This window comes from Dromiciops gliroides, chromosome 6 (assembly GCF_019393635.1).
Source record: "Dromiciops gliroides isolate mDroGli1 chromosome 6, mDroGli1.pri, whole genome shotgun sequence".
In the NCBI taxonomy this organism is placed as follows: Eukaryota; Metazoa; Chordata; class Mammalia; order Microbiotheria; family Microbiotheriidae; genus Dromiciops; species Dromiciops gliroides.
The window spans coordinates 109,133,122-109,413,572 of record NC_057866.1 but is presented as its reverse complement, the minus strand read 5'-3'; the positions used below and the strand labels follow the sequence as shown (position 1 = coordinate 109,413,572).

The window sequence follows — 280,451 nt, the reverse complement described above, 5'->3', positions numbered from 1 at the left end:
GTGTTTCTTACGGTGATGAAGCCACAAAGCCAGACGGCAAATAACTGAATATATACTGTTGGCATGTTATGGTGTATGGATATTTAAATAGATAGGTGAGCAATACAGGCACCCAGAGTCAACAAGCATTTATTAAGCGCCTACTGTATGCTGGGCATCGTGCTAAGTTCTGGGAATACAAAGAAATGCAAAAACAGTTCCTGACCCTGTGGAGCTCGCAGTCTAATGGAGGAGTGAAGGTATTCGAAGGAATCAGGCAAGTTTTGGCAAAAAATCCTCCAAAGTTGACTATGTCTTCCCTCTTTGTGAAGCCCTTGAGGGCAGAGACTGCTTCCACCTTGCTTTGTTTCCCCAGTGTCTGGCACATAGTAGGCACTTAAATACTTAACATTTTCATTATTTATTCATTCGTTCATTCATTCATTCATTCATTCATTCATTCATTTATTTATTTATTTATTGCTTGGCAATGAGTTAAGTGACTTGCCCAGGGTCACACAGCTAGTAAGTGTCAGGTGTCTGAGGTTGGATTTGAACTCAGGTCCTCCTGAATCCAGGGACTGTGCTTTATCCACTTCACCACCTAGCTGCCCCTTAACCTGACATTGACATTTTTACCTATACACGTGATTGAAAAAAATGTCAAGATTCTACCGTGCTAATTGTTTATTAAGAACAGGAGAGCATTTGATTCAATAGAGCTAAACTGCAAAAGTTCTCTTTTAGTAAGGTCGTGCTCAAATACCTGTTAAAATTATTCATGAATTTTGAAAGACCACCTTCTGATCATTATTATCCAACAAGTTTAGCACTGCTGTGGAGAAGATCCAACAGACTCCCAGTCAGAGGGATATCCTAAAAAGGGTGAAGTCCTCCGCACACTCCCTTTTGTGGATGATGTTGTGCTGTTTTCATATCAGTCCCCAGAACATTCTAGAGCCTCCAAGATGACATCTATAATCACTTGATTTTTGCCTAGCTAGTCACATATAAAACACCAAGTGGATGAAGAATGCCTGTTGTCCAGACTGTTATATGCAGTTGGATGTCAGTATAGGCAAGGATTTTTCACCCTCATTGAGACCTCCAGTCTCTCTACCCATCAGTATTTTTTTAGGCTATTTCCCTGCTCTGACTTCACTTTCTTCCCTTTCCAATATCAATCCCAAATTAGTCAGTTCAACTTCATACTGTCTTCTACTTTCAAATGCCCCAACCCCTTGTCCTATTACCCCTCACTCTTTGCGTAATCTCAGGCTTGGATTATTCCCATCTTCTACCTCCTTTCCTCCTACTCATGTGCTAAATAGAGCTGGAGGAAGTTACATAACTGTGTTGAGTTCATTGTAAATTTGTATTATCCAACTTCATTCTTTTTATTCTTCCCTAATTTATTCCATATCTCATTCTCCACAGAAGTTATTTAAAATCTTTTCTCTCCTTAAGTTTCCCACAATGTCCCTATATCCTTTCAGCTGAGAGCCTCACTTCTTACTTTATTGAGGCCATTTAAATGTGCTCCCTTTTCTACCATTTTCACCTCAAAACCCCTTGATCATCCCTCACTCTCTACCTTTCCTCCAATTTCTGATCATGAAGTGGCCCTTTTTTAACATGGTTGGCTCTCATAAATGTGCCCTTAATTCCATCCCTTCCCTCTTTCTCCATTAGCCTCAATCTCTCAAATCTTTAATCTCTCCCTATCTACTCCTTACTGCCTTCAAACATCTCAAATTTCTCACATCCTTAAAAAAAACACACAACGCGGACTAGACCTCAGTATTCCCTCATGCTGTGATTCTATATCTCACCTTCCTTTCTTTTTTTAATCATAAAAGTATTTTATTATTTTCTAGTTACATGTAGAGATAGTTTTCAGCATTTGTTTTATAAGATTTCTCCCTCCCCCCCCCTTCCCCTTCCCCTTCCCCAAGACAGCAAGTAATCTGATATAGGTTATATATGTACAATCACATTAAACATATTTTTGTATTAGTCATGCTGTGAAAGAAGAATCAGAGCAAAAGGGAAACCCCTCAAAAAAAGAAAAACAAAAAAAAGTAGAAAAAGTATGGTTCAATCTGCATCTAGATTCCACAGTTCTTTTCTTCTGGATTTGGAGAGCATTTTCCATCATGACTCTTTTGGCACTATCTTGGACCATTGTATTGCTGGGAAGAGTCAAGTCTATCACAGCTGATCAACACATAATGTTGTTGATACTGTGTACAATGTTCTCCTGGTTCTGCTCACCTCACTCAGCATCAGTTCGTGTTAGTCCTTCCAGGTTTCTCTGAAATCCTCCTATTCATTGTTTCTTACAGCACAATAGTGTTCCATTATATTCATATACCAGAACTTGTTCAACCATTCCCCAACTGATGGGCATCCCCTCAATTTACAATTCCTTACCACCACAAAAAGAGCAGCTATAAATATTTTTGTACATAGGGATCTTTTTCCCTTTTTTATGATCTCTTTGAGAAAAAGACCTAATAGTGGTATTGCTGGGTCAAAGGGTATGCACAGCTTTATAGCTTTGGGCATAGTTCCAAACTGCTCTCCAGAATGGTTGGGTCAGTTCACAGCGCCATCAACAATGCATTAGTGTTCCAATTTTTCCACAGCTTCTCCAACACTTATTATTTTCCTTTTTTGTCATATTAGCCAATCTGATAGGTGTGAGGTGGTACCTCAGAGTTGTTTTAATTTGCATTTCTCTAATATTGATTTTCACCTCTTTTCCTTAGCCAAACTAGAAAAAAACTATTTACACTTATTACCTCTACTATTTTTCTCACTCAACTCTTTGCAGTTTGGCTTCTGACCTTATCACTCAACTGAAACTGCTCTTTCCAAAACAACCAACAATCACATAATTGCCAGATCTGATAGTCTTCAGTCCTTATTCTTCTAGACCTATCTGCTGAATTGGACACTTTTGAACATCTTCTCTTCTTGGACTCTCTCCCACTTTGGGCTTTTATGACACTATTCTCTCTTGGTTCTCCTACCTGTCTAACTGTTTCTAAGTCTCATTTGCTGGCTTCTCACTCATAACTTCTAACTGTGGGTGTTCCTCAAGGCTCTGTCCTGGGTCCTCTTCTCTCTCTATAAGTCTCTTTGTGACATTATTACCTCTCATGGGCTTAATTTTTTTTAATAAAGTATTTTATTTATTTATTTTTCCTGTTACATGTAAAGATAGTTCTCAACTTTCATCTATACAAGCTTTCCAATTTCAGATTTTTCTCTCTCCCTCCCCTCTCTCCCCCCTCCCCTAGACAGCAGGTAATCTGACATAGGTTATATACATACATATATATGTATATATATATATATACACATATACATATATATAATGACATTAAACATATTTCTGCATTAATCATGTTATAAGAGAAAAATCAGAGCAATGAGGAAAAACCTCAAAATAGAAAAACAACAGCACCAAAACCAAAAGAAATAGTATGGTTCATTCAGCATCTATACTCCACAGTTCTTTTTTTTTTTCCTGGATTTGGAGATCCTCTTCTATCATGAGTTCCCTGGAACTCTTCTGTACCATTGCATTGGTGAGAAGAATATAGTCCATCACAGTAGATCAACACACAATGTTGATGATACTGTGTACAATGTTCTTCTGATTCTGCTTATCTCACTCATCATCAGCCCACACAAGACCCTCCAAGTTTCTCTGAACTCCTCCTGCTCATCATTTCTTACAGCACAATAGTATTCCATTACATTCATATACCACAACCTGTCCAGCCATTCCCAATTGATGGTCATCCCCTTAATTTCCAATTCCTTGCCACCACATAAAGAGCAGCTATAAATATTTTTGTACATGTGGATCCTTTCCCCCTTTCCTCTCATGGGCTTAATTTTCATGTCTATGCAGGTGACTCACAAATATCTTTATCCATTATTAATCTATTTCTAATTCTCTATTGACTGTATGTCCCCAAGACATTTTTTTTTTTAGTGAGGCAATTGGGGTTAAGTGACTTGCCCAGGGTCACACAGCTAGTAAGTGTTAAACATCTGAGGCCGGATTTGAACTCAGGTACTCCTGACTCCAGGGCCGGTGCTCTATCCACTGCACCACCTAGCTGCCCCCCCCCCCAAGACACTTTTTTAAAGGGAGGGCAATGAGGGTTAAGTGACTTGCCCAAGGTCACACAGCTAGTAAGTGTCAAGTGTCAGAGGTCGGATTTGAACTCAGGTCCTCCTGAATCCAGGGCCAGTGCTTTATCCACTGCTCCACCTAGCTGACACCCAAGACATCTTAAACTAAACATTTCCAAAAACTCATTACCCTCCCTCCCCCAAACCACCCCTCTCAATAGTCTCTAATTCTTTCCGGTCTCTTAGGTATGTGGCTTTAGCATTTTCTTTGACTCTCCACTCTCCCATACCTTACATATCTAATCAATTGCCAGATCTTGTTCTTTCTATTTCTACAACATCTCTTGCATCTGATCCATTCTCTACTCACACAGCTACTTCTTTATATAGCTCCTCATTGCCTCTCATCTAGACTATAGCAACATCCTACTCATTGGTTTCCCTACACCAGGACACTCCCTACTCCATCCTTACAGAGCTACCACATTGATATTCCTAATGAGCAGGTCAGATGATCTCTCTCCCCTGTTTCTTCTAAAATAAAATAAAAATTCCTCTTTTTTAAAGCCCTTCATAAGCTGATCTCAACCTGTTTTTCTACCTTTACAACATCTCTGCTATACATATGCTTTTCTCCATTCACATTGTCACCACTCTAGTATAGTCCTAGACTATTACAAGAGCTTTCTGGTTGGTCTTCCTTCCAAGGGTTTCCCTAGTCCAATCCATCTTCCACTGAATTGCCAGTGATTTTCCTAAAATGCAGATCTGACCATATCACTTCCCTATTCAATAAACTTCAGTGGTTTCCTTTTAACTCCAGAATCAAATATAAAATGCCTAGTTTGGCATTTAAAGCCTTTCACAAACTGACCTCTTCCTATCTTTCTAAGTCTTCCTTCCTTCCTTCTCCAGACATATTTTATGATCCAACAACACTTGGCTCCTTGCTGTTCCTTGCATGCAACGCTCCATCTCTTAACTATGGAATTCACTGACTGGCCCCCATGTCTGGAGTTCTCTTCCTTCTTATTACTACCTATCAGTTTTTTTGGCTTCCTTCAGAACAGTTCAGCTCTTACTTTCCTTAGGAATCCTTTCCTGGTTCTCTCCACCCCCTCATAGTAGTTCCTTCCCTCTCAGATTACCTTCCATCTATTATATGTATATAGTTGTTTTTTGTGTTCCACCCTCTTTCTCTGAGGGCAGGAACCACGATTTTGCTTTTTTGTTTCCCCCCTATCCTTAGCACTTAGAACAATTTGTGGCATTTAGTAAGTGCTTAATAAATGCATGTTGGCTGAAGACTCTCCTTCCACAGTTATATATTACTCATCTTCTCTGAGATCCAGTCATCCTTGCCTCTCTGTTCCTCACACAAGTGATCACATAAGTCTGAAATTTACTCCCTTTTTATCTCCATCTTATAGAATCTCCCTCTTTTTTCAAGATGCACCTCAAGGATCACCCTCTCTATAGGCCTCTCCTTGTCCTTCCATTCCTACAACTACAGTATATTTAACTACTTTGTCTATTTTGTTCTTTGTGTCTAGTCTGCATGTGTGTATATATATACATGCCTGTACATATATGTATCTGTAATACATATGTATGTCTATTTATTGCCTCCCTGTTAAAATGTAAGCTCTTTTGAGTATCTCTGGGGTCTATATGTCACAGTGCCTCATCTATCATAAGCACTTAATGTTTGGTGATTGATTAGTATAAGCTGTCTTATGTGCAAAAAGTTAGTTTCATTATACAATTATGCAAATATTAATAGTAATTCCTGCTGTATATAAGAATATTCTTGTTTAGGTATAGGTTGAATTAGTTGACCCTTGAAGTCTTTTCCAATTCTGAGATTCAATAAAGTTTTTCAGAGCAGATTTCAGCAGGATCCAAGGACAATTGATAACAAATTCCTTTCCAGGCTTCTTATACTTTACACTCTTTGAGAGTAGAACAGACTAACTCAGAAGGTTTCTTATCACAGAACGTCTTTAAGTGATGCTGGATAACCACTTCTCAGAGAGGATTCTTGTTCCAGTATGAATTTCACTGGAGAGCCTTTGAGGTCCCTTCCCAACTTTGAAATTCCTTGTTCTGATGCTTGTTTATAGAAGTCCTTCAGTGATATTCTCTGATTTTTCCTTGAGGTGTGGAGGTGACCTTGACCCCTTGAGCCTTATGCCACTGGGGCTCATTCTCTAGCAAATAAATTACCGACTCAGATGTAAATGCTTTGAGCAAAGGCTTGGTGACGGACTCAGGGTTACCTTAGCCTATGGACAGAAAGCTGGCCAACAGATGATAATAACGAGAGCTGCCTTTTATATAATTCTAAGGTTCATGAATTTCTTTGTGTTTTACGTCACTTGATTTTATGTGTATATGCTCATCTATCTTCTGTACTGCAGTCCCACATCTCCAGCTGCCTGCTTGATATCCCCACCTCAGTGTCCTATAGGGATCTCAAACTGAATATGTCCAGAGGAGAACTTAGTATCTTTCCTCCCAAACTGATCTTTCCTCCCAATTCCCTTATTTCTGTCCAGCATGACATTACTGTTTCTGTCATTCAGGTTTGCAACCTAGGAGTCTCCCATCACTTCCATTCTCACACTTGATATCTGATCAATGGCCAAATCTTGTTGATTTTATCTCCTCATTCCTTAGGTACCTTCTTTCTACTCAAACTATAACTACCCAATGCCAGTCCTTATCCCCTTTCATCTGGACTATTGCAATAGCTTCCTAATTGGTTGTCCTCAATTCTTTGGTCCTCCATTCAGCTGCCAAATCAATATTGCTAAAGGGCAGGTATGATTCTATCACCCCTTTACTCAAGAAGCTTCAGAGACCCCCCTCCCATTGCCTTTAGATTAAAATACAAACTCCTCTGTCTTTTTTTTTTTTTTTTTGGTGAGGCAATTGGGGTTAAGTGACTTGCCCAAGGTCACACAGCCAGTAAGTGTTAAGTGTCTGAGGCCAGATTTGAACTCAGGTACTCCTGAATCCAGGGCCAGTGTTCTATCCACTATGCCATCTAGCTGCTCCTCTCTGTTTGTCTTTTAAAGTCACTGCGTAGACTTGTCCCAGCCCATTTGTCCAGGCAGATCATGTGTTTTCTGCACAAACCAAACTTTCCTCTTTGCTCTTGCCTGTCTAGGCATTCTATTTCTTCTTTCTTTTTTGAGGGACAATGACTTGCCCAGGGTCACACAGCTAGTAAGTGTCACGTGTCTGAGGCTGCATTTGAACTCAGGTCCTCCTGAGTCCAGGGCCGGTGTTTTATCTACTGCACCACCTAGCTTCCCTCTAGACATTCTATTTCTTGCCTCAAGACCTTTGCAGAGGCCTGGAATTCTCTTTTTCCTCACTTCTGCTTCTTGGAACTCCTAACTCCCTTCAATACTCATTCAAGAGATCTTTCCTTATTCCTTCTGTTGTTAATACACTCCTCCCTGCCTGCCCAAACTACTGTGTAAACACACATATATGTCCTATATTTGCCTACTTGTGAGCATGTGAGGTCAGGGTGGCTTCATGTTTGTGTTTGTATCCCCAGGATCAAGGATAAGATATGGCGCATAGTAGGCTCTTAATAAATGTTTGTTAATTAACTGATACTCAATTTTCTTAATGTAATAGCCCAAGTTTGGACCAGTGTAAACTTTGAAGGTGGAGCTAATAAACACAAATGATCAGCTCTTATAAACACAGGGAGGCAGTAGAGCACAATAGAAAGAACCCTAGGTCTGGAGTCAGAAGATTGGGTCAGAGTCGGCTACGCTGCCACCTTGGGCAAAGGGCTTGAGCTCTCTGAGTCTTAATAGGTTGTAATAATCCCTGTTTTGCCCATCTTAGAGGATTATGGTGAGAAAAGATGATGTCTGTGAAGCATGAATCCCTATGAAAGACAGATAATTGTGGAAGAAATAGAATTCAGCATCAGATGTGAACTGTTGTACAGTTTTTACCCCTCCCTCATTTGGGAACCCGAAGAGAGGCCTGTACAAAAGCCATTGGCATGAAATAGAGTTATTTAGAAATTTTTTTCCAAAAGTTAAGCAATTATTACAGAATGTCATGTAGCCAGTTGAGTAACACAATAAGTATTACGTGGTCATAAAAAAAAGACAAGTTGGCTTTTATTTGAGGTTCATTTTTATTTAAGCATTAAAAAATTGGCATAACCATCTATCAAATAATGCCAAAAATAGAAGCCTAATTCTACCATAATGGCCTATTTTTCCTCCTAAAAATGATTGATAGGCCCATTCTCAGTTTTTGGTTAAGGACAGAGGTGCTTATCTGTCTCCTTGTTAGAATCTGCCAGATTCTACATGCAGAGCTATTTCACCAGTAAAGTTTTGATATGATCATTAAGCTGAACAAACCCATCAGTCAGATTGCATTAGGAAAACCAACCACTGACAACAGTTTAGGTTCACCTGCTCTATTCCCAGGTGCTTCTGTTTGCCTGTTTTTGATGAAGCTCTGGTGGTATCTGTTGACCAGTGAAGTACTAGAAAACCAAAAAGTAGATATTTTGATTCATCTTTCCTAATTCAGTATGTTTAGTTTGTTTCCTCCTGTGTATTTCACTAGCCTTAAAAGGTATGTTGCAAGTCTCTGCTGTTTTATGTTTGTGTTCTATGATTGGTTTAGCCTCACATAGGATACTAAAAACTGACATTTATGGAGCACTTTAAAGTTTACAAAGTACATTCCTCACAAGTCTTTGATGTAGGCAAGTATTATTATCTCCATTCTACAGATAAAGAAACAAGCTCAGAAACATTAGATGACCTCAGGTCTCCTCTGACTCCCAAGTTTTTCTACTACACTATCACTTTCAGAACTAAAATTTTCCATGGTCTTATCAAAAGGGGTGTGAAATCTTCATAGAAATTGAATTGGTTTCATCCAAAGTCTTACTTTAGTTTCCCACTAGAATTCAGGGACACAGTTTCAATATTATAATTAACTACACCTTGCTTCTATATACCAAAGTCAGTGTTCATGTCTTAAGTATCTTTTTTATGATGGGATAACATCTATTTATTTTTTAAAATAATAAACATTATTTATAGTTTTGAGTTCCAAATTTCATGCCTCCTTCCCTCATTCTCCTCCCCCCTCCCTGAGGCAGTAAGCAATCAGATCTGGGTTATATGTGTACTATTATGTAAAATATTACCATATTAGCCATTTTGTACAAGAAAACTTGAATAAAAGAAAAAATTAAAGTGAAAAATAGCATGCTTCAATCTGTGTTCAATCAATATCATTTCTTTCTTTGGAGGTGGATAGTATGTTTCATTATTAGTCCTTTGGGATTGTCTTGGATCATTGTATTGCTGAGAATAGTTGTCATTCACAGTTCTTCATCAAATAATATTGCTGTCTCTGTCTCTCGGTTCTGCTCACTTCACTATACATCAGTTCATACATGTCTTTCCAGGCCTTTCTGAAATCATCCTGCTTGTCATTTCTTATAGCACAATAATATTCCATCACCATCATATACCACAGCTTGTTTAGCCATTCCTCAATTGATGGGCATTCCTTTGATTTCCAATTCTTAGCCACCACAAAAAGAGCTGCTATAAATATTTTTGTACAGATAGGCCCTTTCCCTTTTTTTGGAATGTCTTTGTGATATAAACCTAGCAGTGATCTTGCTGGATCAAAGGGTATGCACAGTTTTATAGCTGTTTGGGCATAGTTGTAAATTGCTCTCCAGAATGGTTGGATCTTTTCACAACTCCACCAACAGTGGATTAGTGTCCCAGTTTTCCCACATCCCCTCCAACATCCAATATTTTACTTTTTTTTTTGTTATATTTGCCACTCTGATACGTGTGTGCGGATACCTCAGAGTTGTTATAATTTGCATTTCTCTGATCAATAGTGATCTAGAGCATTTTTTCATATGATTATAGATAGCTTTGATTTCTTTGTCTGAAAACTGCTTGTTCATATCCTTTGACCATTTATCAATTGGGTAATGACATATTTTTATAAATTTGACTCAGTTCTCTATATAATTGAGAAATGAGGCCTTTATCACAGATACTTGTTTTTAAAAATTCCCAGTTTTCTGCTTCCCTTGTAATCTTGGTTATATTAGTTTTGTTTACGAAAAACCTTTTTTAATTTTATATAATCAAAATGATCTACTTTATATTTTGATTTGCTCTCTATATCTTCTTTGGTTCTAAATTCTTCCTCTGCCCATAAATCTCAGATAAACTATTCCATGATCTCTTTACGTGTAAATCATGTACCCATTTTGACCTTATTTTAGTATATGGTGTGGTATATGGTGGTGGTCTAAACCTAGTTTCTGCCATACTGTTTTCCAGTTTTTCCACAGTTTTTGTCAAATAATGAGTTTTTGTTCCAAAAGCTTAGATCTTTGAGTTTATCATATACTAGATTACTATAGTCATTTACTATAGTGTAATTTCTACCTATTTTATTCCACTGATCTACCTCTCTATTTCTTAGCCAGTACCAGATTGTTTTAATAATTACCACTTTATAATACAGTTGAGATCTGGTATTGCTAGTCCACCTTCTTTTGTATTTTTCATTGATTCCTATGATATCCTTGAGCTTTTGTTTTTCCAAATGAATTTTGTTATTTTTTTCTATATCTATAAATTATTGTTTTGATAGTTTGATTGGTATAGTAGTAGTGGTAGTAGTAGTAGGCCTCCACCAGTTGCGGACGACCATGGATCAGCACCTTGAAGAGCCTCAGGCCACAGTGTGGCTGTGCAGTCTGATACGGGAGCCGCAGCTCCTGAGTGACTTATAACCGGTAACTGCCGCATCCTGTGTTGTATCTACCCCATAAGGAGTAGCTGGAGTGTCCTCTCCAGGGCGCTGGCCTGGGCAGATCAATATGGAAAACAAGCTGTTGCCCATGCAGCAGGTTTTCCCTCTCCACCACATTGGTGGATCCAAAGGAGAGGCAGAGCCAATACAGTTTGTCATCAGTGCTGCCGCAGGAGTTGCCAGAGGAATGTGATGTCCAACATCCAACTGCCTAAGGGACTCCAACTCCTGATTTTTCCTTGGAGTTAACTCCTGAAGCCTTTCCCATATATGGGTATAGCCGCAAGGCAGCAGAGGTTTAAAATCAGGGTTTCCTTCCCCTAGGCGGGTTGCCTGCCAAGGCTAACGAGCCCCACCTGCTCAAAGTGACTGGTTTTAAGGCGCCAGTAACTCGCCTTCGCCCCTTCTCCTGTTAGTGGAAACAGTTCTGCCATGAGAAGGCCAGGAGTTGGGTTTCGGTTGTCAGAGACTATTTGAGACGCAGGCTATTGGAGCATTTTATAGAGAGTGGGAGCTTATCCCCACTCCCACCCCGGCATGACAAACCTTTGGAACCGATTGGTATAGTACTAAATAAATAAATGAACAGGTAGGATTGTCATTTTTATTATATTGGTTTGGCCTACCCATGAGCAATTAATATTTTTCTGATTGTTTAGATCTGACTTTATTTGTGTGAAAAGCGTTTTATAGTTCTGGTCATATAATTCCTGGGTTTATCTTGGCAGGTAGACTCCTAAGTATTTTATATTGTCCATAGTTATTTTAAGTGGAATTTCTCTTTCAATCTGTTGTTGCTCGACTTTATTGGTAATATATAGAAATACTGATGATTTATGTGGGTTTATTTTGTATCCTGGAACGTTGCTAAAGTTGTTAATAATTTCAAGTAGCTTTCTTGCTTCACCTCTGATTGTATTAGGAAGGCTTCTCACTTATCCCCGTTATAGATAATGCTCATTGGTGGTTTTAGATAAATATTACTTGTCATTTTAAGGTAAGCTTCTTTTATTCCTATGCTCTCTAGTGTTTTTTAATGGTAATGGGTGTTGTATTTTATCAAAGGCCTTTTCTGCGTCTATTAAGATAATCATATAATTTCTATTGGTTTTGTTATGATATGGTCAATTATGCTTATAGTTTTCCTAATATTGAACCAACCCTGCATTCCAGCTATAAATTCCACCTGGTCATAGTATATAAAAGCCTTGTGATGTATTGCTATAATCTTTTTGCTAGTATTTTATTTGAAATTTTTGCTTCAATATTCATTAGAGAGAGTGGTCTATAATTTTATTTTTCTGTTTTGGCTCTTTGTGGTTTAGGTATCAGCACCATATTTGACTCATAAAAGGAATTTGGTAGGACTCCACTTATTTTCTAAAATAATTTATATAGTATTGGGATTAATTGTTCTTTAAATGTTTGATAGAATCCACTTGTGAATCCATCTGGTCCTGGGGATTTTTTTTAGGAAGTTAATTTATGGATTGTTCAATTTCTTTTTCTAAAATTGGGTTATTTAACTATTTTATTTCTTCTGTTAATCTAGGTAATTTGTTTTTGTGGATATTCATCCATTTAATTTAGATCGTCAAATATATTGGCATATAATTGGGCAAAATAGTTCCTAATTGTCACAATTACCTCTTCGTTGGTGATGAATTCACCCCCTTTATTTGGTTTTCTTCTTTCCTTTTTTTGATCAAATTAACCAATGATTTATCTATTTTACTGGTTTTTCAAAAAACCAGATTCTAGTTTTTCATTAAAGAAAACAACAATGGTTTCTGCTACCCAAGATCCCTTTCCTTAAAACTGCTTTCAAAATCAAGTGTTCTGCCCCTCTCTGTCTACAAGAATATGTGTTTCTGATCCCTGCTGCATAAGGCATCTTCTACTAGGTGGCTGGGTAGCTCTGATTAAAAAGTGACACTGTATGGGCAGCTAGGTGGGGCAGTGGATAAAGCACCAGCCCTGGATTCAGGAGAACCTGAGTTCAAATTCAACCTCAGACACTTGACACTTACTAGCTGTGACCCTGGACAAGTCACTTAACCCTCATTGCCCCACAAAAAAAGTGACATTGTAGATGAAGAGGGTAGTGAAGAGAAAAAAAATCCCCTCTCCCTTCCCTTTCTTTTAATGAAATCATCAACTGTTTCTATGATTTGTTCTTTGACCCACTTGTTTTTTAAGATCTGATTATTTAATTTCCAATTGATTTTTAATCTTTTTCAATTTTTATTGCATTATGATCTGAAAAGGATGTGTTATGTCTTAAGTATCTTAAGACATTTATTTTACTCTGTCCTTCCCATGGGTTGTCAAGGAAAGAGATAGAATAAGGGAACAAAGACTTCTCTATTAGAAAGGGTGTTTTTGCCAATCAGACCCTTCTTCCTTCCTTCCTTCCTTCCTTCCTTCCTTCCTTCCTTCCTTTTTTTGTGATAAGGAGAAATATCATTTCTTAGGTAATGTTATGCAAGTTATCTCTAAAGCATTTAGTGTTCCACAGCTTAAGTCCCAAGCAATCAATTCAACAAAGATTTATTAAGGGGTTATGGTGTGTAGAGTACTGTGTAAGCACTGGGGGCAGAACTGTCTATTATGGGGTATGACACACATAGTAATTCATTTCAATAAACATTAAGTGGCTAATATTTGTAAAGCACTAGCCTCAATAGAAAAGGGGATATGAAGTTTAGCTATAACAGGGTTTCTGGCCTCGTGGAGTTTATGATCCAGTAGGAGGCTATGACTTCATAATTTAAGTGGGTTTGTGACGTCACCAGAGGGATCTCCATAGGTAGTTTACAGTTGATCTGGAATTTTTCATTCTGTGTGATTCTTTTTTCCTCATATATCCTTCAGAAAGAACACACCTAAGGTTCTGGAGGTCTCCCTCTAGGCCTTTTTTAAAAGTAGAAATAGGACTTTAGATATAGCTTGGGTTTTAGGCATAAAGGGATTTTGGTACTCTCACTTTAGCCTACTCATCCTTATTCCCACCTCATACTTCCAAAGTAGCATAATTAGTCAATTGACTTCTCTGAAACAGTTTGGAAAGAAAGTGTGGACACCTTGTAAATGAGGCCTTTGATTCATTAGTGATTCATACTGTCACTTCAATTAATGCCAGGCTGCTGTTTTTCTGAAACATTTACTTTTAAATCCACAGCAATTCTTTTGTTTTGGGTGGGAGTGTTGCTTTATTTTTTAATAAGGGTGGGGGTTGTTGTTTGTCCTTCCTTCTCGAAGAGGACCATGTCATTGGGGCGATGTCATGACTTGCACTGAATTGGATTTACTGAGGTAGGGCTGTGTAAGGTCACCAAATTCACTCTCTTCTCTAGAGCCATCTGTGTCCAGTGGCAAGACATACATACATCAGGATGACTGGAGATAGTTCCCAGATGTTTTAAGGCAATTGGGGTTAAGTGACTTGCTCAGGGTCACACAGCTAGTAAGTGTCTGGGGTGAGATTTGAACTCAGGTCCTCCCAACTTCAGGTCCAGTGCTCTATCTGCTGAGCCACCTACCTGCCCCCTATAAAGGGGGTAATTGGTTTCTGAACAACCTAATTTCCCCTGGCCAGTTGACATAATCACTGAAAACAAGGGGAAGTTAAAAGAGGTAATGAAGTACCATGTAAAGATGTGTTAATACTTATTCCAAAGGATGAAGCATTTTCCCCTGATTGAATTGGAAGGTGCAGCACCATTGGTTGGACAAAGATTTGTCACACTTCTGACAGCCCTTAAAATTTGAACTCAGTGTCTTTGAGGCAGTCCAGGCAGGGACCAAGCTTTGTGGAGTGTTACCCCTGTGCCTTTGGAAGGGAGAAGGTATTTTTTTTTCTCTTCACTACCCTCTTCATCTACAATGTCACTTTTTTTTTTTTGTGGGGCAATGAGGGTTAAGTGACTTGTCCAGGGTCACAGCTAGTAAGTGTCAAGTGTCTGAGGTTGAATTTGAACTCAGGTTCTCCTGAATCCAGGGCTGGTGCTTTATCCACTGCCCCACCTAGCTGCCCATACAGTGTCACTTTTTAATCAGAGCTACCCAGCCACCTAGTAGAAGATGCTTTATGCAGCAGGGATCAGAAACACATATTCTTGTAGACAGAGAGGGGCAGAACACTTGATTCTGAAAGGAGTTTTAAGGAAAGGGATCTTGGGTAGCAGAAAAGAGTCAACTGTGCATCAGGGGAGAATTTGCACTGCTAGTCAGAAGCAAATCTTCAAAGAAGATTACACTCAGGGAGCCCAATTGAGTAAACTGCTCAGCACAGATGCTACAGCAGGAGGGAGCAGCAAAGGGGCTCCTTGAGTAGAGAAAGGTCATTAAAGTCTTGTAGTACTTGCTAAATGTGTGAGTTGCCCAGGCCATGTGGTTCCCTACCTATGTGCCTCATTACATCGAATTCTAACTTTGTTCCCACTCTTCGTACAAACTCTGTGTATAGGGGCAGCTAGGTGGCACAGTGGATAGAGCACCAGCCCTGGAGTCAGGAGGACCTGGGTTCAAATCCAGCCTCAGACACATAAAACTTACTAGCTGTGTGACCCTGGGCAAGTCACTTAACCCCAATTGCCTCACTTAAAAAAAAAAACAAAACAAAACTCTGTGTATATTTATAGGAGATTGTGCCCTAAGTTTATGGGAAGAATTTTTGTAGCTGTCGCTTTTATTTTGCCATGTTAGGAAATGCCAGATCTTCGAGCTAATTGTGTCTGTTGGATCGCTGTTAATAGGAAATCAGGGCTTACAAACTATGATTCCAGAACTTTAGATCTGGAGGGTACTGTATATGAGAGGAATAAACAAAGGGAGAGTTCCCTCTTCAGAATTTACAAATATGAGTGTTCATGTCTTAGAGTCATACAATACCAGAAGAATATTGGTATTGAGATAGCCCTTGTTTTTATGAGAAGTTTGGGGTCATTAAAGGAGTTTTGCAATTTTCCCAGGGCAATTCAGCCTTCACTTCTGTGTTTTTCTAGGCCCAACTCATTGTGTTTATACAGTCTGTCCAAGAATTATAAGTGTGCAGGCACGCAAATACACACACACACACACACACACATACACACACACATACTCAGTGATAAATGAGCTTATAGGTTTCCTATCTAACTGCATATCATAGTTTGAACAATAGACAGTCCTCATCCACTTTGGTTTTCCATTTGTGGCTAGTGAGGCCAAACTCTTTCAAATGATTTTGGATCTCTTGCATAAAACTCTGCAGTGTTCCACAGTTTAATACAACCAGCACAATTTCATCCACAAACAACAGCATCTGGAAGACCTTAAATGCCCATAGGGAATCCTTTTTCAACTTGGACTTTACTGGATCTTCTCCATTACAGTGGTGAACACATTTGGCAAGCATACATCTCACTGTTTTATACCTCTCCTCACACTTATGATCAGTGGATCATTGAGTAAGGTTAGACCTATTGTTATATCTTTCAAGGAATTGACTAATTTTGCTTTATGGATGAAAACACTTTGGTTGGAAGAGATTTGTTCTACCCAATCAAATAGTTTTAAAAAAAGAATAAACAAGCAATAAGCAACATGGAACTTGTATTCTCTAAATCTTTTAGCCAATTATATGCTAATAAAGAGGTAAAGATGTGATCTTATGGAATATTGCTTGTAAAACCCTGCTTGTTCCTTACTAATGTCTTCATTAAGGATACCCTCAATATTTATGTAGATGATTTAATTGCATTACAATTGTTGAATTTGAATTCCCTAAGTACTGAGGAGGGGAAAATATATATGAGGCCCAAATTTTGGGGAAGAGGAGCATCAGCAAAACCAGACCAATCAAAAGTTGGAAGTGAAGAGACTGCTCATTAGAGGAATAGGAAGGTAGACACTACTTGAGTTTAGAGAATTGAAAGGCAGTAATCTCTGTTTCCTTCCTAGGTCAAAATAGAGTTGTCCACAATTCTGAACTCAAAAAGAAAAATCTTTAAAATGCTTTTCAGGATGAAAATGTGGTTCTGTAGCTTTACTATTTTCTATATAGATGAAGATCCGGAGCCAGATTTCCTCTGCAGATCAGAGGACAGAGAAGGTATAACTGGTATTTGCTGCCAGCAAAAGCTTTCAGGGTTATTTTGAAAGCCTGAATCTAAATAAAAGCTTCTCATTAGCGTAGGGCCACTATTGTGAAACCTGGTCAAAGGGATTTACCAAAGGATATCTCTTTTCTGAATGCAGAGGGAATTGGATAACAAATATTTACGTGCAGTTAATTATAGGAGTAGAATATTTCAATTTTTATTAATCCAATTCATTGTTGTGTCCTTTCTTCTCTGCTGTAAAGAATAACTTTAAATTCATGACCCAGCTCTAAAAGATAGGATAAACTGTCTTCACAGCAACCCCTGGGTACTTGTCACCTCTTCGATGGGTAGAATTCAGTGCCACAACCTGCATAGTCAGTGAGTTATGGGAGATGGCTCACCCATGTCCTGGTGGCTACTTTTTGTGGGTCTGTATCTAGTTCAGCTTCAAGTAATGCATTAGAAGAACTTTTCCGATGTATTTTTTGACTTGTGACTGCAAGTCAAACTTTTTGGTGAATGTCTTGTCACAGTAGGTACACTTGAGTCTCTGGCAATACGATTTTCCTTCTTGGAGCCCATCACTTTTGGGGCACCAGATCTTCAGTGTTGATGGGGAATTGAAAGCAGCCACATTTCCTTAGTGGAATTGGTCAAGGAGGCAGTTAAGACTGGTTCTTTGGATTTGAACCCTTGCTTCCAAAGGCTCTACACAGGGAGGATAGTTTGTGACCTCCAGAGGTGGGTAAGATTACATCTTCTTGCTTGGGGTCAGAGATACTGTAGACCTCTGATAGCTATATTGGGAAGCCTTGGAGGCCTCAGGGTTTGTAGTTGATGGCTGGGTCTGTGAGAGGTAATTTGGGGATATTGGAGCTGAAGGAATGAACCAATCCCTAAGCACATACTTAAGCAGCTCTGCAGAAGAGTTTACACAGGGAGCATTGGCTAATCCAGTGATATGAAGGCTGACGTGACCAAAATTACAATTAATCACTCACAAAAGTGTTCTTTAGTAGCAGGGGCTAGATCATATGAGATGAGGGACTGTGATGTATATAGATATCTTTTGGCAATTGGCTAGTCAAATCTGTTCCACAGATATGAAGAAAGGTATGTAGACACTTTGATGGTCAGGGAGACAAGGGCCAATGTTGGGCTTCTCCCCTTACACTGCTCCAACTTGTTTGTCATGAATGCTGGCAATGAGCTGAACTGCTTTTGATATTTCCCACAAAGAAAATTCTCTTCATTATCCAGGGACTGGATAGTGGTTGTATGTTGACACTATAAGCAGTCGGGTCAAGAATCATCCCTTAGCCATCCTATAGTGATTTAATTGCCTGCATGGTCTACTTATCCTTTCCTTCCATCACCTTGAAGGTTGTGTCATCTTGGAACTATGCAAGAATTGTAGGAGCAGAGGTGGTGTCTGAGAGGGGATGGTTATAGTTACAGCAGAAGGGGCATCAGTAAGACCTGAAGGTGAAAATTCAAGCCAATTAAAGCTAACTGACTAATTGATATAAACTAATAAGCAATGGGGGAACTGCACTGGTGGAAGCTCATAATCAATAGCATTTGAAACAAATCCATCCACAAGCCCCTAGGATTTCCACCAGAATTTTATGGGGAGAATTAGTAGCCATCCTCTGTAGATGCAACCTCTTATTCTGAGGTGGGCTAAGAGAATGAGGCTGAAGCATTTATTGTGCCATATGTAACTGGCACTGTAGTAAATGCTTTATCTAATTGAATCTTTGTTTGCCAGGATGAGGAGTTTATATGTTAGCCTACAGGTAGTAGGGAATCACAGAAGTTTTTTCAGAAGAGTGGGGGCATGATCAGAACTGTGTTTTAAGAATTTAAATTTGGCACCTATATGGAGGATGGGTTAACAAGGGAGAGACTGAAAATAAAGGGACCATTAGGAGGTATTAGGATAGTCTAGGTGAGAGATGATAGGATCTTGAAGGAGTGGAATGACTATGTGAATGGAGAGAAGGGGAAATGAGAAATGTCATGCAAGTAGGATGAAAAAAACAACACATTTCATGCCAATCTGACCCTCATAATCACTACTTTAGTATGTTGATATAAGGATAATCCCAGAGAAGTAATTATAACATATTTACCTCTATAAAACCTTCATGGAATTCCTATTCTAATGCCTTCACTGGGTCATGGAGATGACTCTGAATTCTGTAGGGATACACCACTAGAGCACAAATTGCAGTAGATATTCCAGCATGGAAAGGTTTCTTGGCCTAGTCTGGCAATGGACTGTTCATCTGATATCCAATGGCCAGGCATGATAAGTCTGAAGAAAGTGATCACCATGAGGTTTCCCACTAAATGATGATTAGTTTTTTATCACAAAGGGGTAGCTAGGTGGTTCAGTGGATAAAGTACCAGCCCTAGTTTCACGAGGACCTGAGTTCAAATCTGGACACAGACACTTGACACTTACTAACTCTCAAATCCCCCAGCAAAAAAATTGTGTCTTCAACCAAGATACAAGAATGGGTGTAAATATGATCTCTAATTTTGGTCACCATCCTAAACTACATAGCACAATAATATTCTATCCTATGCCACAGTTTGGGAGGATTGACTCCAAACAGCTTGTTTAGCCATTCCCCAATTGATGGGCATTCTTTTTTAAAAAATAAAAGTATTTTATTATTTTCCAGTTACATGTAGAGATAGCTTTCAGCATTTGTTTACATAAGATTTCCAATATCAAATTTTTCTCCCTCCCTCCCTTCCCTGCCCCCCTCCCCAAGACAGCAGGCAATCCGATATATGTTATATATACATACATACATATATAAGCACATATACACATACATAACAACACTAAACATATTTCTACATCAGTCATGCCATGAGAGAAGAATCAGAGCAATAAGGAAAAACCTCAAAATAGAAAAACAACAGGACCAAAACCAAAAGAAATAGCATGGTTCAATCAGCGTCCATATTCCATGGTTCTTTTTTTTTTCTGGATTTGGAGAGCCCCTTCCATCATGAGTCCCCTGGATCTCTCCTGTACCATTGCATTGGTGAGGAGAATCCAGTCCATCACAGTTGATCAACACACAATGTGGATGATACTGTGTATAATGTTCTGCTAGTTCTGCTCATCTCACTCATCATCAGCCCATGCAAGTCTTTCCAGGTTTCCCTGAACTTCTGCTCATCGTTTCTTGCAGCACAATAGAATTCCATTACAGATGGGCATTCTTTTGATTTCTAATTCTTAGCCACCACAAAAAGAGCTGCTGTATAAATATTTTGTACAAATAGGTCTTTTCTCTTTTAGGGGATTTCTTTGGGATATAAACCTAGCAGGGGTATTGATGGATCAAAGGGTATGCAAAGTTCTATAGTCCTTGCCACAAAGCTTTAAGTTGTAAAAAACTGCAATATCTGTGAAGTATAATAAAATGAGGTATGCTTGTGGCCTTCAGCAACTCTATAAGGTAGGGAGGGAAAGTATTATTTATCTCCGCTTTACATATAAGAAAACAGGCTTAGAGAGCCAGCGAAGGCACATAGCTAGTAAGTTGACACCTAGCATTCTAACCCAGTTCTTTGTTCATTATCCTTCTGCTGTGTCAACTGAAGGATGCAAAAAGAAAATGATCCCAATGCAAAAGATTTCCATTCTTTCAGCACCTCAGCCTCTTTACCATTCACATATCTCCACAACTACCTTTTAGGAATAATTATTATGTTAAATATATTACAAAAGCAAAAGATGTCATTACGCTCATTTTTGTTATTTATGTACAGCCAATTGATTATATTAGTGACCAATAGTGTCTTGCTTATTTTGGGATCTCTCCAAGGTTCTAGAATTGTACAAATAACGTCCACCTGTGTGTGTGGGGGCGGTTCTGTAATGTTTCCTCCCTCACCCTCATTTATATACCCCCTTTCTCTCCATAATTGACAGGTAGCTAAAACTTGGGGGGAAAATTAGGGCTCCCTTTGTCTGTTACAAGATAATTGACAGCTTCCGCCCTCCGTAGTAAACACTTCTTTCCTCTATTGGGTCATCCCTACCCCCTCCAACATCCATATATAGCCTGTGGCTGGCCTATTGTGATTTTCAGACAATGACTTCTTTGGCTTTCTTCCAAAAGTAGATTAGAGGATATTGTAGACATTGGTCTGTGGGAATTTCCTAAATTCCATCCCACCTCCAAGTTCCCTTACAATATTTGTTTTGCTCTCAAGAGATGAGATTTGGTGGGATGATTAGTTTTGTTTAGAACATTAGAAGGAGATAATTCTAAAAAGGGGGGGGAGGGTGAAGATGTTTTCCTGAGGGTGAAATTATCCAGAGAAAATCACAACGTATACCCTAGACAGTCACCAACTCCAACCCCCAGCCCCATATTACTACATGCTCTTAAAATGTTTGTTTTTTCAGTTAGAAGAAGCAATTGTATAAAGCATTACATTTTTTTATAATTGCCAGCAAAAAAATAAGTGAACTGGAAGTAGAATAGGGAAATGAAGCCCAAATCAAGATACTTTAAAAACAAAGTAACTTTGTACTTTAGAGGAGTATACCAGAGTATATTTTTTCTTGCTCACAAAACTAGATAGAAAAACTGTTAGCAGAGAAGATAGAATCCAATGTGAAGCAGAGTGAAGAAACTGAGATAAAAACATTTATATAAAGCTTTGAAGTTTATGAATGTTTTCCTTTGTTTGATCCTTACGACATGAATTAGGTAGTGTAAGTCTTCTGTGTCGCAATGGAAAAAGCACTGGATTCCCCTTCACCAACTTGGTGCAGCCATGACTAATGGTAACAAGAAACACCTGAAGCACATGGCTACCTCCACACACTGGATGCTGGACAATTTTATAAACTTAGGTTTACTTCCAGGCTATCCACAGGCCTCTACAAGCTTATGGAATTCATCCCACTCACGATCTTTCCTTGAAAGCAACTCTAGTATGGCCCGACAAGATATGAAGAAAAGATAGGCTGCAGAGGTTAGTCACTTGGGACAGCTAGGTGGCACAATGGGTAAGAGTGCCAGGCCGGGAGTCAGGAAGACCTGAGTTTAAATCTGGCCAGAGATGTTTTATTAACTATGTGTCATTGGGTAGAATATTTAATCTCTGCCTCCGTTTCCTTGACTATAAAAAATATAGCTAATAGTAGTTCCCAGGGTTGTTGTAAGGATTAAATGAGATCATATTTGTAAAGCATTTAACACAGTGCCTGGTATGTAGTAGTTTCTATATAAATGCTAACTATTATTGTTATTATTATTATCAAGATTGATAGCAAGGTCCTCATGGATATGAGCAGCAAGACATACCCTGCAGGCCCAGGAATGTATAATAAGTATCATTCTGTTCCCACTCCCTAAAAGTCAGACCTGCTACATTGCCTGGTTCCAGGAGACCTTGAAGGTTTTGTGGGTATCTCTTTTCTTTGCCATTGGCTTGAGCCCACAGTGTTTATACTCTCCCTATTTTAGGGGGCCAGTCCCTTGTACTACAGTTCCACTTAACCGCTTAACATTGATTGGTTTTTACAAAGAGATATTTGTTTGGGTTTTTTTTGGTGGTTTTGTTTTGTTTTGTTTTGGTGGGGCAATGAGGGTTAAGTAACTTGCCCAGGATCACACAACTAGTGCCAAGTGACTGAGGTCAGATTTGAACTCAGGTACTGTGGGCCGGTGCTTTATCCATCACACCACCCAGCTGCGCCCCCCCTTTTTGTTGTTATTGTTGTTGTTTGCAGGGCAATGAGGGTTAAGTGACTTTCCCAGGGTCACACAGCTAGTAAGTGTCAAGTGTCTGAGGCCGGATTTGAATTCAGGTCCTCCTGAATCCAGGGCCAGTGCTTTATCCACTGTGCCACCTAGCTGCCCCCGAGATATTTGTTTAAAAATAACATAGCAAGAATAAGCACATAAAAAATGTCCCCAGTACCCAAAGGGCATAATCTCCCTTATTCTCTTCATTCTCTTGGGGGTAGCGGTATTAGCTCATATCTTAGGTTACTTCCCATATAGCATTGGTCTCACCAAGTCCATGTCCAGATGTTGCACGACTACCAGAATGCTTCTGTTGGACGAGAGTCACAAAGGTCACTCCTGAACACTCCTCGCTTCTCAGGGCATCAGTACTTCATTGGTTGCTAAACTCAGCCTGGCTTCTGACTTCTGGATGGTTCTTACATCTCATCAAAGTCAGAGACTCCACTCCCTCCCAGTTACCTAAAAGGGGAAAGAACAAACAAAAAGGCCAAGGAAGTTCCATTTCTTCTGGGGTCTTATGGTTTTAGTGGAGGGAAGAAGGCCTATGGCCCTTTTTTCTTGTGGTAGATTGTCTTTCTTGCAATACTGTCACGTGACCAGAACACAGCCAAATTCAGTAGAGGCCAAGCGTAACAAAGGGAGAGCAACTGAAGCTGACAGGCCTTACTGAATGCCTCCAAAGCTATCCGGAGAGCCTTCCCTTCACCATGTGGGCAGCCCACCAGAACCAGTCACTATCCTTGTATGCTCCAGGCTCTCCAAGGCACTTCCTTTAAGGTATATGTAGGTGTCATGTGTGAAGATTAACAAAAGGGGGCACTTTAGAGTTACTCTTTCCAATAGCAGCTGACAGCCTGGTCTGGAGCCAGGTTTTATCAGGTACTGTTTCCCCTTGTAATCTTTTTTTTTTTTTTTTTTAGTGAGGCAATTGGGGTTAAGTGACTTGCCCAGGGTCACACAGCTAGTTAAGTGTTAAGTGTCTGAGGCCGGATCCGAACTCAGGTACTCCTGATTCCAGGGCCGGTGGTCCATCCACTGCGCCATCCAGCTGCCCCTTCCCCTTGTAATCTAATCAATTCAAACTCTCTTGTCCCATCCTCCTATCCAGATGTGAAGGCTCAGGGTATGTGTGTGTGTGTGTGTGTGTGTAACAATAAAGAGTTAAATTTGATGAGTGTGGAGAGCTTGTGAAGGGGGAAGAATATAAGATTAGAAAGGTAGGTTGGCATCAGATTGTGGAAGGCCTTAAATAGCAATCTAAGGAGTTTGAAGCATATCTAATAAAGAATGGCAAGGCTCCAAAGGATTCTGAACATAGAAGTGGCATGACCAGATAGTACTATATTTTAAAGAAACCAGGACAGCTGATGACTTCATTAGACTCTTTCATACTCTTAGGCAGCCTAAAGGCAGCAGATAAAAGCACGAAGATCTGGTACATCTGATATGGTGTTGCAAATATGGTACATCATATCATTTCTTAAAGTATAGTTGTTTCTGTCAGAGAAAGATAGGTGTGTACAGAACTAGGTACCTCTTCATGGAACAGTTTTATCAGTGACCTGAATGAAGGCATAAATGTCATGCTTATCAAATTTACAGATGCCACAAATCTAGGAGAGACAGTTAACCCAGATGACAGAGTCAGGGTCAAAAAGATCTTGACTAACTGGAATGAAGGCCAAAGCAGAAAAAATGATTAAAATTAATTGAGATAAATGTCAAGTTTTATAAAGGTTCACAAACCAACTTCAAAAGTACAAGATGGGGAAGATATAGCAAGATAATCGTTCATGTGAAAAAGATTTGGGGCTTTTTGTCCCCTGTGATATGAATCAACAGTGGGACTATCTATATTTGCACTAATACTTGTCAAGGCTGGGTGAAGAAAGCAGGGCAGCTAGGAAGACACAATTATTTTTGACTTGTTTTTTTATTGCCCATTTTGAGATTATAACAGTGTCTGGAGATTTGGGAGAAAGGGTCTAAGTGGAAAGAAGTTTGAGAGCCATCGCTTTCCCAGGGAGCATGGGGAAAAAGCTGCTGGGTTGGTACTTTTCCATTCTATTGAATTGAATTCAGTAATCATTTATTAAGTGCTTACTATGTGCCAAGCATTGTGCTAAGCACTAGGGATACAAAGAGAGGCAAAAGATAGTTCCTGCCCTCAAGGAGCTTACAATCCAATGTCTGGGAAAGAACAACAAGGGCCTTGAATTCTTGAAACTGTCAATGTTACTAACATCAGTGAGAGTATTATTGCCCAGAGAGGCAGTGTATTGTGGTAGAAAACAAATTGAACTTGGAAATAGAAGAGCTTCCATTCCAAACATTACCTCTGAAACTTGTAATCCATTACAAAGTAATTAGAGCAAGTCAAGTATAACCACTCTGAACTCTAGCCTCTTCATATTTTTGATAAAAGTATTGTTTATGGAGCCATGTACAGAAAAGGTCTTTCTAAACCATCTAGTGCTATAAAAATATTTTTTATTTAGTATTCCCCATAAAGCCTGGCATAGGAAGCAAATACTCATCTAATAATAATAATAATAATAATAATAGTTAATATTTATGTCACACTTTGAAGTCTAGAAAGTACTTTCATTACACTTTCTCATTTGATCCTCATAAGAACCCTCTTAAGTGGGTACTGTATCCATAGCTCTATCAAAAATATGAAGAGGAAACTGAGTCTCAGACTTGCCCAAGTTTACACAGCTAAATAGAGGAGCCAGGATTTGAATCCAGATAGGACCCAATTAGTTAGGTGAGAAAGAAGAAAGAGTCAAAGATAACACCAAGGTTTCAGACAAGAGCAAAAGAGTGTATGGTGGTGCCACTGACAGAAAGACAAAAGTCAGAAGGAAGAATGGGGTTATAGGGAAAAACAATAAGCTTTATTTGTTAAAATTTTATGTATTTTTTCAATGAGCAAAAACCTGCCTTTTCTCCCTCTTCACCAATTAATAATGAAAGAAAAAACAACCCATGTTACAATCAAAACTAATTTCTACATTAACCATGAAAAAATTATGTCCCATTCTGCACTATGAGAGCTTTACCTATCACTGGGTAGGAAGCATAATTTGTCCTTAGTCCTTTGGAATTGTGGTTGGTCATTGTACTGATCAGAATACATATTTTTTCTTTCTTTCCTTCTTTCTTTCTTTCTTTCTTTCTTTCTTTCTTTCTTTCTTTCTTTCTTTCTTTCTTTCTTTCTTTCTTTCTTTCTTTCTTTCTTTTTTCCTTCCTTCCTTCCTTCCTTCCTTCCTTCCTTCCTTCCTTCCTTCCTTCCTTCCTTCCTTCCTTCCTTCCTTCCTTCCTTCCTTCCTTCCTTCCTTTCTTTCTTTCTTTCTTTCTTTCTTTCTTTCTTTCTTTCTTTCTTTCTTTCTTTCTTTCTTTCTTTCTTTCTTTCTGGCAATGAGGGTTAAGTGACTTGCCCAGGGTCACACAGCTAGTAAGTGTCAAGTGTTCGAGGTCAAATTTGAACTCAGGCCCTCCTGAATCCAGGGCTGGTGCTTTATCCACTGCACCACCTAGTTGCCCACATACTTCTTTCAAAGTTGTTTGTCTTTACCATATTGTTGTCATTATATAAAGTATTCTCTTGGTTCTATTAACTTCATTCTGAATCAATTAATATAAATCTACACAGGTTTCTCTTAAACCACCTCCTTCATAATTTCTTACAACACAATTCTATCATATTTCTATACCATAGTTTGTTCAGTCAGTCCCTAATTTATGAGTACCCCCTCAGATTCCTATTCTTTGTAACCTCAAAAAAAGCTGAGTTTGTTTTGCTTAAGATTAAACTTTCTTTTAATCTACTCTCTAATTTCCCCTTTTCCCCTTTCTCTCCTATTTCCCTGTTAAGTGAAATGTATTTCTGTACCCAAGTCTCTGTATGTGTCTATGTTTATGTGTGTATTCTCTCCTTTAATCAGTTCAGATAAGAGTGAGGTTCAAATGTTAACTGCTCCTCTTTAACTCCCTCCTCATTGTTTATGTAGTAAACTGTGCCCTGTAGCCTGTGTTTTTGTATAGCTTTGAGAACTAAGAACACTTTTTACATCTAAAATAAAGTTTTATTGTATTTAAAAATGTAAAAACCATTCTTAGCTCATAGATACAGGACTGGATTTGGCCTCCCCAGGCTGTAGTTCGCCAATTCCTGATATAGATATACTTCCACATCCCAATTATATGAGATAATTTCCCCTAGCCTTCCTTCCTCCTCCATCCCTCCCATGTATACCTCCTTCCTTCTTTTTCCAAACTTCTCTTAAGAACATTAAGACATAACAGAATCAACCATAGGCCCTCTGTCTGTTTAGATAACTGATGATGATAGGGCTCAGAGGTGATACATGTACTGTGTCTCCATATTTGAATGTGAGCAGTTTTTCCTTGTTTAGAACCTTGTGATAATTTGTGTTTACCTTTTTATGTTTCCCTGAATTTCTGTAATTGCAAAACTTCCTACACAGCTCTGGTCATTAGGAAAGCTTGAAGGTTCTTTATTTCATAAAAGGTCCATTTTCCCCCATGTAGGATTATATTTAATTTTTCTGAGTAAGTTATTCTTGGCTGTAAATCTATATCTCTTGCCTTATGGAAAATCATATTCAAAGCTTTCTACTCCTTTATGGAGGTGGCTGATAAATCCTTATTATGACTGTGTCTTTTCTGTACTTGAATGACTGCTTGTGGTATTTTTTCTTTGACCTGGAAGCTCTAGATTTTGGCTATACTGTTCTTGGGAGTTTTCATTGGAGAGTTTCTTTTAGGAGTTGACCAGGGGAGTCTTTCTATTTCTACTTTGCCCTCTGATTCTAAGAGATGTGGGCAGTTTTTTCCCCTGAAATATAATGTCTAAGCTGGCTTTTTTGTGGTTCAATGATTCCTTGATTTTTTTTTTCTATGATCTGTTTTTCATGGTAGTTGTCTTGGTTATGAGATATCTTATAATTTATTCTATTTTTTCAGTCTTTTGACTTTATTTGATACTTGTTGTTGTCTCATGGAGTCATTGGCTTCTATTTGGGCCATTTTAGTTTTCAGGGAGTTTTGCTGCTTGGGTAGGATTTCATACCTCTTGGGCCAAACTGTTAATTACCTTTCCAGTTCTTTCTGTCATAGATCTCATTTATTTTCTCTTTTTCTCTAGTGCTTTTATTTCATTTATAAAAACGTTAATTTTTAAAAACTCTTGCTTCATCTCCTCTAGGAATTCTAGTTGAATTGTACCCAAGCTGTGTTTTTCTTAGAGGCTTTGCTTGTAGATATACTGGCATCATTTCCTTCTTTTTGGTTGTATCTTTAACATTCCTGTTACCCTAATAACCTTTTATGATAGAATTTTTTTTGTTTGTTCTTCCAGTCTACTTCCTGTCTTCAGACTTAGAAGAGGTCTGTGTGCCCCCATTGAGGGAAGATCTGAACTGGTATTGTTTCTGCTTTCTTGGTGGTATTGAGTGTTGTGTTATTCCAGGTTCTCAGAGACACTGCAGCTGGGGATCTGCAAACTCTAAGTAGTCCAAGAGTGGTCTGACCCAGGACCAAATCTGATTGCTGCCTCCTTCCTTGTTCCATAGTCTATAAATTCTTGACCTGGGTTTCTGTCTCTGCAACAGGGGACTGCTGCTGTACTTAGGCGTTCTGCCAGCTAGGAAGTTCTTTTCCTTGTGATTCTCACCCTGGTTATTTTTCTAGAGTCTTCAGCTGTGTACTGGATCTGATACTGGTCTGCTCTGCTCTTGAGGTCTGACTCACACAGCTGCTATTTGTTCATGAACTTGCTTCTTTCTTTGTAAGAAGCCTAAGGCTGTGATAGCTCCTTACTCCAGAGAGTCTCTTCTGGGCACAGGTCTGGTTCTCAGTCTTCCCTGGCTATGACTCAGAGAGCACCTTCCTACTGCAGTGCCCTGGTATGGGTCTAGGACTCTTTGCCCTTCTTCATGTGGCTGTTCATAGATCTGTCTCCGTATTCTTACTGGAGCAGAAAAAATAATTTCCTATGATTTTTTTTCTTGCATTTTCCCATCAGGATCCAATCATGCATTTTCTGGATATGTTTGGAGGAGGGTTTTTTTTTGTTTGTTTGTTTTTTTGGGGGGGAGTCACAAGGGAGGGTTAGGAGTGCTCATTGTACTGCCTTTTTCTACTCTGCCTTCTTGGTTCTGCCTAAGCTTTAAAATGGTTTTATTGATGCCTTTTGTTTTTACATTACTAGATACCACTTTTCCTACCCATTGAAGCCTCTTTTTTTTGGTTTGTTTTTTTGTTTTTTGCGGGGCAATGGGGGTTAAGTGACTTGCCCAGGGTCACACAGCTAGTAAGTGTCAAGTGTCTGAGGTCGGATTTGAACTCAGGTACTCCTGAATCCAGGGCCAGTGCTTAATCCACTGCACCACCTAGCCACCCCTGAACCTTCTTTTAAAGCAAAAAAAATATCAAAATGACTATGTCTGATAATGTAAAAGTGATAATGATAAAGTGACTATATCTGATTTAATACTCATGGTCTCCCATTTCCCTATCGAAAAGAATAAGATATGTTGCATTCCCTGATCTACAGGATCATGCTTGGTTATTACAATCACTTGGAGTTTGATTTTACTGTGGAAACTTTTTTCCATTTACATTATTATATATTTGTGCATATTGTTCTCCTGTAAATCATCTCCTGTTTCTCTGAATTCCTTATATTCACTGTTTCCATTACATCCACATTCACCAATATGTCCAGTGATTGAAGAAACTTGATTTTAGAACTGTTGAGTTTGAGGTGCTGGTGGGAGGTTCCACTGTGGACATGCTGTAAGTATTAACTAAAAGTGCTTTGGAACTGTTTAACTCAGAATAGAAGTAGATTAAAGGCATTGAACAGAGAGGTATAACAATTAATTTATTGACTAGACTGTATTTAGAAGTAAACTTGGGGGGTGAATGTTTGTAGCAACCGTTTTAAGTTTGTGCCCACTCTTCCCAAAGACTGAAATGGTATAGAAGAACACATACACCTTGGTTTTGAGTTGGGGAAAATGTTTTGGTTTTTTTGACCTATGTTCTTGCTATATCTTCTCAGAAAACATTCCCGTGTAAAAGGTGATATTAATTGGCTACATGAAACTGAGACGCTATCATTGGCAATTGATATTGGGGAGATCACACTAGAATGGGAACTTGAATTTATGGTATGAGAGAAAGACATCCCAACCCCCTGAGAGATACCCCTAAGATCGTGTAGCCATGCTTAGGGACCCAATTTGTCTATGAGACTGGGAGTTGGGATAAAGATCCTCAGAGCTTATATGTAATGGATACATGTAAACCCAAAATAAAGCATTTTTTTGATTTATCTATAATGTATCCCCAAAATTAGGGTAGTCAATAATAAAAATCTCAGGTGGAGAATTTCCACAGATGCAATTGCCCCACTTATGTAATGAGCTACAAAGAAGTTGAGGGAGGTGTTTTGAAGGACATTGAATTTTCCTATTTGCTAATCATTCCCTTTCACTTCATGCTTCCTTTGTTTCTTCTAGGTTGTCTGAGAGTTAGCCAGAGTTTGGGCAATTTTGTTCTTTTCCTAAAAGCTTACTTTTGTTCTTAAGCCACTGACCTATGATGAAACTTCTTGGCCAACAAAAACTCAAGCTATTTGCCGAGACATTTTGTTCAGGAAGGCTAGGGGCAGAACTATATGGAGACACCATGTAAAGGCAGAGAGAAAACCAGTGCTATCTTTGAAAAGTCTTGCAGAATATCTGAGACCAAATATAGAAAGATACTCCTGAAGCTATTTTTCCCCAAAAGAAAAAGATTTAGAAAGCATTGCTTCCTGAGCAGAAAACCACTAAGGCTAGGCCGCATCCTTGTTATGGGCACTTAAAATATAGCTCCAGAAGGGAGAATGAAGCAAAGACTTACAAGGCTTACACAGTTACCAAAGCGACACCACTGTAGTCAAGTCAACAAGTTACATTTGTTCATTTATCTAAAAATGACTTATTGTAAACTTACTGTGTAAATAATCCTGTACTAGCTATGGAGAAACATCCAAAAGAAAATGAAGATCTAATCTTGCCACAGAAGATTCTACACTCTTTTTTCATCAGTCGAGAGCCAGGAGGGACTGCAGATAGGTCATCTAGTCCAAACTCTTCCTGTTATAGATGAAGAGTCTGAGGTCACAGAGATTAAGTAACTTGCTATTTTTAGTAAGTGGCAGAGGCAGGAATTGAATCTGGGTCCTTTGGTTCTAAACCCAGACTCTTTTCCACTCTACAGTCCTACCTTCTAGTAGGAAAGAGAAGACACATGGAATAGTTAATGAAATATATGAGAGGAATTGAAAAGATTGGTACAGAATATGCATGTTATAGGGGGTCAGAGAAGAAAGTGATCCACAAAACCTAAGTGATGGAGAAGGCTTTATAGAGGAGAGAAGATTTGAGCTGGGCCTTAAAAGGCAGGAAGATTTAGATAAGTGACAAAGGATGGGGAGAGACTCTTGGAGTGAGAGACAGTACAAACAAGAATAAGCCTGCACTGTTCAACAGATGCTAAGGAGACCATATTGGCTAGAGGAGAGGGTGGATATATAAAAACCACACTGGGCAATCCAGTTGGATAGTCTAAGACTAGATTATTGAGGACCTCAAATGGCAGTCTAGGTTGGGCGTAAAACTGGGGAGTCACAGATAGAATGACATGATGAAAATGGTGCTTCAAGGAAATTACTACATTGGGGCACAAGAGCCCTGAGGCAAGGAGTTCTTTTGGTGTGACTGAAGCACTGGTGGAATACTGGAGTATCTCCTTGACATAGGCGCACATGTGCTTGGCAACTGGCAAAAAAAGCTATGTGCATTTGGTAAAAGCTATGAGTTCAGTAAAGACATTCAGCTGTCATATTTCAAGCTGGATAGAGAAAGTGTGAAGGAGCAAGCACAAGGTAGAGTGTGTTAAAACTGTAAAGTTACATAGCTTTGATGGATTCTATCCCCAATTTCCAGCCTCTAGGGACCAGCAAAAGGGATTCCCTTCAAACGAGGATTTGCTTCTCACTGTGTGCCCTTACTTATGCAAAACAGATTATGATTATTATCATTATTATTTTATGTTAACTTTCACAATTTTGGGTGCCTAATAAACCATGGGAATACCTCACCTGAAGCATTGGGACTCTATTTCCTATTTTCTGATTATGTGTCTTGGTATAACTCTCTGAGCTTTTGCATTCAAGTCTAGGAAGGAGTGTCTTGTCTTTGTTCCAGATAGAGTGGTTAGCTTCAGTTCTTTTGATAAGTGTCCATCTGTAGACAGTAAAAAGGAACTGAGGAACTGGCCTAAGGCAGTCGGATTATGAAGAGTAACTACCACTGATGAGAACTGGCCTAAGAACTGGGTTAAATAGACTCTTGTCCGAGTGCATGGCTTTGACATATTCTCTATCTCTACACTTCAAGCATGACACCAAGGGAACAAAATAGTATCTTCACAATTATGGTCTTATTTTATTTTATTTAAAAATTTTCCTGATATAAATATTTTATTATTTTCCAGTTACACTTAGAGATGATTTTCAACATTTGTTTTTATAAGATTTCTAGTTTCACATTTTTCTCCATCCCTCACCTCCCTCCCCCTTCCCCAAGACAGCAAATAATCTGATATAGGTTATATATGTACAATTACATTAAACATATTTCTACATTATTCATTTAATGAGAGAAGAATCAGAGCAAAAAGGAAAAACCTCAAAAAAGGAAAACAACAACAACAAAAACAATAGAAATAGTATGGTTTGATCTGCATCCAGATTCAACAGTTTTTTTTTTCCTTGATTTGGAGAGCATTTTCCATCATGAGTCCTTTGGAACTATCTTGAACCCTTGCTGAGAAGAATCAAGTCTATCACAGTTGATCAACACACAATGTTGTTGATACTGTGTACAATCTTCTCCTGGTTCTGCTCATCTCACTCAGCATCAGTTCATGCAAGTCCTTCCAGGTTTCTCTGAAATCTGCCTGCTCATCGTTTCTTACAGCACAATAGTATTCCATTACATTCATATACCACAACTTGTTCAGCCATTCCCCAATTGATGGGCAACCCCTCAATTTCCAATTCTTTGCCACCACAAAAAAGCAACTATAAATATTTTTGTACACATGGGTCCTTTTCCCTTTCTTATGATCTCTTTGGGAAAAAGACCTAATAGTGGTATTGCTGGGTCAAAGGGTATGCACAGCTTTATAGCTCTTTGGGTATAGTTCCAAACTGCTCTCCAGAATAGTTGGATCAGTTTAAAGCTCCACCAACAATGCATTAGTGTTCTAATTTTTCCACAGCTTCTCCAACATTTATTATTTTCCTTTTTTGTCATATTAGTCAATCTGATAGGTGTGAGGTGGTACCTCAGAGTTTTTTTAAATTTGCATTTCTCTAATCAATAGTGATTTAGAGCATTTTTTAATATGGCAATAGATGGTTTCTTCATCAGAAAACTGCCTGTTCATATCCTTTGACCATTTCTCAATTGGGGAATGACTTGGATTCTTATAAATTTGATTTAGTTCTCTATATGTTTTAGAAATGAGGCCTTTATCAGAAGTACTGGCTATAAAAATTATTTCCCAGTTTTCTGTTTCCCTTCTAATTTTAGATGCATTGCTTCTGTTTGTACAAAACCTTTTTAATTTAATGTAATCAAAATCATCCATTTTGCATTTCATAATATTCTCTATCTCTTGTTTGGTCATAAACTGTTCTCCTTTCCAAAGATCTGAAAGGTAGAGTATTCCTTTCTCTCCTAATTTACCTATGGTATCACCTCTTATGTCTAAATCATGTACCCATTTTGACCTTATTTTAGTATAAGGTGTAAGATGTTGGTCTATGCCTAGTTTCTTCCATACTCTCTTCCAGTTTTCTGAGCAGTTTTTGTCAAATACTGAATTCCTATCCCAGAAGCTGGAGTCTGTGGGTTTACGAACAGTACATTATTAAAGTAATCTACTACTGTGTCTCCTGTGCCTAACCTATTCCATTGATCCTCCACTCTGTTTCTTAGCCAGTACAAGATAGTTTTGATGACTTCTGCTTTATAGTAAAGCTTCAGATTTGGTACAGCTAGCCTACCTTCCTGTGCATTTTTTCCATTTTTTCATTATTACAACTTGATATTCTTGACCTTTTGTTTTTCCAGATGAATTTTGTTATTATTTTTTCTAGTTCTATAAAATAATTTTTATGTAGTCTGATTGGTATGGCACTGAATAAGTAAATTAATTTAGGTAGAATTGTCATTTTTATTATATTAGCTCGGCCTATCCATGAGCAATTGATATTTTTCCAATTATTTAGATCTGACTTGATTTGTGTGAAAAGTGTTTTGTAATTGTGTTCATAGAGTTCCTGGGTTTGTCTTGGCAAGTAGACTCCCAAGTATTTTATATTGTCTACCGTTACTTTAAATGGAATTTCTCTTTCTATATCTTGCTGCTGGACTTTGTTGGTCATGTATAGAAATGTTAATTATTTATGTGGATTTATTTTATATCCTGCTAATTTGCTAAAGTTGTTAATTGTTTCAAGTATTTTTTTAGTTGATTCTTTAGGATTCTCTAAATATATCATCATATCATCTGCAAAGAGTGATAGTTTTGTTTCCTCCTTGCCTATTCTAATTACTTTAATTCCTTTTTATTCTCTGATTGCTAAAGCTAACATTTCTAGTACAAGATTAAATAATAGAGGTGATAATGGACATCCCCATTTCACCCCTGATCTTATTGGGAATGCCTCTAACTTGTCTCTATTACATATAATGCTTGCTGATGGCTTTAGGTAGATACTGCTTATTATTTTAAGGAAAGCACCACCTATTCCTAAGCTCTCTAATGTTTTTATTAGGAATGGGTGCTGTATTTTGTCAAAAGCTTTCTCTGTATCTATTGAAATAATCATATGATTTGGTTAGTTTTCTTATTGATGTGGTTGATTATGTTAATAGTTGTCCTAATGTTGAACCAGCCCTGAATTCCTGGTATAAATCCCACCTGTGTATTATTCTGGTTATCACTTGCTGTAATCTCCTTGTTAATATCTTATTTAAGATTTTTGTATCAGTATTCATTAGGGAAATTGGTCTATAATTTTCTTTCTCCATTTTGGCTCTGCCTGGTTTTGGTACCAACACCATATTTGTGTCATAAAAGGAAGGATCTTCTTTTTTTTGTGAGGCAATTGGGGTTAAGTAACTTGCCCAGGGTCACACAGCTGGTAAGTGTTAAGTGTCTGAGGTCAAATTTGAACTCAGATCCTCCTGAATCCAGGGCCAGTGCTCTATCCACTGTGCCACCAAGCTGCCCCCAAGGAAGGATCTTATTTTAAAACCTCAGATGGGAGGTGAAGGATTATTACCACGGTAGGAATAGTGGGAATGGAGAAGAGAGGATGGATTTTTAAATACTATGAAAAATTTGAGAGGTGATATGGCAAAGTAGATGGAGGACCAGCCTACCAGCCTTGGAGCAAGAAATATCTGAATTCAAGGCCTATCTCAGACCTATACTAACTGTGTGACTGTGGGAAAGTCACTTAATATCTTGGTTCCTTAGGCAACTCTCTAAGATTATAAGTTACACAGGAGTTGCCAATGTACATTGGTGGTGGTGGGGTTTCCACACTAGGAATTCCCTGTACTTATAAATATTAGGACCAAAAAAAAAAAAAGATTCAGTGATTAACCATGTAGAAGGGATAGAGGAATGGGAAGAGTCAAAAATAATGCTGAGGTCATTTGCTCTTTTTAAAAGAGAACAAATGATCACTCCCAAATATATTTCCTCTCCAGGCTCTTCTACTTAAGTATTTCTCAAATAAAAATCAGAGAAATCTTCCTAGGGTAAAATGAAATCCACATGTTTCCAATAAAACTTAATATGGAGAAGTAAGGAACTACTCTCTAACTGTGCTATTAGAATGAGGATTTAAAAAAAAGAGGATTTCAGAAGACTATCTTCTGCTTCCTTGGTATGACCTTGAACTTGGCTTTCTAATTCAGTCTATAAAACAAGGGATGTGACAAAATGTTATCCAGAGTCTCACTGCTCTCTGACCTGGAACATCAGGCTAGTATTGGTTCCTCTTTTTTCCTATGCTGCCAATCAGAAATCTTTTGGGGGAGGGGTGCTCTCTCACTGCTAGGCTGTATCTCTGGTGTATTCACTTATATTCATGCCACTTCATCTTAATGAGGCCCTATTTTCTTACCCCAGTCCAATTTAATCCAACATACGTAGGTGCACAGGGAACTTTTTCTGTAGATAAGGGACTTAGGGTAAGGTCATTTTTCAGACTTTAAAAGATATTGGCATGTGTCCAGTTTCAGGATTCAGTATAGTTATAGGACTTACCTAACTGTCCTTGCTTTGTCATAAATAGGCTGATCCAACATTCTCTTCTCACCTGAAGGTCAACACCCTCCCATTCCTAAAAACCCTTGATTAGAGTACTGTATTCCTGCTTTTTCTCCTCTGGGACTTTAAGGTGAATTTCCTGTTCTATCCACCACTAAATCCCAAGGGTTTAAAGGCCACAGGCATTTTTGTTCCTCTGTTTGTTTTTCACAGAAGGAAGATCCTGCCTTGGTGTCCTACTGGTTGGTTCCCTTTATATTATGTATTCTCATCATGTAGCTGGTATCCTGTTTTATTATTCTTTCCAATAGAATGGGGCACTTTAAAGTGTCAAATTCTGTTTTCTGTCTAGTCCGCAGCCTCATATCCGAACCGTTGCACCGAGTTCTACATGTGGGGGGAAACTTCAATCGTAAGAGATTCTGGTTATCATCAGTCCACTTCTCATGGCACTGACTGTACTCCTGCTAGATTTTTGTGATGTTGATCTCAACAGTTTGGCACTTTTGTAATTCACTGTTTTCTTTTAAAGTTTGATCACTGCCAATTCCCTTAACAAATGTGTAGGGACTGTTGGCCCTGGAAACAAAGATAGGACCCCGTTCTGACAACAGCTGGAGGTTTTGTGATCTCTTTCCTGGACAATTGTTTAGGTAGATCACTGAATTCAGACAGTGCATCATATATGATGCTTAAATTAGGAGTAAATTCCACTGACGTAAGGCTATCTCTATATCCAGTGTGCTTAGCTCAATTCTTGGCGTCTTTAAGCCATGTCGGGGGAAGATGCAGACAAGTGTCTGCAGGGCAATGAACAAATTCCAGACAGCTTTCAGAGCCAGGGCAGAACCCCCAATCTGAACACTAGCTGTTAGTTTCATGACCATTTTTTCAACATACCCCTGCAGCTGCTATTGATTCTCAGATGGAGCAGCAAATAAGCTGCAATTTATCAGAAGAAACCTGCAGATGATTAACTCTGGGCCATTACATGTGGCATTACCAGTCAGCAAAGGCTGGGATTACAAGTACACTAGGAAACAGGGCAGATGGGCAAGAACAATGGGAACAGGGCAATAACAGCAGATGTTTTCTTCAGCAAAATATACGCAGAAAAAGCAAAAGCAATCACTTATTGCCTGGGCTACACATTGGAGAAATTAAGGAGCAATGAGTGTGCCTTTTAAAAAACGTCTTTGAGTTCTCCTTACAGATTTCTGAAGATGGCATAGCTGTGTGGATAGTATATTGGTGGTCATCCTTAATAAAATCACTACCCACTTCTATTTCTGAATGTCCAATGTAGCTCTGTAATGAGAGAAAATGAAAACATCTTCTTTTTACAACTGGAGAAGCAGAGACTAGATGCTGATAGTGGGCATGCTGGAACAGGGGAGGGGAGTATAATCTATGTCGTTTGATTTTATAACCCCATAATTCCTGAAATGATTCCTAACCCCCACTCAAGATTGGAACCTTCCTTTTGTAACAAGAAAAATAATTAGGCAAAACCAAAAACATTTGGTGCAGTGATTGCAGCTTATATATGTAATGTTTTTGTTTGTTTTTTATGGGACAATGAAGGTTAAGTGACTTACCGAGGGTCACACAGCCAGTGTCAAGTGTCTGAGGCCGGATTTGAACTTAGGTCCTCCTGAATCCAGGGCTGGTGCTTTATCTAGCTGCCCCCTATGTAATGTATTTTTAAAAGATTTCAATCAAAGTGAAAATGAAAGGTTTTGGTGTTTAAAGGAGTGAGTTTCAGGTATTTTGAAAACTCTTATTAGAAAAAGCTAATAAGCCTATACTTCAATAGATCTGTGACCCCATCGATGTCCCCTCCACTAATGCAAGGAACAATCTCTCCATTCTCTCTTGTCCTATGTGATTTGTCTTCTTGCACATCCTCCAAAGGAGATCCACTGCATATACTGAGGGTTCTTTCCTAGATTTCTTCACATTGCATTATTACCAGTGAAACAAGCAGGTTGCTACATGACTGGCCCACCTTTTTTGGTCATACATTTAACTGATGATGACATCCTTTACGCTGCTTAACTGATATAATACTTTTTGAGTAATGCATTAACAACCCATTCATGCCCATTACCTTCTGAGTGATGCTCAGTTTTAATTCTTTGGAGATTATTTCCATGACTCACAGACATATAGAATCCCTGGAAGAGTATTGTTTGGGTTTTGTTTTTTAAAAGAAAGATAGACCTTTGTTTCAGGGAGAGGCTTGGTTGGGGGTCAGTAAAAGCATTTTGTAATTTCATTAAAATAATGTATCCTCTTTGCCTCTATTTTAATTTGGAGCTTAATTCACCATTGGTTTGTCATCTGGTCAAGGCATATATGCCGATGGACACCTACTATGGGTTTTCTACCTAATTGTATATGATAGACTGGAAAACAGACATTCTTTATCTATTTGGGTTTTCTCGTATGGATTGTTAGGCCAGAGTTTTGGGAGTAGTTATAGGTCTAACACATGAGGCCTGTGCCTCATAAGGGTTTGCTGCAATCATCATGACATCTGCAAATAAGAATACCTAGATATTGTCACCATTTTAGAGAGTTCTTTTCCATTTTAAAAGATCCTTAAAAGTTGGGTAAGCCTTCACAGTGGAGGCAAACGCCTTTACCAAGCATCTCTCTCTCTCTCTCTCTCTCTCTCTCTCTCTCTCTCTGTTCTGCTTGATATTAATAACCAAAGGATCATCAAAGTTTTTTTTTCCCTGTTGGATCTTTCCCATTTATATGTCAAAACCATACAAGATTCTTTGAGGCATTTTTAAGAAGAGTGTCTTTAAGACATCATTTTGCTTTTTTGAAGCAATCTTTTTCATTGTTATAGTACCTGCTATGGGCTCATGGTCCAAATTCCTGCTTCCACTGTCCAGATCCCCAGAGCACATTACTTCTTCCCTCAAGATTCTATCATCTGCAGGGCAGCTAGGTGGTGCAGTGGATAGAGCACTGGCCCTGGAGTCAAGAGTACCTGAGTTCAAATCCGGCCTCAGACATTTAACACTTACTAGCTGTGTGACCCTGGGCAAGTCACTTTCCTCACCCCCCCCCCAAAAAAAAATTCTATCATCTGGTAACCCTGAGGAGCTCCTGGGGCTTCTGTTATTATTATTGCTTATGAGCTCCCATCTAGTGTGTTTCTTCCAATATCTATGAAGCAACTGATATCAACTTTTACAAACAAATGTCATTCAGTCATTTTGTCCAGTTCTTCATGACCCCATTTGGGTTTTCTTAGCAGATATTGGAATGGTAAAGATGCTTTTACCAAGAGATTTACCAAGAAGGTATAGCAAGCACAGAAGTTACAAAAGCAGTCTCCCCAAACTGGGAGACACATTCTTCCCTTACAAATATATCCAAAGTGCCTGGGAAGAGTGGGCTCAAACTTAAAGTAATATGATAATGAGTCATACATATAAAGAACACATGGGACCAAGGGGTGCCTTGCAGCTTCTGACTTTAAGAATCCTCTTTTCTCTTTACAGCATCCATAGCAAATTTGCTTTGAAGTAAGGTAAATCTATGGGTCATTTGGGTTAGGTTATTTGGGTTAGCTACTGTACTGATGTCTTACCAGATGGCAACTGCTGCAACTGATTTTGGTGGTCCCTGCTACTGACTCTAATTGCTGAAGGTAACTGATGACTTCTCACGTTTCAAAGTGACAAGTTCATAATCTAGTTCCTGCAGGATCCCTACATGTTGCATAATGACTTAGTTTTAAAATGTAATGTTATCTATATTTTATTATATTTTCATTTATTTAGTTAAATATATCTTAATTACATTTTAATCTGGCTTGGGAAGTACTCTGGAGTATTGCCTACACATATGACCTACAGGCTGTGTATTTGACACCTTTGAGTCATGGTTAGTCATTACATAGATCAGAATTCTTAAATATTTCAAATTAATTTTTCTTTATAGTGCAGTAGTTTATTATGTAAGCTGTCTTCCAACTTCTGCTCACTTCACTCTGTATCAGTTTATATATATTCACAGGTTTCTTTGAATCCATCATTTTTGGAATTTCTTATGGCACAGTAATATTCCATTATATTTATATGGCATAGTTCACTCATTACCCAAATGATGATTATACCCTTAGTTTCCAGTTCTTTGATATTTAATTAAAATAGTTGCTATAAATATTCCTGTAAATATGTATTTTTGCCCACTTTGGTCTGTTTGGAATGTAAGTTTAATATTCTATAGCAAAGGAAAAGGGTATCTATAGTTTAGTGACATTTTAGGTGTAATTCCAAATTATTTTCCCCAAAGTTAGGACAATTCACAGCTTCATCAATAGTGCATAAGTGTGCCTGCCATTCCACAGCCCCACCCAAAATTGTCATTTTCCTTTTTAGTTATCTTTTGACAAGTATGAAGTGGAACCTCAGAGCTATTTTAAGTTTCACTTCTCTAGTTATTAGTGATTTAGAGCATCAGAAGTTTGTTGATAGGGTGTTTTTCTTCCTTTGGGAACTGCCCATTCATATTCTTTGGCCATGTTTATATTGGAGAGTGACTCATTATATATTTGAATTAATTCCATATGTATCTTGGATATAAGAATTCTACCAGAGAATCTTACTGCACAGTCTTTCCACCACATCATGTTTGAGATTTTTTTCAATAATATTTTATTTTTTCCCAATTACATTTAAAAACAATTTTTGACATTCTTTTAAAAATTTTGAGTTCCAAATTCTCTTCCTTCCTCCCTCCCCCTTCCCTGAGACAATAAATGATTCGATATAGGTTATACATACACAATCATGCACAACATATTTCCATATTAGTCATGTTGAGAAAGAAAACATAGACCCCACCCCCACCCCCTCCCCCCAAATAAAGTGAAAAATAGTATGCTTTGATCTGCATTCAGACTTCATTAGTTCTTTCTCTGGAGGTGGATAGCACTTTTTATAATGAGTCTTTTGGAATTGTCTTGTATCAGTGTATTGTTGAGAATAGCTAAGTCATTCACAGTTCTTCATTGAACAACACTGCTGTTACTGTGGACTGTGTTCTCTAGGTTCTGCTCACTCTATTTTGCATCAGTTCATGTCAGCCTTTGCAGTTTTTTTTAAAAATCATCTTGCTTGTCATTTCTTATAGCACAATAATATTCCATTATAATCATATACCACAGCTCATCTATTTATTTATTTATTTTCATATCTGTTTATTAATCAATTAATTTGTTCATTAATTTGTTCATTTGTCCACCCATCTGTCCATTTGTTTGTTTAAATGGCTATTCCCCAATTGATAGGCATTTCTTTGATTTGCTATAAATATTTTTGTACAAATAGGTCCTTTCCCCTTTTCTTGGGATGTCTTTGGGATATAGACCTAGCATTGTATTGTTGGATCAAAGGGCATGCACAGTTTTATAGCCCTTTGGGCATAGTTCCAAATTGTTTTCCATAATGGTTGGATAAGTTCACAACTCCACCAGCAGTGGATTAGTGTACCAGCTTTCCCACATCCAACATTTTCCTTTTTGTGTGTTATATTAGCCACTCTGATAGGTGTGAGGTAGTACCTCAAAGTTGTTTCAATTTGCATTTCTCTGATCAATAGTGATCTAGAGCATTTTTCCATATGACTATAGATAGCTTAAATTTCTTCATATGAAAACTGCCTGTTCATATCCTTTGCTGGTCATTTTAAAGACTCAGCCCATTCTACTTTGTAGTCAATTGAAAGAGATTACTTCCATTGACATTGTATATCTCCTCCCAGAAGCAGCAGTGCTTCCATGTTAGGTGATTTGAACAAGTGCAGCAAAGGCCTCAATTACATAATCATTTATTACTTCTTCTCTTTCAAATACTCTTATTGCCTCTGTAGCCAAACCATTTTTTTCTTTGAAAATGTTTTGTAGTTATTCTCATCTTTTGAGTTTTGTACTTGCATCATACTATTTCTTCTTTTTTTAAAAAAATTTTTTGGTGAGGCCATTGGGGTTAAGTGACTTGCCCAGGGTCACACATCTAGTAAGTGTTAAGTATCTGAGGCCGGATTTGAACTCAGGTCCTCCTGAATCCAGGGCCGGTGCTCTATCCACTGTGCTACCTAGCTGCCCCATACTATTTCTTTATAACATTTAAAATCTTTTTTTCTGTTTACTAATATCTTTGATCTCAATTCTTGTTTTCAGTCTTAGTGCTGAGGTTCTAGGCTCTACCCCCTCCACACTTTTGGATAAGGTGGTCAGACCCCATTTGGTTCTGACACCACTTTCCTGGGTTCCACCTGCTGTCTTCCACTTCCCTGGGTGTATTTGTACAAGATACTGATAGGCTTCAGTATTGCCAGTTAGAGCTCTGTTGTTAGCTATCCCTGATCAGGGTGCTTGGTGGTCTTTGATTTCCCTTGGGAAGTCTTTGATAAGGGCACTGCATGATCTCTCTACTCCCTGGGGTCTCTCATCAGGCCCTTGGGTGGGGTTTTTGTCCCTTGTGGTATTTCACCAGTTAGAATTCTGGGTGATCTCCTTGAATAGGGCATTACTACTTGTGCTCTTGGGTAATTTCCTATCAGAGAGCTGAGTTGACTCTGCCTCCCTGGGGTGTCCCTTCTCAGGAGTCGGAGTAGTCTCTGAACTCCCTAGCTTTTCCGGTTAGCTGTATGGTGCTGCTGGAGAGGTGAGGGTCTTGGTTTACTTACCTTCACATGGGTTGGCTTCTCTGAAGGGCTCTTCTTCCAGTGTCTACATTTTCCGCGTGTGTTTGTGTAGTCCTGGTCTGATGCAGGAACTTACTTAATCTTAGAGGTGACTACAGAAGACATCCAATTAAATTGGTTATCTTCTGTAATGCCATTAAGCAGTGTTTATCTTATTTCTGCTTGAAGACATCTAGAGATTAGGTACTCATTATGTTCAGTGGTAACACATTCGATTATGAGACATGGGAGACACTGGCATAGGACCACTTAGCATGGTGTGCTTGCATCAAAGAAGGGACCATGAGCAAAGCAGAATTGCTGTAGCTTAAAAGAAACGTGAAATACTTTAATTTAGAAACATCCCCATTCCAAATGTTCATATGGACTATCTGTGGTAGAGCCTTCTCAGTTTATGCTAATCTGATTGGCTGTGGTTGGACATACTGTACCCTGACCCCAACATAGTGACGTCATTTTGGTCTCTTTAATTACAAAGGACAACAGCCAATCAGTTCTAATAGGTATCCTTTATCCCCAAGAGACAGCCATTTGAGTGGCTCAGGTGAGGCTCCTTCAGAGGGTCAAACTTGACATTAAAAGACATTAAAACAGGAATTTTTGGCATGCAGCTAAGCATAGTACATTGGCTTAAACTCTATGCTAACTCAAACCCGGTCTAATTCTTCCAGTGTGGATCCTTTCACTTGATTCAAATCATATCTTTTCATTGTCTCATTGAACTCTGTTGACCTCAGTAATAATAATAGTTGACAAATTGCTTCATCTCATTTGATTCCTTATAATAATCTTAAAGGAGAAGTTGGCTGTGTGACCCTAGGCAAGTCACTTAATCCTGATTGCCTCTCTGCCCCTCCCCCCCCAAAAGAAGAAGTACTATAGGGATTTTAACCGGAGTCTTAGTTTCTTCCTCTTTAAAATGGGGATTGGTGTCCTTGATCACACTAAATGTCAGAGGTGGCATTTAAACTCAATCCTTGGAGTAGCTCTTGTTCCACTAGTCCACACTGCTTCTCCAGATGTCAGTTCAGACTTTTGATAAGAGGCTAGGGTTCCAGGAAGCCAATAGAAAGAACTGGTGACTAAGCAGCCCTTGGAATAAGGCAGCCACAAAAGAGTTTCCCCATCAAAATGAAAAACAAACACATCCAGTGCGTGGTTACACGTTAGAAAAATGTTGAAGTGAAAGCCCTCTTTACCACACTCCAAAAAAAGCCTTTTCCTCACCTTGCAAATTTTTTATGCTGTTTTATGATGGCACAGCTATGAGAGTGGTGAGCATTGCCAAGAAAGTAAGTCCCAACAAAATGTGGAAAGATTTGCTAAAGAGAAAGGCTCAGAGGGGAAACAATAAAAAAATTTGATGACCTTGCTAAATTTATATTTACACATTTGTGTTTTTTTCCCTCAAAAACTGTAAATCATAGAAATTTGTGATTTCATGTATAATTTTTATTTAATTATTTTTTTAAATTAATGCTCCATTGAGACTTTTTTTTATCATGGCCCATGCAGGAATTTGTTTTGCTTGACTAAACATATTTTAATTTGTTTGGTTTTTTTTACTATAAATATTTATAACAGTAGTTTAATTTTTTTTTGGCTGGGCAATTGGGGTTAAGGACTTGCCCAGGGTCACACAGCTAGTAAGTGTTAAGTGTCTGAGGTTGGATTTGAACTCAGGTACTCCTGAATCCAGGGCCAGTGCTCTATCCACTGCGTCATCTAGCTGCCCCAACAGTAGTTTAATTTGATTTTCTTTTTCAGTTGGAGGCAAGGAGAGAGGTGGAAGGGAATGAAGACTGATTTTCATGGATGGAAAAAATAAAATCTAATTTAAAAAATAAACATTCAATTTACCTACTTATTTTATTAGCTTTCTGTGATGAGGAACAGAGGAAAGGAGCTTCAAAAATAGCTTCCTTGTACAGTTGGAGAAACAGGGTGAAAATTGATGACTTAATTCAGTGTCATAAAGCCATATTTCCAGATTGCTGGTTCAGTATTGAAATTAAATAATGACTTTTTTTTAAAACCCTGGACTTCTGCCTTTAGTTCCTCAAAAACCTTTCAATCTCTCTAATAAATGATTCTTGCTCAGCACAACTAACTGGAGTGGGAAACTTATGGCCATTGCCTTTTTTTGGTTCCCTAACTTGGGAAATCAGCATGCTTAGTGGCAAACCCTAAGAATTCTTCCATCCTACTTTCCCAGATCCCACGTGACAGATCTCATTCCCCTTGGACAAGGCTTTTCATTATATTAAGTCCAAATATTCTTCTCTATCACCCTCGTCGGTTGGTCCTAGTTCTTTGTGAATAGGGGCAAGCAAAACCCTCTTCAACATAATAGCCATTCAGAGATTTGAAAATGGGCGTCATGTCCTGTACTAAGGAGAAATTGACTAAACCGCCTTAGTTTCCTTAACCAGTCTTTTTGTTTGTTTGTTTGTTTTGGGGGGGGGGGCAATGAGGGTTAAGTGACTTGCCCAGGGTCACACAGCTGGTAAGTGTCAAGTGTCTGAGACTGGATTTGAACTCAGGTCCTTCTGAATTCAGAGCTGGTGCTTTATCCACTGCGCCACCTAGCTGCCCTCTTAACCAGTCTTTTTATTGGGTAATTTCAAATCCTCCCCTATAAACTCTAGTGGCTCCCTATTGCCTCTAGGAGCAAATACAAAATGCTCTGTTTGACTATCAAAGCCCTTCATCACCCAGCCTCCTCCTACTTTTCCTGCTTTCTTACAACTTACTACCTTAGTCTTCAATCCAGTGGCACTGGCCTCCTGACTAGTGCACCCATAAGACATTACATCTTAGCTCTGGGCATTTTCTCTGGCTTTCTCCATGCCCAGAATGCTTTCCTTCTTCCACTACAATTACTGACCTTGATTGCTTTTACGTCCTAACAAAAATCTTGTCTTCTACAGAAAACCTTTCCCAACCCTTTTTAGGGCCAGTGCCTTTCCTCTCATATTTACTATTTATTCTGTAGATATCTTGTTTGTACACATATAGTGCATAGCCTGTTTATTTGCTCATTGTCTCTTCCATTAGATAGTGAGCTCCTTTAGGGCAGGGACTATGCACAGAATAAAACAAAGGGAAGGCCAGAAAGAATCACAGAGAAGTAGGATAGCTCTGAAAGTTACATGTTAACTTTATATATTATATATAAAGAAAAGCAAGCAGTACATAGATTTCCCTGTAGCAAGAGTGAGGATAACAGATGGATAGCCCAAGAACCACACCAATATTCACGAAATATTAAAAGAACCAGACATGTATTGAGTAGATTCTTTTTTCTTTTTCTTTCTTTGTTTGTTTTGCTGGGCAATGAGGGTTAAGTGACTTGCCCAGGGTCACACAGCTAGTAAGTGTCAAGTGTCTGAGGTCAGATTTGAACTCAGGTCCTCCTGAATCCAGGGCTGGTGCTTTATCTACTGCGCCACTTAGCTGCCCCCTGGGTAGATTCTTTTTTAAAAAATAATAATACATATATTGTGAGGCTTTTATTATGTATTTTTGTTTTGTTTTGTTTTGGGTTGGTTTGGTTTTTTTGCGGGGCTATGGGGGTTAAGTAACTTGCCCAGGGTCACACAGCTAGTAAGTGTCAAGTGTCTGAGGCTGGATTTGAACTCAGGTACTCCTGAATCCATGGCTGGTGCTCTATCCACTGTGCCACCTAGCTGCCCCCTGGGTAGATTCTTTATGGTGAATTTATAGGAAGACATGAATCACACAGGATGAGAAAATATGGCTGAATTTCAGACTATACTAGTAGAGGGAGTAAGTACATTGATGATGAAATTTGTGTATCAGACCCAGACTTCTGACATGATGAGCTGGTTTCAGTCTTGGAGGTCTTTCTTTAATAGTGTCTGTGATTCGTGTCTGTGGGCACATCAGAATGTGGTCAGTGTATCTCAAAGAGTCTTTACTTTCCCCTTGAAAGCACTCAGGTGAACAAAGGCATTGGGCATAGAGCAGTCTTTTAAAAAATAAAGTAAGAAACACAGAACGGACTAATAGCTGAGGCTTTAACAATCTCTTGGGAAAGCCCCTTCAGATAAGCCCTCCTCAGCTTACATTTCCAGCAGATTCAAAGAGTCATTTATTAAGTTCATTCACTAAGAGTGAATTACACCTCCCAAATCTGGTACAACATTCTGCCAGGCACCTCTTTTTAGCTTCTGATGGGCTGTGTGGCTCTAGTTGGTATGTAATGACTTCCTTTTCTCCAGTATGTCCCTCACCATGGCATCAGCAGTCAAATGAACCTACCTTTCTCTGGTTGGCATTCTCCTTCCCATGGTCCCTCGATCCAGGTATGCCAATCTGCACTGGGCAGCTGTCCCTCTCTCACATAGTGCTCCAAACCATAGTTACAGTCTACATCATTGTTGATCCAGAAGCATTTGCTCAGGGCTTTATGCATCTATACACTCAGTCAACAAGCATTTTTAAGCACTAACCAAGTTCCAAGCACTCTACTAAATGCTGGGGATATAAAGAAAGGTAAAAACATGGTTCTTGTCTAAAAGAAGCTCATGTAAAACACTGTGCATACAAGATATTGTGCAAATGGAAGGTTATCTTAGAGGTAAGGCAGGTTTAGCTGCTGGAGGAGGGAAGAGTCTCCTGCAAAAGGTAGCATTTGAGCTGAGTCTTGAAGGGAGCTGGGAGACAAAGGTGAGAAGGAAGAATATTTCAAAGATGGGGTACAGTTACAGTCAGTTAATTGGCATAGAGTAGGGAGAGAGTGTCATGTGAGTAAGAACAGGAAGACCCATGTCACTGGATTGAAGGTTTCAAGGGGGGAGTAAAGTGTAACTGGAAAGGTAGGAAAAGGCCAGGTTATGAAGCACTTAAAAAACCAAGCAGAGGATTATATGCTTGATCCTGGAAGTAATAGGGAGCCAATGGAATTCTCGTGTCGGAATTTAGGGGGTCTTGCTTGGCAGCTATGTGAGGGGTGGATTGGAGAGACTTGAGGGAGAGCAGCCAGAAGGCTGTTGTAGTATTCCAGGCATGAAGTGATGAGGGCCTGCTCCAGAGTGGCGACTGTGTGAGAGGAGAAAAGTAAACTTATATTCTGAAGGTAGACGTGACTTTGGCAGTAGATTGGACATGTGAGTGCAGATATGAGAATGACACTAAGAATGTTAGATGGTGATGCCTTTGACCATAACAGGGAAATTTAGAAGAAGGAAAGGTTTTGGGGAAAATATAATGAGTTCTGTTTTAGACACATTGGATTTAAGATATCTATGGTATATCTGGTTTGAGATATCCAAGAGGCATTTGGCAATGTAAGACCTGAGAAAGATTAGGGTTGGATAGATCAATCCTGGAATAATCTGCACAGGGATGATAATTTAATCCAGTGGGACCTGAAGGTGAGTGGGATGATACATTGGTTAGTGAGTGTGGGAAAGGATTGTTTTGCTGCAGTGAGAGCCTAGTTGAGATTATGTACCATAAATTTGTAATGGACCAGTAAGCAGAGTTTGATGATTTTACCACCTTGAGTTAGGAGTACAGGGATAGTAGAGAAGGTGGAAGATTGTGGGAGTAAAGCAAGGTTGGGATTTGGCAAGGTATAATAGATGATATGGGGCAGCCAGGTGGTTCAATGGATAGAGTGCTAGGCCTGAAGTTTAGAAGACTCATCTTCCTGAGTTCAAATATGGCCTCAGATATTTACCAGCTGCGTGACCCTGGGGCAGTCACTTCACCCTGTTTTCCTCAGTTTCCTCATCTGTAAAATGATCTGGAGAAGGAAATGGCAAACCTCTCTAGTATCTTTGTCAAGAAAACCCCAAATGAGGTCCCAAAGAATCAGACACAACTGAACAACAAATATGTGATAAAACAAAGAGAAAGGATACAAGTATAGATGATAATACATAGTTGAACTAATTCACCAAGGGGTCAAGATAAAAAAGCAAGATGGAGAGTATCTCTGTGCAGGAGAGCTGTCCTGGGATAAAACTCCTAATTAACTGACCATATCTGACAGTATAAACAACATTATACCTGAATAATCTGACCCTCTACTGTGATGTTGTGTTCCATTATTTGTTTGGAACAAAAAATTTAAAATAATTTAAAGTAATTCATCTTTTCTAAAAGTCACCCATATTTTTATTCTGAATAAATATTATGGGCCTGAGGCCTGACTTTAGGTATGTGTGATTTTCTAAAGGATTACAGAGAATATTTCTTTTAAGTAAATTGTATTTTTTTTAATCAGCAGAAATTTTTCCTCTCACCCTCCCACGCCTGTGTTCCTATGGAGAGCAACAGAAAAACAAAACCTCTGTTACAAACATGTGTAATCAAGCAAGACAAATTTCCACATTGACCATGTCCAGAAGGGGAAATATATATTTGAATATATATGTATATATGTGTATATATATATATATACACACACACAGATACAGATACATAATGTTTATGTATGTATATGTATCATATGTGTATATATATACACATATAGATTTATACACATTTATGTTTCATTCTGTATTTTGAGTCTTTCAGTCCATCAGGAGGTTGTAACATGCTTTATCATTAGTCCTCCGGAATTGTGCTTGGTCATGACACTGATTAGAGTTTCTTTCAAAGTTGTCTTTACAATATTATTGTCATTGTATAAATTATTCTTCTGGTTCTATTCACTTTATTCTGAATCAATTCAGACAAGTCTTCCCAGGTTTCCCTGAAACTATTCCCTTCATTTCTCACAGCACATTAGTATTCTATCATTTACATACCATAATTTTTTCAGCCATTCCACAATTAATGGGTGCTCCCTCAGATTCCCATTATTTCTGCTATCTCAAAAAGAGGTATAACAATTTTTGTACATTCATAGAGTTTTGTTTTGCTTAGGACTAATTCCTCCTTTAGTTTATCTTCTTTCAGATTCCTCCATATCCCTTTTCTCTTTTCCCTGCTATTTGTGTAGTCAACTGGGTATATATGTATTCTTTCCTTCTTGACCAGTTCAGATGAGAGTGAGGTTCAAGTGTCAACCACTCTCCCCACTCCTTCCTCCTTGTTTTGTAAACTTCTTCATGTAGAGCTCAATAATGTGTGATAATTGCCCCTAACCTTCCTTTCTCCTTCTTCAGTTTATTCCTCTTCCCTTTCCTTTCTAGTTGTTTTAAGATAATCAAGATATAGCAGAACCACTCCTATGCCCTCTGTCCTATTAGACTTCCTCGATCACTCATAATGATAGAGCTCAGAGAGAACTCATGTGTTACCATTCTATGTTAGAATGTAAGTAGTTTATCTTTGCTTAATCCATTATCATTGTTCGTGTTTAGTTTTTTGTTTCTCTTAATTACTATGTTTAAACTTCAAAGTTTCTATGAGGCTCTGGGCTTTTCAATAGGATGGCTTGGAAGTCTAACATTCCATTAAAAGTTCATTTCCCCCCATAGGATTATACTCAGTTGTTCTGGGTAAGTCATTCTTGGCTATAAGTCATGATCTTTTTTCCCCTTTTAGAATGTTGTAGTCTAAGCTTTCTTCTCTTTAATAGTGGTGGCTACTAAATTGTGTGTGATCCTGACTGACTCCTCGCTACTTGAATTCTTTTTATTTAGCTACTTGCAGTGATTCTCCTTTCATCTGGTATCTCTGGATTTTGGCTATAATGTTTCATTTTGGGGTTTCTTTCAGGAGCTAACTAATGGGTCCTTTCTATTTCCATTTTCCCTCTAGTTCTAAGAGATCTGGGCAGTTTTCCTTCAATATTTCTTGGGGTCTCATGGAATTATTGACTTCTGTTTGGTCTAATCTGATTTTAAGGGAATTCATTGCTTGGGCAAAGTTTTGTTTCTCTTGTGCCAAGCTGTTAATTCTCTTTTCCAATTTTTTCTTCCACAGCTCTCATTTTCACCCATTTTTGTCTAGCATTCCCATTCACTTATAAAAACATTTTTAATTCTTTAAAAAAAACCTCTTGCTTCATGTCTTTTAGGAATTCTAGTTCAGTTTATACCCAAGCTGTGGTTTATTTTGTCCTAAGGCATTATATGTAGATGTTTCTGAGTCATTATCTTCTTCTGCATTTATGTTTTAAGCATCCCTGTCACCATAATGGCTTTTTAAATGGTAGAATTCTTTTTTACTCATTCCTTTGGTGTACTTCCTGACTTTGGATTTGATGTTAGGCCTAAGCTCTGCACAATTCTGGAAAGAAGGCCTCATATGGTGTGTTGATACTTTCTTGGTGGTATTCAGTAATGTGCTATTCTAGGCTCTCAGAGACAACTCAGACTGGGCACCTGTCATCTTTCAATGCTCCCAAAGTGGTCTGCTCCAGGGCAAAGCCTATTTGTTTATCCTCTTACCTGTCCCCAGTCCCTATCTATGTTCTGTAAGTTCTTGACCTGGGTCTGTGCAACAGAAGACTGCTGTTGGACTCAGGTACTCATAGACACCTGGGAGGTTTTGCTAGTTCAGAGTGACAGAACTGCAGGCTCCCCTTTGGCCAGGGATTCCTGCCCTGGTCATTCCTCTAAAGACTTCAGAATGGCCTAGAAGCTAGAATTGAGACCCTGTTCTCCTCCTGGGGGTCTGAGTCACACAGTCATTGCTTCTGAACTTACTCTCTCTGTAAGGCATCTAGGGCCATTACACTCCTTAATGCAGAAAGCTTCCCTTGGATAAAGGTCTAGTTCTTAGACTGTCCTGGGTCTAAGAATTGGAACCAGGTAGTAGGAACCAGGTAGTTAGTCAGCTAACATCTTCCTATTACGGTGCCTTGGTATGGGTCTGGGATCTCTTCTTGCCCTGATGTGCAGCCTCTGTTCTGGAGCACTCTATGTGGCTACTCCTAATTAGACCCAGTGTCCACAGACCTCTGTCTCCCTATTCTAACTTTGGCAGGAAAAGTGACTCATTGACTTTTCCTTGGATTTTTCCAGCAAGATTCCTCCGAAGGGGCAGCTAGGTGGTGCAGTGGATAAAGCACTGGCCCTGGATTCAGGAGTACCTGAATTTAAATCTGGCTCCAGACACTCATTTTGTTTTGTTTTGGTTTTTTTGCGGGGTAATGAGGGTTAAGTGACTTGCCCAGGGTCACACAGCTAGTAAGTGTCAAGTGTCTGAGGCTGGATTTGAACTCAGGTCCTCCTGAATCCAAGGCCAGTGCTTTATCCACTGTGCTACCTAGCTGCCCCCGAGCCTCAGACACTTGATACTGTGACTTTTCTTGGATTTCTTTATCAGGAGTCAGTCTGGTACATTTTCTAGATCTATTTTGTGAATTTGGGGGTGAGGAGCTCATTGTATTTCTTCCTGCTACTCTACACCATGGTTCCCAACAGTGTTATTTATAAAACTATATCAAATGTAGTACAAATTAGGCAGCACAAAATTTGTCCTTTACATTTTTTCCTTGGTTAAACTGCTAAAACTTGTTTTGAGTGGACCACTTTCCCTTAAGAATAGAAACCTGTTTTCTTCCTATTTTCATAGGTCCAAACTCTCATCTTTGCAAAAGTGAGAAACTTATTCATGTGGGAAAATGTTAATAAATCACAGAAAAATGCATCTTAAATACACTTACAGACAGTAGATGCCACACTTCCCCAGGGTTCAAAAGAGCAAGTGTGCCCAGTGAATAAATGTTTTTAATGAAAGGAGCCATTTGTTTACAACTATAGGGAATTCTGCAGAGGGCAAAGGATGCCAGAGCGAAAGAATGCAAAGGCTAAATTAAGTCTAACATTTCCCAGGCTTTCCTGATATTTAACATCCTAATTTATAGGAGAACTCTGGCCTTAGTAGAGAATGGCATGCTCTCTCTATGCAGCCCTCAGTCAAAACATGTCCCTTAGTTCTTCTTGTATTTGACTAACCCCCTGTACTCCCTGCCTTGCTCTAGTTTTTATATGTCACATAATGAGAGCAGTGTGTTATGTCTTACCATCTTTGGGGTTAGCTGAGTCAACCAGAACATTGCACTTAGGAAACTGCTGGGGCTCAAGACCATTTGTAGATCTTGTCACAAGCCCAGCATGTTGCAAAGGAACTGGGGAATATATGAAATCTTTTCCAATATCCACAGAACATCCTATGAAGAGTAATTTCTATTCTTTCTCAAAAAGAGTAGGAAAGATATCTGACAAATAAAAACCTCAAACCAACAACAATCTAGGGTTGTTGGCAGTCCTTAAGTCATATTATGAATTCCTAAATGTATAAATACTGCTGCTGTTGATGGCATTTCTACTTTCCCAGTTATCCTGGGAAACTCACCCTCAGAAATCAAATTTATCCTTTATTGCTCCCTCTTCTTTACCATCTCTATCCAATCACAAATTTAATTGTACATATTGTTATTAGATTCATTTTCCTAATGTATAGCTTTGATCATGTTATTCTCTTCTCTAACAACTTTCAATGGCTCACCAATGCCTGACTAATAAAACCTAAACTCCTTAGCCTGGTGTTCATTGACCTTTAAAAATTGGTCCCAGCTTTTCCAATACTATCTTTTCCTCCTTTCATATATCCCATGCTCCAGGCAAACTGGACAATTTATTGTGTTTAAGTTTATTTCATAATTTCTTGCTTCTTTGCCTTTATTAATCCTTTTCCCTCTGTCTCAAATGTTCTCAACTCCAACTTTGCCTACCTGATTGCTATACACTCCTCAAAGCCCAATTCACATTTCGTTTCATTTATGAAACTCTGTCCCTATCTCCAGACATAAGAGGTCACTTCCTCCTTTCAACTTATGGGACACTCTCTGTTCATTTCTTAGAATACATTAACATTGTCCTCAAGTTATCTGCGTACAAGTCTCTTCTGTCCTTCTAAACTAAACTCTTTCCTGGTCTTATTCTTTGCATCTCCCATAGGACCTTTAGTTTAGTAGGTGCCCTTTAAACAATTTTGTGTCAAAGGCAGCTCAAACTGGCTATCTAGAGCCATTTTTTTTTTTTTTTAGTGAGGCAATTGGGGTTAAGTGACTTGCCCAGGGTCACACAGCTAGTAAGTGTCAAGTGTCTGAGGCTGGATTTGAACTCAGGTACTCCTGAATCCAGGGCCGGTGCTCTATCCACTGCGCCACCTAGCTGCCCCTCTAGAGCCAATTATTAAATTTGCAGTGTGAACATTTACACTTTAGAAATCAGCAAATGCTACAGATCTGGACTTGATTTATATTGTTTTGTTAACTTAAGAAGGTAGTGGAGAAAAATGTTAATGGTGAAGATTAAACATAAAAGTGTATCTTACTTACCTTTTGGGGGGGGGGCAGCCAATTGTTAAACATTTACCAGCACACCCCTGCCTTTAATAATTGGTTGAATGAGTTGAATGCATTGAATGGTTGTGAATGTGACCTATGGCCTAAGACTCTCTAAGCAACTCTAGCTAGGCTCACCTAGACCAAATCCCCATCTAGGGAATTTGATGTCAAGGTGTAAGTTTCTCTCTTGGTTCCTGCCGCCATTCCAGAGTTTTAGTCTATGAAAATCTCCTGAGTGAAGTTTATATATGTCTTATGTATAGGCACTCAAATATGGATAATGAGATCTTCACTCTTAACAGAGGCAGGTACCCAGTGTAGACTATGAGAATGGGATATAGAAGCAGGGGCGTGCTTGAACCAGCTTATACCAGCTTAAGAGAGCCAATTGTCTTTCTTTTTTAAAAACATTTTTATTTAAAGTTTTGAGTTCCAAACTCTATTCCTCCCCCCTCTTCCCCCTCCCTGAGACTGTAAGCAATCAGATATAGGCTACATACATGCAATTATGTAAAACATTTCCATATTAGTAATTTTGTACAAGAAGTCTTGAGTAAAAGAAAAAATATGAAAGAAAGAAATGAAAAATAGAATGCTTCAGTCTGTATTCAAACAATGTCAGTTCTTTTTCTGGAGGTGGATAAAATGCTTCATCATTAGTCCTTTAGAATTGTCTTGAATCATTGTATTGCTGAGAATAGCCAAGTCATTCATAGTTCTTCATCGAACAATATTGCTGTTACTGTGGACAATGTTCTCCTGGTTCTCTGTTCATTTCACTCAGCATCAGTTCATATGCGTCTTTCCAGGTTTTTCTGAAATTATCTTTGTCATTTCTTACAGCACAATAATATTCTATTACAATCATATATACCATAGCTTATTTAGTTGTTCCCCAATTGTTGGGCATCCTTTTGATTTCCAATTCTTAGCCACCACAAAAAGAGCTGCTATAAATATTTTTGTGCAAATAGGTCCTTTCCCCCTTTTTTGGATGACTTTGGGATATAGACCTATCAGTGGTAAAGGGTATGTAGAGTTTTATAGCCCTTTGGGCATAGTTCCAAATTGAGAGAGTCAATTGTTAAATTTTCAGTGTAAGCATTTATACCTTGGAAATAAGGTACAAAAAAAGCAAATAAGGTACAAATCAAGAGTTGGTTTATTGTTTTGTTGATAGAGAAAATGATAATACACATTGAACTTAAAGTGTGTTGTGAATTTTTTAAAAAGCCAGTTGTTAAACATTTATCAGTACATCACTGGGTACAGGACTATTTGTTAGGTATAATTTTATTTTGCCTACCATGGAAAATACACAAGATACAAAGGGCTCAGAGAAACTCTTGAACAAATATAGAAGTGATAAAGCACTCAAATTGCCCATCATATTTTCCTTAGATGGTAAGGACACTTTTGGCAGAAATTAGGTTAAGATTAGCAGCTTAGGTAAAATTTCACAATAGGGTAAAAATGAATATTTGACTTGAATATTAAAGGTCATACCATAAAAAAAATGAGAAGACAACCATATCAGTTACCTTTCATAGTTATGGCCAGGAAGCAAATTCTTAGCAAAACAAGGGATAGAAGTGATTACAAAAGATAAAATAAAAAATGTTGGTCACATGAAATTGAAAAGATTTTGCATGAACAAAATTAATATAACTAGAATAAGAAGGGAAGCTGTCAACTGGGAAAAATCTTTCCATCAAATCTCTGAAATATATATTATATTGGTGATAGTACATACATATAAGATCAAAGATGATTTTCTATGAAGCATGCTCTTGATAATTCTCCCTTCAGTAGGCTGGTGCTAGGTTACTCAAATTCTGTATCCCTTAGGAATTCTTAAACTTATATGGAAAATTCATTCCCAAGAATGCTCTTCTCTAACAAATGCTCAAAAAAGGAAATAGAAAGGGAGGAGGTAGCTAAGAATTTGAGGTGTATAAATTCCCGTCTCAGGCTATCTGGATATACACAGGTTCCATTAACTGCTCTTGGCAAGAGGGGAAGGGAGAAATCTCCATGTGTCCTCAACTCCAGAAAAGTACAAGAGGGATACTTGGAGGTTAAAAGAAGTAGCATGTATCCATTGCACATTACAGTCCTTGGAGTGGGCTAGTCCCTAAGTATATCTCCTTGAGGCTCGGTCAGTGGGAACCAAACAGGATTTCCTTGTATCTTAGTAAAGATGTATCTGTTTCAGGGGCAGCTAGGTGGCGCAGTGGGTAGAGCACCAGCCCTGGAGTCAGGAGTACCTGAGTTCAAATCCGGCCTCAGAACATTGACAATTACTAGCTGTGATCCTGGGCAAGTCACTTAACCCCAATTGCCTCACCAAAAAAAAAAAAAAAAAAGATGTATCTGTTTCAGAAGGAGTTGTCCCTTGGATAACTTTAGACAAAACTTTACACTCTATAATCTAATCACTTTGACCAAGGAGCTCATCAAACTGATTTGGGACTTATTGAATGAATCCATAAGCCAGTTAGCTCCACTTGGGATCTAATACTCCTATTTTGAAGTCATCTCAAGACCCTTAACTGACAATCTTAAATGACATAAAAAGAAAGAAATATAGCATACAGCCCTTGGAAACATACTTAGCACTTCATTGGCTCCATAATTTTTTCATTTGGGGCAATCTCTCTACTAGATTGTAGTTCCTCTCTCATTTCTTTTTCCCATGTGATTCTTGTCCATGATTTTAGGGAATACTCAAAGGATCTGTGACTTAAAAATTGTAGGGATCTCCCACAGTGGATACCCACACATGTCACTTTAAAATTCATAGATAAATCTTCTATCTATCTATCGATCTATCTATCCATTCATTCATTCATTTGTCTATTTATCTATTCATTCATTCATTCACTAATTAATTAATTGATTGATCAATCAATCAATTTATCCATTCATTCATCCATCCATCTATCTGTTTATTTATTTAAAGTTTTGAGTTCCAAATTCTATCCCTTTCTCATTCCCTCCCTCTCTACCTTCCCCCCTCCCTGAGGTAATAAGCAATCAGAAATAGGTTATATATGTGCAATGCTATTTATTTGTTTGTTTATTCATCCATTTGTTTGTTTGTTTGTTTGTTTAGATATATCTTAAGAGCTGCTTGAGACACATTGAGATTAAATTACTTTCTCAGAGACATACAGTTAGTAAATTTCAGAAGCAGGACTTCAATCCAAGTGTTCTTTTTCTGAGCCCACCTCTCTATCGCTGCTTCAGAGTACCTTTCCTTTTAGGGAAATCATGTAAAAGACTGGGATGAAAATATCTTCTCCAGTATAAGATAGACAGACTTGGCTTACATGAGAATTGCAGGCAGATAACCATGTTCTACTTACCTGCCTCTCAGTACCATAAGGAAGGCATTTTGCAAATCCTAGAGCACTATAGAAACAGGAACTCTTCTTGGTATGATCTTGATACCAGGATTTCATGGAGTAAAAACTCATGCTTAAAAATTCTTATTTCACTTAAGAACTCTCATGGTTATAATAACCAATCACAATTCCAGAGGACTACTGATGAAGCAGGGTACCCACTTCCTGGAAGAGATATGATGGACTCCAGATACAGAGTAAGACTCAGATTTTTAGACTTGGCTAATGTAGAAACTTGTTTTCATTGTCTATATGTGTATTTGTCACAAGGGTTTTGTTTATTTTTTTTCCTTGGGGAGGGGAAGTAAGAGAGAGAAGAGAACTAGGGATATGATTTCCAGAAAAAAAAAAAGCAAAGAAAGAAAAAAGAGTATTTGGCACATTTTTTTAAAATGCAAAGAATAAAACAAAGGGAAGGCCAGAAAGAATCAGATAAGCAGTATAGCTTTGAAAGTTATGTATTAATTTTATTATATTATAGAAAAAGAAAAGCAAGTAGCACATAGAAACTTTGCAGTTTCATGTTCTTCATTCTACTATGTATATGGAAATTCCTATTTTATTTGTTATTTGTTAAGTTCAGAATTCTTAAAAAGTGAAGAAAAGAAATAAAAATGGCCCTGAGGGGGGAAAAACCCTCCAATTAGAACATTGTAGTTACAGTGGTCAAGCATGATTCCAAAGAAATGAGGAGAAAAGCTACCTGCTTCCCTTTTTTGCAGAAGTGAGGGCCTGTGGTTGTGGAACTTTTCACACTGTCAAATTACATTTATGCAGTCAATAGTTTTGCTGAACTGCTTTCCTCCCCCCACCCTTTTTTTTTCTTTGTTATGAGTGATGGCTCTGGAAGGGAGGTGGGGGAGAGACCATTTCCAAATAAAGAGAAACCTGTAAAGGTCAATTCAGGTGGGATTTTGAACTCTCTTCTGAACAGTACTCACATTTCAAATTCTTTTCTTGATTTCTAAAATGTTCCTTAGCAGAGTGGAAGGAGACCTTTAAGTTTTAGTTTCCTAGCTGTTAAAGAACTTTCTCTCTCTCTCTCTCTCTCTCTCTCTCTCTCTCTCTCTCTCTCTCTCTCTCTCTCTCTCTCTCTCTCTCTCTCTTTCCATTAGGTTACTTGAAGCACACTTCAAGTTCAGGCTTTGAAAAAAATCCGAAAGTGACAGAAAGCTACCATATATCAGGAAAAAGAGCTGAGTTTCTCTTGCTCCTCACCCAAAACTAAGTTCATTCTTGGCAATCCCTCGAAGGGAGTGGTTTTGTCTCAAACTTTGCCCTGTTTGCCAACCTTGGAGAGTCTGGCCTAAGTTTGGAGAGTTGTAACAAAACTTGACAGCAGACAAGTTTTATGTGGTTTGGAGTTTGATTATGAAACTCCTGCATAGTTCTGCTTTTCCCCTAGTTGTCAGAAAAGAAAACAGCACAGGCCTTCATTATGACATTCAATCATTTACTACACATATTTTAGTTACACAGTAGCACATACTAGCTTGATAGATAAATATTATTATTTGTCCATGAGAAGCAAATTATTCTACAGAGAGTGAAATTCCATTATACAAAAATTCATAGAGAGGCGTCATGTCAGCCACACTTAGGGTCAGGATTATGTGGGTTCAAGTCTTATTTCTGACACATTAATTAGCTGTGCAATCATGGACAAATCACTTAACTCCTCAGTGCCCCCAGGCTGCTCTCTAAGATTAGAAGATGCAGAATAGCTTCTGATCAGTCTGTATTCATAGGGGGAACATTTTCATTGTGGAACTTGCTTCACCAGTGTCTGAATTTTTTTTTTTTTCCGTTTAGAATGTTATTTTCCAAATTACATGTAAAAACAAATCTTGACATCAATTTTTAAAAAACTTTGTGTTCCAACTCCTCTTCATCCCTCCCTTCCCACCTCCCACCCCCAAGAACTCAAGAAATTCAATATAAGTTATACATGAGTAGTCATGGAAAACATCTTCACATTAGCTAGGTTGTGAGATAAAATAGATAAAAAACCCTTCAAATTAAGGAACTGTCAAAAATTATGCTTCAATCCATTTTCAGATACCATCAGTTCTTTCTCTGTAGATGGATTGCTATTTTCATAAGTCCTTCAGAGTTATATTGGATCATTGCATTGCTGAAAATAACCATGTCCTTCCCAGCAGATCATCTTATACTATTACTGTTATTTTGTATATAGTAGATTTCGCTCTGCTTCAGTTCATGTAGGTCTTTCCAGGTTTTTCTGATAGCATCCTGTTCATCATAACTTTTATATAGTACCTTAAACTTGACAAAGAATTTTCTTTACAATAGCCCAGTAAAGTAGGGACCATACGTTTTGCCATTATAGTCAATCATCATAACTATTTCCCTCCATCATATTCTCTTCCCATGATATTTACACTATTTTCTATCTTCTTTTTCCCTATTCCTTCTCAAAAGTGTTTTGCTTCTGATTGCCCCCTCCCCCACTTTGCCCTCCCTTCTTTCACCCTTCCCTCCTTATCCTCTTCCCTCCTACTTTCCTGTAGGGTTAAATAGATTATTCCTCCCTATTGGGTGTGTATGTTATTACCTCCTTGAGCCCACTCTGATGAGATTAAGGTCTTTGAGCTAATTCTGTGTTCTAAATTTTTCTTCCTCCCTCCCTCCTCAACCCTCCCTATGAAATTAAGCAATTCAATATAAATCATACATGTGCAGTTATGCAGAACATCTTCACCTTCCTAAAAGTGTTTTGCTTTTTACTGCTCCCTCCCCAAATCTTCCCTTCCTTCCTTCCCCTCTTCTCCCCACCCCTTATCTCCTTCCCCTTCCACTTTGCCTCAGGGTAAAATATATTACTATACCCACTTGAGTATGTATGCTATTCCCTCTTTGAGTCAGTTCTGATGATAGTAAGGTTCACTCACTCCCTCACTCCTTCCCTCTCTTTCCCTCCCCTCCATAAGCTTTTTTCTTGTTTCCTTCATGTGAGCTACCTCTCCGTAGTCCACCTCTCCCCTTCCTCCTCCCCCAGTTCATTTCTCCTACCCCTCAACCCTATTTTAAGGATGTCATCATTGGTTCACTAGGTGGCACAGTGGACAAAGCACCAGCCCTGGACCCAGGAGGCCCCAAGCCCAAATCGAGCCCCAGATATAAGACACCCCACCCTGCCTGTCCCACAAAAAACAAGGATAAACAAAAAATAAATGCTTTACAGATATCATCCCTTCATATTCAGTTCAGACCTGTGTCCTCTAAGTGTATTCTTTTCAGCTGCCCTAATACTGAGAATGTTCTTATGAGTTAGAAGTATTATCTTCTTATGTAGGAATGTAAACAGTTTAATCTTTTAATATCCCTCACGAAGTCTTTTTCCTGTTTACTTTTTTATGCTTCTCTAGGGTCTTGTATTTGAAAGTCAAATTTTCTATTCCGTTCAGGTCTTTTTATCACAAATGCCTGAAAGTCCTCTTTTCCATTAAAGTCCCATTTTTTCCTCTGAAAGATTATAGTCCGTTTTGCTGGGTATGAGATTCTTGGCTGTATTTTCAGTTCCTTTGCCCTCTGGAATATCATATTCTATGCCCTCTAATCCTATAATGTAGATGCTGCTAGATCTTGTTTTTCCTTATTGCAACTCCACAGTATTTGAATTATTTTTTTCTAGCTGCTTGCAATATTTTCTCCTTGACCTGGGAGCTCTGGAATTTGTCTATAATATTCCTGGAGGTTTTCCTTTTGGGAGCTCTTTTAGGATGTGATCAGTGGATTCTTTCAATTTCTATTTTACCTTCTGCTTCTAGAATATCAGGGCAATTTTCCCTGACAATTTCTTGGAAGATGCTGTCTAAACTTTTTTTTTCTTTTGGTCATGGTTTTCAGGATGAGTTTCAAATTATCTCTCCTAGATTTATTTTCCACATCAGCTGTTTTTCCAAGGAGATATTTCATATTGCCCTCTATTTTTTTATTCATTTGGATTTGCTTTACTGTGTTTTGGTTTCTCATAAAGTCACTAGCTTCCATTTGTTCAATCCTAATCCTTAGGCAATTATTTTCTTTTGAGAGTTTTTGTATCTTCTTTTCCATTTGGCTTTTCAAGCTGTTGACTTTTTTTATGACCATCCTGCATCGCTCTCATTTTTCTTTCCATTCTTTCCTCCACCTCTCTAAATCTTCCTTATATTTCTCCTACTTTCTCTTCAATTTCCCCTTTGAGCACTTTCATGGCCTGAAACCAATTCATATTTTTCTTGGAAGCTTTGGATGTAGGGGCCCTGAAGTTGTTATCCTCTTCTGACAGCGCACCTCAATCTTCTTTGTCACTAAAGAAACTTTCCATAATTATCAACTTTTTTTGCTTGCTCATCTTGCCATCTTTTAATTGACTTTTAACTCCCTTTTACAGTAGGGTCCTACTTCCAAGGTACACTGTCCCAAGCTTCAGAGGGTCCCAGGTGTTTTGGTTTGAGGGAGGGCAGGCTTTTTTTTTTGCCTGGCCTATTCTCTGGTCTGAAGATAACCTCAAGCCAACTTGCTAATTAACCAGACAGCAGAACTTTGTGTGCTGTGACAGTTCTTAGCTTTGACAAGCCTGTGCCCCTCCCCCACCTAGGCCTCCCACTGCTCAAGATTTCTTCCTGGTTTCCTGCTGGGGTGGGATAGCCAAATTCCTCCTTAGGTCCTGCAGCCACCCCTGTATTTTTCCCCCTGGTCAGCCATTCATCCCTCTCACTAGACAGTAAGCTTAGTTCCAGAAGATGCTGGTGCTGCAGCTGTTCAGAGGCTCGGGGGTAAGTTTCTCTGGTGTGGTGTGCCTGGGGTCTGTGTTGGCACAATTGCGGGGGTTGTACTCTTCTTGCAGCCCAACACAGGCCCCTCTAATCTGTTTTTGGCTAGAAAATAATCTCAGCCCATCTTTTTGTGGGTTTTGCTGCTCCAAGGGTTCTTTTGTTGCTGTTTTGGGGGTAGTTGTGCCAGGAGCTCTGTGTGTTTAATGTCTTTCCTCCGCCATGTTGGCTCCACCCCCTGAATTTTTAAAAAAAGAAAAGATTTGCTGCTCAAACATTTCAGAGTCAGAATGTCAGAGGCTGAGTGAACATTAGAAAACAGTACACAGAATGCCATGGTTAGGAGGGACCTTTGCTACTGGTTATAATAACCTCAATACATTTTATAGATGCAACAATTAAGGTTCCAGGAAGAAAGTGACTTGTCCAAGGTTACAAAGCAAGTTAGTGGCAAAGCCAGAACAAGAACCCAGGCTCCTCTACTTCATGGCCATGGGGCCATTACTTGATTCATATGTATGGATGTATATGTATACAAGTAGAGCACTGGGTTCCTGGGCTCTAGCTCAGAAAGTATTTCTAGGAAGACAAAAGCCTCAAGCAGATGCTAATCCAGAATTCACCACTAGATGATATCTTTTGGACTTGGGTTTTTGCAACTGCCTTTTTGGAGAATACTGGGAGAGAGAAGCCAAAGGAAAAGACTCTGCTCTCTCTTTTGTGCTATCTGGGTTTGCAGGGTCATGTGTCTTGTCTGACCTCCAGATAGATGCCTGCTCCCCTCTCCTTCCCTACTGAGACTTTGGTGGGATGCTCTTGCTGGATGAAATAACTGGGTCTGTGAACTGCCAGAGTTGAAAGTGATGGATGGTGAAACAATGTGAGCACTTTAACAAGATGTCTCCCTATAACCTTTTTTTTTTTTTTTTTGGTGAGGCAATTGGGGTTAAGTGACTTGCCCAGAGTCACACAGCTAGTAAGTGTTAAGTGTCTGAGGTCAGATTTGAACTCAGGTCCTCCTGAATCCAGGGCCAATGCTCTATCCACTGCGCCACCTAGCTGCCCCTCCCTATAACCTTTGAGGACTTCACTAGGATATCTCCCTGTTTCCCTATCTCCATTCCAAGTAAAGGAGTAACTCACCATTAACTCCCAGACTCCTCTGAGGTTTGTCTCTCCTTTCCTATGAAAGGGAGGAGTTAAAATGAGAATAAGCTTATTCCACTTCTGCAGTTGGCACCATAAGTTGCCAGATTCCCTTCAATGACCTATTCTTTCCCTGCCATTGCTTACTGTCCTTTTATTGCTATCACTTTGTTTTCCTTTATCTAAATGAAAATCTAGTGGCTTCCAAATCCTTGCTTGGTGTTACTAATGCTGGCAGAGGGAGAGATTAGGAGGAGAAGTTTGCATCTCTGTAGACAGATGGGAGCCCCATTGCTGCTTTAGCATGGCCAACCAGTGAGGAGTAGAAGAGCTGACAGTGACATATGGAAGTCCCAAAATGCAAATCATACTCCTAGGTAAGTATAAGTATCCATAAATAGGAGAGTCTATAAGCAGAGAGAGAAGACTTTATATACACAATCCTAGACCAAGTAGAAGTAAGCTCTTGAAGCAGAAGTAAGCCTAGCCTTCAAAGGGGTGATCTGGCTACTTTGCAGATGCCTGTCACTCACCATAGGTAGGAACCCAGTTTGGTACCTGCAGGAGTCAAGAACTGAAGTCTTTATTTATTTTTAACAGTATTTTATTATTTTTCAGTTACATGTAGAGATAGTTTTCAACATTTGTTTTTATGAGATTTCCAATTTCTAATTTTTCTCCATCTCTCTCCTCCCTCCCCCCTCCTCAAGACAGCAAGCAATCTGATTATAGGTTATATATATACAATCACATTAAATGTATTTCTGCATTAGTCATGCTGTGAAATAAGAATCAGAGGAAAAAGGAAAAACCTCAAAAAAGAAAAACAAAAAAATAGAAATAGTATGGTTCAATATACATCTAGATTCCATAGTTCTTTTTTTTCTGGATTTGGAGACCATTTTCCATCATGTGTCCTTTGGAACCATCTTGGACCATTGTATTGCTGAGAAGAGTCAAGTCTATGACAGTTGGTCAACACACAATGTTGTTGATACTGTGTACAATATTCTCCTGGTTCTGCTCATCTCAGCATCAGTTTATGTAAGTCTTTCCAGGTTTCTCTAAAACCTGCCTGCTCATCGTTTCTTATAGCACAATAGTATTCCATTACATTCATATACCAGAACTTGTCCAGCCATTCCCCAGTTGATGGGCATCCCCTCAATTTCCAATTCCTTGCCACCACAAAAAGAGCAGCTATAAATATTTTTGTACATGGGGATCTTTTCCCCCCTTTTTAAAATGATCTCTTTGGGAAAAAGACCTAATAGTGGTATTGCTGGGTCAAAGGGTATGCACAGCTTGTGGAAAAATTGGAACACTAATGCATTGTTGGTGGAGCTGTGAACTGATCCAACCATTCTGGAGAGCAATTTGGAATTGTGCTCAAAGGGCTATAAAGCTGTTCAGGATCTTAGTGATGAAGAACCCATTGTGTCATGTGGTAACCCATTCCACCTGGAGACAGCTCCTATTGTTATAAATTTTTTTGTTCCTTGATCACCAAATTCCAACTGATCTTTGTTGATGCGCATCTATCAAAATATAATATTGGTCAAACTAAACAGTAAGTTTATTTCAAACAATTAAGAAAAAAGCAAAAGTTTCTAAACTCTTCTTGTGGTAGAGTTATGTCTCTCCAATACCTTTAGCACAAGCAGTCACTCAGAAAGAGAAGCTACTGTTAGACACAGTTAATTCTTTGAAGTGGTCCAGGTGACAATAGGATTTACTATTATTAGTTCAGTCCTCATGGATACACGTTTTTCATTAGAGAAGTGGTAATCAGGAAGGAATCTTTGTTAGATGGGAAGTGGGGCTAGAGAAAGTGTTGCATGTTTGAATAACCACACAGGCATGCCCAGGAGACAAACTAATGAAATTAAAGTGCGTAATGGGTGGTGGTGGGCTGGTTAAAGGTGGATTCAGAGAATTAGCACTGGAAATGCCCCTCTACTTCAATCATCCCATTTAGCACAGTGACTGGCACATAGTAGGTACTTAATTGTTAGTTGGCTTGATTTCTCCTTTTCTAGATGTAGAACTGAAGCCCAGAAATGGGAAGTGACTTGCTTAAGGTTGCAGAGAATATTAGTGGCAGAATGGGACTAGGTCATGCTAGTTGATTCAAGTCTCAACTCATAATTCTGTATTCATCCTATTGCACCATGCAGTTGGATATTTTTCAAAAATTTGTAAAGAGAAAGATACTCACTGCTGGTAGAAATACATCAATATTTCACAGATGCATGATTTTATTGGTTGTAATGAGAAAACCTTCAATACCCTGGGTTCCTACTTCTTCTATTGATGCAGATTATAATTCATCTTGACCTTCATATCTAGTCTGTGAGCATCTGTGACTGAAAAACTCTTCACTCTACAGCCACTTCTGGTAACGAGTCTCCAAGCCAGGGCTTGTATTCTGCTGGCATTGCTTTCCAGAGTCCAGGGTCACCTCTATTCTATGAGAAAGGATTAGAAGAAGACTTTAATGGGAGGTCAGTGCAAAGAGAGTAGAAGGGAATTTGGATCCCTGGATCACAGAATGATAGAAGGTCACAATTGGAAGGAACTTTAAACCACAGAAAATCAGATTTGGAGGGGGCCTTATCATAGAGAATATCAGATCTTGGAGGGACCTTGGAGATCATAAAATCCAATCCCCACATGGGATAGAGAGGAGGAAACAGACCAAGAGAAGAGAAGTGACTTGTTCAAGGTCATGCAGTTAGTGACAGAGTCAGGACCCAAACCTAGGTCTCCCATTTTCTAGTTGGAGTACTTTTTTCTCACCACATTTCACAATTTCATCATTTGAGTTGGGGAATCTTCCCACAAAGTAAGAACATAAATAACAATCATCTAATTAATTGATACTGTCTGAATCAATCAAGAAAATCAGTGAGTTGCCAGATAGGCTCTCCCTTGTGCTTTGTAGATGAATCTTTGATGTGTGTTTCTGTAGACCAGGAACATCCTGCCCTTATATGGCTATGCTAACCTTGCATTATAATCAAGAACATTGCTTAATAGGCACTATTTATTTAAGAATGTTTTATTGACAACTTTTCTTTTTATATCACAGTCATTCCTAGATAGAAACCCCTGCCCTCAATTTGCTCTGCTTCAGTTCATAAATATCTTCTCATGTTTCTCTGAATTCTTCAGATTTGTGATTTCTTACTGCACCATGATATATCATTACGCTCATATGGCACAGTTTGCCCAACTTTTCCCCCAATTGATGGGCACCCAATATTTGTCCAGTTCTTTGTTATCAAAAAGAGTACTGCTGTGGACATATATGCACAGGGGTGGGACTGATGGGTTAAAGAGTATGAACGGTTTAGACATTTACCTTACATAATTCCAAATTGCTTTCTAGATTGGTTGTACTATTATTTTACAGCTCCTCCAATGTAATGTTAGTGTGCCTATTTCCCCATACTACTAGAATATAAACTCTTTGGGGGCAAAGACTATCTTTGGTTTTGTATTGTTAGGAAAGGTGGCATATAAGGTATGGTGAACTAAAAGTAGGGTACCCCTTATCCATCCCCTATAGGAACCCCCACAAAAGACTTTCTGCTACATGAAGTTGTATGGTGCATACCTTGGTCATCCCTTGCTTGGCACAAACAAGGACTCCATGAAACCAATGGAATACATCTTGAAAGACTGTGACATTTCATTTCATAGGTCTATGCTGAATGTGGAAAACAGTTTCTATAGCATTACACAAATCTAGTGACTGTTCACTATTCCAAGTCTCACAACTAGGACCTCACTCACAGCTGGACTCTCCCTGGGCTCTTGTTCTTCCTTGCCGGTCCCATCGCCACCTTGGAGAAACCGATTCCCTCCTGACTAGCATCGTTTTAATCATTCTTCACATGACTCATGCCTGGACCCTCTCTGGACTCCTTCTTTTTTGACTCATTGTTCCATGCATGGGCACCTTTTCTCCTCAACACCTTTCCCTTTTACCCTTATGAGTTGTCTTCCCCCATTAGAATATGGTCTCCTTGATGGTATGGACTATCTTTCTTGCTTGTACTTGTATGTTCACTTCTTAGCACAGGCCCTGACATGTAGTACGTGCTTAATAAATGTTCTAAATCTATAGGTTTTCCCTCCCTCCCTCCCTCCCTTCCTTCCTTCCTTCCTTCCTTCCTTCCTTCCTTCCTTCCTTCCTTCCTTCCTTCCTTCCTTCCTTCCTTCCTTCCTTTCTTCCTTTCTTCCTTTCTTTCTCAAATCTAGCTGTCTTATCTGCCAGACATCAGATTGTGTTGCATGATAGTACATGAGTATCTAGCAATGCGATCATTCTTCTTTGTTAATATATCCTGTTTTTCTAGTTTGTCATTGTATCCCAATTAACTATTTCCTTAGTTACTGATTGACTTCATGAATCCGGCTTTATAGACATAATTTCTGAACTTTGACTACCACTGATATAGTATTTTACCCATTTGAACCACAGTCATCTGTCAAATTGCCTTGCTATTTTTATATTCTTTTGGAGCACCACTGGAGCTTCCTACCAGGGGTCAATTTTCAGTGCATCAAGTTATCTTGACCTCTTAGTAGCATTATTCAAATGTGAAATTGATACCCTTGACTAATCAAGCCTAGATGTTTGATATACTTGCTGCCACTTATTTTTGTGAATACTGTATGAGTTTTTGAAGTTCTTGGCATCTAGATCAATGGGCATTTAAAGGCTAGGGAACACAAACACTCCTCTGGAAAAGATCCCAGGTAGAGCTGGTTTTCCACAATGGGGTTTCCATTGCATGATTGTAAGACTTCTGGTAAAACTCATTCCCTTTACTTATTGAACCATGTCCACCCTTTGAGTAACTTATAGAATATTTTCTTACTCTGGTTCAGATGTTCCATATCTGTTCTCATATACACAGGCTGTTGCATTGACAAATAATGTTTTCAAAGTAATTTCCTCACAGCCACCCTGGGAGGAAGGTAGTACAAGCAATTTTATAGTTGAGAAAACTGAAATCTGAAGCTGGACTTTGGAAGCCACTACATCTAGAATTTATTATCAATTTAAGTTCTGGAATAGGGGATGCTTTAATTACTCATCTTCAAACTCCTGGATTCAGGATTTTCAGTTTGGATTTTTGATAACCTGGGGTGTATCTCTCTTTAGGGGTATTATGAAATCTCTTTTAAAAAAATTCTCTAAAGAAAAACTTCAGTTACTATGAGATTACATATGAAATAAACTGTAAATCTTAGAGTGGTACATAAATGCTAGCTATTATTATTAATAATAATACCAATTAACTGATTAACTATTTACTTTGATACTTTTAAAATGATTTCATTAGTGTGGGGATTTTTTTCATTAACACAGATCAAAATTCCTTGTAATTTTCCATTTCATAGAATTCTTGTTTAGGTTTTTTCTTACAACTTTCCATAGGATCTTCTCAGTGTGGGGGATCAACTCATTGGAGGCTTCCCTTGTGTTCTTTTAATTTTCATTTAAATTCACATGGTAAGTATATCCCATGCAAAAGGATTTTTTTTTCTTCAGGGGGAAATAAGAAAGGAGGGTTGGGAAATCTAACAAACAAGATAGCATTTTCAAAACTCCAAAGAGGTTGTGAATCATTGCCCTCATACGCTTGAAGTTGAAACTTGGGATATCTCAGATTTGGTCACCTTTCATTTTTGCTTAATGAGCAGAAGGAAAGCATTTGCCGAGAAGAGGGAATTTACTTCCTCTTTTTAAAATTCATGATAGAGTGAATTGCACAGGATCTGAACCTAGCTCTTGAAAGCTAGGAATTTTTTAATAAATTTAAATTTTGTGCTTCTGGGAAATAAGGGGATCTCTTTTTATTCCTGGGCATCTAGCAGTGAGGAGCAGTGTTGATTTCCTTTCTATTTTAGCTACACAAACATACATATTTGGTGTGGAAGAATGAGGTATTCATAGTATTACAACTCACCAAGAAGCTCAACTTGAATTCTTTCAGAAGGGCAACTACAGCAGAAGAGAGAACAAACAGGATTTCCTTTATGGCTAATATTGACTTAACATTATAGGGTCTCGATCCTGAACTCCTCTGTTTATTCATGAAACTGACCCACACATTGGTCCAATTTGATTTTCTTCTAACCTTCCCAGTTCAAGTTCAGCAGCCAGTTTTAACTCTTAGCCTTTGAGCTGATACTGCTCACGAGGACCACAGGCAGACCCATGGCAAGGCAGAGGACTTTGGAGCAATGATGGCAGTAGTCATGGCAATGGGAATGTTGAGTGCTTTCACTGCCCTGGATCTCCTTTCATCCTTACAGCAATCTGTCAGTGACCTTAGTTCTCCTTTATTGAGAGCTGCCTTTTAGAAGGGTTATTGTCTCTGCTGGGTGAGAGAGTACCTACACTAGGGCAATTCTGCCTCCCTCAAACAATCCGGTGTACATATGTTTATAGGGGAGGAAGTGGATGCTTGGAAAAGCAAAGAGTTTGCCTCAGGGTCATTGTGTGAGTTAGTAGAGGAGGCCAGGACCCTAGTTCAAATCTCTCGACCCTGAGCCCCAGTAATCTGGACTTGGCATTAATGTCACTAGATGCCTAACTCGGTGGTGGAGCAGAGGAGGGTAGTTGTATTTGATTTTGTTTTTCAGAATTGCTTATGCTCGCTCTCTCTCTCCTGAGAGAGAAGTGAAGGCCTGGGTGATAAGGAGGAATGAATTTTGGAATGAAAAAGCATTAAGTACTTACTCTGTCCTAAGTTTAAGAACTGAACTCTAAGCTCTGGAGATATAAAGACAAAAATAAGGAAAGTCCCTGCCCTAATGGCAGAGATAAAACGTAAAGGATGGTCAGGGAAGAGTATTTTGGTTTGAAAAACAACAGGGATAGTGAGTGGAGTCATTGGGGAGTAGCCATAGCTGTATTGATTTGATTATGGTTATAGGGAGGCAGTGACAGATGATTGATGACAAAGTTTAGTAAGGTGACCGGGGAGCTTTGACCCAGGTGTGAGGCAGGTAGTTGCTGACTCAGCCTATACTGTAAGGTCCTGACCCTTTTGACTCTTCTGTTTTCCCTGGTGTGAGAGCAAACCCTGTTTTACCACTCTGCCTCCATCTACCCCACTGCCCTTTCCCACCACCTCTCACAGTTGGAAGTGTAGGAAAAACCTTTGGCTTATCAAGTCCTGAGGCTTGATTCTAAGCAGTGTCAACAAGATGGTTGTGAATATTATATGCATAATAACTCCCAGAAAATTGCTTTTAGAACCACCAAAATCATTTGCTCTATTGAGCACACAGTTGCTGTCAGAGGACTTGGTTACCCTCAGTCTCATTGTGGGGCTAGAACATTGGGGTTGCTTTGGGCAACACTCTAAGCTTCTGAAGCAGTGATCAGGTCAGAAGGTGAATATTTTTTTTCCTGATGCAAATGAATATTTAGTTTCTTTTACTGGCGTGGCATCTTTTTGTTTTCTGGCATGACTTCTTACAAATTTGACCTGTATTTGTCAGAAAAGCTGAAAAAAATAGTCACAAAAGAGCTTTTATCTGAAATGCTACTGTTGTCTCCCTTTTCGTGGAGAAGTTAGGTTTACCATGGGAGAAAGTTAAAACTGTAAGGGATGTGAGAAATTGTCTTGTCTGACCCTCTCTCTAACTCTTTAGAAGAAGTCAAAGCTCAGGGAGACTTGTCCAGTAGACGTTACTGTGAAGGGTAGTTTGGCTGAGGAGCACTTCTCCCTCCTGGGAGAGTGAGTAGAACTGATTCTCCCTGACCACACCATTTCCACCTACTAGGGCCTGTTAAGGGCATGGCTTTCTCTTGAGGTGCCTGCCTCTGCTCTCTTACCGCTCTTTCTAGTGTGTGTATAGAAAACTCTCATGGTCTCATAGGCTCAAAGAAGACTGTAAGATGAGAGATAGAAAGATGAGCTCATGAAGATTTTAGTATGGAGCAAGGGTACAAGTTACACCAGGCTCTTCTTTTCTACAAAGTTAGGAAGCTTACAAGTATAGATTATTAATAAAAATTCATAAAAATGTTCTGAGGTGCTGAGTGTTACAGCACACATCTGTAATGTGGCCACCAGGGAGGCTGAGACTGGTGGATTGTTTGGGCTGGGCAGTTCAAAACTGTTGTGGGCTCGAGTGATTGGGTGTCTGCACTGATGCCAGCACCAATGGGGTGAGTCTCTAAGAGTGGGGGCCAGCAGACTGCCTGAAGAGAAGAAAAGCAGTCCAAGTCTGAAACAGGGCAGGTTCAATTTACCAGGCTAATTAGTAGAAGGATTGGGTCTATAAACAGCAGCTCCACTTCCAACCAGGGTGAGACAGAGAGACTCAGTTTTGAAAAACAAAACAAAATGAAAAACTGTTCTGAGGACCCAGGAAATCTTTTGACTGCCAAGCTAAGAAAGTTAAAATTGCTCCTTGTTTTACCCCCATCCACATCCTCCATAGCAAAACTACTAATTTTGGATGCAATGAAATTATCTTATCTTTAGAAAACCATCGTTAAGATAGATATAAGCAACTAGAAAGCAAATCTAAAAGAGCCAAAACACTTACTGTTGAACAATGCTGCCCACGTGCAAGAAGCAATAAAACAAATAGGGGTGAAATAAGGAGAGAGGTGATTCATCATTGTTCTACTGACATCTCTCAGTTGGAATAGTTTTTTTTAATTAAATTTTAAGTATGAACAAAAATCTATTTTTTCTCCCTTCATCCTCCACCCATTGGAAGAAAAGGGAAAAACCTCTCTTGTAACAAATATACATAATCAATCAAAAATAATTTCCACATTGGCCTTGTCCAAAAATATGTCTCAGTCTGCACCCTGTGTCCATTGCTTCATCAAGAGGAAGGTAGCATATTTCATCATGACCTCTCTGGAATTGTGATGGGTCATTTCACTGACCAAAATTCTTAAAAGTTTTCCCAAGATATTTGTCTTTACAATGTTGTTGTTATAATATGCATTGTTTTCCTGGTTCTCTGCATAAGCCTATACACGTTTTTTCTGAAACCATTTCCTTCGTAATTACTTACAACATAGTATTCTGTTACATTCATATACCAGAATTTATTCTACCATTCCTCATTTTATGGGCTCTCCTAAGTTTCCATTTCTTTGTCACTACAAAAAGAGCTGCTATAAACATTTTTGTATGTTTGGGTCCTTTGCCCCTTTGCCCCTTTGCCCCTTTCTTTGATCTTTGAGTAGGTAGAGCTATCTTTCTCCTTGCTGAAGTCTCTTAATAAGCCTAGTGGAAGTGCAGGGAAAGGCAGAGTTTCCAGCAGCTATAAGACTTAGAGTCAGTCTCTTTGAAAGTATTCTCCATCAGTGGCTGCTTCTGCCAGTCCCTGTTGCCCCAACTTATCCTCAACAAATCCTTTTTCTTCTCCAGAATGATTTGAAAAATTGCCACAGCAGCAAAAGCAAAAACAAACAACTTTCCTCCCCCAGTTTTGACCTCATGATGGTGTCATCTTTTCCAGAGCTGGGAAGAACAGCGTTCAGGGCCTTCCGTGATTTAGCCCCCCTTGAAAGGCAGTCAGTCCCAAGCCATTTCGGAATGAATATTACTTACACAAGGTCACCTAGTGAATGAGTGATAGCTCAGAACTTGACTTGAACTCCTGACTTCTAGTATTGGACTCTTTCCATGAAACCCACACTTCTTCAGTGTAATGGACTTATTTTCTTATGAAAACAGGAATTTAGTTGATAGAAAAAGTCTAACCTTAGGAATACTGGTTTATGTAGAGTACCTTTATTTTATTTTCTAAAGCATGTTATATTCAACTTTGAGAAAGAAGTCCCTTCTAGCAATTGATATTTAAAGATTTTAGAGTTGACAAAAGGCTTTATAAATTTGTTTTAAGTATAGCATACTGGTATTTTTTGTTTTGTTTGTTTTTTTGTGGGGCAATGAGGGTTAAGTGACTTGCCCAGGGTCACACAGCTAGTAAGTGTCAAGTATCTGAGGTTGGATTTGAATTTAGGTCCTCCTGAATCTAGGGCCAGTGCTTTATCCACTATGCCACCTAGCTGCCCCAAGTATAGCATGCTGGTAATGACCTGGCTCAAGATAGTTGCATTTCTCTACTAGGTTAAGGTTCTCTGTAAACAATCTTTTAAATATAATTTTATAATCTTTTTTGGGGGTATTTTCTTTGAAAATATCCCACAATCAGGGAGTAAATGCCATATTCTTTCATATTAATGTACATACAATCCAATGCTCTCATCTTTCATTTATAATTTTTTTTCCCCTGTGGAAGTTAGTCTTATCATTCTGACAGGTTTTTTTGCATGTGACATAGAACAGAAATCTGGGTAACAGTTTTAATCTTAGAACAATAATAGACTATCAAAGCTGGGAGGTACAGATCATCTGGTCCATCCCCCTCATTTTACAGAAGAAACTGAAGTCAGGAGAAGGGGAAGTCAGTTCCTAAGGTCATAGCACTAGTGAGTGGCAGAACCAGGAAGAGTGCCCTGGGCTCCTGACTTATAGGCAGGCTGACTGGGGGCTTCTTTCACTCTACTAGGTTAGCTCTTTTCAATCTTCTGAATTTCTAAGGCTTAAATTATGAGGATTATTTGTGAATTCATCAGATCCAGCATCATTTTCACCTATCCATTTATACATGAAGTATTCATATAGTCACACATGAATACGTAGATTCCATGCACATCCATATAAAATACACACACACACACACACACACACACACACACACACACACACACATAAAGATAAACTCCATTTAGAATCAGCATGGCAGGGGGGATAGAGAGCTGTCCAGGAAGACCTGGTTTCAATTCCTTCTTTTGACACATGAGAGCTGTGACTCTGGACAAGTCGCCTAACCTTTAAATAGTCTAAGCAACTCTTTAAGACTCTAAGATTTGCACTTAACCCCAATTGCCTCACTAAAAAAAAAAGACCCTAAGATTTAGAGAAGGTGCTGACCTGCATTAGAGAAGAGTTTCCTCACCCAAGAGTACCCTATTCCAATGAAATCAGAGAACCAATCTCTATGTGTATATGTATATATATGGAAATAATGGGGGTCACTCAGCTCCAGAAGGGAGCTCCGAGGATGCCTTGTCTTCTCTTTTCATTTTACAGGTGAGGAAACTGAGGCCAAGGAAAGTTCAGGATAAGATAGTATATATTATGGGGCAAGATTTGAAGGCATGTCCTCTGACTCAAGAACTAGAACTCATAGCACCACACGCACTGCCTCTGGAGTAGCAGAACTGGCATGAAGGGCAAAAGTCAGCGGGTTATTTGTGCAGTTTCCCCTTTCTCCTTTTCTCCCTTTGTTGCTGTGGAAATGGGACCTCAGCTGGCAGGAGCTGGTATGGTGCAAGGAGGAAGGAGCTTAGGAACCACTTCTGTGCACTGACCTCCAAAAAGTTGCCTCCACTCTTTGGTGTGTTAAATTTGGCTTTTAAGGAAAGGGATTTGTAATTTCCTCATTGCCTCCACTCCAGATATGTCCCTTTTCTTTAACTTTTTCTTTTTCTTTCTTTCTTTTTTGTGAGGCAATGGGGGTTAAGTGACTTGCCCAGAGTCACACAGCTAGTAAGTGTCAAGTGTCTGAGGCTGGATTTGAACTCAGGTACTCCTGAATCCAGGGCCGGTGCTCCATCCACTGCACCACCTAGCTGCCCCTCCTTTAACTTTTTCTTACAATTTGTGGTTAGACTATATGATACTCTTCAAGTTCTGTTCTGTTGCCATGAGCTGCAGCTCTGGCCCCTGACAGACATCTGGCAAATGTCTGCCATTGGGGAATCTGGGCAAACCCATGCCCACCACCAGGGAAACTGCTCTGCAGGCAAGTTCTGCTCAAGCTAACTCACAAGGGTAGCCTTCACAGATGAAGATTCAAATGCATGACAGATTGTCATCTACAAGAGTGAGGACAGTTATTCTGCTCAGTACCTAAAGGGAGAATTAGAAGTGACGAGTGGACGTACTGTCAAGAGGATTTTTCCCACAATTAAAGCTGCTTCAATATGGAATGAGCTGCCTTGGGTGGGGAGTAGATGTTGTGCTACTTCTTGGGGACAGTGTAGAGGGCTTTCTCCCACTAAGTTGGATTAGACTCTCTATAAAGCTCCTTCAACTTCAGAATATTATGCAGGTGGAATGTTATTACTGCCTAAATTAGGAGTTCTAGATTCTGTGCTCATTGTAAGCTTTAAAATAGACAAGAAATGAGTTAATACTATTATGCTACTATTTAGGCAAATTCCTTGAACTCTGATTACTCTAGCATGCTATTGGGTCATACCTCCCTTGGGTTTAGGGTGCTGAGAGATGTCCATCATGGGATCATAGATTTAGATCTGGAAGGGACCTTTTAGGTCATCAAGTCTAATCTCCTCACTTTTTAAATGGGGAAACCAAGGCACAGAGAGGTTGGAACTTGCCCAGGGTCACACTGCTACTAAGGGGTCTGAGGCAGAATTCAAACTCCGATCTTCCTGACTTCAGTTCTAGCACTCTACCCACTTGGCCTCTTTTCTGGCATATCAGGTTGACAGATGAAGACTTGGTGTGCATAGTAGACTAATAGGTTTTTCATTTTTATGTTGAATATTTCTGATTTAATGTTAGGGGGGTCACCTATGATGACTTATCTGAGTATGGTAAGAAGAGACTGAGATTGAAAGTAGAAATCTTGATTATCCAGTGGGATATAAATACAATCTGACCAAGTTCTAAGTCATTTGCTAATGATGGAGCACTTAATTTCATCTCCTCACCACCTCCTCTTGCAGATTTGGTGTGTTTATGGAGGAGGTAGGAAGTGGGGTCAAGAAGACAGCCATAACTAGAGCAGAATGACTGGATCTTTGCCTCGGGGTGCTGAAATCTTGGGGGCACACATTGTCCCTGCTACCAGCCATTTGCTGTGACTCATCATGTCACAATATAGCTGTCTCTGTTCTGGGATAAATAAGCCCAAAGAAAACTCCTAGCTAAATTATAAATCCCTGTTTGTTGTTCAGTCATTTTTTAGTCTGACTCTTCATGAACCCATTTGGGGTTTTCTTGGCAGAGACACTGGAGTGGCTTGCCATTTCCTTCTCCAGCTCATTTTGCAGATATGGAAACTGAAGCAAACTGGGTTAAGTGACTTGCCCAGGGTCACACAGCTAGGAAGTGTTTGAGGCTGGATTTGAACTCAGGAAGATGTTTTTCTGACTCCGGGCCCAACACTCTATCTACTGTGTCATCCAGCTGCCCTATTTATACTTGAGCAAAGCCTATCTCCTGTCCCTTATCCAATCCCAAGTGTCCAGTTGCTGTTGTTACACTCCTCTCCTGGGGTCACCACTACCTCCCCTCCTGGGACTTAGGGGGTTAAGGGATTGTTGGCCATCCTACTCCAGCTTGACTACCCCAGAACAAATTGTTTTCTATACACACAGACACACACAGACACATACAAACACACATGCACATTCACACCCATACATGCATACATAAACACAAACACACATGTGCATTCATACCATGCATGCATATATAAACACACACATGTGCATTCATACAATGCATACTCACATGAACAACATACTCATATACACACAAACACACAAAATATCACAGAAACACATATATACTCGTATACCTACATATACACTTGCACACATGCTCATACAAGGCACATACCACCCAATGCACACAAACATGCAAAGTCACACACATACATGTCCACACGCCCATATCCTCTGGTCCCCAATTTTGTTCTGGGCCCCCAAAGAGCTAGTTAAGGCTCTGATGAGTTACACTCACTGACTGATATCTAAAACAAAAGTGACATGGTGTCAGAGGGGTGAGGACTGGAGGTACAAAAGCCCCGTTAATGAGCTCCATTTCACTCTCACATAAACCAAGGATAACTATTGCTGTAAGGTTTCACAGACATCTCTAGCTTGGGAACTTCCTCCTAGCAGTTATTTTTACCCCTGCCTGTTTCCTTATAGTTTCTGGCAGTAAAACCCCTCCAAACGAACCGTGTGTTCACTTAGGGACAGGAGGGGCGAAAAGCTGTGGAAGGGTGGCCTACTGTTCAGTGGGCCTGGGAAAAGAGAGACCTCCATGGCTTTGGAAGGGGTGAAGGAGCAGCCAGCCCCAAGCTTCCCCCAGACATGCTATGATATTTGCTAGTTCAAAGGTAGCCGGGAGATATCTTTGGGCCACTGTTCGATGGGCGTGGATGAGAATCTCCAGAGAACAGGGCTGATTTTGCTTCATAGAGCTCCAAAGATGTTTTGCCTCCTGGGCCAGTTAGGAAACTTCCAGGGATGTGGGGCCTGCGTTCAGTTCTTTTTTTTTTTTTGCACGGGGCAGTGGGGGTTAAGTGATTTGTCCAGGGTCACACAGCTGGTAAGTGACAAATGTCTGAGGCCGGATCTGAACTCCCCCTGGGTTCAGTTCTTAATGATGAAAATAGGGGCCTGAGATTGAGATGTGTTTGAGTTTCCAGAGGGGTGCAGCTCTGAAAGAGCAGGGAATCGAAGAAAGAAGATGATTTTGGTGATGGAATTTTGATTGTTAGAGAAACCAGGAGCCTAGAGTTTATTTCAAAACTATTTTTAGTAAAAGTTTAGTCAGGTTCATTGCTATGAAGGCTTGGAAATGTCTGGTCTGTTTTATGGTACAATAAAACCTCAGGGTTTCCCGGTTGGCTGGTATTTGTTTAAAGAAGAAAGTGAGTTTCTGGTCAGGATAACATTGAAGAGGGTGAGAGAAGGTCCCAGGTGAAATGTTTCACCTGCAGAAAGTCAGAATCTCAGCAGGAGAATCCAGTCATATCCCTTAGGGTTCCTTGGTGAAAGAGGCACACTGGGGAGTCAGGCTTTGTGCAGCACAGAGTCAACTGTTGCTTTAAACTTTATCGTGTAGCCCAAACATGCAAAATTAAATTATTTCATTTATGTAGTGGTGCCTCTCGTTTTTCTTCCATGCTTTGTATGTACATTAATTTGGTTACCAGAATGTGATCCTTGTCAGACGGCTGCGCCTGGGGTGGGTAATGCTGCACCTGATTCAGGTTGTTTAGTGTGGGAAGGACACACAATCCCTTTCCTTTTATCTGAATTGTTTGTCTAGATGTGTTCAAATTCCCTGAGGAATTATTGTACAAATGATGACTTTGCTATTCCTGAATATGGTCTAGACAACGTTCTGAAACTCTTTAGTTGGGAATGAGGCAATAGCTCAAACCAAGAGAAAGGAGGTCCAATATCTCTCACCAAAGTCCATTCTATCCACCCCTAGGGAGGCAAGCAGGAATCAGGAATGTCTTGAGGAAATGTGTCTGCAGCTTTTTTCTCTATGGGTATCTCTCAAGGGGATTCTGAAACCACACCCGGCTCTCTCCCAAGAAGCCTAGATGCAAACTCCAATCCTTATGCTTGTATGGGCGATTACCTTGGCCTCCACCAATCAGGAGTCACCTCCCTCTGCACATCAGCAGCATGCACGAAGCCACAGGCTTGGTTGGAAGTCTGGCTACATACATACAAATACTTTAGATGGTACTCATCTACTACTGTATACAAAAATCAGAGGACGACAGAGCTGGACTTCATTGCACTTCATTAGAGACAATTGGGTACAACCCTTACATTTTACAGATGAGGAAACTCATGTATAAATGGCAATGACCTGCTCAAAGTGAGAGGCAGAGATAGGCCTAGAGCCCAGATCTCTAGGCTCTGGGTCCTCTTTCCACTATGCCCTGGTACCTCTCATTTGTAAAGAGTTCACTCAGCATCTACCAGAATATCTTGGTAAAGCTAATGTTTGTTGCTTATTTATAGGACAGCCTGCAGCCTGGTGAGTGGGTCCTTTATAGAAGATGCAAGGAAGATATGGACAAGATGCACAGAGGAGGAGAAGGCAGGAAGAGGGCACCCATATAGCCTAGAAGATCCCTGGTTCTTTAAAATATAATATTATTAATTTTCTTTTAGAACTTTTACTAGTGGTGAAAAAAATCTTATGCATATAGTAAATGTGTAATTGATTAAATGAATTCTGGTAAATAAAATCAATAAAATTCTAGTTAAGTTGAGGCAGGAGAAAACATTACTTTCTTCTTTCTGATAGAACGACCCATTTCTGGCTCCACCCTGAACCTGGAAGTGGCTCCTGTCTGGGCTGAGCAAATTGGGAAGGCAGTTTGCTCCTGCTGCCTCCAGTAGCCTGCCTAGGCTGGCAGGCTGTCATCCCCCTGGGCAAGAATCCAGCTTGTGGTAGTGAGGTGGTTTTGTGGCAGGACTCCACAATTAACCACAAGTTCAGTGTCAACGGTAGGCAGCCCCCACTGGGGCTGTGATCCTGCAGGTCTGTTGGGATAGGCAGAGCAGAAGAAACTCCTGCTTGTCTGAGAGGAGAACATCAAAACTTGGAAAGAGTTTGTATCACTGTTTATTGTCCAAGGGTCAAGGCTTGGGTTTAACCCCAAATTCTGGGAAATTTCAGATTAACAATCAGGTATTGATTTAAGACTTTAACTAGTTGTTAAATTTCAAAAATGTACCAAGCTTGTGACATAGATACCTTTAGTTCCTCTTGAAACTGGAGGCAGAAAAAGGAGAAATGTTTGCAATGCTAGAGGATATGCTTTTATGTGAGAGGGGGTGGGGAAAGCAGGAATTAAGACATTTAAAATATAAAGTACAGGTGTCTTGCTTGACTCTTATCTGTTACTTGGATCTCAGATGCCATCATATAACTCAAGCATGTATGCCAATTTTCTTTGATCCTAGAAGAGAATTCTTTTCATAGGTGTTCAGTCACAAATGCTACCAGGGGCCACACCACCAAGACTTAATATTGCATTCCAGAGTGGGAAAACCTATTTTTCATTGAGGGCCACTGACCTACAAATAAAACACAAACCGATAAACAAAGGTAAAGGATTCGCCAAGTAAAGAGAAACCTGTTATTTGTTCATTTTTGGGGGAGAAATGCAATCATTGTCATTGATTGACAAATCAGTATCTTTTTTAAATTGAAGGGATGAGACTTTATTCAATTAATGTAACAAATCACAATACAAAATGTACTTCAGGGCTCACATGAGGCTATCTCAGAGCTGAGGGACAGACAGAGCTGGGGTGAGAAGAGCAGGCATATACGGCGAGATCTGAGTAAGATAGAAGGAAATGGAAGGAATTAAGATGGAGGGAAGAGGAAAGATAGATTGCTCTATATTTCACTTGCCATGAAGGCATCTGAATAATAAGTGGAGAGTGCTTGTTGGAAACAATACTGGATTTTCAAGGCAGGAAATAAGGGTTCAAGTGCCCACTTTCTTCACTTCCTGACCTTGGACAGGTCTCCTACCATCTCTGAGAGTCATTTTCCCTATCAATAAAATGAGAATGATGATAATATTTCTACTACCTACTTCATAATTATTGTAAAGAAAATGCTGTGTAAAGTTCTGTATAAATGTGAGTTATTATAATTATCACCACTATTTGGAATTGTTAGCTCTTCAGCACTTTAGAATTTGCTTTTCTATCCTAGAAAGAGATGCTCTGATTTTAATATTCAGTCTTTAATTGAAATTGAATTTCATTGAAATTTAATTGTGAAACAGGCTCATTTTCTTTAGAAATTACAAAGGTTTTCTGCATAAGATGATATGACATGTTTAACTATGGTTTACATTTTCTGTGTGAAAAGAAATGACTTAGGCTTAACAAATTTTCTTTGGAACTTCTGAAATGGTAGCCAATTTACTAGCTATTTCTGAAAGTTTCTTTGATGTTCAAAGCTTGTCTGCCTTAGCTTTCTGCTTTGAGAAATCAGGGCAGCTCATTCCAATTTCTAAGGGTTACCTTTAGAACTAATATCTATTTGATTGTTATGAGTTCTTTTTATTTTCAAATAAGTCAATTTTTTGGGCTTAGCTGGCTCCTAGCAATGATGATAACAAGAGGTTAAATAAAGACCTTGGTGGGGAAAAAAAACCCAAAACTTCTAAATGGATTAACCACTATTCACAGCTCTTCAACTGCTTTTTTCAAACAGTGAAAGGCTGCTCTTGTAACGGGATAGGCACAGCAGCTTGCTATGGGTGAAACCATTCGGTGGAATGCAAAGCCATGACCAGAGCATTATCACCTGACTTTCCCAGCCAGGTGAAATCAAGCCAGGGGCTGGAGTGGAGTGTTCCAGAAATTCACTCTGCTTTATCTGTATTCCACTTTGATAATTGTGCTAAAATTACCAATAGGTGGAGCTGCTGAAACTTGAAAATAGATTCCAACAACTAGACCTTGAATTTAGAAAAGGACTAGGTATGCCTTATGATTTTTTAATATGTAAATTGTTGGGTCAGGAGAGGTTTCACATGTTACTTCTGGGGAGAGGGAGGAGAATCAATGAGAGGTGACAACAGTACCAGAAAGAGACTCTTCAGAGATCAGCTAAGTGGCCAAGATATTCTGGTGCTTTAGGGTATGTTTGCACATTGGATAATAGTTATAAACTCTTGGACCCAAAGTCAAGAGCAATATAAACCCTTTGGTATTGTGGCTGTCAGAGTCTGGCAGAACAATAATTTAATTTGACCTCTAAGAAATGTGGCCAAGCAACAGTCTGTGACAAAGATTGTAAATAGAAGAGGGAGTTGCTATAAACATGGCTAGCTCACTCTTGTTGAGCATATTTTAAGTTTAGTTCACTTTTGGTGATCTTCAGAGGCACATAATCAGAAATGTCATCTCCTAAACCTGCTAGGGTTTGGCATTCCCATCTATGCCAAAAAAAAAAAAAGTAGGTGACTACTGCAGGAACTCGAATCCCTTCTCTGTCACTTATCCAGGTGATTTTTGGAAAATCACTTGAGCTTCAGTTTTTTCATCAGTGAATAATTCTGGTTTACATCACAGGGTTGCTATGAGGATCAAACAAAATAATGTATAGAATGTGCTTAGAGCACTATCTAAATGTCAGCAATTATCATTAATTCAAGAAGATCCATGAAATTTTGGATGGCAGTCAAGAAAGAGAGTAGTTGATGTAAGATTAGGGAAGGCAATAACACTAAAACCCAGCTTTTGCATTTTGCTCTTCCTTTTAACCCACTGATCATTGAGGACTTGAATTTTTGGTTCACTTCTCTCCATTTCAAGCTTAGTTTAGTTTGGGAGCACAAATTTAGGCTTTGCAGCCCATGTCAGAGAAGAAGGGACTCTTAAGGGGCTTCTTAAGGGGCTACATTTTTGGCATAAGCTCAGATTTAGAACTGGAAGGGACCTTAGACATCATTTAGTTCTAGTCTTTTTTTTAATAGATGGTAAAAATTAAGACCAAAAGAGTTTAGAACTTGCTCTAGGCCACACAGCAAGTTTTAAAGGAAAGCCAGGTTACTTCTCTCCCCAGTACACCTGCATGCTTCCCCTACCTTAGATGATTTTCTCTCTTTTAAAATTATTGATAAATTGTTAAAATTGATGTGTTTAGAGGTAGCAGAAGGAAGAGTACTGGAGGAAAGAGTCCTAGAGTTGGAGTCAGGGGATCTGTTTTCTAATCCTGCCCTGATGCCAGCTATTTGTGTGACCTTGGTGGGTTAAGTCATTTCATCTCTCGGGGCCTCAGTTTCCTCATGAAGAATGAGGGCATTGGAACTTGATTGCCTTGATGGAAGGAAGAAACTGCTTTGTGATTTCCTGCCACTTTGTCTCCATCCTTTCCAGGCAGTACCCCAGACTTTCTCTATCATGGCCTTGGGCCGTACCTTTGTCTCTCCCTCTCTCACCCCACTCCTCCACCTATTTTGGGCTTCCTTTTATGTGCTGCTTTCTCTCATTAGAAAGTAAGTTCTGAATAGAAGTCCCTTGAGGGCAGGCACTGTCTTTCTGTATTCCTAGCCCTTGGCACAGTGCTTGGCTTGTAATAAGCTCTTAAATGCTCGACTGACTCCTCTACTTACAACTGAGGAACTGGCTTAGAGAGGTCATGACTTGCACTATGTGACTCATATTAAGCATCAAGGATTCAAACCCAATCTAACATTCTTTCTCCTCTAGCATGCCACCTCCAACCCTCTATCTCCTCTTGATGAAAAGGATCTTCAAAGGGCACTTACTTAGTTCAATCTCCCCAGGAATGCCCTCTACAGACATCAAACCTGCATAGTGCAGGAGAAAAAAAGCAGGTTGAGAAAGACGTCAGAGAGCCTGGGCTCAGATCCCAGCTTTGCCACTTTAACCTGGGTGACCTTGGGTGCCAGGCCCATACAATCCAAGCTTATGCTTGGAAGGAAACTAGACTTTGAATGAATGAAAAAAAAACCCCACATTTCTTCATTGCTTACTATATGCCAGGTAATGTGTTAAGCTTTGGGGATACTAAGATGGGAGTCAGTTCTTGCCCTCAGAGACTTTACATTCTAATAGGGTGATATAACCCATAGGTTGAGAGAGAGAGAGAGAGAGAGAGAGAGAGAGAGAGAGAGAGAGAGAGAGAGAGAGAGAGAGAGAGTTGTGACCTGGGTTATTTTATTCTAGGAAGTCACAAGGATGGTGTTGATTTTATCACTGTCCCCTGAGCCAGAGGTGAGGCTGGGGAGAGAGCAGTTTGGGAAGGGGGGGGTGGTGGTGGCGGCGGCGTGGATCGAGGAAGATGGATGGCCTGAGAAAAGCATGGTTGAGGGAGGGGTTGTTCCAAGGCTCGATAGATGTAACAGGTTCTCACAAGTCAGTGTCAGTGGAGGGATGTGTCTGTATTTCTGTTTGATGGGTAGCTGGAGAGATGCTATTTAGAATCCTAGTCTAAGATGAAAGTGTAGCTCATGCTCATTAGCTACTCTCAACTCCAACTTGCACTAGTAGGTTGTGTCCCCAGAGGGTGGCAATATTCCTCAGGGTTTTAGCACTATAGCTCACAACTTCCCAATAGCCATGGCAGGCTTTCTTCCATGATTATCATTTGACATAATTTAGCCAACATGATTTAATTAGGTCTTAGAAAACTGAATATTTACTAAGGTGCTATAGTAAGAATAGTTGGTACAAAATATCCTCCCCAAAGTCTATGATACACTTTCCCATTATACCAAAGTCCAAGGGAAAGTTGACTCTGGTTTAGAGTCTGACTTTCGGCTCCTGTTGCTGATGCTCTTTTCCCCTTCATTGGGTAGTCAATAAGTTCTCCCTAGGCATGTTCCCATTATCATTTTGCTGGTCTTAAATCTGTCTCTTCGGAGTCAATTGTTTATCCTTGACTCCCAATGCATCCATTTCTACTAGCTGTTGCTGTTCGGGAGATACTGCTAGGACTAGAAGTCAGAATCTTCTGACCCTTCAAAGTTCACAGAGCCCTTCTCTGGTCAAGGGGTGGAAAAGGAGGAGTTTCTACTGGGGGTGGGCTGCAACTTCCCCTCCTTCCCCCCGCAATTTTCTTTTAGGTGCTTGGCTGGAACTGATTTCTTCTCTGGCAGACACCTGAATGCCCAGTGGGGAGTTAACTTACTGTTTTATACAAAACCCACATTGTGTGACTGGACATGCATTAATTTAATAATGCTTTTGACTGACTCTGTAGAGATGTTCTAACCCAATAAAAGCATCAGGGCTAGAGTATTTTGTTAGTTATTTTAAGTGGAGTGGGGTGACTAATGTTCCCCTGCCCCCATAACAGATTTAGAGGTGAGACTTTGGCTATCTAATGCAAACCCCCTGGTTTTTATAGCCAAGAAAGCCCAGGAAGACAGGGCTCATTGGCCCCGGGTCACACTGCTAGAATCTAAGCAGAATTTGAACCCAGGTGCCTGAGAGATAAGTGTTTAATAAATGCTGTACATTGTGATTTTTGGACCCCAAATCCAGCATTCCACAATGAAGATTTCTATTGCATCAGAGCTGCACGTAGAAGGAAAACAAATTCATAGAGAGGTCTGAGGACCTGGCTTTAATGTCAAGGTCTCCTTTGTCATTCAATAACTATGTGATCTTGGGGCAAAGTCCCTGGCTCATTCTTCGACTCAGTATCTTCATTTGTAAAAGTCGAGGGCTCTTTTCGAATACAGAGTATCTAGACTTTTGGGCTATAAATTCTAGGAATCCCGAACCTGAGGATGCCACTCAAATCACAAGGGAAGGGAACAAAGTCCTCTTAAGGGTCAGTAGGGACTTATTTTTTTAGTAGGGAGCCCCTGAACCCCACTGAAGACCTCATCCCTTGGCCCCCAGCTACAAAACCGTTGAGGTCAAAGGTTAAGAGTTACTTTCCTTCTCAGTATGTCCATCATTTCCTCTAAACGTCCAGCCCTGCGATCTCTTCCCCACCACTGGGTCACTCCCTCCTCCTCCCCCTCCCTGGGGTTGGGGTGCGGTGAGGTTGCCAGACACTTCTTCCCGGGCCCAACTGGGCATGCCCAGTCAGTGGGGTCAGTTGGTCGGGCAGTGGCCCTCACCCTGGACGGGCCGGGCCAAGGCAGTGGCGACGGTGGCGGCGGCGGCGGGGCAGGCACGCGGGCACGCGGGTGGGGCGCGCTCCCAGGGGGGAGGGCGGTGGAGGGAGGTGGAAGAGGACGAGGAGGAGGAGGAGGAGGAGCGCGCCGGCAGCCCAACGGACCAAGCCGGGAGGCGCGGCGCGGCGCGGCGGGGGCGGAGGCGCGGGCGCGGGAACCCGAGCCCCCTGCGCGTCCCAAGTTCCCAGAGCGGCGCCGAAGAGAGGAGAGGCGACGAGAGAAGAGAGGAGCGAGCCAGCGAGCGGAGCGGATCCCCGGCCCCTCGGGCTGAGCCCGGCGCGGCCATGAGGAGGCTCCCGCGGCGGGACGGGGCTGGGCCCCCGCGGGAGAGCCTTCGGAACGGCTACGTGCGCAGCTCGGCGAGTCCGCTCCGCGAGGACCCTCCGCGCGGCTTCTTGTACCATGTCTGCCGCCTGTGCAACGTGGAGCTGCTGCTGCCCCGCGCCTCCTCCTCCTCCTCCTCTTCCTCCTCCTCCTCCGCCTCCTTTGCTTCGCCGCCACCCGGCCCCGCGCAGCGCCGCGCCCCCGACGGTGCCCTGGCCAGCTCCGCGCTTGGCGCCCTCGCCGGCTTGGTGCTCGCCCGGCTCCTGTGGCCCGAGGGCTGCGCCCGCCTCGACCGCCCGCTGGGGCTCCTGCTCCGCGGGCTCTCTCACGTCCTGTGCCCGCTCTTCAGCCTCGCCTGTGCCTTCTTCTTCTTCACCTGCTTCCTGACCCGGCCGCGCCGACGCCGCCTCCGCCTCCGCCGAGGCGCTCGCCGAGCTTGGGGGCTTCTGGCGCTGCCCGCCTGCTGCTACATGGGGGACCTGGTGCTGGCGCTGTGGGGCCCCGGGCCCGAGGGGCAACTCGCGGTGCTGGGCAGGCTGCTGCTGGTGCTGAGCTGCGTCGGGGTCCTGAGCCTGCTGCAGCCCGTGCAGCCCACGCGCAGCGTCCTGCTGCTGCTGCTCTTCTCCGGTGTAGTCTGGTGGGTGTCCGTGGCCAGCCTCAGCGTCCTGCCCGCAGCCTTCCGGCCCCTGCTCTCCTGGTTCGCCGGGGGCGTTGGCACCGGGCTGGCCCTGGGGCTCGATCGCTTCTTCCCGGTCGGGGAAGCTCCCTCGCCGCCTCGGCTGAGCGGGGAGGGCAAAGTGCCTGTCATCAGACCCAGGAGAAGATCCAGCTGTGTGCCCATAGGCGAGACTCCCACCAGCTTCGGGAGCCAAACGTCCCGGAGACCTTCGTTGCCTTGTATTTCCAGAGAACAGGTATGTTACCAGAAAGCAGTGCTGATTATCTGGGAAAGGTCTGCTTTCTCTTGTGCCCCTACCCCAACCCGGAACGAACCTTAAGTAAGTAGGGGTCTTTGGAAGCGTGCGAACTTGAAAAGGAATTGCATTTTACACTTGTAAGAGCGGACATTTTCATCTTTCGTGCTGTATTCAGCCACAGCTTTGCTAACTTTGTAGAAAAAGGCAGCCGCTAACCCTAACTCTATTGCGACTTCTCAAAACTTTGTCATACAGAGTGCTCTGGAAAAAATGTGGGTTGGATGGGACCTGATTTTACCTATTGGCTGATCAAGTCCTTGGTAACTTCAAGGTGCATCTTTTGAGCGCCAGCTGTTGTGTAGAATGATAACCATCAGAAGAGTGGGTATGAAGTGTAACTAGGGCACTTTAATCACACTTTAATTGGCATTTTAAAATCGCGTATACTGTTATTGCTATCACAGAGGGGAAATCACTTAACATTATTAACTACAATTCTGTTGGAACTTTGGAAATAAGATTTCTCAGTTTAGATGAAGACTAGTTGAGATGTTTATAGAGATCCTGTGGTCAGCTTCCTCTCCCCCCCCCCCAATGTAAAAGGAATAGACTTTTTTTTTTCCAAAACAAGGTAATGTCTATTTCTTGAATGTTTAGTAACTTATTTTTTAGAAACTATTTTTTGCCATGTGTGTAACCTTTGAGCCACGTTTAGTAATGCCTGGAAAAATGATTGAGACAGTTTGACTTAAGAAAACCTATTTTTGAAGGAATTGAAACTTTCATCTGGGAATGAACCCCCTTTGCTGTTTGTAACCCAGTGAATCTACTTGCCTTCCAGCATCAAGCAGTGTGTTTGAGGCAGTTTTATAGGGAAGAATGTTTGTTATGGTTCTGTTAAAAGCAAAACTAGATCTGTCTCTGCAAATAGACAACTTGGTCCCTCTGTCATGAAATTTGCTGCAGATACTGCCAGGAGCCAGTTGTGGTCAGTAAGATCGTTTGATAAATGCATTGTACTGCCATCCATTCTTACTTTTTGGTATTCATGATAACTGTTATCATTTAGAAAAATCAAGAGTCAGTGTTTTAGAAAAAATGCTCAGGGAAAGAACTTACATTGGCATTAGCTGATTTCATAAGAATATTGTTAGATTGAAAAGAGCATTTTCTATTTGTCAATGACCATTTGAAGAATATACTATCCAAAATGAATAGGATTGTAGTGGAGGTTCTGATTAAGACAATTTAATTATTAATTGGGTGCATATGTTATAGACTTTGCAATTTAATACATTTTAACTTTGATCCACTGGTACAGTTAATCATATCTGCTGATAGTTAATAGTCCATTTTAAATTTACTTTCTGTTGAATACTTTTTTGAGAGGCATTGTGATAGAGTAGGGAGAGCCTGGTTCAGAGCTAGGAAGGCCTGGGTTCAAATGCTGACCCTGACACCTGTGGACTGTGGGCAAATCACTCAGTGGTCTTGGAAACTGCCAATGGGCAGCACCTTCTTTGCCTTGATAGAAGGAGTTTGTTCACCCAGGATTTCTTGTGGTACCGATGAGCTCACGGGTGCAGGCCCTTTGCAACTTAGGCTTGATTTGATTTTAATAGAACTCTGAAGAGTGTTTTAGAGTTGGAAGGGGGTTTTGGGATTGGAGAAGGCTGAGGGAGCTTCAGTGAGGTGGTCTCTACAGCTGGAAGTGGGCTTTTGCTTCAGTTCTATGCTCTTTGTACCACAGCATGTTGCCATGTCTTTTCCAACCATTTGTTTAAATTCCGGTGTTTCTAGGCTAGGTAGCTTTTGTGTTCCTGTAAAAATGATTTGTAATGCATGAAAATGCCCTTTGTGCTTCTAATAAAAATGATGGTGCAGAAACCATATACTTTGGGCTTTTTTTGGGCCACCAATATGTGTGTTAGCTGTGCAAGGATCTGGTTCCGTCATTTCAGATTTACTCTGACATTTTAAACTTGGCAGCAAGATATTTGGCCTTGTACGTGGGGTTAAATGGTGGATCTCTGATTTTGTATGGCATGGAATAGTGTATTCACATATTTTAGAGGAAGTCAGAATTTTTATGGGAATTAAAATGAGATTTATATTATTGAAATGTAAACTCTGTTGTATGACAATCGGAGAAATCCCTACAATGTTACAGAAATGGAAAGGAAGCCACTAATTAGGCTTTTTTAACCTGATGTCTATGGATAGATTTTGGGGGGGGGAATGGTTAGTGAATTTAAATAAAAAATTACATCTTTCAACATAAATTAGTTTTCTTTGTAATCTTATGTATTTTATGTATTTAAAACCATTATTCTGAGAAAGGGTCCAAAGGTTTAACAAGACAGGTCCAAAGTGGTCTGAGACACCAAAAAAGATTGAGAACTCTTGGGCTAGATGCCAAATACTTGAAGTGAAAACATGTTTTATGAAAGCAGCATTGGGCTTGGAGTGAAGAGGCCTGTGTCCTCTCCCTAGTTTTGCCACAAAAGCTACCTGACCCAGGAGGCTGTTGTTTAAAAGGTTAGTCAATGTGAGCCATGGTAGCATTAGTGCCCAAGACATAGGATGGCAGTAAATGGACCTGGGTTCCCATGTGCCCTGTGCATTGGACCTAGAGCCAAGATAATCTCAGTTCAACCCCTGTCTCTTGACATTAGTAGTGCAACCCTGTTGAGCCTCATCTGCAAGATGGGCTTTATGATAGTAGTCTGTTTTACAGGCATGTTTGAAGCTCAAAGGGCTTGTGTAACACCGTGAAAGTGTTCTGGGTCCTACATAAATGTCGACCTTCATCATTGTCTGGCCTTGAAACACTGCCATGTAAATAGAAAAAGACAGACGAAAGCTCCGGCCTGGGAGTGACAAGACCTAGCTTTAGCTCCTAGTTCTGCCATGGAAATGACATTGGAGACAATAGAGTCATTTAAATGATTGGGAGAGTGGAGGCCAAGGGCTCTAGTGCCTAAGGCATTACTGGGTCAGGCGTGAAGAGCCTCACTTGGAGTCCTGGTTTCACAGACAAAAGCTACCTGTTAGAGAAAACTCCTATTTAACTGGTTAGAAATGGGGACAAGCAGGCAGGGAGCTGGGAGAGAGATTTGGGCTCCAGGCCTGGGTCTGCCACAAAAACTGTGGGGCTTAGACAACTCATTTAAGCGATTATAAAAAGAAGTTGGGAAGAACAGTCTAGTCCCTACAACATTAGGCTGGGAGGGAGGAGACCTGGCTTCTCATCTTGCTTCTTCTATAAAAGTGAAATGGCAAAGAAACATTGATTTAAACAGGTTGAAAAGGGTAGGTGCCACAAACCTCTGATACCCGATGCAGATTTCTGTGTGGCCTTTAAGCCCCTCCCAACCTGGTGCCAACTCCCTTTTCCAGGCTTCTTGACTCATCATCACTTATTCCGCCTTCTAGCCCAGTGAACCTTCCTGCTCTTACACATGACACGCCATGTTCTTCCTTGAGGATCATGGGCTGTCCCACCTGCTGAATGCTCTCCCTCTCACTTCTTCCTCTTACATGGAGTCCCAGCTTCCTTTCCAGCTCAGCTCAAGTTCTATCTTCCACTTGAAGCCTGTCCTGATTCCCTCAGTGATTAGTGCCTCCTCTCTCCTCCCAAAACTTAGCATGGGCACATGCACACAAGTGCGGGCAGAGACAACTTCATTTTGGTTTGTATATCCCTAGCACAGCTCCTGAAACATAGATAGTGCTCAACAAATGGTTGAGTCCAAGTCTGGAGACCAGGGTTCTTTTCTTGACTCTCCTACTTATCATCTGTAACTTTGGGCAAGTTACTTCATTCCCCTGTGCCTCAGTTTTCTCATCTGTCAATTAAAGGGGTTGGATTAGATGATCACCAGTATTCTTCCTGGGCCGCTGGGTGGTGAAGTGGGCCTGGAGTCAGGAAGACTTTCAGAATTCAAATCCAGCCTCAGACACCCTCTGTGTGAACCTGAGCAAGTCACTTAACCCTGTTTGTCTCAGTTTCCTCATCTGTAAAATGAGCTGGAGAAGGAAATGGCAAATCACTCTAGTATTTTTGCCAAGAAAACCCTAAACGGAGTCACAAAGAGTCAGACATGATTGAACAACAAGGTTCCTTCCAGTTCTAAAATGCTCTTTTTTAGTTTACTTTGTCTTTTGTAAGAAAAAGTAAGTTCAGCCTAGTGTAGAATTTTGAAAGTCTGGTCTTTATTGTTTTTATACCCTGATATTCACAAGTTAATAGTTCTTGAAAATTTAACTTAAAATTTGAATATCGACAATCACTTATTTGTACTTTCTTTTTAGCTTATAGTTCTTGGGGAAAAATATGAGGAAGTAAGTAAGCATTTACCTTTCTCTAGAAGGGAGAGAATTTTAACCAGTCAGCTCCATTCTTCAGAAGAAATGCCACAACTCCTTTAAGATTCCTTGTGTGTAGATGATTTTATAGGATTGTAATAGCAGAATCATTCCATGTGATCATGAATCTAGAGCTGGAAGAGATCTTAGAGGTAATTTAGTTTAATGTCCTCATTTCATAGATAAGGAATTTGAAGCCCAGAGAGGTTGCTAAATGATTTTTTTCAAGGTTACACAGGTAGTGGCAGAATTGGGACTTGAACCCAGATCCTCGTAACACAAATTAGGCATTCTTACCACTCATTTTTGTTTTTAAATTTTAAATGTTTCACTGATGGTTTTGTTTGGGTTCTGGCTGTTGTAACACCTATGAAGATCACTAGGCTACTGGTGTCAAACTCAAATCCCTGCAGGCCCCACTTTGACTTAGAAAACCATAAATTAACATTATCTATGTTGTATTTTATTTTTATTTATTTTGTTAAACATTCCCCAATAACAGTTTAACCTGATTTGGACTGCACTGAGGAGTTTTGCTGCTGTAGGCTGCTAGTTTAACACCTCTGCTCTAAACAGTGCCAACTTGAATCGATAGGAGGCATTTCCTCATTGAGGAATTCCTTAGATCCGTGAAATCACAGGGACAGTCTCTATCCCTTTGTGTTTTTTTTCTTTTTCTGGGTATCTTTTTGTTTTAATAATTAATTATTTCCTATTATCTCTCTCTCTCTCTCAAGAACCTTGTCTCCTAGCAAAGACAGTTAAGCAGAAAAGTTTGACATGGAGATTGACAGTCTACACAACAAAATTCTTATATTCTAAAAACATTTAGCACAATAATTTGAAGTATCAAAGAGATTAAAAATCCCTGCAAGAAAAAATTGCAGAGTTCATTTATTTTAAAAAATTGAAGTCTGGGTGGATTTAGCAGAATTAAGTTCTCTGAAGTTAAATTGGTTACCATGTTGAAAAGGCTAACAGTAAATTATTTGAAATATATAAAATTAGAATTATAGTAATCTCATGAATATGTACATGAATGCTGGCCCGTAACATTATTAAACTTTTTTTTCCGCAAAACATTTAAGAGGTTTCAAGTTTAAATCTGGTTATTGCTGACAGCCTGCATTTTGCTTTCCTGGGTTAATGAAAATTCAATAAGAAAGAAATATTAGGTTTATATTCTGTTTTCTGGTAGTCAGCTAAAAGTGAGATGAAGAAGAGGTTGAAAAAAAAAAGACCCAGCTGCTTTTATACAAGCTTTGGACATTTGAATAACAAGCTACAATTTATGACATTTCAAGCATTTCTTGCATAACTTCACTTTCAGCTTTTTACTTGATCACTTTGTGATATCAATTTAGGTAATACAGAATTGTGAAATACTGAGAAATTAATGCATTTAATATTTCTCCCAAGTTGAAATATTTTCTAAATATTTAAGCAAATATTTAAAAAAGTTTTGATAAAGCTATGAACATTATAAAATACGATTTGTTTAAAATGCAAAAAGTTACTTTTTTTTCTCTAATGGATTTTTGAGACACATTGTTAAGAATACTTTTGCATTTGTGAAATTGTGATTTAATTCATTCAGAATTGCTTGGAAGAATACTTTTTCCAATCTCATCTCACACTGATACTGTATTATAGGATGGGTTTGATAGGATTGAAGTATAATGGATTTCCTAAAAAATATTATTCAAAATTCTTTTTGTTGATTCTGATAGCTTATTTTACCATCCTGAAATATGTAGATGAATAGTTATTTGTTCAAAATATCCCTTTTATGGAAAAGTTTTGCATTTTGGAGACATTATTCAAAATTTGTTTAATTTTTGTTTTTGCTCCTTGTGAAATATAATGTAGGTTGGATGTGGTCCCTGCTTCCGGGGAAGTGGAGACTGATGGATTGCTTGGGTTTGTGAGGTCTGAGCTGCAAAAAGGCTGAAGCTGATCATGTGTTTCCACTCAATCTGGCACTGAGATGGTGAGCCCCTTAGGGCCCCTAGTCTGCCCAAGGAGGGCTCAGCTGAGAGCTTCGGTGCTGATGAGCATTGGGATGAGGCCAGTGAATGAGTGATTACTGTGCTTGGGAGAACAGTCTCTCCCACCCCTCTCCCCAAAATAAAGTAATCGTTACTATCAAAATGAGTGGTAGGCACTGTTTGGTTTTTTTGGCTTAGGGCTGTTCCTTTAAATTCAGCAAACATATATTGAGCTCCCACCATGTTTCAGGCACTACAAGGTGCTGGGGACATAAAGAGAAAAAATTCCTGTCCTTAAGGAGCTTACCTAGGCCTGTATAGTGTAGTGTTGGGTCTGGAGTCGGAGACCTTGGGTTTGAATCCTGGCACTTTTGTGTAATGTTGGGCAACCCCCACCTGTGGTCTTCCCTCTTGGGAGAAATAATGATTTTCCTGTTCTATTAATAACCAGTTATCACACTGGGATCCTGGCTTTTCTCCTCAGTTTCCTCATTGAAGCCTAGCTCTTGTCTCTGAAGAATGAGACTGAGAACATTACCCTTACCCTCAAGGAGCATGCTCTTCAATCTTGGGTGGGATGCCACCTAACCAGGAGACCTGATTTCTTCTTAGAGTATAAACAGAATTGAGACTAGGCAGTTAATCCACTGTTGGTGGAGTTGTGAAAAGATCCAACCATTCTGAAGAGCAATTTGGAACTATGCCCAAAGGGCTATAGAACTGTGCGTACCCATTCATCCAGTAGTACCCCTGCTAGATTTAAATCCCAAAGACATCCCCCCAAAAAGAAAAAGACCTATTTGTATAAAAATCTTTATAGCAGCTCTTTTTGTGGTGGCTAAGAATTGGAAATCGAAGGAATGCCCATCCATTGGGGGATGGCTAGACAAACTGTGGTATATGATAGCGATGGAATATTATTGTGCTATAAAAAATGGAAGGCCTGGAAAGACTTGTATGAACTGATATATAGTGAAGCAAACAGAACCAAGAGAACTCTGTGCACAGTGATAGCAATATTGTTTGATGAAGAACTGTGAAATCACCCATTCTCAGCAATACAATGACCCAAGACAATCCCAAAGGACTAATGATAATGCATACTATCCACCTCCAAAGAAAGAACTGATATGAATTGAACATAGACTGAAGAATGCTGTTTTTCACTTTCATTTTTTTCTTTTACTCAAGTTTTCTTATACAAATGACTAATATGGTAATGTTTTACATAACTGCACATGTTTAACCTATATCTGATTGCTTACTGCCTCAGGGAGGGGGAGAAGAGGGAGGGAAAGAGAGAGAGAATTTGGAACTCAAAATTTTAAATAAAAATGTTGATTATCATTAAAAATTTTTGTAGGGAAAAAGGAATTGAGTCTGGGCAAGTTTTTACCCTGGAAAAGAAGCCCTTGTCCTTGTACTTCTCCATTGGAATTTAGGTGACCTAGCTCATGTTGGAGAAAACCAGCCAGAGAGGTCTGGATGGAGATGGATTCCCCTGTGCAGATTGCTGGAGGAGGCTGTCTCATGATCAAGCCATGTTCTCAGCAGAAAAGCTGAGGATGTATAGCTCATGTCCTCATTAAATGTCCACCAATCAGGGTTGATTTTCAGTTATTGGGGCATTCTCCTTCAAAAAGTATGTAGGACTTTTGGGCTCTCCATGGGGCTCTGTAGGTTATCGGGAGAAACCACTAACCATTAATTTATTGATTGCTGGCTAGTCTAATTAAGAAACTGATTATAAATTACCCAGAAACCGTGTCTTTTTGTTTTTTCATTTTTTTCATTTGTTACACTCTCTTTGTTGTTAGCAAAGTTGTCTCCCCACTTTTTAAATGATCTTTGTAAATTAAAGAGTGTCAGAACTGGAAGGGCCTATAAAGTATAATCCTTTATTTAAAAGATGAGGAAAATAGGACCTGGAAAAGTTAATGATTTGCTAAGGTCACACAGCTAGTTAGAACTCAGGGCTTCACCTCATGCCTCTTTAAGTATTCATTCTGCTCCAGAATGACTTGTTGTGGCTTGTACTGTTCTCTAGCAGTGTTTCTATTCTGCTGGAATAATGTGTTTTTTTCTGCACAATTGAGGGTAAATAGAGCTAACCCTAGGCCATAATAATAATAGTAGCTGACATTTATATAGCCCTTTAAATTTGACAGAGCATTTTACACCTGTGAGCTCCTTTTATCCAATCAAGGCTGAAGTAGCAGCTCCAGCCTCTTTCTGGACAATTAGGCGTCAGTATGGTCCCCATCATGTGGCCTTTTTTTAAAAAAAAAATGTATTTGGGGGCAGCTAGGTGGCGCAGTGGATAAAGCACCGGCCTTGGAGTCAGGAGTAACTGAGTTCAAATCTGGCCTCAGACACTTGACACTTACTAGCTGTGTGACCCTGGGCAAGTCACTTAACCCTCATTGCCCAGCCCCCCGCCCCAAAAAAAAGTGTATTTGTCTGGACTCTTTTGTAAATCTAGTCCCAAGAGTCTTAATGGAAAAGGAAGGGGGATGGAGAAAACTGCCAACTTCTACCCTTCCCTACTGGAACACATCAGATAGCCACAGGAAAATTATGGCACAGTGGAAAAAGTACGGACTCTGGAGTTGGACCTCTGGATCTTAGCCTGCCTCTGAAACTTACTACCTTTGGAACCATGAGTGAGTCACCTAGTTGTGCTGGGTCTTGATGTCTTCAGATTCCTTTCCTTGTAAGAGCTATAATAAATTAAAAAGAGAACCAGGCATAGTGGTACCTGCCTATAATACCAGCTCCCAGAAAGCTGAGGCTGGCAGCTCTTTGAGTTACAATGGGGGATTGTAGGTGTGGAATATTTCTTTGGTTTTACCTAGCAAATTTTCTTTTGTTACTAGGAAAGACTCATGGTAGAGGGGGTGGGGGTTGTTGTTTGTCCTTCGTTTGTTGTACGTTATTATTATTATTTTTTTGTGTGTGAGGCATTTGGGTTCAGTGACTTGCCCAGGGTCACACAGCTAGTATTAAGTGTCTGAAGTTGGATTTGAACTCAGGTCCTCCTGACTCCAGAGCTGGTGCTCTATCCATTGTGCCACCTAGCTGCACCATTTGTTGTACATTATAGACCACTTGAAAGGAATTCAGGAAACATCAGAAGCCTCTGTTACACAGGCATTATCCAGTAGTGAGGGGAGAACAGTTATCTGGATATAGATCATAGATTTAGAACTGGAAGGGATCTTAGCAACTACTGAGTTTTACCCTATCATCTTGTAGCCAAGGTAAAGTAGGCCTAGAGAGGTAAAGTGATTTGCCTGAGATTGAACAGCTAGTAAGTGTCTGAAGTGGGATTTGAATCCAGGTCTTCCTGACTCCAAGTACAATGCTCTAGCCACTGTACCCTGCTGTGCCTCTCCCATGGCTGGTGATTTCTCTCATCCTAAAGCTAAAAATTTCTTGACTACTCTTAATGATAATTTCATTTTTCAAAAGATGAATGAAGCAGTGAAGGCAACTGTCATTCTGAATCTGATTTTCATCCGTGAGGAGGAGCTTTCTAGGGCTTTGGTAAGCTTGTAAAGAAAAAGAGGAACAGAATGAAAAGGGGCAGTTATCTAAAGAGACTTGGGGGTTCATAGAGCACTCTATCCATCAATTTGTATTTTAAAAGGACACCTAGAGAAGAGGAAAGCCAGATGAGGCTGGCTAGCAATGCTAGAGCCAAAAAAAAAGTCACTTAAGGAGTTACAAGGAAAGACTCATTTTGGGGGGTTGGGGTGGAGAAAAGATGATTGGAGAAAAGGGCTTTAACCTACAGTTTGTGGTAGAGATGACTGATTTTATTTTCCTTGTTTTCTCTGCCAAGGACAATGGTCTTGAACTTGAACAGAGGGACATGGTGAACAAGGAATTAAAATCTGGGCTAAGTAGAGACATAGGAACAGAGCACCTGGCTGCCCTGGATCAGCTTGTCACCAGGACTCACCAGGAGTCACTAAACTCCAGGTCATCTACAGAACTGGCAGATGTGATTGCTGGGATGCTCTTGGTGATTTCTGCGGCTGTGGAGAACTGGAGAGTTGCCAAATGTTTTCCTGATAATGATAAAAGAGATAATAGCAAAGTCTACAAGGTATATTCTAGTGAGCTTGACTTTAGTTCTTGGGAAAAATCAAGAAGAGTATTAAAAGGATGATTAATGAATGTCTATAAAAAGAAATAATGATTGCAAAGAACTCCTTCAAAGACAGGCCTTTCCAGACTACGTTAATGACCTTTTTTTTGGGGGGGGGGACAGGGATTCTATCCAGGTACATTAGGGGAATGCTGTAGGTATAGTTTACCATATCAGAAGGGCACATGAATATGGGGATTCCATTCCTTTTCATAATATATTTGATGGGGAGGTTTAAGGAATGAACTTTTGTAAATGTTTCAAAACAATAATGTCAGGATAGGAAAGGAGAAAAATGGTAGAAACACATAAAACCAGTACAAATCTCCTGACTTGTGGAAGCTTTGATTAAATCCTAATGGATCTATTTTCCTGGATTTCAATTTGTAGGGCTAGCAAGGAGGAATAAATGAGTAGGGCCATGCCAGGACCCTGGTCATCCCTCAGAAAGGGGAAGGAGAAGTTGCAGGAAAATCTCTGGTTTACAGTAACTCAGCAATAAGATCTTTGTGTTTTTGTGGCCTAGACCTACACACTGGGATAATTTTTCTCTTAAAACAAATCAAGTATATCGCAAAGAGTATTGGACTTGGTGTCATGGGAACTGTGCTTGACTTTCAATTTTGCTATTATCTACTGGTGTGATCTTGGGCCAGTTGGTGTTTTTGTTGTTGTTGTTTTTGCAGGGCAATGAGGGTTAAGTGACTTGCTCAGGGTCACAAAGCTAGTAAGTGTCAAGTGGCTGAAGCTGAATTCGAACTCAGGTCCTCCTGAATCCAGGGCCAGTTCTTTATCCACTGCTCCACCTAGCTTCCCCTGTTTAACCTTTTTTGCCTTGATTTCCTTATCTGTAAATTGTAGATGAACAGATGATCCTCTGTTGCTATTCAGTTCAATTCACCAAGTATCAAGTGCCTATGTGTCGGGCTCTGTGTCAGGCACTGGGGATACAAAGACAAAGAAAATGAAACTTTTCCTGCATTTGAGGAGCTTACTTTCTACTGAGGGCACATTGTGGGCATCAATAAGTAAATGGAAAATGTGTACAAAGTACTCAAGCTAAGCATGGGGAGAAGCATCACCAATTAGGGAGTAATGGAGACTGGCAAGAAATGACCTTGTCTTTAGTGTTCTCTGCCTTCATGTAGCCCAAATGGATATGCTTGCTCTTATCTCACTCTCCCAGCCAACTCACACAATGGCAGGTCAGGTCTCCCAGGAAATCCCCCCTCTCCCATTTCACTTTGTGACCCTGAGGTGTTGGAATATTTTCCTCTAGCGCTATAGCTCATGAGTCTCATCTAAAGTATTTTCCCAGTAAAAGCTAACCAGTAATTAATGACAATAGCATTTGTTTGCATTTATATAGCACTTTAAGGTTTGCAGAATGCTTTCCAAATATTTCATTTTATCACAATACCCCGGGGGCTAAGTGTCATTATAATTATTCCTGTTTTATAGATGAGAAAACTGGGGCTGTGTTAAGCGGCTTGTCCAGAGTCATACAGCTAGTAAGTGCCGGAGAACTGATTTGAATTTAGGCCTCTAGTTCTCTAGAACTCTCACCCTAACTTCAGGTTTAAAGCTCTATATGCTCTACCACTGGCTTCTCTCCAAAGTACTGCCTCAAAAGAATATTGACCAATATCTCTCTCTCTCTCTCTCTCTCTCTCTCTCTCTCTCTTTTAGTGAGGCAATTGGGGTTAAGTGACTTGCCCAGGGTCACACAGCTAGTAAGTGTTAAGTGTCTGAGGCCAGATTTGAACTCAGGTACTCCTGACTCCAGGGCCGGTACTCTATCCACTGCGCCACCTAGCTGCCTGAGCAATCTCTTTGATAACCAATTATCATCAATAAACCTTTCCAGAGGGATATTTACTGAAAATATATAGAAAGAAATACAAAAGTCTCCCTGAACAGGAACATACACTCATCTCTAATACCTCAGTGCCTGAAGAGAATGAAATAAAACTTATAAAGTGGTTGCTATAAAACATTCCCCCAGAACTGGGGACCACTCTCCTCTAGCACCTCAGTTTTTGGAGAGAGTGAGCTCAAATTTAAACTGGTGAACTACAAAGCTTTCCCCCAACCAAGCCTATTTCTAGGCACATTATGGCCAATGGATTATTTGTTTCCTTGTTTATAGGCCATCTGCTGGATGGCTTCACTTCTGGCCTGTGTTGAGCAGCTCATTCCTCAGCTGCTGAGGCTGTGGCAGACTGTGCTATGGGCTCTCACTGCTGGACTTTGGGAGGCTCACAGGGGTCATTCTATCTCAGACTTTCACCTAGGATCAAGGAAGTCTAAATAAAGCAATAGACATGGCAACCAGGTGACAGAAGGGCTGTGCTATCAGGACGCTTAGAGGAAGGAGTTCTTCCTCTTCCCTCCAGGCTGCCAGGGAGAGAGAAGGTGATTTTGCCTGGTTGTGCCTTTTAACTGCATATTCAATTCTGACTCAGCAGTCAATGAAAAAACTCTTCACCAGGTAGTCAGAAGATAGGAAATAGTTACAGAATGCCCACCAATGCTCCAAAGTGGGTGCAGAACCCCTCCATTTGTGTCACCACACATTTCTGGAAGCTCCACAAAGATATGTGGGAGGCAGAAAACACCGTGCATGCTCAAAGCACTGGCCACTATCCCCTATTATAGGGTGAATCAGTAAAGGTCTCAGGCTGAGTCTTGGAGAACAGGGAGGGGGGGGGACTCAGAATGTTTGTAGGCAGCCAGATGGGAGTCACTAGGTAAGAAGAGAGTGAAAATTAATAACATAGGAGTTGGGAGAGGATGGGATCAAGAGTATGAGAATAGAGGGATTGACCTTGGCATGGAGAAGAGCTCCCTCTTCCTCTGAGGCTGGAGAGCAAAGGAAAAGAGGGTGGGAGATGACATTGAAGGGATCTGAAGGATAGAAGTTATGAGAAGAGGGTCCCATGAGATAGAGTCAGTCTTTTTCAGTGAAGCCCAGCTTCTTTTTTGAGAGGGAGGAGGAGGGACCATTATAGACAGTGGAAGAGATGGAGGTGTTGTGGAGTGAGGGAGGAGTAAGAGTGTTGGCATGTAGCAGGGTGAAGTTAGATAAAGGCGGTGGTGGGTCCAGTAGGCATAGCGACGTGACTGGTGCTGCACGTTCAGCCAGGTGTGGGTAGTTATGGAGAGGGCAGATGATGGGAGTAATACAGGGATGAAAAGGACAAGGGATTCAGGGACACTGTTGACCTGGTTAACTGTAGAGTCAATATTTTGCAGAGAGTAAAGTCAGGTCATATGTAGCAAGGATGATGGCCTGGGAGAGGGATCAGAGGTCATGGGTCAGGGCAGAGAAAGGTGTAAGGATGAGATGAAAAGGATAGGAAATTGTGATCAGATAAAGCAACTTAAAGGGTTTCAGTAATGGAAGAAGAACATCCATGGTTGATGGTGAGATCTTCTGGATATGACCTTTCCTGGATGTGGCTGAGGTGAATGATGAACTGGGATGCACGAGGGTTTGGAGGGCACCAACATAGGCACCGAGAGCCTTCCAGGTGAGGGTGCAGCCAGGTTGGAGGGGAACACTCAGGCAGATACTGAACTTGAGAAAGGAAAAATAAATAATAAAAATAAAAATAAAATCGATAGTTGTCCCCAGGTCCTGGTTAGGATGATATATATCTGCATGCAGGAAACCTCAGAGAAGGAGAGCTTGCTGAATGATGGTGGTAGGGGAAAGGTCTGGAAGCAACAGTGAGGTGCAAGAAGCATGCCTACTGCCTACTCTTTCTTATCCTGAGAGAAGATATATCCAGTATTGATGAGGATGGTAAAGGCTATAGTGTCTCCCGGGAAGAGAGAAATTTCCATGATTGTGAGAAGATAGGAGGAATATAGAAGAAGAGTTATAATAGAAGAGATGATTAACACTAGAAGATAGATTCCAATTGGGCAGAAATGAAAGGGGAGGGCAGTGGGATAAGGATGGGAGGGATGGACATGGGTAGGGCTGACATGGATGGGTGTATTCTATTTGGACAGCCAATTACTTCATCCCTAGTGTTCAGGTTGGAGGGGAAAGATTATTAGGAAGAGGACAAAACAGATTCATATCCTTCAGAGTAGTGTGATAACTAAGCCGCAGGCCTGTGGATCACAGTTTACTTGATTGGCAAGAAGTAGAAGGCCAGATTTGGGGGTGGCAGCAAGATAGGCCAGCTGGTAAACTCCACCCTGCACTTCTCCCCTTCTGGAGTTCTAAGTATCCAGAGAATCCTTTAATAAAAAAAAAGAGTGCATTGTTTTTCTTTCATTTTCCTGAATGGATATGAAACCCCTATGGTTAGCCCTATTTTATCTTTAGGGAGACTATTCAAATTCAAAACCAACTTTTAAACTTTTTAATAGCACTTTAAAGAATGTTATAGAGGTAAGCACAACATAAGCCTCTTCAGGAAATAAAGTTCATTTCCAGATAAGTAAAATTTACTCCCTTGAACAACAAAACATAAAATTAAAATAAAATATGGAGAAAAATCTTTCTAAAATGTTTTACATACTTCTTAACCTCCTTAAAGAGAATATTTTGACCAGAATTTTAAACTTTTTTTCTTGATTACTTGAGCTCATCACCAAGAATATTAGTATATTTGTGTTGAAAAACAATGTCTCCCTACCCCTCTTTGTGGGAGGGCACAACTGAGGTGTCAGGAACTGTTTTTCCCTATACCAAATGCTGTTTTACTTCTTACCTGTTCACTTTTTCTTTTTTGGGGGGTGGGGTGGGCAACGAGGGTTAAGTGACTTGATCAGGGTCACACAGTTAGTAAGTGTTAAGTGTCTGAGGTTGGATTTGAACTCAGGTCCTCCTGAATCCAGGGCCAGTGCTTTATCCACTGTTCCACCTAGCTGCCCCAGTTCACTTGTTCTAGACTGTTCCAGATAGTAAGGTGCTAGATAGTGATGTTAAAATAAATGACATGTTATAGTATTATTTTTATTTTTTTTTGGCAGGGCAATGGGGGTTAAGTGACTTCCCCAGGGTCACACAGCTAGTAAGTGTCAAGTGTCTGAGGCCGGATTTGAACTCAGGTACTCCTGAATCCAGGGACAGTGCTTTATTCACTGCACCACCTACTTGCCCCCTATAGTATTATTTGAATAACAGTAGAATGCCATTCCTAAAGAAGGGAGACTTTGACTCTGCTCGGAAAAGAGCAGGCAAGGAAGAAGAAACATTAAATTTAAATTCTAAAGCCTAATATCTTTGAAGGATATTAATAATGGCCTAAATGTCTATGATCCTGTGAACAGCCTCCTCCTTCCCCTCCCCCTCCTTCAATTAGATGGAACTCTTCATAAAGGTGGGGACTATGCCTGACGTAACATTTTCCTTTTTCCCAGTGTCTGTGATGGTATTCTGCACATAGCTGGTGCTTAAAGGTTGATTGAATTAACTTGAAATTTACTGAAGCAAACATAGAGCTTATTGCACAACAGTAAGAAATGCTACAACATGAGCTCCCTCAAAAAGCAGAAAGATGCTACTCTTCACCCAATTCAGCCACACCTCCCTTGTCCCTCCTTTCTCTCCTCTCTGGCCCTCTCTTTTTCTGCTTTTCTTCTCTTCCTTCCTCCACTTCCTTTCCTCCTCTCCCTTTTCCTCTTTTTCTCTTCCTCTCCCACTCTTCCCCTCCCCTTCACTCTCTCCACTCTTCTCCCTGTCCCTTTCTCCCTTTCTTTCTCTCCTTCCTCCCATTTCAGCATGGCTCATTTAAGTAGCTGAGTGTTAAACCCGACCCACATATGATAAGGAATTTTGCTCTAATTGTATAGTCCTTTGAAAATCTCTCCACATGTGTTACAAGTAAACTTCTTTCCTCAGTATACAGACATCTATTTGAATGAAATCCATGAAAATGGCAGATGTGACCAAGGATGCAATGCAAATGATTCTGGAGTAAATTATTCAGTTCCATGTTCCTTTTCCTACAAAATATTGTGACTGCTAACTTGGATTGTCCTCAGATACCAAATTCTTTCCTTAGATGTGATATTTAAAAAACCGACACTTCTCTAGAGGTATAACTTTTTTAAAAAAGATTGTCTTGTTACTGTTTCTTGATATTTTAGCAGAGTTTGGTCCCATACTAAAGGCTAAATAGAAAAAAAACCCTAAAATTTTGTTACCATTATCCACACTTTGACAAATACATTCATTTTCCTTTAGCATCTCTTGGATATTCATTCTCTATACACAGGTAAGAATAGCTTCATCAGATTTTCAAAAGGAATAGTTAAGTACAAAGCCACTTGTCCAAATGAGTAAGAACTGATATCAGATGATATTTTACTTGGCTCAAGGGCGAGCAGACAGGTACTTTTTAAAAAGGTAAGCTAGACATCTTTTTATTCTTACTTTCAAGATAGTCATATTAGCAAATTAATTCTTTATGAAATTGCAGATGGCAATAGTAAAGGAACTCTTTTTTTTCAGGGCAATGAGGGTTAAGCAACTTGCCCAGGGTTACACAGCTAGTAAGTGTCAAGTGTTTGAGGTCAGATTTGAACTCAGGTCCTCCTGACTCCAAGGCCAGTACTCTATCTACTGTGCCACCTAGCTGCCTTGGTAAATGAACTCTTTAATTCCTCCCATATTCCCACTTATTTAAGAGTGTTCATGGAGAATATATAATTTCAGGAATTTTTAGAAAAGTGAAAAGGAAAGGACTTAAAGTGGGGCAGGGAATAAATATGTTCCAGGTAGCTTTAAGGAAAGACTAGCAACAGAGGATAGATGAATGAAGAAAGATGACTAGATGCAAATACATATCCATATGCATATATACTCACTAAAATACTAAAGTTACAGGACAAACACATGATCCGTAGGAGTGAGGTTTATTTCAGAGTATGAAGAACTTTGAAGTTGAAGGGTTTGTAGTTCTAATGTTCTATGTGAGAGGAAGCCAATATGATGGTCTAAGGAAGTTTGTATGGTCTTCATGAGAATTTGTGATCATATATGTGTGTGTGTATATGTATATATACATATAAATCAGAGGAAAAATTTTGAGTTTTGAAAGTTATTATTGGCAAATTGGCTCACTGTCTTGTGCTTTTCATTCTAAGTAAAAAGCTTTAGTAATACCTCCTGCCCACTAGAGGGCATGTAGAGACAGTTGGCCAACTTCCTTTGCATCACTATGAGGCAAAGGATATCTACTGTTCCTCTTCAGAATGCCTAGGATCAGGGATCTCTCACCTCTCTTAATTCTACCTTTGTTCATTCTTAGCACTTTTACTATTGCAAGTTTCCTGTTCTTTCTCTAGACCATTGGGTAAGCTTGAGTGTGGAACCCGCCAGTAATAGTGTTTAGGGATGAAAAAGCATTTTCAGAAGCCACCAGGCCTCTCATCTTCAGGCTAATTTCTAAAAAGTGGCTTAATTTAAGACAACCCTACAAAATTCTCTTATTTTTCATTTACTTAACATGCATTTTCTTGTTATGTGATATTCAAAAAGATTCTGGATGGACAAAGTTTATGTGTTATGTTCAGATGGCTATGCCTATGTCAATTACTCCCAGTTCTCTATGTTGAGCCCTAGTCTTTCCCCTGAGCTCCAGTCCCACATCACTTGCTGCCTGTTGGGCATTTTAGACACTTCACACTCAGTATATCTCAAACAGAACTCACTGTCTTCTTCCTATTCTTCTCATCCTTCCCAAACTACTCTTTCTATGAATGTTCCTGTTTCAGTCAAAGGCACCACCATTCTTCTAGTGTCCTAGCTCTGTAATCTTTGGATCAGCCCGGCCTCCTTACTGCCCTTCATCTCACATGGCCTGTCACCTACTACATTTTTTTCTACCTCTGCAACCTAAATCTTCTGTCTCCTCAAACTGTTCTCATCCAGTTCAGGCTCATCACCTCTGGAACACACTATCATGGCAGCCTTCTCTATCTCCCTGCCTCATCAGGCTCATCCTCTACACTCCTGTGAAAAGTGCTTTTTCCTAAGTGCAGGTTGGACTATGTCACTGTCCTATTTAATAAACTACATGTCTCTTTCTTGCCTCTAGGATAAGACTTGAACTCCTCTGACTCTAAAAGCCCCTTGTAGTCTGGTCTTAGCCTCTAGATTATCTCCCTTCTTGTACTATACAGTACCACTTAATTGGCCTTCTCTCTGCCACACATGACCCTCTATTTCCCATTTCCAAGACTGCGCACCAGCTTGACTCATTCTCTGCATGCCCCCTGCTTCCCCTCTAGTTGCTTCATGAAATTGATCTTTTCCTTCAGGATACAGCTCCATCTCTACCTTCTCCAAGCTCCCCACCAGAGACCCTTCAAGAATTGCCCATGTCTAGTACTACCTTGTTTTTTGCTTTTTCTTTGTTCTGTATGCCTCACCAGATACATGTTATCTCTCCTGTTAGGACATAGATTCCTTGAGAGTGAGGGATTGTTCCTTTTTTTTTGTATTTATAGGTGCTTAATAAATAATTGTTGATTTGATTGGTACTTTGAAGTTTATCATTTTGGCAAATAACTGAAAATATGCCTTTCTTTTCTTTATTTCATTGCTACCATTAAAAAAACCCTTTTAAAATAGAGTTTAATTAGTACTTTTTGTTTCTTGGCACTTTAAAATTTTATTTATTTATTTTTCTTGTCACTTTTTAACAAGCTGTCACTAATAATATGGATTTGGTTTCAAAGTAGTATTTAAGTGTTTGGCAGCATGGATCCTCTTTTAGTATGGAATCAATGGAACATCAAAGATTTGCACATTTTCAAGCTTTGGAGGTAAATGTGCTGACTGAATCCTAGCAACTGAAGGCAAATAGACAGATGCGTCAGTGCCACACTGATGTCAGCAGTCAGTCCTATTTGCTTGTGAATTCTTTTGTTTTAGGAAGCTATTTACAATGGGCCCTTCAGTGGCACAGGACTAAGTGACTGAATATGTTCTCTGGATTGTGCTAGTTCTTCACTCTTTTTTATAAACTTTAGTATTTGTGAAGCTAGATTCCTCAAACTATTAGCATTGAGATAGAAAGAGTAAATGAGGTTTTCTTCATTTCTTCTTTTCTGTGAATAATTTTCATTGTTGAGTTCTGATCATTCATAGAAGACAACTAAAGATTCATTGCCGATCTGTTTGTTTTTTACTGTGTTTATGACACATTTGCTATTCTGTGTGAAGCATTTTTCAGAGGAAAATTCTAGTGCCCAAGAATGGCATCATCTTAATTGGCCTAGATCAAATCCTTCAGCTTTATAGTATCTTAATTTTTCTTTTTTTTAAAAAAATTTTATTTCATTAAATATTTCCCAATTACATGTAAATTTTTAAAATTTGTTTTGAATTCCAAATTCTCTCCCTCCTTCCCACCCCTCTTCTAACCATCAAGAACGCAAGCAATATGATAATGATTATACTTAGGAAGTCATACAAAAGATATGTCCATATTAGCTATGTTACAAAAGAAAAGACACACACACACAAACAAGAAAAATAAAGAAAACAAATAGAAGTATGCTTCATTCTGTACTCAGAGTTCAACAGTTCTCTCTCTGGAAATGGGTAGCATTTTCCATTATGGGTCCTTTAGAATAATCTTAGAGAATTGTCATGATCAGAATCATTAAGTCTTTCACAGTTGATCGTCATTACAATATTGCTGTTACTGTATACAATATTCTCCTGGTTCTGCTGAGTTCAATTTGTATCAGTTCATATAAGTCTTCCCAGGTTTTTCTGAAATCGTTCCCCTCTTTTTATAGCACAATTGTATTCTATCACAATCATATACCACAACTTGTTCAGCCATTCCCCAACTGATAGGCATCCCCTCAATTTACAATTCTTTGCCACTACAAAAAGACCTACTAGGTTGTACCAATAGTTCATTAGTGTCCCAAGTTTTCCATATCCCCTCCAGCATTTGTCATTTTCCTTTTCTGTCATATTCAGCACTCTGATAGGTGAAAAGTGGTGTTTCAGAGTTGTTTTAATTTGCATTTCTCTAAACAATAGTAATTTAGAGAATTTTAAAATATGATTATAGATATCTTTGATTTCTTCTTCTGAAAACTGTCTGTTTTTATCCTTTGTTGTTGTTTTTTCAGTTGTATTTGATTCTCTGTGACTCCATTTGAGGTTTTCTTGGCAAAGATACTGGAATAGTTTGCCATTTCCTTCTCTAACTCATTTTTATAGATGAGGAAACTGAAGCAAACAAGGTTAAGTGACTTGCCCAGGGTTACACAGTTAATAAGTATCTGAGGCTGGATTTGAACACAGGTTCTCCTGACTGCAGGGCTGGCTCTCTATCCACTGCACTACTAGCCTTTGACCATTTATCAGTTGAAGAAATGTTAATTTTTCTTAAAGGTCCTATAAAGGAATTGTGAAATTCAACCATTTGTTGAATGTGTTTTATTGACTGTTGGTATTTGGAAAAGGATTATAGTAGGAGTCTTGGGAGTACAAAGGAATTGGGATGATGTAATATATATAATGCTAGATGTGGAATCAAGAAGAGGAGGGTTTATATCCAGCCTCAGACTTATTAGCTTTATGAGCCTGGTTCTTAGTTTCCTCATATATAAAATGAGGGGCTTGGACTTGATGACCTCCAAGGTCTCTTCTAGCTCTAAATTTATGATCCTTTGATCTTTTTTTTTTTTCAGGGCAGTGAGGGTTAAGTGACTTGCCCAGGGTCATACAGCTAGTAAGTGTCAAGTATCTGAGGCTGGATTTGAACTCAGGTCCTCCTGAATCCAGGGCTGGTTCTTTATCCACTGCGCCACCTAGCCACCCCCTCCTTTGATCTTAAGAAGCAAAAATCACCTTCACTTGTACATATGGTGTCACTGGAGAAATGATATACATTTACAGAGATATAGAACAATATTAAATGCTATGTTTTCTAGTGCATTTATGAGCACCTGCTATGTGTTGGGAACTACTGTAGATTGAGACAGTTGGGTCCTTGGGGAGCTTATATCTGGGAAAACAACATGCACACATATGAGTATGCAAAATATGCAAAGTAAATCCAAGGTCATTTGGGGAGAGGGGCTCTGGAGCTGGGGTATCAGGAAAAGTCTCATGTACATAGAGGACTTAACTGAAGGTTTTTAAGGAAACCAAAGATTCTCAAAGCTAGAGGTGAGGAGGGGAGTGCATTCTATGCATGGGGCCAGAGGTCTGATGTGGAATGTCATATGTGAACAGAAGGCCAGTGTGGCCATATGGTAGTATGAAGGAAGCAGACCAACATTCAGAAAGCTTGTACTGGTAGGTTGGTGCTAGGTGGTAAAGGAGAAACAGTTTATATTTGATTCTAGAGGCAAAAAGGAACCCTTTTGTTACTGTATACAATGTTTTCTTGATTTTGCTCATTTCGATCTTCATTATTTTGTTCAAGTCTTTCCAAGATCATTGAACTTCTCATTTCTTTAAATTTTTTTGGGGGGGGTGGGGCAATGAGGTTTAAGTGACTTGTCCAGGGTCACACAGCTAGTGTCAAGTGTCTGAGGCCGGCTTTGAACTCAGGTCCTTCTGAATCTAGGGCTGGTGTTTTATCCACTGAGCCACCTAGCTGCCCCCAGCTTCTCATTTCTAATAGCACAGTAGCACTCCATCACAATCATACACCACAACTTGTTCAGCCATTCCCCAGTTGATGGGCATCCCTTCAATTTTCAATGGTTTGCCACCACAAAGAACTTCCATAAGCACTCTAGAACATATAGGTATTTTCCCCCTTTTCCCTACTCATCTTTGGAAACAGACTGAGCAGAGAAGTTCTTAAAAATGAAAAAAAAATAGAGTAACAAGGGAGTCAGTAAAAGTTCAACCCAAAGACATACAGATTCTAAGAAGAAACATAATATATACATATAAAATTTAAGTTTAGACTTTGATTTAGTACAAAAATGAAAGATCAAATGGATTAAAGCAGAGTTGGGTTAAAACCATATTGAAAGTTTATTTAAGACAATAGGGTCAAAACACTTTTAGTTCTATCTTGAATGTACTTATATGTTCTTGTTTAGTTATTCTCCTTCCTCCCCACCTCCCACTACATTTTTTAATCTGTCTGAAGTGTCTTCCTAGTTTAAAGTGCATTTCTTGTTAGAAATTCACAGACATCCAGAATAGCATCCCTGTTGTAACAATGATTCATGTCCTTGAGAGAATAATAATTGCATCTTAACCTTTTATTCTCCATTCTTTTAACCTTTATAGAAATTATTTTCTGTCCCTTTATGTGTAATGTTTGTCTAACTCCAGTTTCATCACATCGATTTTTAAAAGTAAAATGACTAAAACTAAACATGGTACATTAAAAGCAGAGTGCTGTAATATAGAAATCATAGAAGCTCACAATTGGAAGGAACTTCAGAGATCATTTAGTCTTGTTATTGTTTGTCCTTTGTCCTTGGTGTGATGTCATGACTTGCAGTGAGTTGGATTTAAGTGAGGGAGGGTTGTGCAAAGTCACCAGCCTCACCTCTTCTCCAGAACCATCTTGGTACAATGGCAAGATATATAGCAGCATGACTGGAGATGGCCCTAGATGTTTGAGGCAATTGGGGTTAAGTGACTTGCTTAGGGTCATGCAGCTGGTAAGTTTCTGAGGTCAGATTTGAACTCAGATCCTTCCAACTTCAGGGCCAGTGCTCTATCCACTGTGCCACCCAGCTACCCCAATCACCTAGTATAGTCCCTATCCAAAACACAAATTACTTTCTTTTTTTCATAAAAGTATTTTATTATTTTCCAGTTACATGTAGAGATAGTTTTCAATATTTGAACACAAATTACTTTCACAGTATCCCCAGTGGGTGGCCATTCAGCCTCTGCTTGAAGATCTTTAGGGACTGGGAACATCCTATCTGGACCTAGTCCATTTCATGTTAGGGATGCTCTAATTATTAAATCTTGGTTCAATATGTTACACTAGCTTCAGACTTTTACTTCAACCTATTTTTCAGTTTAGATGATTAGATGGCAACAAGCAGAAGTCTGACCCTTTTTTGTGACAAATTTTTAATTTTGAGGAATGCTTCAAAATTTCAAATGATCTATTATTTCATTGGTGTGAATATTCCATCTACTGATGCAAATCAGTGTCCTTCTATATCCTAGTACACTGCTTTATGAGCTGTTGAGGCAAAAAAAAAAAATCACCTGATGCCCACCCTACTAGTGATGATCCTTTCCAGTATTGGCTAGACTGGTCTTTGAACAGTAGTCACAGGTTGTTGTTGGGCTTGTGATGAAATAATGGGATTTAGCAGATACTCAAAGACCCACCTGGAGATTAATCTATACTGATTGAATCAAGTGAGAGTGATTGACTGCTGATTAAGCCTACTTCAAGTTAACTGGATTGTAATCACACCTGGCTAGCCCTTAAGAAGGTATTGTTCTCAGAAGCTAGACTGTGAACTCAACTTGAGAACACCTTCAAAGTCAATGGATTTGGATGACGCCAACCAATCAGTTTGAAGCAGTGTGTAAGGACCGCCTCTGTTCCAGACCTATAAAAAGCTTCCACAATCACCTTGCTGAGAGTTCCTGATTAAAGCAGGCTCATGGAGGAGGACTTCAGGAAGAACCCAACCAGACTGGAACTCTAGGCTAGGTAGGACTTCTTTTTTTTAACTTTCTGAACTCCTTGTGAATACCTCCATGCTTTAATAAATGTTTAATGCCCAAAGACTGGTGCTGAAGCTTCTAATTTAAGGCGACCACATTTTAGATTTTAAACATCACAGGCTGCACTTAATGCCTTTTCAGCTCCATACTTCGACAAGAGTTCTACTTCTGTTGGCATAGTTTGGACTTGTGGTCCCCTCTGTCTATCATGAAATCATAAGAATAGGACTATCATGGAAGGATATCTGAAGAATATCTTGTGACAAATCACAGACATGAGACATTGAAGAAGCTATAGAGCTCATTGAGAGAAGAGCTAGCTCCCTTATTGTACAGACAATTTAATAGAGATAGACAGCAGTCAGGGGGCAGCTACTGAGTGACAGAGCCAGGGTTAGAAATGAAGTACCTTTATTCCCAATTTTACCACAGTTTGTTTTCTGAATTTTCATATCATTATTTAAAAAAAGGAAAAAAAAGCTCAAACACCCCATCTCTTGTAGTCATTTACAACCTAAAAGCCGTTTTTTTCTGAATTTGGGCTTAGCTATTAATTCCCAGGACTGTATTTGAGACATTTGGTTTTTGTGTCAAAATGTACTGTTTTGCAGAGTTTAATTCCCCTCTCAATGATTTCCTCCTCTCTAATTGTTCAAAGTAAATTTCAGTTTTATTTTTAGTAACATGTTAGCAGTCCAAACCAATAAGTTACTCCCTGTAATTTTTCTGAACACATTCTTGATTTTTTTGGTCCAGATCAAGAAGGATCTTCAGCTGAATAAGACTAATTGCTGAAGGAACACTAGGGTGCCCATGTAGTGTGCCAGGGCCCACTCCTAACTCTGAATCCTGGACAATTCCTCTCCTGTGTAGCTACAGATGCTTTGTAGCTCTTTGGACTTATATGTGCGAGAAAATAAAATGTTTCATTTAAATCAAGATAGAAAAGCAGAAAATGGGAGTTGTAATCCATGTGGCCTTTTACTTCCAGCTCTAGTCTTTCTCCTTAACTCCTGAAATTCATGTCACCCACTACCCATTGGACATTTCAAATTGGATGTACTATCTGTTTGTCTAAATACTTATTTTTATCACCTATCTCTCAGTCTGTCTGTCTATTTGTATCTTAAAATAAACCTATCAGAAACCAAATTCATTGTTGTCCCCAAACTCCACTCCTCTTCTAAATTTACTTATTTCTCTTGAGGATACAATCATCCTTTTCCACTTCACTTAAAATTTTTTTTCAAGTAATAAATATTTTTATTTATAGTTTTGGGTTGCAATTTTTATCCCTCTTTCCCTCCCTCCCCCAAGTGGTAAGAAATCAGATATGGGTTATACATGTACAATTATGCAAAACATTACCATATTAGTCATTTTGTACAAGAAAACTTGAATAAAAGAAAAAAAGAAAGTAAAAAATAGCATGCTTCAGTCTGTGTTACATCTATATCAGTTCTTTCTTTGGAAGTGGATGGTATGTTTCATCAATAGTCCTTTGGGATTGTCTTGGATCATTGTATCGTTGAGAATGGTTATCATTCACAGTTCCTCATCAAACATTATTGCTGTCTGTGCACAACATTCTCTTGGTTCTGCTCATTTCACTATACATCAATGCATACAACTTTTTCCAGGCCTTTCTGAAATCATCCTGCTCTTCATTTCTTTTAGCACACTAATATTCCATCACCACCATATACCACAGTTTGGCCATTTCTTAATTGATGGGAATTCCTTTGCTTTCCAATTCTTGGCCACCACAAAAATAGCTGCTATAAATATTTTTTGTACAAATAGAACTTTTTCTCTTTTGGGGGATGTTCATCCTTCTAAACACCTAGATTCGCAACCTTGAAGGCTATCCTTGGCTCTTCATTCCCACATACCCCATATATCTACTTAGTTGTTAAATATTGTAATTTTAGCCTCTCCCTCTCTTCTTTTCCTTTCAGAGAGCCTTCCCTGTATTTGAGGCCTTCATTCTCTCCAGTTTGGATTATTGCAGTTATCTCTTAATTGGTTTTCCATTCCAAGCCATCGTTCCCACAGCTGACAAACTGATTTTCCTAAAGTACAGACCTGACTATGCCACTCTCCCTTAACAAACTCCACTAGATCTTTATTATATTGAGAAACAAATATAAACTCCTCTGACTTTTAAAGCCCTTTAGAGCCTGGCCCCAACAGAACTTTCCAACCTCATGTTACTTTCCTCCATGTACGCTACTGCAATCCAGTCAAGTTGTTCTTGCACCTGGCTCCATGGCATGTGCCATGCCTTTGCCCTGGCTGTCTCCCATTCCTGTAATGCACTTCTCCCTCACCTCAGGCTCCTTGAATCCCTAATTTCCTTTAAGGCTCAGCTAAATGCCACCTTCCACTTGAAGCCTTTTCTGATTCCACTCTGCCCTACCCCCCCCCACCTTGTGTCTATTTTGTATGTATCTTTATAGGTCCATGTTCTCTTTGAGATACACTGTAAGATGTTTTGCTGCAGCTACTGTTTCCCTTTCATCTTTGTAGTCTCTACTGCCTAGCACTAGAGTCTGGTGAGTGGGAGGCATGCTTGATGGTCAGTTTGTTACATTGTCATAGAAGGAAGTTACATTGGTCTTATATGCCTGGTTTTTGCCAGAGTCATGGATTACTATGTAGCCTCTTATGTTATTCTAGATACAAGTATTTGAACCAGCTACATATCTGTATAAAATACATTAAGAATTCTAGAGTGGTGCTCGCTTCGGCAGCACATATACTAAAATTGGAACGATACAGAGAAGATTAGCATGGCCCCTGCGCAAGGATGACATGCAAATTCGTGAAGTGTTCCATATTTTTTATATGTGTGTGTATAGATACATCTATATGTATATGTATATAGATATATAGATATAAAGATATAACCTATATCAGATTACCTGCTGTCTAGGGGAGGGGGGAGGGAGGGGAGGGAGGGAGAAAAATCTGAAATTGTAAAGTTTGTATAAACAAAAGTTGAGAACTATCTTTAAATGTAATGGAAAAAATAAAATTCCTTATATGTAAAAAAAAAAAGAATTCTAGAGTGGTAGTTGCTTAAAGTTGGGGTTGATAATAATTTCTTAAAATTACACAATGAACTTTGCTCATCAATTGGCACTTCCTTTCACTTGAACACTTAGAGCTAAGCCATTGTAGAATATTAATAGGCCTAATTTCAGTATTGTTGTTTTTCAGGGAATAGGGATGTCTGAGTAGAGGGAGAGAGACAGGGGTCAGTGGAACACTTAGTAGAACACATATAACATTTATTGATTAAATTTGTTATCTTATATGGGTAGGGTTCATGGTGCCCCCAAACAATTAAAATAGTAACATCAAAGATCACTGATCTCATATCACCATAATAGATATAATAATAATAATAATAATAATAATAATAATAATAATAATGAAAACATTTGAAATATTGTGAGAATGACCAAAGTGTGATACAGACACAGTGTGAACACATGATTTTGGAAAAACAGTGTCAATAGACTTGCTCAATACAGGGTTGTCACAAACCTTCAATTTGTAAAGAAAAAAAAATGCACCAACTGTGAAATGCAATAAAGTGAAGCACAATAAAACGAGGTATGCTTGTACTGCAACTCAAAGGGGGCTTCTTAGCTCTTTTAGTGCTCAGCAGTAAGTTGATCCTCCCTCTCTAGCATTTCAGCTGCCATAATGGTCACTGCAGGGCTGATTAAATTAAGGCTTCATTTGCTCTCTACACACCGCTCAGACATAGTGTTTCTCCTGATAGCAAGGGCCTACAGAGACTTTTCTGGAGTTGTAAAGATTACCTTGACTATTTCTTTGAAATTCAGGCTAGCTACCTGAAAGTTGTGGCGGTCCCTTCTCAGCCTGCTATATTTTGTTGCCAAGACCTTCCCTTTGATTCTGTAGGTGTTTGCTTATTCCCAACTATGTCTGTTTCCAGTCAAGTTTCTAATGGGGGAGTAAATTCATCATCATCATCCACATGTTTGGGGGCTTGGCATTTCCTAAGTGCTTCTACAATTACCTTTGGAGGAATACGGTACACGCTGGGAATTCCTGTTTTGTAGACGTAGGTAACAGTTTAGATGAAGTGCTTTCCCCTTGCCCAGCAAGATGGTGGAATGTCAAGACCAGGTTGTTTTTCTACTATTACAGTGATGCCTCTATATCCTGAAATGTTGAGCATCATTAACTGGGAAGTATTAAATGGTTTACAAGATTTATTCATTGCGTTAATTTCACCCAAGTTTAGTGAAATTTGTATTAAAGTTGGGGGCAGCTAGGTGGTGCAGTGGATAAAGTACCTGCCCTGGATTCAGGAGGACCTGAGTTCAAATTCGACCTTGGACACTTGACCCTTACTAGTTGTGTAACCCTGGGCAAGTCACTAAACCCTCATTGCCCTGTTCCTCCCCCCCCCAAAAAAAAAAGTCAAGGAAGCTTGAAATGGGTTGATTTCTTTGTAAAACTTGTTCTTTTTCTTTCTTTTTTTCCTGAGGCAATTGGGGTTAAGTGACTTGCCCAGGGTCACACAGCTAGTAAGTTTTTTTTTTTGCAGGACAATGGGGGTTAAGTGACTTGCCCAGGGTCACACAGCTAGTAAGTGTTAAGTGTCCAAGGCCGGATTTGAACTCAGGTCCTCCTGAATCCAGGGCCAGTGCTTTATCTACTTCACCACCTAGCTACCCCATAACTTGTTCTTTTTATATTTACATAATAATAGCTCCTACTCACTATGGTAGCAATGTTGCTAAACAAGGAATTCATCACTTTGGTAAATTACACAAAATGTCTTTCAGAAAGGCATTACCTACTCAATAGCTTTATAATTTATTCATGTTTAAAAATTATTTATATTGCTTACCAATGCCCATTTCCTGATTTTATAACCATTTCATTTCTGAGATCTCTGATGGCAATAATGATAGCTGATTCCTTTGAGAATTGTCACCAAATTATGGAGCTGAGTTCATCATTTAAAATGCACAGTGTGCCAATAACATGATTTCATTTGCTTCATTATGAAATTCCAATAAGTTTCTCATTTCCAGATAATGTGATTAGTGAGTCTGACTCTGATTCATACAGGTTCTTATTTTAAAAGTGATATGTTTGAAAAAAAAATACCACATACACACCATTATAGCAAACAGATAGTATTGAAGACTATTTACTAGTGAGCTTTCAGCTAGGAAATGTCATATAGACTTTCTCTTTATAGCATTTTTAGAACTGAAGAGGGCTTTAAAGAGAGGTAGAGAATGAGGATTGAATAAAGTTAATTAAATTTGGCAATTAAGAGATCATTGGTAACTCTGGGAAATCTAGACACTGCCTCAGAGACCCATGACACATACACAAAGGTTAAGAACTTCTGATATAAAAAAGGGTAAAATTTTGATGTGCTTTGTAAATGAAAGCAATAGTAGATTTTGCAAGGTTGGATACAGGCAATAATGTGAAGGAAGGATCAATCATGACAAAACAAAACAAAAAAGGTAAGAAAAATAAAGTGAAAAGCAATATGCTTCAATTTACATTTAGAGTTCATCAGTTCTCTCTGTATATGTGATCCCACACACATATATGTTATCATGAGTCCTTTGGAATTGTCTTAGATCTTTGTGTTGATCACAGTGGGTAAGTCTTTCATGGTTGATCATTATTACAATGTGCTGTTACTGTGTATAATGATCTATTTCACCTCACTTCACTCAGATCAATTCATATGTCTTCCAAGTTTTTCTGAAACCACCTCCCTCTTATAGCACAATAGTATTGCACCATAATCATATATCACAACTTGTTTGGCCATTCTGCAATTGATGAGCATCCCTTCAATTTTTAGTTCTTTGCTAACACACAAAGAATTGCTATAAATATTTGTCCGTATAGGTCCTTTTCCTTTCTATTTGATCTCTTTGGGATACCTACCTAGTAGTGATATTGTCGTGTCAAAGGGCAGATGCAGTTTTATTGCCCTTTAGGCATAGTTCCAAATTGTTCTTCAAAATGGTTAGACCAGTTCACAACTCCATCTAACAGTTCATTAGTGTACATTCCCTCTAGCATTTGTCATTATCCTTTTCTTTGTCAATCTGATAGATGTGAAGTGGTATCTCAGAGTTGTTTTAAATTTGTATTTCTCTAATTATTAGTGATTTAGGGCATTTTTCATATGACTATTGATAGCTTTGATTTTGTTTTCTAAAAACTGTTAATGTGCTTTGGCCATCTATCAATTGGGGAATGGCTCTTATTTTTATTAACTTGACTCAGTTCTCTATATATGTGAGAAATGAGGCCTTTATCAGGGAAACTTACTGTACCCCCCCCCAGTTTCCTGTTTTCTTTCTAATTTTGTCTGCATTGGTTTTATTTGTGTAAAACTTTTAAAATTTAATGTAATCAAAATTATCCATTTTACCTCGTGTGATCTTATATCTTGCTTGTTCATAAACTTTTCCCTTATCTATAGATCTGACAGGTATGTTTTTCTGTGCTCCCTGAATTTGTTTGGGCAGCTAGGTGGTGTAGTGAATATAGTACCAGGTCTAGAGTCAGGCAGACTCATCTTCCTTAGTTCATATCTGGTCTCAGATACTTTCTAGTTGTATGACCCTGGGCAAGTCATTAACCCTGTTTGCCTCAGTTTCCTTATCTGTAAAATGAGCTGGGGAAAGAAATGGCAAACCACTCCAGTATCTTTGTCAAGAAAACCCCAAATGGGGTCACAAAGAGTCAGATAAAAGTGAAAATGACTGAACAAAAACAAAACTTTGCTTATGAGTTCATTTTTTTATGTCAAATTAGGTACCTATTTTGACCATATTTTAGTATTTCATGTGAGATGTTGGTCTATTCCTAGTTTCTTCCATACTGCTTTCCAGTTTTACCAACAGTTTTTGTTAAATAATTAGTTCTTGTGCCCCCCAAATCTTTAATTTTATCAAATACTGGATTACTATGGTCATTTACTACTGTATATTGTGTACTGATTCTTAGCCAGTACTGCATTGTTTTGATGATTATTGATTTGTATTATAGTTTGAAATCTGGTACTGGTTGGCACCATTCTTCACATTTTTTCATTGATTCCTTTGATATTCTTGACCTTTTATTATGTAAGATGAATTTTTAAATTGTTTTTTTAGCTCTATAAAATAATTCTTTGGTAGTTGGATCAGTATGTCACTAAATAAATTGATTTAGGTAGAATTGTTATTATTATATTGTCTTGACTGACTCATTAGCAATGAATATTTCTCTATTTATTTAAATCTGATTTTATTTGTTTATAAAATGTTTTGTAATTGTGTTCATGTAGTTCCTGGATTTGAATTGGCAAGTAGACTCTCAGGAATTTATAGTGTATGCAGTTATTTTAAATGGAATTTATTTTTCTGTCTCTTCCTGCTGGGTTTTGTTGGTGGTAATATATAGAAATGCTGATGGTTTATATAGGTTTGTTTTTTTCCTGCAATTTTGCTAAAGTTGTTAATTGTTTCAACTAGTTTTTTAGTTAATTCCTTAGGGTTCTCTAAATATACTATCATATCTTCAAGGAGTAATAATTTTGTTTCCTCATTGACTGTTCTTATTCAATTTCTTTTTCTTTTTCTTCTTCTTTTTTTTTTGGTCTTATTGGAATAGCTAGCATTTCTAGTTCAATATTGAATAATAACAGTGATAATAGACATCCTTGTCTTATCCTTGATCTTATTGGGAATGCGTTTAGTTTATCCCTGTTACAAATAATGGTTTCTTTTGGTTTTAGATAGATACTATTTATTATTTTAAGAAAGGTTCCATGTATTCCTATACTTTCTAGTGTTTTTTAAAAACAGGAATGGGTGTTGTATTTTGTCAAAAGCCTTTTCTGCATCTATTGATATAATCATATTATTTTTGTTTTTGTTATCGATGTGGTCAGTTATGCTTATAGTTTTCCTAATATTGAACCAGTCCTGTATTCCTGGTTTAAATCTCATCTGGTCATATCATCTGCGTGATATATTGCTGTAGTCTCTTTTTTATTAATTTTTTTGCATCAATATTTATTAGGGAAATTGGTCTAGTTTTCCTTTGTTTTTGCTCTTCCTAATTTAGGTTTCAAAACCATATATTTGTTGTCATAGAAGGAATTTGATAGGACTACTTCTTTACCTAATCTTTCAAATAGTTTATGTAGTATTGGAATTAATTGTTCTTTAAATGTTTGGTAGAATTAATTTGTAAATTCATATGTTGCTGGTGATGTTTTCTTAGGGAGCTCACTTATTGCTTGTTCAATTTCTTTTTTCAAGATAGGGTTATTTAACTACTCTAGTTCCTCTTCTTTTAATCTGTGCAGTTTTGTGTAAATATTCATATAATTCACTTAGATTGACAGTTTTTTGAGGTATAATTTAGTAAAAGTATTCTAATTTCATCTTCATTTTGGTGGTTCATTCACCCTTTTCATTTTTTTGATACTGGTAATTTGGTTTTCTTCTTTAAAAAATCAAATTGGGGCAGCTAGGTGGTGCAGTGGATAAAGCACTGCTCTTGGATTCAGGAGGACCTGAGTTCAAATCCGGCCTCAGACACTTGACACTCACTGGCTGTGTGACCCTGGGCAAGTCACTTACCCCCCATTGCCCTGCAAAAAAAAAATCAAATTAACCAATAGTTTATTTTATTTTATCCCCCCCCCCACTAAACCAGCTAGCTCTTAGTTTTATTTATTAGTTCATTTTTAAAAAAAACTTTCAGTTTTGCTCATTACTTCTTTGATTTTCAGGATTTCTATTTTGGTGCTTAATTGGGGATTTAAAACTTGTTCTTTTTCTAATTTTTAATTGCACACCCAATTTATTTATTTGTTCTTTCTCTCTTTTATTATGTATTATTATATAAGCATTTATTATGCTCACATTTTATTTTAATGTATTTTTAGCAAGCATTTAAAGATATGTTTTCTAGTCATTCTTTAGAATTAATAATTTAGTTTCCAATTAATTTTCAATTTTTGCTTCCAAGGCCCTTTATTGAATGAAACTTTTTTTTTGCATTGTTATCCAAAAAAGGCACACTTAATATTTCTGCTTTTCTGCATTTGTCTGTGAGGTTTTTATAGTCTAATACAGGGCCAGTTTTTTATGAAAGTGATATGTATAGCTCAGAACAAGGCATATCCTTTCTATTTCCACTCAGCTTTTTCCAGAGGTCTGTCATATCTAAAATTTCTAAAAGTCTAATGCTTCTCTAGTTCCAATTTTTAAGGAGTTATTTTCTTTAGTATTTTTGTGCCTCTTTTACCAAACTCCAATTAATGAATTTTCTTTTCATAATTTAATTTAATTCTCTTTTCATGATTTTCTTTCATTGCTTTTATTTCTTTCCCTAATTTTCCCTATATTGCTCTTATTTGCTTAAAAATTTTTTTTGCTCTTAAAAACACACCTCTTTAGCTCTTCTAGGAATTCTTTCTGTACTTGCATCCAATCTGCATTTATCATTGAGGCTTTGTTTGTAGATGTTTTCAAGTCATACTCTTTTCCTGGGTTTGTATCTTGAACTTACCTGTCATCATAGTAGTTTTTTTATGCTCAGATTATTTTTTATTATTTGTTCACTTTTCCAGTCTATTTCTTGATTTTTGATTCTCTGTTAGAGTTGGACTCTGCTCACCCCTGAGGGTGGGGTAGGATGTCTATCCTGAACTTCTATCTTTTATAAACTTCTGCTACTTTTATAGTTTAGTGGGAGTCTTTTAAGTTTTTGGTGCTTCCAAAGTGGCATGATCTAGGGAGAGGGCTGATCACTTTCCTTGTGGCCTTCATTTTTCTGTTTACACAGAGCCCTTCCTCCCTCATGTCTTCAGCCTGAACTAGTTAATGGGCAACCAGTTGCCCTGAAACTGTGGCCTAGAAATGGGTAATGGGTGATGTGTTGCTAAATGGCCCCCATGACTAGTATAGGGGGTCCCCTGGGATCTCCTTTTGACCAAATATTCTGCCCCATTACAATCCTGGGACTCTTGGTTTCTCCTGCTGCTGTCACCCTTCTGTCAAAAGCTAGTGCTATTTCTACTGTGCTGTGCTCCCAGATAGACCCTGCTCCAGTGTCTGTAGAGCTCTCTTTCTGTCCTGACTATGCTAGGCTGGAAAGATGATTCACTGACTTTTTGTTGGTTTTCCCAACAAATTCCCAGAATCTGGATTGAAATGCTTTTAAAAGTTGTTGTAGAGTGATGTGTTGGAAGAAATCTGCAACAATGCTGACTTCTCTTCCCTCTTGGTTCTCCTCCCCAAAAATATAAATTTTAAAGTAAATTTCTTCAGCAATAATAAGAAAAGCTCATCTTGAAGCTTTCCTGACATATTTAGCAGAATTTGAGCCTTCTGCCATTCAGGATTCCCCATATAGGTTTTATCTGGGCCACCTAGTAAACTGTTTTGACAAGTTGTAGGACAATAATAAAACTGCTGTTGATACTCTTTGGAATCTCTGATTGTATTCTTTCACATATTGTGGTTTGTCCTCAGTTTCCTAGGTCCCCACAGACTTTTTGAAACAAACTATTCCCTCACTTCTTCTTTCCCATGATACGTGGCATATAGTAACTAGGTTGTACAAGTACTTGGTTTGTTATACTTAAATCTCAGGTTTATATAATTGGAAGGTGGAAAATAATTTTAGTGTGGTTTGTCTCATTTCCAAATTAGATACTATCAAAAACAAATGCACATTTTAAAAGACTTGGCTAATGTTTTTGGGAAAACAAGTACTCCTGAATGAACATGGACAATTATTTTAAACATATAATTATATGCCTTTTTATACAAAGTATCAAGATGGCTGTAATTTCATTCCTTCTGTAGTAAGTCAACTTATTGGACAAAGATTTTACTTTTAGCTAAGTTAAAGTTTACAGCAAGTCTGAAGACCGTGATTCTGTGGTATCGCTGTGTACGCTGCCCTGAGCTTCCTAGAACTGAGGGTCATGTTGTGTTTTTCTTTATTGTTTTTTTTTGGGTTTCCATGGCCAATGAACTCATGACCAAGTGTCCAGCCTATTGGTTATGATCTTCTTCATATTTAGCTAGGCTAGGCCTTGGAAAAGAGGCTCGACTCATTGCCAGGATTGTATTCAAATATATTCCAGCATGCTGGAATCTTCCAGATGAGCTTCTGCTCATCTGGCATGTTGTTGGAGAACCCAGGGTTACCTCCATCTTCTAATGAGGCATCCGTGTGTGTTTTCATGTTACTAGTGTAGAAGTGGTATGAAAAGCAGCAGCCCTGGACTTCAGTTTCCTCAACTGTAAAATGAGAGTTGGATTACTTATCTCTGCATTCTCTTCTAGCTCTACATCTCTGATTCTAAGAATCGTAACGTGGGTGAATTGAAATTGCTGTGGCAACCAGTAAATGGTTAAGTGAGCGGGACTGTGTATATGTTACATTGGCTGCTTAGTGAAACAGGAGGCTGGTGCCTACATCGTCAGACCGAGGGCAAACAAATGAAGAAGTCCTGGAACTGGCACTCCAGAACTTGGGCTGTTGTCAGGGAAACTGTTTGCGTCATATTCGCTAGCAATTAACTTAACTGCTTTTTGTTTTTGATGATGACAGTGCAAAGCTGAAGTTGAATGTAACAAAGGGGAAAATGACTAGCTCAGAACTCAGTTATGCATGTAAAAAGACAATATTGAATTTGAGAAAGACCCAGAAAAATTTAAACTATAGTGCTTTCTCTGAAAGTGGAAAACTGATCAACTGAGTTCAAAGCATTTTGAAAAAAATTGGTCTTTTAAAATATTATCTTTATTTCTAGATATATTAACTCACTCCCTCCCCACTCCACCCCCTGGCCCCAGAAAGCCACCTTTCGTGACAAAGAATAAAAAAATGGAAGAAAAAAGTTTAGTCAAGCTAATTAACCTGTTTGAATCTGACAATACATGCAGTGTTACATGCCCATTTTCTGTCCATGTCTGCAAAGAAGGGAGGGAGGTGCAGCTTCCCTTCTCCTTTTTTTTTTTTCCTGGCACAGTTGTGGTCACTGTAGTTCCACAGTGTTCTTTGGTTTGTCTTGCTGATTTCTTCTCATATACATTGGTGTGGTCATTACTTATTATTTTCTTATGGCTGCTCACTTTGCTCTTCATCATTCCGGGTCTTTCTGTGCTTTGCTATCTTCTTCACATTCAGATTTTCTGATCCTGCATTATTCCATTTCTATATCTCAATATTCCATTGCATTCACATACCATTTTGGTAACCATAACACCTTAGATAAACGTAAGCTGATATTATTGTGGACGAACAGTGACAACACAGGGTGATACCTTGACTTGCTCATGAATTAGATTGAAGTGAGGCAGAGTTGTGCAAAGTCATCAGCCTTACCTTCTTTTCTAGAGACATCGAGTCCAGGGGCAGAAAAAAAGTCAAGATGACTGGAAATGGCCCAGGATGCAATGGATGACATTGGCTTCTTTGATGTCTGATCAAAGCAGGGCCTGCTTTAGCGGCCAAGGCCATCGGAACAAATTGTTCTCATCTGCCAATTCCATGCTTAGGGTAGACACCCCTAACTCACCAGTGGGTTTGAGGCCTGTTAGTTATTCTCAACCAGGTGCAGCCTGTCTGCTGAGATGCTTTTTCCAGGGTATGGTTGCTCCACGTGCCAGAGCTTCTTGGAGCCATAGATGGAATGACAGGTGGATACAAAATGTGGATGAGCAGCCTTGAAAGGGGCTCAGCAAGTCTTTACACCAGAGGTGCTAGTCCTCCCTGAACACTCCATACACCCCTGTGGACTCTTACATATACCCCTAATAGAGACTTGAGCGCATCTACTGTGTATTCAGTCTTTTTCTACTACCAAAAAAGCAGCTATAAATACTTTGGTGTTTCTGGGATCACATTTTCTACGTCTGACCCTGTGGGTTATATGTCCAGAAGTAGAAACTTTGGGCCTGAGGTTGTGTGTGTTTTAGCATGCTATAGACAGTTGCAGAACTTAAGAGACCATTACAAATACTAGGAAATTATTTTACGTAAGAAAAGAATAATTCAACTAAAACATATGCAGACTATTACATTAGTCACCATATGAGTGATTACAAATTACTTTCTGAAATGATTATACTATTTTAGAGCTCCGCCACCAATGTATCACTGTGCCTATTGTTCCACAACCCCTCCAACATTAACTATTGCAGTTTTTAAATCATCTTTGCTAATTTGCAGGGGAAGAGGTGAAACCTCAGGGTTGTTTTGATTTGCATTGCTCTTGTTATTAGTAATTTGGAGCATTCTTTCATGTGAGTTTGAGTACTTTTCGATTTTTCTTTTGAGAACTGTTTGTTATATGCTTTGACGACTTATCTGTTGGGTGATGCCTATTTGTGTCTTTCTCTGTATACATACACACATAATATATTTGTCAATTGCTTCTATATTTTGTTTGTTTAAGATACATTTCCTTTTCATTCCTATGAGTTATATCATTTTCTAATAAATTTTGTATAGTATGATCTTAAATATTAAAGTCAGAGTTTTAGCTTAGGTACTTTGTTTTCCATGTTATCAAATGCTGGATTATTGAATTCTATTGTTTCTGATTCCCCCTCCTCTAGTCTGTTTCAATGATCTATTTTTCTGGTTTTTAAAAACCAATAGGATGTGTTTTTGAACCATCAAAACCAGATTTTTATGACTGCCGGTTTATAATATAGTTTGAACTCTGGAAGTGCTATTACCCCTTTGCCTCTATTTTTTTTTCTCATTTCTCTTTATATTCTCGATCTTTTGTTTTTTGAAATGAAATTTATTATTTCATCAGGTTCTATAAAGAACTTGGTAATTTGATAGGCATAGCATTAAAAGTATAAATTAATTTTGGTACTTTCCCTCCTTGCTGTTATATTGGTATGGCCTAACCACGAGAACTGAATATTCCTCCAGTTATTTGAACTGCTTTATTTCTTTGAGGAGTACTTTGTAATTGAACCTATACAGATCTTTTGTGTACTTTTTATAGGTTGGTTCCTAGCTATTTGGTGTACTTTGTAGTTATTTGGAATGGGTGTTCTCTTTCTGTTATTGCTTCTTGAGTTTTGTTATTATTATATAGAAATGCTATTGATTTTTGATGGTTTATTTTGTAGTGTATAATTTTGCTAAAGCTATTAATTATCTCAACTAGTGTCTTTGCTGATTCCCTAAGGATTTTACAAGTACAGATCATGTCATTAGCTTGTCATCTGTAATATAAAAAATGTTCCAGTCTTCTTGGAACTGTCCTAGTTAAAATAATAATAATTCACTATATTGTAGATTAGATGTCTGTAAATATCTAGGCAAAGGAATTATGTAGTTTTTGCTTAATTTTCTATCATATAAAAACAGAGGACTTAAAAGTAATTAATTAGCTATTTCTAAATAACATAAATATGAATCTCTCTTTTTTTTTGCATTGTCTACCAAATAAGTATTACATTTTTTTTCTTATCTTTGTGGATGAAATATAATAGTAGAAACTCATCAAGGGAATTTTACATGATTTTTGGTAGCTTTTCTGCCTCCAGTGGCTTTGGAAAAGTTGGCACATTGCTTTTGCTTTTTTTTTTTTTTTTGGTGAGTCAGTTGGGGTTAAGTGACTTGCCCAGGGTCACACAGCTAGTAAATATTAAGTGTCTGAGGCTGAATTTGAACTCAGGTACTCCTGAATCCAGGGCCAGTGCTCTATCCACTATGCCACCTAGCTGCCCCCTTTCTTTCATTCTTTCTTTCTTTCTTTTTTTTTGGTGAGGCAATTGGGGTTAAGTGACTTGCCCAGGGTCACACAGCTAGTAATTGTTAAGTGTCTGAGGCCAGATTTGAACTTGGGTCCTCCTGAATCCAGGGCCAGTGCTCTATCCACTGTGCCACCTAGCTGCCCCATGCACATTGCTTTTTAATTAAAGATATATATATATATGTATATATGTATATATATATATGTAATATATAGGAAGAGTCTACTCATAAATGGGAAGGAACCCTTGGGAGTATAATAAAAATGCCAATTTAAATGAATTGTTCTTTTTTAGAATTTTAAGTGAGTCTGAGTACTACCCATATCTGCAGTTGAGTTTTACATTTTATCCCAAAGATGGCAGTACAGTTCTTAGGCATTGTCAAAACTTAACTGAAGTATGGGATATATAAATAAATAGGTACTCAAATGGTAATGTAATAATGTAATCACCAGTAATATTTATTGTGAGATTTACATTTTTGTGTCTAAATTTGAGTACAAATTCTAGTGATTCTTTCCCACTGTCTAAAATTTCTGATAATTTCAATCGAATAAAAATACTCAGATACTTTTCCTATAGAAGCTTTTAATTTAAATACCATTCAATCAGCAAACGTTTATTAAATCCTAATATGTGCCAGTCACTGTGCTATGCTAAGAACATAGAAGGTACAAAGTAGATGGAACGTTACCTTGGGGGAGAGCCACAAGGAGGTGGTAGCACTGAAGTAGGACTTTAAATGAAGTCAAGGAGCCTTAGAGTTGCAGTTTGGGAGGAACAGCATTTGTGTTACAAGAAACAGCTAGTGCAGAGGCAGGGAGACTGGAGATGTCATGCGGTATGTGAAGAACAGCAGGCAGGGCAGTGCAGCTGGCTCATCAGGGCATGGAGGGAAGTAAAGTATAAGATTAAAGAGAGGGAAGAGCACTCAGTGCCTAACAGAGAGCCATTGGAGCTCGTTGGGGACTTGGGGGGTACTGTGGGTTTGGGAAAATCACTTTGGCAGTTTAGTGGAAGATGGATTAGTGTGGGGAGAGGCTGGGCAGGGAAACCAAAGAAAAGGCTATTTCAGGACTGTTGGTGAGGAGTGATAAGCACCTGAAGTAGGATTACAGCTGTGGAAAGGACAGGCCACATGCTAGGGATGTCATGGAGAAAGGAATGATTATATCTGGCAGCTGATTATGTGGATTGGGTGAGAAGAGGAGTTTAGGACTACACTGAGATTGTGAAAATGAGTGACTAGAAGGGTGGTGGTGTCTTTGGCAGTAACAGGGAAGTTGGGAAGAGTGGAGTGTTTGTTGAGTTGTTTCTAGAACGTCCAGTTTAAAATGTCCAAAAGGTAGTTGGTGAAGAGACTGGGGCTGGCTATGGAGATCTGGTAATCATCTGCATGGGGGATGATGTCTGAAATGGGAGCTGATGAGATCACCAATGAAGATAGTAGAGAGGAAGAAAAGGGGAGGGTTCCTGTTGGGCTTTGGGGGATGCTCTGCGTGAAGATCCAGAACAAGAGATGGAGCTGTCAGCCTGCTAGGGGAATCAAGAATGAGCTGGATAATACCCTATGACCCAGCAATACCACTTTTGGGTCTTTTCCCCAAAGAGATCATGGAAAAGGGAAAAGGACCCATATATACAAAAATATTTATAGCTGCTCTTTATGTGGTGGCAAGGAATTGGAAGTTGAGGGGTTGCGCATCAATTGGGGAATGGCTGGACAAGTTGTGGTATATGAATGTAATAGAATACTATTGTGCTGCAAGAAACGATGAGCAGGAGGAGTTCAGAGAAACCTGGAGGGTCTTGCATGGGATGATGATGAGTGAGATGAGCAGAACCAGAAGAACATTGTACAGAGTATCATCAACATTGAGTGTTGATTTACTGTGATGGACTATATTCTTCTCACCAATGCAATGGTACAGAAGAGTTCCAGGGGACTAATGATGGAAGAGGATCTCCAAATCCAGGAAAAAAAAGAACTGTGGAGTATAGATGCTGATTGAAACATACTATTTCTTTTGTTTTTGGTGCTGTTGTTTTTCTATTTTGAGGTTTTTCCTCATTGTTCTGATTTTTCTCTTATAACATGACTAATGCAGAAATATGTTTAATGTTTTATAAATAAATAAATAAATAAATAAATAACCTATATCAGATTACCTGCTGTCTAGGGGAGGGAGGGAGAAAAATCTGAAATTGGAAAGCTTGTATGAACAAATGTCGAGAACTATATTTACATGTAACTGGAAAAAAATACTTTTATCAGAAAAAAAAAGAATGAGCTGGATAACAAAAGCACAGAGACAGAATGTAGAGTTCGTTTTGCGCACAGTGCCTCCAGAAAGAGAAGATGGTCAGCTGTGTCATATGCTGCAAAGAGGTGGAGAAAGAGGAAGATCAAGAAGAGGTAATTAGATTTGGCAGTTGAGAGATCATTAGTAATTTTTTTTTTCATTTTTTTTTTTTTTTTAGTGAGGCAATTGGGGTTAAGTGACTTGCCGAGGGTCACACAGCTAAGTAAGTGTTAAGCGTCTGAGGCCCGATTTGAACTCAGGTACTCCTGACTCCAGGGCCAGTGCTCTATCCACTGCGCCACCTAGCTGCCCCGATCATTAGTAATTTTGTAGAGAGGAATTTTAGGTGAGTGATGAGGTTCAAAGCTAGATTGTATAATGGATTTAGGAGTGAGATGAAAGGAACTCAAAGTACCAAAATTTGTGGCTTTTTCTAGAAATTTAGCTGAGAAGTGGACACATACAGTATAATAGCTAGTTGGCATGGTTGGGTCTAGTGAGGGAATTGAGAATTTAGTAGAGTCAAGAAGAAGCCTGTGTAAAGGCAGTCTGTTCTCAAGACTAAAAGTAGTAGGCTATGGAGTATAGGGGAGTCTGGAAGCTGGGAACCCTTCAAAGTCTTTTATAATAATAGTCTGGCAGAAGATTATAGGATTATATATCTAGAGCTCAAAAGGGTCTCATGAACAGATAAAAGATTAAACGAGTGAATAATGAATGGAGTTATTAAGTACTTGCTCTGTGTGGACTGACCTGGGATAGGGACAGTGAGAAGGGAGAGAGTAAGGAAGAGTCTGTGCATTGGCAAAACCAAAATGATTATTAAATAAAATATTTTTATTTTTAAGTGCAATTTTTTATTATTTTTGGGAGCCTAAATTTTCTGCCAATTGAATATCTCTGAAATTCTATTGGAAGCCATTGGGGAAACAGAATATGGTGCAAAATTCTCTTAAACACATATTTTTTCAGAGCATGCTAGTGTAGAAAATAAGGCCCAGCTTTAATACATGACAAAGACTTATTACAAATGATTCTGATTATGAGTGTCATGGTTCCCTGTTATTTTGAATAGTCAGAAGATTGTGTATTGTTTCACAAAAGGGGCCTAAAATCATAAATTTTAAGCAGATGGACAAAGCAATGTGCTAATAAGACTGTTCCCCCCCACAAAACCGATGAATGTTAGCATAATGTAACCATTTGCTCTGTTTTTGAGATAGTTTTGGTTGTAAATTTATTCCTGGACATTTTGAATACATTTTTAGCAGTATTTTAAAAAGTAATTTTGGAAATACAATTTTGTTCTTCTCCAATACTAGACTACTTTGTCAGCCTTATTTCCCACTGCTTCAAGCATCAACCTTGGATCACCTCTACCATTTGCAGCTATTCACGTGGTGCAGAATAAAACTGGTGAAAATCCACAAAGCAGTGGTGCCTGGATCTACCACAAATAGATTATCTCAAGCAGGCCCTCACTGTGGCAAAGCAATCCTTTTACACCTCACTAATCCTCCACTATCCCACTTACCACAGTGGCTTTTCCAAACTTTTCTCTCCTCAAACCTCCAGTTGCTCATCCTGTTAATCATCCTTCTTAGCCAATAACTTTGTCTCTTATTTCACTGAAAAAGATTGAGAACATTCACTGAAAGCTTTCTCTTCTCCCTCCTCATCTCTTATTACTTGGATACTTTCTGCCACTGTCTCTGGCTAACTATTCTTCATGCACAGAGGATGACATTTCACCTCATCTTGTCATTTCCACGTTCTCACTAATCTTCATCCTCTCCCTATCTACTGGCTACCTCTCTAGTGCATGCAAACATGCCCCCCATCATCAGAAAGCCTTCACTTGCTCTGTCCTTTTCCACTAGCTGTTGTCCTTATCTCTCATCCTTTTCACGGCTGAAGTTCTTGAGAAGTCCTTATACAATCAAAACCTCCACTTCCTTTGCTCTCTCTCTTTTTAACTCTCTGCCATATGGCTTCTGACCTCACCATTCAACTGAAATTCCTCCAAAGTTATCAAAGCTCTCTTAACTTACAGATATATAATGGCTTTTTCTGTCTTCACCCTCCTCTTGACTTCTACGCAGCCTTTGATGATGTTAGTAACTCTTTTCTTTCTAGGTTTCTGTTATATTGCTCTCTCCTGGTTCTTCTCCCACTGGTCTGACTACTCCTCAGTCTCCTTTGCTGGATCTTCATCGAGGTCGTGATTACTGACCATGGCTGTGGTTGAAGGCACTGTCCTGGGCCATTTCTCCTTTTATAGTATTTCACTTGATGGTTTCATCTGGTTATCATCACTATGTTGATGATTCTCAAATTTGCTTACCTACTCCTAAATTCTTTGCTGACTTCCAGTCTTTCATCTCCAACTGCCTATTGGACATCCTGAACTGGATGTCTCATTGACACATGAAACTCAACATGTCCAAATCAAGACATTATTCCTCCCCTCCTCCCCAGTCTTCTTCTCTTCCTTCCATTCTTTTTACTATTTAGGTCACCACCATCTACTAGTCACCCAGTCTTGTAATCTAGGTATCATCCTCAACTCCACTCTAGCCTCACAATAACCAATCTTTTTCCAAGTCTTATTGATTTTACTTTTTTTTAAACATCTTTTTAAATGCTCCTTTCTCTTCTCTGATACTGCCACCATCTTGGGTCAAACTCTCATCACTTCACTCTTGTACTGTTGCAGCTGCCTACTGATAGATCTTCCTGCTTCCGTTCTTTCCATTCTAGTCCATCCACTTGCCTGCTAAATAGAGCTTTCTAAAGGACAAGTGTGGCCATGTCACTCTTTCCTCCTCCCTCCCATTCAGCTAATTCCAGTGGCTCCCTGTCACTTCTGGGATCAAATATAAAATCCTCTCTTTTTTGTAACCTGGCCCCTTTCTACCTTTCTTTTTTCTTAAGCCTTATTCAGTTGCTGTTCCTTGAGCATGATAATTAATGCATCTCCTAATTGTGTGCATTTTTACTAGCTCTCCCCCATGCCTGAATTCTTTACTTGATTGTCTTCTATTTTAAGTCCCAGCTAAAATCCTACCTGCTACGAGAAGTCTTTTCTTCCTTAATGCTAATGTCTTCCCTCTGTGATTATCTCCAGTTTATTTTATTGATATATCTATATCCATATATCTTGTTTGTACATAGTTATTTGCATGTTGTCTCCCCATTAGACTTTGAGCTCCTTGAGAGCAGGAACTGTCAAAAAACTTTCTAGTTTTTCTTTCTAGTACTTAGCATATTACCTAGCATCTAGTAGGTACTTTATAAATCACTTGTTGCATTGACTGATAAACTATCTACTCATTGATCCCTTACATATCTTTCCTGCCTTTTTGCTTTTGCTTAACCTGTTCCTTCTGCCTGGAATGCTCTCTGACGAGATCTTTTGAATGCCCAACTGGGTGGAGAAACTGACCCACCTGGTACAAAAAGTTCCTCCAGGTTATCCCACAAGCTTGGACCTTAAATTGGAATTTCTTCTATACTTTCCAATGATAAGATTTTTAAAAATTTGAACACAAGTTTTAATTTAGAAAATACTTTTGGTATACTTTAACTTATGATTGACTTAATGTATAAATCAAAATAAGTAATTGTCCCTTTTTTACCTGCTCCATCTTAATATCGACAAGTGTGCTAAATACTTGAATATACTTTTACATTTATCACTGCATATTTTAGAAAGAAAATTGAGAAAAGCCAAAGGAATTGACATAGGATATCTTATTGTACTTCACTCTTGTGTACAATCTTAATAAATATAATATTTGATTTATATCATCAAGTGGTTTTATAGGTTTGTTATTGAAAGCATGATTTATCTGTTTCAGTGGAATGACCTTTAATAAAAAATTAGCTTGAAGAAATGACAAATGAGGTACTCTTCATTCAAACTCTATAGACACATAAAAGGGTATTAATCTTGTTTCCATTCTTATTATTCATGGCTACATAGCCCACAAACCCTCTATTGTAAAACACAAATGTGAAGAAATACAATTTCAAGGGAACGTTTTCCCCCAAACCAAAGTACAGAAGCCATTATCAGATACGTTTTATCCATTTAGGTATAAATCTCGATTTAGACAAATCCTTTCCATCCTTCAAAGTCGAGTTGAAGTCCTACTTCCTTCAGGAAGTCTTCCTAACCTAAGCCCAATCCATAGTAACATCTTTCTTCTGAATTCATAGCATTTACTGCCTGTGCCATTCATTTAATAATTAATCATGTATTGTCTTATGTTTCTTCTGTTACTTTTGAACTTTTCCTGTACGTATGTTTCATCTTCCTAGCTTGACTGTAAGTTCTTTGATGGTCTCTTATGTCTATCTCCTGTAGTACCTTGCTTTGCACATAGTACATAGATAACTAGTAAATAGTTGTCAGTCGATTATTGATACAAGCTTCAAGAGAAACAACATAGTGTAGTATAGAGCACTGGATTGGAATTCAGGCAACCTGGGTTCAAATTTTAAATCTCCTATTTTTCCTACTTGTGTGACTTTGGGTAAGTCTCTTAAAGTCTGGGTCTGAATTGCCTCACATGTAAAAATTGAAATTGGATTGAACTAGATGATCCCCAAGATCTCCTACTTCCAAATCATGGCCTGGGTGCTTTCCCCAGATTCTTTTGTTGTGGTTTATTAACCCTTTTTATCATAAAATTATTTTATTATTTTCTAGTTATATTTAGAGATAGTTTTCAATGTTTGTTTTTATAAGATTTCAAGTTCGAAATTTTTCTCCCTCTCCCTTTCTCTCCCCTCCCCAAGACAGCAAGCAATCTGATATAGGTTATATATGTATAATCACATTCAACATATTTCTGCATTAGTCATGTTGGGAAAGAATAATCCTTCCCCCAGATTCTTGAATCATAATGTATTTACCTTCTCTCAGTATCTATGATTGTGTAGAAGAAGGGTACTTTAGTTCCTGATACCATTTTTAGTGATCTGTGATAAATGATGATTTATTTTCATGGGTAGTTAAAAATAATTCTATATAAATATTTTGTTGCATTCTTTCAAGCATTGTTTATAAGTTTGATTTTGCTAATATATGTAGTAAAATTGTATAATGACATGGTTGTATGACTGAGTGCCCTGTTAACTATTAGTACTACTAATAGAATCTGCTGTGTTTCTTCAATTGAAACTTTTTATTGTTGGATTCTTAGAGTAAGGTCAGGCCCCTCTACTTGCATAGTTTAACCAATAATAGAAAATTATAATGCTTTAATTTTCCCCATTGGAAATAAAGGTGGGGGTGGGGTGGGGGGGTGGGCAGAATTCCCTTCACCTTGGTGGTGCACTGTATATGAGTGCTGGGCCTGGAGTCAAAAAGGCCTAATTTCAAATTTGGCCTCAGACTCTTACTAGCAGTGTGACCCTAGGCAAATCACAACGTGCTTGCCACAATTTCTTCATCTACAAAATCATAGCACCTATCTAATAATTATTGGGAAGGATCAAATGAAATAATATGTGTAGAGTACTTTACAGACTTCAAAGTGCTCTATAAATGCTAAATTTTTTGGCCTCTCCCCCAACTTTTTATTTTAGCCTACTCATCTGATTTTGATTGGGCTCTGTCAATTCCTGTGTTTAGATTTAACAGATTTGTGTGCTTGCCTATTCTATGAGAAAAAAAATTACATGTCATATTTCAAAAGCTGACTTAGATAAGCATGTCTAACAGATTTGATAGATAAGCTCAGGGAGAGAAATAGCGATCATAATTTAATATATTGGCTTCCTAGAATTTGATTTTCCAGTGAGGGTTAAATATATTTATATGGTCATATGTTTGTATTGTCTATACTCTCAATAAGGATTTTGCACATTAGGTCAAACTGCTAACACTGGATAACCTTTCTTTTGTTGACTTCTTTAAAGTATAACTTCTTTTGTTTTGCTGGTTTGAAATTCCTGCAGTTAATCTATTCAGTAGTGTTTCTTTTCATAATGACACTTTGACATTATGTTTTTCTCCCAGCATGTTCTCCCTGAAAAGTTTTAAACTTCATTTTTTGTAAAATTTGCTTTCCAGGAAACTGATGGATATGTACTATTTTAAGGCAATTATTGTAGGGAAACCAAGTGGTACTTTGAGTTATCTTTATGGTATTTGGAAAGATCATGAGTTTAACCTAATGATAATAGAATGTAAAATTCATCATTTTGATTTTGGCCTTGTTTGTGTGATGTTGGTGAGTCATTTAATTTGTTGGTATTTTATTCCCTATTTAATAGATGATAGTAATTTGTGGTGTAAAGAATATTAGCCCATTTTGCTCACTTTGGGTATGCTGGTGTTTTAAAAATTTTAATAATTTAAATAATTAATAAAAAATTTATTTCCTGGAGTGATGAAATTAGGAAAAAAAATAAATGAAACCTATTTCATGATTTGCAGTTGAAGCTTGGGCTTGGGTTAGTATCAACTGACCCAATACATTTTTTATTCTAATTTTCAACTTACAAAGAATAGTCCACAAATTTCATTTACCAAAATATGATGCTTTTCTTTAACTTTCTACTTTCTTTGTCATTCTTTCTTTTTCATCTATTTTGATATTATCCAGTGTCACTTGATTATTTAATTGTTTTATGCTCTTTTTGTTCATGTTTATATTATTCCTATAAAAGTAGGGTCCAGGAGGTTCTGTGACATTTTCTGGTTTTTCACCCTTGGGATTCATGGTACTAAGACACTCTAGGAATCTTCCCTAAGAATAGATGCTAATTAAAATGCATACCATCTTTAGGGGAAAATAATTTGTATTTGGAAATTGTAAATGTTTAGTGTTATTCCATTGAACTATAGTCATTTTATCTGACTTTAAGGAAATCTGAGGGTGAGAATGCTGTGTCTACTCTTTTTTCTACTAAAGGGCCCCCTTGCTCAGGACCCACATGTGGGGTCCAGAGGGATCCAATCCTGGGGAAACCTTTCCTCTGATGAGAGATATTCAGCTCACTTTTTCTTACACTTTGTAGCTCCTTTATGTCTCCCAACTTAGACCCTAAAGAAAATTGCTTAAGGCTTAATTGTTTATTTTCATTTAAATCTCCTCAAAAGGGAGCAAGGTAGTAGAAAAGTTCTTAGTGTACATGATGAATCAGGTATGGGACAGGTATCTATTTCCTACACAATTCCTACAAAAGAATTGCTAAAAGACACAAAAGACTCCCCCATGATAAGTAAGACATAAGCAATCAGTAACTTCTAACTGCTGTTTTACTTTGTGGGGAGGTTTTATGTTGCAAACATCAAAACCTGAAGCAATTTGTGGGATGACTGAATAGGCACAGCCACATTTCACCTTGCTTCTGCACTGTCTAAACAACTCCAGGTCATATTTCTGCCAGTGGTCATCTTTTCCAGTGCAGAAACTCCCTTTGCTGCCAGTCAGGGTCACCAGATGGACCCAGGACCTCACAAACTCTGCTCATTTCTAGTTTGTTTTTTTTTTTTGGTGGGGCAATGAGGGTTAAGTGACTTGCCCAGGGTCACACAGCTAGTAAGTGTCAAGTGTCTCAGGCCAGATTTGAACTCGGGTCCTCCTGAATCTAGGGCCAGTGCTTTATCCACTGCACCATCTAGCTGCCCCCAACTCTGCTCATTTCTAAACCTGGGCATACCCATCTTCAGTGATGTCCAGTCACCTACTTGGAAAAATCAAAGGAGAGATGCAGCCAGAAGCCCAAACACAAGCTTGCCTGGTTGAGTCTAAGCTTCTCTGTGGAAGAAGTTGAGGGGTAGGGTGAAAGATTGCCACCCATTATGGGAAATCCACTGATAGTACTATGAGAGAGAGAGAACCCAGAGCTATCTCTTCTTTTTAACTGATGCAGTTTTGCCTCTAACCCCCTTCATTCCTCCCTCCTCAGACCTCCCAGGTTTTGTCACATTATACAGAGTACCAAATTTCAATGCCAAGTCACCCAAGGCTCCAAGTTCATAATCCCCAGATTGCCAAGTCCCTTCAGTACTGAGTCACACACATAGTTGGCTGGAAGCAGAAAGATCAGTTCTGCACATGACCATTTCTACCTTGACACTCAAAATAGTGGAATGAAGAAACTGGAAAAGCCCAAATATTTTTGTTTGTTTTGTTTCTGTTCTAGATGTTTTCACCTCTGTTTCCCTCTTTTCTGCAAAACCTTTTCTACCTCAGAGCAATCACCAATTTAAAAGAAATCTTGTTGTCCTTAGCCAATTGACTCAATAAGAGTTTTTCCTGAAATTTAGGAATGATATTCTCTCATTGTTCATAGTGACCACTTAGTGTTGTGTGAAAGGAGAGAAGGTTAGCATAGTGACCACTTATTGTCTTTTTAATACTTCTTTTTTGTTTGTTTTATTTTATTTATTTATTTTGGTGGGGCAATGAAGGTTAAGTGACTTGCACAAGGTCACACCAGCTGGTAAGTGTCAAGTGTCTGAGGCCAAAGTTGAACTCAAGTCCTCCTGAATCCACTTGTTGTTGTTTGTTTTTTTTTCCCCCAAAACCTTTCTTTTTTTTAATTATAAAAGTATTTTATTATTTTCCAGTTACATGTAGAGAGAGTTTTCAACATTCCACTTGTTGTTTTTAATAGGAGTTACTAGAAAGATGATCTCTGTTTATCTGAATTATAATCCTTTCCTAAAGTTCGTAGTTTTAAGGGCCTGTCTCATTGATTTTTTTTTTTTTGGTGAGGCAATTGGGGTTAAGTGACTTGCCCAGGGTCACACAGCTAGTAAGTGTTAAATGTCTGAATCCAGATTTGAACTCAGGTCCTCCTGCATCCAGGGCCAGTGCTCTATCCGCTGCGCCATCTATCTGCCCCATGTCTCATTGATTTTAATGGGTAAAAAAGTCATTACTGTGAACTAAGTGTTAACTAATTCAAATACCTTATTTCTCCACCAGACTGAACAAATTAAATGTGGGTGAATCCTTTTGATAAAGCCAGAATATTCTTGATAACCTCACACAAATGTGTAATTTGGAGGTTCTGTTCTAGGTTATTGAGATTATCATTATTAACTTAATTAGTGGCAGAAAAAAAAAACTTTGTTCAGATTTTACTTTCCCTTTCTAATCACCTTTGGTTCTGAATTTTAATTTTATAGTTTATTTGTATTTAAGATAATAAACACTGTTCATGTTTTGATTGATTTTACTATTTCCTTATAAGGGCTAGAATCTTGCAACTGTCCTAGTCAGAGTTGCAGTATCAGGTTTGTGTTTCCTGTGTAAAATCTTTTAAGATGTTTGACATTCCACTGAGGCAGTGATGAAAAGCATGTACCTACAAATCATGAAAATGGTATGTTAGAACGGTTTACATTGTGTCTTCTGTAGGCTTCACCCATTGATGTAATGGAGTGAGTCCTATCAACAGTGCAACTACAGCCTTTCTGTTTTGTCATCAGTGATAGTCTGTAGTCAGCCTTAGGTGATGGCTTTGGTGGAGAAACCATATTGCTCTGGATGAGGGCCCTTGGAAGTTCTTTGGAATTGCTTATAAGTTTAATTAAGGAAAGCTGAGCATCACAGAATTGGCATTTTCAAACTGTGGTGCTGGAGAAGACTTTTGAGAGTCTTTTGGACAGCAAGGAGATCACATTGGTCAATACTTAAAGAAATGAATTAGATTATTCATTGGAAAGACAAATACTGAAGCTGAAGTTTAAATACATAATGAAAGGACAGGACTAATTGGAAAAGACCCTGATGTTGGTAAAGATTGAAGGCCAAAAGAGGAGGGGATGGCAGAAGATGAGACAGGTAGTGTCATGGAGGTGGTGGAGGATACAAGTGCTTTGGTCCATAGGGTCATAAAGAGTTGGATAAGGGTGAATGAATGAACAACAACAAAATAGATTAAAAAATAAATTTTGAGTTATTGCTTGACAAACACTGTGGGGTTATGGCTGTATAAATAATAAAATAAAATAATCAATAATTAAAATTTAAATAAATTACAATAAAATAATCAATAATAAAATAAATGATGATGAAAGATAATAAAATATGACATAATAATAATTTAAAAAATAATCAAACAACCTGTGATACCCCTGGCACTAAGGGGAATGGCAGTAGTAGGAATGTGTTTCTCATTATTCTTCTGGGAGTTAGTTTTCTTGGGATATATCTATAATATATAATGAATGAGCATTTTAAAGTTTATTTAATGAATACTCTAGAGAATATTTTTAACATACTTTCCCTTAGATTTTTTTAAAAAGCAGTTATATAAATCACTCAAGGGAATTTCTTTTTTGGAGATTTATTAGTAAAAGGAAATTATAATCAAGCCAAATTGTCCTTATTTTTATCCTTTTTTGGTTAGTCAATTAAGAAGAATTAAATGTCCATTGCACTTAGTCACTCTGGAGGGGTGAAAAAGGAGTATGAGCTGACATAGTATTTGTTCACAAGGAACTTTAAAAATGTCAATACAAAAATATAGAACTTAAAGTTCATTTTGTTTGCCTTTTCTTGTGGAATGGACTAGATGGTCATATTCTGATTCTGGGGTTGGCTCTCTGTTTTCCTGTAATTTTGTTATATTTTGGGGGGTACAAATCGGTACTTTTCTTCTTCCTTTGATCTCATTGGGTCAAAGCAGGTCAAGCAGTGTTATCACTGGGTCAAAGAGATTCACAGGTGAGTAACTTTTTTTGGGGGGGGGGATTGATGTAATTAGGGTTAAGTGACTTGCCCTGGGTCACACAGCTAGTAAGTGTCAAGTGTCTGAGGTTGGATTTGAACTCAGGCACTACTGACTCTAGGGCCGGTGCTCTATCCACTTTGCCACCTAGCTGCCCTCCTGTAATTTTGTTAATACAGAAAAGTAGAACTTTAGATACCTCTTCCTTCTGACACAGGCAAATGCCTTTAGCTTAGTGTTTATGCTTTTTCAAAACATTTTCATGTATGTTGCCATTATCTGGATTCCTGTTGAGTGAATGAGAGAGGAATTTCAGAGATGACCTAATACAATCAATCTGTGTCAGAAGCAGAAATCCCTACTATAGCATTCCCAGTAGATGCTCCTGAGACTTCACTCTAGGACCCCTAGAGATAGGGTGAGAAATGAAAGGACCATGAAAAAGGATAAGTGATTGAAGATTAAGTAGCTACCTAGTTACTTGAAGACTTCAGCCAGAGGTTTTAATTTTTTACCTGTTAACCTCCTAAGCAAGCAAAAAGATATTGGCTTTTCCTTCTTGTCAAAGCAGTGCTTCATTTAAATTGTTAGTCCACCTGCACCATCCCCCCCCCCTTTTTTCTTTTTCTTTTAGCATTACCAACAGGGGGCCTAAATGAGAGACTCTTAAAGAATTACCCTTATGGGGATACCTTCGACACTTTGGGGGGGGCTTTGAGGAGGTCAGTATTGTTTTCATAATAATAAGACATTATTTGCTTATTAGACTACTCTTCCCTTTTCCAAATACATATCTGTGTGGCATTGGATTTTCATATGTTTTAACCAAAACAACATATGATAACATATTGAATTTAGAAGCAGATATGATAATCTAGTTGTTTTTTTTTAAAAACTATGTAAAACAATGACACTGTTGTCACTAAGATATTTTTTGTTTTGGAAAAGTTATTCTTCATAAAATGTTATTTATGTTAATATACAATAGGTATATTATTGTTATTTTAAACTAAATATTAAAAAAATTATCTGTTTTAATTTTTAATATGGTAAATATCTATTGGGTATGGTTATTCACCACATTAAACAAAGTTCTTGGGGGTTTTCAGTAACTTTTATGAGTATAAAGAAGTCCTAAAACCAAAAAGTTAAAGAAGTACTGCTCTAAGTCAGGGCTTCATAAACTTTTTTTCCACTCACCACTCCTTTTTGCCTGAGAAATTTTTACTCGACCCCATGTATATAGATATATAAAATAGTTATACATAACCTTTTACTGTTGCCAAATTTTTCTCAACCCTCACATTCAGACCCATGGTTTAAGAAGCTTTGCTCTGAATGAAACACTGTAAAACAGCTTAAAAAGCAAGAGACAGCGAGGTCATTGACTGTTTTAATAGAAGGTATTCCAAAAGTCTTAGTGCAGTTTAAAGCTCTTTAAGCTATTAGAGCTTAAAACTACACTAAGACTTTTGGGGCATCCTGTATATAGTGGTTAATACTATACAAGGATTACCATGATCATTTAAAAAATTAGTTGGGAGGCAGTTTTGGTATAATAGATGAGTGTTTACACACTTGAGAAACCAAGCTTCAAGCTGATACTGTAGACAAGTTTCTTCCTCAGGGAAGGAAAAGGCCTCAGTTTCCTCATCTGTAAAATGGAGTTGGATTAGGTTATCTCTGAAGACCCAGCTTCCAGCTTTGAAGTTTCATGTCATATGATTATATAAAAAAACCTAAGATATAGTGTTATGCTCCAAGATAAGAATTAAGAGAGATTGGATAACTTGCTCATTTTAAGATGCTTTTTGAATGGCAGTGGACTTTGAAACTCTGTTGTGCTTTTGGGCTGCTTGATCTTCACTGGCCATAGTTATTGGAGAATAAGGAGCACTGGCTTGTTCTTCAGTCGATGAGCACTTCAGAACATTTTACATTAGGAGAATTCCTAAGCAATACCTGAATATGTGAAAATGTACCCCAATTTGAAATCTCAGTGCCAGAAATTACCTTTTGACACTCTGCCATTCTCTTTCACTTATTATTTTACTATGAAAAAAAGATACCTTCATAAATTGGAATTTAGGAGCAAAATTTTGCCTATGTTAAATTATATATAACCACATATAATTATATCAGATAAATGTTATATACATGTTTACTGAAACATTATTTTAGATGAAATATTGATAGGTAGATAAAATGATTTCTGTCCATCTTGAAATAATTTTATCCATGGATATCAATGTGTCTGTCCTTCTTGAGTGCAGCTAGGTGGTACAATGGATAGTGCCAGGCCTGGAATCAGAATGACCTGAGTTCAAATTTGACATCAGAAACTTCCTAGCTTTGTGACTCTGGGCAAGTCACTTCATCCTGTTTGCTTCAGTTTTCTCATCTGTAAAATGAGCTGGAGAAGGAAATGACAAACCACTTTAGTATTGCTTCCAAGAAAATCCTACATGGTGTCAAGAAAAGTCATGATCGATGCGACTGAACAACAGCAACAGTCCTTCTAGAAGAATGATTGGTGTTGTTTCGCTGGGAACAAAGAAAATAAATTGAAAATATCTCTAATTACCCATATTAACCTTCACTTACATATTTTGTGGTGAAAGAACTAATTTTACACATTGATGAATAGTATCATTGTGTAGCACCCCCTCTTTAGCTTATTCTCCCAACTTTGGCTCCTGCTGTCAGCTTAGTCATTTCTCCTTTTTCCCTTTCTCCCTTTTCAGCTTCCTTTTGTGTGTTACTCTGAGGGACTGAGGTTTCTAATACTGTCTCCTAAGTCGACATTCAGTGTGCTTCCTTCAATATCTCATTTAACTTTTTCAAAGAGATATTTACAGAGAAGGTCCTTAAGGAAAGTGGGCTTCAGCTTAAAGTATAAAGATAGTCTGAAATGTGTAGAGAGCACGTAGATCCTGGCCCTGGGAACTCTTTTTCTCCTCTTGCAGAGCCCCGGCCAAATTTGTTTCTGGGCATGGCATTGCTGCTGGATGAGTTGCTCCTTGACTTAGCTTCGACAGGCAGGCTGGTCCTCAGGGCCGGGATTCAGCTAATGCTGCTTCTGATTGGTTCCTGAGAGGGACTTCTGATGGCACTTCTTGACATTTTGAAACTGACACTTATCTGGCCCATTCCATTCACCAAAGAGTAGAAAAAAAACAAAAAGGAAAGAAATAGTAGCATCATGCTCTCACATAGTGGGAAGGTAGGAAGGAAATAGCCTGCCCCTCCTCTACCTGATAACTCACAACAAGCCTCCTTAACCAAAAAGCCACCTTGTGTATGCATCTTCTGTTCGAGCTTATCAGCCAATTAGAAGACTTTTATCACCACAGTACCAACACTTTAATCACTCCTGCCTGAATGAAGTTGGATTGAAACCAGGTAGGGAGTGTTATATATGCTCTGTATAACCCATCAGGAAGATCAATTCTGCAAATGTTCAAAGGGTTTGTTAGACCTTCAGTATCCAGTCTACTTTTTACCTATGACAGTTGCCTTTTGATCAAGTGAGATAGCTGTAAAAATATTTTAAAAAGCTTAGCACATTAAGTGGATGGTATACAAATGCTTATTCCCTTTTGATCTGTGAAGCATTGTGTGCTTCCGTTTTCAAAATGACTTCAATTAATAAATGACCTAATAAATTTCATTTGAATCTTGGAAACCTAAATATCTCAATTGTTAGGTAAGCAGCCGTTGTATAGACTTGGCCAATGGTTTTCCATCAAGGAATGAATATAAGTAGAGCAGGCTATTTAGGAACAGATGTTGTCCAGTCTTCTCACAATTTCCTCCCCTCCACTTACTTTGGGATCCAATAACCCAGACCTCCTTGCTGTTCCTTGAAAGGGACACTCCACCTAATAATGACTTGGTGCATTTTCAACTACTGTCCTCCTTGCCTGCCATGGCTTCCCCTTCTCTGTTTCCTGGCTTCCTTAAAGTTTCAACTAATGTCCCAGCTTCTGCAAGAAACCTTTCCTGATCTTCCTTCATTTTTGTGCCTTCCCTCTGGCATTACTCCTGATTTCTCTTTTATATATCTTGTTTGTGCATGTTGGGAAGCTGTTTCTCTCATTAGACTGGGACTTTTTTTTGCCTCTCTGTATTCCTAGGGCTTAGGGACATTGTAGTACATTTCAGTCAGTCATTTTTTTTTAGTCGTGTCTGACTCTTTGGGTTCCCATTTTGGGGTTTTCTTGACAAAGATACTGAAATGGTTTGCCATTTCCTTCTCTAGCTTATTTTATAGATGAGGAAACTGGGGTAAACAGGGTTAAATGATATAGCTAGTAAGAGTCTGAGCCCATATTTGAACTCAGGAAGGTGAGGCTTTTTGACTTACTCCTGTAGCACAAAGTAAGTGCTTAATAAATGTGCATCAGCTGACTGAAATGTTTTAGTGATGAAAACTCTCAGACTTTGAGGCTAGTTTTGCAAATATGTATAAAAGTGCTTAAAATATGTTTTCATTTATTAGTTTATTTTTTCTTTCCAACTCCTCACTTTGCCTTCTTTTTTCATTTCCCATCGTGCCTCCTTCCTTTCCTGTAGCTGACTATAGTATGAAGCTGAATTAATGTTTTAATACCTTTTCAATGAAGTTTTGCATTCTCCATTGTAACTTAAAAAATATTAAAAATAAGCTGTGTTTTGCATTACCAAGAAAAATCACACTAAATTTTATTGTTTTCTCTTGTTGATTTTGTATGCTTTACTATCTGAAAACAAAAGGGTTCTCTACTCTCAGGGCAGTGGTGGGGCTGTAGATAGAGCTCTGGCCTTTCTGGCCTCAGACACTTATTAGCTGACATTGTGGGCAAATCACTTAACCTCTGCTTCAGTTTCCTCAAGTGTAAAATGGGTATTATAATAGCATGTGCCTCGAAGAGTGGCTGTGATGATTAAAAGCACTTAGCACAGTGCCTGGCACATAGTAGGTACCATAGAAATGCTTATTTTCTTACCCCTCTTCAGCTGATTGATTTTTTAAAAAGATGATGAATCACCATTTCCTCTCCTTATTGCCTTTGATTTTGTTTGCTAACGGTGTCTCTTAGTGGATCAGTACCTATGTACATAGGTAATCAACGCAAATATCGGTATGGACTGCCTAATCGTGCATATATGATATTATTTACACAAAACATGAACTAATAGTGGATGTGATGCTGTATATGCAAAGCCTTTGGGACTAGGTAAAAGACCTGGCTATGAAGCTTTTTTTTTTTTCTTCACCTCAAAGAATATTTTAAGCACCTCCTAAGGCCAGTGCCATGGAGCCCAGAGGCAGTCTGGTGAAGCCTATGCACCTCTTCTTGGAATGTTTTGAAATGCATAAAGTAAAATACCCAGGATTATGGATGAAATAAATTATATTGAAATAGAGTCATCAAAAAGAAGTCCACAGACCCAAAGTTAAGAATATTGGTCTAAGGCTTCTCTGCTAGGTTGGGAAGGCAGGAGCTGTTCCATTGAGTTCTTCTAGGGTGACAGGCAAGCAATGTTTGGGGAACTAGAATTCCCACTTTCCATTTTCACTCTAATGAATGACTTTCCACGCTAGTTATTTTGACATTTAGACTGTGAATGCTGGGGATTCCGGAATTAAAGCAGTCAGGTGGCATAGAGCGCTCACTGTGATTTGTACAGCTCTTCATATGGAGAAAAATAGTGAAAAGGGGTTGGGCTCATGTCCAGCTACCCAAATAGGCTTTGGGTTCACAACAGGGAATCAGTGAAGTCCAGGCACATAAGGACCTTGGGCAAAGGGTGTGTTGGTAAATGTTTAACAACCCTTGGGGCTGGAGGTGGGGCAGTGTACACAGGACACACTTTTACATTTAATCTGCATTTTTAACACTTTCTTAAGCCTCCACACTCAGCAAAACAATAAATCTTGCAGCGATTTGTAGTAATTGCCAACTTCCGAGCTGTAAATTCTCACACTGAAAATGGAACAATTGCCCCTCAGAGGTTTTGAGCTGGTTCCAGCACATCCCTGACCCTAGGCATCAATAACGTGAAGGGGAGAGGAGGAGAGATAGAGGGCAGCAGAGAGTGGGAATTTTTACACTCTCCTTCCTTTAGCCACCCAGCAAGTGATTGAGCTACTCCTGCTCTAGAAGAATAGAAGCAATATGGTGAGAGTGAATGTTATTTCACTGTACTTGGTGGTTTATTAGTATTTATTCTGGTAACTTAGTTTCCACTGAGTGCCTCACTAGGTAATGATATTTAGCCAATGTGTGGATTTGGGTGTTTGGGGGTTTTCTTCTCTCCCTCTCTCCCTCTCTCTCCCTCCCTCCCTCCCTCTCTCCTCCCTCCCTCCCTGTCTCTGTCTGTCTCCCTGTGTCTCTATTTTTCTGTCTCTGTCTTCCCCCCATCTCCAACTTTTGTTTATACTTTCTAGAATTGGTGTGAGGGCTCAGGTTGATATGTGGCTAAATCAGTTACAAATAGAAATATAGAAATCAAATGCAGTTTTTCCCTTTTCCTTTTCTAAAAAGCTGGACACCAGCTATAGAGTGGCTACCATTTCATTGTGGTGCCCGTGCTAGAAACGTGCCCCTGTGGGATCTAGTTCATTTCTAATGTAATATTTCAGAACCTACTCAGCTTGTGGCATGTTTGTTTTTCCTACAAACATGTGTTTATTATGACTTTGCCTTTTAAAAAGAAGTGTGTAGGCTCTGTTCCAGGAAAAGAAAACCACTGCTACAAAATAACTATTGTTACAGTTGAAGACAACATATTGGATTTTTTTAGCTTTACCCCAGAAGAAAAATTACTTAGTTTTCATTAGAACTTGTTTTTGTGATAACACTCGATATTTTTCCCAGTGTTTTAACCTTTAGGGTCCTTTTAACAGTAGCTTTCACAACAGACTGAAGAATGTAAATGCATGTTAATCCAGAGGAATTTCTTGATTTCCCTTAAAGAAACTTGGGTAGGGGCAGCTAGGTGGCGCAGTGGATAAAGCACTGGCCTTGGATTCAGGAGGACCTGAGTTCAAATCCAGCCTCAGACACTTGAAACTAGCTGTGTGACCCTGGGCAAGTCACTTAACCCTCATTGCCCTGCAAAAAAACCAAACAAAAAAGAAAAGAAAAGAAAGAAACTTGGGTAGACAGCACAATCCCTCTTTTCCATTTTAGATCCTTGATCGTTTCTATCTCAAGCTCATTGAAATAAAATGTGACTTCTAGGCAGGGATTGTTTCACATTAGTTTTAGTGCTTAGTACAATTCTTTGCACAGAGTTGCTTTATAAATGATTGTTTAATTTATTATTATTATTATTTTTTGGTGGGGCAATGAGGGTTAAGTGATTTGCCCAGGGTCACACAGCTAGTAAGTGTCAAGTGTCTGAGGCTGGATTTGAACTCCGGTCCTCTTGAATCCAGGGCCAGTGCTTTATCCACTACACCACCTAACTGCCCTGTTCAATTTATTATTGAAGCAAAGATTATTAACCACTGCATTGCTTTGATATGTCTGTGATTTCATTGATAAAGGTGCCTTCTCCAGTACAAACTGTAGTGCAACAGTGTCTTCTGCAGTTTTTGTCCCACATCTTTACATAAATGTTTCATAAAGGATCTACCTCAGATGTTGAAGGACCTCTTATGCTTCCTGGGCTCTAGCAAGTGAACTTTGACCTTAAGGTGCCCAGATCTAGGCCACCTGAGCACTTCTCAGTCATCTCCAAACCGTGTAATACATCCCCTGGGCTATACATCCCCTCGGCTCAGTCCCTGTCTTTCCTATGCTAACACTGACTTTCCCTGTTAGCATGCAAACACTGTGAGGCCAAGGGCTGTCTTGCTTGTTTGTCATTCTCTCTCTCTCTCTCTCTCTCTCTCTCTCTCTCTCTCTCTCTCTCTCTCTCTCACACACACACACACAGAGTTTGTATAGGACACAATGTAATGCTAAATCCTTTAGATTATGTCAGTTAGGAGGCTCTTTGGTCAGCACGGTGTCATCTCTGTTCAGCCAGCCACCTCTGGAGAACCTTTTTATTTATAGGAAATCCTGCCTTGATTTTGAATGTGCTTTGGATCTTCCTTGAAAATGGTAAACCCCTGGCCTTAGACATTTATTAGTTGCAACCCTGGGAAAGTCACTTAATCCTGTTTGCTTCAGTTCCTTCATCTACAAAATGAGCTGGAGAAGTAAATGGCAAACCATTGCTGTATCTCTGCCAAGAGAATTGGACACAGCTGAAATGACTGAACCACCACCATTCTAACATGATGGAGCAGTTTGTCCATTTATCCTTTAGTAGGGAATGTGTGGACTCGAAAGGCTAGGATGTAGTGGAGGCTTGGTTCCTGTTGACTTTCCTTCTTAAGGTGTTCCCTTAAAAATGAATGGTCAGGGCAGCTAGGTGGTGCAGTGGATAGAGCACTGGCCCTGGATTCAGGAAGACCTGAGTTGAAATGTGGCCTCAGACACTTAACACTTACTAGCAGTGTGACCCTGGGCAAATCACCTAACCCCAATTGCCTCACCATAAAAAATGAATGGTCATCTTAAATTTTACATGGAAGTGTTCACTTTATATTCAGGACACTTTCTCCCTGGCAGCCTGAATTCCTCTGTTTTGAAATCTCCTCTCATTACTTTTTTTTAAAGTTAGGCATTACTAAAAATAATCTACTCACAATGTTGGGTGGTAAGTGGAGGTGGAACCTGATATAGGAAGAATGGGGAGGTGGGCAGCCAATTTCCTCCTCCATGTTGTCTGGTCAGGAGCCTGCCAATGTGTGAAGTGCGTTGAACTTGGGAAGATGTTAAGAAAGGAGAAAGAACAGTTCACCTGCCTCATGTGGCTATTTATGAATCAAATTAATGAAATATTTAGCTTGTGGCAAGGTATTTTAATGTGTATGCATCCCCAAACTAGTATGAGATAATTTGATTTTTAGTATTCTTCTTTTGAGATACAAATTTTAAAAACTTGTTAGTTGTCATTTCTTTTTCTTTTTTTGGCGGGGCTATGGGAGATTAAGTGACTTGCCCGTTGTCACACAGCCAGTAAGTGTCAAGTGTCTGAGGCCGGATTTGAACTCAGGTACTCCTGAATCCAGGGCTGGTGCTTTATCCACTGCGCCACCTAGCTGTGCCCTAGTTGTCATTTCAACAAAATAATCCTTAAACTACATTATCCTTTCCTCATTGGTCTAATGTAGTACTTATTTTAATTATTCAGTTTTTATATTTGGCAAATAAGTGTGCATGATATATGAACATATGCCAAATTAGTAATAACGTTATTTAAAAAAACTATTTTCTGTATCAATGTGCAAATTCCAAGAATTCAAGTGTTCACAAATAAAGTCAATCTTCTTTTATCTCCCAATGTAATTAAAATAAAATCTTATTTCCAGGGATTACATTTTATATTTTCATTTTCCCAGCATAGATAGTGTAGTGTTTCCTTTAACACTATTATGCCTATAATAAAGATTATTAATTGTATCATATCATCTTAGTGTGTAGTTATGACTTAGTACTATAATAAAGAGCAAGTGAAATTTCTAAAAAAGGTCTTTTATGACTGAATTCTGGAGTTCTGAGAGTGATTTCAGATTGTGTTATTCTATGGGACCCCCACCCCCACCCACCATTGAATCCCCAGGCCTCAAAAATGCTTGCAAAATTGGGTACTTGTTCTGTGACTTATTGATGGCTCTTCTGGGTATGTTTTTGTTTCTGAGCCAGGCTGACCAGAATCCCAGTTTATATTGGCAGCTGTTTTGATGGGAAGCAGGTGGCCTGAGGAAGCAGTACCTACCATGAATTAAAACACTGATGCTTTTTCTATGGATTTCACATCTTTCTGAGAAAACTTGTAACATGTTAGCATTGACGAAAACTTAAAGTTAACAGTGTTATTTTTAGTATTTGAAATAGTTTCTATTTCCTTATATAATGTTCATAGCTACATTCTGTTTATCATTATCTTTAGTTTCATAATGTGATTAGGTTTGTACCTTGTTTTAATTTATGAATGTTCTGCAAAGATGAAAAAATTGTTTTCTTTGGAAAATTCCTTCTGTTCTAGTTATTTAAATTCAGACCCCAATAGAATAAATTAACATTTGACTCATCCTCCAGTTACACTTTAAGGGGAAAAGCTTCTCAATATACTATGACTATAGTTATGTATAGCAAAGCCTCACCTATTTCATTTATATTATTTGGTGACCCAAGTATCCTTCTACACATATTTTGTGTCATAGGAAAGGTTAAGCTAGGAAGGAGCAGAACTGAGAGGAATAAAATCTACATATATCTCTCTGAGCCTGTTTCTTGACAGTGCACAAATACATTATTTTAATATAATTTCCTTTGTTTTATTTCTATCTTTTGTTCTTGGTAATTGTGAATTGACTTGTTTTATGTGAATAATAGAGTGTGAAAAATTTTAGTGCTTGGATGATTAATTTTTCAACAGAGAAGATACACTAAGGAAATAAAAAGCTGCTTCTAAACTGAGACTTAAAAATAAAAGCATAATGAATTAGCTCTAGGTCAGAGAGTTATTCAGCAACCTGTAATACAGAAAATTAATTTTCTAGAATCATAATAGACTTTTAAAGTTTGAAAGGGTCCTTAGGCCTTATCTTGTCCAAACCCCCCACTTTTTGTATGAATCCTCTTTAAGGCCCTGATAGATGATCATTTTGCTTCCTTTTTGTGTGCTTTGTAGATAAAGGCTTTAAGTGAAAAAGATGATTCAATTGATAGTCTTACAGGTGGTCAGAAATAAGTTATGTGTTTACCCTATCTGAAGGGAATAGAAGTAGAATTTTCAGGGTTTTTTTTAAGAATAAAAACTTAGCAATCCTCTACATTGCTGGATAGATATAATCAACAACAACAGAGGACTGGAATTAGAGTCTCTTTGGAGATTTGATGATGGTTGTCATTTAATTGAAACAGGAAAAACCATGACACTTTTTACTAATTCTCATGTATTATTCTATTGTAGTTACTTGGGTGCACATCTTAAAAGCTTCATATCATTTCATCTCCTTCAAGTACCTTACATCCTTCTTTGTAAAATGTTGGTAGTTAATTGATATTTGTTTGAATAGATGAGTCCTACAAAGGAAACATATGTTTTATTTAAAAAGGGACTTCCCCAAGTTGAGTACAGAGAACATGTACGAAACAGTTTATGAAAGTGCTCCCAGGAAAAGTCTGGCACGTATGTGTAGAGATTGTATCAACACCAGACATATAGCGTGCCATAAATCAATTTCACATTGGAAACTGAACTTTAATAGATAAATATAAAGACACAAAAGAAAAGGATCCTGCTCACATGGCCTTCAATATACTTTAATGAGACCGTTGCTGCCCATGCACTATTATGTAAAAACTATACACACATGAATCTACAGAGTTCCTTGTTGACACCCTGGCCCTTGGTAAATGCTCATGCAGTTGACTTGACTAGAGGCAGCTAGGTAGGCAGTGGATAGAACACTGGCTCTGGAGTCAAGAGAACATGAGTTAAAATCTTACCTCAGACCTCAATTGCCTTAAACATGTGGAGGGTCCTCTCTTGTCATCTTGACATACATCTTGCTGCTGGACCCAGCTGACTGGAGGAGAGAGTAAGTAAGGTTGGTGACCTCGCACTCACTTAAATCCAGTTTAGTGCAAGTCATGACATCATCCCGATGCAGGTCATGTTGCCCTTTGAGAACAACAAAAAACAAACAACATCCAGTGAACTTGACAGAAGAATGTGATCATAGCTGTACAAAGCCATTTAAGAAAGTGCTACCAATAAAAATTTCTGATACACAAATATGTTTATATGTGCACATTCAATATATATGTATTAATGGGTATGCTTATTATGTGTGTATATAAATAGTAACATGATGTATTTGCTAAATGACTTAGAAAATGGAGCAGTAAAACATGTAAAATGAAAGACTGAAATTCCTTTATTCTTTTCTCCAAGTATCCATTGCCTATCCCTCCCTTTGGACATTGTATTTTTTCTTTGAAGCCACTTAGTATGACAACAAGCAACAGGAAAATAGCCTCTTTCCGTGTTCTTTATTGGCTCTCACTTATGAATTTATTTTGCTTTCTTTTGTATCATAATTATCTGGAGACATGTCCTTTCTTTAAGATTATAAGCTCTGTGGGGGCAGTATTTCAGTTCTCTCTATCTCACTGCTCAGTATAGTATTTATTACATAGGAAAGAGGTAGCTGGATGGCCCAGTGGAGTCAGGAGAACCAGAATTTGAATTCTGCCTCAGACACTAGGTGTGTCACCCCAGGCAAAGCCTTTAACCTCTCTGCTTCATTTTCTTCCCCAGCAAAATGAGGATAATAACAGCACCAACTTCACAGGGATACTGCGAGGATCAAATAAAATAACAAGCTAATTATTGTTATTATTAGGCACTTACTACATTCTCATTAAAATAAATAGGTTTTACAGATACATTATTGTATATTTAAAAAGGGGCTTCCAAATATTGAAACCAAAGGTTACCAAAGATAGGTATTTGTAATTTTCTTTGGGGTTAAATTGACACATTATTCTAAGGTGTGATTTCATTGAGTCACATTTTGAAAGTGGCATCTCTTGCCTTTAATGCTTATTATATTATAGAAATGCACAGACCTTTAACATAATTTTCATTTGGGATGGAGAGAAGGCATTCAAATTACAGTGTAGTACCTAGCATATCTCTTCTCTATGGTAATTTCTTAATAAATGTTTGTTGAGTTGATACAGCATCAGATAAAATCCCAAGGAAAGGTGATTTTGGGGGGCCACAGAGCAATGAGGGTTAAGTGACTTGCCCAGGGTCACACAGCCAGTAAGTGTCAGGTGTCTGAGACTGGATTTGAACTCAGGTTCTCCTGAATCCAGGGCTAGTGCTTTATCCACTGCGCCACCTAGCTGCCCCCGAAAGGTGATTTTTACAAAAGGAGATACATTTGGCAAATAAATTCCTGTCAAAGTCATTAAATCTACAAAGTAAATCTTTGTGTAACTTTTTTATATGTTAGGTCATTCATAAGCATTGTTGTGAGAGAAGACAGTGGTAGCAATTCACTTCCTTCCCAATTGTCCATTTTCTCTCACATTTGCAGCATGATATAGTAGAAAGATCGCTGGGCTAGGAGTCTGGGGATCTGGATTCTAGTCCAGACTCTTCTTTTCATTGGCAGTGTGATATTGGGAAAGTCATTTGATTTCCCTGAGCTTCAAGGGAGCACACTGAGTGATCTCTCTGGTGACTTCCAGCTCTAATATTCTTTGATCTTGTGATTTGAACACATCTTCCTGACTCCAAGATCAATACCCAACATGCTACCTGTCACTGACATGGACAGGCAGTGTAACTATGGGCAAGTAACAACCACTTAATACACTATATAACATTACAGTTAAGTTGCTTATCAGCATTGGTAAAGTGGGTGTCATATTTGGAAATAAAATTGTAGGCCTAGGTAAAAAATTTCTCTGTCTCCACTGATTCATCCAAGTTAGGTATATGACTGAGCTTTAAGGGAGTTTTGTTTTGTGTCTAATTAAACCCTAAATAAAATTACCAATAATTGACTACATAGAAAGTATTGAAGAAATTTTCCCTTTTACTTATCCAACAATTTTGCTTAAATAGATATAATATCCTATATTAAATACTTATCTCCTCTTTCCTTTTAAATATTTAGTTTAATATTTTTTTACTATGCAATTTTCTCTGGCAAATAGATAATGATGCATATAATTTATGCCAGTGACTATATTTTTTTTGGTAGAGCAATGAGGGTTAAGTTACTTGCTGAGGGTCACACAGCTAGTAAGTGTCAAGTGTCTGAGGCTGGATTTGAACTCAGGTCCTCCTGAATCCAGGGCTGGTGCTTTATCCTCTGTGCCATCTAGCTGCCCCTGACTAGATTTTTAATGGAAGCACTTACATAAATTAATTTGTACTGAATTCAGTGTTGACCATCTCTTGAGGTATCTACTCCCCTTCCTCTCCCTAGTGAATGGAGAAAAAAAAACAAAAACCAAAAAGTTCTTTGTATAAAAGGGTATTAGCTTCTAAGGGTTTTTAGATTAGGGTGAAGGTGGCAATTTTGTGTGGCTGCTTTTCTTTGCACGGCATAAAAAGACTTAAAAATGCAAATATAACTCATACCTCTCCTGCCAGATCTAGTGATAGCCAAACCAGGTGATCTTGCAACCATTTAAACCCCATCAAATATCCACCAATTTTTCTTCCCTCTCATACTTCCTTTAGCAAAACACCAACTCAGGATGCTACTAAACTTATCTGTAAAAGAACCAAATGATTAAATATCCAAATAACCCTTGTTTTGTTAACCTCGTCCCTCATTACTTCTGGTCAGTAATACAAAGTGGAGAGATTCACCATTGTTCTAGCAGTTTCTCCAAGAAGACTGAATTCAGTCATTCTCTTCTGGATTCCCTTAATAAGCCTGTCAGCCAGGGAAAGGTATCCATCTCTATCCACCACTGCTGCTGCTCCTCTTGCTGGGCTGCTGGGCTTCTCTTAACTCCCTCTACCCCTTCTCCTCAGAGCTTTTAAAACTCTCTGTGCTTCAAGCACAGCCCTCTTGATCCTCAAAAAGCCTTCTCTCTTCTTGGGTTGGAAAAAATAGGACTCCCAAGGTCTTTTGTATGTACCACGTGCTGCCTTGGGGGCTGTTAGTCCAGCTTTGCCAGGGAAGCAGTTAAAGTTTTACAAATATGAGCATGGTTTAAAAAATAGATTTTTAAAGTCACCTCTTAAATTCATGTTGTTTCCCTTAAAAAGATACCAGATACCCTGTGACCTCTTTATTTTGGAAGAAGGAGAAATGTTTCCTTTTGTTTCAGGGATGAGTTTATACACACATATACACACAGACACACACACATATGTATATATATTTTCAGTTAGTAAAATGTTTATAAAACATTACATTTTTTTTTCTGGAAGACACCCCCAGTTTCAGAACCCCCAGGGATGTCAGATTACTGAATTGTGATAAGTTGGAAATAAAGGAAAATACTAGAAACATTAATGGTGACCAGTATTGGAGCAGAAACTTTGACGTTCAAGAGAGTTATTTCCAAAGTAGTGACTTTGAAGCTTGTGTTTCAGGGGCTTCCTGTTTGGATAATGTTGAATAACTTATTTAGAGTGGCTTATATAAACAATCAAGTTTTTAAACAAAGTAAAACAGTCTGTGATATGGTCTTTGAACAAGCCAGATAGGTAGGTTGTTTTTTTTGTAAACTTGAGGATTATCTTAATATGTTATTAGTAGGATTTAAAGGTGGAGGTAATTTAACTATATACAAGTGATAGGTTCTTGCATAGCTGCATGTAAAGCTTTTTGTGTGTGCATGAATTGAATCCTGTTTTTCTTTTGATTGGTAATTTCATCTTCATTGGGCAATATTATTGGATCCACTAATACTTTGTTTCACTGTCCTTTAATATGTCAGTAAACAAACGCTGAAGTGTATCAGTTGAGCTATTTACTTAAAGGTAATCTGCCCTTAATCCTTTTGTAGACTGAAGAACCTTTTCATTGTGAAGTTTTCCATGTGAATATTGGCTGCTTTATGTGTTTTGATTTTTGTACAGAGTATTGTGTCAATGATACCTTATCTGACTCATTGCTAGCAGAAGTAAAACTAATAGTAATCACTGATCAAGCAACTATTTAGTCAATGTCTTCTGTGTGCCAAGCAATGGGCCAGGTTCTGGGAATATGAAGACAAAAATTAAACAATCCTTTCTTCAAGAGGGAATGTATATTGTATCGGACGAGAACATATACATAATTTTTGGAGAGGAGGAAATTAAGAGAAGCATTACATAGAGGTGGCATTAAGTAAAAGGTTTTTGTTTGTTTTGTTTTTTAGTGAGGCAATTGGGGTTAAGTGACTTGCCCAGGGTCACACAGCTAGTAAGTGTCATCTAGCTGCCCCAACATTAAGTAAAGTTTTAAAGGAAACTAGTGTTAAGGGCTAAAATTCTAGCTAGTCTGTCTAAAATATTTAATGAGTGGTCGCCAATAAATTATAAGCTTTAGCAAGAGTTAGACTTTTAAGCATTTATTAAGGAGAATAAGAATTTGGTAAAGAGAGAGAAAGGCCTAGATTCCTATCTATTAAAGGGAGAGCACATTTCTAGCTCCCTTCTCCACCAGCGTCCCCAGGCAAGAGAGCCAGACCGAGCGCCAATCTCTTCCTTCCTCCTCCCACTAGTCTGCGTCACTTCCTCCCCGCCAAAGAAAAGACTCCTGGTCTTGCCCTCAAAGACCTTCGCTTCATGGGCAGAACTCTTCTACAGTAAGTATCCAGCAGGTGGCGTCATTCCAATCGTTACACTAGGGATTCTGAGGCAGAGGTGAGGAGAGAGCACATCCTAGGCATGCTGGGACAGCCAGCCTGTGCAAAGGCACAGAGATGTCTGATGAAGATAAGAAGGCCAGCTTGGCTGGGAAGCCTGCAGGGTGGATTGCAGCTAAGTCATGAAGGGCATTCAATTACAAATCAAAGGATGTATTTTATTGAAACTTTCAGACCCTGTCACAGTTCAACTGGACATTCTCTTTTCCTTCCAGTCTCAGCAGAAAGTCTATCCATTGGAACTCTGCTAATACTTTTGTGTATCTATAGTTAAAATGACAATTGATGCTCATAATGATGATCTAGAGGCAGTCACTGAAATATCCTGAAGTGACTTCTGAATCACTAAAGAAAGTTTTAGTCTTGTGTAATTTCAGTGGTATGTTTATTTTCATATTTCAATTCTTTTAAAATTGGCAATCTTGGGGCAGCTAGGTGGCGCAGAGGATAAAGCACTGGCCCTGGATTCGGGAGGACCTGAGTTCCAATCTGACATCAGACACTTGACACTAGCCGTGTGACCCTGGGCAAATCACTTAACCCTCATTGTCCTGCAAGGAAAAAAAAAGTGGCAATATTTGTGAATTCCATAAAGTGGAATCTTTGTCAGAACATCCCATAGAATCTCATAGCTAAGAATATAGGGGTCATGTGGTCTTAGTGCCCTCCAATGCCTGAGTCACTTTTACAACAACCCAGACAAGTGGTTACCCAACCTTTTCTTGAAAACCTCCCATTAGAATAACTAGAACCTCCAGTTTCCTACCCATGTTAAATATGCATTTACCATAGTTAATCTATCCACCTGGGAAATGTGTATATAGGCTACCAAAATTACTTTTTTTGGAACTACAATTGGATTATCTTTAAGGTGAGACAACAATGAAATATAAAGAACACTGGATTAGATAAGAGCCAAACTATCTTTGTTCCATTCTTAGGTCTCCTATGGAACCCATTAAGCTTTTAAAGCTTTAAAATAGAGACATCTGCCCTACAGGCCTCATGGAGTTATTGTGATGATCAAATGAGACCAAATACTTCAAGGAGGTGCTTTGAAGGTGTGTGACAGAGGGCAGACATGATCACATATATTGTGAGCGTTCTTCTTCGGGAGTTTATCTAGTTTATAGACCCCAGAAAGAAGTTTCTCTTAGGATATGGGGTTTACTGATATTTATAGAGCCATCTCATATTTGTTTTTTCATTCTCATCCTAATTATACCTGAGGATGAATAATCTTAAAATGAGTGGTTTTTATGCTGAGGAAAAAAATTTAGGAAGCATTTAATTTCTAGAAATAGTTAAATGTAAAATTATGTATAAGAGTGGAGAGACTTTGATTATCTTGGTGTTGGCCAATGTTCCACTGGCTTTTAGAAACAAACAGGAGGGAAAGTATTTTTCTAACAAGTTGAACCATATTTTTACATGTACTTATTCTCTCCCATTAGAATGTAATCTCACTTGAAGTAGAGACTCATTCTTTTGAACAATGAATGGACCCCAAAGTTTTTTAATGTAATAGAATTTCTTCAACTGATTTATGTTCATTCTTTAAATAGCTATTAAATATGTACTATATATTAAATGCTTAGGAAAATACTTAGATGCGTTAAGTCAGTCCTTGTTCAAGTAGAAGAAAGAATGCTTGTACACAAATATTATGGGAAAATGAAGTGCATAAAGAAAAGTACATGCAAAGTAATCTTTAGAGTGCAGTCGAGAGGGATCATTTCAGGAGAGGGCATAGGAGAGATGATGGAAGGTTTCATGAAGGAGCTAAAGTGGTTTTTGAATTTGTGACATTAAGGCCAAATTAAGAATCAGATTTGAGCTGCAGTGATTAGTTGCCACCTCAAATGGCTTTTCCCCAATCCTCTTTCTTCTCGAACTCTCTGCAGCTCTTGACACTGTTGATCACCCTCTTCTCCTTGATTTTCTCTTCTCTCTAGGGTTTCAGGACACCACTCTGTTCTCCTTTCATTTCTATGCTTATGATTCTCAAATCTACCTATCTTGTCCCAACCTCATTACATCTGAAATTGAATGTCCAGGAGACATTTCAAACTCATTTAGTCCAAAACAGAACTCATCATCTTCCTTGTATTGCCTTTTAGTGTATGTGGAGGGCAAACTCATCCTCTCAGTACTTCAGGCTCACACCCTAGGAGTCATGTGGACTCTTCACTCTCTCTCACTGCACCCCCCCCCCCCCGCCCCAGCCAAGGTGTTGCCAAGGCCTGTCCATTTCCCTTTTGCAGCATCTCTCAAATATGCCCTCTTCTCTTCCCTGACACTGCCACCACTCTGGTGCAGGCCCTCATCACCTCACATCTGGACTATTGTAAGAACCTGATAGTGAGTGTTGCTCAAGTCTTTCCCTACTCCAATCCACCCATTCAGCCACTAAAGTACTTTTTGTAAGGTGTATGTTGGACCACATCACCCCCCTACTTAGTAAACTCCAGTGGCTTCTTGTTGATCCCAGAATCAAATACAAAATCCTCTGCTTGACTTTCAGAAACTATTTTTTTCCTTTTTTAAAAATTTAAGTTTTCAACCTTTGTTTAGATAATATTTCCAATTTCCAATTTTTCCCCTCCCTCCCCTCCCTGCCCCCTTCCCTAGACAGCAGGTAATCTGATATTTAACATTAAACATATTTCTTCATTAGTCATGTTATACAAGAAGAATCAGAGCAAGAAGGAAAAACCTCAAAAAAGAAAAACAACAGCACCAAAAACAAAAGAGATAGTGTGGTCCAATCAGCGTCCATAGTCCACAGTTTCTTTTCTTTTTTTTCTGGATTTGGAGAGCCTTTTTCATCATGAGTCCTTTGGAACTTTCTTGTACCATTGGATTGGTGAGAAGAATCTAGTCTATCACAGTTGATCAACACACAATGTTGATGATACTGTGCACAATGTTCTCCTTTCAGAAACTATTTTAATGCCTTCCTGCTTTTTTTTAGCTTTTTTCTTTACTCCCTGCCATATATTTGTTGATTCAGTGACACTGACTTCCTGGCTATTCCAGGAACAAGATGCTCCTCTTTTGTCTCTAGACACTTTTTCTGGCTCTCTTTGATGCTTGGAATGTTCTCTCCATTCTGCTCAACTACTAGGCTGACCTTCCTGGTTTCCTTTAAGTCCCAACTAAAATCCAGTCTTTAATGGGAAGGTTTTCCCAGCTCCTCTTAATTCTAGTACCATCTTTCTGTATTTAATCTTTACCCCATATACAGCTTGTTATCACTTCCTTTCTATAGAACTGCTAAAAGGTTCCTTTCACCACTATGCTTCTTCTACCTTACTCAAACCACTTGGAGGTTGCTTTTTAAGATTTTTCTTGCATTCTCATCATGTCATTTAATAATTCAAGAACTAATAGAACCTATCATATATGTCCTACTGGCCCTATTCATGTGTTATAAAGAGTATAAAATAAAATTGAATGCAGTGGTCTTTTAGATCTATTCATATGGGTATAATATAAAACAGTATATAATGGGTACATACAGCTAGCTATCTTCAAATATGTCACATATAACCTCTTCCAAATCCTTACCTGTCATTTTTAAAAAGTGGATGTAAATTTAGGAGAAATGCAAGTTAGAAATAGATACTGTTAACCAGTACAAAAACTAAAAACTAGCATAAAACAAGAAAACCAATTTATTAAATAAAATTTTTCCACTTAAAATGAATGTTTATAATTTTTGCTTAGGATTTTTTTTATTGATCAAATAGAAATGATTCCAAGTTGCCAGTGGCATCTGTTTGACACAGCAAGGCATTAGTTGAGTAAATAACTATTGCCATGGTAACCTAGCATAAAATTAAGCAAACAAAGATACTAGCACCATAGCAACTTGATTCAAAAAATCAAAACTGTAGGAAATCCTCTTTCGTGGAAAAAAACACTAAATGATCATCTTATGACAAAAAGCTAGTGAATGTGTTAATGCCTTTCACAAACAAACCAACTTTTAAAATGAGTTCATAAAGCTGAGACGACCTATTCTTTAGTTAAAGATAGGAAAAGGAATATGGACTGGACCTGTGATTTCATTAGAAAAAGGAACTCTCAAGTAAGGAAACTTCCTTTGCCAATGTAGGTGAGCACCTTCTCTGCAAACCTTATAGAAGTAACTGGAGTAGTTCTGTGCTTTGCCCATGATCACATAGTCAGTGTGTATGGCTGGAAGGCCAGCTCTCTCAATCACAGCATGCTACTGCTTACATGAAGACAAGTTCATTCAATTACTGCCAGGTGAGGCTGTCCATGGCAATGAAGATCCCAAAGGTTAATACCCAAAACCACCTCTTGATCAGTGGGGTATCAGCTCTGCCTTAGCTGCAAAACCCAGCCTCTATTCCTACTTCTTAATTCCTATGATGCTCTCTTCCAAACTTTGAGACTCAAGACTATACTCCCTTCATGGAGAATGGAAAAATAAACAAATGAGAAAATCAAGGATACTGTTTTGCAGGGGCCATATGGCCTCAGAAGACCCTAAGACCTTTCCCTTTACTACAAGGTATTTAGGGAGGAGAGCCCTCATAAGCAAACTCAAGCCTTTTTGAGGACAGTTCCAGCTACACAGCCAATCAAAAAAGGCTCCTCCCAACCACATGGTTAGCCAATGACCAGTCACAGAATGTCCAGGCATACTCCAGATTCTCTCAAAGGCACTCCCCTTATCAGAACTCTCTCAGAAGCAAGCACCACAACGTCTTTCATGTGGAGAAGTTATATAAATCAATCAATAAATAAACATTTACTAAGTACCTATTATGTGCTAAGCACTGTGCTCAATGCTGGGGATACAAAAAGAGGCAAAAGATAGTCCCTGCTCTCAAGGAGCTTATAATCTAATTGGAGAGACAATCAGGAAGGATTAGTGGTACTGTTTAGTATGATAGGCATATTAGATTAGGTGATTCTTTGGAGAACTACTAAATTTAGCACCTTGACTGCTAAATTTTAGGTTTTACTGGTATATTTAACTGGAAGTGTCCTACAGAAAATGAAGAGATATTGATTGTAAAGAGAGGGGAAGATTAGAGCAAGGGATATAGCTTTTATAATCATTGAAGAAAAATAAAGGTCTAGAAAAATCCAGATCAAGTTTTCTTTTTTACAAAAGCATTTTATGAAAATTAAAAACTTTAGATTATATAAACATTTTAAGTGACTCAATGTATTTTTATACTAGAAGTTAATCTGTAGAGGAAAAAAATACATTTTGAAAGTATTGTCAGATGTACATTTCCAAATGTAGCTTGGATCCAAACATATTGTATTTAAAACACATCTACTGAGTATGGGGAGAGGTGGGGTCAAGATGGTAGAGTAAAGGTAGGGACTCACTTGAACTTTCCCAAATTCCATTCCAAACAACTTTAAAATAATGCCTCAAAATGAATTTTGAAGCAGCAGAACCAACAAAAGGACAATGTAAAATAATTGTCTAGCCTAAGACATCTTAGAAGGTTGGCAGGAAGGATCTGTCCCACTGGTATGAGAGTGGAGCACAGTCTAGCACAAACTACACCTGTGTAAGCCAGCAGCAGGCTTTTGGGGGGAGACTAAGTAGGTTGTGGATGTTTATAGAGCTTTCATCTCACAAATGGCAAGGGGGTCAGACAACTGGCCAGAAGGAAATTATAGGGAACCATTTGCCGGCACTGGGTGCAGGACTCTATTGCATTGTTCATATGCAGTTCTGGGTCATAGTCCCAGCATGAGGAAAAGTACTAGCACACTAGAATGTGTAGCTTCAGGGGACCGTGGTCACAATTCTAGGAGAAAAAAGTGTTTGTGGTCTTCACAGAACAGATGACAGGCTAGGAGAGCAGTGAACACCCCTTTCCATGGATCATACTACCTTAGAAGAACTGAAAACTTAAAGAGGGCCCCCTAAACTATCTCTAAAAACAGCAGCACAAAAATACCTGAAGTTGGGGGCAGCTAGGTGGCGCAGTGGATAAAGCACTGGCCTTGGATTCAGGAGTACCCGAGTTCAAATCCAGCCTCAGACACTTGACACTTAACTAGCTGTGTGACCCTGGGCAAGTCACTTAACCCTCATTGCCCTGCAATAATTAAAAAAAAAATACCTGAAGTTTGGGACAGTGCCCTCTTCAGCCCTGGAGCAGAGCCCTACTTTAAACATAAAGTTAAAAGTAAAGAAATAGGCAGGAAAATGAGAAAAGAACAACAAAAAGAACTTGACCATAGAAAGTTATTATATTGACAGGAAAGATCAAACCACAAACTCAGAAGACTGCAAAACAGCTATATCCAAAGCCTCAAAGAAAAATGTGAATTGGTCTCAGGCCTAAAAAAAAATTCCTAGAAAACTGAAAAGGGGTTTTAAAAATCAAATAAGAGAGGTAGAGGAAAAATTGGAAAAAGAAATGAAAGTGATGCAAGGAAATCATGAAAAAAGTCAACAGCTTAGTAAAGGAGACACAAAAATATGAAAGAAAATACTGCCTTAAAAACCAAAATAGCCTGAGTAGTAAAAGAGGCACAAAAATCCAGAAGTGGCCAAAGGAAAAATACACAAAAATTCACTAGAAAACCACTTCTTAACAAGCAGAATTAGCCAAATGGAAAAGGAAGTACAAAAGCTCACTTGAAGAAAATAATTCCTTAAACATTAGAATTGGGCAAGTGGAAGCTAATGACTCCATTAGATATCAAGAAACAATAAAGCAAAATCAAAAGAATGAAAAGAAAAAGAAAAATTGTGAACTTTCTTATTGGAAAAGCAACTGATCCTGGAAAATAAATCCAGGGGAGATAATTTAAGAATTGCTGGAATACCCAAACTCCATTAAAAAAAAGAGCTTACACATCATATTTCAAGGAATTATCAAAGAATACTACCCCAATAACTTAGAACCAGAGAATAAAATAGAAATTAAGAGTCCACTGATCACCTCCTGAAACACATCCCAAAATGAAAATCCTTAGGGATATAATAGCCCAAATTCTGGAGCTTCCAGGTCAAGGAGAAAATACTGCAGGCAGCCAGAAAGAAACAATTTAAATATCTTGGAGTCATGGTTGGGATAATGCAAGATTTAGCAACTTCTACATTAAAAGATAGAGTGTTTGGAATATGATATTCTGGTGAGCAAAGCAGTTAGGATTACAAAAAAGAATCACCTACTCAGCAAAACTGATTGTACTCCTTCAGAGACAAAAATGGATATTTAATGAAATAGAGGACTTCCAAACATTCCTGATGAAAAGACCAGAACTGAATGGGATAGAATAAAGGATTCAATAAAGTTAAATTGTTTACAATCCTACATGGGAAGATGATACTTGTAACTCCTAAGAACTTTCTCATTATTGGAGCAGTTAGAAAGAGTATACGTAGACAGAGGGTACATGTGTGAGTTGATTATAATGGGAAGGTACTTAAAAAATAAAATTAAGGGGTGAGAAAGAGGGATGCAGTGGAAAAATGGGGGCGGGACAGGTAGAATGGAGTAAATTATCCTACATAAAAGAGACATAAAAGAGGTTTTACAGTAGAGGGAGAAGATGGGGAGGGGGTGCATGAACCTTACTCTCATTAGAATTGGTTCAAAGAAGGAATAACATACATATTCAGTTGGGTATAGAAATCTACTTCACCTTACGAAGAAGTAGTAGGAGAAGGGGATAAAAGGAGAGGTGCTCTGATAGAAGGGAGGGAGGATTGATGAGGTGGTGATCAGAAGCAAAACTCTTAAGGAGAGACATGGTAAAAGGAGAGAGAAAAATAAGCAGGGGAAAATGGGATGGAGGGAAATACATGGTGAGTAATCATAACTATGAAAAAATTTTTACAACAGGTTTCTCTGATAAAGGCCCCATTTCTCAAATATATAGAGAATGGAACAAAATTTATAAGAATACAAGTAACTCCCCAACTGATAAATGGTCAAAGGATATGAACAGGCAGTTTTAAACTAACCTTCCTTCCTTCCTTCCTTCCTTCCTTCCTTCCTTCCTTCCTTCCTTCCTTCCTTCCTTCCTTCCTTCCTTCCTTCCTTCCTTCCTTCTTTTCCTTTCTTCCTTCCTTCCTTCCTTCCTTCCTTCCTTCCTTCCTTCCTTCCTTCCTTCCTTCCTTCCTTCCTTCCTTCCTTCCTTCCTTCCTTCCTTCCTTCCTTCCTTCCTTCCTTCCTTCCTTCCTTCCTTCCTTCCTTCCTTCCTTTCCTTTCTTCCTTCCTTTCTTCCTTCCTTCCTTTCTTTCTTTCTTTCAGCAATTGGGGTTAAGTGACTTGCCCAGGGTCACACAGCTAGTAAGTTTCAAGGGTATGAGGCCGGTTTTGAACTCAGGTCCTCCTGAATCCAGGGCCAGTGCTCTATCCACTGTGCCACCTAGCTGCCCCAAACAGGCAGTCTTTAGACAAAGAAATCAAAGCTATCTGTAGTTATACAAAAATGCTCTTATTTAGTATTAACCAGAGAAATTAAAATGAAAACAACTATACCTATCAGATTGGATAATACAAAAGAAAAGGTAAGTGACATATGTTAGAGGGGATGTGGGATAATTGGGACCCTAAAGCATTGTTGCTACAGTTAGGAATTGATTGAGCCATTCTGGAAAACCTTTTGGAACTATGCGGAAAGGGTTATAAAACAATTTATACCCTTTGATCCAGAAATATTTCTAATAAGTCTGTATCACAGATATTTTTTTAAAAAGGAAAAGGACAATATTTCCACTCTTTTTGTGGTGCAAAGAATTGGAAATTGAGAAGATGCCCATCAATTGGAGAGTGGCTGAACAAGTTTGTGGCTTATTATTGTGATGGTATACTATTGTGCTGTAAGAAATGATGAGCAGGATGCTTTCCAAAGAATCTGAAAAGACTTCAGTGAACTAATGCAAATTAAAGTGATCCAAAACAAGGAGAACATTGTACACAGTAACAGCAATATTGTAAGATGATCAACTATGAATGACTGCTATTCTCAGCAATATAGTGATCTAAGATGATTCCAAAGGATTTATTTTATGAAAAATGCTATTCACCTACAGAGAAAGAATTGATGGAGATTATATGCTGATTAAAGTATGTGTACGTTTGTGTGTGTATATGTAGAAATGTGTGTATATATGTATATATAACCCATTTCTATTTATTACTATTTGTGTGCATATATATATATATAGGGCATATATATGCACTTTATTTTTCTTATGGAGTTTTTTTTTGGTTTGTGTTTTTCACAATGTGACTAATATGGAAATATGTTTTGCATGATTGCATATGTATAACCTATGTCAAATTGTTTGCCAGGGTAGGGGGAAGGAAGAGAATGGGGGAGAGAATTTGGAAATGAAAAAATTTTTAAATGTTAAAAATTGTTATGTGTAATTGGAAAAAATAAAATTTTATTTAAAAAGTCTTGGGTATAAGTGAGGATTATAAAGTAGTTTGTTCTTCTGAAAACTTATTTATTTAGAATTTTATTTTTCCCAATTAAATGTAAAAACAATTTTAACATCCATTTTTAAAACATTGTGTTCCAAATTCTCTTCCTTCCTCCGAAAATTTTTGATCCAAAAGACCAATATAGAGGAAAATCCTGAGAGGAGATTTTATTTCTCATCTCATATATGCCTATAGTTAGTTGTAACCTTGGGCATGTCTCTGGGCCTTGATTTCCTCATTTGGAAAATGAAGAAAGTTGACTAGACAATCTCTAGAATTCCATTAAACTCTAACATTCTGTGTATTTTATTGATGCTTCTATAAAAGCATTGTTATCGCTATAGCAAAGTAGCCAAATATGGCAAGCTAGTTACATGAAAAAAACAACGTAGCACATTTTTGTTTATAGACAAGATGATGCCAGAAGATCAGAAGCAAAAAGATCCAGCTCTCAGAGTAGCTGAAAATGCAGACTGGGGTAAAGCTTGGCAAATGTTCTTTTAGCAGATCTTTTTAAAGTCAGAAAGTGAGTATTGGTCATGTGACAGAATCAGTGAAGAACTCTGTCTCATAATACTTATAGATGGATGGATATGTAGGGAGAGGAATCTTAATATCACAAGAACACTTCAACCTCCTCCCTTTTAAAATAAAAGCTTTAAAACAGAAGCCAACCCACTAACAAATGAGTACATCAACTATCAAATCTATGAAGTCCTACAGAAAAGATAGTATTTGCTTTGCTGATAAGTCGTGCCAATAATCTCAAAGCAGCAAAGTAGATAATGCACAAAATTCAAAATATTAAAGCAACATGATTCATGTACCATAGTCCAAGCTTCCTAATTGCAGCACAAAGCTGGTGAGACCTAAGGACTGATAAAAGAAGCAAAAGGAGTCACGAACCATTAAGTTGTTATTGTTTGTCCTTGGTTCTCCTAGAGGACGATGACATGGGGATGATGTCATGACTTGCATTCAGTTGGATTTAAGTGAGGGAAAGCTGTGCAAAATCACCAACCTCATTCTCTCCTCTGGAGCTATCTAGGTCCAGGGGCAAGTCTGTAGCTTGAGCTACACATCCTTCAAAAACTATGCATTCAATACCCAGAAAATTAGAGGGACCCAAGAGATTACAAAACAGGATCAAGTATAACACAGACATTTGCCTCAGATGTGCATAGGGCCTATTTCTAACACAGTCCTAATGTAGGAAGTAAGTCTGGAAGAAAGAGCAAGCAAAAAGACTCCCACAATAAAGCGCTGTTATAGTGGAAGTGATGCTCAAGACAAATGGAGAAGAAAAAAATTGACTCCAGAACATCTATAAGCAAAGCCTCAAATTAAGACAAAACTTGGGCATGAGTTCAACTAGACTTCCTAGAAGAAAATGAAGCAAGTTATAAAAAAGGATATAAAATGATTTTACAAATGTAATGAAAATTCTAGGGAAAAAATGGAAAGAAATGGCACTTTTGGTGGAAAGACTTAGGAGAACAATATCTTTGGTAAAAAGATAAAAAACTTGCCTAAGCAACAGGTACTCCTTGAAAATTAAAATACCTCAAACAGAAGTGAATTTTATATCTTTAAACATTTTCATTGACGAAAAAGAGAAAAAATAGGTCAGTGAATTGAAATGCAACTAAAAAAAACACCTTGAAGTTCATAAAATTAAAAAACCTCAAAGACCAAAATAGAAATCTTGAAAATTAGCAAAATGAAAGATTAACAAAATAAAAAATCCACTGAATTAATGAATAAAATTAAAAGCTTTTAAAAATAAACCATTAGCTAACTTGATTTTTTTTTAAAAAGAGGAAATACTGGTATCAAAATTTTGAAAATAGAATTCACAACAAATGCAGAATAAATGGAATTATTAGACACAATTTTGCTCATTTATATACCAGTAAAACTAATGCCCTAAATGAAACAGCTGAATACTTATAAACATATAAAACCCCAAGATTGTCTGAATAAGAAATTGAGAATTTGAATAACACAATGTCAGAAAAAGAAATTGAACAAGCCATTAGTGAACTCTCAAAGTAACAAAAACTCAAGGATCAAACAGCTTTACAAGCATGTCCAATAAAACATTAAAAAAAAAAAAAACTAAGTCGGGGGCAGCTAGGTGGCACAGTGGATAAAGCACTGGCCCTGGATTCAGGAGGACCTAAGTTTAAATCTGGCCTCAGACACTTGACACTAACTAGCTGTATGATCTTGGGCAAGTCACTTAACCCTCATTGACCTGCAAAAACAAAACAAAACAAAACCCCGCCCCAAACCCCAAACTAATTCTAGTATTATACAAACTGTTTGAAAAAAATAACAAGGGGTCTTGTCAAATTTCTTCTGTGATACAAATTTGGTCTTGATTACCTAAACCATATATAGTCAAAAGAGAGAAAGAAAACTATAGACCAACATCCCTAATGAGTATGATACAAAATTTTTAATATCAAAGAGACTACAATATATCACAAAGTTTATATATTATGACTATTTGGATTTATACCAGGAATGAGGGGTTCAATATTAGGAAAACTGTCAACATAATTGTTTTAATAATACTTATACTAAAAATGAAATGTTTGTATCAAAAGATGCATAAAAAGCTTTTGGTAAAATACAGCATCCATTTTTTTAACTTAAATTTTTTTATTTTTAGTTTAAAATTCTCTCCTTCCTTCTACCCACTCCCCCACCCATTGAGAAGGTAAGAAATATTAGACCCATTATACATATGAAGTCCCACAAAACCTATTTTCACATTAGCTATGTTCTGGGGAGGAAAGCAAGAACAATAAAAAAAAGGGGAAAATGCTTCAGTCTGCACTCTTGGTTTATCAGTTCTGTACCTGGAAGCATGAAGCATTTTATAACATGAATCCTTTGGAGTTGTTGTGGATCGTTGTATTGATCAGAGTTACTAAATCTTTCACAGTTGATTATCTTTCAATATTACTATGTAGATTGTCCTGGTTCTGTTCACTTTATTTTGCATCAGTTTGTATGTCTTTCCAGGTTTTTTTGAAACCATCCCCTTCATTATTTCTTATAACACAATAGTATTCCATCACATGCCATAACTTGTTTTTACTATTCCCTAAATGATGCACATCTTCTCTGTTTCCAATTTTCTGCCGCCATAAAAAGAGCAATAAATATTTTAGTACATCTAAGTCCTTTTCCTTATCTTTTTGGGATCTCTTTCAGAAGGTGATCAGTGATTCTTTCACTTTCTGTTTTACCCCCAGATTCTAGAATATCAAGGCAGTTTTCCTTGATAATTTCTTGAAAGATGATGTCTAGGTTCTTTTTTTGATCCAGACATTCAGGTAGTCCAGTAATTCTTAAATTATCTCTCCTGGATCTGTTTTCTGGGTCAGTTGTTTTTCCAGTGCGATATTTCACATTTTTGTTTATTTTTCATTCTTTTGATTTTGTTTTATTGCTTCTTGATGTCTTATAAAGTTATTAACTTCCACCTACCCAATTCTAATTTTTAAGGAATTATTTTCTTCAAGTGAGCTTTTGTACCTGCTTTTCCATTTGGCTAACTCTACTTTTTTTTTTTTTTGGCTGGGCAATGGGGGTTAAGTGACTTGCCCAGGGTCACACAGCTAGTAAGTCAAGTGTCTGAGGCCGGATTTGAACTCAGGTACTCCTGAATCCAAGGCCAGTGCTTTATCCACTGCGCCACCTAGCCGCCCCGCTAACTCTACTTTTAAAGGAGATTTTTAAGTGAATTTTTGTATGCCTTTTTCCATTTGGCCATTTATAGATTTTAAGACATTCTTCTCTTCATTGGATTTTTGTGCCTCTTTTGCCATTTGGGCTATTTTATTTTTTAAGGTGTTATTTTCTTTCATATTTTTCTGTCTCCTTTATTAAGCTGTTTACTTTTTTCATGATTTTCTTGTCACTCTCATTTTTTTCCCAATTTTTCTTCTACCTCTCTTATTTGATTTTTTTTTTTTGCTGGGCAATTGGGGTTAAGTGATTTGCCCAGGGTCACTCAGCTAGTAAGTGTTAAGTGTCTGAGGCTGGATTTGAACTCAGGTCCTCCTGAATCCAAGGCCAGTGCTTTATCCACTGTGCCACCTAGCTGCCCCCTCTCTTATTTGATTTTAAAAATTCTCTTTGAGCTCTTCCATGGCTTGAGAACAATTTCCGTTTTTCTTCGATTCTTTGGATGTAGCAGTTTTGACTTTGTTGTCTTCTTCTAAGTTTGTGTTTTGATCTTTTCTGTTGCCATAGTATTTTTCTGTAGTCAGGATCTTTTCTTAATGTTTGCTCATTTTCCAGCCTATTTCTTGACTTTTAACTCTATGCTAAAGTGGGGCTTTGCTTCCAGATTGGGGGGGGGGGCACTGTCCCAAGCTTCAGGCTTCAGCTGTTTTTGGAGATAATTCTGAGGATCAGGGCAGCTAGGTGGCACAGTGGATAAAGCACCGGCCCTGGATTGAGGAGGACACTTACTAGCTGTGTGACCATGGGCAAGTCACTTAACCCTCATTGCCCCACCAAAAAAAGGGTTGGATAATTCTGAGGACCTGTAAGTTTTTGGTTCTTCCAAGGAGAGGTATGTTTGCTACTCTCCTCACCTGTCCTTTGGTCTGTGAGCAGCCACAAGTACTCTTTTATATTCTTCATCTCTGACCAGGGTTCTGTCTGCCCTGTGACCACAAACTCTGGTGTGCTAGAGCTCCTCCTTGCCCTGGAAATGAAACCCAGGAGTGCAACCCAGATCCAAATATGGGCAATACAATAGAATCCTACCTCTGGTGCCAGCAGAGGGACCCCTGTAACCTCCTTCTGACTGGTTGTCTGATCCCCTTACTATCTGTGCTTCTGAGAGGTCTGGAAACCACCACTGTAGCCACTGATTCAGTCAACCCCAAGGCTTACTGCTAGTTTGCTGGGGCCAGGTCTGTGCTGGTGCTGTCTACACTGGGCTGTGTTCCACTCTCACCCTGGTGTGACAGACCTTTTCTGCCAACCGTATAAGTTTCCTGGGGCTGGAAAATTATTTCACCTCATCTTTTTGTGGATTTTCCTGTACCAGAATTTGTTGTGGGTCATTATTTAAAGTTTTTTGGAGGGGTTTTGGGGAGAACTCAGGTAGTCTTTGTCTTTTTTCTGCCATCTTGGCTCTGCCCTCCTTTTCCTTTTCCTTGATATCCTTTTTGCTGAGTCAAAGGGTATGCAGTTTTATAGCCCTTTGGACATAGTTCCAAATTGTTTTCCAGAGTAATATTCATTTCAGTTAAAATAAAAATAAATTGATATTTACATATATGACAGTATGTCTAAAATCTATAGTCAGTATTATATGGTAGTGGAAATAAACCATTGGTCTTTCCAGTAAGATTAAGGCTAAGGCAACAATGTCTATTAGTATCATTACTATTTGGATTAATGCTATACATTCCAGCTATAGAAATAAGACAAGAAAAAGAAATGGAAGGATTTAGAACAGGCAAAAAGGAAACAGAATGATTGCTTTTTGCAGCTGATCTGATGATGTACTTAGAGAACTCTATAAGAATTCATGTAAAATCAATTGAAACAATTACATAGGCAAAATTTCAGTGTATAAAATAATGCACATAAATCATTAACATTTCTGTATATTATCAACAAGTATTAGAAGGAAGAAATAGAAAAATACTATTAAAAAGTAACTATAGAATGTGCAAAATTCTTGGTAGTGTGCTGGCTGAGACATACACAGGAATTTGGGAAATCAACTCTAAAATGCTCTTTACAGAAATAAAGGTGGGCCTAAATAATTGGAGAAATACCAATTGCTTATGGAAAGACAGGCAGGCAGGCAACAGACATTAATTAGGAAAGAAAAGAAAGGAAATAAACATTTATTAAGGACCTACCAAGTGATATGCAATTTATAAATACTTTCTTTTAATCCTCGTAGTGAAGTAAGCACTTAACTATGTGACAGGAATTGTTCTAAGTGCTGAGGATGCAAATACAAAGAACAAAGATGGTGTCAGCTCTCAAGGAGCTCACACTTTAATGGTAGAAGATAACACATAAATGGGAACTGAAAAGTGCGTTTTGGGGAAAAGGTACCTACAGCAAGGGGGCATGGCTGCAAAGGTACAGCCTGGATTTGTCCCAGAAAGAACTTGCCAATGAGATAAAAGGGTTGCCATGGAGGAGGGAAGTTCTAGGGTGAGAAAGCAAAGTTAGAAGGGTCCGAAATTTAGCTGTGAGGCCAAACAAATAGAATAAAAACCATCATTATTACTAATTACTAAAATTAATTCACTTATGCCATGCCATACCAGACAAACTACTAATGGATGACTTTGTGGAACTAGAAAAAATGATTTTAAAATTCCCATGGAGGAACAAAAGGTCAAGAATCAAAAGTGAAAAGGAAGGAGGTTTATCTGTATCAGCTTTCATACTATTTTACAAAACAGTAATCATCAAAATTATTGGAAATGGGTTAAAAAATAGGTTGATCAGTGGAATAGATTAAGTATATAACTTTTAGAAGCAAATGAACATGGTAGCCTAGTGTTTGATAAACCCTCACTACTGGGCTAAGAGCTTACTTTTTGACCAAAACTTCCAGGAAAACTGGAAAGTAGTTTGGCAGAAACTAGGTATAGATTAATACATTACATCACATACTAAGGTAAGTTCTACAAGTGTACATTATTTAGTCATAAGTGGGTAACATTGTAAATTGGAGGGGCAAGGAGGGAGTTATTATCTTTTTGATCCACGGATAAGGAAAGAATGCATGACCAAACATTGGCTGGAGATGATCACTGAAAAATGGCAATATTGATTATGTAAAATTAGAACATTTTTGCTCAAACAAAACCAATGCAGCTAATATTAGAAGGGAAGCAGTTAATTTCTTCATTTTAATCTTATAAGGGTCTCATTTCCAAGATATATAAGAAAGACTCAAATTTATAAGAATAAAAGCTATTCTTCAATCGATATGGGCAAAAAATATAAGCAAGCTATTTTCTGAGGAAAAAAATCAGAGCTATCAATAGCTATATGAAAAAATTCTCTGTATTATTAATAATTAGAAAAATAAAAATTAAATCAACTCTGAGGTTCCACTTCACACTTATTAGTTTGAAAAAGTTGACCAAAAAAAGGAAAAAATAACATATTGGAAGGATCATGAGAAAACAGGCACATTAATGAACTATTGATGGAACTGTGAATTAGTACAGCCATTTTGAAAGCAATTTGCATTTATGCCCCAGAAGTTACTAAACCATTCATACTTTTAATTAATTAATTAATTTTTGCAGGGCAATGAAGGTTAAGTGACTTGCTCAGGGTCACACAGCTAGTATGTGTCAAGTGTCTGAGGCTGGATTTGAATTCAGGTCTTCCTGAATCCAGGGCTGGTGCTCTTTCCACTCCACCACCTAGCTGCCCCCCGATCATACTTTTTGACCTATTTCCTCCACTAGTAGCTCTATGCCACAAAGTGATCAAAGGAAGAAGAAAAAGACCCACATGTACAAAAATTACTCATAGCTCATATTTTTTGTGTGGAAAAGAATGGAAACTAAGAGGGTGTTCATTAGTTGGGGAATGGCTGAACAAATTGTGGTATATGAATGTAATGGGAAGCTATTCTGGTGTAAAAAATGGTGAAAGGGATAGTTTTAAAGAAACCTGAGAAGAATGCATGAACAAATGAAAAAGGTATTTAGTAAGCACTTACTATGTACTCTGATGCTACAATTAGAAAAGGAAGACAATCCCTGCTCTCTAGGAGCTCACATCCAAATGGAGGAGACAATACTTCTGCAAATCAGATGGAAAAGTCCCATGGTTCTTAGGGTATAGCATTTCACCTTAGGGTAAAGACTTGAATGTATTGATGAAGAGGGAAGCAAGCAAAAGCAGGAGAACAATTTGTACAACAATAAGAACACTGAAAAAACACTTTGGATAGTTTTAAGGGCTCTTACTGATGAAATAACCAACAGCAATTCTAGAGGACGAGAAATCAAACATGCTACCCACCTCCTGGCAGGTGATGATGGCCTTAGGGTGATGATGGCCTTGGACGTGACCAATGCAGGAATTAGATGATGTTGTTGTTGTTACTATGAGTGTTTGTTACAATGGCTTTATTTTTATTTTTCCAGTGGGAAGATAGGAAAGAGAGAGAATGACTTTAAGTGAAAAAATTAAGAAAGAATGCAAAGAAGAACATAGTTTCAGAAATTTTGTAGTAAAGTATGGAGATAGCGACCATTTGAGAACTTCTTAGAAACAGAAAATCTTCAAGAAAGAATCATTGTTTATAGTTACATAGCAATATAAGGTTTGCAAAGAACTTTAAATATGCTCGCTCTTTTGATTCTCACCAAACCGTATGTTGTTGCTTTTCATATAATCTCCATTTTGTGAGTGAGGATGTAGGGTTAGCAAGGTTCAGTGACTTGTCTAAGTAGTAAGTGTGTAAGGCAGAGCTGGAATCTAGGTCTTCTTGACTCTCAGGCCAGTATCCAATCCACTATACCATACTACCTGATGAATTCATATTCTAGTGTGGAGCACATGCTAAGCTTAGAATATTAGAAATGGAAGTGATGTGTTAGACTAATTCTCTTAATTTTGCAACCCACGTTGAGGTTCATGTAAGCAGAATGATTTGTTCTATATCATCTAACTCACTGATCAGATGTGATCCTAGAACCCAGTGTTCCTGACTTCTTGTTCTGTCTCTATCCTGTATTTGAGGTGGCATGACCTCAAAAGCCTTCTGCAATGTTTGCCATAACAGTTATTTCACAACTATATAGTACAGAACATATTAGCTTTAAAATTCACTGAAATATAACAGTTCTAGTTTTTCCCCCCTTTATAAATCTTTGCTACAAGAGAAGCCTCACTGGGAAGGATATTTTTGGCTACTTGGTAAGCATCTCATTAAGCAGTAAGGCCTTAATCAGAAATTAATATGATGTAAAGAGAAAAGGTATTGACAGAATTTTAAAAAGAAATCTAACAGATGTATAAATTTGGCTTTGTGCACATATATGTTTTTCTCTTGAGCTACATGAGGAACAATGAGATAAACCTCATTGACGTAATTGAACCTGATAATATCTCCTGATTATACTGCTGACGTCTCCCTGTGGTTTTGTTGGTTTGTAGAGCTGTGCTGGGCAAATTTGTCTTCTGATCATGTTCAATCAGAAACTTTTTACTTAAAATACAGTTTTATAGTAAGAACAAGTTGCAATTAAATGATGGCATTGTGAAAGTATTGGACAAGTTCTTTATCATATCAATCAAAAATTTATTTGTAAACTTTTTTTTTTGCTTAGAGTAATATTGTAGCCTTCATAGGCTACTTAGAAAAAATATACCTTTTAAAATGTAATCATTCTAGATGGTGTATGATATTTACCTTTAGAACGATGTGGCAATAGAAATTCACTAAAAATATTAATTCAAATTGTCATAGATTGTTACAATTTTGTTACAATATTTACAACATAAAGAACCATATGGTGAAATTGTTATAAAGTAACACAATGTTAAATATTAATTCCTGGAATTAATATTTAATAAATTCTTAGCTTGATCCTGTTGATTTTTGGTAGGAATATAATCTTTTGGACAAAATTGTATGATGGGCCCAAAAAGACATCCTTCAATTTGTGTTTGGCTTTTTCATTGTGATCCTAAGAAAGAGGATCATTGCTACAAAAATATTGGAAGGCTTCTTAATTTTTTCCAAAGACTTTTCTTCAGCCTTTGATTTGCAAATCATTCTATCTCAAGTGCCTACTGACAATTTGAGAGAGGCTTTTGCTCCACTAAAATGGAGGCTGCCTAGTACAATTAATAGAGAATAGCCTAGATAAAGCACTGGCCCTGGATTCAGGAGAGCCTGAGTTCAGATCCAGCCTCAGACATTTTACACTTACTAGCTGTGTGACCCTGGGCAAGTCACTTAACCCCCATTGCCCTGCCCCGCCTCCAAATAGAGAATAGTCTAAACATTAGGAAGATTCCAGTTCAAGTGCAATCTCTATTTGTTGTTGTTGTTCAATCATTTCAGTTGTGTCTGACTTTTTGTGACCCCATTTGGAGTTTTCTTGGCAGAAATACTGGAGTGGTTTGTCATTTCATTTTCTAGCTCATTTTGCAGATGAGGAAATTGAGACAAGCAGAGTAACACAGCTAGTAAGTGTTTGAGGCTGGATTTGAACTCAGGTAGATGAGTCTTTCTGACTCCAGGCCCAACACTCTATCCATTGTGCCACCTAGCTGCTCCTCTATGTGTCTATAGATGCATACTTTCTTTGTGATGCAAACTTTCTTCTGTCTTCTATCCACAATAAATGATTCTAGAATAGCGATTTTAGCAATAATGTTGAGTAGCAATGAGGAAATTTGCTAAATAGCAGAGTTGCTTATAAAGTGCAAATCACTTAACTTCTGGGTATTCAGGAAACACCCTTGAGACTTAAAGTTGGAGAATAAATGTGGAACTACATTGGTAGAAGGGGTTTTCTCAGTGGTGGTTCACTTCACCAATGGAATCATGGATGTATACCAAAACAAAAAGTGAGCTGCTGTAACAGAGATTCCCACAGCTCCCTCTACTTGAAGTAAAAGTCTGTTACATTGCACCCCTCCTTCCAAGGTTCTCTGATACCCTTACAGGGCCTGGGGTGGGATGAGATGGCGGTGGATTGTCTAGGCCTTCTATCATTGGCTCTAGCCCCCATGGATGATGTTCCCCTCTTATAGGGTGGTTCTGTGTACCCCCTTCCACTTAACCACTTAAAATTCATATTAGCTTTTACAAGGGAATCGTTACTTCAAAGGTGTAAGAGCAAATATACACAGGTACCCCTCAATATGTGGGGCACAGTCTCCCCCTACAGACACACACTTTTCAATCTGAGAAGAGGAAGGGGATTAGATTTATAGTTTAGCGTGTTTCCTAAATTTCAGTCTCAAGTTCCAAGTTCAAGGCCCGCTTAGACTTGAGTCTTAGGCAGCCCAGCTTTTCAGGACTTCCCTGCTAGACTGGCTGGCTGTGCATCTGGCTGAAAATCCCATCCCTGGGGTTGCTATGGCTCAATTCCAGGTCTGGTGGGGATTATTACCTATACCTAGAACTGAGATTATAAATGGAACAGACCAAACAGAAACCACAGACCAGTTTCTTGGGGCTTGAGGGGTAGGGGTAGAATATCCCTTCCTGCTCCCTCACTGGTTCAGTTTATGGTGTCCTACTCTGTGTGAACTTTGACTTTCACCCTGTCTGGACTTCGAGCAAGAAAAGGGGAAAAAGAGCACTGGGGGAAAGAGAACTAGTGTCTCAGTTGGGAAGTTTTTGAAGATGCAACTTGCTCTGGCTAAACAGCCATTGGAATGAGGCTACTTCTACCCACATTGCAGGGGAACACAAAATGACTTCTCCCTGAAGCTGGTCCCTGTGTCTTAGGTGATCTAGGCATGCTCTAAACCCTGGTGCTCCACTGACTATGAAAACACCCAGATAATGGAATCTCTCTAATGTACAATAAAGTATATTGCTTGTAAAATGAGGGGATTGGATTTGGTTGCCAGTAAGGACTCTTCTAGTTTTCTCATTCCTTGGGGGCTGAACTTCAAGAGAATCACAGAATACTAAAGGGAGAATGAATGCTCATATTTTATTGGTAATGTAACCAGCTTTAAATTTTCCTACCAAAGCTTCAACATTTTGGTACCTGGAAGATGTAGCAGATTTCTATGAACTCAGTAGTATCTGTAATGGAGTTAAGGCATTTTTCAAATTTTATGTACTTTCAAAGTAACACTCCAGAGTCTTAAATTCTTACGGTAGCCTTATAACTGACAAGACTTTTCACTTCTGCAGGAACAACTGGAAAATTCACTCAATCCAGTCTGTTACACTCGAGGCTCAACATACAATGTTATATAGCAACATCTTGTGGATCCTATTGGAATTGAGTATCCTCCTGAGACAAATGCTCGCTATCTGGTAGCCAATAGTTTATATTCTAATTTTGGTTGAGTCTTGTCTACAGTATCTATCCTTTGTTTTGTTTCAATTCATAAATAGACTACAGGGCTTCTTCCTTGAAAAGTTTTGAGAATGTACCATGTAAAGCAATATGTTCTCTTTTTATAGTGTTAGTTTTCTGAGTCTGGTTTTTGGTATTGTTCTTTGGCTTATGTCTACTTAACTGATAATCAGCTTTTAGTTTTAATTGTGTGTGGTTATGTTTTGCACTTATCTCTAGTACTTTACATTTATATTCCTTTTAAAGATCTCTTTCATACCTTACAGGATGGCCTCCTTCCATTTTTGATGTCATTTGTTAGCAACATATGGTTGTTTGGAGTGAATTTTCTTGAGCAAATACATTTTTTATAGTCACTGTCATGTAATTCTTGAACTTGGGTGGAGAAGCTGCTCTAGGGGAAGAAGCTTGGAGTGGGGTTGAGGATGCATTAGGAGTCCAGTTGAGTTCTAGTCTTTGATTGCTACTGACTTGTTGTATGGTCTTGGGCAAGTCCATTCTTCTGTCAGCCTCCAGTGTTCTTTTTATAAAATGAAGTGAGTTGGGCCGGATAGTGTTTAAGATCTTTAAATAAGTTTTAAAATTCTACAATTCTATTATCTCTCCATTTTATGAACACATTATTCTTGGTATCCAAAAATATCCTTTGAGTATCTGGGCTGGCTTTCCAGTCTTATTCTCTAGTGCAGGTTTGTGAGTGAGGCAGGCTGCTCTGCAGAGGATGGCCTTCCAGTTTAGAGGATGCCTTGGCAAGCTTTGGCCAGTTGATGGCAGCAACTTCTAGTTATAGACCAGAAACTGTTCTGTAAGAATACTTAGTCACTTCCACGTTTGTTTCTTGAAAAACTCAAGTAAAACATTCAGAATAGCACAACCTTCAGAAAAGTATGTGATTTCTGACCCTAGCCCTCTGCTAAGTGGGCCATAGTCAATCCAATTAACAAGCATTTGTTAAGTGCCTACAGTATACCAGGCACCATGATACATACTATGCTGGAGGTACAAAGAAAAGCAGAAAATGCTCCATACTCTTAAGGAGCTCAGGGCCAAATAGGGGAAATAACTGTACAAACTAGAGACGTGCAGGATCAATTTGGAGATCGCCTTAGTGGGAAGGTGCCAAGATGAGGGGCAAACCAGAAGGGCTTCTTGGGGATGAGGGAACCCAGAATCTTAATAGTGAGACCGAACCTCAGTACATCTCTAGAGTTCACCTTCTTCTACCTGAAGCAGAACTGTCTCGAGTGGCATTCTGATGGTCGTGCAGTTTCTGCTTATCAGTCACTTCCTGATGTTCCAACCCATTTCAAGCGAAGCAAGTCTCATCCTTCTTCTTTGTGATGGCCGTTCCTATGTGATAACAGTGACTGTTTCCCCCCACCCCCACCCCCTAGTTTTATCTTTTCCTGGGTAAATGTTCCCCTTTCCTTCCAACAAGCCCTGTGTACTTTCCAGTCTCCTCATCATCTTGGTCACCTTTCTCTGGAAATAAACTGGCCCCAGCTTGGCACTGTCCCTCTCAAAACGTGGCTCCCCGGACTGAACATGCTACTTAAATGTAGTCTGACCAGGGAGGGGACAGTGTTCATTGCTGACCATCACCTGCAGTGTTTTGGATACTACTTCTATAAATGTAGTCCAACATCATATTAGTCTTATTAGTCTTTTGGGTTGAAAACATCATGTTGTTGAACCTGTTAAGGGTTTTACATGTGAACTATCTTCTGTCCACATCTTTCTCATTCTGTCTTTGTCTAGTTGGTTTTTCATAAAACAAGTGAAGGACTTTACATTTATCCCTGTTAAATTTCATCTCATTAGCTATAGACTCCTATTCAAACCTGTTGAGATCCTTTTTGGATCTCATGTATTAGCTGTTCTATCATCTGAAAACTTGATGAGTGTGCCTGGGAGAGGGTCTTTCATTTCACAGATGAAACAGAGGCCCATAGAGGTTAAGTGACTTTTCTGAGGTCATAGGGAAGTACTGACAGAATTGGAACTAATGTCCTGTTATATGTAAATTAAAAAATAAGCAAAGTTCAGTGCTATGCATATATAAGATTTGTAGCACCACTACCACTAGACCCACATGTACTGTCTTTAGAGTCTAAAAAAATCTACAAGAAATCTGCTTCTGGCTTCCTCCTAATCCCTGAGTTCTCAGATGTTCCACAGTATACTTATTTATACTATAAAATTTCATTTAGCAAAATCTCTAATAATTTGATTCACAGGGAATTTCTCTTTCTTCATCTTTCTAAAGGGAAATATCATATACTAATAAAGGTAATTATACATTTAAAAGTAGTGTCACACATGAAGAACCAAATTTTGAACACAATGCCTGGCATCTAGTAGTGACTTGATAGATGCTTGCTGATTGATTGATGGACATGCAAAGCAGAATTCATTATCCTTTTTCAAAATTCTTATTCTTCCTAACTTCCCTGTTTCTATTGAGAGTACCACCATCCTTTCCATCACCCAGGTGTGAAATCTTAGATTAATCCTTCATTTGCCCATATCTAATCAGTTGCCAAGTCTGATTGACTTTTGCCTCAACAACATCTCTTCTTTTTTTCTTCTTTCCACTCATGTGACCTTCACCCTAGTTCAGGTCCTTATCACCTCACATCTGGGCTGTTAGAGTAACCTCCCAATTTGGTCTCCCTGCTTCCAGTCTCTGCCCTTTCGATTTCATCCTTCATTTAGATGCCAAGTTGATAGTCCTTAAGCATAGGTTTGACCATGTCATTTACCTGCTCCCCATATCTTTAAGATAAGATATAATAAACTCCTATCATTTAGAACCATTCGCTGTTGGGCTCTAATCTGTTTTTCCCAGCTGATCTCATGTTAACTTTTCTCACATGATCTATGTCCCAGCCAATCTGCCGGTTTCTCATACATGACAGTCCATCTTCTGCACCTGGGCCTTCACCTAGACTTCTCCCCTGTGCCTAGAATATCCTGTACCCTCACCTCCACTTAGTAGAATTCCTAGCTTTTTCCAGAGCATAGATTAGGGGTGCCACCAACTACAGGGAGCTTTCTTTACATTTAAATTCTCTTTTTTCATTATGAATTTAATCAGTACACACTTCAGTGTGCAAAGAACAAAAATGATAATTTTATATGAAATCATAAACTGTTTTATACAATTTGTTTTTAAGTGTATGTTAAATTTAGTATAGTAGTGACCAAATTACCCTTTGTCTCTTTCTGAAGTTGTTTTTGGGTTTTTTCTGCATATTTTTTACATTAAAATTTTTCCCCTTATTTTTCATCTAACTATTTATGACCAGAAAACCTTTCTTTTTCAGTTGTTCATGCTTTCCTTTGTATCTCCTTTGAATATATATTTGTATATATTTACCCATACATGTGTTTCCTCCATTGGAGTATAAGTTTCTTGAGAACAGGGACTGGTTTCATTTTTGTTTTTGATATTTATCCCCAGCACCTAACATAAGGCCTAGTACTCCATGTACTGTTGTTGAAATGGATGGAGACTGATACATCATCATTCAGACTTCTTTACTTATACAAACATTTGGGCTTGTTTCTAGGGGCCATTTGACTGGCTATAGAGTTGACATTTTAGTTGTCAGGGTCAGTAGAGAAGTTAAGGAATAAGTCAGGTGAGAAAGAATTACTTCAGTTTTACCCAAGGGTGAAAGCTTTACACGGAAAAGATATGTTCCCCAAAAGTGGGCCACGTACCAAAAAAAATTTCTCTTAGGCACTACTTTCTCCACTGAGTATAAATTGACTGAATAGGATGGAGAAGCAAATTTTAAGTATACTTACAAGGCAGCTGAGGATGGAAAAGCTTTCATAGATCCTTCATGTGTGGTGAATCAAGAATTAGCTGCACACAGAGTAGGGATGAAAGTAACTTTGAGAAAGTTACTCATTTATGCCCAATCTAACCACAGCAAATGTTGCACAGTTTAAGTGAGGGCTGTTTTTTATAGCTACACCTTATATACCATAGGGAAGCAGCGCCACCCAATGGCCCAAAGTGTTAACTCAATGGCTTTTTCTTTTTGCTGATTGTGATTTGTGATTTTTTTTTGTTTATAACAATAGAATAATTTTTGCTTTTATACTATTGACCATATTTAGACAGTAGTTACTATGCAGTTTGCTAATTAGTTTGCTTTTTCTGCCATTCTCTTCACTCATTCAGATGCTAATATTTGGAGTAATGAAGTAGTCTGTTTAAAAATAATTTTGCCTCTAATATTCTTTGCTTCCACTCCCAAATATCAGGTTTTTTTTTATAAGTAGCTAGAGCTGAAAAAACGAAACTTTGCCTTTACAGTCCTTTACTTCCTGTTAATTTTTAACTGAATGAAATATTTTTTTTTTCAGATGATTCTTTGGGATTGGGACTTGAAGCAGTGGTCTAAACCTCATTATCAGGTGAGTGTATACACTAGCACTAAGGAAGAAGGATGTTTGTGAGAAACTTAGAAGAAACATTTAAATTTAGAATCAGAACTTCCTATAGTAAGAACTTAATCCAGAACATAACTAACTAGAACCTGCGATTAAATGGATCTTTTTTCTGAATTCCACTTGTAGGAAAAAGAGACAAGTGACCCCCCAAAAAGCTCATTTAAAAATAATTCTTCAAGCAAGAGGCTGGCTGACCTCTTGTCGGGTATGTCGTAGTGGGGATTCCTTTTTGGGGATGAGTTAGATTAGATGACTACTGAAGTCTTTTCCAATTCCAAAATTCTGTGATTCTGTGGTTTAAAAAACAGTTTTGGGGGCAGCTAGGTGGCACAGTGGATAAAGCACTGGCCTTGGATTTAGGAGGATCTGAGTTCAAATCCAGCCTCAGACACTTGACACTTACTAGCTGTGTGACTCTGGGCAAGTCACTTAACCCTCATTGCCCTGCCGAAAAAACAAAACAAAACAAAAAAACCAGTTTTCATGTGATAATCTGGGCTTAGTTTAGACTTCTATGCAAATTAGTGCAAGGGCCCATTGTTTTTTTAATTGAGGACTACTGGCTATGAGAAAAAAAATCAATTTAGGGCACTTAGAAAAAAATAATTCCCTTCAATTGTTTTTAAAATTAAGAAAAAGAAGCCCAAAACTTGATTCATTATTAATAGGACAAATACCAAAGTATGTTTTGAGTCAAACTGTTCAGTTACCAATTATGTACAAAACACTGTCAGCTCTGAGAGAAAATAAATCAGATGTGCCCATCCCTCTTCTTCCATTCCCCTCCTCTACTTTATAATCTAGTAGGAAAGCTAAAACACATACACAAATAAATTACTCCAATAACAACTAGCATATTTCAAGTGCAGGAGTCCTGTTAAGAGTTCAGAGAAAGGAGAAACAGTTTTGAGCTTAGAAGTTGGAATCAAGGAAGACCAAGCTTGTTACCTTGGTGAGCACTCTGGACAATTTGCTGGCAGTTTGATCCGTATCTGGAGAATGGGAAGGATTTTAGTAGGCAGACTTGGAGGAGAGGTTATTACAGGTGTGGGGAGCAGTTCAATGATAAGCTTGATGATGCCAGCTAGGGTGAAGTATAATGACACTCCTAAAATACACAGAGAGTGACTAGAAGAGAAGACAGTAGGAGAATGGTCCAGGGAACAGGTGGATCTGAGATAAGTAGGGGCAGATCATTATTGCAGGAACTAGTTGGACAGGGTTATGGTTCCATATATATCTTATGTGCCAACTATGTACAAAGGCACCGTGCATACAAGAACAAAGGATATGATGTCGTGAGGAACAATGTGTAGACCAGTAGGCTAGAACGTAAGTGTGTGAAGGAGAGCAAAATGAACTAAGCCTGGAGCAAGATTGTGAAGGACTTGAAGTGCCAGGCTGGGGAGTTTGTGTTTTCTCTTTGAACTGACAGGAATTCACTCAGGATTTCTGAGTGGGGAGTGACATGGTCACACCCATGGTGTAGGAAGATGATTTTTGCATCAGAGACAAGGACGGCCAGACTGGAAGTAGAAGAATGAGGTAGGGAGACGTTGTAGTTGTCCAGGTGAGAAGCCATGAGGGATTCAACTGGGTTGGTAGCTGTGTGAATAGAGAAGAGGGGTCAGAGAGAAGACTTCCCAGGCAGTAGGGTAAGGGGTTTGAGACGCAGGGGAGGAGCTGAAGATGGTTCCGAGGTTACAGCCCTGGACAGCTGGAAGGGTAGTGATGTCCTCATAAGAAATATGGAAATTTGAAGGAAGGGCAGGTTTCTGGGAAGGAGGAAAGATAATTATGTTTTGGACATGCTGTGTGTGAGATGTCAGTGGAACTAGGGGGAGATATGTAAGACTAAAGTTCAGGAGAGACATCAAGATTGCAGATAGAGACTTGGAACATGGCAGTCTAGAGACAGTAATTTAACCTATGGGGCACTGATGAGACCACAGGGAGACAGTGTACAGAGAGAAGGGAAGAGGGCTTAGGGCAGAACCTTGGGGGAAATCGGCATTTAGGGAGCAGGAAATGGATGATGGTTCAGCGTAGGAAATTGAAAAAGAGAATCAAGAGGAGGGGGTCGCTGTCAGTCATTCAGCAAGCATTTAATAAGCCCCCGCTATGTTCCAAGAACTGTGCTCAGGGCTGGGAGTACAAGCAAAGGCAAAACAGTCCATGTTCTCGAGCAGCTCACCTTCTCAGGAGAGAGAACACGAAGATAACAAGGAACATCGGAAGACGTGCTGAATAGATGGATGATAATCTTAGAAGGGAGAGCACCAGCAGCTGAGAGGGGAGGAGCCTCTGGGAAATCCCTCTTAAAGAAGCTGGAATTTGAACTGAATCTTGAAGGATGCCAGGAACTAAGAGGCAGAGATAAGGAGAGAGGACATGCCAAGGATGGGGAACAGTCAGTGCAAAGGCCCAGAGACAAGACTTGGAGTGTCATGAATGAGGAAGGACACAAAGACAAGTGAGACTGGATTGTAGATTTTGTGCAAGAGAGTGAAGTATGAGAAGGTTGGAGAGGTAGGACAGGGCCAGGTTGTTATTGTTATTGGTGGTGGTGGTGGTGATGATGATCGTAACAATAGCCAGCATGTGCATCATTCTTTAAAGTTGGCAAAGCACTTCACATGTGTTATCTCATTGATAGCTTTAAAGGCCAAACGAAGTTTACCTATTTGACCAGGGAGGGAAAGGGAGGAATTTATAGAGCAAGAAAGTGATATGGTCAGACCTACACTTTAAAAAAAGTACCTTGGCAGCTCAGTGGAGGATGGATTGGAGTGGGGAGAGACTTGAGGCTGGGACACCAGTTAGAACACTGTTCTAGTTCTACAGGTGAGAGAAAGCCTGCATCAGTGGCTGTGTGAAAGGGGATGCCTATGAGAGATGTGAAGGTAGAACAGGCAAGATTTGGTAACTGATTGAGTATGCAAGGTGAGTGTGATCGAGAAGTTAGGGATGACCTTGAGGCTGATGGCCTGGGTGGCCGGGAGGATGATTGCGGCCTTGACAGCAATAGGGAATTGTGGAAGAGGAAAGGCAGGTTTTACAGAAAGATAATGAGTTCACTTTTGGATTTGCTGGACTTGTGGTGCCTACAAATTGTCCAATGTGAGATGTCCAAAAGGCAGTTCATGTAGCAAGGCAGGATGGAGACTAAAGGTGGATATAAAGAGTTGAGGATCATCTGCAGGGAGTAAAGGGTATCTGGGAAGAGAGTTGTTAATAGTGTTCAAAACTGCTGAGAGGTTAAGAATAATGAGTACTGGGAAAAGGCCATCAGATTTAGCAATTGTGAAACAGTAGATAACCCCTGGAAGAACCTTTTCAGTGTGATATTCGGTAGAAAGTCATGTTGCAAGGGGTTGAGAAGTGAGGAAGTGGAGATGAGTTTATTTATTTTTTTTATCTTAAAAGCATTTCACTATTTTCCAGTTACATGTAAAGATAGTTTTCAACATTTGTTTTTATAAGATTTTGAGTTCCAAATTTTTCTCCCTCCCTCCCTCCCTTTTCTTTCCCTGGAGATGAGTTTAGTTGGCTTTTCTAGGAATTGATTGGGAAAGGGAGAAGTATAGGAAGACATTTTGAGAAGATGGCAGGGCTAAAGGAAAACTTTTTAAGACTAGAGAAGACCTGAATATATTTGTAGGTATCAGGGAACAAATTGAGAATGAAAATGGAGAAATGAAGATATTAGTCTTGGCAAGAAGGGGCCTGTGTTTCTCAAAGGCTAGAGCAAGAAAAGAAAGATTATGAGTTGGAGTACAGGAGAGAAGGGAGCTCATTCTAGGTATTGATTGCTTCAGTAAAGTAGGAAAGGACCTCTGCTGAGAGGGAAGGAGATGGTAGAGGGAATCAGAGGAAATGGGAACTAATTGGGGGATAGAGAGAATATAGAGAAGAATAAGATTTTGCTCTGAAGGGAGGAGTTGGGATTAGATGTGCACCAAGATGACAAGTGTAGGTAACCAGAAGGTTGAGAGAGAAATTTATGAGCTGTGAAAGGGAATAGGGAGTCCTGAGTAGACACAGCCTGGTTAAAAGGAAGAAAGCTAGTCCTAGTTCTAGCGTACCAGAGATAGAATGCTGATGTTCTGTTTGCAGCCCCCCTCTTCCCAACACACAGGGACTGCAGCACCTCTAGGTAGCGTCTCTCCATTTGCTGCTGCAGCATTTCTGATGGGGAAGGGGAAGAAGGACATGGAATTTTCCCCATGACACAAACATTTCTTGACTATTAAAGTCTCACTCTGATTCCTCGTCTTAGTGTGGAGGTGACTCTAGGTTCTTAGAGCCTGTGAAGAGTTCACAGAGCATCAAGAGAAACCGCCTTCTTAAAGTAGGAGAGAGGAGACGTAAGGAGATGGTGGGAGAAAGGTTCCAAAGCAACAGTATTATCAATTACTCATAAGACTCACATCTAGCTCTACCCTGGGCTAGTGGCTTTCAGAATAAGTTATTCATATTAATCAGTGCACTCTGAAATTTTGATGAACTGCTTCCTCTCTATAGCTCTTCCACTACTTTTTATCTTACACATCTTCTGCAGAATAGGTTAGCCATGAGCCCAGAAGGAGGGATTGTGATTTCACTGAGAGAGCTATGTCAGGGCTCCAGTCCCATGAGATGATGAGGCATGGGGTGGGCTGTGTGTTCCTGCAGGAGCATCTGAACCCTCTAGTGGTAATCAGAATGGGAAATGATGGAAATTGATGGTGAGGGTAGTCATCAAAGATTAATTTCATTGCATATGCTGTGTTTTTGACCCAAGAAGGAAAGAAAGTCTATTCTGATGGTGCATTTTAAAGCGATTTCTTATAGCACAGTTGTTAAATTCATCTCAGCCAGAAAAATAAATTAACTTGAGCACCTCATTTCTTTTCCAGTTTTACTGTACTTCTCTTGGTTCCATACAGTCTCCCTTCATGTTCTATTCTCTGACAGTAGTATTTGGTTTTAATATAGTTATCTAAGTAATGGTTACTAGTCCATTCTCTAGTTGCATTTTCATATTGATTGTAATCATCTGTTCAATCTGAGCCCATTTCTATTCTGTTGCTATTTTTCTGTCAAAACACACTGGACATTTTGTTCTGCAGGCAATGTTACATTGGAGATTTATGAAGTTTCAGAATGTTGCCGTGTTGCAGACTGCTTTATTTTGATTGGCCTTGACTTGATTGAGACCACGTAAAGAGTTCTGAATTGCAAACACTTTGTTTTTGAAAAAATTTCCCCACAAAATTCAGCTTTTATGAAGATAAATGAATGCATTTGCAGTATCATTTTATGGAGTAATTAAAACAGACGGCTAGGCTCCGAGGCTAAACAGTATTTTCTTAACTTTTCCTTTGGATGAATGATAATCTTATAGCTTGCCCCTTTTCCATTTAATATTAATTCCATCTTAATTGGTAAAGATAAAGACCTTATCATATCTTGTTACTGTGAATTCTGAATTTAAGATGAATAAATCTTAACTTATATTCATTGTAAATTATCAAATGGGAAGTGGAAAACCTTGTTAGAAGTTCGACTTAGGTTATCATGTATCTTTAGCTAGGTTAACCCACAAATGGTATGAACTGTTTTTGAATATATTAAGTTTTTGATTAAGTTCTTGATCTAGACTGTATAATAGCTTTTTGGCCAAGTCATAAACAGGGTTTCTGCTTCAGTTTGGGATTAAATTTTTAATTGTGTTTCAGAGATTATATGAATGAAATCTCAAGTTACAGCATTTCCCTCCAGACTTTTCACTCAATAAGAATGGTGCACACAACATCAAAATTATAGAAAATATGTATTTTAATGTGATCTAATTTAATGAGATTTTATTGTAGAGTCTGTAGTTTATCACTGAAAGTTTTGTGAAAGTTTTGATTGTAACCAAATTAAAGAATTAATGTAATTTAAGCATTTTTCTCTTTTTTTTTTTTAGAATGCTTCACGAGGAACTGATGTTGATCTTTCAATGCTAAACGAGGCTCGCCAAATGGTGACAGAGCTAATGATGGATCCAACCCTCCCTCCACATGTGATTACTTCTCTTCGAAGCATGGATAGTTTGATGGGTGCTTTCTCCAAATCATGTAGGCCAAATATCAACACATTCCCACTGTTTTCTGGGTTTAATCCTTGCTGTGAAATAGAGGACCCAGATGAAAAAGACACAAAATCTAACAAGGTCAGAAAACTGTAGAATAAATCACACAGCCTTAAAAATAACTTCTTAATGAGATTTTCAGATAAAAAATACCTTTAAAAGCCTTGTACAAAATCGAATAATTTTCAAAGACTAATTTTAAAAAATATGTATTAGATTGAATCTTTTTGATCTTTCCAGAGATATTTATGCTCAGCATTTTCCTTGTGTGTCATACTAGATAACTTCTTGTGTGCCTGGTGGTAGATTAAATAGATTCCTGCTCTAGTGATAATGAGTTTGGCATTTACCATTTCGATTGTAATAACTATTATTGTTCATGTAGCTTCTAGGCTGATCCTGTACAAACTAAAGTTTAGCACTACTTTTTAGAATTGTGTGTGTGTGTGTGTGTGTGTGTGTGTGTGTGTGTCCATTTGGAAAACCTAAAGGGAATTATTTTTCTGAATTTTATAAAAAATAATTTGCAAAGTTTTTCTTTCCAATTTATTGTCCTTTTGATCCCAGTTTTCTTCTGATTATACCCTTCGGCAATTACTCTGACTTAGACCTTGTCCTGAAGAGGCAACATGATGTAGTGAGTAGAGTACTGGACTTGGAGTCTGGAGGATGTGGTTTCAAATCCTGCCTTAAACACTTTTTAGCTGCGGGACCCTAGGCAAATTATTTAACCTCTCTGTGCCTCAGTTTCCTTATCTGTAAAATGAGTGGGTTGGATTTGATGGCCTCTAAGGTACCTTCTGGGTCAGAATCTGTGAATCAATCACTCTCTCTCTCTCTCTCTCTCTCTCTCTCTCTCTCTCTCTCTCTCTCCCCCCCCCTCCCTCTCCCTCTCCCTCTGCCTCTCCCTCTCCCTCTGCCTCTGCCTCTGCCTCTCCCTCTGCCTCTCCCTCTCCCTCTCCCTCTCCCTCTCCCTCTCCCTCTCCCTCTCCCTCTCCCTCTCCCTCTCCCTCTGCCTCTCCCTCTCCTTCTCCCTCTCCCTCTCCCTCTCCCTCTCCCTCTGCCTCTCCCTCTCCCTCTGCCTCTCCCTCTCCCTCTCCCTCTCCCTCTCCCTCTCCCTCTCCCTCTCCCTCTCCCTCTCCCTCTCCCTCTCCTTCTCCCTCTCTCTCCCCTTTAGCTATTCTGCTTTGCCTACTTGCCATTTGATGCTAATGGTTGTGGGATGCAAGGGGAGAGAAGCTCTTCTCTACAGAGGTTGCTCCCCTGCATGGTGGCTGCAGGGGCTGACCTCAAAGCAGGGCTAATATCTGTGGAGTGCAAATAGGATGAAGAGACAAGCATGAACAGAAGTCCCATTTCTATCCCCCCATCCTCGTTTTTATCAGATAGATAATCATCTGACTATAGGGATCAAGAATATGATCGCAGCATTCCTCTTCTTACAACTAGGAAGATGATGTCACGCTTTAGTCTGGTGGGATGGGAGACAGAAATAAGTGATACCCTCATGTGAGTTACCCTGCCCTCTCTTTCTCTGTGACATCACTGGCTTGGCATTCATCTATTTTCTCTTTGATAACAATGTCCAGAGACTTCTGATGGATGGCTCTTGGGCTGTTGTAGATCTTTTCAACCTAGCATTCTTTTTAAAGTCAAACCTCTATTTGATTGTCCTGTGCTGTGACAAAAAGGACTTATGGTGCCATGTCAGAATCAAGTAAAGAGGGAAATGATCCAGCCTAAGGGATCTGGAGACCTCTGAGGCACTTGGGTGTATTGGGATTACTGATTACTCATCAGTGCTGAGTCTATTACTGTTGCCTTTTCTCTAAAGTGAACAAAAGAGGCTAGGCCAGGTTATCAGTGGTTATCAGTGCTTTTCTTGGCAATGCTGGGCCAGCCCTCCCTTCCAGGTGAGTTTGTTACTGTGTTAAGTACAGACTAGAGGACAAAATACAACCTTCCATGCTTAGTAGTTAAATCCCTTTAGAGCCCGGCTCTAATCTGTTTTTTTCAGGCCCGAGATACATTCACACACACCATGGTCCAGCCAAGATGGCTTGTTCCTATGCCTCACACGTGACATCACTGGCCTGTGGTACGGCCATTGTGCCCCTTGGGATACCTTTCCACCTCTGCCTCCTAGAATACCTGCTTTCTTTCAAAGGCTGCCTCAGATGTCAGCTCCTGTGTGAGGCCTTTCCTGATCCCTCAACAGAGGCTGGAACCCTTCCCCCCCCCCCACCTGCCTTGTGTGTGTTTGTACATACGTCTATGAGTACAGGTTGTGTCCCTCCATAAGATGATCGTAATGACCACAGATAGCACTTACACAGGCCTTTAAAGTTTGCAGAGTGCTTTACAAATACTGTCTCATTCGATTTTCACAGCAACCCTGGGAGGTAGGTCCTCTTATTATTCCCATTTTACAAATGAGGAAACTGAGGCAGACAAAGGATCGGTGACTAGCCCAGAGTCTTTAGGAAATGTCTTATTTGGGATTTGAATTCAGGTCTTCTTGACTTCAGGTCCAGCCTCTCTCTACTGTGTCACTTAGTTGCTCTTTGAGACAGGGCCTGTTTGTGTCTTTGTATCCCTTCTGTCTAGCACAACGCTTGGGACACAGTAGATGTTTAATAAATACTTGTTGATAGATGCATTGCATTTGTTTCCAGAGAAGTGAATGCCATGGGCGAAACTATTCTTTCTTCCCTTTCTTTCTGCAGATCTCAAGTCTCCCATCTCCCACTGCCTTTTAGACATTTCAGACTGAATGGCTAGTAGACATTTTACATGTCTAAGACAGAACTCACTATCTTTCCCACTCCCACATTCCCAGTTACTATAGAAGACAAGACCATCCTCCCAGTCCCTCAGATTCGCAGCCTTGAACTCAGGCAGACCTTAGTTCAAATCTTGCCTCAGAAACTTACTGGCTGTGTGACCCTGGGCAAGTCACTTAACCTTTTGCCTCAGTTTCCTTATCTGTAAAATGAGCTGGAGAAGGAAATAGTAAACCACTCCAGTCATCTTGTATTCTTCACTATCTCTCATCCTTCACATCGAAACTGTTGCCAAGGCCTATTGACTTCAACTTTGCAAATCTCTCGAATATGCCACCTTCTCTTTTCTGATACTGCCATCCCTTTGGTTCAGGCCTTTAGGACCTCACACCTGTAGCTTGCTGGTGGATCTACCTTCCTTGAGTCTCTCCTCACTCCAATCCATCCTCCATTCACCTGCTAAAGTGATTTTCCTAAAATGCAGTTCTGACCATGTGTTCCCCTCCCCCCATAAACTCAAGTGGTTCCTGTTGCTTCCAGGATCAAGTCCAGAATCCTTTGTTTTGTTTTCAAAGCCTTCCTAGGGCTAGTGTAGTTTTACGCCCTCCCCCCCCCCAACTTCTAGGCTTCTTACACTTTATTTCCTGCCACAGGGACCTTGATCCATTAATACCAGTCTCCTGGCTGTTCCACAAGCAGTACACTCCAGCTTTTTGTGGCTCTGGGAATTTTCTGACTGTCTCCCATGCCTGGCATACTTTCTGCCTATTGGCTTCCTGGGCTTCCTTTAAGTTCTAGCTAAAATCCCATCTTCTCTAGGAAACCTTTCCCAGCCCCTCTTAATTCTAGTGCTTTCCCTCTCTTAATTATTTCCCTTGGAAAGAGCACCAGGCCTCAAGTCAGGAAGACCTGAGTTCAAATCTGGCCTCGGATACTTTAGATGCCTTGTGACTCTCAGCAAGGCACTTCACCCTGTTTGCCTCAGTTTCCTCTTCTGTAAAATGAGCTGGAGAAGGAAATGGTAAAACACTCCGCTGTCTTTGCCAAGAGAACGCCAAATGAGATCACAAAGTGGCAAAAACAACTGAAGCAATTGAACAAGAAACTTGTTTGTCCATAGTACTTTGTTATTATATATATTATAGCCATTAAATTATATGCTCCTTGAGGGGAGGGACGGTCTTTTGCTTCTCTTTTTAATTCCCAGTGCTTAGCACAGTTCCTGGCACATATTAGATGTTGGATGAATTGATTTTTAAGTTGATGCTTCATAAATTGAGGTTATTGACTGACTGAATATGTAGTAATTTAGAGTGGAGAGATTTAATATTTGTTACTTCAGAAGATGATTGTTACTGATCAGCAGCCAGAGATGAAGGGAAAGAAAAATAAGAAGCAAGTTCTCATGGGTCCATGAGCTTCTTATATGCCAAAACCCAACCCTGTTGCAGAAGCATATCCCCTACCTTGATTTCTGTTCTTTCTTGCCTACAAAGAGATGATCAAAAATTAATTGGTAAAGCACCTTCCAAAAATATATGCAGGTCAACCTTCCTGCATTTTCTTTAGTGGGAAAAGACAGTTAGAATAATGACTCTTGTGTACCATGAGACAGTCATCCAAAGGAATTTGCTTATGTTTGTGGCTCTATTTATCGCTATGAACTGAGGTCCTTGTACTCATTTGAAGTGTTTTAGTAACAAGAACTGTTGCTTCAATCTCACTCCATTTCTAGATGTTATTCAAGGTCAAAATGGGATTATTAAGAACTTGAAAATGTTTAGCAGGAAGAAATTGTGTGGTCCAGCCTCATCTTGCAGACAAGGAAACCCAACGCTAACAAGCATAAGAATTAGCCAGTGCCGTATTTGGAGTTGAGTTAGTGGGAGAGCCGTGTGCCTTCTTCTCAGCTGTCCCATTCTCCTCTCAAGTGTTTTGTGTGTGAGAAAATGGGGGGAGTTCAGAGAAGGAAAACATAAATGACCAGGGGAATGGGAGATAATCCCTATGAGTAAATGTCAGCGGAATTGGTCTGCTTAGGAAACTAGGATATAAAAGGACAACTTAATGTAGCCTTCTAGTACAGAATAACTTCTTAGCAATCTGTACAGAGAATGCAACAAGATGAAATGACCATACCATCAGAGACAACCTGGATAGATCTAAAGAAGAATTTGATTATAAGTGAGCTTGCATAGCACAATGAGCTTAGAGATAATTGTGGAACTCTGTCTTCCACTTTTATTGATTCCATGATATTCCCCAGCTATTGAAAACAGCAGTCTAATAATATTAGATGCCTTGGGGTTACTAAGTCTAATGTTTTACTGAAAACCAATTTAGAAAAAAATTACTTGACAGGTTTTGGTAGAGTTTCATTATTATTTTCTAGTGCTGTGCCATGGTTGTAAACTCTTAAATGGAAAGAGACTTAGGAGTTCTTCAGAATCCATAGATTTTGCCTCCTGGAATGCTCTGACTTGTTATTTTGAAGATTTTAATTGTAAAGTGATGCACAAGCAAGCATCCAGGAGAAGTCAGCTCTGGAGAAACAGATCTCTGTTCTCTGTCATTACTGAGGAAGCCAGCCCCTCCTCACCAGGATGGTGTGAGAGGGGAATATTCTGGTGCAAGACTGTAATTAACAGACATAGCTGTTATGCAGGAGTATCCAGTCTTCAGAAATATAAGACTGGAATAAAATAAAACTTTTGATGCTTTGTAAAGTAATTTTAACTCTTTTTTTTTTCTTTTTTTTTGCGGGGCAATGGGGGGTTAAGTGACTTGCCCAGGGTCACACAGCTAGTAAGTATCAAGTGTCTGAGGCCGGATTTGAACTCAGGTCCTCCTGAATCCAGAGCCGGTGCTTTATCCACTGCACCACATAGCTGCCCGAATTTTAACTCTTTTTATCTCAGGGATAAGCTGATGAATGTTCACATTCATTCAGCAACTTTTTTTTCTAATACCTATTACTTGCAAAATTTAAACTGGGCATTGTGGAGATACGAACAAGATTTTTGTATTTGCTCTCAAAGAACACACAGTTTAGAAGAGAATGTGTCCACAAATAAAGATAATGCAAACCAAGATGTTGAGGTGAAAGGAGAATTTAGAGGAGGGAGAGATCCCTTCTACCTGGCAGCAAAGAGAAATATCAGTTACCATTATATTTCAGATGTCTGAAGTTTGACTGAACTAGACCCAAAGTATGTTTGGGAAATGGCTTTTTAAGAACAAATCCCTCATATTAACTTCTTTTCTTGTTGATTGTCTCTTCTCCCAAAAGCAGAGTATAGAATGGGTAAAAGAAATACCTAGTTGTTTGAGCTTCCTGTTCATTGGATTACAGAGAAATCAAAGTTTACTGTAGTAATCATTTTAAAAGGTAGAAGAAAAATGTAATATGATAAAATGTAAAATTTGTGGGAATAATTAACTTAGTTCTAGGAAAGAACATGATTTAATTTCTCTGTGACTTGTTGAAAAATATGCTAAACATATGGATGTGCCAATACATGTTATGTAGTGTAACAATTTTAAATGTTGTTTAATTATTCAACAGACCCCAAGTAATAGAAATAATTTGCTGATGCTACAAGTAAGGAGAAACTCAAGAACCTCAGGTCTCCCTCTGCCACCCCCTGAACAGTCTCCTTCACGCTGGGAGTACAGTACCAGAAGGCGCACTCTCCCTCTTCGACAGCAAAGTATTTCGAGGTAAAATTCCTAACTTTGCTCAGTGATGTTAACGTAATGTGCCCAGCTCCTTGACATGCACACCAAAGATTAGAATTGTGCTAGGGGTGACAAAGCCTCCTCTCTTCAAAGGGGCTCATCCCTGGTTCTGCTCCTCATTGGTTAGCAGTATCCTTGAACTTTTCTGGACTTCAATTTCCTCATCTGTGAAATAGAAAGGTTGTATCAGATGTTCTGAAAAGTTCCTTTTCGTTTCTAGGAGAAAGCTTTTTGCTGAACAGAGTTTACCTTGACTTTGGACAACCAAGAGGGATAGGACTTTCTTTCGTTGCTGCTGCAATTTAGTCCTTTATACTTTTATTCTCCTTTTCATCAAGCCCTTTGATTTCATTGGCATGGGAAGTCCTGGTGAGGAAACGCCCTCCGTCAGTGTAGATTGACAACACAGAGAGTGATAACCTTGGGTAGTCAGAAGGTAATTGAATTGCTTTGGATCATAGAGTTAGGATGAACCAGAGGAGAGACAGGGGGCCACGCCAACTCCCTAACCTATGACAGCTCTGTGGATCAAAGACAGCTTTGAGTTTTTCAAGCCAAATTGTCTTGGTACTAAGGCTGGCTGTTACCCTCAAGCTCATGGAAGCCATTTGTGCTGCATGATCTGCCATTGGTCACAAATATAGCCTCCTTTCAGAGGTTAGCCTCTTCCTCCCTTCCCTGTCTTCTTATACTTCACTCCAATCTAATTCCTCTTCAACAAGGCGACACAGGCCTCCTGGCCCTCCTCCCATGTGACCTGCCCGCTCCTGCTGCCAGGCATGTCTTGCCCCTGCCTGAAATGCTCTCCCTCCTCTTCTCCGTGGATAGTGGGAGGAATGCAGGGCTGAGGTTAGGCAAGAAAGGAGCATTGCTAGGACACTGGAGCGAGGGATTTCAGCGTCAGTTTGGGGTGAAGGGTTGGTGTGGGACATAAGGAGGCTGAGGAAGTACAGAGTTAAGGAGTTTAAGAAAGCATTAATACAGCTTTTGATGAAAGTAAATTTCCTCACTGAAGTGCAGGAGCTGGAGAGGAGAGAACAGCAGTGACCTGGATGCTGAACTCCTTGAGGAGACAGGGAAGACAGTGTGGAGACTGGCATACAACAGACACTGTGATCTAGAGTAATGGGAAATTACTCTAGATGAACTTTAGATGAACTTCAAGGAAGGAGAGGTTGCTGATTATAGGTGGTAGAGGGAAGGTGTGGAAGTTGCAGTGGGGAGCAAGGAATATTCCATCTCTCCCTCTAATACCAGTAGGGGAGGGTATAGTGGCAGTAGTAAGTGAATGTAAAGCTAGTGCCAAGGATGCGGTAACATGGAGGGAGTTAGGTTTCAGTGAGGGCAAGTAAATGTCAGGTGAGAGAGATGATAAGAGAAAGTCTTTTTTTAAAAAATTAGCTATTTAAAAAATTAGAAAACTTTAAAAATTAATCTGTTCCTCCTTTACTCCCATTTAACAATTTAAAAAGCCCCCCCCCCCTTAAATAAAGCTCTCAGTATATAGCAGCATAGTCTGGCACAAACAAATCCCCATGTTAGCCATTTGTTTCTCTTTCTGCTTTAAGTTCATCACCTCTCTTTCAGGGGGTGAGTAGTACGTTTCATCTTCATTCTTTTGGACTCGTGGTTTATCATTGTGTGGATCAGAGTTTCAAGACTTTAAGGTTATTTTTTCTATAATATCATTGTTCTCCTAGTTCTTCTCCTTCCCTCTGCGTCAGTTCTTGGAGATTGTTCCAATTTCCTTTGAAATTGTCCCATTTCATCACTTTTTATGGCACAAAATTATTCCATTACATTCACCTTTAGATTGTAATTCATTTAGCCATTCCCCAGTGGAAGTTTCCAGTTGTTGAGTAACACTAAAAGATCTGCTATAAATTTTTATGTAAGTATAGATCTTTTCCTCTTTCTTTGAATTGGGGTGTAGATCTAGCAGTGGTATTGCTGAGTCAAAGAGTATTCATAGCTTGCTGACTTCCTAAGCATAAGTTCCAAATTGCTCTCTGAAATGGCTAGACCAACTCAGGCACCAGGGTGCCTGTTTTCCTACAGCCCCTCCAACATTTGTAATTTTCCTCTTTTGTCACCATTGTCAATCTGATACATGTAATGCAGAATCTCAAAGTTGCTTTAATTTGTATGTCTCTAATTATGTTTAGATTAATGCAAATCAGGCTAATTTGCATTATTCTGTGTAGTCATTTAGAGCATTTTTCCATATGCCTGTTGATAGCTTATATTTCTTTCTTTGAAAACTGCTTGCTCCTAACCTCTGACCATTTATCTATCGGGATCTTATTCTTTTAAATTTGAATCCATTTCTTATATGGGGTATCCTAAAAGTCTTAGGATAAAACCACAGCAAGACTTTGGGGATATCCTTTATAACTTGGGAATGAGACCTTTATCAGAGAAACTTTTTGTGAAGATTTTTTTCCAGTTCGTTTTTACTATATTATACTATATTAGTCAGTCAGCTAGCACTTTGATGCCCCTACTATGTGCTGGGCACTGTGCTAAGTTCTGAGGATACAAAGAAAGGCCAAAAAAGTCCCTACTCTCAAGAAACTCATAATCTAATGGGAGAGATGCTGTGCAAATAAACATGTACAAACAAAGCATGTATACGCATTCATCCATACAGGGTGAATTGTAGATCATCTTAGAAGGAAGGCACTGGGGTTAGTGAAGACTAAGAGGGAGTTCTTAAAGAATGTAAAACTTGGGGCAGCTAGGTGGTGCAGTGGATAAAGCACTGGCCCTGGATTCAGGAGCACCTGAGTTCAAATCTGACCTCAGATACTTGACACTAGCTGTGTGACCCTGGGCAAGTCAGTTAGCCCTCATTGCCCAGAAAAAAAAAAGAATTTAAGACTTTAGCTGAGACTTCATGGAAACCAAGGAATCCAGGAAGCAGAGATGAGGAGGGAGGGCATTCAAGGCAACGGAGACAGCTGCCAGCGGGAATGTTTGGAGTCTGGAGGTGGTGTGTCCTTCGAGGGCAGGAAGGAGGCCAGTGCCACTGGATTGCAGAGTCCTTGGAAGGGGAGTAAGATATTAGAGGACTGGAAAAGGAGGAAGGGGCAGGTGATAAAGGACTTTAAAAGCCAGACAGAAATTCTTACATTGATTCCTGGAGATAATAACAGAGATCCACTGGAGCATACTGAGTGAAGGAAAGTGTGGTGTCATGGTCAGACCTGTGCTTGAAGAAGGTCAGTTTGACAGCAAAATAGGGAGAGCCTAGTGACAGGGAGACTAACCAGCAGGCTCTTGGAGTAAGTCCAGGTATGAGGTAGTGAGGACGTGCACTATATGAGATATAGACTTGTTTGTGCAAAAACTTTTAAATTTCATTTAATCAAAAATGCCCATTTTTGGGGCGGCTAGGTGGCGCAGTGGATAAAACACCGGTCCTGGATTCAGGAGTACCTGAGTTCAAATCCGGCCTCAGACACTTGACACTTACTAGCTGTGTGACCCTGGGCAAGTCACTTAACCCCCATTGCCCTGCAAAAAAAAAAAATGCCCATTTTTAGCTATGATTATTTTGCTTGTTTAGCCATGAATTCTTTACCTTATCTATCCATATATCTGAAAGGTAATTTCTTCCTTACTCCTTCCATTTTTTGGTGATACACCCTTTTATAACTGGGTCATAGATCTATTTGGAGTCTATCTTGATGTCTGATTTGAGATGTTAGTATTAATGTAATTTCTGCCAGATTACTGTCTTACAACATTATATTACTGCATTTACATTAATTAGTGAATCCTTCTCTCGGTAAGTGGTGTCTTTGTGTTTATCAGATACTATGCTTCTGTCTTTATTTGTTTTTTTGTATAATCTGTACCTAATCTGTTCCATTTATCAATCTCTCTTTTTTTAACCAGTACCAAGTCATCTGACTGATTATTGCTTTGTAGTACAGGTTGGTGTCTAGTACTGATAGGACCTTTTCCCCACTTTTTTCTTTATTACCCTTGGGATTCTTGACATTGTTATTTTTTCTAACTCTAGAATATTCTTTTGGAAGTTTGATTGGTACAGCACTGAATAAGTAAATCAAGTATAAATTTCATTTTTATTATGTTGGCCCAACTTACCCATGGACAATTGTTTCTCTGATTATTTAGCTCTGTCTCTATTTCTGCAAAGAGTAATTTTATAGTTAGATTCATATAGTCTCTGGGGAAATCTTTTTATATCCTCTATAGTTATTTTTAATGGAACTTGTCCTTCTAGTTTTTCCTTCCGGGTTTTGTTGATTGTATATATGGCTGCTGATGACTTAGGTGGATTTATCCTATATATTATAATTTTGATGATGTTATTATTTCAGTTAATTTTAATTGAATCCTAGGCTTCTTAGTACATCATCATATGATCTATACAAGTGATAATTTTGTTTCTCCTTTGCCTACGCTTATTTCCTCAGTTTCTTGTCTTATTGCTCTAGCTACCATTCCTGTTGATGAGGAAACTGAGGCAGACAGAAGTTGAGTGACTTGTCCAGGATGACCTAACTAATGAATGTTTGAGACTGGATTTGGACTCAAGTCTTCCCAATTGTAGGACCAATGCTATATCTGTTTTATCACCTAACTACTTAATAATTTTCCTGGTCCTACCGTTGGGCTATAGCTTAAGAACATCAAAGACCATATTTGTGAAAATATAGCAGCATTTTTCTGTGGTAACAAAGAACTGGAAACAAAATAGATATCAATGATTGGAGAATATTGTAAATATTTGTCATAAGAAATGATGAATATGAAGAATTTAGAGCATGGGGGGAATAAATATAAATTAATTCAGAACCAAGAACACAAAATCTGCCCTGGTTCTCACAAGGAGAGAAGAATTATAAAGCTAAATTGAGTACTGTGCTCTAGTACTGACTGGAGTGGGTGCCAGTGAAGAGATAAGAAAACATACTCACCTCTGAGAAGCGGGGAGGGACTATTGTGTGGAATAACACATGTACCAGCTAATGAGTTAAAAGGGTCAGTTGGCTTTGCTGAACTCTTTATTTTTTAAAAATCTTTGTTATAAGGGAAGGCTTGATGTGGTATGGGAGAGAAGAGGCACTATGTTTGGAAATGAGTGTGATATAAAAACAAAAGACATAATTTTTAAAAGGAGTCATCATGTGCTTTGTGTGATTAACCAACCCAGAATTCTCAAGGAAGAATGGTGATAGAACCATAAAATGTTAAGAGTAGGAGGGACCTTAGGGATAATCTCATCCCCATCTGCCCTTTTGTACGGGTAATAAAATTGGGCCACAAAGATGGCTGAGGTCCCAGGGCCATAAATACAGACTTAGAGAAGGAGGGATTCTTAGGAGTCATTTAGTCCAACTCTCTCATTTTACATATGGGAAAATTGACTCCCAGAGAGCCTAAGGTTACTTGGGGATCCATGGAGCCTCTGACAGCCTGTGGCCTCTCCTTGGAACGTTTGGCTTCTCAGGATGCACAGTTGGTCAGGGAAAAAAGCTGGGTATGTAATCCAGATCTTCTGATTCTAGTCCAATGATTTTGATCCTTTGTGGTCCACTATCAGGAGAGTCTATTTTCTAGTTACTGATTTATGGAAATATTACAGTGTGCAAGTGCAAATAGTGACAGTTCCTTTTGACAGTCACTAACCAGTGGGATAATGGATTTTATGTAAGTCCTGAAATGGGATATATGGTGATTATCCCCTTGCCCTCTGCTCACAGCTCTATACATTTTTTCTTTAATTTTATATGTTAACAGACATTTTATTTGGCATCTATTAACATCTAGGTGAGTGGGGATCCTTTGGTAGGATAGGGTAGCTCTCTTGATGTCTGCATGGACATATCCTAACTTTGTTAATTGTCAGTTCACTTGGTAAATTTTTGGTACTAGGAAAGCTGAATTTTGGGGCACCAAAGATCCCAGGGAAGCCCAGACTGAGTGGGAGGCAGAGGACAGTTAGAGAAATGGAATCACAGAGCATCAAGGGATTTCAGAGGTCATCTAGGCCAGCTGCTACCTGAGCAGGTACTTAACTTGTATTCTCCTTTTAGCCTAGAATCTCCAGAGTCAAATGTCTTTACATTCCCCAAGCAAAGGTCATCTTCGGTAACCTTGACTGATTATAGGAGTCCTCTGAGATCTGGTAAGATTCTGGTCTTTTGATTTAAATAGAGAGATCCTCAGAAAACATGACATTTTGGGGAGTTGTTTCAGACCCTCTTTTCTTATTTGATTCAACTTATATTCCCATAAAAAACCTGTGTGACTCAGCAATTTCTATTGCTTTTCATTTGGTCATGGGGAATTAGTTGCTGAGTTGCATGATTATAGTGCCACTATTGCAATATCCTACATTTGGGAGAAGAACAAGGGTGAGGGGAATTCTCCAGAGAGGTAATAACCACCTTCTTCTTGCCCCACTCCATGGACTGGTAATCATGGGGAGGAAGTTCTGGGTGTCACAGTATTGGGGAGTGAAAAACCTCATTTTTCCCTTGATTGGTCCCTATACCTAAACTGTTCAGCTTAGAATATTTTTCTCTGAATTGAAATATTTAAAAGACTTTCAAAAACATTAAAAAAACCCCATTCTTAAAAGAACAGTAACTTTCCATTCTCCGGAATCATGGAAAGAAGCAGTATTGTAAATGATGGAAAATTTTGACTAGTTCAGACTTTTATATTTTACTTTGTAATGTGTTGTTAGGATTATGTTTGCCTCTGTCTAATCTTACCGGAATTCAACAAGCTAAAGATAAAACAATGAGGCCGTGTTCATAAGGCCTAATTTAAGAGTAACTAGAAGGTTTTCCAGATATCCCACTTTAAGCCTCTTTTCAGAACTTTGCTGTGTTACTTATCCCATACTGCAAGGTTGATCATATAAACTTTAAGACATGTAGAACAGCAGCCGAGGATGTGCTGTGTTCCCTTTTCCTCCCTTGGCCGTCTTTCAGCCTCTTACTCATCTAGTAGATCCACATGGCAGCTGGATTCTTATTGGTGGGCTTGAAAGAGTTGGTGTCTTTTGTCATATGAGAATGAACAGTCAGCACTGTTGAGATGGGGGAAGTAGGGTGAATCCCATCAGCTTTTCTCTTCCTGGACCCACCCTATTTCTACAAAAGTTTAAAGTAGCTAATTGAAATTCCAAAAATGTTGTAGTCAAGTCCCATATTCCTTTTTGGGCAGTTAACTGGACTTGGGACTTCTCTGGTGTCAGAGCTCCTCATTGTACTGCCCTGAATAGAAAAGGGGTCCCCAAAGTCTTACTGCAGATGAATAGTAGCTACTTCTTCTACCAATGATTTTCTTGATGGGAGAATGGTTTGTACTGCTAGAGAAAGAGGTTTCATGCTATGCTGAAAATTGTTGGGGAGTGGGGAATAAAAAATGTGAATAGTATCAGCATTGGAGTTGTTCGTAGAACCTTAAAAATAGGATTTAGCTTTGGTACTTGCTGTGTGAATAATTGAGGAGCCTAGAGAAAATGTGAAATGCCCACACAAGAGTGAGAAAGCAGTATATGCTCCCTGGAATCTAGGTCTTAGTCTTCCTCCTCTTCTCCACCTGTCCTAGGTACCCAGTCAGCAGTCATTAATAAAGGGAAGAGTAATGTTCTGCTGGAGTTCTAAGGGGGCCCCAAGTAGAATGTTGGTATCTAATGCTGACTTGCCAGGAGTTTGTATTGTAGATACTTTAGCTTCTTTAAAGAAAAGAATTGCACAATCAATTTCTTTTTTAGGTGCTTCACCCAACCTGAATTCTGTGAGTTCACCTAGCCATGAACCGATGTCCACTGGCTCGCTAGTTAACCGGTCACCCATTGGATTTCCTGACACTGCTGATTTTCTTACTAAGCCAAGTGTTACTTTACACAAATCCCTGGGGAATACACTTAGTATTCCAGATTTGCCTCAGCAATTTAGAACTTCTGGTAGCCATATATGTAACAGGTAAGCTACATAAACTTTTACTGGTTTTATCATCAAGCTACAGATGTCATTTTGGTCATTGTACACATGCACATTTTTCTGTTTCCTCATCATAATTCCATGATAGATTAGATGGATGTAATCCTGTGTGCAGGCTGACAGTTCTCATTCATATTCCATAGGCTTTATCCATTTTCCAGTGAAAGCACCTACCGATGGGATGAAATAAAGGAATGAAATTGTTAAATGCTTCCATTTAAAAAGTAGGATCATAATGAGATTACAAGGGAAAGTTTTGAATGGGGAATGGAGGGTTCTCTCAGGCATAGGTTCCTTGGCTGCCTCTCAGGTTCTTTAGATGAGAACATCTCACTAGGCCCTGAGGCTGCCCCCATTGCCTGGGGAGCCCTTTCTCTGAGCAGGCATATAGTTTCTGCATGGTCAGAGCAGGTCTAGCCTCCATGTTCAGAGGGAGCCCTTCTTCAGGAATGACCCCTGACCCAGGGGTAGCTGGCCCTTCCTTTAGCATTGGTTATTTCTGGCCCTTTGCTCTGTTGCTTTGCTCCCAGTAGCCCCAGCTCTCACTTGCCAAAACAAAGGAATAAACCACTCACTGCCTTTCAGCTGGGTACCTTGCAGGGAGACTTGGAGTCCTCTCCCATCTGCTATTCCTCCTTCATTGGGGAGCATAAGGGAGGACTCATAGCCAGGAGGCCACAGGGCCCAACAGCCAGCTTCTCAGTTGGTTTTCTCCATGCATCAATTTCTGATATTGCAGCTCCCTGCGCGAGGTAGCAGACAGACAGACAGACAGTGATGGGAGCTGGTGTGTGGTAATATACAGGTACAGAATGCCTTCTACACATTAGCTTACCTGATTCTCACTACAGCCTGGTGAAGGTGGGAAAAGAAGTCATGCTCTTCCTTTTTAATGATTCCGTTACTAAGGCAGAGAGGACTCAGCCAATTTAAAGGACATGACCATGGTAACGCAACTAGTGACCCTCCCACCCAGGCCTGCTGCCTCTTTCTACCATACTGCTCTCTTTAAAAAGACTACTTTTAAAGACTACTTTTAAAAACTGCAGGGATGGGCATTCAGCGTTATCTGTTTCCTCTCCTTTTTTTGTCTTTTTGTGTCCTCTGGTTTAGGCTTGACTCAGCCTTGCAAACCATGACTTCTGTCAGACCTAAAGTTCCCTCCTTGTACTTTTTTTCCCTGCAATTCATTTGGCTGTTTGATATGTAGAAGGTGGAGGGCATTTTTTCCCTTCTAAATCAGAAGCAAATTTTCAACAGGGGAAGGGGAGAAAAGATCTATGTGGAAAGCCCTGTAGCTCTTCAAGGGTCAGAGGGACTAGAGTGGCCTGTAAAACATATCAGCCATTGGATTTGGTCCCTTTTCATTCTTGGGTTCTTTTGTCCCAATATTGGCAACTTGTCCAGTGTGGCCTCCTCCCTGGCCTGCAATTAGGATGGAATTACCCCAGTTGTAGTTTGATGATGAATAATCTTATTTAAAAATACATATATTTCCTTAGTTGTTCCAAGTAGCTTATTCACTGCTAAAGTAATACAAGTTTTCCTTATCCCCATTTTAATTCTAGCAGCATAATGCATAAAAAACTCTGAGATTGATTGAGTTGGGAGCTAACTTTGTATTGAGGCAGGTAATTGAATCTCTCTGAGCCTCAGTTTCCTTCTATGTATAAAGTACTTACATCATCTCCTTCCAGAAGGAAGTTTGAAGCAGCTAGGTGGCACAATGGATAGAGCACTGGGCCTGGAGTTAGGAAGACCTGAGTTCAAATCTAGCTTCAGACACTTAATTGCTGTGTGATCCTGGGCAAGTCAGTTGTTCTACCTGTCTCAGTTTCCTCAACTGTAAAATGGAGATAATAAGAGTCCCTACCTCCCAGGGTTGTTGTGAGGATCAAATTAGATAATGTTCATAAAAGCACTTAACACATGCCTGGCATTTGGTAGATGCTATATAGATTTTTCTCTTCCTTTCCCCTCTTTTTCTGGGTTTACTGTGATCAAATGAAATATCAAATGCAAAAACCTTGCCAGCCACCCAGAAGCGGGGGGGCATTGTTATAATAGTCCCTACAAGAAAACCTCCTTAGGTGAATTTTTCATTGGGTTTAGGTGGGAAAGTAAAAATATTTAGATTAAAAAAATAAGAGAAATAGCCTTATGATATACCTTTATCTAATTTATTTCTTAAGTTGTGGACGTGAGGTACTGAAGCATGTTTCAATACATGAATCTGAATATGATACAGATGACCAGGGTGGAAAACCAGGTGAGATTTCAAAAGATACGTACACTTAATAGTGATTAATTGTATTTTTTTTCAGTCGGTCTAAAATTAAACAAAGAAATGATTTGTTGATATGTCTTGAAAGTACGTAAATATCACTTTAGAATTTTTAAATCCCTTTTTGTTGTTGCTGAACAATCAGCAAATGGAAAGCGCTCCATCTCACTGTAGAGAACAAGGCCCTTTCATTGTTTAATCAGATGAGGACATGGGATGTGTTGGAGGAAACTGCACGCAGGCCTAGTCAGTTACTTACTGTGAGGGAGAACCCAGGAGGGATGCTGACCTATGGAGCCTCATTCTGTAATAAATAAGTCCTTTCCACTGCTGATTCCCAGAATCCATCCAGAATGAGATTCAGGATCGAGATAAGGAGAAGACATGGTGTAAGTGCTTGAGGAGGCCAGAGAACTGGGTTCTAGGCCAAGTTCTGGCACCAGCTAGATGGTCAACTCCAGACAGATCATTGAACTTCTTTGTATTTTAGTTTGCCCTTCTGCAACACAGAACTATGTCTTACTTACTCACAGGATTTTTAGAATGAAAATATCCTAGGAATGTGAACTACAGATTGTAAAAAATCTGGGCAAATACAAGGTAACATTATTACTGCTAATAATAGCAATAATGAATATTTGAACTAATTATACTTAGGGGGCTTTATGTGTGTTTTGAGTGTATCTAGGTGTGAGGTTTTTTTGAATATTTTTATTTTTTGGTGTAGAGAAATTTTTTAAAAGTCTAATTATTTTATAGCTGTGAAAGAGTTTATATTTCAAAACCAGAAATTTTATTTATAATGATTGTCACAGTGTAATATGATTAGAAAAGTTAGTATTTGTGCTTCTGTATAATGGTGATGGGGTTTTCTTAAACAATTTTTATAGAGTCTGTTCAAGGAGCTATTGACAAACTTGGTGGTCCTAGCCAGAATTGTATTTCCAAAATGGGTTGCCTCTTGCCCCGTGTGAATTATAACCTGCTTTCCCTGGCTCTCAGTTGGTATGAGCTAAGGAATTGCACATAAATTTTAGATTATCTTAAATTGGGTGCAATTGGGAAGGCTGTTCTATTACAAGAAAATCATAGATGGCATTCCAAATCTATGGAATTTTTATATTAAATAATTGAAAATTGACTGATTCTGCTCTTATAGTCAGACAATTTTGTTTTTACATGTTACAAATGATGTTCTCCCACATGAAGATGGTGATTCACTTAATGGAGTTGTCATTATTACTTATTGAGACCACTCAGTGGATTGGAGTCCAGATTCTCTTTCCTATAGGACGTAGGCCAGGAATTTCAAGTAAGCCAATTTGGCAGAAGAAAGTGCATCTTAATTCAGTGGACTGGCTGCTGTTGAGGGAAGTTGAAATTTTTTTATAAATGAAATTTAAATAACGTTGTGCTTGGAACTGTGTTTAGAAAATTAATGTAACCATTTCTAGGAACTGACTAAACGTTTTTCATTCTTCTCAAACTAGCCATTTTTCTTCATTTTCATATGTATAAATTAAGCTATTTGTGAGAAAGATTCTTTTGAGACCTGGGGCTCCCTTGGAAAGGACTGAGTGAAGCCTAGGGTTATTCACTGGGCAAAATGGACTCAGATTCATGCCATCAAATAACTAGTGCTGCTAGGTAGCAATTTTGAGTGAGCTTAACATAGTTTAACTAACAGTTATAACTAAGTCAAGACATAACAAGAAAAAACAGCAATTATCTTTCTTACCCCATTGTTTGCAAAGGTTAAAGTAAATATATGTATTACTTATAATTTTATCTGTTTCTTTGAAAGTTGAAGAGGGAAATACTGATATTATGCACGAACCAATCAGAGAGTCCGGGGAGGAGCCAGATCAGGAGCCAGACAAGAGACTTGACAGAGAACTGAAGGAGGAGGAGGAAGAAGAGAAGGAGGAGGGAGGAAAAGTGATAGAAGAGGGCTCAGAAGAGGCCCAGTGTGAGCCCTCTGATGAAGCAAGAGAGGACTTAACTAATGACCTGGTTAGGTGGTATAACCAGAAGGCCTTGGAGAAGGGCGAAGAAGAAAAGGAAGAGGAGAAAGAAGAGCTGTCATCAGGGGCACAACAGAATAAAAATTCAAAGTGTCCTTATGAAAATGCTGAGGTAACACTGTTTTAAAGAGCAGTGCCTTTCAAATTTTGAAAATTTGTGTGCAAACGATATGATGCTTTTTACCGTAGCCAATTTTGTTTTGTACCTTTCCTCTGAAGAGCTCAAAACACAATAGGAAAAAAAGGAAAAACATCTTTTCTAGCCAATAACCTTAAAATGTATATAAACATACTCATTTACATCTGATATCTCAAGGCACATGTGATAAATTTTAAATAAGTAATGAATTTTAGAATTTATCTAGTGGATTTTTAGTATGAATTTTTTATTTATAAAAATAATGCTCTATTTGTAATTAGATTTGGTATCTCTCTGTTATCACCTAAATCTCCTGATATTTAGAAGTCCTTAAATATAATTTATTTAAAGTGATTTGAAACTGTCATTTTGCCAAAATAGAAATGGTAGGAAGAAAGAAGAAGGATGCGTGTGAGGATGGTATTTGAGAATACAGTATTGAAGATTTGTAGCATTTATTTTGGGCTGTAATGTCGAGATGAATTTATCACTTACAGCAGAAAAGTAAAGTTTTCTTTGGTTTATAAATGTGTGTTTGCACACAGATAGATGAGGAGTGCTTACTGGAACTTATATTAAGAGAAGATCATGAAGCACTAATAGAGAAGATGAACAACTGGAATTTCCCCATTTTTGAAGTCATGGACACAATGGGAGGAAGATCAGGAAGGATCCTGAGCCAGGTTTGTGATTCTCTCAAGAAATACTGATATACAGGCTGAGACTTAGAGGTGGAAGGGACAGTGGTGGTCACTCAGTGCAGACTCCTTCTATTCAGTCTGCAAATCTCTTTCATCGGGTTGCTTTTGTTTGAAATAGCTTCAGTGTTCCAACAAGGGGGTTCATTCTGTCTTTGGATGAGTGAGTGGTTATAAAGTTATGTGTTATTTTGAGCCGAAATGAGCCTTCCATATAACTTCTCCCCATTGGTTCAAGTTCCACCCTCTGGAGTAACATAGAACAGCATTCCCATCTCCTTTTTCTAAATAATAGCCTTTCTGTGGATGGGGAATTGAAGGTAATATTTGGTCAGATAAAGTCACTATATTGTTTGGTTTTGCTTAACTGTTTTTCTTTATTAAAAGGGAGAGTTCTATGTGTCAGAGGGTAAGAAAATGAGTGACTATGTTATAAAGAATAAAAGGTGTCAAAACATTTTTTCAAAATAATTAAATAAATAACAGTGCTTTAAGCTGTTGTATTGCACTATGGACTTTCTTTCAGGCCAAACAGCCCTAACTTTTAAGCTGTTGTTCCCATAGCTTCCTCATCATCCTGTGGTCCCATCTGACTGGCCCAGTTGAGTTTATCAATGATCTTCCTAAAAGGTGCCACTTAAAACTAGACACAGTTCTCCAGATATGATCAACCTAACAGAGTATCCTGGGGCTATGGCTTTCTGTTGTCTGAACATTATGTCAGTGCAGCCTAAGTGTGTGGTAGCATTTTTTTTTTTTAGGAATTCTATGAAGCTGTTGGCTTGTACTAAGCTTGTGACCAGCTAAAGTTCACAGGTCTTTGCCCTAGCAACTACTGTTAAACCAAATCCTCCCTGTGCCCATATTTGTGCCCTTTTTAACCTTCAGATGGGGAAATGGAGGGCCAGCAAGAGGAGGGAGGTTGGCCAAGGTCACAGTTAGAACACAACAGATCCTTGGGTCAGTTTTAGATTCTTTTTGGTACATCTGACTGCCTGTTGTAAAGGGACAAGCCCCTGGAGAGAGCAAGGTCGGGGGAGGGGGAAGGGAAGGGGAAGAAAGAGGGGGGAGGAGAAAAAGAAGGAGGGGAAGAGAAACAGAGAAAGAGGAGGCAGGGAGGGAGAGAGAAGAGAGTAGGAGTGGGGGAGAGACAGAAAGACAGAAACAGAGAGAGCTCATTGAGGCTTCTGGGCTGTTTGCTACAAGAGCCTCCTTTTATGGTTGCTTTTATTCTGCTGTGCTGAGAACATGGAAAACTATTTTTTTTCAACTCCATTCTGGGAGTGAGCACATGACCCTGTCTTCCCTGTGCCCTTTCCCTTGCTTTATACAGGCATATCCTGATTAACATCTGTAATTGGTTTCTTGAAAATACAGCGGATAACTGAACAGTGCAGGGGTGTTAAGCTTCATGGGATCTAGGAAGGCTGGACAACAACAACTGGAGTATTTTGTTGTAATGTGTTGATGACATGAGGAAAAATTTTGGCTTAATGTCTGGGAAATGCTTCTTACCAAGCAGAGGGCTGTCTGTAAGGAGAGTAGACTGCTTGGAAGTGGCACACTTCCTCCTCTTGGAAGGTCTTCAGTAAGAGGCTCCCTTTTTGGGTGGGAGTTGGAATTGCTGGCCACCACAGTCCCTTCCTGCTCTAAAATATTGGGATTTCTTGACTTTATTGTTGTTATACTTTATCTTATCAGCTTCAGACCAGAATTTCAGCTTGTTGCAGACATTCTGAATCTTTGTTCGACTATCCATCCTGTATTAGCCATCTCTTCCATCTTTGTATCACCTGGAAATCACATAGTTGTCCCTTGAGTGGATTCTTCTGTGTCGTTCTTTCATTCGGTCATTGTTAAGCCCCTGCTATACTTAAAATATTGTGCTGAGCAGCCGGGGAGAGAAAGAGAAAGTGAAGAAGCTTCACACTCCACTGGAGATTGAGACAGAAAAATCTGTATGAACCAACCATAAGTCATTAATAAAAATGTTGAAATAGGGGGGCAGCTAGGTGGCGAAGTGGATAAAACACCAGCCCTGGATTCAGGAGGACCTGAGTTCAAATCTGGCCTCAGACCTTTGACACTTACTAGCTGTGTGACCCTGGGCAAGTAAGTCACTTCACCCTCATTGCCCTGCAAAAAAAAAAAAAAAAAAGTTGAATTGGACTGGTTAAAGGACACAGCAATGTGATGCTTCATTAGAAGACATCCTAAAAGTCTTTTAAGTATTAAAACATTTTTGCTAGCCTGTAAAAATATTTTTCTAAGATTGTAGAGTACAGCTCTAATTCAGAAAAAGCAACAATAATTTTGTGTAAATAATGGGATGCAAATGCACAGTATGTCTGACATAATTGGCTCAATTCTCATTGATGAGATGTGCTAATTCCTGGGAATTTAAAATTGTTAGGAATGAGATAAGCATCTGGATTTGTTTCAATTGGCTATTTCCATATATACATATGCGATTTGGAAGATTTAAATTTTGTGTAAATCGAGTCTGGTATTAATACTGTTTCAATTCAATCAGCCATTAGTTGTTATTTACTAGAGCGTTTTGGTGTATAAAACATACTGGGGCTGTGTAAATACATAGACAGGAAGATGAGTTCAAATCTGGCCTCAGACACTTATACTCACTTAGGCCCCATGCCGTGACCCTGGGTGAGTTGCTTTACTTGTTTGCCTTATTTTCCTCATCTGTAAAGTGGGGATAATGATAACACCCACCTCCCAGGGTAGTTATAAGGATTAAATGAGATAATATTTGTAAAGTATTTAGCAGAATGCCTAGTAAGTATTAGCTGTTGTCATTGTCGTCATCATCATCACATTATTGTAGACCTGGGTATATCTGTTGAGTTCCACTATTCATTGGTATTGAATAGGAAACTTTAAATGTTATTTTAACAAAAGCAGGTTGTCTGAGAAGATTTTTGTCTTTAATTTTTATCTCTATTCTCAAGAAGTAGAACAAAATCTAAAAGAACATCTGTCACATTATTGTAGTTGATAACTGGGCCATTTTATCTAGTCAGTATTTTTCATGTGTCACAAGATAATTTACCAATACCACCAAGATAAAGTAGAAAAGTTTCCACATTCATTTAAAATACAGTATATTGAGGCGTGAAAATATTGAATAATTTTTATCTGATTTTTAGTAATGGACATTCGTCTTCCTGATGAGAGAATTGCTTATTTTTTAAAATGGTCTCTTTATAATTTTATTTGTAAAAACAAAAAGATTCTAAGGATATGGAACCTAAGTTTCATTCTCCCCGATGTTAAGGAACACAGTTGTATGTCTTAAAGGATATCATTGTACCAGAGAATTATAGCCCTGACAGCTGAGAGGGACAGAGATATCTGAAGTAGGAATCCTCTTTAAATGTCCCCAATGTGGAGTCTTTCAGCCTCCGCTTGAAAACCTCCAGAGATGAGAAATTCATTATATTTGAAGGTTACCCCCTTCCACTTTTTGTTTTTGTTTTTGCAGGGCAATGAGGGTTAAGTGGCTTGCCCAGGGTCACACAGCTAGTAATTGTCAAGTGTCTGAATCTGGATTTGAACTCAGGTCCTCCTGAATCCAAGGCCGGTGTTTTATCCACTGCACCATCTATCTATCCCCAACCCCTTCTACTTTTGTACTGTTCTTGTTGAGCAGTTAAACATCTATTGTTAGTCCTACAAGGACACCTTAATGGTCATCTGTCCAACCTGCTTATTGCACAGAGCGGGGTGTTGAACTTTGCCAGAGTTCAGGCATCTGTTTAGTGGCAGAGCGTAGCTCAACACCAGGGCATCTTAGTTCTTTGTCTGGTCATCTTCCCATCATAGTGGTTCCCTCTTTTTAGTTCAAGTTCAGATGATGAATTTATTCTGTTCACCTATAGAAATATTTTATAAATTTCACATGAATTTTAAAAAATATATAGTCCAAAGCAATTGCAGGTAAGACTAAGTATGCTATTCTTTTTTGGGGGGGGGGGGCGAGGCAATTGGGATTAAGTGACTTGCCCAGAATCACACAGCTAGTGTTAAGTGTCTGGGGCTGGATTTGAACTCAGGTACTCCTGAATCCAGGGCTGGTGCTTTATCCACTGCGCCATCTAGCTGCCCTTAAGTATGCTATTCTTTAAAAAACCCTTTCAAATCTAGTGAACTCCTATCCTGCTCCTCCCATTCTTCTTAACATTTTTTGGAATCATTAGCATTTACAAATACTGCATTTCAGGCAAAAATTTTCCCCATTGATCTCATTGCAGTTTTACCTTATGAAATATGGATAGATATAGAGATATATCAACTGATTATATTAAGAGAGGGAAATTTTCTAATTTCTAATCTCTTATCTATCTCTCTAGAAAGGGATAACATGGTATATTGGATGAATACTTAGCCTCAGGATTAGGTGGATTCAACTCCCCTTTCTGACATAGACTGGGCAGGGTGACCCTAGACAAGCTTGGTAACCTCTCAGTACCAGTGCCCTAGAAAATGCTCTCTGCTAAGACTATAAGTCACAGAACCATTGCTCATCTACATCGGTAGCACGAGTTTCTTCACTGGGAGCTCCCATGGATCTGTGATATCATTAATATCGATATGCTCTCCAACCTATCTGTGCATACCCTCCCTGTGTGACTCAATGGAGAGGGTCCACCCAACATGCAGGAGGTTCTTTTCACTTTCTCTTGAAGACACCCTGACTGTCCAGGTAGTGACCCCATCTTCTTTTCCAACCATACACTTCCTTGATAAAATATTTTATCTTCTTCCCCAAAGTTCCCTGCATCTTTCCATTGCCCCCAGGTAATATTCTCAATATTTTGAGGCTGTCATAGTCCATTTCTTGCTGCCAGACATCCTCACTTACTGGTTTTTTTCCTTTTTTTGGGGGGGGGCAGGGCAATGAGGGTTAAGTGACTTGCCCAAAGTCACACAGCTAGTAAGTGTCAAGTGTCTGAGGTCAGATTTGAACTCAGGTCCTCCTGAATCCAGGGCCGATGCTTTATCAACTGTGCCACCTAGCTGCCCCCAAAGGTTTTTTTTTTGCCTTTTTTATAAATAAATAATATTATTCATTCATTCATTCACTTATTTTCCACTTAGTGTTAAAAAGATGGGTCTTTGTTTTTAGAAGAAGCTGGGGCTCCTTGAATGAGCTTTTCAGTTTTCCAAAAGCAGTTCACTCTACTCTTCTCTTGTTCAACTTTGGGTCCAACTTGTCCCTCTTCATGGTCTGCTCCGTATAAACACATTGATAGATAAGCTTTGTCATCCATACAAATGCATGTCATGATCTGAGCAGTAGACCTTCATCTACTTGGTCTTTTCTGTTTAAATGGTCAAGCCAAATTCTTTTGAATGGTTCTCTGTATTGATTAAGTCATATGTCTGCATCCCCCCTCTACCTCTCCTCTCTAGATTACATTATATATTCAATATTGAAGTTTATATAGTCATTCAAGGCCTTATCAAATGACTGTGCCACAAGCCAACCAGCTGTATAACCTCGGATGAGGAATGCGTCCTCTCAGCTTCTTCACTTGTGAAAGAAGGAAATTGGACTAGTTGATTGATAGGTTTCCATCCAACTTGAAGAGTGACTTAGAATATATACATTCCCAATTTCTTTGTTGATGGTGCCCTATGATTTTTTTGTATATGAGGCAATTGGGGTTAAGTGACTTGCCCAGGGTCACACAGCTAGTAAGTGTCAAGTGTCTGAGGCTGGATTTGAACTCAGGTCTTCCTGAATCCAGGGCTGGTGCTCTATCTACTACGCCACCTAGCTGCCCCTGGTGCCCTATAATTTTTAAAAATAATTTTTGTAGTCTTCCAAGATGACAAATTGGGGAAGGGGAGGTTTTAGTGAAGTATGGACTCAGTTTAATGATCTAATAAACAGGGTAACATTTCTAAATGAAAACTAAAAAGTGACATCCCATTAAAATGAGGCATAACTAGTTATACAACTTAGGAATTCTGATGCTTAAAATGAAAATTGTTTGAATTTATTCTTAGACTATGTATACCTTGTTTCAAGACACTGGTTTGATGGAAATGTTCAAAATCCCTGTTCCAGAATTTGTGAGCTACTTCCATGCATTAGAAAATGGCTACCGGGACATTCCTTGTAAGTATAAATCAGTACTTAGTAGAACTGCAATATAATTGAGTCATAAAGGGAAAGTATTCATTCTGAAATGATTAGCTGCTTTAGACAGTTATAATTATGAAAATGTTCAACTTGATTATTTTTGAAAGTGTTTTTTTTTTCTTTAACATTTCTGAATGCACTTAAGTGTGTCCCTAAGGAATGGTTTAAAGGAGTGTATGTGCTTCCTCATTTGCTTTTATGATGGGTTAGACTTTGAAAGTATGGGCATCATCCTAAGACAGTAAATATATGGAAATGTGTCATCTTCCTATTTAATAATTAGAATAGAGCATTGGGCCTATTTCCTCAGATTTCCTTGAAATGATTACAGCTTTCTTTTTTGGATCACGAGAACCTTTTAATCTTCTAGGGACTGAAGTCAGTCTTCTACGAACACAAATCTGATATTCTTCAAGTCTGTCTATGTCCAGGATTTCTGATGTGCCAGTGCACTATGGGGTTGAGGGCACAACATACTTTTGTGTTGGACAGATACAGTAATCTGTCATAATTCCTGCATGTAGAAGACATCTTATAAAGCTAATAATTTACTTGGGAAAGTGAGTGAATTTATTTATTATATTTATTAGTCAGGGAAAAACCACTACTGTATATGGAAACTTTAAAAATAGGACCATGGGTATTCTGTTGGTAAACACAATGTTCATAATAATAGTCACTGATTTTTATATGTAGCACTGTACATGTGTGGTTACCCCATTCATCCCTATCAGACACCTGTGTTAGACTCAGAAGCCGTCCTGAGCTCAAAGCTGCACTAAGACTTTGGGGATGCCTTGGATATAGAACTTGAGAATTTACAAAGCACTTTCCTAAGCACAACCCTGTGAGGTAAATATTAGAAATAGAATTATCTCTATTTTACAATGAGCACACTGAGGGTCACAGAAGTTAATCAGGGTCACAAAGCTAGAGATGGATCAGAAAGTGACAGAATTTGTTAAAAGACACCTTAGTGGTCATCTAGGCCAGTCTGTATGCAAGAGGACTTCTGCCTCTGACCTTCCTGATGAGTGGTAATCTTGCCCCTCCTGAAGATCTCTGGGGTGGGTGAGCCCACCACCCCTGGAAGCAGCTCATTCTACTTTGGTCCTAAGGTTAATCCTCACTTTGCCTTTGCAACTCCTACCCATTGTTCTTGATTCTGCCTTCTGGGGACATCTAGAACCACGTGGAAGTCCTCCACGGTGATTAAAGATGTCTGTCATGTCACTCCTGCATCACCCTCCTAGAGGCTCCTGGCATGCCCATTTCTTGTGACATGGACTCAGGGACCTTCACCATGCTGGTTGCCTTCCTGTGGACATTCTCCAATTAGGAATGTCCTTCTTAATCCGTGGTGCCCACAGCTGAGCACAGTCCTCCAGATGAGGTCTGAGGAGGGCGGAGTGCAGTGAGAGGACTGTCTCTTCCCCCTTCCTGGGAGCTGTGCCTCTTCTGATATGTCCTGAATGCCATGAGTGCTGTGATTGTTCTGTCTTGCTGTAGACTCGGCCAGCTTGCAGGCTGCTAACACTCCCTAGATATTTTTCAGAACAATTGCTATTTAGCCAGACCTCCTCCTCCTCCATCTTGTGTTTGGAAAGTTGATTTTTTTTTTTGGTACCTAAGTGTAAGACTTCTACCTTTATACCTATTGAATTTCATCTCTTTAGTTTCAGTGTAATACAGTTGGTAGTCAAGGTCCTCTTGAATCTTGACTCTGGCACCCACTGTGTTAGCTAGCCCAACTTGATTCCATTTGTAGATTTGATAAGCATGCCATCCATGCTTTTACCAAAGTCATGGATAAAAATGTTATACAGCACAAGGCAAATTACAGACCCTTGGGGTGCTCCACTAGAGACCTTCTGGCAGGGTGATATCGAACTCTTAACAGTTATTTTTTGACTCCACTCATCCAACCAGGTATGAATCCATGTATTAAATGTGTAAGCCATGAGATACTTTGGTAGCATATACATATGTACATAGTATACACACACAAATATATAAATAGTGTCCCAAATATGTACATATTATATACATATACATAGTGTCCCAAAAGTCTTAGTGCAGGTTTAAACTTTAATAACTTCAGAAGTATAAATGCTACACTCATCAAAAAAAAAAACCAAACCCAGTATCCCAGGTTAATTATTTAAATGTTTGGAAACATTGCTACGTTTCTTATTAAACTTCATTAAACTTATTAAACTTGTGTTATATATCACTGGTTGATTTTCAGACTTTATAAAAACTTTGATCCGCTGCTGCTTGGTGACTAGGAGGATTGCATCTGTGACCCTAGCCTGAAGATCATTTAAAGAAAGAGGTCTGCATGCATATACAACAGTCTTGATGTGACCCCCCCCCTGGCCTCCTCTGCCAGTCCACTGGTCTAAGAAAGTGACCTCCAAACCCTATTGAAAACATGATGCATGTCAGGGTGTCCTATCTTGTTAAAATTAAAGTAAAAGGTTATTATTCAAAATTCAGAAAACAAAGTGTAAAAGAAATTTTAAGAACTAAAATTTCAGATGATTTTTTGGTGTAAATTTGTAGCATTTATACATCTGAAGTTAATTAAAACGTAAAACTACCTGGAATACCATCTATATAGATTTATGTATAGGGAGAGAGATAGACAGACCAGACAGACAAACAGATAGAAACAAAGTTGGGCCCTGAACTTACTTCCAACCCATACTGGCACCGGAAGATCGCACCCTCAGCACTCAGCTAATGCTCCCACCCCTCTTGAGATCCACAGGACTGTGGAATTGTTCTCTAGTAACTCACTATTGAGCTCTTATCCAGTGTGTCTCCCCATTTCATTCACACAGTTAAACATCTCCCGAACACCATCTAGCCAATGATTAAAGCCCCAAGAGAATGTTGAGCAGTTGATGTCTCCTTGATATCACGAATAACCAAATTATATCTGTTAAGATCTTTGCTGAGAACTTATGGTAAGGACAGAAGTGCAGAAGCATCCCTCCCTGGGGGTAGTTGGCTCATTTAAAGTGATAGCTGGGGGCAGCTAGGTGGCCCAGTGGATAAAGCACCAGCCCTGGATTCAGGAATACCTGAGTTCAAATCTGGCCTCAGACACTTGACACTTACTAGCTGTGTGACCCTGGGCAAGTCACTTAACCCCCATTGCCCCGCAAAAAAAAAAAAAGTGATAGCTACCAAGTATTCTTCCCATCAAGTCCAACTCTGGCTCTGGCCAGGGGAGGAGTTATTTCCTTGCTTGCATGCTGTGGTGTCTCAGTTGCTGGGTCAGTGCACTGTTGGGCTAAGTCAGGCAGGTAATGCTCACTGGGCTTGACTGCTGTAGCTGTAGCAAATCTGTGACCTCCAGTGCAGACCTCTGGTGGACTTTTTGAAGACCACAAGGTCCTCCTCTCTGGGGAACTCATTCACCTAGGATCAGGGAAAAATAAACAGGACAGAGGCAGAAGAAACAAAGGTGCCATGTGTTTGAGGCTCTTGGTCACCAGCTGTGGAAAAGGGCTCCCTCTCCCAGAAGCCAACAGCATCTCTTTCTCCAGGCTGAAAACTGGCCCTCGGGGAGAAAGGGAAGGTTTGTCAGTGGGTGCCTTTGTCATTCATGTGCAGTTCTGGCTCAGTTGCTACTTAGGAAGCTTTTTGTCACCATGTAATAAGCACCCCCAACTGTCTTGGATCACGGTAGGACACATGATGCTTGAGTAGATCCCCAGGTCTCCCCTCTGACTCCATGGGCAGCAGGCAGAACAGACAGAGCATGTCCCAAGCACCAGTTCCTTGTTACACACTATCCAAACCTTGGTGAAAATCTGGGTAAATTATATACAGCATTTCCTTCATCTACAAGCTTATTTCTAAGGGCAAGAAGGGAAATGAGGTTCATCTTGCTTGTGTTCTTGATTCAGCCATGCTGGCTCTCTGTAATGGCCACTTCCCTCCAGGTGTTTAACAACTTCCAGTTTAATGATCAAGTCGACATCACTGACCTAGAGTTTTTAGGCTTTATTTTTTCCCTTTTAAAAAAAAAGTTGGACATTTATCCTAGTTAAATCTTGTGCTCTCCTGTTTTCCAAGGTCTTTCCCCACCGTAGGCCACCCTATGCCAGTGTTTAAAATATGAATGTTTATTTTATGTGTGACAAGACTGCTGTCTACTAAGCTTGTTTCTCCTTGCCCTCCTCTTTTCCCCAACAGGGATTAATTTTTCCTAAAAAGTGACAAAGCCAATCCAGGATCTGATGCAGCTAGATCACCTAGGGGTAAAATAAGTTCCACCCACATTGGGAGTTGGGGACCCTCTGCCTTGGTGGACATCTAAAGACTAGGTAAATGAACACACTGTGCTTTGCTAAGCAGCCTGATTTCCATATAGAGAAAAGGTGGCTGTGTCCTTCCTTGCTGCCTGTCCTGCTATGGGAGGGCTAAGCAAACTCCTTTTGTAACTGTTCAGTGATCTGCCAGTGCCCCTCTTCATCCCCAAATCAAACCTGAACTAACAGCTTGCCCTCACCAGGCCTGCCTCCAGCAATGGCAGATGAAACGTAAACTTTTTTTAAAAATCAAGTTCACTTTCAAATCTGAGCAGGACTGAGCAGCAATATAAGTATAAAAGAAAAGTAACAGAAACAAGTTCCCTTCACTTTGTGTTATTTTGTCATGGGGCTCAATAAGAAGGAATGGCACGTTAGACTTATGCTTATATTAGGAGGGAAAATCTCTGGCTGTTCTGCCAAAGGCAAACAAACAGAAAACCCAACCCAGCGGCAATAGTTAGAGTAGAAGCCTTGACTCCGGGCCCTGTTATTTATGTAGCCTCCAGCCAGGCACTTTTTGGAGCTCTGTCCTCTGTAAGATGAGGAGTGGCAAACTTCACACTAAGTTCCCTTCTATCTCTGAGTACTCCAGGGTGCTCTGGTTGTGCTACTTCCCCTTTCTAAGCCTCAGTTGCCTTCTTTTTAAAATAAGAGGGTTGGACTAGATGAACTCTAAAGTCCCTCCCAGATTTAAATCTTAAGAGCCTGTAGTGCATATATTTATTTTCAAAAGACAAAAGCTGGTCTGGCCCAGCTGCATTGGTTTTAAAGTCCATTGTAGATAATTATGTCAGAGTTCCTTCACATCATGGAAGTCTTATATGAAGCCAGGGAGCATGGTAGATTCCCCTGTCTCAAGGGCAGATTCCAGGTAACCTCATCATCCGTTGGGAAATGATTGAAGCACAGTGTGACTTTTCAGGTGTGTGAGATCTCTGGCTCCTAGGGGAATCGTCTTATGAAGCCACTGGGGTAATACTTATTTAATTACACTTTGAATTAGGACAATAATGGCCAGTAATTTGTATGTGGGACTTCAGGGAATCATAGTGTTATGGAAAGATCGCTGGGCAGGGAGTTAGGAGACAGATCCTGGCTCTGTCATTAACTAGCTCTGGTACTTTTCTCTGGAGAATGATGGGTCTGGTCTAGGTAATGCATGAGGTCCCTTTTAGCTCCCACAAACAACGAAATCTCTAGGCTATAGTGCCCTGGTTTCCCTTTGAGAGCCTGCTCTGCTCAGCCTCCTTTGTCTCTCAGAGAAAATGGGAACAGAACATACCTCTTAGTTAGGGTTTCAAGTTGAAAAGTAGAAAAATGTGTTTAAAGAGCTAGAGTTTCCACACTTCCAGAATCACACAATGGAATGATTTTTAAAATCCCAGTGCCTTGGCTTCAGTTGTGCTGGAGGAAATCAGTTTATTTTCTTTTCCTGCAGTTTGACATTTCTCTCAAATGTTAACAGGGAGGCTCTCTCACTCAGCCTTTGCCCTTGTTTTCCTGTAGCAAAATAATGTAGTTGTTCCCTACATATTTAGAGGCTGCATGATCAGGAAATGGACTAGAGCCATGAGATACTGTGTGTTCACCACGCTATTCTTACTCATATCTGGAACAGAATTTCCCCTTCTAGGTTCCTCTAGCTTTTGAAGGATACAATTTTTACCAAGGCTGCTCAGACACTTGAATCCATCTCCCATAGGCACTGGAGCTGGGCAGACTTTCTGGCAGAACTAACGAAGGTGCACAGATTCACCACCGAGGCTGGTATCCATTTTGGAAGAGTCAGAAGGCACCATCTTCCCAGAAATATGGTCATGTAAGAGGTAGCCCGCTACCCATGTTCATTACCGTGAGAGACCCATAGTAAGAGGATCATGTCTTGTGCACTAAAGAATAGGTGCTCCAGTTTGGTAGCTCTGGAAACAGCAGCATGAGGAATCAGCTTCTCCAGCTGCTGCCCCATGAGCTGTTGGCAGAAGGCAGGGAAGGGCCTGAGCCTGCAGACCAGCCTGCAGCCCTGCCCCTGGTTGTGCTGAGCCTCTACTTGGCTTCATGGTCAGCAGTCAGTGTCTCAGCAAGCAATTCCTCAAGTTCTTTCAGGATCCAAGGATGAAGTGTATCTAGGTCTGGGGATTTTGCTTCAAAATCTCTTCTCTTATCTTGGTGTTTCTTCTCTTATTGGGCTCATTTCCCTTTTAGTCATTTTCAGAGTGAACTGAAGTCAAAGCAGATGTAGGCAGCACTAGCTGTCTCTTCCTGGTGGTCACTTTCCACCATCCCACTCACCCCCAGCAAAGGCCCCCTTTCTGATCCTTAGTCTCTCGCTGAAGTTAAAAAAATGATGCACGTGCCTTGGCTCTCCGTGAACGCCAGCACCACTGACTTGTTCTCCAGGCCTGGGCCAGGCTCTCCCTTCCATTCATCTCCTGTTGCTTGGCCTGGATTCCAGTTGCTTGGCTGGTTGTTGGTGAATTCCTTGTGTATTCATAGTGATCCCTTCAGACAAGTAAATCCCAGTGTTCTTCCTGGTTGAAATTGTTTCCCTTTATGTCTAAAGGGGTTTGCTCTTGAATATCACTCTTCCCTCCTCAGCTGAAGTACTCTTGTCCATGGGATGCTGCCTCTCTTGTCTTCAAATCCTTGGAATTTTGCTTTCCCTGAATCTAGGACGTGTGCTGTGCTATTCTCAGACCTCCTACCCTCTATTACTTCTCTACAAGTGTCCCTTAAGTCCCCCCCCCCCCCTCCCTCCAGCAATTGCTTCCTCCATGTTAGCCAGAATCAGATCTGGAACGGAATTTCCCCTTCTAGGTTCCTCTAGCTTTTTAAGGATACAATTTTTACTAAGGCAAGTCATTTGTTTTTCTGCTTTTGAGAGGGAGAGAAAACAATAACAACCATGCTCCAGGAGATGGTCTGGGTAATTTGTATACCCTATTTAATATAAATTCATAACATCATTCCTTTACCACTTTAGAAGAGTAGAGACCCTTTTAAAAATGTGAATAAGTGCTTGGGGGGACATGAAGAAGGCCCATGCTGGGAGAAACAAGTGGGCTGCTTATAGTGTAGCAGAGTGGTCAGAGCACTTAATAATCATCCAGGAATCAGAAGACCTGATTTCCAGGGCAGGTTTTGTGGCCTAATTATGTGACTGAGGATTAGCATTTTCAGTTTCTTAGCCCCAGGATCCTGATCTATAATTGGAGAGAATATTTTCATTACTGATTTCCCAGGGTTGTTTTGAGGAAAGAGCTTTGTAAATTGTGAAGCAGAAAACATCTAGCAACACAAACACATGGGAAGGAACCAAGTTATGCCCTGGAAAACTGTGATTATCTAGAGTTTATAAGTTCATGATAACTGAAGAGAGAGTGATTTGAGACCCGCTTCTTATTGAACAAATAATGGACCTGCAAGGATGCTGTCTGGGTGATTTCTCAACTTAGCTTTTCCAATGAGTATTTTATTTGATGAATCAGAACTCAGGATTACTTGGAATTTTTTCTGTTCTGATTTTAATTTTTTTAAAATAAGGCAAATAATGATTCCAGATTCAGAAGACCTGAGTTCAGATCTCTGATGCTCACTGTTTGTGAATCCCTGGGCTAGTTATTTAACCTCACTGGACCTCAGCTTCTGAATTTCTAAAATGAGGGGTTGGAACTGAGAAGTTCCTTCCAGGTCTGGATCAGTGATCCAGTAGGTCCTAAGTAGAGATCAGGAATTTATCCTCAAAGTTATTTCCAGGAGAGGACATGGGGATGTTAGCATTTTAATATTGTAGTAATAACTATGATACTGTTGAATCTGAGAATAAACTGCTGGTGTGGGCAACAGGTTGGTTCTCTTTTAAAAAATTATTTCAAAACATCTGCTTCTTGGGATTTTGTGACTTACCACTAATGGTGTTATCTTTTTGCTTCTTTTGTCCTCCAGACAGCAATATAGAGGAAGAAAACACTCCTTTAAAAATACTTGTTTGGGCTGGGTAGACTCTCCTCCCTGTTCCTAGGGAGGCTGAAGCTCAGAAATTCTTTGAGCTAAGGAGTTCTGAGCCGCTCTGAGCTGAGCTAATTAGGTGTTGGCACTAAGTGTGGCATTGATTTGGTGAGCTCATGGCTGTGGGGGCCATGTGAGAACCCAAGGAAGGGCAGAAATGGAGCAGACCCCAGTTCCTTGGCCAGTTAGTGGGATCGGGTCCCTGAGCAGCCCTTTTATTTCCAGACTGGGAGAGAGAGAGGGATCTAGTCTGGTTGGTTGGTGAATTCCATGGCATTTTACCTGAGAGCTTGTAAAAAAAAAATGCTTGTTTATAGATCAGTTTTGAAAACTGCAGTTTGATTTTATTATGTTCTTGAAAAGCAGACTGTGTATAACAGAGACCTGCAGTTCCATGTACAACCCTCTGTTCTAGGAGATATATAGAAATGTCCATTGTATCTGGTGTTTAAATTCAGAATAAAAACAACATCCTATGAGAAAAATGCTTGTCAGTTTTAAATTTTGCCTTAATGTTACTGAAAAGCAAGTGGTCAGAGTCATCTTTGGGAAACAACATTTTTCAACATATGGTTGGACATGTAAACTACAAGTGAAAAAACAAAAAAAAAAACCCCAAAGCTACAAGTGAAAAAACAAAAAAAACACCCCAAAACTACAAGTGAAAAAGAAGATGATAAAAAATTACATTAAATGAGACAATAGTTCACTTTTCTTCTTAGAAATCTTTTTAGGTTTTAACAGAATGATGAGACTCTTTGGTGAATCAGAACTCAGGATTACTTGGAATTTTTTCTGTTCTGATTTTTATTATAAAAAACAAATAATGGTTCCAGAGTCAGAAGACCTGAGTCCCTGGGCTAATTATTTAATCTCAATGGGCCTCAGCTTCTGAATTTCTAAAATGGGGGGTTGGAACTGGGAAGTCCCTTCCAGGTCTGGATCAATGATCATTTCTCCCATGTCCCCTTTTCCACAACCCTTCATTCATGTGTAATGGATGAATTTATTTCTCTAATGTTTTGATGACTTACAGATCACAATCGTGTCCATGCCACAGATGTCCTGCATGCAGTTTGGTACCTGACAACTCGGCCGATTCCTGGATTTAAACAGATCCGCCAGGATCTTGTGAAGGTGATTCGCACAGGTACTGCCTTCAGCAAACATTTCTTTAAGGATAATCTTGAGAATAAGTTAGATGGTCCAGAAAACACACTCTCTTGTGCCTTCTGGACAATTCAGTAAGTTGTGCTTTAATTAATTTTTGCTTAGTAAGGTTAGCCAATTATTTTAATCCATATGGAAAAGTTGAAATTAAATGGGTATTATTACACATTACAGCGGTTTTGGGTTTGGGGATTCAGAGGAATAGGTTAGGAACTAGTATTGAGCTCTGTGTTTTGGCATGATTGGTTCATGCCTATGCCAGAAAACGCCCCAGGCACGAATGAGGAAAGCACTCATGATGCAGTTGCAGATTCATTGACTTTCTGAAAGGTCCATACCACATTGCTGTTGCTGGAATGGTGGCCCCTTTCTCTCTATTGTTTCCTCTATCTTTACCTGATTCCTAGGGTTCTACATCTTGGGACAGATAAATTCTTTTCCCCAAGTCACTTGAGACCAAGGTTTAGTATTTCAGAAAAGTTCACTAGCTCCCACGGGAAGAAGGTAAAATAAAAAGTAAGTACCAAGTGTAGAAGTTTACAGAACATAAAAAAATTTGTACCAGGAGATTTATAACCTAGCAATAAATGTCTGACATCATTTCCTTATCTAATCCTTTCTTTACCATTCATAGGACCCTACCGTATAGGTCGGCTCAGCCCTCAGGTAGAATGCTATTCCATTCCCTTCTGCAGTAATGGGTATCCAGGCCTGTCTCAAATATGTACTTGTTGCATTGATCTCATGGCCAGTAACCAGTTTATGATCCTTCCTACCAGCTGCTAAAGCCAATTCACTTTCTTTTCCAGCATCAAAGGTCTGGTTCCTTGTTGCACTCCCAAAGTTCTGACTTCTGCAAGCTCTTGGTCTGTTTGCAAAACTGGCAGGGGTGATACCAGCTGTGTCCAGTTAACGTCTCACATAAATCTCAGCCAGACTCTTGGTTGCACCTGCGCCCTCTGCGCCCTCTTCTCCCTCTTCTCCCTCTGTCCGAATTCACTTGTTGATCTCTTCACTCTGATGGATTCAGTGACCATCTCTAAGCTGATGATTTTCAAATCGACCTGTCTCGCCCCAACCTCTCTGCTGACCTTCAGTCTTGTATTTCCAGCTGCCTTCCAGATGTCCCAAACTAGCTGTCCTGCAGACACCTTACACTTAGCACATTCAAAATCGAACTCATCCTGTTTTCCCCTAAACCCTCCCTCCCTCTTAGGTTTTCTGTCACTCTAGAGGGTACCACCATCCTCCCAGTCCCTCAGACCGACACCCAAGGAGTCATTCTCAGCTCTTCACTGTCGCTCCGCCCTCTCCTCCCGCCCAGTCTGGTGGTTTCATCTTTGTCACATCTCTCAAACACTCTCCTTTCTCTCTTCTGATGCTACCTCCATTCTAAAGCAGCTCCTCCTCATCTCATGCCCAGGGTCGTACAAAAGCCTGCTGAGGGGTCTGTCTCTCCCTACTCCAGTCTATCCTCCATTCAGTCACTAATGTGGATCAAACACAAAATCCCCTGTTTGGAATTCAAAACCCTTCATAATCTGGCTGCTTCCTACCTTTCTAATCTTCTCACACCTGACTTTCTGCCACATAGCGCCATCCAGCGGCACCGGCCTCCTGACTTTTCCGTGAGCAAGACGCTCCCTCTTTTGGCTCCAGGCATTTTCTTTGGCTGTCCCCCTTGTCTGGAATGCTCTCCCTCTATATCTCCTCATACTGGCTTTCAGTTTCAACTAAAATCCCCCCTTCTACAGGAAGCCTTTCCTAGTCCCTCTGAATTCTAGTGCCTTCCCTTTGCTCAGCAGTTCCCATTTATTCCAGAGAAGGGAATGGCAAACCACTCCAGCATCCCTTCCAAGAAAACCCCAAATGGGGTCACAGAGAGTTGGACACGACCGACACAACTGAACAACAACAACATCATTCCTTGTTTGTATGCATTTGTTCACATGTTGTCTCCTCTGTTGAAACGTAAGGTTCTTGAGGGTAAGGACTGTTCTGTGTCTCTTTCTGTATCTCCAGTGCTTAGCACAGTGCCTGACACTTAGTAGGTGTTTAATAAAGCTTTATTGGTCGATTGAATGAGTTCTAGTTTATCATCATTCTTCCTAAAATTTGGCCCTGTGAATTGTGGTTGGATTAGGGAAGAAAGCAGAATGATTGTAGTTATTCCCATCCTATACAAACTATATTAAGACAAACTAAAAGTTTCTTTGGTTGCCATGTTGAGTTTGTGAACCATTAAAATTATGAGGGGTCTTTTTCACATCATTTGTTATCTATCTTTGACTTTTTTACTCTGTTCTTGTGCAGTTGTGCTTTTTAAAAATTCCAAGTGCAATACCTTACATTTATCCGTGATGCATTTCATCTTACTAGATTTGGCCCCTTGAGTTCTTTGGGGATTCCAATTATGTCACCTGATGTGTTAGCTCTCAGCTGCTTTCATCTGTAAATGCATTTGCATTCTATCTAAACCTTAATCCAAGTCCTTGAGAAAGATATTAAACAAATAACCTACCAGAATATTTAAGACAGCTACCCAGAAAGGTGGAATGACAGCCTCAGAGAGGATATTTCATGGCAGATTGGAATGAAAATGATCATGGGGAAAGCAAAGAGTAGAAGTGGACTGCAAAGTCAAGGACACAGGAAATTTCTACCATGGGGAACTATGTTCCTATTCTTTTAGAGAAACTTCAGCCACAGAATAGTTTTTTTTAACTATGTGGAGAACTACACTGGTCTCTGGTAGAGATTGAAGCTTATGTTTCTGGTTCTTTGCTACCACAAAGAATATTGCTAGGAATATTTTGGTACACACTAGACCTTTGTTCCTGTCTTTAATTTCCTTGAGGTCTATGCTTGCATAATTCTATGCTTATATCCATAACAGCCAGGCCTATTCATAACTCTCCCAACCACACATTTATTCAGATTATGTCCATTGTAAGGCCCCCATCTCCCATTACAGCATAGATCTCTTTCCACATGGCAGTGTGCTTCTGTGGGCTCCCCTTCTACCATAGAATTAAGATTTCTTCCTCTGTTTCCCCCTGTTTTAATCCCTCCCTTTGCCCTTTCACCTGTTTTCCTATAGCCTCTCTTCTGCCTGAGAGATGACAAGAGTTATCTTCCCTTCATTGTTTACCATTGACTTGATTTGGGTACATTACACATTTCCTTCAATCTTCCTTTTTTAAGCTCCCTTTTATGGGCCCTCCCATTATGCAGAAAAGTCTCACAAAAAATTGATTTAGTCCATTTTTTATGCCTGTTCTTCACTTCTGTTTAGGTTCCACTTTCATCTTTTATCTCCTAGTGTTCAGTTAGAAATCTCTTAATGGTCACTTTGCTTTTATTTTTCAGTCCAAAAGTGACTTTCTTTTTTTTTTTTCTGCCCCTCCCTCCTCCAGGGCCAGGGATGATTTATTTAATTTCTTTGACTTTCTTTTGTAACTATGTTCGTTTATTTTTCTTGTGTTTCTATAAGCTGGGGTGTTTGCAAAGCAAATAATCTGCTCACCTTAGAGGTTGTTGTTGTTTTTTGGGTTTTTTTTGCTGTTGCTAGGAATGCCTCAAGTGCATTTTTAAAAATTGAGTGTCCATCTCTTTCATTAATGATTAGGCTCATATTTAACATGAATGAAATTTCAGATTGTATCTTGAGCTGCTCTGACCTTCTGGACACATTCCATTCCCTTCTGGGGATTTTGGTGTAAAATAATTCAGATTTCTTTTTCTTCTTTTTTAATATTTGAAAGCTTTTCTCTTGGTTGCTTGCAGAATTTATTTTTTGTCAATGGAATTATTTAAAATAAGCCACTGTGTATCTTCAGGATTTTGTTTTTCTGGAAGCAGTCTGTGGATTCTTTTTATTGACTCTATTTTTTGTATTTAGAAGTTCTGGGAAGTTTTCTGGCAGTGTTCTTCGTATTGTGGTATTCAGGTTTTTTGACTTGTGTTGTTTTGGAAGATCTTTGATCCTAAGTTTTCTCTATACATCCTGTATGTCCTCAAGATTAGTCTGTTTTGCTCTTATAGAGATATGTGTTCTTTCTAAATTTGTGCTTTTGTTTCTCTTCTTCCAGATTGTCCTTTCATTCTGTATATTTGTGTTCCCAAACAACTGTTCTTTCTTTTGCTTCTGTGGAGATTCACCACCATGGATTAATGTTTTTATATTTTGCCAATTATTTCTGTTATACAGGGCATAAATTCTTCCCTCATGATTCTTTTTTGAACCATTCAGAACATATTGCTGTGGTTACATGCTAACTAGGGAATCTACAGGGTCCTCTGCTTCAATCAATTTCTTTTGTTTTATATATAGTATTTATTCAGAGATATTTGGACTTGTTTAGATGATCTGGTGATCATTTTTCTTTTTGTTATTAATAATTTCCTTGTTGGTTTATATGCTTGCACTCAGGGCAATTAACTGTTTTCTTTTTCCTGAGATCTTTGGTAATTTCTTTTTTTCTTCTGTATTCCACTATCATTCACTTTCTGGCACCTTCCCCTTTTGGGACTGGGTCTCAGAGCTGTCAGAGTCTCTTTCCATATTAGAGAATTCACTTTTCCTGTCCTTATTTCCTGTCCCACATGATATCTGAAGGGACACAATTGGCTTTAGTTGAATACCAGTATCCTTTCCATTAGACCTACCCTCGTCTCCCCCCACCCCACCCCCAAGCAGGATGCTTGAAGCCCAAGGCAGAGCACACTTTCACTTTTCTAGTACCTCCAAATCCTGCAAGGATTAATTGGGAGAGGTGGTGGGAAGTAGAATTATATTTTACTTCTCCTTGTCACAGTGGGTGGATTGAGGGTTGGCGAATTGTGGCAAAAACTACTGCAGCAGTAAAGTCATTACTGAGTGGATCCCAGGGAACAGGTTGTAATGCTTTGCCTATTTGTGGGGGTTGGTAGAAGAGGAGATGCTGAGTCAAGGATTAGAGATTAGCCTTCTATGGTATTAATTTATCAAGATGTTGCTTCATTAGACTTGGTGTATTGGCCTGTGGAAACACAAATAATTACCTCTTACACAGAATTCTTATTTTGAGGAGTTTTGAGAGTTTGGGAGGATTGGAGAAAATGTCTAGTTCTCTATCTTATTAGTCATAGGACCTTGGCATCCCAAAAGGACTGAAGAAATAGGGTGGAATGTCACTTGGGAGTGCCTTCTAACTGCCTTCTAAATCACAGGACTGATGAAGGACAAGACTGGGGTTTGTTCCTCCATGTTGTGGCTTTCTTGTTGTTGTTGCTCATCAGCTCTGGCTTCTAGTTAGTCTAGGAACACCACCATTATTCTGACACTCCCTTGGGCTTCCAGCTTCCATAGACCCACATGGTTACTCTTTTCCTGGGGCTGTGTTGTTGTTTGGACCGTGCGATATGCCAGCTTCTACTCTAGGGAGCTGGTCTGAGTCTCTGTGGCCTTCCTCTCACTATTACTCTACTCCTTGCTCTCCCTCTCTCCCTCTCTCTCCCTCTCATTCTCTTTTTTTTTCTTTTAGGTGGGGCAATGAAGGTTAAGTGACTTGCCCAGGGTCACACAGCTAGTAAGTGTCAAGTGTCTGAGGCCAGATTTGAACTCAGGTCCTCCTGAATCCAGGTCCGGTGCTTTATCCACTGCGCTACCTAGCTGCCCCCTCATTCTCTTTTAAAGGCCATGTTCCAGCATGTAGGCCAAGCTTATGAGCTGCTTATGAATCAGTCTGTTATCCTTAAAATGGAGTCCCTTTCCCCAGGTCAAATTAACATTTCATGCTGAGAGTTTATAGGTCATTTGGTGTGGTCCTTTTTACATATTCTGCATTTTGGTAGACTTATTTCTTTCTGTGTTATACTGTCTCTACTAGACCTTAAGGTCTGTGTGAAGGCAGGGATTGGACCTTATTTCTCTGAATGTCCCCCAATGCCAAGCCTTCATTTTATTTAGATACTTTATACTGAAAATAATGGCAGCCGCTTCTGCTGTTTATTTTTCTCCCTAGAATATAGTAGTGGATTCTCTCCTATCCGCATTTCATACACTTCCTCCAAGAGTTGCCCAATGACGGATCCAAACTATGGCTGTGTGGCACTGAACATCCCTGCCTTGGAGCTGATGGCTCTTTATGTGGCAGCCGCTATGCATGACTATGATCACCCTGGGAGGACAAATGCGTTTTTGGTGGCTACCAGTGATCCTCAGGTAGGAGCATTTTTTATCAGAAAACTTGGGGAAGAATAGTTAAGAAGCTTATAAAAATTAATATAATCACATAACAGAATTAAATACCAATTTCCCCACATTGGACCCTTCCTTCACTTTAAAGGGAGGATGATGTGTTGCACGTATCAGTGTGTCCTAGGGAAATGGTCAAAAATCTCCCCTTTTGGTTATCCAGGTGGACATAGATGGTTTATGAAAGATTGACATTGCTGTGAAAAAAACATTGGAGCCTTTCCTGTATAATTTGCCTTTGACCTGGAAACTGAGTCTCTGTAGTCTTCTTACAGTCACTTAGCTCCTTGCTTTTTTCTGTCTCTTGAACTCCTTCTCTTAATAAGCCAGATCCAGGTAGGTAGCCCAGGGTTATGAATCAATTAGTTATCCTTAAAATAGAAATAATGGGTCAAGGAGTATGTAAGACGAGGTGAGTCCATACCCAGTCAGGGAAGACTTCATTCATTTCAGAACATTTTACTTTAGCCTGGACTTTTAAAAAGCAGGAAATGGATGGAAGAAGGGTTTGTCTGTGTTCTATAAATGCTGCTTCTAGGCTGGGAGTGACCATGACAAAGGGGAACAACTTGGCAATGACATTGGTACATGAGATCTCTTTTATTGTGTTTGTTGAAACCTTAGGACAAGTTGCAGACTTCCCAGACCTTGGCAGAACTTCAGAACATGCCTTAGAATATTTCACGTAGTTCTGAAGATGAAGATGAATAGCTTTGTAGTTTGTCAAGGGCTTCTCTAAGTGCCAGGCACACAAGTGTGGTGACTTGAGGTTGTGGGGACACACAAGTGCACTTTTATGTGGCTGTTAATGTTAAAGTGGGAGCAGACGTTGGCCAAAGGTTTCTCATCAGACAATGAAGAGCAATATTCCCTCTACCATCCCCCCCAGCTTCCCTGCCTTAGAATCTCAGTTTGGGCTCTGACCATTTTTCTTGCCTTCTTCTCTTGTGGTGTTCAGTCATTTTGGTCATGTCTGAAACTCTGTGACCCCATTTGGGGTTTTCTTGGCAGAAATAGTGGAGTGGTTTGCCATTTTATCTTCTAGTTCATTTGATAGATGAGGAAACTGAGGCAAAAAGAGTGAAGTGACTTGCCCAGAGTCATGCAGCTAGTAAGTGTCTGAAACCAGATTTGAACTGAGCCTTCTTGACTCCAGGCCTGATGCTCTATCCACTGTGCCACATTTTCAGTCTGATTTATTCTCTTTGCTCCAATTCCTTGGATCATCTATACAAATCACAAGTATATGAGTAACCCTGGAAAAGAAGCAGCTTCAGGACAGTTATTGAGGAAAAGGACCTTAGAGGGGAAGAAACAGGGTGGGATTTGGCTGGGAAAATGATGTTAACTGTTAAATATTGTTCGGGTAGCTTCCTCCCCATCATACCCCAAGTGTCCATAATAACTCCCATTTATAATGCACATTCCAGTTTACAGAGGACTTTCCTTGTAATAACCCTGTCAGGTACTATATAGGTAGAGATGACCCCAAGACCAATGTTCTTTCCTTGTATTATGCAAACACTCACACATATATTCCCTCCAAAACAATAAGATTCACTCTGCTCCAGACAGAAGGGAGGCAGCCAGTTGTTAGAGGCAGCCAGACCTCCTAGAGTCATTAGTTATCTTGGCAGGGTGGACTGCTGGCTGAGTAGCCATGAACTGATTGCACTGATGGACACCACTGGACTGTCATCACTGAATAGGGTCCTCTGTTCAATCAGCAGTATCCAGTGTGATGTATTTCAAATTATGTATCCCACTGAATTAACAAATGCTCTGTCATTTATATTTGGTTTTAGAATATGATTTTAGGTGAACATGTGGTTATTAGTCTATCAGGTGTTTTAGGAATACAGGATACTTCAAATAAACTGTAAAGACCTCATCTTAGGAAAGCATAATAGAGTCCAACTTTTGTATATTGCATTCTCTTCAGGCTTTATAGTTTCTAGAACATTGGGCTGAATGGACTAAATATCACAAAAACTTTAGTGACCTTGTTCAGGATTGCCATAGCATCTCTAAGTTCAGAGAATACTATTGTATAAAATTTCCTGGCAGCTAGGTGGCGCAGTGGATAGAGTACTGGCCCTGGATTCAGGAGGATCTGAGTTCAAATCCGACCTCAAACCCTTGACACTTACTAGTTGTGTGACCCTGGGCAAGTCACTTAACCCCAACTGCCTCGCCAAAAAAAAAAAAATTTAAATAATAAATAATAAAAAAGTTCCTGAAGGAGTTGGCAAATCAACAGTGACCTAAGCTGCACAATGCTACTGGACCAGAGGAAAGAACAATTAGGATGCATGAGCTGATGCAAAATTTCTTATGAAAAAACCTATTATGTAAATAAGAAGATTCAGTGAGTATAGCCCACATAGAGACCCTATGACACTTGTCATGTACACATGGCTTAAAGTTCCTGTATGCTGATGTTGAGGGAGGGATGGCACCAATGACATCATAGGTAAGGAAAGGATGGATAGAGTCAATATCATCCTCTGTTGCATACAGAGTAGAATTTTTCCTCCAAAAAAAAACCTCCTTGTAGTAGGTCCTTTTATCCAAAAAGGCCTCATCTCGTTCAAGTCTTTTGTACTGACTTTACTACTCAGCTGCTTCTTTGAATTTGGGCAAAAGTCACTTTCCCTCTTGGGGCCTTAGCTTCTTCCTCCATAAAGTGAGCATTTTGGATGAGAGTGTCTATCCAGTCCCTTCTAAATCCTATGATTTTTGTTTTATGCCCTACTTCTGCCATCCATTAGGGAATGATTTCGTCTTTATTGGGATAATTTCTTTAACTATATTGTATTCTTTGATGTTTATATGTACTGAATGCAACTGTTGGCCTTTTCTTATTGTCTGAGATATTGATAGAGATGGTCATTTGCTAAGATGGTTTGCACAGAGTAATATTTAACTCTATAGTTGTGTACTCTCTGGCTCTTCTGGTATTTTCACCTTATAAGGCAGTATGGCCCTCAGAGTTGGGCTTCCCATCTCTGCTTCTGCAGTGGTGATGGAGGGACAAGCATTTGTTGATAAGTATCTTCTATGGGTCAAGCAGTGTGCTAGGTGCAAAGGATAGAAAGCCGAAAGCAAAGACAGTCCCTGCCCTCAAAGAGCTTATATTATGTTGGAAGAAATCAAGTTGTTTATAAATATTAACTTAACATGAAATTCTTGTGCAATGGCATAATGAGTTGACATGACCCTTCAGGAACTGAGTCATACCCACAATGACATTCTCTCTTCAGCTGAAACCAGGAGACAAAAATAAAGGGGTATCTCAACCAAAGGATGGATCACAGGCTCCCCATGGATGGGCAGATAAAAGTGATTTTATACAAAAACAAAGACAAATTATACTTCATGAGACTCTTTGCCATTTTAAGTGGCAGAATATCTGATATGTAAAAAGACAAACATCTATTGTAGAGGATGAGGAGCAAGAGAGATCCTGGTGACATCCTAATAAGACCCTTCAGACTCAAGTCACATACATTTCAAAAGGTAGTGGCTTCAGTGCAGAGGTGTGGGTGTAAGGACACTGAAAATGTGGAAAAAGTTGGCTTAGGAGTAAAAAAAAAAAAAAGGGGGGGCCAGAGGCTTTCAGAATACACTGACACCTTAAACCTTTCTATCATTAATATTTTATTTAAGGGCAGCCAGGTGGTGTGGTGGATAAAGCACTGGCCCTGAATCCAGGAGGACCTGAGTTCAAATCCAGCATCAGACACTTGACACTAGCTGTGTGACCCTGGGCAAGTCATTTAACCCTCATTGCCCCGCAAAAAAAATAATAAAAAAATTATTTTATTTAAGAAGAGACAGGAGTTGCTGAATAATATAAATATAAATATAAATATATATTTATATATATTTATATATATTTATAAATATATATAAATAATATATATAAATATATATAAATAAATATATATAATATATATAATATATATAATATATATAAATATAAATATATAAATATATATATATAAATATATATAAAATAATATAAAATAATATAAAAAAGTTGGTTTTATCTTGACAGATAGGAAACAGTTGATTACAATATGAGACTCATTTCCAAATCTACATTTACATTGTGATCATCATACAACACAGATCAAAATCAAGGAGAAAAAAAAAGATGAGGAAATATAGCCAGAAGCATGCTTCACTCCATTTTTAGCCTCCACAATGGGAAATAGATTTAAAAAAATTGACACCAAATATCACTGTTTTCTAAAGAAGTTTAAACAATACAGAGTAGTCACCATAACAAAGAGATCAAAAAAGCCTAGAAAATCACCTTAGCCAGTAAACACTTCATTTCTATACCAAGTAGAGAGACAGGGTAGTTAGGATCTAACGACCCTTAGGATCTAAATTTGTTTATAAATTCTCAGGCCAGAAGTCTCTGTGTTGGCTGACTTTTCTGTATTGCTTTCTTTTTAATATTTGTTACAAGGGAAGATTTCTGGGCAGGGAAAGGGGTAACGGGCATATTCAGAAACAAATCGAATGGAAAAGCAAAACATTAAAACTAAGAAGAAAATCTTGCAGAGGATCGGTCATGAATATCTTAAAAAACACTGGGTAGTATAGCAAAAAACAAAACAAAACAAAACAGAGAAGTTGATGAGAGAGACCCTATTAAGCTAAATTTTCATGAGAGCTTTTAAGGATGAAACTGGAAGAACAACACACAAAGGATGGAAAGACCTGTTAAAATGACTACAACCAACATTCTGTTCCCTATATTCATGATGGTGAAGCCACCACCCTGGAGCTCTAAGCTTACAATTCCCTGGGGCTACATGAGGAAGCAGAAAAGGCACTGACGATTATAAACGGTGAGAAGCCCGAGGGGGTCTGTGCTGGAGGTGACTCAGTTCTGAGTATGTTATTGCATTGAGCCTCTAGAGATCTGAAAAAAGGGGAAGATACCAGCCAGAAAAATCACCTGTCATGTTACTGCCTCCCCCCTCCCCACAATGATTGAGAAAACACCAGGAACACTTGAACTTTGTGTTTATGGTTCCATTTTTGAAAAATCTTCACGAGAATAATCTACATATATCTAATCCTTAATTCGTGGTGCAGGTAGAAGGGAAAGGGTGGGCTTTTTGCAGGGGGTATCCTCTAGCAGGCAATAGTCCCATAATTAACCAAAAGATGGGGTTAAGTAAGCTATGTGACCTCCAAGTTGTTTTCTAGCTCTAAGATAATTTGATTCTAAGTAATGATAGCATTTTGTAATTTACTCTTTTAAATGTTTTATTAAAACGTAATATCCTGTGATACCTGCTTACATGTTTTCTTATTCCTTTTCAGGCCGTGTTGTATAATGACCGCTCTGTCCTGGAAAATCATCACGCTGCCGCTGCTTGGAACCTGTTTCTTTCTCGCCCTGACTTCAACTTTCTCAGTAACCTTAATCAACCAGAGTTCAAGCACTTTCGTTACTTAGTGATTGAAGCCATTTTGGCTACAGATCTCAAAAAGCATTTTGATTTCCTTGCTGATTTTAATACTAAGGTTTGATATGAGTTGCTACTTAAACTTAGAGGTGGAAAAATTATTGCATTACATTTGTTTCTTTTTAGTAAGTTGAATTGGAAAGGAGGTCCTCTATCTGCATCCTAGCTGTTTGTTTATCCATCCGTCTGCCTGTCTATCCGTCTTTTTGCCTCTTTTGGTTTTTTACAGCACATCCCTTTCTGAATATATCCCTATGCTATTCAGTGAGCCATCCCTTATAACAAAGATTTGAAAATTAGTTCAGCAAGCCCACCCTACACGTTGTATTTGAAAGCATATAATAAGGTAGTTGATAGTCTATCCCTCTCCTGTGCAATGGATTTTCTTAACTAGGCTCAGCTTGGTCCTTCTAGTTGTTAGCGTTCCATGGCATTTTATAGGGTTTTTTGGCTGTGATTCTTTCTGTGCTTTTCTAAAATCTTCAATATGGTCGCTAATGGCACACAAGTCTCTTACATTCAGATGTTCTCATTTGTTTAGACATTTTCCAATCAATGAACATTTGCATTTTTCCAGTTCTTTGCTACCAAAGAAGCTGCTGCTTTGAATCTTGTGGTAGATATGGGACCTTTCTTTCTCTCTGACTTCCTTGGGGATCTCTCCTAGCAATGGGGTCTCAGAGTCAAAGTATGGAAAGTTTAGTTGCTTTTTTTTTTAGCATAATTCCCAATTGCTGTTCACAAGGGTTAGATCATGAGGGCAGCTAGGTGGCACAGTGGATAAAGCACCAGCCCTGGATTCGGGAGGACCCGAGTTCAAATCTGGCCTCAGACACTTGACACTTATTGGCTGTGTGACCTTGGGCAAATCACTTAATCCTCATTGCTCTGCCCCACCCTGGTGGGGGGGGGGGAAGATTCACACAATGGTTAGATCACTTGAGAATTCTACAATTCTATTTAATGCAGAATATTAGAACTCTGTTATGGGAAGGTTTTATAAGACTCAATGATAATTTTTACTACTGATCATGCCTTGTCCAATCCCAACAACTCTACTTCCTTTTCTGCTGTTAAACAGAGCTGGAGGAAATTATTAGACTGTGCTGACTTAGTTCCCTACAAATTTGTCCTAAAATCTCAGCTGTGTCTTCTCTCTAGCAAGGCAGTCTTTCTGTTGTTCAGTCATTCAGTTGTGTCCAACTCTACTGGCCGTTGGTTTTCTTGGCAAAGATATCAGAACAGTTTTCCTTCTCCAGTGGATTCAGGCAAACAGAGGTTAAGTGACTTATCTAGGGTCACACAGCTAGTAAATGACTGAGGCTAGATTTTAACTCAGGCCCAGCACTTGATCCACTGAGTCACCTCACTGCCTCATTCTGCTTTTCCCTAATCAAATCACTTTCCACTCTCTGTACAGGATATCCCAAATTTCATATCTCCTCAAGCCTCCCCACCCTGTCAGCTGAACACCATGACTAACAATTAACTGAAAAATGGAGGTCATTCCCTGAGAGCCTTTCCTCACCTCCCGCCTATTATGCAGACATCTTCCTTCACTCTATCTACTTTCTCTGTTGTCTCTTGCCAAGGCTAGTTCCTTTAGGGCTTTGATCCTCTCCTCTCCATCTTCTCTAGCATACTGACCCCATTCTCCCCTCCTCTCCTTGTGTATTGTCTCTTGCCACATAGAACCAGACTTGGGTCTGCTATGTAGTTGAAGCGCCTTCTTGATCTGACCACCCCCTCTGGCAGTTGTCCTATGTCTCTCCTCCTCTTTGTGACTAAATTTGTGAGAAACCTGTCTCCATTAGGTGTTTTGTCTTATTTTCCTTTAGACCTCCTCAGACTCTGCTTCTGACCATACCGTTCAACTGAGACTACACCTTCAGCATTACCTTTTCTCAGCCCATCTGTCCTCCTTGGCCTCTCTGCAGCCTTTGACGCCATTGATCACCTTTTCCTTCTGGATCTTCTCTCGTCTCTGGGTTTTCAGCAGCTTGTACTTTCTTGGTTCTTCTCCTGCCTGTCTGTACTCCTCAGTATCCTCTGTGGAATCTTCATGCGGGTCACGCCCGCTAACCATAAGTGTCCCCACTGTTCTGTCTTGGGCCCTCTTCTCCTTCTCGTCTGTCTCAGCTCCCGTGGGTTCAGTTCCCACCTCTATGCAGATGATTCCCAGATCCATTTATCCAGCCCTTCTTTGTCTTCTGAACTTTTATTTTTTTAACCAGTTGCCTTTGGGAGAGTTCAAACTTGACACCTCCTCGGCATGTTGAATTTCACGCATCTAGAAATATAACTTGTTCTCTCTCCTTCCCAATCTCCCCATCACTGTCAAGGGTGCCATCATTCTTCCAGTCATCAGGGTTCACAGCCTAGACATCGTCCTTGACTCCTCAGTCCCACTCATCCTACGCTTCCAAATATTTGACAGATGTGGCCATTTCTGCCTTTGTAGCATCTCTCAGAAAAGTCCCTCTCATGCAGCTCTTGTCCCCTCTCATCAATACTACTATTTCGGTAACCTTTTCATTGGCCCCCTCGCTCCTCATTTCCCCCTCTCCACTCCATTCTCACGCATCTGTGAGATGCGTGGCTCTGTCCCTGTTACCTTCAGGATCAAACAGTCCTTTGTTTGCCTTTCTTTGTATGTTCAGGGCTTAGCACAGTGCCTGGTACATAGTAAACCTTTAATACAGGCTTTTGGACTGTCTTAGTCATTAATTATGTAAGTTTTGGTGAATGTTCTCCTTGACTTAGGATGGAAATTGAAATGTCTCCTCGCATATGGCTCTGTATATATTAAGGACTCAGTAGTATTAAAGAGAGATTCCCAAAAGGAACTGGCTTTGGTTGTGCCCAAGCCTCCGAGTTTCTCCTTGTCATCTCCCAGTCTCACTCCTGGCATCCTCCTCAGAATGAACAGCTTACCTTCTTGCTGTTATAGCAGCAGGAAGATCCTGTTTTTCCCTTGGTGCACAGATTAAGTAAAACTCTTATGATATAAATAAATTGAGACTTGCTTCCTCTGGCTTCTGGATAGAGGAGTGTTAGACAGGCAGCCCATGAGAGCTCCTCTCTAAATGATTGTTTTGTAACAATGTGGATGGAAAGGACAATTGCAGCAACAAAACCTCAGTGCTGTATGATTCTAATGACCAAGCCTGGCCCCTGTGAAGTGATGGCAAAGGTGGGCCCAGGCTGTGGTTGTGGAATATTTTATACGTGGTTAATGTCTTGGTTATTTCTACTGGACTGCTTTTCTTTGCTCTTTCTTTTAAAAAATTTTATTCCCAGATATGATCCTCTGGGTAGAGAAGGAGGAGGGAGGTGTCTGGAAGTGAACATGATCAAACACAAAAGGTGTTAATAAATTTTTGTTAAGAAAGAGAAAAGGAAATCAACTGTTATTGTTAATATCAGATGGTAGAAAAGATTTTGAACTGGAGAGGACTGGCTCTAGCTCAGTGTCCTCTTCTTATAGAAGGAGAATCTGAGGCCCATAGAAATGAAATAACTTGCCCAGGGCCCTATGGTTGGCACAGGATTTAGGCAAGAAAGAGTTCCCGGTCCTCAGACTCCAAGTCCGGTGGTCTGCACCATGCCAGCCTGACTCCTCATTGTGCAGAATCACAACAGTGACCTGCCCCAGATATTCAGCTGTGGGCTTAAATCACCATCGTTGCTTTTCTTTGTTGGGGTGTTTATCGCCTCATCTTTTCTGATGGTGTTGCGATGGAAGTGGTCCAAGGCCTTGTGCTATCCTGCAATTATTCTTTTGTATCTAACTTTTCATTAATTTTAACTAACATTATAAATTATATAAAAACAGAACTGGAGAATCTCATGAGTGGCTTGAGGGATGTTAGTGATCATCAAGTTCAGACCTCCTATTTCACTGGGCCTTAACTTTATATTGAGGCCCAAAGAATAGCTTGCCCACTTATTTGTTCAGGGTCACCCAGTCTGACACTGGAGGTGTCCCAGGTAGACCCGGAACTTAGGGCTTCTAACCTCCAAGGCTGACTTGGTCTGCTATGCAACACTGCCTATTATTGCCATTATGCTTGGTACTTATAAATCTAATTGAGAGGAAGTCTGGCCTAGTGGAGAGCGAGCTGGCTTCTGGGCCAGCCTGGCTTCAGATCTGCTTCTAACATATACTAGCCAGTGGTCCTAGGCAAGTCATTTAACCTTGAAGTCACCTTTCGCAACTGTCAGCTGCCAAGAAGGGGCTTCTTCATCTGGGGCTTCTCTCTACTGGTGAAATCACAGGTTGAGGCCTGGTTCATCCCAAATGACTACTTATGGCTAAAAATGGTTATTGAACCTTTTAGCTTGACAGGACCACTTGGGAAGTTTGTTTTTTTGAGGGGCAAAAAATTGCCTTAGGAGTCTTGGCCTCAGTGGTTGTTAAGAACTTAAGGAGATTATTCTGTCTCTCTTGGACAAGAATCACATTCAGGCTTATTGGGGAACAACGCTGTGTGAAGCTTACAGAATCCTCCTCTTTACTCTAATAGGCCAATGATGTGAACAGTCCTGGCATACAGTGGAACAGTGAAGATGACCGGCTCCTCGTGTGCCAGGTGTGCATTAAGTTGGCAGATATAAATGGGCCAGCGAAAGCACAAGACCTGCACGTGAGGTGGACTGAAGGCATCGTCAGTGAGTTTTATGACCAGGTAAGTGCAGATGTCAGAGGGCACCACACCGCCCTGCGAAGACTTCTGTTTTCCCTTCCTCTTGCCAAGCCTGTTGACCTTTGACCAGCAGAAGTGAAAACAAGAGTCAGTTCCCATCACTGCAGGCTAGTTTGAATCTGCTCTTGTCCAGAAGGGAGGCAAGTCTAGCTTACAGGAATGAATAAGTAAGGAAACATTTTTAAAGGACGCATGCTCTCTGTGCTGAGCAGTGTTCTAAGAGGTAGAGATATACAAATAGAAAAGGAGAGGCTGCCCCTCCTTTCAGGGGGATCACACTCTTATTTGGGGGCACAGCCCATCAGAGTAAGCTCAGGCTCAGGGCAGGTGTAAAGGCCTGTAAGGCCCAAGGTCACAGCAGCTGGCAAAGTCCACAGAGTCCTTGGCAGCACCAGGAGATCAGGGGACCATGCCTGGGGGTCTCCATCTTCCTAAAAGGAATAGTTGGTACCACCCCCATCATCGAAGCAGTGTGAGCCGTCAAGTGTCCTGGGGTGGCCGAAGTCAGGAGGGGGAGAAGGTAAGGTGTAGGGGGGTGGTCAGAGTGTTGTGCTTTGAAATAGCTGCTGGGCGCAATTTTAAGTTCCATTTGAGTTCATTTAGTGTTGCCCCTTTTCCAGATGAGAAAACAGATTAAATCACTTTACAAAGATCACCCAGCTAGTATGTTGCAAAACTAGAAGTGAAACCCAGGCCCTCTGGCTCGAATCCCAACCTTCCCTGCTCCAGCACACACCTTGGGAAATGACCACCTGAGGAGGGCTAGAGTAGGGAGCACATGATGGGGCTTTGCAGGCCGAATCGCAGTAGCTGGATGTCTTTCTTCTTCTTATGGTCTTAAGAGCAGGGAGTCACAGAGCCAGAGCTGAAGGGACTGGAGTGGTCAAGCAGTCCAACCCGCTTATTTGTAGATGAGGGAGCTGAGGCCCACAGAGGTGTAGGACTTGTTCATGTCACCTAACTCTAAATGTGTGAGGCAAGATTTGAACTCGGGGTTTTCTGACTGCGATCTGAGTTCTCTGTCTGCTACACCATGCTGCCTACTCTTATTCTTTCCTCATTTATCTTTCTGCTTTTTGTCTTCTCAAGTCTCACTTTAAAAAACCTTGACTCTGCTTATGCACAGCTGTGATCCTTGGTGCTTCATTCTTTGATTCTTTGGAAACGAGGGCAGGGCCTGAGAGCATGGGAGCCTGCCTAGAGAGTCCTTGTTTGTTAGCCAACTCTTGGGCCCAGGATCAGAGCCACCATCAAGCAAGGACAGCGAGCTCCCAAAGCCCCCTCCCTCCAGAATGCTGGTTCTGCAATATAGAAGGGAAACTTGTAGGACCCCAGATGGTTGGAGTTAGGATCCTAGTAGTAGTGATAGGGTTATACTGATCCATCAACAGTGTCTTTGCTGGGGGGCACATGGTGACCAAGAGCATGCATTTGCAAGAGAGTTATGTCTCGAATCTATAGCAGGGGCAGAGCAAAGCCATCTTAGCCCCACGGGCCTGCCCCCAACTCAGCCAATAAGCCACAGATAGTCATGTCCACTTGAACCCCGCTTTCCTAAGATGAACACCTGCTTTCTGTATATTATACTACACAGCCTTGCCTGGATAAAATATCTAAAAAAATTTTTTAAATGTTAATTCTTCACTGGTGGAATTTTCTTTAGGGACTCAAATGACACTATGATATGAAGCTAGTATCATCCTAATGTGATAGAGTAGAAAGAACCCTGGCTTTGGAATCAGAGAGATGAGCCTGAATCATGGCCGTTTCACCCTCGTGACTCCTCTTTGGGCCTGTAAGATGAGGGAGCTGGTCCAGCTCTTATGGATAGAGTTGAGAACAGATAAGAAGCCCTGAAGTTCTTACCTGTAATAAAATAACTCAATAACTATGTGATTTTGGGAGAGTCACAGCCCTTCCAGGCCTCAGGCTTTGGTCAAATGGGGATCACTCTGCTCTTTAGATGGATCCGATGTAGTGGTGTGTATGGGAGGGCTTGGCCAGACTCCATTCTGGACTCCTCCTCCTCCAGTTTGCTATGACTTTGAATGAGCCACTTTCCCTCTCTCCTCAAAAGGAGGAGGTTGGATTGGGTGATCTCTGTGCTGTCCTCTGCCTCTAGTCCTTCATTCTGTCCTGTTCTATCAGGGAGTCATTGCTCTGGGACGATATGACAACTTGGTTCTCACCTTCCTGCTTTCGGCTCTGTCTTCTTTGATGCTGTCTTGGGAGTCAGTTTTTGCCCTTCTCTTTTTAGGTCAGTGTCCACTCTCCCCTTTGTGCTGACTCTGACAGGGCCTTTCTGTGGCATGGTACAAGATGTTTATCCTGTGCTTTATCAACTTGCCTGTGTATTTTTCATATAATGCTTTAATTTTATTCTTGAATATGCCCTCAGAGGTCACCTTAAATAGGAATCCGTCTCCTTTGCATCCCATACTACCCTACATCCATTTAGCTGCTGCTTGAAGAACTCTAGGGATGGGGAGCTTGACCCCTTGTGAAGCAGACCATAGGACACCTTCCGTTATTAGAAAAGACTTCTTTCCATATCACTGAAAACTGCCTTTTAAAAACTTCTTTCCATTTATCCCAACTCCCCCTCTAGAGACCAACACAACAGTTTTGTCAGCTAACAAATTTCCCAAGCAGGGGCCACTGTAAGTTCATCAAGATATTCCTTCAAGAGTTTACAAATAATTGTTCTCTTTTTTAAAAGTATTATCTTTCAACAGAAACAAATAATAAAGTATTAATGTTGTGAGGGATAAACTTCCTATGCTCTGCAAAGCACCTTCTTACAGTAGGGGAAGATGGCCCCCCCGAAGGTCAACATCTCAAATTGCCTGTTGGAAGAGGTGAGAGTGAGTGAGCTTGAGAGGGGAGGGAGTTAATGCCTTCCCCTCACTGCTCACGTCCATGACCTTTTAGCAGTTTGGAGGGAGAGAGGTATTGGCAATACTGCTGATTCTCAATGAAGAAGCCATCTCTTTTTTTTGATGTCATGTCACTGTTAAAGGAAAATAAAATCCCTTAGCAGAATCAGAACAGAGAACAACTGCTGAAAACTGAGGACCCAACTAAAGGAAAACACTCTGAAGTCTGATGATGCATGTGATGCTTTCTAAAGACCCGCATGTGATGACATGCTTAGAATCACAGATGCAGCAAACTTCTCAAGATGCCAGCTAGCATGATCTTTAAAGAGAATAAAATATCACTAGGTTAGCCTCAGAACCAGAGAAGGCAACAGCTGACAGACGATAACATTTAGAGCTCATGACTTGGTTTTGTCACCATCATTAAATGGAGATTTCATTAATGATAAATAACCAATTTTCACATGAATCTTTTGAAAGGCAGTGATAACTTACATGAAAACTCTCGTTCTGTATTGGAGGCTGGGATTTAGTCTAAGGGAGGGAGCTTGGTAGTGTGCTTTGAACACTGGAAGTCTTATAAAAATGCACCTTCTGTCTGTTTCTTAAACTATTTAGGGAGATGAAGAGGCCAGCCTTGGGCTGCCCATCAGTCCCTTCATGGATCGCCACTGTCCACAGCTTGCAAAGCTGCAGGAATCTTTTATCTCTCACATAGTGGGGCCCCTGTGTAATTCCTACAATGCAGCAGGTTTGCTTCCTGGTCTGTGGATCGAGGAAGAGTGTGAAGATGCTGCAAGTGAGGAATTTTGTGAAGAATTGCAGTCTGAAGAAGATAGAGCTCACGCTGCTGCTACTATGACTCCTGGGGCTTCTCTGTCCAGTGCCAGGCCAAGTAAGGCACCCACCCATGCCCCCCCAGTGCATGCACAGTGACCCCACTGTACCTTTCAGAAAGTTATTTCTAGGCTGCCAAGCTTTTGTGTTCATTTGTAAGTCAGTCATAGATGAAACTTTGTCATTGTGCTGCTAAGATTTTAAAGCTGTATTTTGATTTTCACAGAACTACAACGGAAAAAAAAGGTCAAGTACCGCAAGTTTTGCCAGCTAACGCAGCATCTGAATGAAAATCACCAGCTTTGGAAGAGGCTGGTTGAGAGAGGAAATGAGGACTCTGCTGCAGACGTCCAGCCAGATGTAGAGGCCCACAGTCCACTTCCATCTCCAACCAAAGAACTCTAAGTCATGGAGGAAGCAGGTGAGGAAGAAATGCTGCTGCCACTGCTAGCACCACCATCTTCCCATTCATCATTGCCATCATTGCCATCACCTCCACTACGCTGAGAGAGAGGAAGGGAGGCTCCGTTGTTACCTTCCTTTGGGAGAACAGGTGAAGGAGCTTTGCTTGAAGAGGCCCGGCCTCCATTTCTTCACTGTGCTGACTTCAGACCGACCCATCTCCAGGGAGGTGGGCAGGCCTTCATACTGTGATAGGATCCTCACTGCCCCAGCCATGTCCCCGTGCCCGTGCACTTAACCATGTGGAACAGAAAGCTGGGTTCAAGCCTTCTAAATCCCATGATTGCAAAGTCTCGGAAAGCTCTGCTTTGTGGACAGATCTTTTGGCTCTGAAGCCAGAGCTCACCCTTTGCATGCAGTCCCTGCAAGTTGAGAAAGAACTCTTCAGTTGCCAAGGAAGCAGGACTTTTGGTTTGTGTGAGACTGGGATTCACTTTTTTCTGTTCCTGCATCCTGTCTAATGACGAAGATGGTATTTGCAGTACAGCCAGTGGAAGGGTCTCCGTGGTGTGTTCATTGCCACCCTCCCACCTCAATTTGTCCACTTGGGAGCTGTGACATCTATATTATATTCTGATTTTTAAGAATGATTCAGATGGATCAAGGTGCATCGATTTACGATGCCTTTGACTGTCATGCATCATTGTTGCGGTTTTACTGAAATGATTCAGGTTTGCAGTGAGCATCAAATTTTGTCTGTTTTTAATTTAAGCTTTGATGCTCTGTGGTAGAATTTTTTAATCTTTAAAGAGATTTTTTTTACTCAGTACTGCTACATTTTTCCACTCTTACTCAGGATGATATTTTTAAAGAGTATTCCACTAAACCCATCAAACTCCCATCCCATCCCACTGTTGAGCCTGAGCTTGAACCTTATTGGTGTTATTCCTTCCACATATACATATTTTGAGACAGATGAAAGCCAGAAAAGGGAAACTATCTTCCTCATTCTTGTTATTGAATCCCCTCTGATTCTTACTGCAGAATTTAATGCAAACCACTCCTACAAAGAGGTCAGGAACAGCCAAAAGAAAGATACTGTTTGTGTGCTTGCCTGCAAATAAATACAGAATTGAACAGTCACCTTCAGAGTAAGAATGCTTCTGGTCAGTGCACTTGGAAGTATACCATGTGACACTTCTGCACCCACCACCTTTGGATCTGTTTCCCTCTGCCCCAGGTGTATTCTGGGCAGCTTATGAAAAGGTTCAACTTAAAATGACTACTGTATACTTATTCCTATTGCCCAGTTGTTGGTTTAGTTTCAGGATGGCCATATACACCCTGACTTGACTATATTTCTCTTACTACCTAAAATGATTTTTACCAACCATCTTACTTCCTCAAACTTCTTGGATAACAGTGTCAAAGATGGTTGCAAAACACATGTATGTGCAGCTTTTCTACAGTACGTGTAAGCTAGGATGGTTCCAAGTGTGTGACTTTGTGGGAGAAAAGCACACAGCTCATTTTGAGTGTGCAGAGAAAGCACTGAAAGCAGCTGTCTGTGAAATGACTCCTCGAGCTCAGTCCAGACTAAGCCATCAGACTGTGCTGGTGGACTCTGGGTGTCTCTTGGCAGGTGTTCTGTTTGCAAGGCCCGATGTGACTCAGAGATGTAACCCCCAACTGCAGAGCAGTCGCTCCCAAAGGACCCCTGGCCATCTGACTGGAATATGGCTTGAAGTTTGCAAAAGACACTTGGGGGGTGTTGTTATATGAGGCTCCTGCTGCCAACCCAGCGACTTTGTTTGTAATGCTCAGTGTTTCTACCCCCTGTCTCACAATCCCCAAGGGGAGTTGTCCATTTAGACATTCACCCCATAGTCTGCTGGGTTTGCCAGGAGCCAGCCTCACAGAAGCACCATTGCTGGGAGTTCTGCATGGCAGGCACACCTATCTGCCAGGGACAAAGCAGGCACTCATGGGGCCCTTTTTGGTTAAGATTTTAAAGGGGAGGCAGGGAGGATTTAATGTACAGCTTTCATTTAGCTTCTCAATAGAAGCGTGTTATTCTTTTTTATTCTTTTAGAATATTCAGTTACTGGAATTTATTTAAAAATAATGGAGTAATTTGACAATTGGCTGTTGATTTTTCAACATTAGAGCTTTTCAACTTTTTGTTCCTTGATTATGGCTTATAAACAGCTGACTTCAGCCCAAAGAAACTCTGCAGAGTATTTATGTCCAGTTTGTTACTTCCATAATCATAAGGAACTGGTATGGTATATTAAATATTTTTAAGCCACCAATTGTCCCCAAGTGTAACTTTATTTTCTGCTACGGGAGGGGGTGTGTGTTCCCTATAGAGGTCCCCTTGGGTACCTTTCTCAAAGGGTCTTGGTTCCCTGCTCCTCCAAGAAGTCTAGCATTACTTGGTGAATCACCATAGCCACCCCAAGCTCATACAGGGGAATTAATAAATACAAAATGAGAATCATAGAAGCTGACGGAAACCTTTGACTTAGTCTGGTCCAAACGTCATGCAGCATGAATCCCTTCTACACACAGTGATTTGTCTCCTGCTATGTGTAGACCAGATTGCCTGCTATCTGCCTAACAAGAACTGATTCTGAAATGGAGACTACCCTGGCCAGACCAGGGCAAATGACTGCTCGAGCCCCACTTCTCCCTTCAGTTTTCTTGGATCACAGACTGAACTCAGTCTCTCAGGTACTTAAAACAATGACCCTCATGTGGAAGCAACAATTTCCATGCTGTTGAGTCCATACTTTGCCCATGAATGGAGATTCTGACCTGAACTCCAACGGGCAGCACAGAGAAGACCTTTCTCATTTTGAACAGTGGAGACTTCTCATTCGGCTAAAACCGCATGTATTTTTAGCAGGTGGAACACACTTTCTGTTCACACTCAAGTTTGTGATCAGTTACTAATACCTTATCCCAAAAGCTACAGTGCAAAGAGGAACACATTTTTACCAGACCCTGGAGGTCACTATCAACAGAAACTACAGTGAGACCAAGCCATTAAAAATGGAGGGTTGAGGTCCAGATGATGAGAGCTAACTCTCCCTGACCACTGGGAGCATTGTGGTCAGTTTGGATTTGGAGAGACTGACTAACCATGAAGACAACAAGGCTAAAGAAATTTTGTAACAATGTGATCATACCCTTTTACTTCTATGTAAAGATTTACATATCAAATCTTAAATCAGCTTCCAAAGTGTATTCTCCATCTCCCACTGGCTTCAAGTATAAATCATGTTGGTGCCTGTCAGATCATGAGGTGTAGCCCTGTGGCCTGCCAGCTGTAGTCCAGACCACAGCCGCTCCTGTTAAGAGATGTTTTAAGTGGGGATGACTCTCCTTTTGAGCTTCAGGACTGAGTGCTGTGAATGAATCCCATTCTGCTGCATGTCAAACATTTCTACATTCTCAAACTTGGAATTCAGCAGCCAAGGAGAAGTCTTCACTTTAAACTTCACGACCCTCCCCCCCCCAACAACCGTGCCCATTGCGATTTCTGGGGTTTGTTCCAGAGGCCATTTAATATGTCCTACTTTGGGTTGGAACCACTGAGAGAAAGGAAAGCAAGGCCAAGGGCTTTGCTAAAATGTACTCAAGACAAGGAAGACCGGCCCAGCAACCCCCTTCAGCTAGAAGATTCAAGGCGTCCCTCTGTGGTCAGGTTCTGGTTTGGAGGCAAGTCCAGCGTGGGTATTAATGGAGCTCAGGAAGAAGGACCAGGTCTGTCTCTCCCAGGGACCGATGCTGATCAACGTCCTCCCTTAGATGAGAGCCAGGAAACTGCTCCTCAGTTTCTGCGAGCCTCTGTCTCCCTTCCAGTCCCTAGTTTGGGAAGGGCACTGGATTTGTATTCAGAGGGCCTGGGGTTGTCTCATTTGTAAAACCAAGGGTTGAACCAGCCGGCCTGAGAGGTCCCTTCCAGCACTAAATCTGTGATCCATGCCCTGCCTAAGGAAATATGGCCACTGGTTCCACCAAAGGGGCTCACCCCTCTGACCACTGAAACGGATGGACTTTTCCCTTGCTTTCTGTTAAGAGGAGGATGCTTTTCCTCATCCCCTTCACTGGGATATGAAGTTTTGTCTAAAGCCCCCAAGACAGCTAGTTTTGAAAGTCAATTGATGTCTTACAGGATGCCAAATACGATGGTACTGAGTTATCCCCTAAGAGGAGAGCATGCTCAGTTACTATAATCTGTTGCTGTTTATGCTTGCAAACAACTGTTGAATGAGAAGCCTAGGCAGAGAAAGGTGCCTGTGTGAACAGGGGAATGCTAAGAGACAAATCAGTCACTTTTATTTCATAAACAGAAGTGTCATTAATTAACAGTAACCAAACTTTTCCAGTTTGGAGACAAGGAACAACCTTATCTGAAGAGGGGCCTAACCCTGAAGCCAGGAAGGAGAAAGGCAAGGATTGGCTGAAGAAACCAAATCCCACCCCCCACCAACACCCTTCTTAGAATCTTGTTTCCCATTGTTTGTTCCTGCTTTGACGCTGCCCCCAAAAAGAAAGGGCAGAGGACTGGCTGGAAGTCCCCTCTCTGGATACACATTCCTCAAAGATCAGGAATCCATATTAGAAGCTGGGCAGAGCTGGAAAGGTGGGTCTGTATTTAGAAAACTATGTCCATATAATTTAAATTTGCACTTCTTAATTTAGACCTTTGAAAACAGTTTGTTTCCAATAAAGTTATCATAATGTGACCAGTGTTCAAATTCTGAGGGGGGTGGGGGGGGGGGCAGAATCCTTCCAGGTCCAGATATACAAGTCCTCCTAACAGCTGTTCCTTGGCTACCGTCTTTCTGCACAGAGCAGGTATGGCAGTGGCTGCAATGTCATGCCTAATTTGGGTTCAAGATTTGGCACTACCTCAGGTGGAAAATGCAAGTGGAATCGCTGAAGCAATGATGTGAAAAACAAAAACATTTCCATCCTAGCCAGCTGTTCTCCAAGACAGTGTCTTCTTCCTAAGTAGAAGGGGAACAAAGCAATCTTTCTTCAAGATCAAACGATTGATGCCTTCTCCCCACTCTCCCCCTGTCCCTCATTACACGCTATATATCACTCAATGGGGGAGGTATTGGGATAGAGAATCCCGTGATCCCAATTAATCAGACCTCTAGCATGCCCCTACTATGCGCCAGGCTGAGCTATTCAATGAAGAAAGGGGCTTTGGCAACAGTGGCACAGAGATCGTGGCCAGGCCTCAGAGCTCGCTCCTCAGAGGTGCTGAATGATGTCTGCGGGACTGCAAATATTCCTTAGCCCAGCCTGCCCAGAGCAGAGAGGCAGCAAGAGAAAGATGCTCTGTCACAGGACCACATCACCTCTAGGCTGATAAAAGAAAAGTCCATGTCCACATCAAGGATCAAATGGGCAATCCCTTTAAACACATTCATTCGGTTGTTTTCTAGCATGACTCGGTGAAGAGAATGTAGGCTGGAAGTATGATTCTGCTGCTCATTTACTGTGGGACCTTGGCTAAGTCTTGCTCTCTCTGGGACTCAGTTTCCCCAGTTATTAAGGGGTGATCTTTTCTCAGTCCTCATTCTTTGTGAGCTCTGACGCTGTTGACCACCCCACTCCTTGATACTCTCTCCTGGTTTTCCTCCTATCTCTCTGGCTATTCCTTCTCTGTCTCCTTTGATGCACCTGCCTCCCTCTAAGCACAGGTGTCCCTTGGGGTTCCTTTTCTTTTCCCTCTGTGCTACTTGACTTGGTGATCTCACCAGCTCCCATGGATTTAATTACCATCTCTATGCAGATGATTCTCAAATCTGCCTTTCCTGCCTCTAGTCTCCCATCTCTAACTGCCTTTCAGACATCTTGAAATGGTGGCCAGAAGACAGATAGAATAGATCTAAAACTGAATTCATTATCTTCCCCCAACCCTCCCTCCCTCCTCTCTTCCCTGTATGGGAATAGTACCTCAGACTCCCTAGGAATCCTCCTGTGCTCCCCACAGGATACCAAGACCTCTCTTCACCTTTGTAGCATCTCTCAAATATGCCCCCTTGTCTCCTGACATTGTCCCCACTCTGGGGCAGGCCCTCCTCACCTCACACCTGGACTTCTGCAATAGCTGCTGGTAGGTCTGCCTGCTGCAAAGTCTCCCCCGTTCCAGTCCATCCATTTAGCCACCACAACTATTTTCCAAAGCCCGGGTCCAACCCTGTCACCCTCCTGTTCCATAAACTCCAGTGGCTCCCTATCATCTCCTGGACCAAATGCGCAGTTTGGCGTTCAAAGCCCTCATCCCCTCCTGCTTTTCCAGTCTTCTCACACCTTCCTCCTCACTATATCTTCCCTCTGGTGACACTGGCCTCAACTATTTCATATACAAGATACTCCCTCTCTCTGCTCCAGGCATTGTCTCTGGCTTTTCCCGCAACTGTAGCATTCTTCCTTCTCATCTCTGCATATTAACCTCCCTGGCTCCCTTGAAGTCCTGACTAAAACCCTGCTTTTTACAGGAAGCTGCTCCCAAAACCTTTTCATTCTGGTTCCTTCCCTTTGTTATTTCCTATTTTTTCTTACATAGTTTGCTTCATGTGTGCATACAAATGTGCATGTACATATGTGTGCTCATGCATTTACATGTTGTCACCCCCATTAGATTGTAAGCTCCTTGAGGGCAGGGATTATCTTTTGCCTCTTTTTGTATCCCCAGTGCTTACAACAGTGTTTGCCACATAGAAGAAATTTAACAAAAATTGATTGATTGATGATCTCCACAGTCCTCTCAAATTTTTACTTGGGCTGCTATGTAGCACAAAGAATAGAGTGCTGAATTTGGGGCCAGGAAGATCTGAATTCAAATCCTGCCTGACACTTAGACTAGCTGTGTCCTCCCAAAAAGTCACTTTAATCTCAGTTCCCTCATCTGTAAAATGGGGGTGATAATAATAGTGCCTATTTAACTCCTAGGGTTGTTGTGAGAATAAAGTGAGATACTGTTTGCAAAGTGCTTTACAAACCTAAAGTGCCAGTGATGATGATAACAGATATGCAAAGAACACTTCATGCTATCGATATGACAGTACCCACTTCTTTCTTGCGGCCAATAGGACTGGCAGAAAGCTTTCTTTGCAAGAACTTTGAGGGAAGGATGAGAATGGTCATGCCTGGGACTTGCTTTTGGAAGCTCTCTGGCCAGATGAAGTACAGAAGGGCTTGTTTCATAACCTTCTTGCACATGGTGTCATCACATATCACACTGGCCATTCAGTCCTTTGTTCCCTTCAGAAGGCCTTTAAACCCATTCTGTCTGCCTGTGAGCCCCAGGGCTGTCAAGACACACACAGAGTCCTCCCTCTGTCCACAACCCACCTTGAGACCAGTCATTTGTAGACCTAAGTCATTCTTCAAAGGTCACGTTTAAGAGAAGCCTTCTCCAAGTCAGAAGGAAGTGAGGCAGAAAGCATTTATTGGACACCTACCATGCCAGTTATTACCTCATTTGTTCTTCTCAACAACCCTGGGAGGTAGGTGCTATTATTATCCCCATTTTTCAGGGGAGGAAGCTGAGGCACACAGAGGTTCAGTGACTTGCCCAGTGACACACAGCTAGTAAGTGTGTGAGGCTTCATTGGAACTTAGGTCTTCCTGACACCAGGCCCAAGAACTCTAATTACTGCACCACCTACTAAATCTAAAAACAATGTAGTTGTTTTTGTTTTTTTCAAATAAGTAACTGAATAAGGAATTAATATGAAGCCAAGGTTACTTTTGGATGGAGGCAGTCATTAGATAGTTAAGCCAATGCATTCTCATACTGAGGGTCAGTGCTACACTCCAGTCCTGGTGTAGTTCACTGACAAATTAGAGCTGATTCAGAGAACACTATTCCTCTCTCAATGTGTGGCAGTAAGCCTGGGGTCTTACAGACTGGGTCAGGGGAGCACATGATCTGGTCAGGTCCTATCAAGTTGGGAAGGTCTTATGTACACGCCTGGCCATGGACAGGGTGTCCATTCTAAAAACCAGCTTAGCTCCACATAAAATAGGATCAGGTTGGGCATTCCTCCGGCTAGCTTCCTGGCCATTCACATAGACCCTCTCCTGAGAAGCAGCCAGGCGGCCAGGGCTCTTTCCTGGTGAAGGACAGCAGTGAAGCTTCTTGTTCCAGACCAATGGAGGATCCCAGAGACCCTCCTGCCCACACACAGACCTTACCTAGTGAAAAAGGAACCATTGCTTCTTTCTTAACAAACTGTCCATGGCTGTCCAGAAATCGCTCCGGATAAAATAATTCTGGGTTTTTCCAGTACTTTTTGTCAAAATGCACAGAATAAAGATTTGTGATGACTGTGGTGCCTCGAGGAATAGAATAACCTCGCACAACTGTATCTTGAGAAGTTGCATGGAAAATACCCAGTGGGACGATATTAGAGAAGCGCAAGACTTCCTGCAAAACTGCCTCAGTGAATGGCATTTGGCTTCTGTCCTCCAAAGAAGGTGTCCTGTTGGGACCCACGACCAAATCAATCTCTTTGTGAACTCGCCCTGTTAGAGAAAGAGGGTACAAGTTGTTAGTCAGTTATTAAAATTATAAAGTTTTACATTACTGTGACCTCAAACGTGAAGCCCTTTGTAGCCTGAGATTGAAGATGGCACCAGACAGCCCCAAGAATATTTTCATTAAGTGGGCTGCAGCCTGATGCCCCCTGATAGATTTTCCCTCATTTTGTTTTCCATTCTGTTAAAAAGGGATATTGGAACAGAAGACCATCAGTTGTGCTGACAGACAATAAGCATGATTAAAATGTACTCCTCAGGGGGCAGCTAGGTGGTGCAGTGGATAAAGCACCGGCCCTGGATTCAGGAGGACCTGAGTTCAAATCTGGCCTCAGACACTTGACACTTACTAGCTGTGTGACCCTGGGCAAGTCACTTAACCCTCACTGCCCCACCCTAAATAAATAAAGAGATAGGTAAATAAATTAAAAATAAAATGTACTCCTCAGAATCTGTAAGGCTCCCAGGTAGTATTCTGGGCAACCATTTTTCCTAGTAAAGTCCAGCACACACAAATAAAACTGTTCAATTTTAAGACAGTAACAGACCCTGAAGGGGAAATGTTATATTTTGAGGAAAAAAAGAATGTCACAGGGGAAGCTAGGTGGTGCAGTGGGTAGAGCACTGGCCCTGGATTCAGGAGGACCTGAGTTCAAATCTGGCCTCAGACACTTGACACTTACTAGCTGTGTGACCCTGGGCAAGTCATTTAACCCTCACTGCCCCACCCTAAATAAATAAAGAGATAGGTAAATAAATTAAAAATAAAATGTACTCCTCAGAATCTGTAAGGCTCCCAGGTAGTATTCTGGGCAACCATTTTTCCTAGTAAAGTCCAGCACACACAAATAAAACTGTTCAATTTTAAGACAGTAACAGACCCTGAAGGGGAAATGTTATATTTTGAGGAAAAAAAGAATGTCACAGGGGAAGCTAGGTGGCGCAGTGGATAGAGCACTGGCCCTGGAGTCAGGAGTACCTGAGTTCAAATCTGGCCTCAGACACTTGACACTTACTAGCTGTGTGACCCTGGGCAAGTCACTTAACCCCAATTGCCTCACCAAAAAACAAAAACCAAAAAAACTCCTTGTAAAAAAGAATGTCACACTGTGTGTCTTCCTCCTCCTTGGTCAGAACTGCAGGTTTTAGTCTATAAGTTGAGAAGCAGCTCAGAATGTGGATCAGAGATCACAGAGTCAGGGCTGAAAGGGACCTCAGAGCCCACCTCCCTCATTTGGCATTGAGGAAAGAGGCCGGAAGAGGTTCAATGACCTGCCCGAGGTCACACAGGCAGGTGGTGAGCCTGTGAGTCCAAATCAAGTGCCCTCTCCTTGGTAGATGAGTTCCTCTCACCACCCCAATAAAGGTGGCCCCAAAGCTTCAAACAGATTTCTCACCTTGAATGTTAGGATAAAGGCCCATATAAAGAACTGCCCATCTGAGTACATTGGTGGTGGTTTCTGTTCCAGCGATGATGAGCTCTCCCACAGAGAAAATCAGGTTTTCCTTGGAGTATGTGGAGCCTGGGTCACTTCTACCTTTATCCATTTCATCTAAATAAGCATCTACATAATGCTGAGGTGACTGGGGTTTCCTATTGGCAGATACCTTTTCAATGATTCTAGAGAGAAAGTCATAGACGACAGCTGCATTCTTAAAAAGTTGTTGGTGTTTCCCAAAGGGGAAGATGCCAATCCAGGGGAAAGAGTTATATAAGAAGACAGAAGCACTAGCAGCCAGCTCCACGTTCTCACTAAAGATCTCAATCATGTGCTGAAATTCTGTGTCTTCATAGGAAAAACGTTCTCCAAAAATAATCATGTTGGTGATGTTCGAAACAGCGTTTGTTATCAACTGCTTAGGGTCAAAGGGTTTCCCTTGATATGTGTCAACAGCATCAGTGAAGCACTTGGCTTCTTCAGCGATCTTGGACTCAAAAGATTTCTGGCCAGTGCCAAAATAGCGAAAGCTGTTCACGGCGAGCCTCCGGTGGTCTGTCCAGCCCCGGCCGTAGGTGGCATTGAGCAAACCTACAAGAAACATTGTACCCTTATCCCCTTCATCCTGGCTTCCAGATCCAGTCCAGACTGACTGTCCACTGATGCGCACACAGACCATGTCTGAATCTAGATCCCCAATGCTCCAGACCCAGGTGGAAACAGAACACACACACCCCCCCCCCCAACCAGAAGCTTGGTAGATTCAAGGCTAAAATCATTATTTTTCTTCCAAATCTACCTCATCCTCTGGCTGCTCCAGCTCTGAGGTTCCCCCACCAGCCTCCCATTCACTCAGGTTCAAAGCTTCAGAGACCTCTTTGACCACTTTCCCTTTGCCCACCATATTAATCAGTTGCTAGGATGTTGACACCACTTCCACAACACACTCTGTGCCTGTTCTCTCTTGTCTTTGAGCTGCCACTGTGGGTTCAAGCCCTTAAAGTCAGTTCCCACCTGCCTTGAGTCTCTCCCTGCTCTCTCTGATCCATCACCTTTCAGACCACACACTGATTGTATATATATATATATATATATATATATATATATATATATATATATAGCCTCCCAAAGCCCTGTTCTGATCCCACCACTCCCTCATTCATATGCTTACAGTGGTTTTTGCCTAATGAATAAAGTACAGATTCACTGGCCTGGTATTTAAGGCACTTCCCAGTCTGGCTCCAATTTACCCTTAACTCACACAATGCCCTTTCCTGAACTCAACCTGACCTAGACTCATTCTCTACTTTCTTTGTGACTTTTCCCATCTTGCCGTATTTGCAGATGCTGTCCCCAGTGCACCCGATGGATTTACATCTCTGCTTACCCAAAATCCTGCCTTTTCTTCAAGGCCCACCTCATGCAACACCTCCTCCAGGAAGTCTTCTCCTGATTCCCTGAAGTGGTTGTTTCCTAATCAACTTTCCTAAAAGACTTCTTTTTACTTCTGGTCCAGTTTGTATGAAGTTATTGGCATACATGCCATTTCCTCTGTTAGAAGATAAAATGTTCCTGGAGCATATGGACCATGATCTTTTCATCATATTAAGAGGGCTTAATAAATGTCTGCTGAACTGAATTAAATCAGCTGTTTTCCTTTAATAGGTTGGGAGAGTCTAACTTGAAAATGGGTAATAATTCTAATACCCACTTAGGGTTTCAGTGCTGCTTAAGGATTATGAAGGACTTGACCCATATGATGTCATCTGATACTGACAATAACCACTTCAAGAAGGTTGTACAAATATCATTCCAGCTCAGAGAGGGTGCCCAAGGTGAGGGAGGGACACTTACAAATATCATCTCATTTGCCCAAGTCCATATGTGCAGGGCATTTTGGGTGGCTCATGCCATAGACTGTTTTCTCAGACCAAATGATACCTAACATAGGCTTGTGATATTTTAGTAAGTCCATCAATAGTTGAAAATACACCTACCTCCCATTTTCGTCAGCTTCTTGAACAGTGGGAGAGCAGGTCTGTCTGCAAAGGTCTCACTTTGATGAACAAGACATTCTTTTACTATATCATAACCATTCAGGACCACAGTGAACAAACCTCCAAGATCTAAACTGAAAATCTTTGGAAAAAGAAAAGGAAAGAAAAAGCAGAATTTAAATGAAATGTCATCTGGGGAAAGATCACTAAGGAAATCTATGTAGTCTTTTCCCGGCTTTATCATGGTCTAAGTTACTATGTGGAAGTATGTTAGGTGCCTTTCCAAGCTTCGGTAATCAACAAGCATTGATGGAAATAGGTGAGGTCTTGGGAGGACCATGAAGGCTTCCTCTCTGCTAGGATCCACCCTAAGGGCAGCATCATCATTGGCTCTATCCCTGGAGCAGGACGAGGCTGGGAGGGGGGGGGGGCAGAAGGAGAGAGCACAGGCTAAAGAGTCAGGAGATGTGGGTGGCACTGGCTTGGTTGGGTGCTACCTCTGACTGGGTGGCCTCACACAGGTCAGACTCTGGACCTAGTTTCTCCTGTAAAATAGGGGTGGAGGGGCCTATGACAAATGTCACAAATCCCTCCCAGCTCTAGCACAGTCTACATAACTTTCACCCTCTGGGTCAGTGCAAGGTACTCCACATGTTCTTGGCTAATTAGAGGCTCTGGAACACGTCTCATCAATTAATATCTAAAACACGTCACATCACATCAGACTATTACATCCCAATAATGTGAGAACAAAGGTTCCATCCTCTCTGCTTGTGTGGTTTCAAGGCTTTTGCAATGCTTTAAGTTTGTCTATTTTATGGTTTTCAAAGCACTTTCACATCTCCTATGGTCATCATGATAACTTTGTGGGGTAGGAAATGTCAGAAATATGTTCATTTATGGGAGGAAACTGATGCGTGGACAGGTGAAGCAACTTGGCCAAACTCAAAGTCGGAGAACCCCAGCCTTAAGCCTGCAGGTGGAGGTCAGGCCCTTTTCCATCAACCGCCAACATCTGTAAGAAAGCAACCACTTCCCCGCCCCACAGATTTGATACGTGAGGAGTTCTACACAGCTGATGACATCCTTACAGTGACAGTCAAGTCTCCGGGTTAGAAATCCCCAAATAACAGAAAATGACTAGGTAGTGGAATTTAATCCTTGCTTGCTTTTAAATTTGGATGTTCGATAGATTTTGACACTAAGGCCCAGAGTGAACAGCAGGTCCTTGTTCAAAGATCACGCAGGTAGCCAGCCGAGCTAGGTCTTGAACCTAGGCCCTCTGATGATAATAAATACAATTTCCCCTGGATCACACTCTTTTTTCATTACAACACCCCTCAGCCTCTAATGGGATTTTCTAAAATATAAAAGTGGAGGTTGTGGGGGCAGCTAGGTGGTGCACCAATCCTGGATTCAGGAAGACCTGAGTTCAAATCCAGTTGCTCTTCAGTTACTTTGGGTGCTTCTGGCTTTCAACTTTGAGAGAGAAAATGGATGATACCAACAACACTTCAGATTGAAAGTTGTTGTCAAGGCCTTTCGATCTCACCACTGCAGCATCTCTCAAATATGGCGCCCCTTCTCTCCTTGGACAACGCTCTACCTCTAGTGGAGGCTCTTATCACTTCATGCCTGGATTAGTCCAATAGCTGCTGGTGGGTCTGCTTGCTTCAAGTCTCTCCCCATTACAGTCACTTAATAAATGTTTTTTGATTGATTGATGATCGCCAACAACAGCTAAGCCCACAGCCCCCCTGAAGCAGTCAGCTGCCCTGAGGGATGGGTAGTGGCAAAAATTCCAGGCAGGTTAAACCACTACCACCTCCTTCAGACTCCCATGCAAACAGCCCAGGACTCTAAACCCAAGATCCCCAGGAACAGCAGTGTCCACAAGCCATGCCTCCAGCCATCATTGAGGGAAGCAGGTGTTGCAGCCCCAGCTACTGAAGCCCCCCAAAAGAGAGTGCTAACCACTGGAATCCTTGTCACTGTCAAATGGCTCAACATCAGAAATGCATTTGGCTTTATCTTTGGAAGAGACATTAAAGAAGATGCATTACTGTCAGCTCTCCCCTGCTTGGTATGAACCCCTGGTCCTTGGCATCTGACTTATAGCTGAAACTTCCTATGTATGTACTATGTCGTTTGCAGCTCTCCCACCCCAACACATGCTAGGATGTGATAAGAGGACATCTTGTTTTTCTATTTGTAACAATAAGTCACTCCCTCCTTCCCTTCCTTCTTCTCATTCCTCCTTCTTCCCTCCTTCCTTCCTTTTCTCCATCCATCTGTTCCTAACAATAACAAGTTTCACATTCATTGACTCTCCTAGCTATACGTGACTCTATATATATCACTCTAAGTAACCAGACTTTCCCTTATTTAATAATAATAACTAATATGTATATAGTGCTTACTACGAATAGGGTCGTGAAGAGCAAGAAACAACTAAAATCAACGCAACAAAATGGGACCCCTTCTGGGGTTTTCTTGGCTGAGATATTGGAGTGGTTTGCCATTTCCTTCTCCAGCTCATTTTACAGAGAGGGAAACCGAGGCAAACGGGGTGAAGTACTTGCCCAGGGTCACACAGCTAGGCAGTGTCTAAGGCCAGATTTGAACTCGGGTGGACCTGACTCCAAGCCCCTGGACCTATCTACTTCGACACAAAGATGCCCTGGATTCCTTCTCAGAATCATATTTTTCAGTGTATAGATACTGCGTGTAACTGATTAGGGTTAGTTACAAAGGAATGAAGGGAGGGAGGGAGGAAGAGAGAAAAGACATGTCAGGCACCCCAGGTTAAGACCCCTCGTCTTGGATGGTCTAAGGTCACTCACTCACTTCCAGCTCAAATCCTACATTCTAATGACAAGAAATCCCGAATTAACGATTAACCAGCCGCAGAAAGTGCAGAGGCCGCAGCGTTCTAAAGTCCGGGCAGGGCAGCCCGGAGGGCGCCTGTTTTGGGGATGACTAGCTGGGGTCCGAGCTCCTGAAGCATTTCGTTGGGGGTAGTAAATAGGAAGAAGAGAGGTGACCGAAGGGGAAAAGTTGACCACTGCAGGTGGACACCATGAAGGATTAGGTAATTGGACACCGGGAGAGGGGAGGTGATGGCAGCAGGGGTGGACACCGGGAGAGAGAATGGGGACGCCAGCGGGGGTGCAGTTCGGGTACGTCTCCAGTGCTGGGAGCTGCTTTCAGGAAGACCCGGCCGGGTTCCGGCCGCGGGCCGGTAGGGCTGGCGGCAGTGCCGGGACCCGGCGTGGAGGCGGTACCTGGCCGTGCACGTGGCTCTGCTGTTCCATGTAGACGTGAGGCTGCTGCCCGGAGGCGGCGAGGGAGAAGATGTTGCCGATGAGCGGCAGCCCCGCGGGGCCCGGGGGGAAGCTGGCCGGCCGCTTCGGCCGGAGGAGGAGCAGCAGCAGCAGCAGCAGCAGGAGCAGCAGAAAGAAGAGGAGGAGGGAGCCGCAGAGCGCGGCCGCCCCCGGTACCCCGGCGCCCCCAGCGACCGCGTTAAGGACCCGCATGGCGCGAGCTCCGCGCCATTCCGCCCCTAAGCCTCCAACCTAGCCTGCCCAGGCTCTGAACCCCGCGACTATTGGTCGCCGTCCCGTGACGTCAAGCCCGGAGCGATTACCGGGTGACGGGGCACCGCCCCTCCGCCCCGCCCGGACTGGACACGTAGCCTCCTGCAAGGCCAGGTCGGGGTTTGCCTTTGTATTTGTACGCCCTGCACTTAACTTAGTGTCCAGCACATAGTAGGCACTTAACAGCTGCTTGTTGATCAACAAGTGTCAGTTTCCCCATTTTACAGACGCCGAATGGGTCACACAGCCAATAAATAGACCCCAGGATTTCTCCTTCCCTTCCCCTTTCTTTCTTCTCTTTTCTTTCTTTTTCCCCTTCCTTCCTTCCTTCCTTCCTTCCTTCCTTCCTTCCTTCCTTCCTTCCTTCCTTCCTTCCTTCCTTCCTTCCTTCCTTCCTTCCTTCCTTCCTTCCTTCCTTCCTTCCTTCCTTCCTTCCTTCCTTCCTTCCTTCCTTTTCTTTAGTGAGGCAATTGGGGTTAAGCGACTTGCCCAGGGTCACACTGCTAGTAAGTATTAAGTGTCTGAGGTCGGATTTGAACTCAGGTGCTCTTGAATCCAGGGCTGGTGCTCTATCCACTGCGCCATCTAGCTGCCCCCCCTTCCTTTCTTTCTTTCCTTTCTTCCTTTCTCCATTCCTTCCTTCCTTCCTTCCTTTATTTATTTATTTTGCTTAGGTAAAGGAAGCCATTCTTAGCCTCACTTCTTACCTAATCACTGAATGGGCGTTGCCTCAGGCAAACTGAGACCTGGGAAAGTCCTTAGCTTAAAAAGGTCAAAGTCTCCCATTGCACTGGGGCCATCTCCAGTCATCCTGATGTATATCTTGCCACTGGACCCAGATGGCTCTGGAGGAGAGAGTGACTCTGAACAGCCTTCCCTCACTTAAATCCAATTCACTGCATGTCATGACATCACCTCCCCATGCCACAGTCTTCTTAGAAAATGAAGAACAAACAACAACTACCCACATTGGCAAGTCTCAGCTAAGAGACCAAGATAATTTTGTTTGTTTGTTTTGTTTATTTTTTAAGAAGGAAAAGGTTTTTAGGAAAGATCCTGTTTAAATTGTGGGTCCTTTGAGCCAGCCTGACCAAATTGATTAATAAATTCAAAGGGAAGGAGGAGAGCTGAAAAGCATCAGTTTGGAGAAAGCTGCATTTTGGAGGGGGCGGTGATCAGTCGGAGGATTGTTCAGTCAAGAGAAAAAAAAATGCTTTGGATGTCATCTTTGTCCTGTTGGCTCCTCATCTATTTTTCCTTCTTTTGAGGGTGTGTTTTCCTGTTGGCATAATTACAACCTCAGTCATCCACAGGTGATGCCATTTCAGTTATCTAAATTCCTTTTAGCCCTTAAGTAGTGTTTTAACAGGAATCTCAAACTATCAATGGTCATTAATTCATCCAAACTGGAAAACAATATTTCTTGATTTTATTCTCTGGGAACTGAAAAATGATTCTATTCCTTTAATGTCCAAACCTCAGTATTTGTGGCACTTTAACTCTAGTCTTTAATTCCTAAGTAAATGTTATTTAGAACCAGTCCGAGGGGCAGCTAGGTGGCACAGTGGATGGAGTACTGGCCCTGGATTCAGGAGGACCTGATTTCAAATTCAGCCTCAGACACTTAACACTTAGTAGCTCTGTGACCCTAGGCAAGCCACTTAACCCCAATCACCTCTCCAAAAATTAAAAAAAAGGGAAAATAGAACCAGTCTGCTCAGAGCACCACAGGCTGGTAGTCAATAAACATTTATTAAGTGCTTGTTGTTTGTCAGGCACTTTATTAAGCACATGGAGTACAAATACAATGAAAAAGAAGGATGGTTCCTTCTCTTGGTTACATTCTGAGAGGAGAGGATAACACATAAAAGGGAGCTGAAGAGGGAGGAGGGGTGGGGGGAATATCCAGTGAGGGTATGGTGGGAAATTCCTGAAAGTCAGCTGCACAGCCAGAAGAGAAATGACACATGGCTGGCCTGGGCCTGTCCCCAAAATGGGGGTCCTGGAAGGAACTCACCTAGGTGGGAAGAGGGATGTTCAAGGGGGAGACGACCTCAGGGTAAGAATGCAGCTGAGTTATAGTTGTGACAGCCAGGACTGGAATTGCCCAAATGGGCCACTAACCATCAATCCCCCCACTGAGAGTCTACCTGAGGGGAGAAGTAGCTCCATAAAATCGCAGCTCCATATCATTTTAGAGACAGAAGGATATTGTCTGGGAACGTGCTTAGACTGCTCTCCTCATTTTCCCTCGCCCCACCCCTACACAAAAGGCAGAATGAGATATTTTCAAACAGAGCCAATGTGGGAATTCATTTTGCTTGACCATGGGTACTTGTTACAAGGGTCACTGAAGCATTTTTTAAATGGAGGGTTTAGAAGAGAAAGAAGGCCAGACAAGCTTGGAAAGTTACGGGTTAATTTTGCTGTATACTTGAAAAGCATGCTGTCCAGGTAAGAGAGCAGCAGCTTCCTGTATAGTGCTCTGTTTCTGTTCTGGGATGATTATGCAAATGCTCATTCTGTCTGGTATTTAAATTGGGAATAAAAATGAAAATTAAAAAAAAAATTCTGAGAAAAAAAAATAAAAGACTACCCCAACCTGGTAGGACTTATGGGCTCTCACACCCAATAGTTCCCAGGCTTCATAAGACTCATGTTGATTTGCCCTTTTAAATCATATAAACATGTTTGTAGAAGGGTGGGGGAGGAGGGGGGGAACATGTCTAATCTACTTAGCTTGGAGCCACTTCAACACTCCAACAATACTAAATATATTGACAATATACCTGTGTTTCTTAAAGTAATTCTCTATCTCTGTATCTCACACCATAGTGCTGGCAGTGACTTTACACAGGGTAGGGATTGAAAGTTTTTGAATTGATTTGATTTGAGGGTTCTTCCAGTGCTACTTCCCCAGAACTGGGGTCTCCAGGGTTTGATCCATTCAGTGGGCAAATTATTGTACTCATGTTGCAGTTACATTTTGTTATTCGATTGTTTTTTCAGTTGTATCTGACTCTTTGTGATCTCATTTGGGTTTTTCTTGGCTAAGATACTAGACTGGCTTGCCATTCCCTTCTCCAGCTCATTTTACAGATGAAAAACTGAGGTAAATAGGGTTAAGTGACTTGCCCAGGGTTGCAAAGATAGTAAGTGTCTGAGGTCAGATTTGAACTCAGGAAGATGTCTTCCTGACTCTCTCCTTGGCACTCTATCCACTATACCACCTAGCTGTCTACAGTTACATTTTCCCCATTATAAAAATGAATATAGCTCATTCTCCTTGCCATTGAGTTCAATTACCTGGTTGCTTTCTGTAAGTTATGTGAGAAATCTGCTTTGATCCCATCTTATGGAATATTCCTATTTGTTCCCATTCAGTGGTCAGGAAATTGACTATATTCCCAGACAGAACATGTCCTTAGCATTGTAGTATCTTTTAAATAATTCATAAATGTTTCCCTGTTGTTCAGATGGGAGCCCTCCCCAGAGTATTGGCTGCCTGGAGAGATGGATCATGGTCTAATGGACTTGGGGGTCAGAAGGCTCACAGTCCAAGCTCCAACACCAGCTGCCACTTCACATCTTGGCCTCAGTTTCTTCATTTGTAAAATGGGAATAATAATACCTCATAGGGTTGTTGTATTTTGTAGCGAGTTATCATTGTGGAAAAGGTTCCCTGTCTTTGTCCCTCTCCCCATATTCTCCCAGCAGTCCCTGAAATTCCATGATTAGTGAATTCATTCCTTTGAATTAAGCATTTCCCCTCCTAAGGATTCACTTTTAAAATTCTAAACATGTCTGGAAAGGAAACACATCAAGTCCCTAACATTCAGTAGGAGTTTATCAGATGCTTGTTTTTCCTCCTAGATAAGAATAAGATTATTGGGGAAGGGGCAAAGGCTAAGTAGGGGGAGAGCAATAAAAGGTAAAGGGGTGTGGGGACGGGAAGGCTACCGGCAGAAGAAGCAGTGCCCCCGAGACAAACTTCAAATTACTTAACAATTTTGTTTGGAGGAGGCAGGATGTAGGACAACAGACATGGTATATAAGGTTGGGCAATGGACATAGGATCAAGAAAACCTGGGCTCAGATCCTACCTTAGACATTGTGTGATCCCGGACAAGTTACTTTAAGTTGATTTGATACGTTACTACTTAACATTTGATACGTTACTACTTCAACATTTGATGGATTCAGTAGGCAAATGGCTGTACTCACAATATAGTTACATTTCTACCAGTATAAAAATAGATATAACTCAGTTTCCTTGCCATTGAGTTCAATTACCCAGTTGCTTTCTGTAAACTATATTTTGCCAATGAGAAGTCTGCTTTTATCCCATCTTATAAAATATTCCTACTTGTCTTCCCAAATGAGATAATATCTGAAAAGCTCTGCTTTTAGCACAGTGCCTGACACATAGTAAATTCTTATTCTCCTGCAGCCCTTGATGCCTCAGTTACCTCATCTGTAAAATGAAGGGACCTCCAAGGTTCCTTTTGGCTCTAAATCTATGATCTTATGACTAGGAAAGGGAGAGAAACACGGCCTCTTCCTGTTTTCTTTTCCATCCATTGCTCTAAGATAGAAGTCTTCTTCTAAAACCATAGATTCAGATCTGGGAGGAACCTTGGAGGCCTTCTGAATGTGCTATTTTTAGAGCGGGGGAGGTTTCTAAAAGCCAGGAAGGGGAAGTTACATCCAAGATCCCAGCTAGGACCTGAACAAGGGTCGTACCAGCCCTCATGTCATCAATATGCCCAGAAGAGGCTGAAACATAGGACAGGACAGAAAGTGAAAGAACTTAGAGTTTCTCCATGAGCACTCAGCTCAGGTACTCAGCATCAACAATGAGGAGGACGAGTGTTCCCCTCTCCAGTCAGTGCCTAGTCAGTGATGTGGGGCGTCGGGTAAGCATCCCGAATATGCTCTCAGAAGAGCTGCAGAATTCCACTCCTGGGTGATATTGGACAAGTGCTCTTCCCTCTCTGGGCTTCCTCTGTAATAGTAGGGAATTCGGTCGCTGACCTGGAAGGTGCCTTCCAGTGATGGGTGCTGTGGTAAGAGTGCTGAATGTGGGGTCTGAGGATGACATTTTGAATCTGGGCTCAGCCCAAGCTAATCAGCCTCTCTGGGAAATGAGGGGCAAGACCCAGAGCTGGCTTCAGAGTCGGAGCAATTCACATCCCACCTTATTGTCATAATAATCGTGTGACCTGAAGGAACTCACTGAACCACTTCATCAGCTGGCCTGGAAGTTGTCTAGAAGGTACTGGTTGAGGGAGCTTCACACTCTGAGGAAATCACAAGTCTGGACCAAAGTGAGGGGATTGGACTAGATCAGACGGGGTTCCTGGACCCCGATGGGTCTGTGGATAGATTACAGAGGATCTCTCAACTTGTAAAGGGAAAAATACATCCTTATTTCCACTGGCCTCTAACTGAAATTTAGTGTTTCCTCCAATTCTGAATGTACGTCATAAACTACAGCATCATTACCAACACCTGTAACTTTTCAAGAATAGAAACCCCAGTTACTTCCCTATCACATTAAAATTCTTGCAGATATCTTGAAATACCATTTATGCTCATCAGTATTTGGAAATTACTGTAGCTCTTGGAAGGCAAAGTATGAAGGCTCTCATTCCATTGATAACAATGTATCTTTGAGAATCAGGTTATCCACCCTTGTGACCCTTCAAAGACAAAAGTCAAAACTGAATGGATGTTCATTTGATGCTATACCTACTGTCTTGTTAAAATCAAGTAACAAGGTCTTTTTTTTTTTTTTTTGGTGAGGCAATTGGGGTTAAGTGACTGCCCAGGGTCACACAGATAGTAAGTGTCAAGTGTCTGAGGCTATATTTGAACTCAGGTCCTCCTGAATCCAAGGCCAGTGCTTTATCCACTGAGCCACCTAGCTGCCCCACAAGGTCTTTTTAAAATAACATTTAACTTAGTCTATATTTTAAATTATATTGTCTTGTTAAACAATACATGAATAAAGAAGCATATGGTACTACATTGTAATGAAAATATTTTGATAACTGCATCTCCTAATTAGTTTCCTTGGTAATTCTGGGCATTTTATTTTATGCACTTAAAAACATTACTCTGAGAAGGTATCCATAGGTTTCTCCAGATTACCAAAATTTGGTTCAGGACACAGAAAAGATCCTTTTGGGTTCTAAATCTGTGATGATATAATCACTCCCTTAATTTCTTCAGAATGTCTCAGCCACAGGAAACTCCCCAAGTGTTGGGGCAGGAGAAGGAGAGGTCTCTCTAGTGCCCTGACCGCCAATTCCTTCCACCACAACCTGGAAGAGTGGATGTGATCAGGAAAAAGAAATCAATCCCGTTTCATTCACCAGTGACCTTTTCTCAGGTACTTAGGGCTTCTGGCTCTGGGGTCCTTTACATTTTCATTTAAACTGACTGACAGCATTTGGGGGTGTGAAGGCATTGATTTCTTAAGCGTTGTTTACCTTCTGCTCAAGGGTGTTGGTTTGATTACTGCACATATAACAGAAGGATTTTTTAGAGTGCTGCTGAGATCCCCTGGGAGCCCATCTGCAGAAATGAGATGCATCAGGGGAAAGAAAAGGAAGTCAATGGACTTGGAAATAAGAAGTTGATTCCTTTAGAACTTTCAGAGAGTATTCCAGTTAAAGAGAATTGGGACTGAATCTGTGATTTCATTGATAAAGGGAACTTCTAGGAGAGAAACTTCTTCCACATTCAGGTCTCTCTGCTTCTTTCTCTGTCTCTTTCCTTTCTCTATTTCTCCTCTCTCTGTCTCAGTCTCTGTTTCTCTCTCTGCCTGTCTCTCTGTCTCTGTCTCTCCTGCCCTTCCTTTCTTTCTGCCTCTCTCTCCCTTTATTTTTCTCAATTTCTTTCTGCTTTTCTTCCCGTCTCTGACTGTCTCCCTTGCCACTAAGCTAATCAAATTTTAGGTGTGAATGACTATCATAAAGCAGGTATTTGAAAAGACTTGGAATACCTACAGTGGGAGAAATGGAATTAACTCAGTTCTTCTCACCCCACTCTCACCCTGAAAGCCTTCCCTATTTTTCTACACCGCTCTAAATCATACCCAGTTTTCAAATTCCTGCTAAAGTCTTATCCCCTACTCCTTTTCCAGGAAACGTTCTGTGACTGCTGATTTATCTTCTGAATTTGGAACTCTCAATTACAACAGACCGTCTTAGTTTATTCTCTAACTGAAGTCACTTCTATAAGCAGGCTGTGAAGTCCTAGAGGGTAGGGACCAGGTCTGGTGTTTCTTTGTACCACTCACAATCCCTGGGCACATAAATGGAGTTGAACCACACAATCCTCTGTTCATGTAACCTTTTTTTTTAGAATTTTATTTTCCAAATTACATGTAAAAGCAAATTTTGACATCAATCTTTAAAAAAACCTTTGTGTTCCATCTTCTCTTCTTCCCTCCCTTCCCACCCCCAGCCCAAGAACTCAAGCAATTCAATATAAATTATACATGTTCATGTAACCTTAATGGCTACTTGTATGAGTTACTGAGAGAATAATAGGGCACATTTCTTTAGATCTAGAGCACTTTCCACACAATTGCCCTATAAGACAGGCAAGTATCATTACCCTGTTGCAGATGAGGGAAACCAATGCTCAGGGAAGTTATGAGACTTTCCCAAAGTCACACAATTATTGTCAGAGACAAAGTCTGAACCCAAGTTTCTTGAATCTGATATCACTTATGATTTCTGTACAGATAAACCCCTGACCACCAAAACATTTGTCTTCCTAGTCAAGGGGCCAAGCTGAGATGGAGGCATGTTTCTCAAAGGGAATCATGTGTGTGGAGCCTTCTGAGGGCATAGAGTATTTGGGTATTTGCAGTTTCTCCTTTTCCTTCTTTGAGGGAAGGCAAAGGAGAGGGAATAATTTAAAATTATTTAAGGGGGCAGCTAGGTGGTGCAGTGGATAAAGCACCCACCCTGGATTCAGGAAGACCTGAGTTCAAATCCGACCTAAGACATTTGACACTTACTAGCTGTGTGACTCTGGGCAAGTCACTTAAGCCTCATTGCCCCACAAAATCAACAAAAAAACCCAAACAAAAAATAAAATTATTTAAGATAATTTTTATTGATAACAGTCTTTCAATGCCCTCCCTCCACTGAAACCTTCCTTGAGACAAAGGAAACTAGTTAGACACATCTGTCGATTGCATCTAATGATATATACAATATTTCCTCCTACTAATCCCTTCGACTCTTAGCCCTACCCCTAACCTTGTTGTGATCATGGAGGTATGGGGGAGAGATTTTTACTTATTTGTTTTAAAGAACTTTCATTGTTTTACTTACCCATAGCAGCCCCACCCCTCCACCCCAGCCTGCAACCTTCCCTGTTTCTTTAAATTTCTCTTATTCACCATACTATTGTACAATGCCACCACAACACATCCATGGGCAATACTGTTTTCTGCCATTCCCCAGTTACCCACTTTTTTTTCCAGTTTGTTGATACCATAGAGAATTGCTGTGGATATTATGCACATGTTAGACCTTGTTTCTGTTTTTTACTTCTTTGGGATTATATTCCCAGTAGCTGGATCAAAGATGATGGACAGTTTAATCCCCTTTCTTGTATACTTTCAGATGTGATTCAGAAGAGCTGGATCACTCCACATTTCTAGCGAAAGGTACACTAGCATGCCTCTCTTCCCACTGCTGGCATCGACTGACTACTCCCATCTATCATCATCTTTGCCAATTCAAATTTGTCTAGAGTCAGACCTCAGCATTGTTTTAATTTCCATTTTTCTTACTCGCAGTGATACAGAGCTTATTTTCAAGTGTTGATTTATAGTTTGCAATTCTTCTTTTGAAACAACCACTTCTTTATTGAGTAATGGCTCTGTTGGTATTATATATTGTGTCAATTACTTGTATTAGAGAAATTATGGTTTGCCTTTTGTTCTTCCTGTCAGGAGTGAGGTGGACAAAAGCCAGCGCCAATCACCTAATGCTCCAGCCTATTGCTGTATTGCCTCTGCATTACTTCATCTCTAGTCCCTTTGATGTTTACTGGGGAAATAATGGAAAAAATCTTTCCTTTGACCTTCAATCTGACCCTCCCCCCGCCCCCAGCCACATTCCCAGGAGGCAGCAGTGCAGCCATAAATCAAGGTATATTAACCAGGCAAAAGCAAGATCTGACTGACCTTGTTGCAAGAGGGCAGAAGAGACTATTCCCTAAACATTCATTAAAATTTGGAAATGGAAACAAACTTGAGAAATCTGTGATCAAAAATTGACAGCTATAAAACCATGTAGATCAACCCCATCATTTTTCAGATAGGAAATGGACAACCAGAAGGTCAAGTGATTTGACCAAGGTCACTTGGATAGTAAGCAGCAGAGACAGCTTTCAAACTCAACTTCCCTTATTCCAGAGCCTGTGCTCTTTCTCTTGGTCCACAGCCAAAACTTTCATTTGGAAGATGAGAGGCACCTTAAAGTACGGTATAAATTCAGTTAGTATTATTACTTGTGGTTAAGGTCATTTACAAGTTAATAGCAAGGACAGGTCTAGAATACAGTTCTCCTACCTCCTATTCCAGGCTTCTTTCTACCCTGAATTCATTTTGCCTAAATCTAAGCTTGAGTAAAACCTAAAATTTAGGCAATAGAAAATACTCTCTAATCCACAAAAATAAAGTCCCAGCATAAGTAAGCCATAGTGGCAAGCTAAAGGAATCAAGATGGACTTTGTTTAAAACACTTAGAGCAGGGCAGCTAGGTGGCACAGCACCGGCCCTGGAGTCAGGAGTACCTGAGTTCAAATCTGGCCTCAGACACTTAACACTTACTAGCTGTGTGACCCTGGGCAAGTCACTTAACCCCAATTGCCTCACTAAAAAAAAACAAAACAAAAACTTTAAAACACTTAGAGCATTTCCCCTCACACTTCCACATAAACATTTTTTTTTTTTTTGCTGGGCAATGAGGGTTAAGTGACTTGCCCAGGGTCACACAGCTAGTTGCCCAGGGTCACACAGCTAGCACATAACCATTTAAAAAAAATTATGTTATTTTCCTGTACATGGTTTTAGCAGAACAAAATAAGATAAAATCCATGTTTACAATTATGTCATATTTATAATTATTGATATAGCTAATATATTTTATATTTATAGCTATAGAACTAAAAATATCCCCAATGATCACCCTGGATCTGGAGACAATTTGCCTCCTGCCATTGTGTCTCTCAATGAACTGGGAAAGTCCCAAGCAGGCAGACCTGCTTACCTGTTTCTTTGCATCAAACCTGAACCCAGTTAGGAGAGAAGTGTCACATGGCAGGAGAAGACAGGCAGCAACAGAAAATTTCCAGTTCCTGATAAAAGACCTCAATGGAATGAAATTAGTGACAAGGCTGAAATGCAGATTTAATAAGAAGAGGGCACTGAAGGGAACCAAGTCCCTGTTCTGAGCAGTTTGCCATCAGCTTGAGGCAGTGCTCAAGTCTACTTCTATATAATCAAGGAATCACAGAAATCTTTGACTTGGAAGGCAACATGAGAGGCCAACCCATATCCCGGGAAGAATCCCTCCCCACCCCTTACTAAAGTTAATACCTTGTGCCTTCATTTTCTGTGTCCCATCTAACTATAAGCATTTCCTTGATTTCTGCCTCCCTCTGGCTCTCTAGCTAGTCTTAATCACCCTTCCCCTTCCCCACAGTTTTGTTTCCAAGTCTAGCTATTGTAAGAGTCCTAGGGAGAATTCCTACCTGCATGCAGATCACATCTGTGTTGGAGTGACCAGGTTTGCCTGGGATAGAAAGGGCAGAAGCACCCTAGCAGCAGGCTGAAAGTGCTTCTGGGTGGTGGTTGTGAATCTTCATTCTCTGCCTCCATCCTCCTGAAGAAATGGGCCCTCTGATGTAAGAGGGCTCTGTTATTCCTGAGGTTCAGTCTTCTTTAGGGACACTGGAGAATGGATTTGATTAAATATTCCCTAAATCTTTGGGGGATGGGGGCAGGAAGTGGTAGTGGGAGGAGAAGGGAGAAGGCAGGCTTTTTTTTCTTTAATGCCTTTCTCACTCTTGGATTGGTCTAGAAGCCATATTTTAAACCTTGGCTCTGAAAAATAGCCTTTCAATAACTATGATCTCAGGGGAGGACAACTTTGAAAAGATGGAATTTCGAAGGTGTGATTTATAGCTCAGTTCAGGAAGCAAAGAATCAGTCTCAAAGAGTAATAGCTGGTGAACTTACATTTGAATCTAAGTGGATTTGCATCTGGTTTCTGCTGACTGTTTGCATAAGTGATCTTTTTGTGTTTGTCTTTCTTGAGAGAGAGAGACACAGAGAGACAAGGGGGGGGAAGAGACAGAGAGACGGAGAGACAGAGATAGAGAATCTGGTTGAAAATCAATAAAAAACAGTTTCATAAATATATAGATTGCTGTGGGAACTAAATGGAATTGCGTTCCTCCCCCTACACACACACACACACACACACACACACAAGGAATGGTATAAAATATTTGAAATTGTATAAAATGTTTGACATCCTCCTGGTGAATCCCCAGGTGTCCTACCTTCCCTGGACTAACGGAATGGCTAAGGTAGAGATGCATTGCAGCACAGAAATCCAGCCAAGGCAGATTGAGGGCAGCTGTTCAGTGTCTCAAGCAAATTGTTTTTATTAAATTCTTCCTCTTGCACTAAGTTCACTTGGTAATACAGAAATGGGTGCAAAAGAGATACAGGTCTTGGCTTTCCAAGCAATGAAACTTGCCCCATCCCTGACGGCAGCGATCACAGACTGAATTCCTGAACCCTGGCAATAGGGACATACCCTCTCCCTTCAATTCTTAAACAACAACAACAACAAAATTACAAATTCTATCAAGGAAAACGTCTTTTTTGGACTAAGGAAGCCAACTCTGTAAGGGAAACATAACTGCAGCACCCCCTCAGGGCACTTGCTCGGAACAAGGCCATTGGCCAATATGCTCTCTGATGTCCCCGAGACTGCGGAACTTTGTTCGAACCACAAGCCTGCTGGGTGCCCTGCAGGTCTGTCGCAGGGTTGGGGGCGACCTCTTTCTTTGCTGGCTGTGGCTCCCGCAGTCTCAATCTCCCTCTCCCTCTCCCTCTCCCTCTCCCTCTCCCTCTCCCTCTCCCTCTCCCTCTCCCTCTCCCTCTCCCTCTCCCTCTCCCTCTCCCTCTCCCTCTCCCTCTCCCTCTCCCTCTCCCTCTCCCTCTCCCTCTCTTCTTCCCTCCCTTCCTCCTCTCCCTCTCTGTATTGGTGGGGGGGTTGGGGTGGGGGGCTTGCTATCTTTGCCTGGGACTAAGAGTACAAGAGCTCCAAGGCCCGGGAGGAGGCTTACGGTCACTAGTGCTATTTCCAAACAATATTGCCCCTCGGGGAAAGAAAGCTGTACTTTGCAGGGTTTGAAGCTTGGGCTGGAAGCAAAAAACAGGTGGAGTGGGTGAGAAGGGTGGGTGGGCAACGCAGACAGCTTCAGGGGTTTGGAACCCCGAGCTGGGCCAGGGAGGTGGGCGGGAATCAAACGCTCGGAGCAGCTGTGGTGGCCGAACAAAGAGCTCAGCTTAGAAGGGGAGCACGAGGAAGGAAAAGAAGGGGCGGATGGCACTGCTGCGTTTCAGCTCTGACTGTACCCGCCCGATCTGGGGTTTCTCTGGTCTCGAGCCAGGGTTCTGTCCCGCGGAGCAAACCTGAGCCCTGACTGCCCTGCCCCATCCAGCCTAACCCAGCAGAGCCCCTGCTCCCAGCCCAATCTCAGCCCACCTCTTCCCAGTGGGATTGCCTGCTGGGGTTTGGTCGGGTTTTGATCCTAGTGACTTGAGCAAAATCTGCGCCTCAGAAGCCCTGGGCGTGGGTTGGGTGGGGGGAGGCGCGGAGAGCCTTTTGAAGCTCGCTGGTAGGGGCGAATCCTTTGGTACCGTTTGAGTTAGACTCAGTGGTGGTAAACTACCTATGCCCCTCTGGCTGAGTTCGATACATTCTGTCGGGCTATAGGATTTGGACATTACGGACCAACAGAAATGGAAAATAAGGTCTCGAAAGACCGAACACTTGTCTAAGGACAAACAGTAAGACTCAGTCTGACAAAGCTTTACGGCGGGAGGGGATTTCGGAAATTATCTAGTCCCACTCCCCTTTTACAGAAAGGGACAGTGGGGCGCAGACAGGGGAAGGGAAACCCCCGGGTTTCTACAATGCGTTAGTGGTTGGGCCAAGATTAGAAACCAGGTCTGCTGACTCCAGGCCCAGGGCTCATTCCATTACTCCAAGCTTTCCGGTCTGGCTGGGGCTGGGTGTGTGAGCTTTGCTGGTCACCGATTCCCCAGCCAAGTCATAGGATCTTAGATTTAGAGTCGGAAAGACCTTAGAGGTCATCTAGTCAACCCCGCTCATTTTACAGATGAGGAAACTGAAGTTCGGGGAGGTTAGGAGATTTGCCTGCGTTCAAATAGCTAGTAAATGGACTCGTCTTTCTGGGTCTTCCTGATGTCAGCTTCAACACTATCCATGTTATAAACCATGTTGACTCTCCTAATGAATGGGTCAGAGGCCCTCACCAAGTAGGGTCTCCCGAAGTCAGACTAAGCCTAAAGCTGTAGAGAAGGTGCAAGGAAACTGTCGGGACAGTCGGGCGGTATAAAGGGGGTGACGCTCTACGTAACTAGGGTTAATTTTCGGCCGCTCAGGTCTCCAGCTAGGGAAACCAGGACTTGAGAAGCTCGACCCAAGGGCTGGTACATCTGGTTAGCTTTGCAGACACCAGTGTCTTGGGGCTCTTCCCTCCCTCTCCCGGCCTCCCTCCCCATCTCCCGGAATGTGGGACAGGGCCGAACTGGAGCCTACCTACTGTCTGCTTTGGAGGTCCTACGGAAAAGGGGAACTGAAGAGTCGATTACTTCCCCCGCCCCCATTCAAAACTCCTTTTGGTCCACTTAGACGCTGCTGGGGACCAAAAGGGAAACATGATGCAGACTAGTTTTTTCACTGGGAATCAGGAGACGTGGTTTCTAGTTCTGTCAAAAGCTTATTCCCGGTGGGACCTGGAACAAGTCCCTTCCCCTCTCCGGATCTCAGTTTCCCTTCCTGCAAAAACCAAGGGACGTTGATTAGATGATTTTCGGAGTGTCTCACAGCTCTGAGACTATGATTCTAGGACAGGAAAGCCTACATACTGAGAACCTACAATCCAGTCGTATTTGGCAGGAAATAAAGTGGCCATGGGAAGAGACCTCTACCACTCACTCAGTCTTTCACCTCGGATGACCTTAAGCAGTCCCTCAGGGACCCCATGTCTTTATCTGATTTTTTTTTTTTGGTTTTGCTTTTGTACCGCAGTCTAAGGGGATTTAGAGTTCAAAGGGCACACATTTACAGGTGTGACGGGTCCAATGCACTTCGAAGGTCCATTCCAGACTCCGAGGCTCTGTTCTCTGCCTAAGCCTAGTGGTTTGCACCTGTTACCTGAGGCCCTGCCCTCTAGGAGTCTAGTATTCTTGGTTCAGGTTACAGAGCCCTAGATACTTACCATATTCCTCTTCTCTGAACCCTTGATCAGGTCCCCGGGTCCTTTACTTGTCCACACCATTGTGTCTGGGACACGGACAGATCTCACTACCTGGGCAATGCCAGGCGAAACTCGGCGCCTAGAACCCCAGTCTCTGACCTCAGAGCGCCCTTGGTTTACAAAAGAAATATTCAGATTGGCCTCTTTTACAAGTCAATCTGAACCCCAGAGAATTGGGAGATTAGATTTTTGTCCAGATGGTTTAAACCCCAGGACCAAATCTGGGAGTCCCACATCTTTCCAAGAACCCCGTCATCTTCTCTAGAAGGGACCACTTTGCTTCCACTCCAGTCTCCGGGCCTTCACCGGCATGACAGCCCAGGGGATCTGGGTGTGAAAATTCACCTGCAATCAGTTAAGGAGCTGAGGACAGAGTCGGAAAGAGCCGCTCCCGGGCCCCTCTTTGTGCCCTTAGTTTCCAGCCTTTCTTCTAGGCGGAAGGACGGGGAGTCCCAGTGTGGAGGTGAGGGAGATAGTGAGAGAGGGATGCTTGGGCTGCTCCTAAATCAGAGGTCGGATGGTTGGGGGTGGGAGGTACGAAGAAGAGTAGCTTTCTAGGTTCCTAGGTCCAAGAATGAAGGGCATGCAAGGGCGGAATGAGTGAGTTCTTTCAAAGTAGAAACTTCCCGCTACACTTGGCAATCTGGAAATGACTATTGTAAAGACGCCTGGTCGGCCCCGGACGACCAGAGTGAGCAAATGTCCCCGACTTCCTTAACTGCCCAAAGGGACAGCTCCTGGTCTGGATGGAACCCCGGGCGCCCGGCGGGTTCGCCTTTTCACCTTTTTCCCTCCCGCTCAGCCAGCAGGGGAACATCTCCCTCGCCCCAATCCTCCGCAAAGTCGCCAGCCGTCTTTTCTTCCGGCGTTGGCCGAGTGCAAAGTGGGGTCAGGCGTCAAAGGGTTCCCAGCGCAGAGCTACCTCGGGGCACAGACAGACGGGCAGGCATATAGACAGACGGACATGCAGACGAATAGACATATAGACAGAGACTGCAGACATATAGCCAGACAGACATATAGACAGAGATGGACAAAGACATATAGACGAACGGCCGGAGACGGACGCCACGCCCCTGCACTTACGGTAGCGCAAAGCCCAACCGGGAGCAGAGGGGAAGCTGAAGCCGTCAAAATGCCACCTTAGTCCTCTTTCTGTCACAAACACTGGGAGGGTATTTGCAGAACCCAGGTGTGCTCGGGACCGACCTCATTCTCGAATTCATCTAACCTGCTGTTCATCTTGCTCCGGCTCAGGCCATAGCGCCGGCCGCGCCTCTGCTGCTCGCTCCTCACCCCGGGCTCCCGAGCGCGCGGTTCCCCGTCCTGCTCCCCGAAAGCCGCGGGTTAGCTCCTGCTCTCCCGGGGAGCGCTGCAGTCGGCCAGAGCCCAGGATGCTCGGATGCAGAGCGCGCACCGCACCCGCGCGCGCGTCCACTGCCAAACACACACATATTCCCAGGAGCGTTTACACACACACAGTCGTAGTCACCAAGGCGCACTAGCAAAGGAACAAGAGTCTGCTCAGCATCCCTTAGAGTATAGGTGACAAAAGTTAATTCTAGTACTGGACAGCCCGAGGTCCCTGCACCAGGGCGACGGGGAGGGGAGGGAAGGCAGGGAGACGGGCCGGCTCTGAGAAAACTCGCTTCTCCCTAGGTTGAGAACCGGCAAAGTGTGTGTGCAGGAGCGGGACTACTAACTGCTCACAACTTTCCGTCTCTAATCCGTTTGTTCCTTCCATCCCAAGGGCAGACTCTTGGAAGAAGCCGGTCCATCGTCCTAGACATGGGACCCGACTTGTGGGGAAGCACAGGGGGAGGTTACAGGGGGAGTAACAAAGGGGCGTTTCCTGCCCTCCCGGGCATTTCTGCAAAGAGACCCCCGAGGCATCCGGCCCCAGTGCAAACCGAGAGCTCTCGGACTCCGTATTGCGGAGGCAGCTGGAGCCGGAGGTAGGGGTTGCGTCGAGGAAGGATTTAGGGAGGTTAGCGCTTCAGCTATGACAGCTCCGGGGAGCTGCTGAAGCAATGCGCTTCTTTGCTGCCAGGAACCCCACCCTCTCAGAGTTTGGGGGAGCCGCCTGGGCTCAAGCCGGTGGGAAGTAGCCTTACCTTGTCCCACGTCCGCCATCCAGAGGAAGGGAGAAAGCAAGCCTGGAGATCCGGGAAGCTGGAGGGACTCGGGAGAACACACCAAGAGAAGCCAAAGCCTGGAGACTCAGCCCTTTAAATGCGGGGTGATCGGCGCTGGAGCTTCCCAAGAACAGATGAGACAACAGGATGGTCTCTCTTTTTCCTTTTCTCCTTGGGATGATTGCCTTCTCCAGAGCAAGAGCCCTGGAGCGAAGCTCACGGGGACACTCACGCAAAGGCACCGATAAGTGTTCTGCTTTCCAACAGGTTACCAGTGCATCCGAGGGCAGAGGTTCGACCCTGAGGAAGAGCAATCTGGAAGCTGAGGGGAACAGGTTTCCCTTTCTCTGGGGAGCCAGACGCTGACGGTGGGAGCCCGGCAAGCGTAGCTCAAGAGGCCTAGAGAATCCTTGCCTCTCTGGGTCAGTGGGAGAGAGAGACAGACACTCAGACTTAGTCCAGTCGGGGTGGGTTCCCCGAATACTTTGGGTGTCTGTGTCAGGGTCTGCTCCTTCGCTCTATGCTCCCTCTGAGTGGGTTCGGGCCGTACAGCTGTGCTGTAGAGCCGTTAATCTGGGTTCTAGTTGAAGCCATGACACTAATGATTAGATAAAGTCTGAATTCCCTTTGAATTCTGACCTTCACAGGGTCTGGCCTGATGTGGAGAGGGGCGTTGGTGTCCAATGAGGCTTAGGGAGTCTTACCTTGACTCCTGGGATCCCCAAAGTCAGATTACTTTTTAAAAAAAAAAAACTCATTAAATACTCTTTCCTTACACTCGACCAGCTAGATGCCTAATAAGCTAATGAAAGGGGGAAGGGCAGTGGAGTTGTAAACAAAACATTTTAGTCAATAGCAGCAAGTGCTAGTGGCTACATGGAAAGTTAAAAGAACCACTATATAAACCAACTATGGTGGTGGTGGTAGTGCTGGTGGTAGTGCTGGTGGTAAGAGTGGCATAGCCCCACAGAATGGGAGATCAGCTAGTTCAGTCTCCCTTTTTCATTCAGGACTCCTCACCACATTTTCCCTGTTAGCTATCCAGCCATGGACACTTTCATCCAAAAAATCCAGAGACCAGTAGGCTCAGAATGTCTCCAGCTACCAGGGCTTCTGGCTGCCTTAGCTGGCTTTTGGGCATGCTGCTCACAGCCCAGTCCCTGGTGTTATGTGATAGGCCTCTCTGCCCACAGTTAGGAGATGTAGTGAAAAAACATTGTTTTCACACAAACATTTTCTCAGTTACGGATCCCTTTGCAATGTATGTCTTTTTGCTATAGATGTCACTTGCATTAAGGACCTTCACTAATCTGTCCCATGAAGTGCCCGTTAAAAGAGATGTGGTCCTCACCTTGCCTTAGGAGGCCAGGAAAGTGTATCTTTCCATTACTCATGACGTCAAACAATCTCCCTTACTTTTAATTAACTTTTAGAGTTTTGCTCTTCCCTTCCCCAATTTTTCTTATCTTTCCCCCTCCCCCCTTCTCTCTCTCTCTCTTTTTCATTGCAATGACCTCAATGCAAATGTAAGCCTATGAAACAGGGAGATGTCTGGCATGGTTTGTGAATGGGATACTGGAATGACTGGAGGCTGACGTCATTTGAGCACCTAGGCTATCAAGTCCTACCTCAGATTGGTTGGTTTGGTCAAGATTGCCTTTGATTGGCTGGCAAGGACTGCTCAACCGCCTACACTCATCTGCCTGGCGGTAGATATAAACCAGGGAGGCTTCAGCATTGGACAGCAACAGGATTAGAAACTCAACTCAGGCAGAAAGGAACACCTCAGCTCCAAGGGCTGCAGTTCTTCAGGAAACCTTGATCTCCCAGGTAAGAGAACCTTTTCTCCTATCTAAAATTGTGTGTGTTATCTATGTATGTCTGTGAACTCTTTTCATAAACACTAACCTATATTGCGCTTTTAAAAATGCTTTACTGTCCAACTTTGTCTCTCTCTTGCTTGCTCTCTTGCTTCAGTGTTCTTTAGCAATTTTTCTGTTCAGAGAAGATTATTGTGCTTATGACATTCAAAAGGGATAGACTTTTTTTCCCCCTAAAGGGACAGAAAGTTCAAAAGATAATGTATATTACCACCTGTGGCTTGGCTACTGTGCTACCTGTGGCTTTTAAGAACCACCCCGGGAGCTGTCTTTCTTCAATGATTTTAGCTTTAATTTTAGAACAATTCTGGATTATGTCAAGTCAGCCCGAGCAAGGGTTTTGAAATGAGTGTATTTGCATTGAATTGTATTTGAGCAAGCAAAAAAAAAAAAAAAGATGGCTGAGAAAATGTAGCAGCCCAAATCACGAAGGTCTCACACAGACACAGACCCTTCTTTGCTATGAAAACAGTAGCAAGCTGCCTTTCCTGGCATCCCCAGCCAATATATCTGTATTCTTAATTATTTGATTATGGTTTGATGTGATTCTTAATTATCTGACCAGAAACAAATTTAACTCTAAGGCCCTGAAAACCAATTCTAAAGATGTTATTTGGAAAAGGAGGAAAGTCTATGAATGATTCCCTGAGTCTTTAGTACATGCTTCTTTAGACATTTTCTTAACTTTAATACGTTCTGGAGATATTTTTGTTTAAAAAATACTTGCTCAAATAAAAAATCCTATGTTGAATATCAGAGGGGGCACCAATCAGCTTGAATGAACTTACTTAAATGGGCAAATAACATGCTACCTATATGCGGTTTGTGCATTTTCCTGGGGCTAGCAGCATTTATTCTTAAGTAAAAATGAAAAGATGGGTAATTAATTGGAGAAATATTTTCTCAGTTAAATTCCCGGAAAGGACATATTCAAGACTCCTATTTAAGAAAGTCAGGGCAAGTCTTTAGTAAAGTTGACCTTTGAGGGCACCTGTTGAAATCAAGTCACAAAATGATCTGGCTGTAGAAGCAACCCCCCTACTTCCCATAAAAAGGCAAGGAATAGCTATTGAACATAGCTAATGAACAGCTTCTTATTCCTCAGTCTTTTAGAGGTATCTCAAATGAAGAGACTTACATGGCTTTTGCTGGACTCTCCTGTTCTCCATGACCATTGGCAGTGATAATACCAATCAGGGCAAAGAGAGATGCCCTGAGGGGAGTGGTGTTTTCTTAACACTAATGAGAATCCTTTCCCTTCCTACAGTGCTTCCAATCTCGAAAACATTTTCACAGCCATTAGCTCATTTGATCAGCCTTTTTAACTAGGAAGGGCAGGGCTTATTGTTACCATTCTGGAAAGAGCAAAGAAACAGAAGCTTGGGGAGGTGGTGACTCACTGCAGGATGTCCAAGGAGAACTAGGACTAGAACCTAGGTGTCTTAGCTCCCCACTCACTGTTCTTTCTTATCCATTATGGATGTAGTCATTGACATCCTTCCTCCTCCCCACAATAGCAAATAAACTCCTTGAGGGCAGAAACCATGGTTTTGCCTTTCTGTTCCAACTCTTAGCCCAGTGCTTGGAAAATATTAAGGGTTTAATAAATACGTTTCCACTATACTTGGAAGTCCCTCAATTTAAGTGAACTGTGAAGTAAGGGTTGGGGCGTGTTCGTGGTGTGATTCTAAGAGGCCAAAGGTTTCTGTTTCTCTCTTGTTCCAGAGAGGACACCATGATCCTCCTAAAGATCTCCTCCTTTTTGGCTTTCTTTGCCTTGGTTGTGTGCCAGATGGACAGCCTCCAGGCTGCTCCATTCAGGTAAGAGGAAGCCCCACCCCAGAAGCTTCCCCCACCCTCCCAGGAGCACTCTCCAGTGGCCTGTATTGCAGGAGTTCCCCTCTCCCCCTAGGCCTGGTTTTGAATCTGTCATGCCAGACCATGTGACTCTCAGCGATGATGAAGCTCGGCACCTGCTGAATGCTTTGGTGAAGGAGTTTGTGCAGATGAAAGCTGACGATCTGGATCAGGTGACTGAGGACAACAGGTAAGCTTTGCTGGCAGAGTACAAAACCAGTCAGGTGGGGGTTGCCCCCTTCCACCTGCCACAGCCCCAAACACTGATGCTCAACTTTTCCCTCCTGCTAACACAAGGGAGCTAATTTATTTTCCAAGCCAACCTGCAATGATGTTTACAAAAGAACACATCTGGCCAGAAGTTGCTCTAGGCTGTCCTTGTTATCCAGGAGATGGGGACCAGCTGTTATAGGTATCTACTGAAGGCAGAGTAAGAGGCAGCTGGCTCTAACTGCAGTCTGAGAGATGGAGGCCAGGCCCAAGGCA

General features: G+C 40.1%; 3 protein-coding genes and 1 non-coding gene across 6 annotated transcripts in view; 3 read left to right on the top strand and 1 right to left on the bottom strand.

Annotated features, from left to right (window-relative positions):
* Positions 1-86,287: 86,287 nt before the first annotated feature.
* PDE3B (phosphodiesterase 3B) lies at positions 86,288-255,511 on the top strand. Of its 2 annotated transcripts, XR_006353554.1 has the most exons (17): positions 86,288-87,428; positions 181,790-181,840; positions 187,830-188,075; positions 194,343-194,497; positions 200,584-200,675; positions 202,278-202,488; positions 204,699-204,775; positions 206,595-206,926; positions 207,499-207,636; positions 213,685-213,796; positions 223,190-223,303; positions 229,329-229,528; positions 234,908-235,111; positions 239,580-239,741; positions 243,257-243,533; positions 243,702-244,028; positions 255,229-255,511. XR_006353554.1 is itself a non-coding variant. In XM_043970564.1 (16 exons), the coding sequence occupies exons 1-16, from the start codon at positions 86,475-86,477 to the stop codon at positions 243,878-243,880; spliced, it is 3,504 nt and encodes a 1,167-aa protein (XP_043826499.1). In that variant the 5' UTR covers positions 86,288-86,474; the 3' UTR covers positions 243,881-246,808. The 2 variants fall into 2 exon arrangements, 1 of the variants encoding a protein (XP_043826499.1); XM_043970564.1 differs by lacking the exon at positions 255,229-255,511 and having other exon boundaries at positions 243,702-246,808.
* LOC122733156 lies at positions 114,341-114,447 on the top strand. The gene has a single exon (XR_006353749.1). It is a non-coding gene; the product is annotated as a U6 spliceosomal RNA (small nuclear RNA).
* LOC122730939 (vitamin D 25-hydroxylase) lies at positions 248,552-259,465 on the bottom strand. The gene is made up of 5 exons (XM_043970565.1): positions 259,166-259,465; positions 255,882-256,023; positions 253,843-254,475; positions 252,104-252,433; positions 248,552-248,895 (listed from the first exon to the last, which is right to left on the bottom strand). The coding sequence occupies exons 1-5, from the start codon at positions 259,415-259,417 to the stop codon at positions 248,720-248,722; spliced, it is 1,533 nt and encodes a 510-aa protein (XP_043826500.1). The 5' UTR covers positions 259,418-259,465; the 3' UTR covers positions 248,552-248,719.
* An 18,486-nt stretch (positions 259,466-277,951) lies between these two features.
* Positions 277,952-280,451, top strand: part of CALCB (calcitonin related polypeptide beta) — a 5,918-nt gene continuing 3,418 nt past the window's right edge. For both annotated transcript variants that reach the window (XM_043972889.1, XM_043972888.1), the window contains exons 1-3: positions 277,952-278,058; positions 279,834-279,929; positions 280,021-280,155. In XM_043972889.1, coding sequence (XP_043828824.1) covers positions 279,844-279,929; positions 280,021-280,155 — 221 coding nt within the window. In that variant the 5' untranslated portion in view covers positions 277,952-278,058; positions 279,834-279,843. The remainder of the gene's footprint in view (positions 278,059-279,833; positions 279,930-280,020; positions 280,156-280,451) is intronic.

What these genes read in the sequence shown, in the direction of transcription:
- PDE3B (XM_043970564.1), top strand. Translation starts at nt 86,475, where the DNA reads ATGAGGAGGCTCCCGCGGCGGGACGGGGCTGGGCCCCCGCGGGAGAGC. An exon ending in CAGGAAGGATCCTGAGCCAG is followed by an intron (nt 207,637 to 213,684) that starts GTTTGTGATTCT and finishes ATTTATTCTTAG; the next exon opens with ACTATGTATACCTTGTTTCA. An exon ending in TGGCTACCGGGACATTCCTT is followed by an intron (nt 213,797 to 223,189) that starts GTAAGTATAAAT and finishes GATGACTTACAG; the next exon opens with ATCACAATCGTGTCCATGCC.
- LOC122730939 (XM_043970565.1), bottom strand. Translation starts at nt 259,417, where the DNA reads ATGCGGGTCCTTAACGCGGTCGCTGGGGGCGCCGGGGTACCGGGGGCG. An exon ending in GAAGCTGACGAAAATGGGAG is followed by an intron (nt 254,476 to 255,881) that starts GTAGGTGTATTT and finishes TGTTTCTTGTAG; the next exon opens with GTTTGCTCAATGCCACCTAC. An exon ending in CCTTTATCCTAACATTCAAG is followed by an intron (nt 252,434 to 253,842) that starts GTGAGAAATCTG and finishes TTTCTCTAACAG; the next exon opens with GGCGAGTTCACAAAGAGATT.